The following is a 249,667-nucleotide window of genomic DNA, read 5'->3' as shown; positions in this document are numbered from 1 at the left end:
AGTTGATTAGAAAGTAAACAAAAGGATGTCCTGAAGTTCAGACATCAGATACATATTCCACAGCTGCCACATGTACTTGCTTAACTGTAAGTATACAAGGAAATGATCAGTGATATGTAAGGTGAAATAACTTCACAGAAGCCAATATCCTATCACCAAGTCACCCTTTATTTCTACATGAACAGTTCTTGACTTTAGTGCCTCTTCAGAGTCAACTGTCAGAGAGGCAGTATCACTGACATTCCCTTTGTTATCTGTCAGCCATATTAACAGTCCCCAATCATGCCCAGCTGTGTGAGTTTCCTCTACGTGTTCTGGTTTCCTCCCACAGTATAAAGATGTGCAGGTGAGATGGATTGGCCATGCCAAATTGCCCTGTAGTATCCAGGGATGTGTAGGCTAGGTGGATTAGCCATGGCATGTATGGGGTTATGGAGGTTGGGTAGGGGGCTGGCACTTCTACTAACACCTCGGAGGTTTGCAAACATCTGGTCTCAGATGATTGCAAATAATCAAGAAAGGACTGTAACTTTTTAATATTCAAAACTGACTCCCATATGCCACTAGTTTTAAGTCTAAATTTTTTAAAAAGTAAATATAAATTACACACCTTTCATCATGGGCGGCACGGTGGCACAGTGGTTAGCACTGCTGCCTCACAGCGCCTGTAGACCTGGGTTCAATTCCCGACTCAGGCGACTGACTGTGTGGAGTTTGCACGTTCTCCCCGTGTCTGCGTGGGTTTCCTCCGGGTGCTCCGGTTTCCTCCCACAGTCACAAAGATGTGCGGGTCAGGTGAATTGGCCAAGCTAAATTGCCCGTAGTGTTAGGTAAGGGGTAAATGTAGGGGTATGGGTGGGTTGCGCTTCGGCGGGTCGGTGTGGACTTGTTGGGCCGAAGGGCCTGTTTCCACACTGTAAGTCTAGTCTAATCTAATCTAGTCTAATCACACTGGTAAACAATCAGTTTTTAATTAGGAGTCACAACTGTATTAGATTAGGTTACGTACAGTGTGGAAACAGGCCCTTTGGCCCAACAAGTCCATGCCAACCCACCCCTACACCTAATACTACAGGCAATTTAGCATAGCCAATTCACCTACCCTGCAAATTTTTCGACTGTGGGAGGAAACCAGAGCATCCGGAGACAACCCACACAGACACAGGAGAATATACAAACTCCGCACAGACAGTCACCTGAGGCAGGAATTGAACCTGGGTCTCTGGCACTGTGAGACAGCAGTGCTAACCACTGTGCCAACGTACCGCCCACTAATCTCATTTAGGCAACATTCAGTTATGAAAAATGATCTCACCAGTTGACCTTGCTACATGTTCAAATAAGCAGCTATTATTATAGATTACAACCACAGGTATTAACATTTTCATGCAGCAATCAATATAACTTACCCTTTACAATGCTGAGATTACTTATAGTGATTGTAGTGTTTGTTCCGGGGACAACAACAAAAGTAGGGAGAACTATTCTTTTCAAAAATGCAGTAACAGTCTTAAAGAAAGTCTTTTCCAAATTCAAATCTGCATAAAAAGTTCCCTCTACATGTTGATTATCTAAAATATGAAAGAAAACAAAGAATGAGAGACTCAATGTGAATATTATGCACAGAAAATGGATACAAAGTTCCTCCTTTGAAGTAACACAAAACTGCCCATTATGAATTGGCAGCACATTTCATTTCCCAACTGATTTTCTTTTCTTTTGAAGTCAGTCACAATTTGATGTAGACACTATCAAGCTTCATTCGTTGCATGTGATCGTCAATTAACGGTCCATTTGTAGTACAAGTAAGAGATCCAATAGCAAGTTCTGTAGTAGAGTCTTTATAAGGCAACATCGATCCTCATCGCTGTTTGTGAGGCATTACCATTCACCATCTTTGACCATGTCGCAACTGTTTGGAAATTCAAATTCTTTCTTATTGCAATTGCTAATTTTAAAATGTCTTGATGTATTTATTTTATCATTTATTTAAATGAAACATGGAATATGCAAACAGGAAGAAAAATATACTTGTTTGTAATTTTTACTACAATTATTGAACCAAATCCTTTTACATCATCCAATACTATACTGCTTGCAGATTATTAGCTGGCAATGGAAATCAACAAAAAAATGTCCTTGGTCACTAGGCATCATTAAATTGGTACTGTATTTTATTTCTTACCATTTGTTGCAATCATGGGCGAATAAATGGAGGGCTGCAAGATAAACAAATCTTCACTTAGAATTGGTTATTCTATTATATCTGAGCTGCGGCTCCACCCTGCAAAACAAAGCATCTGAAGCAATTGATATCCAATCTTTGTTTCTTGAAACTCAGTGGCACCTGGAGGAAGTTGTTATTTACCAAATTTTTTTTAAAGGAAAGCAAAGGATAAAGGAGGGCACACTGATATAAAGGAACTTGTGCTGAATTACTTGTGCTGATAAATTAAAATAATATCGGATGGATTTTCCAATGAACAGCAGCCGATTGGCATTGTGCTCCCACTTTTTCCGAGAAGACAGAACTCCACAATTCTGGCAAATTCTGATCTTAGCTCCTTCAGTAATAAGGAGCGCCCCCTAAATCTAACATTGTGTGGGAGGGTCAGAGCAGACGCACTACACCCCCTTTTCTTGTCAGCAGTTGCTATATTCGATAATTTAAATGTTCTGTGAAAGAGTAAGGATGTAAGGTAAGTATGGACTCAGGATGCAGCTGGTAGCCTGCCATGTGGGTAAAAGGGTCACATGGTTAGGTTGCTAGGTGGGTATGGTGTTAGGGTGCCAGGCATGTAGCGTGTCAAGTTAGTAGGATGCTAGCTGTTATGGTGTAAGGGTGCAAGCTAGGAAGGGGTCCAGGTAAGTAATGGAGAAGTTAAGCTAGGCCGGAGTGGGCAGTAAGAGAGGATGTTATGATACTGGCTATAGGGGGTCATAGTTTGTCAAGTCTAAGAGCAGGGGTAGATAGAGAGGAAGAGGGTATGGCATGTCCTTAGTGGGAAAAGGGGTTGTTAGGTCCAGGGGAGGAAGATGGTGTTGGTCCTGCAGTTGAGGAAGTTAGGGTGTTGGATCCAGTGGCAGGGGAGGGAGCTGTAGAATCTTAGAGTCATACAACATGGAAACAGATTCTTCGGTCCAACTCATCCATTCCAAACAAGTTTCCCAAACTAAACCAGTCCCTTTTGCCTGCATTTGGACCATATCCCTCTAAACCTTTCCTATTCTTGTACCTATCCAAATGTCTTTTAAATGTTGTAACTGTACCTGCATCCACCACTTCCTCTGGCAGTTCATTCCACACATGAACCACCCTCTGTGTGAAAAAGTTACCCATCCCTTTTAAATATTTCTCCTGTCATCTTAAAAATATGCCCACTAGTTCTGAACTCCCTTCCCCTGGGGAAAAGACATTTGCTGTTCACCTGATTTATATCCCTCATGATTTTATAAATCTCTATAAGGTCACCTCTCAATCTCCTAGACTCCAATGAAAAAAGCCTCAGCCTATCCAGCTGCTCCATATAACTCAAACCCTCCTGTGCCAGTAACATTTGGAATTGCTGGCTTTTGAAGGGAGCGAAATGTTGGGGAACAGGGTAGATATCAGGTCCTGTGGGGGACAGGGAACGGGTGGTGTGAGGTTTTCACATCCGGTCCTGTGGTAAGAGGGGTTGGTCAGAAATTGGGGTGAGGAGCTAAGGAGGTGTGCCATAGACCAAACATGAAGCATTCATCTGTGCAGAGGGTCAATTTTCAGATTGTATGAAGCGATGTGCTTTTGGGTTCTTTGGAACGAGATGTTCTGGGTAAGGGTCAGGGTATGGAGGTGGTGCAGGAAGTTTGGGGAAGCTATTGTTTGGAGTCCCTGCGGTAAGTTGGGTGTGAGGAGGGGTCATTTTAATAGTAATCTCGAAGTTAGACCATGTATTTAATTTTCCTAAATAACTATTTACTTAACTGTAGTGGAACCCTCCAGTGCCTCCAATTTGAAAGGATTTTTTCAGAGGGTTCAATGTGCAGAGCAATCGGCCATCAGAATCGGCAATTTCCTGGAGAATTCCCTTGGAGCCTGCTACATCTGGGATTCCACAGGGTCCCAATGCACAACTCCAGTCTAGGCTGTAGAAAAGCCTGTCTGGCCATCAGAAAACTCGGATAATTATTTTGCTATTTTTCTTCCACTGATATTGATGAGTCTTTGGGAAAAGGGAGCTTCATCTTAAAAAAGAAAAGCTGTCTTTAATGGTGTGGAGAGATGTGATTAAATTAAGTATCTATGCATTTTTATACATAAACAGTTCACGTTCATCAGAATATGGGCTCGATTCATCTCCTCAATCCTGGTAACCTTGAGTGAATGGAGGCAGAGGATTGGTCCCAGATCTCTAGCCCATTTCTCTCCTGTTATCACAGTTCTCATCACACCATGTTTGACTTATGGTAATAATGTACAGACCATTACATCACGGGAATCAGAACCATATTAACACTTGGAAGACATATATTAAAAAGAATGATGTCTTACACTTGACCCTTGTGCTGGGCAATACTGGTTTTCCTCAAGATTTGACTGGGAAAGGGGCATCAAAAGGCAGTAAGCCGCTATCACAATGAACATCCTTGCCATGGTTTTGTTGTTTGCCTGAAATAAAGAGAAACATTTAAAAACAATAATCTAAAGCTGAATTAATAAATTGGATTTAGCTGTGTGTTGGGGAATGGCGCTGTAAAGATTGGGTGACAAGACGACTATAATCTTATTTTTCACTAGTAAGTACCCCACATCATCTAAGTGAAGGAAGCAATGGGCAGTTGGACAGAAGTGGACTAGAGTGCGCATTGGTTGGTGGGATTATACCTAGGAGGTACACAGCACCCGAAATGAAGCAATTGGAGCAGGAGTAATCTTACTGGTGACAAATGTAATGTTTAGGCAGGACCAGTGTGCTGGGAAGTTTAGCAGTGTGCTGCACATATCAGGAAGGGTTGACATAACTAGATCTTCTGGATTCAGTTCTTATTTATTCTGTACAATAAGCTTCTGACTGGATCAGCTCTGAAAGGATAACAACAAATATTCCAGGGCACATCAAAGGAGACTGGAAAGAATGCCATCTGTCCTTTAACATGATGCTATCATAGAGCAGTAAGTCGAGTCAAGCTTTTCAAATTTTTCCACATTTGTTTAGGGCAGAAAACAAAAACAGTGCAAAAACCACATGAATGGCAACTGACAAAGAGACAGGAAATGGGATTTGTGAGCAAGTGCAAGAGGGATTAATGAAATCTGCCTTCTATGGCATTGCTGCTGACTTGCTCCTGTATGAAATAAGCATAAGGAAGGATTGCCATGTGCGGCCAGCCTTGAGGATAGCACTGGAACATGCCTGCATCATTAACCATACTGAAAACAGGCAATGTACCCCTACATGGATGATGTGAACATCCTGTGGACGTGCTGTGTGCAGGACGTGAGAATTAGAGATGAGAGCGAGGTGCTGCCAATGGCTGTAATGATGTGCTCCTGTTGTTACTCAGCGGAAAAAGTGATAAAATCTCTGACAATGCTGATTGTTTAGGCACTGGTTACATTAACATGTACACGACACATTGCAGGTCATTCCTCTGTTAAAACTGAAAGAGGCAAAGGCAGAAGCCTTGTTTGTCTCATGAACTACACATGTCTTTGTGGAAGTTGACGGTGTAGTTCATGAGACAAGTAAGCGGCCCGTCTCCCCCAATATAGAGGAGGCCACATCGAGTGCAGCGGATGCAATGTGGCCTCCTCTATATTGGGGAGACGGGCCGCTTACTTGCTGAACGCTTCAGAGAACACCTCTGGGACGCCCGGACCAACCAACCCAACCACCCCGTGGCTCAACACTTTAACTCTCCCTCCCACTCCACCGAGGACATGCAGGTCCTTAGGCTCCTCCATTGGCAGAACATAACAACACGACGGCTGGAGGAGGAGCGCCTCATCTTCCGCTTGGGAACCCTCCAACCACAAGGAATGAACTCAGATTTCTCCAGTTTCCTCATTTCCCCTCCCCCCACCTTGTCTCAGTCGGTTCCCTCAACTCAGCACCGCCCTCCTAACCTGCAATCTTCTTCCTGACCTCTCCGCCCCCACCCCACTCCAGCCTATCACCCTCACCTTGACCTCCTTCCACCTATCACACCCCCATCGCCCCTCCCCCAAGTCCCTCCTCCCTACCTTTTATCTTAGCCTGCCTGGCACACTCTCCTCATTCCTGATGAAGGGCTCTGGCCCGAAACGTCGAATTTCCTGTTCCTTGGATGCTGCCTAACCTGCTGTGCTTTAACCAGCAACACATTTTCAGCTAGCCAGAGATGCCCTAATTCTGAGAATAAATAAAAATATTTTTCTTCTTAGATTATGGGGGAGGAGATGTTACCTGTGCACATGCTGAAGGGAATCATACGGAGGCCATCCACACTATAACCACAATGCAGCATTGCTGCCATCTTCTCCATATGACTATTGCCAATGCTCTCCAGGTTATAGTCCAACATGTTTATTTGGAAGCACTATCTTTCAAAGCACTGCTCCTTCATCAGGTGGTTAATCTCCTGATGAAGGAGCAGTGCTCCGAAAGCTAGTGCTTCCAAATAAACCTGTTGGACAATAACCTGGTGTTGTGTGATTTTTGACTTTGTACACCCCAGTCCAACATCAGCTCCTCCAAATCACATCAATGGTCTCAATTGCTCTTGCAGCTTCACCCATCTATATGACTGGTTTTCCACTAGACTTAATTCTCACTTAAACTGAGACAGTAACATCACACTATACAACCTCTGTACTGCTTTTACAGCTTTCGTGCTAATGTAACTGATAAAGTCTTGCTTCCGATCAACAATAATCCTCAAAATATAATTACTATCTTGCATAATAATTCCAGTTCGCAACAGGAAAAGATATGGGAGAATTTGAATATTTTTGAATATTCGACATATAGTACCCAGGAAAACAAACCAAAATGTTAGTGTGAGGACAATTACCTCCTTTATTCATTCAGGAGAGGTGGGTATTATCGCTGGTTGGTCAGCATGAATTATCCATCCCAAATTGGCTTTGAGATGGTGGTGGTGAGTTGCCTTCCCTGAACTACTGAAGTCCAACTATGTAGATGCAACCATAACGCTTCTAGGGAGGGAGTTCCAGAATTTTGATCCAATAACAATGAAGGAACAGTGATATATTTTCTGGACAGGATGGTGAATGGCTTGGAGGGGCACGTGCAGGGAGTGGTGCACCCATGTACCTTTTGCCCTTGTCTTTCCAGATGGTTTTGGTTGCAAAGTGCTGTCAAAGGAACTTTGGTAAATTTCTTCAGCGCACAAAGTAGATAGTACGCGCTGCTGTTACTGTACATCATTGGTGAAGGGAGTGATGTTGAAAATGTTAAATGGAGTTCCAACAAATGGCCTGCTTTCCTAGTTAAAAATCGCACAACACCAGGTTATAGTCCAACAGGTTTAATTAGAAGCACACTAGCTTTCGGAGTGACGCTCCTTCATCAGGTGATAGTGGAGGGCTCGATCGTAACACAGAATTTATAGCAAAAATTTGAAGTGTGATGTAACTGAAATTATACATTGAAAAATTGATTGTCTGTTAAGCCTTTCATCTGTTAGAATACAGTGATAGTTTCACTTCTTTCATGTGTAAATCACAAAACCTTTTTTTAAAAGTTGCATTCTCAGGTTAGCTGTTCACAATGGTGATAGCTAGACAATATTGTCAAGGTTTTTGAGTGTTGCCATCCAGGCAACTAAGAAATATTCCATCACGTCCTGACTTGTGCTTTGTAGATGATGGACAATAGTTACTCGATGCAAGTATTCTAGCCTCTGATCTTCTATTGTAGCTGGAATATTTATCCACTTTAATTTTAGTTAATGGTGACCTCTAGGATGTTAGTGCAGGATTCAGTGATGGTAATGCCATAGAACATTCATAGTCATAGTGTTATAGAGTCATATAGCACTGACCCTCTCCATACCGAACATAATCCCAAACTAAACTAGCCCCATCTGCCTGCTGCTGGCTCATTTCCCTACAAATCTTTTTGTATTGCCTGGAATTTTTGTGGCAAAAATATTAGTTGTCACTTCTCAGCCCAAACCTGGATTTTGTCCAGGTCTTGTTGCATAGGGCATGCACGCTAGACATGTGTTATCATGTGAGGAGTTGTGAATGGCATTGAACATTGTGTAATCATCCCCATTTCTGATCTTACGATGGAAGGAGCTAAAGATGAAGCAACTAAAGATGGTTGGGCCTAAGACTCCACACTGAGGAACTCCTACAGAGATATCCTGGAGCTGAAATGATAGATCTCCAACAACCACAACCATCTTCCTTTGGACAAAGTATTACTGCAGTCACCAGAAAATGTTCCACCTGATTGCCATCAACCCTAGTTTTGCAATGGCTCCTTGATAAAACACACAGTCAAATGTGGCCATGCTGACAAGGGTATTCATTCTATCCTCATCTCTGGGATTTAGCTCTTTTGTCCATGCTTGGGCTAAGTCTATAATGAGGTCAGAAACTGGCTGGCCCTGACAGAACCTAACTTTAGCATCAGTGAGTAGGTTATGATATTTTCAAACCAACCCATTCAGAGATGTTATTTCATACCACTGGAGCAGGTGGGAATTGAGCCCAGGCCTCATGACCCAAAGGTAGGGACACTACTACTGTACCACCAAAGGTTATTGCTAAGCAAATGCCACTTGATAGCACTGTAGATGATACTTTCCATCACTTTTTACTTATGATCAAGCAAAGGATGGTGGGATGGCAATTGGCTGGGTTGGATTTTTCCTGTTTTTTGGTGGTTGGGACATACCTGGGCAATTTCCCACATTGTTGGATCGATATCAGTGTTGTAGCTGTACTTGAACAGCTTGGTTAGGGGTGCAGCAAGCTCTGGAGCACAAGTCTTCAGGACTATTGTTAGAACACTATCTGGGCCCATAGTCCTTCCACTATCCAGTGCCTTCAGCTGTTTCTTGATATCACTCAGAGTGAATTGAATTGGATGAAGACTGGCATCTATGTTGCTGTGAACCTCTGGAGGAGGCTGAGATATAGTTGTCAAGACTCTTTCTCCAGTGGATTGATTGATTATCCCCCACCATTCATGACTAGATGTGGCAGGGCTGCAGAGCTTAAATCTGATCTGTTGTTTTGGAATTCCTTATCTGTTTCACTTGCTGCTTGTACTATTTGGCAGACTGATGGTCCTGTTCAGCATCTCCAGTTGACACTGCATTTTTTGACATGCATGTGGCTGCTCATGGCATGCCCTTCTGTACTCTTCTTTGAGCCTGAGTTGATTCCTTGGTTTGATGATAATGTTAGAGTGGCAAATTCACTGAGCCATGAAGTTACTAATGTAAAGTACACTCTGGCTGCTGCACTTAATTTACTGCACGGCAAGGATGCACAGTCTTGAATTGCCAGATCTGTTTGAAATCTATCCCAATTACTACAGCGATAATGCCACACAATGGAAGGTACTCTCAATATGAAGACAGGATTACATCTCTTCAACGACTGTGCCAGAGATCACTCTTCCTGATACTATTATGGGGAAATATAGCTGGTACAGATTGGTGAACCTGAGGTCCATTAAGTTTTTGCCTCTCCCTCCCCACCTGCTGCAGACACAGTCAGTAACTCCCCACCTGCATTCACCAATCACCATCCCGCCTACATTTCCCTCAGCCTCACCCCCACCCTCTAATTATTTCTCAGTTCCCTTCCCTGTCCCCAGTCCCCTGATGAAGGGCTCTGACCCAAAAAGTTGACTTCCCTTCTCCGATCCTGCCTGACCTGCTGTGCCTTTCCAGCTCCACTTTTTACCTGACTTCCAGATATCTCCACTCTGGCTTCCGGCATCTGCAGCCCTCACTATCTCCCAGTCTAGTAGTTGGTCAGTAGTAGTGCCTATCTGTGCACCTATTCCTAGCCTATTGCGTTTAACACAATGATAATGTCATAGAATAGGCTGTCCTCAATCTGAAAAAGACGTGACATTCAAAACCAATGTTATCGCTCTCCAATGCAATCACATGCTTCTTGTTAAGTGGTAACCAGAATAATATGCTGACCTCCAGCTACAGACTATCCAGTGCTTTATAAAATTCTAGCATAACTTCCCTGCTTGTACAGGTTAAACCATAATTGATATAAGACATCATAAATGGACATTTGATAGTACTGATTTTGAGTATTGCTGAAAAAGGACCATTTTATGGAAATTATCCGTCTTATACACACCAGGAAAATACCAAAGTAAATGGAAAACAACATTTATAGTGAATGAGAGGAAAATACAGAATGGCTGGTAAGTGAAATTTGATTGGTAGAGGAATTGCAACAGAGAAAATGTAACAGGCAATGATGAGTGACAGTTCAGTGCCAAGCTTTGTACAAACCAGGTAAATTAACTGATTGGTCAAGTCATTGCCCTGAGAATTTAAACAGAGAAAGGCTGTTTTCATAAGTTGAAACAATGTTTGCACATTAACTTTTTGTCTGCAAACCTAACTTTACAATTTAATATCTGTTGTGATATTCCCCGACGTTTCCCTGCACAATCCACAGTCACTTGGCTGCATGGATTCAGAATTGGCTTGCCCACAGAAGGCAGAAGATGGGTGTGGAAGGTTGTTTTTCAGGCTGGAGATCCGTGACTAGTGGTGTTCCGCAAGGATCTGTACTGGGATCTCTGCTGTTTGTGATATGTATAAATGACTTGAATGAAAATGTAGATGGGTGGGTTAGTAATTTTGCAGATGATACAAAGATTGGTGGATTTGTGGGTAGTGTAGAAGATGGTGGCACAGTGGTTAGCACTGCTGCCTCACAGCGCCAGAAACCCAGGTTCAATTCCCACCTCAGGCGACTGTCTGTGTGGAGTTTGCATGTTCTTCCCGTGTCTGTGTGAGTTTCCTTCGGGTGCTCCGGTTTCCTCCCACAGTCCAAAGATGTGTGGGTTAGGTGAATTAACCATGCTAAATTGCCCGTAGTGTTAGGTAAGGGGTAAATGTAGGGGTATGGGTGGGTTGCGCTTCGGTGGGTCAGAGTGGACTTGTTGGGCCGAAGGGCCTGTTTCCACACTAAATAATCTAAGGTTGTCAAAGGATACAGCAGGTTATAGATCAATTGCAGATGTGGGTGGAGAAATGGCATATGGAGTTTGATCTAGGTAAGTGTGAGGTGTTGCATTTTGGGAGATCAAATGTTAAGGAAAAACATACAGTTAGTGGCAAGACCCTGAACAGCATTGATGAGGTTCAAGTACATAGCTCTCTGAACATGGCCACACATAAAGAAGCATGTAGCATATTTGCCTGTATTGATTGGGGAATTGAGTGCAAGAGTCAGGGTGTCATGTTGCAGCTTTATAAAGCTTTGGTTAGGCTACACTGAGAGTATTGCATTCCATTCTGGTCATCATATTACAGGAAGGATGGCTATGGAGAGGGTGCAGAAGAGATTTACCCAGATATTGCCTGGATTAGAGGGTAGCAGCTAGAAGGAGAAACTTGAAAAACTCAGGTTGCTTTCTCTGGAGCGGCAGAGGCTGAGGGGAGACTTGATTGAAGAGCATAAACTTATAAGATGTGTAGACAGGGTTGACGGTCAGAAATTTTCTTGCAAAGTTGAAATGTTTAAAACTAGGGGGTATGCATTTAACATGAGAGGGGGAAAGTTTGAAGGAGATGTGAGGGGCAAGTGTTCTTACACAGAGAATGATAGGAGTCTGGAACACACTGCCAGGGGTAATAGTGGAGGCACATACAATAGGACTGTTTTGGATAAGCACATGAATGTGCAAGGAGGGATATGGACCAAAGGCAGGCAGAAAAGCTTGTTTTACTTTGGCATCATGTTTGCCACAACATCACGGGCTGAAGGACCCATGCCTATGCTGTACTGTTCTATGTTAAAAATGTTTTTATCAGCAACCTTGGACAGAGGGCATGAATGGTTTCTTCACTGTGCAAGCTTGATGCTGAAATACAGCACATCAAAGCCATCCTGCGGGATAACGGCTATCAGACGTTTTCTCCTTGTGTATCACACACTCATGTACAAACCTAAAACTATCATATTTGATCCTGAAAATTGCCCAGAGTAATCTGTCTCAGATTATTCTGGAAGGATAAAGTCGCTCAAGAGTTTGAGTAACAGGTAAGGCTAGCTGATTCATGTTCCTGCTATGGTGTTTACTGCTAACAGGATGCTTCGGTCAAGCCAAAGAAACATATGTATGTGCAATGCCCATTTAAATGCCCTTAACATTGGCGAGCCTATTACAGTTGCAGGCAGGCCATTCCACACCCCTACTATTCTCTGATTGAAGAAACTGCCCCAATATCTGTCCTAAATCTATCACCCATCAATGTAATGCTATGACCCCTCATAGTAGCCTTCACCATCTGAGGAAAAGGCTCTCATTGACCACTCTCTAACTCGCTGATTATCTAATGTCTCAATTAAGTCATCTCTCTCCAATGAAAACAGCCTCTGTTCCCTCAGCCTTTCCTCGTAAGACCTTCCTTCCATACCAGGCAACATCCTAGTAAATCTCCTCTAAACCCTTTCCAAAAGCATCCACATGTATCCTATAATGTGGTGACCAGAACTGTATGCAATACTCCAGGTGTGGCCTTACCAGTGTCTTGAACAGCTGAAGCATGACCTTGTGGCTCCGAAACTCAATCCCCCTGTCAACAAATGCAAACACCACCATATGTCTTCTTAACAACCATGTCAACCTGGATGGTAACTTCCAGGGATTTATGCACCTGGACACCAAGATCTCTCTATTCATCGGCACTACCAAGAATTATATAATTAGCCCAGTACTCTGCATTCCTGTTACTTCTTCCAAATTAAACACCTCACATTTTTCTTCATTAAATTCAAAGTCCAAAGATGTGCAGGTCAGGTGAATTGGCCATGCTAAATTGCCCGTTGTGTTAGGGGCAGGGGTAAATGTAGGGGTATGGGTGGGTTGCGCTTCGCCGGGTCAGTGTGGACTTGTTGGGCCGAAGGGCCTGTTTCCACACTGTAAGTAATCTAATCTAATCTAAATTCCATTTGCCACTTCTCAGCCCAACTCTGCATTTTATCTATGTCCCCCTGTAACCCACAACATCCTTTGGCACTATCGACAACTCTGTCCACTTTAGCGTTATCCACAAATTTACTAACCCATCCTTCTACACCCACATTCAGATCATTTATAAAAATGACAAACAGCAGTGGTGCCAAAACAGATCCTTGCAGCACACCACTGGTAACTAAGCTCCAGGATGAATATTTTCCATCAACCACCACCCCCTTCTCATCTTTCAGCTAGCCAATTTATGATCCAAACCGTTAAATCACCTTCAATCCCGAAACTCTGTATTTTGTGCATTAGCCTATTGTGTGGAAACTTATCAAATGCTTTACTGAAGTTCATATACACCACATCAACTGCTTTACCTTCATCCACCTGTTTTATCACCTTCTCAAAGTACTCAATGAGTTTAGTGAGGCAAGACATACCCTTCACAAAACCATGTTGGCTATCACTAATTAAATTATTCCTTTCCTGATGATTATAAATCCTGTCTTTTTATAACCTTTTCCAACACTTTGCCCACAACCAAAGTAAGGCTCATTAGCCTGTAATTACCAGGGTTGTCCTGACTCCCCTTCTTAAACAAGGGAACAACATTTGCTATCCTCCAGTCTTCTGGCACTATTCCTGTCAACAATGATGACAAAGATCAAAGCCCAATGAATGCTTTGATTAAAAGTATTCATTAACCGCTTCCCCTATGCCCTCAGATTCCACACACAACTTTACACTACTATCTTTGATTGGCTCTAATCTTACTCTCGTCATTCTTTTATTCCTGATATAACTATAGATGGCCTTAGGGTTTTTCTTGATCCTATCTACCGACAACTTCTCATGTCCTCTCCTGGTTTTTATTAGCCCTCTCTTTAAATCTTTCCTGGCTAACTTGTAACTCTCAAGCCCCCTAACTGAACATTCATACCTCATCCTCACATAAGCCTTCTTCTTTCTCTTGACAAGAACTTCAACTTCTTTAGTAAACCATGGCTCCCTCTCTCGACAACTACCCTCCTGCCTGACAGGTATATACTAATCAAGGGCCCACAGTAGCTGTTCCTTAAATAAGCTCCACATTTCAAATGCGTCCATCCCCTGCAGCTTCCTTCCCCATCCTATGCATCCTAAATCTTGCCTAAGCACATCATAATTCCCTTTCCCCCGTTATACCTCTTTCGCTGCAGTATATACCTATCCCTGCCCATCGTTATTGTAAACATAACTGAATTATGGTCACTCTGGCCAAAGCGTGCACTAACCTCCAAACCTAATACCTGGCCGGGTTCATTAGCCAGTACCAAATCCAATATGGCCTCGCTCCTTGTTGGCCTGTCTACAACACCCAACAGGGTAATTTCTCCTTTCCTGTTTCTAACCTCAGCCCAAACTACTTCAGTGAATGAGTCCACAAACTGCTCAGCTGCTGATATACTACCCTTGATTAACAATGCCACATCACCCCCACCACCACCACCCCCACCCCTCTTTTACCATCTTCTCTATTCTTGCTGAAACATCTAAATCCCGGAATCTGCAACGACCATTCCTGTCCCTCCTCCAGCCATGCCTCTGAAATGGCCATGACATCGCAATCCCAGGTACCAATCCATGCTCCAAGTTTACCCATCTTATTCCAGATGCCCTTGGCACTGAAGTACACACATTTCAAACCAACATCCTGTCTTGCAACCTTGTAAACTCATCCCTGACCTCACTATCCTCAACCTCCTGTACACCAGAACTACAATTCAGGTTCCCATCCTCCTGCTACATTAATTTAAATCCCCTGAAGAGCATTCATAAATTTCCTCCCCAGGATATTGATAGTCCCCTGGTTCAGGTGAAGACCATCCTGTTTGTAAAGGTCCCACCTTCCCCAGAAAGAGCTCCAACTATCCAAGAATCCAAAATCCATCCTCCTGTACCATTCTTGTGGCCACATGTTCAGCTCTGCTCTCTCCCTGTTCCTCGCGTTACTAGCACTTAGTACTGACAACAAACCAGAGATAACAACTCTGTCTGTTCTAGCTCTAAGCTTCCACCCTAGCTCCCTGAATTTCTGCCTCGAATCCCCACCTTTTTTCCTACCTATATGCTATATATTCTAAACACTGCTGGATCATATCAAACAGCATGTTCCTTCATGTCCAACATTAGATCTGATCATGATTGGATACTATTTGCTTAATAATCCGGTGCAAAAAAGGATGGTGACAACTAATTTAGGATTGTCGGTCAGGGTAGTGCACCTTGTGTGTAATGCAAGCTTCATATGTTAATATACAGATCCTGTTTAGTGCATATGTACATGGACACTGCATATAACTGTTTTAACTCCACAAAGTGGCTCCACAAATATCCCTATTCTTAATTATGTAAGACCTCAGCACATCAGTGCAAAGGAAAAGGCTAAAGTTTCATGTCAATCATCAACCGGAAGTACTGAGTGTATGACCTCCTCTGGTGGTCCCCATCATCACAGATACCAGTCTTCAGCCAATTCAATTCACACCATGTAATGTCAAGAAATGTTGAAGACACTGAATACTGTGAAGGCTAAGGGCCCCGATGACATCCCGACAATAGTATTGAAGGTTTGTGGCCGAGAAGTAGCCACTCTCCTAACCAAGCTGTTCCAGTACAGCGATAACACTGGCATCTACTCAACAATGTGGAAAATTGGCCAAGTGTGTCCTGTACATAAAAAGCAAGACAAATCCAACCTGGCCAATAATCGCTCCATTGGACTATACTTAATCATTAGTAAAGTGATGGAAGGTGTCATCAGCAGTGCTATCAAGCAGCACCTACTCAGCAATAGCCTGCTCAGTGACATCCAGTTTGGGTTCCCCCAAGGTCACTCAGCTCCTGACCTCATTACAGCCTTGGTTCAAACATGGACAAATAAGCTGAATTCTGGAGCTGACATGAAAGTGACAGTCCTTTATGTTAAGGCTGCATTTGACTGAGTGTGATATCTAGAAGCCCCGGCAAACCTGAAATCTATAGGAATCCAAGGCAAACTCTCCGGTGGTTATACCTGATACATGGGAAAATGGTCGTCGTTGTTGGAGGTCAGTCATCTCAACTCCAGGGCATCTCTGCAGGAGTTCCTCAAAGTAGTGTCCTTGGCCCAACCATCTTTAGCTGCTTCACCAATGATCTGCCTTGCATCATAAGGTCAGAAATGGGAAAGTTCGCTGATGATTGTTCAATGTTCAGCACTGTTCGTGACTCCTCAGTCACTGACGCAGTATCCATATTTAAGTGGCAAGTAACATTTGTGCCACACAAATGCCAGGCTACGACCATCATCAATAAAACACAATCTAACCAATGACCCTCAACATTCAATGGTGTTACCATCACTGAATTCTCCCACTGTCAACATCCTGGGGCTTATCATTGACCAAAAACTCAACTGGACTTACCACATGGACATAGTGGGTACAAGAACAGGTCAGAGGTGAGAAATACTGCAGTGGTAACACGCCACCTGACTCCCCAAAGCCTTCCATCTACAAAGCACGCGGCAGGAGTGTGATGGAATACTCTCCACGTGCCTGGATGGGTGCAGTTCTAACAACACTCAAGAAGCCTGACACCATCCAGGACAAAGCAGCCCACTTGATAGGCACTAAAACTGCAAGCATCCACTCTTTCCACCACCGACACTCAGTAGCAGTAGTGTATATTATCTCAAAGACGCAATGCAGAAATTCACCAAAGATCCATAGAAAGCACCTTCCAAACCCATGACCATTTCATTCTAGAAGGATAAGGGCTGCAGCTATATGGGAACATCACCACCTTCAAGTTCCCCTCCAAGCCACTCACCAGCCTACTTGGAAATATAATTTACAACAATTCATTCACTGTCATTGGATCAAAATCCTGGAATTCCCTCCCTTATGGCAATGTAAGTCAACCTACAACAGGTGGACTGCAGCAGTTCACCACCACCTTCTCATGGGCAGCTAGGGACAGGTAATGAATGCTGGCCCAGCCAGTGATGCCCACATCCCACCAATGAATACATTTTTAAAAAACTCAACACATTGGATGACAGCCATGCTCTGGTTCAATTCACAGAGTTGTTCCTGAACCAGTTTGGGTCAATCAGCCTAATTGAAAAGTTAAACAAAGCTGGTAGTTGGCTGTCAGTTGGCATTAATTCATGCATTAACCATGGCAATATCTCTAATAATCAGAGCTCACTTTTCAACCAATTGCTGTTGTCATTTCACACCATTTATAAAGATCGTATTCCATTTATTTTGGTTTTGCAAATTGCCTTGACTAATGCAAGAGGAAAGGTTTTAACAAAGTATATCTTTTTTCAGAAAAGGAATATATTGCATGTGCCTTTTTGAGCACTGGTCCAGTTACCCCTCTACTTTCAGTGATCTGTGGAAAAGCACTTCAACTTCCTCTTGTATTTCTCAGAATTCTGCCATTTATTTCCTTGTTTGTCATTCTTAAACAATTGTCTTCACACTTCTCTGGATTGTATTATGTTTACCATCCTCTTCCTACCACACCAGACATTTGTTACCTTCCCACATTCTCCCTCACTAACAACTGTATGGCAAATTTTCATATAATTTGCAATGCTTTTCATAATGTTACAAAGTCATGGAATCATATAGCACGGAAACACACCCTTCAGTCCAACCAGTCAATGCTGAACATAATCACAAGCTAAACTAGTCTGACCTATCGGCTCCTGGCCTATAAGCCTCCTCACTTTAACTCGAAACCATGCATATAAACCAGGAACTGCAAAGGAACATGTCACTGAGCCTGAATTCCCCCAGTAAGACCAAAGTTACAATCATTACAATCACCATCCTTTGTTTTCTGATGTTGAGCCAATTTGGATCCAATTTGCCACTTTCCCTTGGAGTCCATGTGATTTAATTTACTTGAACAGTTTGCCATATAGGACTCGATCAAATGCTTTGCTAAACTTTATGCAGACTGCACCAAAGCTCTTATTCAGGACCTCACTGACTCCACGCACACTCTCCTTTGTCCTTAAATGGACCCACCCTTTCCTGAGCTACCCTCTTGCTATCAATGTATGTGGAAACTGCCTTGGGATTCTCCATAATTCTACATGCCAAGGACATTCCAAGCAGCCTGAAAAACTCCATTAACTCAGATGCTGGCTGAGAAGATCCATTTAGAAACAGACGTTATCTCCATTTTAAAGGTGTCAATGCATGGCACAGTATGCTCAATGACAGACAGCTACTTAAGGGAACTCAGAGAAACTCATTCTGAAGTTTCTGAAGAACATACCTAAGGATTTATAAATGTACAATAGTGAAACAATTAAACTTTTTTCTGAAAAACTGTACAAACTGTAAATAAGATAACCATCTTGCTGTTTCGCATTAATTTCTGAGAAATATTACCCAGATGGAATTGTATAATCATATTCTTAAAGAGGCTAATGATTTATACTCACATTTGTCACGAAAGCTTCGGATATTTCTGATGGTTCGGTGCTTAGTTAAAACAAGTAAAGAAATTGTGATTCTCACTGGATTTACTCAATGGGTGCAGTTTTGACCAACTTCTCTACAGCAATGGATGTTGACAGTTACATTTGATGGACTGAGTAAATAGCTTTTAAATAGCTCTTCATGCTCATATTCCCTTATAAATCGACTAAATATACGGAAGAATTGCAATATTTGCATACTGAAACTAAACTCAGCGGTCTATTGCACAGTATATGCCTTTAGTTCATCATTACTAACCACCATTCCCACAAGCAAATTTATCCTGTAAATTCTAAAAGGCAAAAAGACATTTGGAATCTTCAGCCTCTGAGTAATGTGGACTAAGGTGAGAAATCTGAGTACATCACATGAGAATTCCAGTGGGTCTTCTCTCAATGCCAGGAGAAACCAGTCACATTTTCCAACTAAGTTCCAGATGTCTTGCTACAGAGCAGAAAGTTATCAAATAATAGGCATTATTATTCATTATCACCCCTATTCTTATTTCATTTCAACTCATTAATGTGCTGGTTCCCATTCTGACCCCTGCTGGATAAAAACCAAATACTGAGACTTCCTGACAAGAGAGTTTGAGCCAGTACCCGATGACTCCAGTTTGCAACCTGCTTCAACTTGGTCACCTACATCCACAGACCTTGGCGTCCTACACATATAAGCTTCACACCATCATGGCACACAGTGGATCACTGCACCTCATGCATGCCTAGCTTTGAATTACTAGATCTAATCAAATTCCATCTGAATTAACATGGTGATACAGTATCCCGCAAATGGAGGGTATTCTCAAAGTGAAGTGTAGTACGTTTCATTTGTAAATATTGGTTTAACTTCTGTGTATTCATTTTTATTTGTTGAGACTAACTTGCAGAATTAAATGTGTTGGCTCACCTGTGGGCGGCACGGTGGCACAGTGGTTAACACTGCTGCCTCACAGCGCCTGTAGACCCGGGTTCAATTCCCGACTCAGGCGACTGACTGTGTGGAGTTTGCACGTTCTCCCCGTGTCTGCGTGGGTTTCCTCCGGGTGCTCCGGTTTCCTCCCACAGTCCAAAGATGTGCGGCTCAGGTGAATTGGCCATGCTAAATTGCCCGTAGTGTTAGGTAAGGGGTAAATGTAGGGGTATGGGTGGGTTGCGCTTCGGCGGGTCGGTGTGGACTTGTTGGGCCGGAGGGCCTGTTTCCACACTGTAAGTCTAATCTAATCAAAAACCTTATCATTGGCACACATTCATGGTCACTGGGGAATGAGGGACATATATTTACTGTGGAAGAGGTGAAGTACTTTTGCAGTCATTCTTTGTGAACGTTCATGTTGGTCTTCACACTGTAGAACATGGTTTAAGTTGTAGACTCAGCGATCCCTCTCTTTCATTGTAGAGGAGATTATAATGTCACTGTCTTTGGGTGAATTGAAATGCTGTACACTCGTTCAAAGCCTTGCAGGGACTCTGCTAGTTAATGCACTGAGGTGAATAATATCAACAGGATTCTTTAGGAATCTGATCAATCTTAATGTTTTCCAAAATTTCTAGCACATCAACTCCATCAATCTTGATCTGGTCAAGACTGTATCCCAGCTCCTCAAAGTTTTCATTTACAACAAGTTCCCTTTCCTTGGTGAAAACTGAAGCAAAAAACTCGTTTAGGGCTTCCCTGATCTGCTCAGACTCCACGCACAAGTTCCCTCCACTATCCCTGATCAGCCATAGCTGCTCCCTGAGCATTCTCTTATCCCTCACATATGAGTAAAATGCCTTTGGGTTCTCCCTAATCCTTCTTGCCAAGCCTTTCTTGTGCCCCCTTCCGGCTCTCCTCAGTCCATTTCTGAGCTCCTTTCTAGCAAGCCTGTAATCGTCTAAAGCTGTGCTGGATCCTTGCTTCCTCCGCCTTACGTAAGCTGTCTTCTTCCTTCTGACGACAAGTTCCTCTGTTCTCGTCATCCAAGGTTCCTTAATCTCAGAGGAACAAATTTGTGCTTGACTCACAACAACTGCTCCTTAAATAGACTCCACATGTCTTCTGTGCCCTTTCTGTGGAACAATTGCTCCCAGTCTATACTTCCCACCTCCTGTCTGATAGGGTCATAATTTCCATTTCCCCAATTAAATATCTTCCCTCGGTAATTGCTCCTTTCACTCTCCAAGGCTATGCTAAATGTGCTTTCACCAAAGTGCTCTCCCACCGCGAGATTTGACACCTGTCCTGGCTCGTTGCCAAGCACCAAATCCAAAATGGCCTCTCCCCTCGTCAGTCTGTCTACATACTGAGTAAGGAAACCCTCCTGAACACACCTCTCAAAAATGGCTCCATCCAAACCATCTACATTTAGGAGATTCCAGTCGATATTGGGAAAGTTGAAATCACCCATAACAACCACCCTGCTGCTTTTGCATTTTTCCAGAATCTGCCCGCCTATGAATTCTTCAATCGCTCTACTGCTATTAGGTGGTCTGTAGAAAACCCCCGATGGGGTGGCTGTTCCCTTGCTGTTTCTAACTTCCATTCATACTGACTCACGTAGACAAACCTTCCTCAACAACCTTCGTTTCTGTAGCTGTGACACACTCTCTGATTTGCAATGCTACACCCCCTCCTCCTTTTCCACCCTCCCTGTTCTTTTTAAATGTTCTAAACCCTGGAACATCAAGCAACCATTGCCGCCCCTGTGAACCCTACATCTCCGTTATGGCCACAACATCGTAGCCCCAAGTACTGATCCATGCTCTAAGTTCGTCACTCTTATTTCGGACACTCCTTGCATTAAAGCAGACACACTTTAACTGATCTCTATGTTTCATCGCATGAGAAACCTTCCTGATAGATTCAACATAACCTGTCACTGTCCCACTCGCTGACTGTTCCTCATCTCACTATCTCGTGGCACCGGTAGCGAACCTGAGATCACTACTCTACTCGTCCTGCTCTTCAGCTTCCATCCTAACTCTCTCTAGTCACTTTCAGATCCTCAATCCCTTTCCTGGCTACATCATTGGTGCCAATATGTACCACAATTTCTGGCTGCTCACCCTCTCCCTTCAGAATCTTGTAAACCCGATCGGCGACATCCCGGACCTTGGCACCAGGGAGGCAACATACCTTCCAGGAGTCCCATTCCTCACCACAAAATCTCCTGTCAATCCGTCTAACTATTGAGTCCCCTACCACTAGCGCTTTTCTATTTTCCCCCCTTCCGTTCTGAGCCTCCGTGCAGGCTCAGTGCCAGAGACCTGACAACTATGGCTTTCCCCTGGTAGGCCGTCCCCACCAGCAGTATCCAAAACCATATACTTATTGCTGAGGGGAATGGCCACAGGGGATCCCTGCTCTGACCGTCGGTTCCCTTTCCTCCCCCTGACTGTAACCCAACTGTCCTTATCCTGTGTCTGGGGAGTGAACACATCCCTGTACCTCCTCTCAATTTCCCCCTCAGCCTCCCGAATGATCCATAGTTCATCCAGCTCCAGCTCCAGTTCCAGTTCCCTAACTTGGTTTTCAAGGAGCTGGAGTTGGGTCCACTTTCCGCAGATGTAGTTGGCAGAGATTTGTGAAGTGTCTCTCACCTGCCACATTCTGCAGGAGGAACATTCAACTGCCCTAACATCCATATCCCGCTACTCTGAAAGCTTGCTCAGAACTAAACAAAGGAATAGAAGAAAGAAAACCTGAAAACTTACCTTGTTTACAGACTCTTCGTAAGGTTAGAGGAGGTGGGTGGGAGGGAGACCCTATGGTGTAGGGTCTCGGGTTTAGATCTCACCCACTTAAAATCTTCCCAGAAGCCCTTCACTCCTCCCTCGCACCTCTCAGCAAATGGAGGAGTTGCCTGATGAAGGAGCAGCACTCCGAAAGCTAGTGCTTCCAAATAAATCTGTTGGATGATAACATGGTGTTGTGTGAGTTTTAACTTTGTCCACCTGAGTCCAGCAGCAGCACCTCCACATCATTGCAGAAGCCTGGCACTTATGAAGGTGATGACATTCAGAGCAAACTGAGATGGATCATCACCTTTGTCTGAAGATTGTTGTAAATTGCTGCAGATTGATTTTTTGGACTGATGTGCTGGTTTCCCCTATCATTAAGAATGTGGCTATTTGTGGAGACTCTTACTCCAGTGATTTGATTTAATTGTGCATCAATCACCATTGACAGGATGTGACAGGACTGCAGAGTTTTGAGAAGATTTGTAGCTCAGGTTGAGGTTCTGGATGTACGTTTGCTCACTGAGCTGGAAGATCCATTTCCAGATGTTTCATTACCCTACTAGGTAACAGCTTCTGTGGGCCTTCGGGTGAAGCACTGCTGATGATTCCTGCTTTTTATTTATGTTTGGGTTTCTTTGGTTTGGTGATGTTGTTTCCTGTGGTGATGTCATTTCCTATTTTATTTCTCACGGGTTGGTAGATGGGGGTCTAACTCGATGTGTTTGTTGATAAAGTTCCAGTTGGGATGCCATGCTTCTAGGAATTTTCATGCGTGTCTCTGTTTGGCTTGTCCTAGGATGGATATGCTGTCCTAGTCAAAGTGGTATCATTCCTTATCTGTATGCAAGGATACTGGTGAGAGACGGTCATGTTGTTTGACCCAAGGAATCAAAACATACAAATAGAAAGCAGAAATCATCAGCAGTGCTTCACTTGGAAGCCCACTGAAGATGTTACCTAGTAGGGTGACGAAACGTCTGGAAATGAACCTTCCAGCTCAACGAGCAAACCTGCACCCAGAACTGCAGAGCTTAAAGCTGATCTGTTGGTTGTGGACTCGCTTCACTGATTATGCAGCTTGATCAGGTTGACACCTCATTTTTTGGGTCTTCCTGGTGCTGCTGGAATGTCCTTTTCATTGACACAGGTTGGTCTCCTGTCACGGTGATAATGGTAGAGTCAGGGTTAGGTTGGTCGCAAGGTATCAGAAACAAAAACAGAACTTGCTGGTGAAACTCAGCAGGTCTGGAGCATCTGTAGGAAGAAAGCAGAGCTAACACTTCGAGTGAACAACTCTGATGAAGAGTCAACTAGGAGAAAGTGAGGTCTGCAGATGCTGAAGATCAGAGCTGAAAAATGTGTTGCTGGAAAAGCGCAGCAGGTCAGGCAGCATCCAAGGAGCAGGAGAATTGATGTTTTGGGCATAAGAAGGGTTTATGCCCGAAACGTTGATTCTCCTGCTCCTTGGATGCTGCCTGACCTGCTGCGCTTTTCCAGCAACACATTTTTCAGCTCTGATGAAGAGTCATCAGACTCAAAATGTTAACTCTTCTTTCTTCCTACATATGCTGCCAGACCTGCTGAATGCTAACAAGTTCTGTTTTTGTTTCTGACCTCCAGCATCCACAGCTCTTTGCCTTATTTATCATAACATTTCAGATTGCGTTAGAGTACAATTCAACTGCTTCAGATGGATCACTGCACCTCATGCATGCCTAGCCTCGAATTACTAGATCTAATCAAATTCCATCTGAATTAACATGATGATACAGCTATCCCACAAATGGAGGGTATTCTCAAAGTGAAGACAAGATTTCACCTCCACACAGACTGTGCGATGGTCACTGTTACTGATACTGTCAAGGATAGTTGCATCTGTCTAACAGTTATGTATTTTAGGACCCAAGCAGCTTAGTTCAAAGAGATGGTGCTGAGCCACTTTTGGTGAAGAACATTGAAGTCTACATATTTCCTTGTCCATATTTAACCCGAGTCATAAGACTTCATGGTGTCTTGAGTCAATGTTGAGTATTTCCATAGTAACTCCTTCCTAACTGTGTTATCATCTGTCCTGGGACTGTCCTGCTGGTGGGACAGGACATACCTAGGGATGGTGACGGGGCAATCTGGAACATTGTCTGTAAGTTGTGATTTCCATCACTATGACTATGGCAGGCTGCTGTTTGAGTAGTCTGTCAGAAAATTCTCCCAATTTTGGCACTACTCCTCGCTGTTGGTAAGTAGCACTTTGCAAGTTTGCCATTGTTATTTTCAATGTGTTAGTCAATGCTAGGTGGCCCATGAGTAAAGGAGGATGCCTGTGATGTAGCTGGGTTGAATTGATAAAGCAGGTGTCTGTCCCTGTGCTCAGAGTGTCCTTGCAGCAGCATTGCAATGGAAGGTGAGGCTGTGCTCCAAAGTACAGCAATAACCTAGAGGGTGTGATGAGGCTGGTGCATGTCAGAGGCCAATATTTACCCTTTGAGTGGGACAATGAGAAACTACATATCAATGAAGTGACATTAGCTGATAAAGAGATGTTAATACATGCAAATAGTAGAGGTATTAGCACTAGCAAGAATTCTGTCTCACCATTCAACACTTGGTTAGTAATAGGGGCATTTTTCTCTCAATTTTGAGGAATACCTCACTGACAACGTCATGCAATTTACCCAATTTTCTCATTAAAACCCAGGTCATTGAGGAAGTGGAGGTGCTGGTTTTGGACTGGGGTGGACAAAGTCCAAAGTCTGACCGTGTCATTCAGTGCCAAGTCAGGTTCCACATGTTGGGCCAAGCGGTGACTCTCTGTGCCATAAACTATCTATGTTCACCCTTTTGGTTGACAAGCTATCTGCTTTGAAACAACAAAGAGAAAACAATCTCTCGGCCTGGTTTTTATTCCTAAAGAAACCTGTGGCAGTTGTAGGTTTGGCACAAATATGAGGCTGCAGGATACAATTCTGAATTACCCACTGGAAAATATGCCATTTAATCTAACCATAATCAGGAAAACATTTGGGTTAGTTTTAGGTTAAGATGCTAAATGTACGCCCTCTCACATAAGGGTTGCCATTGATAACCTCAGGGAAAATTTGTTTCCCTGTCCCCATAGCAGGTAAAGTCAGTTAAATTTTGGAGGGCTCCTGAAAACATATAGTAAAGCCAATTTTTTTTTTCAGTTTTCTGTATTTTTGATTGTGTTCAGAAATTGAAAAAATACTGTTTTAAAACCAAGATTTGTAGAAGGGATTGTTGCATTTTATAAAAGGATGTACCAAACTCATCGTAAACAGTGTTTATGTTGCTGCTTTGTTCAAGCAGTAGGGCAAACACCTGTGGGTGCACACAAAGTGAGATTGAATCAGCAATTGGTGGTGAATGGTTCATGGATTTGTGACCTTTGGATGACAAAGATAATTTGCTTGCCAACAACAATGTGATTGGTTCCTGGATAGCCAAACAGCTTGTGAGTGTGAATGATATGGCCTGATGCCATCAGATCTCCTGAAACAGAAATGTTGACTTTCCAATTGTAGTGAAAAATATCTAAAGCCTTAAAAACACTGTTTATTTTCCTACACAAGTTGCTGTAATCAATAACTATGACACTTTGCAACTAATATACCAGTTACCTGTGCTTCTTGTGAAGAAATGAAAAAGAACCTGGAAGAAAAAGATTCAAGAATAACAAGCAAAAGGATTATCTCAGTGAACCATGTGAGCAGGGGCCATTGAATTGCTTTCTTAGTTTTCTTTCCCTCCATCTACAATACCATCTTTTTGTGTCTATCTGTGTCTATCCGTAGGTGTTTGTCATGGGGTTTCTAAGAGGGTTAAAGTTTGAACTGATGGACGAAATGTCAGCAATTTATAATTATTTACCTGTGGGACCTAATGAACAGTAGTTCTGGCTGAGTACAGAAACCTGATCCATGTTTGATATTAAGCTGAATTTAAAAGATATGTGTCAACTGGAGAATTTTGCATACTTTAGTTAAAGGTTTTAACAATGTGATGACTCTGTTTCCCTATGGCAAAAGTGAGGACTGCAGATGTTGAAGATTAGAGTCGAGAGTGTGGTGCTGGAAATGCAAGGAGCAGGAGAATCTGTGTTTTGGGCAAAAGCCCTTCATCTAACGACACTCTGATTTCCTGTGGTTAATGTCCAGCATGCTGTCCCAGTGAGGGATGACAGTTTGCATGTTTGGGAATGTTTGGGAAAAACCAGTTGAGGAGTCTTCAGATAAGAGTTGAATGTTTTGATAAGTGTTGCATTAAAAAGGTAGATGTGCTTTACTCAAACCTTGTTCAACCTGACTCCAGGAGATGAAAATGTGTTCACTGTGCGCGGTGATAATGGACTCTTGATCAGACAATTCATGAATTAGGTTTGTTGAATAGGGTTATTCAAAAACATATTTCTATAACAAAGAATTCCAGATACACTGTTTTGCCATCCATTTAATACTTTTTTTTAGAATTGACACTTGATTAATTTAAAACTTTTTAAAGATTACAACCATTCACCAATAGGATACAATAATCACAAATACATTTGAATACAGCAATACAGAAATATAAATTTACTGATCAGAGTAATAAAATACACAGCATACTCTCTAATGCAAAAAGATACAAATTTTCAACATCAGTACATTTAACCAAATGTAGTTCCTGTTTATCTGGTTAAATGTTTGTTTCCTTGCAACAGCATACCAATGTGTCACAATATTCAAAGTAAAAATGAATATTAAATCAAACGATATATCAGAGAACATAATGCAGTATTCATAATGAGGAAATAACTAAACTTTTCACTCCTATCTTGCAAGTGTACATACAATACTTAACTCTAAAATCAGCAAAATTTGCTTCGGATTCATGCTATTGATCAAGTTAATTAATTCTCAGTATTACTTTCAAATAGTGTGAAAAATTGCTTAATAAGAAAGAAATCACCTCACAGTCTGAGTTAATATATTCATTCTGATGTCACTATTGCGTTATTTATTAATTGTTGAAGTTACTGTGAAAAGACAGACTTCCATGAAATATATCTAACAAAACCATTGATACTAACCTGCTAAAAGACATAAGAAACTACATATCTAAAATAATTCCATTGGTTAAAATGGTCTTGGGACAAGAGTGTTGCTAATCACAAGCAACAATATTCATTTGTAAAATCCTAGCATTTTAAAAATAGAAATCAGAATTCTGACAAGACCAGGTTAAAGTCTGATTGGTTTACTTGAAAACATAAGCTAAGGAGTGCTCACATGACAAAGGAACAATGTTCCAGATGATTGTGATTTCAAATAAACATGTCAGATTATAAACTGGTTTTATGTGATTTTATGAATTTGTCCACACTAGTTTAACACTGGCACCTCAAAAATAGAAACCCAATAAATAGCCACTGCACTGATCAACTGATAAAACAGTCGCCTGCCTCAGGTGACTGTCTGTGTGGAGTTTGCACGTTCTCCCCGTGTCTGCGAAGGTTTATTCCCACAGTCCAAAGATGTGCAGGTTAGGTGAATTGGCCATGTTAAATTGCCCGTAGTGTGAGGTAAAGGGGTAAATGTAGGGGAATGGGTGGGTTGCGCTTCAGCGGGTCGGTGTGGACTTGTTGGGCCAAAGGGCCTGTTTCCACACTGTAAGTAATCTAATCTAATCTAAGATACTACTGTTCGCACCATCAGGTCAGCACAGTTTACAACCATTGGAGTGTCTTTTTTTAATTGTAGTCGCCTTTATAATGTATACCATGATGTACATTAGTTTAGTGATTCAATATAACAGCTGATTCAAGTGTTATTGTTTTTGAATTTGACACTGGCTCAACAGATTTTTATTTCCTTAACTGATCCTTCGTTGTTATTTGTTACTTCGCCTCTGGTAAGGAATTAGCATGCTGTTGGGATGGGGGTGACCGAGGCACAGAAAGAGATTTGTCTGGGCATGAACCCAGGTCCTTCGATGCGATCGGAAATACAATTTCAGCTGCTGATGCTGACCAAACCGAACAATTCTGGCTTTAGCAGAGTGGCTTTTTAGTGAGCAGGATTGGTGGGGCGTGGGAGGGGGGTAGCTGGGTGGGGAAGCAGGGAGGTGGGGGAGTGGGTGGGAGGTGTGGAAGGTGCTGTTCTTTGGATATTAGACTATGTTCTAATCTGCCTAACCTGATGTCTCTGCTATCACGAGTGACACCGATTAATGTATTTTTGGATTTAATTCCTTCACAGGATCTGGCTGGGCCAATGTTTATCCCTGGTTTCTAATTGATCTTCAGATGGTGATGATGAGCTACCTTCTCAAAATTTTGCAATTCATATGGATATCTGATTTTGTTACAACTAAGTGGTACATAATACTGTGCAAGTGTCTCTGGAAGATAACTTTCCCCCATACACTCTCACATTCAAACATTAACTTAGAGATTTGTAGAAAGTGCAACATTAGACATTTGCATGATGTTAATGAGCAATTTGAGGCAAGGTATTCACATAAAAATGAAATAATGGTATCAATGTATCCCTATTGAAAAAAGATTCAATAAAGTGTCGTGCTGAAAAAAGAACAGCGGCCAGGCAGCATCTGAGGAACAAGAGAGTTGACGTTTCAGGCTTAACCTTTCATCTGGTGTAGATGAAGGATTATGCCCAAAATATCGACACTCTCGCTCCTCAGGTGTTACCTGACCTGCTGTGCTTTTTCCAGCACATGCTTTAGCGACTCTGACTTCTCTAGCATCTGCAGTCCCCACTATCTCCTGAACTAGTGAAATAAAACAATTATCCAACATACTTTGAAAATGTTGGAGGCAGTGAAGTCTATGTTGGAGGTGTGTTTGCAATCTATGATACTGTCTTCAAGATGGTGTGAATATTTTTGCCTTTTGCATGATTTGCACTGCATTAATCATTCCCATAATTATTAATGATTGCACAAGAGGGAATCTCAGTGATTCACATGCACAATTGTAAATGAAAAAATGCCAATCTCTCGTGTACAAGTCAAATGCTCCCTGAAGTACCTGGATTCCTTTCATATAATTGCTGGATAATATTCCAGGATCCTGAAAGGACAAAACAGGATACAAATTAAGAAGTAGCAAACAATTAAGAGTCAGGTATCACAGTGCATAGTCGGATGTATGACATTGCCCTGCATTGCTCAATGTCAGGGCAAATTTTTAATCTCGAAAATTGGGGTGATAGTTGGAAAGTAGAGTATATGTAAATGTTCAGCCATCATCTTATTGAAAGGTAAAGAGTGCTAGGTGGTCTATATGGTCTACTCCTTCCCGATCCGAATTCTTATTTGCTTTAGTAAGGATGGAGGAATGGGCCCAAATTGCAGGCCAGAGCCTGAATCATCTCATTAGTTCTGCTCATCAAATGGATACAACATTACAATGCAGTACAGGCCCTTCAGCCCTCGATGCTGTGCCAACAAACCTACGCAGACATGAGGAGAATGTGGAAACTCCAGACAGACAGTCTGTCTGAGGCTGGAATTGAATCTGGGTCCCTGGCGCTGAGGCCACAGTGCTAACCACTGAGCCACCGGGCCGTAATGGGTATACACCCAAAAATCTTCTGTGAACTGGGTCACAACCTGTTGGAAGTCCAAATTTCCATTATAAGGACATCTGTACCGGAGATAAGAGGTTGGCAGACCTTAACTGGGAGACAGTTGCCAATGGCCATGACGTCTAGAGGCTGCCTTTTTTGAGGGGTACTGGAAGTGGGTAGGAGAAACAGAAAGCCCAGTGAGTCAAGGAGGTGGTCACAAAAAACAGAAGCCAGTGGATTTTGCACTTTGTCAGCATATTGACTTCACCAGCTACAAATGTGACAGTGATCGTCATGCAAAAGTGGATATCCTGGACCACTTCAGGTGATGTTTAACTCAGATTCACTGCTGTGACATAAACAAATCACCTCATGCATCAAAAAGCTGCAAAGATGCACTGTCAATAGATCCAGTGTGACTGTCATAGAGAACACAATGTGCCTGAAGTACTTGCATGGAACAAGCTTTAGCAAGTCACTGTCCTACTCAAATGCTGTAGCAAGGGCTGGATTGTAATTTTATGGCAATAGATTGTTCTGTTATTAGCAGTGATGTTTCATTTGTCATATCGCAATAACAGCTTTTATATCTTATGTAGATGGAAGAAATAGATTCTATAAAAGTGATCTAGGTTGATGCCACCTCGACTTTGGTCCTTTATAACTCTGTTAAAAGCTCTTCACCTCCCCTTCCCTGATTCCCAACTTCCAGCTGAACCAGCTACTTCCAGGCCTCTACCAGCATCCCAATGAACTGAGCTGTTTGGAATTTGGTTCAGATAACTATTGAGTCTCAATACTGTGAGGTAGGGGACAGCAGATGGCTATTTCACTCAATGTCACTTGAAGTGCATGTCCCGGTTGCATCTGCTTTTTGCCATGTTAGACAACATGAAAACCAAGACAAAACTGCAATAATAGGAGGTATGGAAGCTCTGGGAGAAAACATTGAGAGACTGCTGGATCATTGGAAAGACCATACAGGAATATTGGATAAAGTTTTAAACATGCTTGTGTGATGGTCCAAACTGATCTCAGGTGATTTGCAATACCCCAATATATTTATTTCTCAGACTTTCCCAAATGAAGGTGATTTTTGAACAATGGATGCTCACATTGAGTCAGTTCTTATCATATTTTGTTTCTTATATTCATATTTCATTTGTAGTAATTCATTTTCATTCAAAATGCTGATGCTTCATAGATTTTCTCTTGCACAATATGCAGTATATAATCTTAAAAATATCAAATTGGCAGGAGTTCCTAAAGGTGTTAGAAGGTTGAGTCGTTACTACAAACACATTAAAACTTCTAGGTAGCCACGCCCCATAATTAGGATATGAGTAAAATAAGATTCTCCTGGACCTTTGCAGCACATTAAATGCTGCATTTTCTTTAAAGACTATCTCTATTGTCCATGATTTGCAGATGAGTTGAGGAAATATCCCTGGCCTTGCTGATGGACACAAGAAAAGTGTTAGAAGCCATGACAATGTCAATTGGTTGCTTTTTAAGGATTTTAAATAGGCTCTTCACTTATTTATGGCAAAATCACTTGTCGTCTGCATTATATTTTACCTGAAAATCATGATGGATCTCCACTAATAATCTTTATCTTACCATTACCCCATCTAGGGACTTGGGATGGTTATTTAGTTATACTAACCTTCTTTGAAAAACACCTCATCACCAGATGTTCAATAAGTATTTGAAGTTGTGCTGGTAACCAGTTTCTAAAAAAGAAATAAAATTGACTATTATCAAATGAAGCCATTTGTTTGACCTTTCTTTACACTGTGCTCCAAAAATACCAGAATAAATCATAGTGAATATTTTAAGAGAGCATCTTATTATACAGTTTGCTGAATATGAATCATGCTCTAATATAATAGTTATACAAGAGTGATTACATTTCAAAGTACTGCATAAACTGCAAAGTGCGATGGATATTGAGTCAGAGTCATATAGCACAGAAAAAGATCCTTCAGTCCAACTCATCCATGCCAACCAGACATCCCAATCTGGTCTCGTCCCATTTGCTAACATTTGGCCCATATTCCTCTCAACCCGTCTTATTCACATACTCGTCCAGCTGTATTTTAAATGTTGTAATTGTACCATCCTCCACCACTTCCTCTGGCAGCTCATTCCATACACACATACTCTGCGTGGAAAAAGTTACACCTTAGGTCCTTTTTAAATCTTTCCCTTTTCACCTTAAACCTATGCCATTTGTTTTTGAACTCCCTCACCCTATCCATCCTCCCATGATTTTACAAACTGCTATAAGGTCACCCCTCAGCTTCTGATCCTGAACTTGAATAAGAGGCTTTCTTGAATAAGAGCCTTTTTTTTCATAATAAGTGATGGAAACTAAAGGTGGTAAATGGGGAAGCAAATCAGGAGTATTAGCTGGGAGGATATAGTGAATGAAACTATCTGATATAAGCATAGGAACAATGTGTACATACTAACAGAAATGCTGCAATGAGATGATTGAGATCTTGTGGTACTATCCGTTCCTCTGAGCCAGAGGTCTGTATTCAGGTCCCACATACCCTGGAGGTGTGTCACAGCATGTCCCCACCAAGTTGATTAAAGTAACTCCATGAACGGATTGCAATGAATAAGCCATGTTTGCAATTGGAGCCAAAGGATCTGGAGACTCTGAATTGCTTCTGGGTCCCTGGGTTTTCCAGAATGAATCTGCTGTAACTCAGGAAAACACTGGTTCTTCATAGTTTGTTCGAGTCATTTCTCAAAACCAGAAAAACCACTGCAGAATTTGTGGGCTCAGAATGTATGTAAGATGAGGAAATGAGTTGCAATCGAGACAAAATACACATGGAAAATGAACCAATAGTTACAGGAACTCATTAATTAAAGAGATGGCCAGAATAGATAATCACAACAAGACTTGCTATTTAAAAAAAATGAGATTGTAAATATTTATAACATATATCCAGCTGGATTTTAACCTTTTCTTACAGAAATAAGGAACTCCTGAATCAATGAAACATTTCAATTACATGTAAACCTTTGTTTGCAAACTATGAAAAAGGACATTTTTTGATAAAAGTACTGCCCCTCTCAGTCAATTTATCAAGATAAACATGGGCTCCTAACTGGGTTTCTTCTTGGAATAGAGCTCTTTCCTATTCTTCAGGATATTCTTCATACCAATATGGATCAGAACAATTTACTACTCTTCCTTCCTCTCAAATAGCCTCTCATGCCAGCTTGAGATGTGCCTCACTACACCAATGTTTCATGTGGGACTCTTAATCTTGCATATATATACTCTATCAGCTCCCTTACCCTGGTTATTGAATTGCATACAATTATAACTTTTTCACACAGAGGGTGGTGCGTATATGGAATGAGCTGCCAGAGGAAATGGTAGGGGCAGGTATAATTGCAACATTTACATGACATTTAGACAGACACATAAATAGGAAAGGGATATGGGCTAAAAACAGGCAACTGGAACTAGTTCAGTTTAGGAAACCTGGTCAGCATGGATGGGTTGGGTCAAAAGGCCTGTTTCCATGCTGCATACCTCTATGACTCTGAGTCGACCTGATGAAGTTTCCCTATTCATTCTTTTTCCCCATCTTCACCATCTTGTCTTTGACAAACTCCAGCTCTAAAGTGCCACAATTTGTTCTGGTTATTTGAAAGCTAGCATTCTTGTTAGTGAATCAAATAATCCAAGTTCAAATTCTATACCATGGCTTGAGTCCTATCATAGGACTGTACTGTAGTACTTTAGGAGCACTGCACTGTTGGAGATGCTATCTCCTAGATAAAACATTATACTGTCTCGTTCTCGGCCTTGTTAGTTGCATGTAAAAGATTCTAAGGCACCATTTCTAAGAAGAGCTGACGACTCATTCCTGATGCCTGAGCCAACATCTATCTCTGAATCAACATCACAAAAAACGATTAAATAAAGCAAATAATTGTGAATGTTAATGACCTGAAGCAAAACAGAAATTGCTGGTCTAGCTACCAAAAACTGACTATCTGGTCACTATCTGGCTGTGTTCATAATAAAAAATACTTAGCTAAATTTGGGTGTTAGTCAGTGATGCTGACATAAACAAAGCAGAAAAAAAACAGAGATCCTGATAACAATTTCTATCCTTATTCTAACAGTTAGCAAGTACATTGTACCTATTGAGTGGGTTTAACTTCTGCAGACATTGATTCTCTATCTTGCCTGGGTTTCCATTTCCTTGCACATGAAAGCCCGTCTTGGATCTCCATTTCTCAGCAAAGTGTGACCAGTGTTTGGAGCAAACTGCTCTGATACTACTCCCTAATATCTGAGTGTTTCTGTGTGGCCCTCTAACTGCTGTTGCTATTTACTTTAGCATTGCAATACTTAACTGGGGATTATTCCTCCTGACTTCAACTGAAGCCGCAAAAAGTCCTTAGACTAATTAACAGGACCATGACACAGGTTTTGAAGGAGAGTTACTATTATATTTTCCCAGCATAAAGCAGATCAACAGCTAATACGAAGTGAGAAAGGACAGAGAAGTGTGTATGCCAACTCTAATTTACAACATTCTGGATTCGTGGTGCTGGAAGAGCACAGCAGTTCAGGCAGCATCCAAGGAGCAGCGAAATCGACGTTTCTGGCAAAAGTCCTTCATCAGGAATAAAGGCAGAGAGCCTGAAACGTGGAGAGATAAGCTAGAGGAGGGTGGGGGTGGGGAGAAAGTAGCATAGAGTACAATGGGTGAGTGGGGGAGGGGATAAAGGTGATAGGTCAGGGAGGAGAGGGTGGAGTGGATAGGTGGAAAAGAAGATACGCAGGTAGGACAAGTCCGGACAAGTCATGGGGACAGTGCTGAGCTGGAAGTTTGGAACTAGGGTGAGGTGGGTTTTTACAAACCCACCGACTCCCACAGCTACCTGGATTACACCTCTTCCCACCCTACCTCTTGCAAAAATGCTATCCCGTATTCCCAATTCCTCCGCCTCTGCCGTATCTGCTCCCAGGAGGACCAGTTCCATCACAGAACACACCAGATGGCCTCCTTCTTTAGAGACCGCAATTTCCCTTCCCACGTGGTTAAAGATGCCCTCCAACACATCTCGTCCACTTCCCACACCTCTGCCCTCAGACCCCACCTCTTCAACCGTAACGAGGACAGAATGCCCCTGGTGCTCACCTTCTACCCTACCAACCTTCACATAAACCAAATCATTCTGCTGACATTTCTGCCACCTCCAAAAAGACCCCACCACCAGGGATATATTTCCCTCCCCATCCCTTTCCAACTTCCATAAAGACTGTTCCCTCCGTGACTACTTGGTCAGGTCCATGCCCCCCTACAACCCACCCTCCCATCCTGGCACTTTCCCCTGCCACCGCAGGAACTGTAAAACCTGCGCCCACACCTCCTCCCTCACCTCTATCCAAGGCCCTAAAGGAGCCTTCCACATCCATCAAAGTTTAACCTGCACATCCACTAATATCATTTATTGTATCCATTGCTCCCAATGCGGTCTCCTCTACATTGGGGAGACTGGGCGCCTCCGAGCAGAGCGCTTTATGGAACATCTCCGAGACACCCGCACCAATCAACCATTCTGCCCCATGGCCCAACATTTCAACTCCCCGTCCCACTCTGCCGAGGACATGGAGGTCCTGGGCCTCCTTCATCGCCGCTCCCTCACCATCAGACGCCTGAAGGAAGAATGCCTCATCTTCTGCCTTGGAACACTTCAACCCCAGGGCATCAATGTGGACTTCAACAGTTTCCTCATTTCCCCTTCCCTCACCTCACCCTAGTTCCAAACTTCCAGCTCAGCACTGTCTACATGACTTGTCCGGACTTGTCCTACCTGCCTAGCTCCTTTTCCACCTATCCACTCCACCCTCTCCTCCCTGACCTATCTCCTTCATCCCCTCCCCCACTCACCCATTGTATTCTATGGTACTTTCTCCCCACCCCCACCCTCGTCTAGCGTATCTCTCCACGCTTCAGGCTCTCTGCCTTTATTCCTGATGAAGGGCTTTTGCCCGAAACATCGATTTCGCTGCTCCTTGGATGCTGCCTGAACTGTTGTGCTCTTCCAGCACCACTGATCCAGAATCTGGTTTCCAGCAGCTGCAGTCATTGTTTTTACCTCTAATTTACAACACTAAACTGAAAATTCTGGTGATTGATCAAATCTTTCCAATGGCCATGATTATCTGAACATCAAAATATAAAAGTAGGAGCAGAAGTGGGCCATTTGATCCTTCAGCCTGCTACAACATTCAGTATGGTACGAGCAAAAAGTGAGGACTGCAGATGCTGGAGATCAGAGTCAAGAGTGTAGTGCTGGAAAAGCACAGCAGATTAGGCAGCATCTGAGGAGCAGGAGAATTGACGTTTCGGGCATAGGCCCTTCATCAAGAAATTCCCGAAATTACGTTCAAAACGTCGATTATCCAGCTCCTCGGATGCTGCCTGACCTGCTGTGCTTTTCCAGCACCACACTCTCGAATATGATCCGAGCTTTCCCTTTATCCCAAAGCCATATTCCTGTTTTGTTTCAATATCCTTTGCTTTATTTGATATCTAAATATGTATCAATCTCTTTCTTGAATATTTTCAGCTACCTGGCTTCCACAGCTATCTATGGTCATGAATTCCACAGATTGACCTTCATCTGAGTGAAGAAAAGTTTTCTCATCTCAGTCCTAACTGTCCAATTCATATCCTGAGACATGACTTCTGGTTCTAGATTCCCTGTATCTAGTCTGTCCAGCCCTGTCAAAATTTTATATATTTCGATCAGATCTCCTCTCATTCTTCTGAACTCAGGTAAATACAGCCACAGTTGAACAAATCTCTCCTCATATGACAGTCCTGCCATCCTTGAGATCAGCCTAGTGACCCTTTGCTGCACTCTCTCTATGGGAAATACATCCCGCTTTAGGTAGCATGACCAAAACTGCACAAAATACTCCAGGTTTGTCCTCACCAAGGCCCTATATAACTGCAGAATGTCACCCGTACTTCTAATATCAAATCCTTTTGCAATGAAGACCAACATATTAAATGATGCTGCACCTGCCTGTCTACGTTGATTAACTGGTGGACAAGGATACCCAGATCCCGTCGCATATCCACATTTCCTAACATATGACCATTGAAGTAATACTCAGAAACAAAAACAGAAATTGCTGGAAAAAACTCAGCAAGTCTGGTATCATCTGTGGAGAAGAAGCAGAGATAACTTTTTGGCTTCGGTAACGTTTCTTCAGAACACAACAATAATACACAGTCTTTATGTTTTTCACACCTAAGCGTATAATCTCACACTTAATTATACTAAACTGTATCTGCACTGTCTTTGCCCCCAGGTTCAACTTGTCAGTGGGTGCGTTCTGTACGTACAAGGTTTCATGGAATTTAGGAGGAGCGGGTGACTTCTGCCCAACAGGTATGTCACCGATGGTAGAATGTGAAGAATGGTAAAGTGACAGAAACTGAACATGAACATACCGTCTTTTGGGAAGAATTTGATGATGGTACAAACTTCTGCCTTAAGGCTTCTTGTACCTAATGTAGTAATCAGAGAAAGAAAAATTTAAGTGGGGTGAAGAACAGATGAATTTGGGAAAGGTGGTGATTGCAACTTACCTTACTATCCATGAGTATACCAAAAATCAAAATACACAACCCCTGAAAACAAAAGTAGAGAAAAGTTGATAAACAAACATTTAACTTCTGACACAAAACACTAGTGTTGATAAATGGCTTATTTGTCTGCTCTATTCTGATATAAATCGTACAATATCACAAGGTTTTCTGACTAGCTCTACCAAAGAGGGCATGGTTGGGACTTTGTTAACCATTCATCCTATAGATAGTAGCTGACCAGATATCTTAAATTAATCCAATCCCATTTGCCAGCATTTGGCCCATATCCCTTTAAATCCTTCCTATTCATGTACCATTCCAGATGCCTTTTAAATATTATAATTGTACCAACGTCCGCCACTTTCTCTGGCAGCTCATTCCATACACGCACCACTCTGTGTGAAAAAGATTGGCCCTTAGCTCCCTTTTAAATCTTTTTCCTCTCACCTTAAATCTATGCCCTCCATTTTTGGACTCTCCTACCCTGGTGAAAAGACCTTGACTATTCTCCCTATTCATGTCCCTCATGATTTTATAAACTTGGATAAGGTCACCCCTCAGCCTCTAATGCTCCAGGGAAAACAATCCCAGCCTATTCAGCCTCTCCCTAAAACTCAAACCCTCCAACCCTGGCAACATCTTCATAAATCTTTTCTGTATCTTTTCAAGTTTCACAACATCTTTCCTTTGGCATGGAGACCAGAAACGAATTCCAAAAGTGGCCTAACCACAACATGACCTCCCAACTCCTGTACTCAATGCACTGACCAATAAAGGCAAGCATACCAAATGTTTTCTTCACTATCCTGTCTACATGGGACTCCACTTTCAAGGAGCTATGAACCTGCACTCCAAGGTCTCTTTGTTCAACAAAACTCCCTAGCACCTTACCATTAAATGTATAAGTCCTGCTAAGATTTGCCTTTTTAAAATGTAGCACCTCACATTTATCTAAGTTAACCTCCATCTGCCACTCCTTGGTTCATCAGCCCATCTGATCAAGGTCCTGTTGTACTCTGAGGTAACCTTCTTTGCTATCTACTACACCACCAATTTTGGTGTCACCTGCAAACTTATTAACTATACCTCCCACAGTCACTTCCAAATCATTTATAAAATTGACAAAAAGCAGTGGATTCAGCACCAATTCTTGTGGCACACCATTGGTCACAGGATTCTAGTCTGAAACCAACTGAGCTAAAAAAAATCCCAACAATAACATTAATAGGAATACCACTGAGAATGCTGCTCTGAACTGAGTGTTTGGCTGCTATAGGACTTCCTTGCAGAATGCTTTGTTGAAGTCACTCACTTCATGGTACTTTGCCTTAAAGTGAACCCCGACCTATCACTGAAGGGAAGTGTTTTGCTGCAGAGTTAGGATCAATGCTGATTTTTTTGATGGATAAAAGAAACTTCTCCTTACACAAGACTTAGGAGCACAGGTAGACCAGTCGACTTTCAATTAGGTCATGGCTGACCTGATCACTTTTCTGCCTGTCCCCTTACCCTTCATTCCTTTACTGTCAAAAGTTTATCCAGCTCAGCCTGGAATAAATATAATGACCCAGCTTCCACTAATTTCTCGACAAGCAAATTAATGGGCGCCATTAATAAGTACCTTACATTTAAGATGGCGGTGAGAGTTTTTGTCTTATTCTTTAATGCCTAAAGTAGGTGCTCCCATGCCACTTGGAGAAATGTAAGTTAGACTATGTCAGTGGTCTAAAAAACTCTGGCACTTTTGCTTCCTCTATTGACCTGTTGATCTGCCTGTGTTGAGCTCTTGCCCCATAACATATTGTACCTTTCAACATGCTCAGTTCATTTTATATGAATAACTCTTACATGTTGCACATATAAGCTGCATAAAACTATCTAGCAAAGAGTTATGGGCATTATTTGGTACATACCTGGAGTCCACTCAGGATATCAAATGCATAATCTAATATGTCAGAGGAATGTTTATCCAGGAATCCAAATCCAAGTGCCCAAGTGAGACCCAAGACTGAGCTGAGAATAACAACACTTCTACAAATTTGCTTGACTATATTAGAGTCCTTTGTACTGTTGATTGTCTTCTCCCCGACAGTTGGTCGCAGAATCTTAAATATGGTAAGAAACGTAATGAAGATGTTAATTGCAATGATGCTCAATATTGGGACAATATAAAGGAAATGAAGATAGGTCTCTTCTGTGTTGAGCCAGCATTTCCCGTTTTGTATATAATGATTTTGGGAAAAGCCAAATGCAAAAGTGCTGATGGAAATTATTAATGGACACAGGTAGCCCAGAGCAAATGACATGATCAGAATTGTTGTTTTGCTGAAATCTTTGAAAAGAAAAATCAAGTGATAAAGAAGTAGAAGTGCCAGAGTAAACATCCAGAAAAACAAAGAAAGCTGAAAAAATTTCATTAAGAAAATAGTCACTATGCAGACTGTTGTATTTCCTTTCAGGTATTCAGCCATCGTGAATAACACATAAACTATAAGTAGGGATAGAATAATATTCAGCATCATTATATGTCGGGCTTGTGAGGTCTTAGTTTTGGTCACCTGCTTCCATACGACTGCCTCTATAATAAGACCAATTATCAAACACCCAACAGATAGTCCAGTTGTAATCTGGCTTATAATTTTCAAATATTTGTCTTCTTTACGTGCAAAAGGTGACATCAGTGAAGAAAAAGAGGTCAGGTGGTCACACTTGCAAATAATGTTGCCTCCATTTGTTTCAGGTCTGCATCCCGATGAACTCCATCCTCCCCCATCATTCTGAGCAAAGTCCCAAAACACACATTTAGCACTGTCTCGATAAAGTGTATTGTTTAGTAATGAGGAAACTATTTCAATATTAATTGAAGAACTTTCTGCTGTTATTGTCGCAACAAGGCTATTCAATTTTTCTGTGCTGTTGTTTGGTGTGCCAAGGATATCAGTCAGTGTTGCATATGCAACACCGATGACAAGGGAACCATTTGGAAGCTTTGAGAGTTCTTTTTCATCAATGTTCACAATGTTGCTTGATGATCTGTTTTTATATTTAAAATCACTGAAATTAATTTTATAATCCTTATGAGAATTGGAGTTAATCTTCACTCCCTTCAACTGAACATTAGGTTTTGTGATGTTGAAAGTTTCTTCAGTTGAAGAAAATAGGGTGGTAAATTGTTCTATAGACATCAATAGCTGGGAGCTGATGTTGAGTTGTGCTACTGTTTTCCAAGATGACAGGGCAGATTGATCAATAATTGTATTTACTGTGACAAGGAAATCCTGGAAGCACAAGACAAAACTTTATTAGATAACTCATTTTGTTTGGAACAAAATAAATGTACTTGAGAAAGTCAGATCTTACAATGGGAGACCTATCCAGTCTCCCATGCACTGCACTCGTGTCAGTGCATGATAAATAAATTCTTCTTTAACTCCACTCACTTCCTCCCAATAATCCATGGTTAAAAACCGAAAATGCTTTGAATGCTGTAAATCAGAAACAAAAACAGAAATTTCTGGAAAGTCTGGCTGCATCTTTAGAGAGAAATCAGAGTTAATGTTGTGGGCCGAGTGGCCTGAGCAGGAGTGCTGCGTGTAGGTTGGCTATCCACATCCTTTATGGACAAAATTTCGGAAAAAAGGAATGGGGCAGGTGTCCTGAGATCTGTTCTCACCTGCCGATTTTGAAAGCCCCCTAACTTGGCCTAGCCCAGCGAAAATATCAATCTTAATCTCGCCTGTCTTTCTATTCAGATCTTCCCACAAGACCATAGAAAAGTTATGACACAGAATACGACCATTCATCTCAGTGCCCATTGAATAAACTAGCCACCCCATTCTATTCCCACTTCCAGTTCTTGGCTTGTAGCCTTACAATATACTGTACTTCAACTAAGATCAAGGTTCCTTCTGACTGGTTTCTGTCTCAATCACCAAACTGGGCAGTGATTTCCAGCCAACCACTAGCTTTTTGATGAAAAGGCTGTTTCTTAATGAAAGTGAATCTACCAATCACTTTAAATTTGTGCTGTCTGATAATTGACCTGTCTACCAGGAAAAACAGTTCTTCGCTGTCCACTTTATCTAGGCCCCTCATTATCTCGTACGCCTCAATTTAATTACCTCTCCACCTTCTCTGTTCTACATAAAACAACCCAAGTATATCCAGGAAAGCAGATGACGAGTACAAAGCTGGCCGTTCAGCATTTTCCTTTGATACATTGCATTTTCTGAACACATGTGGCACGTATTGGAAGTTGATTCTGGGATATTTAGCCACTGCAAGTCTTTCTAGCCAGGAACGATATATTGTTTGTCATTCAGTGATGACTTTATGGTATTATTGCTGAACTAATAATCCAGGGTACCCAGGTAATGTTCTAGGACATGGGTTCAAATATTGTCTGTGGCACATGGCAGCTGAATTCGTAAAAATCTGAAATTGGGAGTCAAATGATAATCAATAAACCAGTGTCAGGAGGAAAAAAGCTCATCTGGTTCACTCATGCCCTTTAGGGCATCTTTGCCTGGCCTTCAGTCTCACAACAACATTTGTTGACTCTTGACTGTCCTCTGGGTAAATGGGGATGGGCAATAAATGCAGGCCTAGTCCATGAGTAAACAAAACTAAATTTTAAATGCAACTATAGGGAACACACTGCTGACAGGAAACCTAGCCAAAAATATAAGCTGCTTCAAAGTTGAAGTGCAATCCCGGTCTTCCCCAACTTGCATGGGTGGACAATGAAAGGCCCAGTGAATTAGTACTCTGCTTTGTTTCTTACTTTCATGAGAGGTTACCAGAAACTGGTGGCCATGTTTGTGAAATAACCAAATCAACGATTCTTCACACTATGATGAATGGTGCTCTTTTCAATGAGTTTCGACAATAATTGTCATTTGTTAATTTTGACTTTTGCTTTATATTATGCATAATTCTTACCTGCATTATGGGCTGGTTAACAGAAACATTTGTTACAGACGAAAAAGCAGTGAGGATGTCAACTGTGGTTATGAGGTTTCCAGGTTCTGTGATAACTTGATTTGTTGAGATGTTGGCCAATTGCTGCACTAGGCCAGGAAGGTTCTTTGCTAATTCAGTTTTGTTCTTGGTGGACTAGAAAATGGTAATGTTAAAGATTTAGAAGGAAAGCCAACTCTACAATACAGCACACATTAGAAAGGAGAGATTTTTTTTATATGTTATGCTGACTTAACCTCTTAGAAATATTACAAATGTTGGGAGAGCAAATTTCCAGAGAGCAGGTTTTCCAAACACACACCATAACTTCATTTCACAACTCAAGAGATAGTTCATTTGGCTGGATGGCTGATCAACAGGTTTGTTTCCCACCAGCTGAGGTCAACACGATGGTCCTGCCTTCTCAACCTCACCCCCCCACCCACCCCACCCCCACCCCCACTCCCACCCCCCCACCCCACCCCCACTCCCACCCCCCCACCCCACCCCCACTCCCACCACCCCCACCCCCACCCCACCCCCACCCCCCCCCCCCCCCCCCCCCCCCCCCCCCCCACCCCCACCCCCGCCCCACCCCCTCAACCTGAGGTGTGGTGACCCTCAGGTTAAACCACCACCAGTCATCTCTCTCTAATGAGAGAGCACCCTTATAATCGTCTGAGACTGTGACAACTTTACTTTCATCTCTAACTTCATTAGAAGAACTGTGGAAAAATCAGGGAAAAGAATGAGAAACAAGACAAAACTCCCACAGTTCTTCCTGATTGTAATTCACACAATGTCATTATAGACAACACTCATACCACACGGTCTTCTACACTGGGTTTTTAACCACCAGGTTATAGTCTGACAGGTTTATTTGGAAGTACAAGCTTTCAGAACTTTACTTCTTTGTTGGGAAGCTAGTGGGCAGGATACATAGGACACAGAATTCAAAATTAAAAGATCAAAGTGTCATACAACTGATGCAATAAATTAGACTGACCTGGCTGTTGTACCTCCATTGTCCCTGTAGCAGAAACAAAAGGCCAAACCTTGCACCCTTGTTTTTGGCTTAATGTGAATTGGGTTGAGTTGCTGTTTTGCAGATTGGATTCTGAGCATGTTGGTGAAGTGGAACATGGTCATGTATATTCTCTTCGAGTAAAAAGTGAGGTCTGCAGATGCTGGAGATCAGAGCTGAAAATGTGTTGCTGGTTAAAGCGCAGCAGGTCAGGCAGCATCCAAAGAACAGGAAATTCGAAGTTTCAGGCATAAGCCTTTCATCAGGAATGCCCTTCCTGATGAAGGGCTTATGCCCGAAACATCGAATTTCCTGTTCCTTGGACGCTGCCTGACCTGCTGCGCTTTAACCAGCAACACATTTTCAGCCATGTATATTCTCTAACAGGGACCAGAAGGTGCTGCTTGCAGGAATGGTGCAAAGTAGAGGCATTGTTTTGCCAAGGAAACAGCACCCCCTAACCGACAACTATACACCTCCCTGACTTCATTACACCCGCACTCCCACACTGACCAATATGGATCTACAGGACAGAACATGAACCACGCCCAGGACAGTGATCACCCCTTATCTGGAAACCTCAGTCTGGCCAAATCCCTGGGCTGGAGTTTGGGAGGCTGCCCTTAACTTACTGTTCTGGGCCCAACCCTCAGACTAAGAGGTATCTCCATGGACTTCAGTAATGACTACTCCCCTTTGACTTTGAGACATAGCTGCCTGTTTGCTGCAAATACAGTGTGCTAGGTATGTAAACTGCTGAAACCTGGTGTCCTTATGAGATTGACATTGCAACCTGTCATCCAGTTCGGTATCCACCCACTTGACAGAGGACTGCTGAATAGCAAGGAAGGCTGCTTGTCTAACTGTGTTAACTAGCAAGGCAAGGCAGGGATACTGCATTGATAAGGCATTTAACAAGCTCTAATTCCCATTAATTAGCAGCTTGCCACTACCTAGCAAGAAACTCTCAGCAAATACACAAACGATGTGGCCAGTTAATCCTAATGATTAGATTAGATTCCCTACAGTGTGGAAACAGGCCCTTCAGCCCAATCAGTCCACACTGACTCTCCAAAGAGTAACCCACCCAGACCCATTCCCCTCTGACGAACTGCACCGAACACTATGGGCAATTTAGCACAGCCAATGCACCTCACCTGCACATCTTTGGACTGTGGGAGGAAACTGGAGCACCCAGAGGAAAACCCACGCAGACACGGGGAGAATGTGCAAACTCCACACAGACAGTTGCCCGAGGCTGGAATTGAACCTGGGACCCTGGTGCTGTGAGCCACTATGCCGCCCTGAGATCGGCCTCACTGCAGTTCTTGCCTGATTATGGTCAAAAAACCCATCATGGCCCATGCTATTCAGACCCCTGTAAGATTCAACTCATTCAGTTATTACAGCACTGAATGGGGTCATTCCACCTACTCTCCCCTTGCTCACTCACTAGAGGAATAATCTAGTTACTGCCACTCCCTTGCTCTTTACTCATAGCTCTGCAATTCTTTACTCCTCGTGTGCTCATCCAGTTCCCTTTTGAAACCCACATTTGAATCTTCTTCCAGCATATTCTCAGGCTCATGACACCGATATGTAACACTTACAGTCTTGTAACATTGTCGATGCTACTACAAGGTTCATACTGGAACAGACCAGAAACACCAGGATGAGATTTTGACGCCTGGGCTGCACTGGTCACCTTATAACCAAGGGAGAGAATGCTGCATCATTCTGGCATGTTGTGCAGCTGGAAGGAAAAGGAGGATGTCCTAGTGGGAACAACAGGTGATGAGGATCAGGACGTTGGTGGCCAGGAAAGACCTGCTAGAGGTTCTGATAGAGCCATGAACCATTGATCATAAAAGAACCTAACTGAAACCTGCCTCCAGGATGAATGAGTTGGGCTTGAACTATTTTTCACAGTGGAACATTTTATTGGTTAATAGATTAGATTCCTTTCAGTGTGGAAGCAGGTCTTTCAGCCCAACAAGTCCACACTGACCCTCTGAAGAGTAACCCACCCATTTCCCTCTGACAAATGCACCTAACACTATGGGCAATTTAGCATGGCCAACTCACCTGATCTGCACATCTTTGGACTGTGGGAGGAAACCGGAGCACCCGGAGGAAACCCACGCAGTTGCGGGGAGAATGTGCAAACTCCACACAGTCGCCCAAGGCTGGAATTGAACATGAGTTCTTGGCACTGTGAGGCAACAGTGCTAACCACTGAGCCATCGTTATGTGGCAGCAACTGCTGATCAGTCTAATGAACATGTGGACCTAAACCAAAAGCAGATTGTGCTGGAAAACTCAGCAAGTCTGGCAGCATCTGTGGAGAGAAAATAGTGTTAATGTTTCAAGGAGTCCAGTAAACCTTCTTTCTCTCTTCTTAATTAATGGGCAGAAGATGGTGGGAGAAAACTCAACATGGGCCATGTCAGAACAGTTGCCTTAGAATTGTAGAATCATATAGTACAGCTCAGCTCAGCTCTGCCTGCATCCAGTCACCCCAAACCTACCAGGGTTAAATTGCAGTCTTTGCAATATGGAGCAGGAGTAGGCTATTTAACCCTTCAAGCCTGTTCTAGTGGGAACAACAGGTGCAGAGTAACCCACCCAGACCCATTTCCCTCTGATGAATGCACCTAACACTATGGGCAATTTAGCATGGCCAACTCACCTGATCTTTGGACTGTGGGAGGAAACCGGAGCACCCGGAGGAAACCCACGCTATTCAATGAAATCATGATCAATGACTTAATTCCATTCACTCACATTGACTCTTGTGCATTTGGTTAACAAAGATCTTTCAATCTCATTTTTAAAATTAACAACAGATCTGCCATCAACTTTTGTTTGTGAAAGGGTGTATTAAACATCTACTGCCCTAGATGTGTTGAAATGTTTCTTGATTTCACTCCTGAAAAGTCTGGCTGGGATTTTCCAATCTCTGCACCTTAGTCTGAGAGTCCCCAGACAATGAACTGGTTTCTTCCATCTACCATGTAAGCTCTGCTTATTATCTTGAACACTTCAAACAATTTTTAGCATTCTAAATTCCAGATAATCCATCCATTATTTCTATAACCTCTCCTAATTAAGTTATCTGGATGAACACTGGTGTTCTCTGAATGTTAAGTGCACCCTCTCCAGGACTGATTGGCTTCTTAAGTTGTCATTCCTAGAACTGAGCACAATAATCCAGTTTTAATCTAATCAGATCTTTGAAGAACCTTTATAGCAAAGGTATGCAAGCAGACTGGGAAAATCTACAAGCCATTTTAATTCCTAAACAGAAAGTCAGAACAGGAGTATTGAGCTTTGTTATGCCATGGAAAAATTTTCAAACATCCAGACAGGCAGTTAAATCAAAGCATTTTCTGAAATATTGCTTGCCTATGAAAGAACTGAACTGGTTACAAAATAAAAACCAAAAGAATTGCGAATGCTGGAAATCGGAAACAAAAACAGAAATCACTGGAAAAGCTCAGCAGGTCTGGCAGCATCTGTGGACAGAAAGCAGAGTTAACATGTCAGGTCCAGTGTCCCTTCCTCAGAACGGATTTCTCTCTACAGATGCTGCCAGATCTGCTGAGCTTTCCCAGAAATTTCTATTTATGTGACTGAATTGATTACAATGTACAGTACCTCCAGCATGTTTTTGATCTCAGCCAATACACAAAAGTTTTCTTCTGATAAGTACTTTCCATTCTCACATTTTTTTTTCATACATCCAGTCTCATTCTTCGGGCATTCTTTTATTGCCGCCTGCCCTGACTTGGCTAGTCCATAAACAGGGTCGTGACACAGAATGTGACACTCTGAGGAAAGAAAACAGCATTTACACAGTAATTATCAGAATACCAAAAACTTGCAAATGTGTGAGATGTGAATGTGCTTTTAATAAACTACATTACATACAGATAAAAACAATGACTGCAGATGCTGGAAACCAAATTCTGGATTAGTGGTGCTGGAAGAGCACAGCAGTTCAGGCAGCATCCAAAGTGCAGCGAAATCGACATTTCAGGCAAAAGCCCTTCATCAGGAATAAAGGCAGAGAGCCTGAAGCGTGGAGAGATAAGCTAGAGGAGGGTTGGAGTGGAAGGGCACTGTTGGGGACGTCTGGGGAGGAAAAAAAACGGAGGGCTTGGAAGCCCTGGTCATGGCGGATGAAGGTGTAAAGGGATTGGATATCCATGGTGAAGATGAGGCAGTGGGGGCCAGGGAAACGGAAGTCTTGGAGGAGGTGGAGGGCGTGGGTGGTGTCTCGAATGTATGTGGGGAGTTCCTGGACTAGGGGGGATGGGACAGTGTCGAGGTAGGTAGAGATGAGTTCAGTGAGGCAGAAGCATGCTGAGACAATGAGTCGGCCAGGGTGGTCAGGCTTGTGAATCCGCCATCCGCCATCCGCCATTACCAGGGCCTCCAAGCCCTCCGTTTTTTCCTCTCCAGATGTCCCCAACAGTACCCTTCCACTGACACTCTCATTCGTTTGGCCGAACTGGTCCTCACCCTTAACAATTTCTCCTTCGAATCCTCCCACTTCCCCCAGACCAAAGGGATAGCCATGGGCACACATATGGGCCCCAGCAATGCCTGTCTCTTTGTTGGCTACATAGAACAGTTGATCTTCCGTAATTACACCGGCACCACTCCCCACCTCTTCCTCTGCTACATTGATGACTGCATTGGTGCCACCTCGTGCTCCCGCGAGGAGGTTGAGCAATTCATCAACTTCACCAACACATTCCACCCTGACCTTAAATTTACCTGGACCATCACTGACACCTCCCTCCCCTTCCTAGACCTCTCCATCTCCATTAATGATGACCGACTTGACACTGACATGTTTTACAAATCCACCAATTCCCATAGCTACCTGGATTATGCCTCTTCCCACCCTACCTCTTGCAAAACTGCCATCCCGTATTCCCAATTCCTCTGCCTCCGCCGTATCTGCTCCCAGGAGGACCAGTTCCACCACAGAACACACCAGATGGCCTCCTTCTTCAGAGACCGCAATTTCCCCTTCCACGTGTTTAAAGATGCTCTCCAATGCATCTCGTCCACATCCCGCAACTCCGCCCTCAGACCCCACCCCTCCAATCGTAACAAGGACAGAACGTCCCTGGTGCTCACCTTCCACCCTACCAACCTTCGCATAGACCAAATCATCCGCCATCATTTCCGCCACCTCCAAAAAGACACCACCACCAGGGATATATTTCCCTCCCCACCCCTTTCCGCTTTCCGCAAAGACCGTTCCCTCCGTGACTACCTGGTCAGGTCCACGCCCCCCTACAACCCACCCTCCCATCCTGGCACTTTCCCCTGCCACCGCAGGAACTGTAAAACCTGTGCCCACACCTCCTCCCTCACTCTATCCAAGGCCCTAAAGAAGCCTTCCACATCCATCAAAGTTTTACCTACACATCCACTAATATCATTTACTGTATCCGTTGCTCCCGATGCAGTCTCCTCAACATTGGAGAGACTGGACACCCCCTAGCAGAGCGCTTTAGGGAACATCTCTGGGACACCCGCACCAATCAACCACACCGCCCCGTGGCCCAACATTTCAACTCCTCCTCCCACTCTGCCGAGGACATGGAGTTCCTGGGCCTCCTTCACCTCCGTTCCCTCACCACCAGACGCCTGGAGGTAGATTGCCTCACCTTCCGCCTTGGAACACTTCAACCCCAGGGCATCAATGTGGACTTCAACAGTTTCCTCATTTTCCCTTCCCCCACCTCACCCTAGTTCCAAACTTCCAGCTCAGCACTGTCCCCATGACTTGTCCTACCTGCCTATCTTCTTTTCCACCTATCCACTCCACCCTCCTCCCTGACCTATCTCCTTCATCCCCTCCCCTACTCACCCATTGTACTCTGTGCTACTTTCTCCCCACCCCCACCCTCCTCTAGCTTATCTCTCCATGCTTCATGCTCACTACCTTTATTCCTGATGAAGGGCTTTTGCCCGAAACGTCGATTTTGCTGCTCCTTGGATGCTGCCTGAACTGCTGTGCTCTTCCAGCACCACTAATCCAGAATATGTTACATACAGGTCAATTTGCCAATTTATTCTGCTCCTCTTCTATTTGTACATATTATTTATTAAACTTCTTTCAAAAGTGCAACATTAATCAAATAGAATTTGACTCTGAAGACAAGCCAGCTTTATTCAAGGGATCTGGTTCCTACGTGTTTATAAATAAGGTATGGGATTTTTGGCTGAATCTTCTGGGCCCTGAGGTGGTGGAATGGGAGGCAGGAGTGGACGTAATTCGGCAGAACGATGGCGGACGAAACCTGCCCACCTTCACACCTTTATTCAAATTAAGTTTGGGTGGGAAGGTCCATGCTCCAGGAACATGCCTCCAATCACACTCTTTAAGTGATCAATTAATAACCACTTAAGGGCCTATTTCTGTCTGGGCTGCAATGATTTTAGCTTCGGGCTTCATCTTTCTCAAACTTATGGAGGGAAACAGAAGACAATGAAGGCAAACAAGGTGAAAGATTCAAATGGATATCCTGTTGGAGAGAATGGCAGAATTTATTCAAAGTGAGCATATCTAGAAGAGAAGTTGCAGCGAATCACTGAAATAAAAGCAAAATATTGCAGATGCTGGTGATCTGAATTTTACAGAACAGGAAATGCTGAAGAAACTCAACAAATCTGGCAGCACCTGTACAGTGAAAAACAGAGTTCACATTTTCAAATCCATATCTCATAGTTTTGAACAGAAAGGGCCTGGAAATAATGACTTAACAAAGTACAGGAGGAGTGAGGTTAACAGACGGTTGGAGTTCTCTGAGCAAAAGATGCAAGGAATGCGCATGGTAGTACACGAGAGTTAGAGCTGCAAATTAAGTGCAAATGCTGGGTATTAATATTAGGAAAGAGGAATGTGGTTTCTGAGTAAATTATACTGAGTCTTGCTTTTTCTTCAGTGTAGTAAATATAACGTACCATTCGATGTAGTGTGGCTCCGATAATAACATCGCACCAACGATTTGGGTAAATTCTCATTTTTCTTCAATTTCAAGGTGCATTTCATTTCTACAGGTTAAATTATTTCAGTTAATGAAAACAAGTTAAGAATTTCAGATTATTTCATAAAGAAGACTGATCACTAGTTTGTTTACAAATCCTGGCATCACAAATAGCAGTCTTCAGCCAATTCAATTCACACCACATAATATTGAAAAGAGCTGAAGACGCTGGATACTTGCCTTCATCAGTGCCCCCAAAACAGCCATGTCAGCAGTCTCAGTAAATGCACTGATATCTACCTGACAATGTGGAAACTTGCCCAGCTATTTCCTTCCTACGAAAAGAAAACAAGTCCAACCTGACAAAACATAGTCCCATGAGTGCACTCTCAATCATCTGCCAATTTAGATATTATTGATAGTGCTGCCAAGAGACAATTACTCATCAATAAACTGCTCCTTGATGCTCAGTTTAGGTTTCACCAGGATCACTCAGCTCTTGAAATCATTATCGACTTCATCATATATGGATGAAAGTGCTGAATTCCATCACTACAAGTTAATGCCCTTCACATAAAGATAACATTTGGCATCAAGAACCCATAGCAACTTAGATCAATGGGAATCAGCAGGACATTTTAGCTGTTTTCAGTCATACATAGCACAAAGGAAAACAGTTGTGTATGTTGGAGACTAATTAATTCAGCCCATCAGGACAGCACTGCAGGAGCTCCTCCTGAGCTACACCCAATCATCTTCAGCAGCTTCATTAATGTCCTCCAACATTTAAAAGGCATTTGGATGGGTATATGAATAGGAAGGGTTTGGAGGGATATGGGCCGGGTGCTGGCAGGTGGGACTAGATTGGGTTGGGACATCTGGTCGGCATGGACGGGTTGGACTGAAGGGTCTGTTTCCATGCTGTCCATGACTCCATTACTCTATCATGCTTTTCAGATAGGAAGCCTTAACCAGAGGTGTGCCACAAGCATTGGCACTGGGTCCACTGCTTTTTGTTATTTAGATAAATGATTTGGATGTGAACATAGGAGGATGAGTTAGTAAGTTTGCAGTTGATACTAAAATTGGAGGTGTAGTGGACAGTGAATGTAAGGTATAGGGTTAAAATTGTGCAGAATAAGGGAACAGGTGTTGCTCTGCAAAAGCTTACATTATAAAATTAGACTGCGCATGCAAATACTAAACAGTGAGAAGCGAAAACAGGTAGAACTATCTATGATTAATAGGGCACAGCGACCATGCAGCAGGATGTACCAGGCATAGGGAAACAGAAAGAAGCGAAAACAGGTAGAATTATCTATGATTAATAGGGCACAGCGACCATGCAGCAGGATGTACCAGGCATAGGGAAACAGAAAGAAGCGAAAACAGGTAGAATTATCTATGATTAATAGGGCAGAGTGACCGTGTAGCAGGATGTACCAGGCATAGGGAAACTGAAGAAGCAAAAACAGATAGAATTATCTATGACTAATAGGGCAGAGTGACCGTGTAGTGTGATGTACCAGTAACAGGAGAATAGTTTGCCAGTAGCAGGAGGGATGTGGCCAACGGATGGAATTTAGTTTGGCAGCGTGATCGCACGAAGACAACAAACTATGCCAGGATAGTCACATATAAGGAATGAGATAAATAAGACTAAGGGGCAACAGGCTTAGAGTAAGGGCAAAGTAAACAGAGGCGGAGAGAAGCTAGACAAAGGTGGAGTGAAGCTAGAGCTTGTGATAGGCTACGCGCTACAATAAAAGTAACCAATGGAGTGAAATGGGAGGACCGAGAGACGCAGCTGAACAGCATAAATCAGAATATAACCCTCAGATTAGGGTGCTTACTCATTAGGTACCCGCTCTTGCAAGTAAGTATCAATAAAATTCGCTGCTTCAGAATTTGACTCGGACTGAAATGTATTAATATGTGAATTTTGTTTTTCACAGTGAAGAAGGTTACCTCAGAGTACAACAGGATCTTGATCAGATGGGCCAATGGGCCGAGGAGTTTAATTTAAATAAATGTGAGGTGCTACATTTGTGAAAATCAAATCAGAGCAGGACTTATACAGTTCATGGGAAGGTCCTGGAGAGTGTTGCTGAACAAAGAGACCTCGGAGTGCAGGTTCGTAGCTCCTTGAAGTAGAGTTACAGGTCGATAGGATAGTGAAGAAGACATTTAGTATGCTTTCCTTATTGATCAGAGCACTGAATATAGGAGTTGGGAGGTCATGTTGCAGCTGTACAGGACATTGGTTAGGCCACTTTTGGAATATTGCGTGCAATTCTGGTCTCCTTCCTATCGGAAAGATGTTGTGAAACTTGAAAGGGATCAGAAAAGATTTACAAGGATGTTGTCAGGATTGGAGGATTTGAGAGAGAGGCTGAACAGGCTGGGGCTGTTTTCCCTGGAGCCTCGGAGGCTGAGGGGTGACCTTATAGAGGTTTACAAAATCATGAGGAGTATGGATAGGATAAATGAACAAGGTCTTTTCCCTGGGGTGGGGAAGTCCAGGACTAGTGGGCATAGGTTTAGGTTGAGAGGGGAAAGATATAAAAAAGACCTAAGGGCAACCTTTTCATGCAGATGGTGGTGTATGTCTGGAATGAGCTGCCAGAGGAAGTGGTGGAGGGTGATATAATTAAAAAGGCATTTAAAAGGCATCTGGGTGGGTACATGAATAGGAAGGATTAAGAGGGATAATGGGTCAAGTGCTGGCAAGTGGGACTAAATTGGGTTAGGGTATCTGGTCAGCATGGACGAGTTGGATTGAAGAGTCTTTTTCTGTGTTGCACATCTCTAACTCTGGGTAATGTCATTTTTGGAACTCTTCCAGCTTGACTACAAATATCCCTCTACCTTGGGTTAATATCCAACATTACATTATGTAAACTGCAATAGTTAGTACATTGCTAGTTTGACAAAACATGTCAATTGAAACAGATAACTGGAAATACCATTATCTGGAACAAATTGTCAATATGCAATTACTTCACTTGGGAAACATACACAAAAATGTGAAATGTTTCCGTATATGAGAAATATATCTGAAGTTTTAGGAAAAGAAACTTTGCCCAATCTTCTTCCCATAAATCACAAACATTTGTACACTGTCCATTTAGATTAGAATTATGACTGCACAGATTTTGTGCTTGGAATCTTCCCATTCTGTGAATGGCATGGGCTATGGAGAGAAATTTATAAAAATCAGGTGAGATGTCCAGTGAGGCTCCTCTTAACATTAAGGCCAAAACATTGCATTCTCTTGCTAAGCCTTTGGTGGGGATTCTAAGCAGTGAGTGGCAAGTGGCCTATAAATTATTACTGTCTTAATTACTTAATCTTATCACATTAATGCACAGTGTGCCATCTCTCACACATCAGTTAGAAACTAGATGCTGTGAATTCTTGGCATGAAAGGCCAAACAGATACCCAAAGTCTCCACCTCACTGCTTGCTCCTCCAGACCTCTGTCTTAGACACTTGACACCAGCATCTCAGGGCACACATTATAGGCAGCAGCCACATAGATATTGCCATCTGACATGTATCAGCCTCTCCGCATCACCAAGTACACTTCCGAACCACTTACAGTGCTGTACTCCAATGCTGCATTCTGGAGTGGACTGGTACCCATCATTGGAATGCAGTTAGCAAGAGCGCTTTGTAATGAGGAGCTCACAGATTGGAACAGGCCATATCTTAGGAATCACTCTCTCAGTGTTCACTCATTCACACCTTCCGGAACACTCACAATATCCCTGCTATGTCTACTTGTATTTTCCCCCCTTCATCAGTACTTTAAAGGCTCACAACACTTCTGTCTCACCTTGCTGCTTACTGCAGACAGTCAGCTTGCCATGCTTGCATTAGTGGAGAGTGGTGACATTGCTGGTAGAGTATGTTGGTAAATAGGTCCAGCAGCATCCAGAGTAGGGCCAGGTTAAATACTTCCACTTTTCCAATGAATTAAATTGCTGCAGTCCAGTAGTTTAACAAATCAAGGTAAAACTTTGGACTGGAATGGGAGTGTTTGGAGTGGAAAAGCATCCCTAGCGTAATTAATATTCTTTAAAGGGAATAACTAAGATGTTTACTCTAAAGGGAATTCATGGCAGAACAGCTCAGACCTGTGACATGCTTCTTCCACACAATGTGGGAAGTTACAGACATATCAGTGTCCCTGGCAACCACGTGTGCCAGAAATGTATCCAGATGCAACTACTGGCTAACACCATTGCAGGATTGGAGCTGTACATAGGCTCACTATGGGGTATCTGAAGAGCTAACATTATCAAGGACAGCACGTTCAGTGAGGTGCTCACTCTGCAGGTAAAACTTGAACAGACAGAAAGGGCATGGATGATCGTCAGGTTCATTGCACCACAGAAGTTTCCAGTGCATAAAAACGCAGAAGACTGGCAGTGTGCCAGTGATTGGGGAATCAATAATAAAGTGAACAGACTGACACGTCCGCAGCCACAAAATGGATTTCCAGATGGCATTTTATCTATCTAGTGCCAGGGTCAAGGATATCTTGAAAAGGCTATTTGAAATGGGACTACTAATTGTATATATTGTATCAATAACACAGATAAAGAAGGATAGGGTCCTCGAAGCTGAATGTATTGTGAGTTAGGACTTAAGTTAGTAAGTCGGATCTTAAAAGTAATAATCTCAGCAGTACTACCAGTGCTACATGTCAGCAAGCCCAAGAATAACAGGATATATCAGATGAATACATGTAGCTGAATGAATGATCTATGGGTTGGGATTCTGATTGAGGAGATATTAAGACCAGTTCCGGATATGGTGGGACCAGTCTGAACAAAATAGGCTGCAGCTGGGCAGGACAAATTCCAATTTCTTTGGGATTGGAAATTTGAATTTGGTGCTATCAAGGAGGGTTTAAACTGGAATGGCAGGGGGATGAGAACTTGAACAGGGAGACAGAGAAGGTGGAAACAAGGAGAGAAATGAAACTCAGAAAAGTAAAAAGCAACAGTGCAATGTAGAAATAAAGGGATAAAGTGCAAAATAAAGATAACTAAGAATGTTAAAATGTTAAGTGTAAAGGTACTGTCTCTTAGTATGCAGGGCTTTCAAATCAGGCAGATAAATTAACAGTGCAAATAGACAGACACACTTATGGCACAATTGCAATTACAGACATATGATTCGAGGGTGACAAAGGATGGAAACTGAACAATCAAACGTATTCGATGTTTAGGAAAGGACAGACAAATACAGAGAGGAGGTGGGCTGGCGTTGTTTGATCTAATTCACGCCTGGGATATTGTGTGCAGATTGGTCTCCTGATCTAAGAGAGGATATATGAACTGGAGGGGTACAAATGTCCAGAGTGGGAGGTTTGTTCGTGTGATTCAGGAGGGTTTAAACTAATTTGGCAGGGGGGGGTGGGATTCAGAGCCACATGTCTGAGAGGGGGTCAGTTGCAGACGTGACAGTGACAGGATATATTGAATCTAAAAGGAAGGTTTCTCACCTGATAGAACAAAGGGATTAGGTAAAGTGTGTCTGCTTTAATGCAAGGAGTGTCCGAAATAAGAGTGACGAACTTAGAGAATGGATCAATACTTGAGACTACGATGTTATGGCCATAACAGAGATGTGGGTTTCACAGGGGCAGCAATGGTTGCTAGATGTTCCAGGGTTTAGAACATTTGAAAATAACAGGGAGGGCAGAAAAAGAGGAGGGGGGGGGGGTGTAGCATTGCTAATCAGAGAGTGCATCACAGCTACAGAAATGAAGGTTGTTGAGGAAGGTTTGTCTACTGAGTCAGTATGGGTGGAAGTTAGGAACAGCAAGGGAACAGCCACCGCATTGGGGGTTTTCTACAGACCACCTGATAGCAGTAGGGACATTGAAGAACTCATAGGCTGGCAGATTCTGGAAAAATGCAAAAGTAGCAAGGTTGTTGTTATGGGTGATTTCAACTTTCCCAATATCGACTGGAATCTCCTAAATGTAGATGGTTTGGATGGAGCCAATTTTGTCAGGTGCGTTCAGGAGGGTTTCCTTACTCTGTATGTCGACAGACTGATGAGGGGAGAGGCCATTTTGGATTTAGTGCTCGGCAACGAGCCAGGACAGGTGTCAGATGTCGCGGTGGGAGAGCACATTGGTGACAGAATCACAACTGCCTCACATTTAGCATAGCCTTGGAAAGTGAAAGGAGCAATTACCGAGGGAAGATATTTAATTGGGGAAAAGGAAATTATGACACTATCAGACAGGAGTTGGGAAGTATAGACTGGGAGCAATTGTTTCACAGAAAGGGCACAGAAGACATGTGGAGACTATTTAAGGAGCAGTTGTTGTGAGTGATGCACACATTTGTTCCTCTGAGACAGGTAAGAAGGGGTAAGATTAAGGAACCTTGGATGATGAGAACAGAGGAACTTCTTGTCAAAAGGAAGAAGGCAGTTTATGTAAGGTGGAGGAAGCAAGAATCCAGCACAACTTGAGAGGATTACAGGCTTGCTAGAAAGGAGTTCAGAAATGGACTGAGGTGAGCCAGGAGGGGGCATGAGAAAGGCTTAGCAAGAAGGATTAGGGAGACCCCAAAGGCGTTTTACTCATATGTGAGGAATAAGAGAATGCTCAGGGAGAAGGTAGGGCCGATCAGAGATAGCAGAAGGAACTTGTGCGTGGAGTCTGAGCAGATAGGGGAAGCCCTAAATGAGTTTTTTGTTTTGGTTTTCACCAAGGAAAGGGAACTTGTTATAAATGAAAACTTAGAAGAGCTGGGATACCGTCTTGACCAGATCAAGATTGATGAAGTTGATGTGCTAGAAATTTTGGAAAACATTAAGATTGATAAGTCCCCAGGGTCAGACCAGGTTTATCCCAGGCTGCTCCGGGAAGCGAGAAAGGAGGTTGCTAAGCCACTGGCGAGGATATTTCCCTCCTCACTCTCCATGGAAGTCATACCAGAGGATTGGAAAGGAGGCGAATGTTGTTCCTCTTTTCAAGAAGGGTAATAGGGAAATAGCTAGCAATTACAGACCAGTCAGTCTTACGTCTGTGGTCAGCAAAGTTTTGGAAAGAATTCTGAGGGATAGGATTTATGACTATTTGGCAAAGCATAGTGTGTTTAAAGTCAGTCAGCATGGCTTTGTGAGGGGCAGGTCATGCCTCACAAATCTTATTGAGTTCTTTGAGGAGGTGTTAAGACAGGCCGACGATGGTCGAGCAGTGGATATGGTGTATATGGATTTCAGCAAGGCATTTGATAGGGTTCCCCATGGTAGGGTCATTCATAAAGTCAGGAAGCATGGGATGCAGGGAGATTTAGTTATCTGGATTCAGAATTGGCTGGCTGAGAGTGGTTGTAGATGGAAAGTATTCTACCTGGAGGTCAGTGTTGAGTGGGGTTCTGCAGGGCTCTGTACTTGGACCTCTGCTCTTTGTAGTTTTTATAAATGACTTGGACGGGGAGGTTGGGGTTGGGTTAGTAAATTTGCAGATGACACAAAGGTTGGAGATGTCATTGATAGTATAGAGGGTTACTGTAGGCTGCAGCGCGACATAAACAGAATTCAAAGCTGGGCTGAGAAATGGCAGATGGAGTTCAACCTGGATAAATGCGAAGTGATGCATTTTGGAAGGTCGAACTCGAATGCTGAATATAGGATTAAAGACAGGATTCTTGGCAGTGTGGAGGAACAGAGGGATCTGGGTGTGCAAGTACGTAGATCCCTCAAAGTTGCCACCCAAGTGGATAGGGTTGTTAAGAAAGCATATGATGTTTTGGCTTTCATTAACAGGGGGATAGAATTTATGAGCCGTGAGGTTTTGCTGCAGCTCTACAAGTCCCTGGTGAGACCACACTTGGAATATTGTGTCCAGTTCTGGTCGCCCTACTATAGGAAAGATACAGAGGCTTTGGAGAGAGTGCAAAGACGGTTTGCCAGGATGCTGCCTGGACTGGAGGGCTTGCCTTATGAAGAAAGGTTGAATAGGCTCGGACTTTTCTCTCTGGAGAGAAGGAGGAAGAGAGGAGACCTGATAGAGGTGTAAAAAATAATGAGAGAAATAGATAGAGTCAATAGCCAGAGACTTTTTCCCAGGGCAGGATTGACTGGTACGAGAAGTCATAGTTTGAAGATATTAGGAGGAAGGTATAAAGGAAACGTCAGAGGTAGGTCTTTTACACAGAGTTGTGAATGCATGGAATGCTTTACCAGCGGTGGTGGTGGAAGCAGAGTCATTGGGGACATGTAAGCGACTTCTGGACATGCACTTGGGTAGCAGTGAGTTGAGGGGTGTGTAGGTTGTTACTATATTTTACATTAGGATCAAGTCTCGGCACAACATCATGGACCAAAGGGCCTGTTCTGTGCTGTACTTTTCTATGTCTATGTCCATGTCTATTTGTCATTGAGAGAATGCAGTGCACATTCACTCAGCTGCTACCAGAGTTTGGCAGGACTGGACAATGAAAAGAGATTGGTTCAATTGGTCCTATCTTCGCTAGAGTTGAGAAGAATAAAAGTTGATCTGATTGAAACATATAAAATTTTAACTGGAGGGACTAGATGCAGGGAGGATGTTCCCCTACTCAAGGAGTCTAGAACCAGGAGTCACTCTGTCAGGGTACAGGATAGGAAAATTAGGACTGAGAAAAGGGAACATCTTTTCACTCACAGGTTTGTCAACCTATGGAATAGTCTGTAACAGAAAGCCAAGACATTGAACATATTCAAGAAAGAGATTGATACATGTTTAGATAATAAAGGCATCAATGGGCATGGGGAGAATGAGTTGGTATAGAGGATCAGTCATGACCATATTGAATGGCAAACCAGAGAGCAATATATCTACCCTTACTCCTAGTTTCTGTGTTTCTATGACCCTTGACCATAACCAAACTGGAATAGCCTGAACTGACTGACCTGCCCAAACAGCCAGATGTCTACTACATAAATTAGTGTTGTTGTTGTAGCTGATTATACTACCTCATGCTATTGTTCAAAATAGAGTAAAATCCAAACTTGAGCAAGAGTTTGGTACCAATGGTATCATATTTTAAGTGTCTAACCTATGTTATTTGTAAGGTATTGAATATGCCAATGCTAAGATAATAGGAAATTATTTTAGGTTTTACAATAGTACTTTAATCACTGGACAATATAAATGGATGGATTTTACGTCTTACCAATGTTTGCAGCTGTCGGTACAGAATTTTCATCCTTTAGGCAAAGGTCACCCTACAAACAGTACAAATGACCAACAACATAAGAATGAAGGATTTGGTTTTCGAATACTTGACATTTTTCTAGAGATTTCATGTAGCAGAAAACAGAAGACAAGGCAACAACAATTCTTCATAATTAATTTGGATAGGTATCCAACAATATTCAGAATGGCCAATCAGAAAAGCCATCCAATTTCAAGCAATCTAATCAAATAAATTATTTTAAGACGGTCAGTGAAACTACTGATGAACCAGTTAACGGCCGTTTAAAAGATCTGAAAGAGATCCTCAAGCAGATGAAAAGTTATGTATAACATACGTACCGACATATATCATGTAGCACACATTATGTTCAAATGCAATTTACTTGGATAATGAATCATATTCAATACCAGAAATTTTCACAGATCATACTGAAATGCATATGCAGTATACTGTATTTAGTTAATCATTATAACAGTGGAAGTAGGGTTCCCCAGAACCTGCAGTTCTGCTAATTCTCTCCATCGTTTCCTGTCATCAATAGAAACATCAATACAACCATATTAATTAATCAAGCTGTTTTTAAAAAATCCTGGGATGTGGGAATTGCAACTCCTTAATTGCCCAGGGGGCAGCAAAGAGTCAATCACAATACTGTGGGTCTGGAGTTGCAGGTAGGCCAGACCAGGTAATGATAGCAGGTTCCTTCCCTAAATCAGTTGGGTTTTTATGATAATCAACAAAAATTACAGGTCACCATTAAGTCAGTTCTTTATTCCAGATTTTATTGAATATATATGTCACCAACTGCCTGGTGGGATTCAAACCCATAGGCCTAAAACAATAGCTTAAAGTTCTGGAGGGTTAGTCCAGCGATGTTACCATTACTTCCCTGGTAACCTTTATGTGAGATTCCTTCATGTATTCAATCATAGTGCAATTAGTGCCTTCATATCACCTGTCAGATTTTATTCCATTTTGGTTTACTGTTTCCATCAAATTCTACATATTCTTTTGTCTGCCAACCTCATAGAGAATAATATATTACATTTGTTTGCTTTGCCTGTGATATTTCATTATTTGGCACTTTATTCCCTTATTGTATTCAGCTGACTTGCTCCCCATTCTTTCTGGCAGACCACTAAACCCATGTAACATTCTCCTTGTGTCTGCTTGGGTTTCCTCTCAGGTGTTCCAGTTTCTTCCTACAGCCCATAGACTGCAGGTTAGGTGGATGGGCCATGCTAAGTTACCCATAGTGTCCAGTGATTTGTAGGATTAGCCATGGGAGAAGCAGGGATAGGTTGGGGGGTGGTAGTGAGGGGTGTGATGAGTCTGGGGTGGGATGCTCTTTGGAGAATGGCCTGTTTCCACCCAGTTGGGATTCTATGATAAAATGTTCACCTTTACAGGTAATGACAAAGGAGAATGAGGTTTTGATCGTAATTTCATTTATAGACGTGCACTGACTAAGTCTCAACATGTTGTGATAGCTGCCCCACGCATCCTCTATGTCATTCAATCAAACAGTATTTTGGAAATTTTTGAGAAAATAATTTTGAGAGCCAGCTTTGATAGCTATCAGCTAAATTGCACTGTAACCATATCTTTGTTGTATTATAGATATCTCCTTCCATAGATCTGGGTAGCGTACCAGAAGTATGTAACATTGCTCTATGGAAAATCAGCAAGGATTGCGAGTGCCATACTTGCATTGGACCCGATTAATTTTAAATAGAAAGACCATTTACTCACCATTGACTGAGACTTCAAAGGTGGTATCATAAGAGAGACAGCCACAATTACAAGAAGCATCACCTCCATGGTTTTGAGATTTTCCTGGAAGAAATGCTTTATGAACCCAAATGTTCATAAAGGGAGGGATTGAACTGAATAATGAAAATGTAGGTTAGCAATTTCCTCAAGGAGGAGACAGTGAGGACTGCAGATTTCCTCAAGACAAGTTTCTTACCCCACAACAGCAAGCTGCCAATTAAAGAGGATCAAAACTTGTTATCAATATTAATTTACCACCTCATTAATATTCAGCTTCTGAACTTAGCAAACACGCCGAACAAATAGACATCAAAAATTCTCAACATGGAGGTGGGAGCAGGTACCTGGTGATAAAGTTCATTACCAGCTGCAAATAACCGCTGTCTTACTCAGCGCCAGATAGCATCTCCAACAGACTCTGCAGTGGATCGGAGAGGTGTGTAGTGGGAGGGATTGGTAAATGTCAGATGTCAATGATTGGGGATGGAGATAGTGCCTATTAATCACAGGGTTTTTGTGAGCACCCAGGTAAACTCAGATGAGTGAGCAGTAGGACAGCAAGAGTTGAGCCTAGAGATCCAGCTGTAATGACAATGGCACAGCTCCAGCATTAAAGAGTAGATGTATCCTACACATGGATTGCAGGTTTGCCAGAATGATTGTTAGAAGCTGGTACATAATGGATGCAATTTCCATGAAAACGGGGTACATGTAACCGGTGCCCTTGGAGTGTGCCCTGAGATGTTGGTGCACAGTGTCTTACATGAGGCTACTCAGAAAAAGCAGTGAGCTGAATTCGTCAGGTAGCTGCTTTGATTCCCATAACGAGAATGCTCAATGTCTAGCTTGTTCAGTACTCTTGTAAGATATGTTAATGAGGTCAATTGCCCCATCCACAATTTGTTTACCAAGTAACAATCCCCCTGAATTTTCAACTCATCACTGACTGGTGAGAAACTCACCACACCACTTGTGAAAGGTGGCGCAATGGCCTTCTGCCGCTGAGACAGATCTTGCCGGACTTGTTTTGTCTGATTCTGTCACACATCTTGCCATAACCCATGTTGTTTGTACCTTCATAAGATTTTGCCCAATGTTTCTCTCACTCACTCTCTCATTGCTGAAAAGAAGTCATGAGCAAAGTTGCTGTTGAAGGAAACTACAATAAACTCCTTTCAGCTAACTGCAAAACCAAGAAGCTCCAAAAAACTACTTAACTTTCAAAGTCAGTGCAATTGGAATCATCCACTTTATTAGCCACAATGTTTCACAATTCATTTGTCTTGGACAAGCCAAAGTCTGATTCCTATATTCTCATTCTATTTTTACTTTTTAGATTCACTTCTCATTTCTAATGTGTTAGTGACATAATATTGTCTATTCTTGAATTTTACTAGCTAATAAATTCAGTCTTTCTTTAATTCAAGAAAGTTATACCTATTTTTCTCTAGAGCCGGTGGGATTTAAACCAGACCTCCATGGTCAATGGGTAGGGACACCACCGCTGCACCACATATTTGGGCAGGTAAAGGTATCCACAGGGGAAGTGATTGTTTTTATCAATTGACCTTGTTGCAACTAAACAAGATGGAGACGTTATGTAAGAAAAGAGAGCAGTTCATCCCCACTCACACAGGAGCATAACTGTTTGGGGGTATCCCAGCTGGAAGTGTAAAGAATTAGGGATTTTCACCCTGGGCCAACTGTAACATTTTGAATGCATCAAGATCCAATAATATTAAATAAGACAAATAACCATCGAATTATAGAGTCACAGACCCTTCGGTCTAACTTGTCCATGCCAACCCAAGTTTCCCAAGCTAAACTAATCTGATTTGCCTATTCTGGGCTCATATCTTTCTAAACCTTTTCCATTCATGTATCAAACCAAATGTTGGTTAATCTGTTTTTTCTTATGTTGTTTAAGCAATAACTATTAGTTAGAACTATAATATGAAGAGACAAAGTTGACCCAGTAAAGTTCTCTGTGACTGAATAAATCCTATTTAAAAACTGATTTTTTTTTAACAAATATTGATTATACATCAGAAATGAATGTTTGAATAATTTAACTGACCATAGAGAACAAATCAATTATTGAAGTTATCATCATAAAAAAGTATATAATTTGCAATACTTTGCAAAACCTATGAGTTTGATTCAAGGGAATTTTAATTTTTAAAATAATATAGCAATCAATTTTATTCAATCACATTTTAATAACTCTGGTTGTTTGGGATTAAGAGACTCATTCGTATTGCATTTATTAACTACTCAGAAAAAATGAACACACCATACAACAAAGCCGATAGAATAACTTATACTCACAGCTTCTGCGGGTACTTCTGATCTTTTTGTTAGACTGTAGATACAGCAAGCTAGTAGTTTTGTGATTCTGAATCTAGTGTGATTGCCAGGCATAAGCAATGCTTATAGGTGATGAAATATAGCAACAAACTGATAATCTAATTATATAAGCCAATGCACAATGTACTTAACTACCAGAATAACCTCAAACAAATAAAATGTTATCTCATGCAAATGTATGAAATACATTTGCATTTTGTATCAACCTTTGCAAATATCTGTTCCACTATTGGGGAATTTTCAACATTGCATCATGCTTCTATATTAACTTATTAATTAGTGGGCAGAAATTAGGTAAAGGGTTCTTTTTGAAGATGGCAGCAGGTGAATAGAGTAGTTCTACAAGGGTTTGAGTTGGGAGCAGAACTATAACTGTTATACATTAATAATATGCATGAAGGAACCAAGGGTATTGTTGCTAAGTTTGAAAATGTCACAAAGATGGGTGGAGGAAGAGAAAGTGGAGAGGCTGCAGAAGGACCTGGACAGATTAGGAAATTGAGCAAAGAAGTAGCAGATGGTACACACAATGGGAAAATGTGAGAATATGCACTTTGGTTGGAAGCATAGAGATGTAGACTTTTTTTTTAAATGGAGAAAACTTCAGAAACCTGAAGCACAAAGGGAATCCGAGTTCAGGGTCTCTTGAAGTTAGCATACAAGTTCAGTTGGCAGTTAGGAAGGCAAATGCTAATGATAGCATAGTATCTCTGGAATGATGAGGCTGTTTAAGACCACATTTGGAATATTGTGATTAGTTTTGCATCCTGCATCTAAGGAAGGATGAAGGGCATATGCCCGAAACGTCGAATTTCCTATTCCTTGGATGCTGCCTGACCTGCTGTGCTTTAACCAGCAACACATTTTCAACTGTGATCTCCAGCATCTGCAGACCTCAATTTTTACTCTAAGGAAGGATGTGCTGGTGTTGAAGGGGGACCAGAGGAGGTTTACAAGAATGATCCCAGAGATGAAATGCTTGTCATATGGGGAGCAGTTGAGGACTCTGGGTCTGTACTCAGTGGACTTTAGAAGGATCAGGGGAATCTGACTGAAATTTACAGAATACTGAGAGGCCTGGACAATGTGGATGTGGAGAAGATGTTTCTACTAGAAGGAGAGGCTAGGATCTGATGGAACAGCCTCAGAGTGAAGAGGTGTCCTTTTAGATCAGGAGGAATTTCTTCAACCAGAGGGTGGTGAATCTGTAGAACTCATTGCTGCAGAAGGTTGTGGAGGCCAAGTCATTGACTGTTTTTAAGACAGAGGTAGATAGGTTCGCGATAAGTAGGGGAATCAATGGTTACAAGGAGGAAGCAGGAAAATTGTGTTGATACACTTATCAGCCAAGATCGAACAGTGAAGCAGATTTGATGAGATAAATAGCTCATTCCTATCCTACATCTTATGGTCTTAGATACAAGATCCAAAAAAATCTAATAACCTCTGGAATAGAAGGTACAAAAGATTCACAATTATTTGCTTGAAGATGTTTCTCCTCATCTCAGTACCTTCAATCCCTTATTCTGAGACTGTGACCCCAGACATCCCAACCAAGAGAAAATCCTTCCAGAATCTAATTCCTGAAGACTATTTTAATGGTAACATTTGGCTCTTTAGTGCCACAGGTACCAATGCTATGGAAGGTCTCATGAGACCTGTCTGCCCTGGTTAACTTCAAAATAACTCATGTGACATACCCTTACTGACAGAACGTATGCTGAAAATGATCAGGTTGTGTTGTTACTCACATACTGCATAAGGGACCAGTCTCTTGAATGACAAGTGAGGTGCTTTTGACTTATCTTCGGTCTTGAGGAGCTTATGGGAGCACTGTTGTGTATTTTTGTTTGGAATAATTTTGTAATTTTTTGGTTTTGGTAACATTATTGCTGTCACCTGTTGAAAGTGTGGTGCTGGAAAAGTACAGCAGGTCAGGCAACATCTGAGCAGCAGAAGAATTGATGTTTCACACATAAGCCCTTCATCAGGATTATCCTGCTCCTTGGATGCCGCCTAACCTGTTGTGCTTTTCCAACACCACACTCTAGACTCTGATCTCCAGCATCTGCAGTCCTCATTTTCTCCTGTTGCTGTCACCTGGCAGTAAGATCAAAGGTGTGCTTTGTACAGAAAGCTTACTGAAGTCATGGAGGCTTTAATTATAGTGCATCTTGGCCTGCACCGTAACAGAGATGTGAAGCTCAGGTTTGTAGAGAGTCAATGCTGTACAGCAAAGGTGGGAGTTAAAGGCAAGGTCTGACCCTACGTTCTGAAGATAAGATCCTATCTCCACTTTGATCTGTGTAAGCTGTCTACTGTTCACCAATAAAGTAGTCATTGAAATATGTCACTTCCTTCAACAGATCCTTTAGTTGCCATCAGGGCAAGAATGGCAATTCTACTAGCTGCCAATCTCATCATTGCTCTTAACGCAAGCAAATCCTCCAGGATAGAAAGTGATCAGTCAACGCAATGAATATTTCTTAGTCTGCTATTCGTGAGTGCATCAAAGTGATGACAGAAGCTCTGTATGGCACAAGGAAAGACCTCTTGTTATCAACCTTAGCCAAGGGGACCATGAGTAGATGGCCCTGCCAGTGTTCAACACTCCCAGTGGTTAATGGAACCATTGACTATATGCACTTGATTCTGTGGACTCAGTATTTAATGAGATTTAGCAGAACCACATAGTTAGTGTGCAACTGGGCCCACAGAAGCATGTCAATGAATGACTGTTATCTTAGTCACTGCCACAATACCTTCAGCCTGAAGTCCTCAAATATCACACTCTCTTCGGGCTACTACAACCAACAAGAGAGTTTGTTGTTTGGAGACAAGGGATACACTCTATGCACTTGATTTATGTTCTGCTCCCTCTCCTAACTAGGTAATAACAACTTGCCCAGAATATAAACCTTGCAGCTATAAGAAACATCATGGCTCAAACTCCCAATGTCCTGGAGTAATGGTTCTGCTGCCTGCAACGAGTCCTCCGCTATTCAGCAGAGTTTGCTGTGGTCTGCTGCATCCTGCCTGATCACACAGTCATGAAGGCATGGCCATTGCCAACAGACCTTCATAGGTACTTCAATAGCAGGCAATGTAGAGACAGCTGGTGTTACTTGTTATTTTGATCAGGCTATTAGGAAATGTGATAGCACAATCTGGGGCAAATGGGACTTAAACTCAAAAGTAGAGGCATTCAAACTGCACCACAAGAGCTCTTAAAAGGATGGCCCCAATTTGGAGCTCAAACCCACCATCCTGAGATTAAGAGATCCGTCCTCTGACAACACAGCTAGGTGAGCAGCTGGTGTTAACTTAACATCAATTGTATGTAACTGTATCCTGATGTTGGATATTAACTTGGAGTTCACTTGTGCTCTCACAAATAAGAACAGACCAAAATTGTGGTTGTTGGGGCCAGGAAATGCATGTTTGTACATAAAGGACCATCTTGTGGCACAGTGGTGGTGTCCTTGCTCCTGAATTGGGAGGCCCAGGTTCAAGTCCTATCTGCTCCAGAGGTAACATCTCTGAACTGGTTGATTAGAAAAATATAAGACGATTGATTCCACTTCTACCTTTCACAAGCTGACTTCAAGGCTCTTCGTTCTGGAGTGTGGATTAGTTGTGGAATTAATAATGCTGGTGTTAGGGTTAGGGGAAGTGGCAAGTTATAGATAATAATGCAGTTAAGGAAGCAATCACAAAGATAGTTTGGTCACTGATTGAGGGCCATGACGTGGAGGGCCAGGAGAAATGAGATAGCTAAAGGGATGGGAGAATTGTTACAATGTCTAAGAGTTGCTAAGGATAGAAGAGCAGAGCAGTCTGAGGAGAGGGGTCCCGAGGGTTTTAACCTCAGGTGAAATCATCATTGAATTAGGAGTAGCTTAGAACAAAAGAAGCTGGGCTGGAGCTGTTTTTCTTGAGGCACCAGAGGCTGAGGGGTGACCTTATAGAGGTTTATAAAATCATGCAGGGCCTGGATAGGATAAATAAATAAGGCCTTCTTCCCTGGGATGGGGGAGTCCAGAACTAGAAGGCATAGATTTAAGATGAGAGGGGAAAGATTTAAAAGGGACCTAAGGGGCAACTTCTTTATACAGAAGGTGGTGCATGTATGGAACGAGCTGCTAGGGGAAGTGGTGGAGGCTGGTACAATTACAACATTTAAAAGGCATCTGGATGGGTATTTGACGAGGAAGGCTTTAGAGGGATATGAGCCAAGTGCTGGCAAATGGGACTAGATTAATTTGGGATATCTAGTCAGCATGGACAAGTTGGACCAAAGAGCCTGTACATCTCTATGACTCTATAACAAAGGAAGAAGAGGAGGGAGAACATTTTAGTGAGGAAGGTGGCCTGGCAACTGGGAGAGTGTCACACAATAAACAGTTAATACACAGATTGGAGAACTGGATGTGAGAAGCCTTTTGAAGGAGGAATCAACAAAGGGGTATTTTGTGATTGGAGGTAAACAAACAGCAACTGCCTCAGGATCATTGAAGGAAAGAGTGGCATGTGTCAAACAGACACAGATGAAAATCCCAAAAGACAGGCAGAGAGAGAAATGATAGGTTTACTGGAGAAAGACTCACTTCTAAGAAAACAGCAGGAAAGCTGTCAGTTCAAAATAAGTGGCAAAAGTGGAGTAGAGGCAAATTACAGCTGGGCAGGTGGTGTGGAAGATAACAGATATCAGAAATGAAATCTTTTATGCTGTGAAATGCAAATGCAATGATCATAACAGTGCCACATTTGTGTCACTTTGCATCAGTTCGCAAAGTTAGTTAATACGAAAAGCAAATAATTTATTCTGTATGCAGCAGTAATATAACAGCAACAATTATAAGGGGAGGCTTCCAGAATTTGTGCCATAGGTAGCTGCAGGCATGGCCTCCAAAGGTGGGCAAGGTCAGAAGTCACATGACACTATGTTACAGTCCAGCAGGTTTTATTTGAAATCACAAGCTTTCAGAGCGATGCTCCTTCATCAGGCAACTTCTGACCTTGCCCAGTACATTCAGTACAAAACAGGGACCACCACTCCAAAGGTGGAGTAATTAAAATCATAAATGTTCAAATCACCAGAATTAGATGAAGCACAACACTCTCAGAGTGGAGGCGATTAGAAATTGGGACATGCAAGACCATAGAGGGATTTAAAAACATGGATAAGAATTTTAAAATTGAGGAATTATTTGAGCAGCTAATGTAGTTCAATGAACAAAGAGCTGTTAGTCCCATTATAATATTCATTAAAAATAAAGAAAACAACATGACATATCTATAGGTGCCAGAACTTTATCAGCAACCTAAGCATCGATTTCATTTTGATTATTAACATTAAATGGCCCCTTGTTACTCAGGTTTATTTAGATCTGTTATCATCCTTGCTGCCTGCAAATTTCTTGAAGCATGCCTAGCTAATAAACCCAGTCTAATCTGAATCAAGGCTGATCGGTTCAGGAGATGCTGAATAATTATTTAATTTAACGGGCATCAGGCACCAAGGGCACAACATCTAATTATGTCTTTCATTCCCTCCATCGCAGTGTCTTTTACTGTGCAGTGTAATGACCAGTAAAATTTAGCTTACAAATTTCTTCCAACCATTGGAGTAAGTAAAAGCAATTTACAGGAGATAACATATTTTCACAGTTGCCCATCTGTAATCTGGCACTATTAATGTGTACTAATCAATCAATCCTGATTAACACTTCACCAGTCCTCCAGTATTTAGTACAACGAAAGATGAAAGTCTCCAGTGAGAAACGAGCCTTTTGAAATATTCACTTCACATCAGTTCAAACTGAGCTGCCAGACACCTCTGATTAATGGTGGTAGATGCAAAGACAGTCATCGCTGTTTCACTCTATTATCCTGGGACTGTGGTTTTACTGCTTCACACCAATTAAACCAGTTCAAACTGATGATACAGCACAGCTGAGGTTTCACCATATGTATTGTGATTTTTGTTATTATTCTTTAATTATGCACAGATTCTGTGATTACCTAGAACTGCTGTGAACAGGCAAATTAAGCATCTCTCAATGCCAAATGGAAAGGTAGAGTATAAAAATTTGAAAATGCCAGATTGTCCACTTTGGTGGGAAAAATAGAAAAATAAATGATTATTGGAATGGAAAGAGATTGATTAACATTGGCAGAGCAGAGCGATCAGGCTGTCCTCTTTCATGATTTCCAAAATGTTAGCATCCAGATGGGTCTAATCGATTGGAAACAAAGATTGGCTAGAAAACGATAATTGAAGAATAGGTTACCTTCAAAGAGGAGATGGTTCAAGTATAGTCAAAGTATATTTGCTTAAAAGGAAAAGTTACAATAACAAATCCAGAGCTTCTTGGATGACAAAAAAAGATACAAATTAAATTTGAGTGAAAAGTGTACTTAAGGTGGCATAGTGGCTCAGTGGTTAACATTGTGGCCTCACTGGACCAGGGTCCTGGGTTCAATTCCACTCTCGGGTAACTCTCTGTGTGGAGTTTGCATGTTCTCCCTGTGCCTGTGTGGGTTTCCTGTGGGTGTTCTGGTTTTCTCCCACAGTCCAAGGATGGGAAAGTTAGGTAGGTTGGCCAGGCTAAATTGCTCATTGTGTCTTGGGATGTGTAGACGTGGTGGATTAGCTGTGGGAAATGCAGGGCTGTGGAGGTCTGGGTAGAACGCTCTTCAAGTTTACTTGAGTAGTAAACTCAAGAATTCACAATACTTTGAGATATGTGCTCATTTAATTCTGGCCTTTGACGCATTATCAGTTTTAATCCATTCTGTATTAGTGACTAAGCCTTCAACTCCCTAAGCTCTGAAGTTCTAAATATATTTACTTCTTTCGCTGACCCCCCCCCGCCCCACCTTTAAAACCTGCCTCATTGATGCTTTTGATCATCTGACCTAATAGCTGTTTTTGTGGCTTGCTGCCAGTTTTATTGTGCTCTGTTAAACTACCTAGGGGCAGTTACTGCAGAATTGTTACATCCCATTGTGTCTGCACCCACCAGTATTTAAAATGCGTATCAGTATCTAGTGTTAATCTTTTGTTCTGATCTCATACATTGTACATTATTTCTGTTCACCACATTCCTGATGGTGCATTCAATACGGTCATGACCAGCTGTGTAAAAGATTTTTTCTCCTGTCACCATTACCCCTTTGGTACATCACTTAAGTCAGTACCCTATTTAACAAGGGATACTATCCCTATCGACTGAGAATAGAAGTGAGTCAGTCAGGGCAGGCAGGGATAAGGTAGGACTAATGAATTAAACTGCATTTATTTCAATGCAAGGGGCCTAACAGGGAAGGCAGATGAACTCAGGGCATGGTTAGGAACATGAGACTGGAATATCATAGCAATTACGGAAACATGGCTCAGGGATGGGCCGGACTGGCAGCTTAATGTTCCAGGATAAAAAATGCTACAGGAAGGATAGAAAGGGCGACAAGAGAGGAGGGGGAGTGGCATTTTTGATAAGGGATAGCATTACAGCTGTGCTGAGGGCGGATATTGCCGGAAATACATCCAGGGAAGTTATTTGGGTGGAACTGAGAAATAAGAATAATATTGGGATTGTATTATAGACACCTCCAATAATCAGAGGGAAATTGAGAAACAAACTTGTAAGGAGATCTCAGCTATCTGTAAGAATAATAAAGTAGTTATGGTAGGGGATTTTAACTTTCCAAACATCATCTGGGACTGCCATAGTGTTAAAGATTTAGATGGAGAGGAATTTCTTAAGTGTGTACAAGACAATTTTCTGATTCAGTATGTACCTACTAGAGAAGGTGCAAAACTTGACCTACTCTTGGGAAATAAGGCAGGACAGGTGACTGAGGTGTCAGTGGGGGAGCACTTTGGGGCCAGGATTATAATTCTATTTGTTTTAAAATAGTGATGGAAAAGGATAGACCAGATCTAAAAGTTGAAGTTCTAAATTGGAGAAAGGCCAATTTTGACGGTATTAGGCAAGAACTTTAGAAAGCTGATTGGAGACAGATGTTCGCAGGGACTGCTGGAAAATGGAAAGCCTTCAGAAATGAGATAACAAGAACCCAGAGAAAATATATTCCTGTCAGGGTGAAAGGGAAGTATAGGGAATGCTGGATGACTAAAGAAATTGAGGGTTTGGTTAAGGAAAAGAAGAAAGCATATGTCAGGTATAGACAGGATAGATCGAGTGAATCCTTAGAAGAGTATAAAGAAAGTAGGAGTATACTTAAGAGGGAAATCAGGAGGGAAAAATGGGGACATGGGATAGCTTTGGCAAAGAGAATTAAGGAGAATCCAAAGGGTTTTTACAAATATATTAAAGACAAAAGGGTAACTAGGGAGAGAATAGGGCCCCTCAAAGATCAGCAAGGCGGGCTTTGTGTGGAGCTGCAGAAAATGGGGGAGATACTAAATGAATGTTTTGCAACAGTATTTACTGTGGAAAAGGATATGGAAGATATAGACTATAGGGTAATAGATGGTGACATCTTGCAAAATGTCCAGATTACAGAGGAAGAAGTGCTGGATGTCTTGAAACAGTTAAAGGTGGATAAATCCCGAGGACCTGATCAGATGTACCCGAGAACTCTGTGGGAAGCTAGAGAAGTGATTGCTGAGCCTCTTGTTGAGATATTTGTTTCATTGCTAGTCACAGGTGAGGTGCTGGAAGACTGGAGGTTGGCAAATGTGGTGCCACTGTTTAAGAAGGGCGGTAAAGACAAGCCAGGAAACTATAGACCGGTGAGCCTGACCTCGGTGGTGGGTGAGTTGTTGGAGGGAATCCTGAGGGACAGGATGTACATGTATTTGGAAAGGCAAGGACTGATTTGAGATAGTCAACATGGCTTTGTGCATGGGAAATCATGTCTCACAAACTTGATTGAGTTTTTTGAAGAAGTAACAAAGAGGATTGATAAGGGCAGAGCAGTAGATGTGATCTATATGGACTTCACTAAGGCATTCAACAAGGTTCCCCATGGGAGACTGATTAGCAAAGTTAGATCTCATGGAACACAGGGAGAACTAGCCATTTGGATACAGAACTGGCTCAAAGGTAGAAGTCAGAGAGTGGTGGTGGAGGGTTGTTTTTCAGACTGGAGGCCTGTGACCAATGGAGTGCCACAAGGATCGGTGCTGGGCCCTCTACTTTTTGTCATTTACATAAATGATTTGGATGTGAACATAAGAGGTACAGTTAGTAAGTTTGCAGATGACACCAAAATTGGAGGTGTAGTGGACAGCGAAGAGGGTTACCTCAGATTACAACAGGATCTGGACCAGATGGGCCAATGGGCTGAGAAGTGGCAGATGGAGTTTAATTCAGATAAATGTGAGGTGCTGCATTTTGGGAAAGCAAATCAGAGCAGGACTTATACACTTAATGGTAAGGTCCTAGGGAGTGTTGCTGAACAAAGAGACCTTGGAGTGCAGGTTCATTGCTCCTTGAAAGTGGAGTCGCAGATAGATAGGATAATGAAGAAAGTGTTTGGTATGCTTTCCTTCATTGACCAGAGTATTGAGTACAGGAGTTGGGAGGTCATGTTGCGGCTGTACAGGACATTAGTTAGGCCACTGTTGGAATATTGCATGCAATTCTGGTCTCCTTCCTATCGGAAAGATGTTGTGAAACTTGAAAGGGTTCAGAAAAGATTTACAAGGATGTTGCCAGGGTTGGAGGATCTGAACTACAGGAAGAGGCTGAACAGGCTGGGGCTGTTTTCCCTGGAGCGTCGGAGGCTGAGGGGTGACCTCATAGAGCTTTACAAAATTATGAGGGGCATGGATAGGATAAGTAGACAAAGTCTTTTCCCTGGGGTGGGGGAGTCCAGAACTGGAGGGCATAGGTTTAGGGTGAGAGGGGAAAAATATAAAAGAGACCTACAGGGAAACCTTTTCACGCAGAGGGTGGTACGTGTACGGAATGAGCTGCCAGAGGAAGTGGTGGAGGCTGGTACAATTGCAACATTTAAGAGGCAATTGGATGCGTATATGAATAAGAAGGGTTTGGAGGGATATGGGCCGGGTACTTGCAGGTGGGACTAGATTAGGTTGGGGTATCTGGTCAGCATGGACAGGTTGGACCGAAGGGTCTGTTTTCATGCTGTACATCTCTATGACTCTATGACCCGAACTTCTTTAAGTTCCTTATTCTCCCATTCTACTTGTACATGCTGCTGCACATCTCTTGCTGCCAATTCCATTTGAACCCACACCAACAATACTAGTGAATCTCCTTGCAAGGACATTGGCTCCAAATCTGCTGAGGAGCAACCATTTTGAATAGGTGCACCCTGTCTCTTGATTTGCCAAGAGAAAAGTTTCCTCAATTTTTGAATGTGCTGTCTCTATGCTGTCGTTAACTTACTCTGAACTCATTACCTTTTTTGTTATTTCACTCACCTTCTCTCTGCTCCGGAACTCACTAAATCTCTCTGCTCTCAGTAATTCTCTGTCCCCACTAATCCTCTATGCGCTCAATAACCATCTACCCTCTCATCAACTCTCTGCTCTCAAAAACCCTGCCCTCACGAAGTCTCTGTTATCACTAATGTTGATGTGGAGGTGCCGGTGTTGGACTAGGGTGGACAAAGTTAAAAATCACAAAACACCAGGTTATAGTCCAACAGATTTAAACCTGTTGGACTATAACCTGGTGTTGTGTGATCACTAATGTTTTCCACTCATTAACAGTCCCTGCTCTCACTATTTTTTTCTTCCCACTAACACTTGCTGCTTTCATTAACCCTGCCTCTGTACTCGGTAAATCTCCATGCACTCAGTAAGTTTCTCAACACACATTAACTTGCCTTGTGCTCACTAACACTGCCTGCTCTAAGTTACCCTCTGCTCTCCTTAACTCTCTCTAACCATACTGTTTTACTTTCGTCAGCTCCCTGTTCAGATTTCCCTGTTACCCTATGTACATGAATGTTGCACATTTCCTCAAAAAGGCCACGATAAAATGCAGGGCGCTTGCTTCAGTAAGGTGAGGATCATAATAAACACGATTCAAGCCAATGCTGGGGTAACGCATAGGATTTCTAATCCATCTCCTTAGCCACTCAGCCACGACTCCATGCTTTGGTCTGTCCTGTCTCTTGCATTGGATATCATGGCCGAACATTCCCATTGTGACGACACACACGAAAATCCCAGTAATTCCACCTAGAGAGTGGTGGGTAAAGGAGGAGGCCTGTGGTGGTGGAAGCAGCAATGTCAGGATGAGCCGGACACAACTCCACCCCAGCCTGGGCTCTCCAGGTAAGCAAGTCCAGCCAGGCTGGCAGGCTGAGCTGAGGCTCCAGGTCTGCAGCCGGGCCCGGCCAGGCGTCTGAAGGGGCAGAAACGTGAGCAGAAAGGGATGGTGGGGACCCTGATGACAGCGGTGACACCTCTGGTGACAATGTCAGGAGGAAAGTCTGACGGGGAGCAGGATGGATGGAACCTGTGCGTCCCCAGGCCCGTGGCTCCAAATTTGATGTGAGGGTTGTGATTGTAGAAGTGGTGGAGGCCGGTAACTAAGACCCCGGAACCGTCAGAGGCCCCAGCCAGTGCCAAGCAGTGACTGGAGGAGCAGCAGAGCAGGGATAAGAAGGAATGTGAAAGATGAACTTTATTGCAGTAAAATCTTGCATTATATCCAATGTTCAAGATGATGCTAGAGTGGGCTGACACTTTGTATATAACATGCGAAAAGACAGTTTTCACTGCATTTTTATATGCATGTGACTATAAATCTAAATTTAATCTAAATGTAATCTAATCTTTTTACACTTACTAATCCTTTCCGCACTCACTAACTCATTCTCCCTTACAAATGCTTTCTGCTCTCCTAACCCTTACTAACATCACCCGCACTCATTCAGTCTGCTCCCATTAATCCTCAGTCAGTCTCTATGCACTAATTAACTCTGCTGTTATGATCCCAGCTGATGTTAATAACGGACAAGTCAGATCCCAGTCTGAAATTTGGCTTGATGGATCATATACTTTTTTTCCCATTTAGCATGGTAGTCTTTCACTGAAACACAAGTCACAATGCTGCAGATTTGGTTTTAACAATAACACAGAATTCTATTACCCAAAAGAAATGAAGGTAAAATTAAACAAATCAACCCAAAGTGCATGGTAAAAATAAAATCCCATCTATCTTAACACCATCACTTTGCGGTACACAAATATCAACAAACGTTCTTTTCTCTTTCACTTCTACAAGTTTGACTTAACTAACTTTCAATTTCTGGTTATCGGTGTTGAGAGTTTGATAGCCTTGATTGGTCAGCAACTGAATTTAAATTGTCTTAGTTTTAAATAACTTATTCAGTGCTATAGTTAAACATTTCTGGTCCGAACATTTCAAACTAAAATCCTTGCCCTGACCTAACCTGTTTCCTAACTGCCATGAAATAATTTCTTTCAGAAAACAGTTCATGCATTTAATCTCTACTAGGTCTTCTGTGAATTGAACTAAAACCAAAAGTTTTCTAGTTTGTGGGGGTTTTTTTTACCCCTTAGCAAAAGAATATCAATTCCTGGTTCTGCTAAAATGAAAATAAGTTAAAGTTTTCAATGCATATTCTCTCTTTGATTGTTAAAAAATATCTCACACTGCAAACAAAGTCTCATTATCATGTCAAGAGCTACTTTGTCAACCAAAACAAAACCACAGTTCCAGAATGACTAACAAGTTAATCCCCTTCATACATAAAGACCAAATCTACATGCCACGAGTTCAAAATCCAAATGCTAAAATAAATATTTACACATATATGTCATGACACTGACTAACTCTCTACGCACTTATTATCTCTCTATGTGCTGACTAACTCTCTACACTTGTACTAACATATTTCTGTATTCATTACCTGCACAGTTACTAACGCTTTTGGCTTTCTACTTTCACTGACCTGCTCATTTCATGAACTCCCTCTACCCACTAACTGTCCACATGCTCACTAATACTTTCTGCTTTCACAATTTCTCTCTGCTCCCACTATCTCTGTTTGCACTCATTAACTCTGCTGTCACTAATAATGTTTTCATTAATTCTCCCTGCCCTCTCTAATTGTCTGCTCTAACTTTCTCTATTCTCAATAACTCCCTATGCTCTCACTAATTTTCTCTACACTCACTGAGCCTCCATCTTCTCTGTAACTCTCTCTGATCTCACTAACATGCACTTCTTTCACTAACTCTCTACACTCTATCTAACTCTCCCTACTCTATTTAGCTTTCTTTGTTCTAACTCCCTGCCCTCATTAACCATCTATATACTCAATAATGCTCTCTGCTCTAACTAACTCTCTATGCACTCCCTCACTTTCTCTGCACTCATTAATTCTCTCTGCTGTCACTAACACTCTTCTTTCACTAATCTTCTCTGACTCTATGTAAATCTCTATGGACTCACTAACTCTCTCCGCACTCATGAACTCCTTTCCTCTCACTCACACCGTCTGGTCTCACAAACCATTAATGCAGTCACTGATTCATGTTGCACTCACTAACTCTCCCTTCTCATTAATGCTTGCTTCTCTCTTTGACTTACACCATCTCATTAATTTGTTTTTGTCTGTTGCTCACTCATTTTTAAAAAAAATGTTCATTCTCTGTCCTCACTGAACTGAACATTCAGTATTCATATTCATTCAAGTGTGTAAGTAATATGACATCTTTTAAGTTACAAAATTGAACTGAATATTTTGCATAAGTGCTTATTTCTTCACTTGTGGCTTCTGTCCTGATTGGTATTTGTAAGAGACAAGGGTGTGGTGCTGGGAAAGCACAACAGGTCAGGCGGCATCCGAGGAGGAGGAAAATCAATGTTTCCGGCAAAAGCCCTTCATCAGGAATGAGGCAGGGAGCCTCGTGGGTGCAGAAATAAATGGGAGGGTTCAGGGCTGGGGGGGAGGTAGCTGAGAGTGCAATAGATGGATGGTGGTGGGGGTAAAGGTGATAGGTCAGAGAGGAGAGTGAAGTGAATAGGTGGAAAGGAAGATGGACAGGTAGGACAGGTCATGAGGGTGGTACTGAGCTGTAAGGTTGGAACTGGGATAAGGTGGGGGTATAGGAAATGATGAAACTAGTGAAATCCACGTTGATGTCCTGGGGTTGGGGGGTCCCAAGGCAGAAGATGAGGCATTCTTCCTCCAGGCTTCGAGTGGTAAGGGATGGTGATGGAGAAAGCCCAAACCCTGCATGTCCTTGGTGGAGTGGGAGGGGGAGTTGGTGTGTTTGGCCATGGGGCAGTGGTGTTGGTTGGTGCAGGTCTCCTGGAGAAGTTCTCTGAAACGCGCTGCAAGTTGGCATCCTGTCTCTCCAGTGTCGAGGAGGCCACATCGGGAGCAAAGGATACAGTAAATGATATGTGTGGAAGTGCAAATGAAATTTTGATGGATGTGGAAGGCTCCTTTGGGGCCTTGGATGGAGGTGAGGGGGGAGGTGTGGCTGCAGGTTTTGTAATTCCTGCGGTGGCAGGGAAAGGTGCTGGGAGGGGAGGGTGGGTTGGTGGGGGGTGGGGGGGGGGGGATGGGGGGGAGGTTGGGGCGTGGACCTGATGAGGGAGTCACGGAGGGAATGGTCTTTATGGAAAGCAGATAGAGGTGCGGGGGAGGGAACTATATCTCTGGTGGTGGGGTCCGTTTGTAGGTGGCGAAAATGACGGAGCATGATGGGTCTGCCTCCTGTAAAAATGCTATCCCTTTATTCCCAATTCCTCCGCCTCCATCGCACCTGCTCCCAGGAGGACCAGTTCCAACACAGAACACACCAGATGGCCTCCTTCTTTAAAGACCGCAATTTCCCTTCCCACGTGGTTGATGATGCCCTCCAGCGCACCTCATCCACTTCCTGCATCTCCGCCACCAAACCCCGCACCTCCAACCGCAACAAGGACAGAACCCCGCCCCCCCTCCCCCCCCGGTCCTCACCTTCCACCCCACAGTGGTAAATACTTTAGGTGAACCAGAGGGAGACAACATACTTTCATAAGAAAGACCCAACCCTAAGAAAGCAGTGGGAAAGAAAGTCAGTTCTGAATGAGTGACAAATAAAAAGAGTGTTTGAGGAAGGCTTGATGCTGCAGTAGGGAAAGGTAAAGTGGACTGAGTGTACATGAGATTAAGAGAGGAGAATAGAGGACAACAAAGAAATGAAATGCTGACCCTGAATTCCAGAATAGGAAACAATTACATGCGCATATATGGGTATGAATAGAGGTATGAGCAGAAATGAAACCAACATACTGCAAAATGCAAATACAATTCTTGGAGCTACTTTACATATGATCCAGAATCGACCTAACACAAGAAACAAAGGAATTATTATGTTTGCATCAGTATGCCTAATAACATGATTATTCACTCATATTGAAATAACATCCAGTTCATTGTACTGGTTTCCAGAATCTTATAAACAACCTATGACTGTATATTTTTGAATGCTAATATTAATACAAAAGTGAATTGCTTCCAAAGTACTGAAATTTCTTAGGATCTTGGTTCACTCTTGAAGCTTGCATTGTCCTGGAAACTTTGCTGACCTGAACTTAGCCAAAATCTGATTGAGAGATGCTTAATAATTATTTCTATCAGTAGACCACACAGTCCCTAATAACGAATGCAACAAGATGTAATTATTTACTTCTGGTCTCATCAATGTATTGCATTATCATAAAAAAATAGCCTTTTGGGTTTCTTTTACAATATTGGACAAAGTATTAAAAAGTCAGCAAGGTTGAAATGTAGTGCCAAATTATACTTGGGATTATCACTTGTGCAGTCTTCATTTACTTCAAATGATGAAGAAAGTCATTAGTGAGACAAAAGCCTTTTGAGATATTCATTTGACACCATCTCAAGCTGAGCTGGCAGACACCCTTAATTAAAGGTTATAGGTGCAGAAACAGATGCTGGATTTCACTCTATGATCCTGGGAAGCTGTGGCTTTACTACCTGACACCAATTAAGCTAGTACAAACTGCTGATACAGCACATTTTAGGTTTCACTTTATGTATTATGATTTCTGTCAGGAGTATACTCAAGAGGAAAATCAGGAGGGCAAAACGGGGACATGAGGTAGCTTTGGCAAATAGCATTAAGGAGAATCCAAATGGTTTTTACAAATATATTAAGGACAAAAGGGTAACTAGGGAGAGAATAGGGCCCCTCAAAGATCAGCAAGGCGGCCTTTGTGTGGTGCCTCAGAAAATAGGGGAGATACTAAATGAATATTTTGCATCAGTATTTACTGTGGAAAAGGATATGGAAGATATAGACTTAAGGGAAATAAATGGTGACATCTTGCAAAATATCCAGTTAAGAGGAAGAAGTGCTGGATGTCTTGAAACGGTTAAAGGTGGATAAATCCCCAGGACCTGATCAGGCGTACCCGAGAACTCTGTGGGAACCTAGAGAAGTGATTGCTGGGCCTTTTGCTGAGACATTTGTATCATCAATAGTCACAGGTGAGGTCCTGGAAGACTGGAGGTTGGCAAACGTGGTGCCACTGTTTAAGAAGGGCTGTAAAGACAAGCCAGGGAACTATAGAACCAGTGAGCCTGATCTCGGTGGTTGGTGAGTTGTTGGAGGGAATCCTGAGGGACAGGATGTACATGTATTTGGAAAGGCAAAAACTGATTCGGGATTGTCAACATGGCTTTGTGTGTGGGAAATCATGTCTCACAAACTTGATTGAGTTTTCGAAGAAATAACAAAGAAGATTGATGAGGGCAGCGCAGTAGATGTGAACTATATGGACTTTAGTAAGGTGTTCAACAAGGTTCCCCATGGGAGACTGATTAGCAAGATTAGATCTCATGGAATACAGGGAGAACTAGCCATTTGGATACAGAACTGGCTCAAAGCTAGGAGACAGAGGGTGGTGGTGGAGGGTTGTTTTTCAGACTGGAGGCCTGTGACCAGTAGAGTGCCACAAGGATCGGTGCTGGGCCGTCTACTTTTTGTCATTTACATAAATGCGAGCATAAGAGGTACAGTTAGTAAGTTTGCAGATGACACCAAAATTGGAGGTGTAGTGGACAGCGAAGAGGGTTACCTCAGATTACAACAGGATCTGGACCAGATGGGCCAATGGGCTGAGAAGTGGCAGATGGAGTTTAATTCAGATAAACGCGAGGTGCTGCATTTTGGGAAAGCAAATCAGAGCAGGACTTATAGACTTAATGGTAAGATCCTAGGAAGTATTGCTGAACAAAGAGACCTTGGAGTGCAAGTTCATAGCTCCTTGAAAGTGGAGTCGCAGGTAGATAGGATAGTGAAGAAGGTGTTTCCTTTATCGGCCAGAGTATTGAGTACAGGAGTTGGGAGGTCATGTTGCGGCTGTACAGGACATTGGTTAGGCCATTGTTGGAATATTGCGTGCAATTCTGGTCTCCTTCCTATTTGAAAGATGTTGGGAAACTTGAAAGGATTCAGAAAAGATTTACAAGGATGTTGCCAGGATTGGAGGATCTGTGCTACAGGGAGAGGCTGAACAGGCTGGGGCTGTTTTCCCTGGAGCATCGGAGGCTGAGGGGTGACCTTATAGAGGTTTACAAAATTATGAGGAGCATGAATAGGATAAATAGAAAAAGTCTTTTCCCTGGGGTGGGGGAGTCCAGAACTAGAGGGCATAGGTTTAGGGTGAGAGGGGAAAGATATAAAAGAGACCTCAGGGGCAACTTTTTCATGCAGAGTGTGGTACGTGTATGGAATGAGCTGCCAGAGGATGTGGTGGAGGCTGGTACAATTGCAACATTTAAGAGACATTTGGATGGATATATGAATAGGAAGGGTTTGGAGGGATATGGGCCGGGTGCTGGCAGGTGGGACTAGATTGGGTGGGATAGCTGGTCAGCATGGACGGGTTGAATTGAAGGGTCTGTTTCCATGCTGTACATCTCTATGACTCTATGACTATGACCTTGTGCTTTTCTGATTACCTAGAGTGCCCAGAATAGGCAAATGATGCATCTCTCAGAGCCAGAGCGACACAAATGAAATACAAAAGTTGGCTTTATTTTCTCTCTGATAAGAATATATTCACCAACATACGACTGGGGCCTAGGTGAGATGCAGGTCTGTGGCTGATCTCTGAGTTAGGTACATTAACTAATTCCAGGTTTAAGTGCCATCATTTCTAATAAGTCAACAATAAAAGAAGGGCAAATCAATGTAGAAGTTATTCATACACATTTCAAAATTCAGGAATACAGGGCAGTGGCACTCCCAGTCAGCATTTTGTTGTGCTGCTCACTCCGAAGTATTTTAAAAACTATGATGTGTCCCTAAAGTTTATAGATGTGCGACATCTGTCTGTCCTGCCAATCAGACAGAAGAAAGCCAGAACTGAACAGAAGAAAACATCCATGAGTTTTATTTAGTTGCTGTCAAGGAACAGAGATGGAATTGATCAATCTTGTTCTCAGCATTGATATAATACACGTTGCGTCAGCGCAAATTGGCTATAATGCGATTGATGATATGGGACTCCTTTAGGCCAGATCTGCATCTGCTCTCAGAAAGCATGTATCTTCTACTTCTCCAGGACAAATAATTTTCAGTTGTTCAAGGTCAGAAGATAAAGAGCTCATGTGCACCTTTAAACCAGTAACACAAGAAGACTTTAAATGGTACTTGGCAAATATCATCATACTATCTACAACTAAATGGGAAAGCCTTCTCTAGGGAAGCTGACTCTATAGTTGTTTCAATACAGATTATATGTCTGAAGGTTAAACTAGTTATATCATGAAAATAATGGTTCAAGTAAGTAAGCTCATATTTTACTAACTGGATTTCCAAAATATTGTAATTTTACTGATGTTGTGTTTCCTAAATATGATCTACATATGTTTTCTTTATTCAATTTTTTAAAAATCTTTAATGTTTATAAATGTCTCAGCAGAAATATAATGTAGTTATAATGGAGGTTGGTACAATTGCAACATTTAAAAGGCATCTGGATGGGTGTACGAATAGGAAGGGTTGAGAGGGATATGGGCTAAGTTCTGGCAAATGAGACTAGATTAGGTTCGGATATCTGGTCGGCATGGACGAGTTGGGCCAAAGGGTCTGTTTCTGTGCTGTACATCTCTACGACATTGGAAGCAAATGAATAGTGCCATCCGTTTTCCCCAAAATTAATGCTGTAGCATGGATTCTGGTTCTTAGCGAGCAAGGGACTGGGACCTGGATGACCTTTGTTGTGTTATTTTCAATTCTTCAATCGTATATGTAATCTGGAGGTTAGGGAAGCAGTTGATATTCTCCTGAAATGACAGTCATTTCAGGAAAACAAAGATTCAAACAGAATTTTGAGCAAGTTCATATTCAAAACACCACCTAGCGGGGTTTAAATGCACAAAATATTCATTTTGTTTTCTCTCTCTTTCTCTTTAGTTATTTTTACACTCGCCTGATGCGTTAGACTTTACTCTTGAATCCATTAGGTAAAGTGCATAGGATCATTAGTTCTCACAAGAGAACTAATGCAAGTTCTGACAGGTTTGGGAAGGCAGGCACAGATATATCCTTTAGCTCAATGGACTAATTCCATCAACAAAGCACAGGTCAATCCGGGGGGATAGCCTGAAAGCACAGTGGGGGTGCTTAGAATTGTATGGCATGCACACACCATGACTAAAAACATAATCCAACTGATTAAGATTGTGAGGAGAATGCAAAGATACTTCCATGTGATTTGGACAAGCCAAGTGAACGGGCAAGTTCATGGCAGATACAGTATAACTTAGATAAATGTGAGGATATTGGTAGCAAAAACAAGAAGGCAGATAATCATCTGAATGGCTACAAATTCAGAGAGCGCAATTTGTCCACCAATTATTTAATGCAAGCAGGCAGGTGCAGCAGGCCGTCAAGAAGGTAACTGGTTTGTCAGCCTTCTTAGCAAGAAAATTCGAGTACAGGAGCAGGGATGTCTTGCTACAATTATAGAGGACCTTGGCAAGGTCACACCTGGAATGCTGAGTGCAGTTTTTGTCTCCTTATCTGAGGAAGGATGTTCAGGCTATGGAGGGGGTGCAACGAAGGTTTACCAGTCTGATTCCTTGGATCGCAGAACTGACTATTGAGGAGAGGTTGAACCAGTTCGGATTATATTTGGTGGAGTTCAGAAGAATGAGGGGAGATGTCATAAAAACCTATAAAATTCTAATAGCACTAGATAGGATAGATACAGAAAGAATGTTCCAGATGGTGGAGGAGTCGAGAACCAGGGATCATAGCCTAAGGATATGGGGTAAACCATTTAGGACTAAGCTGAGGAGGAATTTCTGCACCCAGAGAGTGTTAAGCCTGTGGAATTCACTCCCACAGAAAGCAGTTGTGGCCAAATATTGTATGATTCCATGAAGGAGCTGGATGTAGCCTTGTGGCTAAAGGATGAAGGGATAAGGGGAAGGTGGGTTGGATAATTAACCGTGATGAGTGGAAAGCAGGTGAGAGGTGCTGAATGGCCTACTCCTCTAATTTTCATTTCTATGATAAATGCGGCCTTGGATTTCTAAACAATATGCTCACTCCAGCTGTATATTTTCTTGTAAAAATAAACTCAGTGGAGTTAGCATTTAGACGTTTTTCATTTAAAAAGAACTAAAATATAAACATTTAATTACTGATTTTATTACTGGAAAATATTATCATTTTCCAACTTATGCATTGTGTAAAGGAAGATAAATTTATTCTTCAATAGGCATTGCATGTGTTCACAGCAGAGGTCACTCATGCCTGAGCAATCCATCCAACCCAACATTAAAGAAAGTACCCTACCAGACCAGTGCGATTTTTTTCACTTCACCTACTAATTAATCTGGTGAAATTTCAGAGGCAATCTTTCAATCTATGCAGATTTAATGCCAAATTGTGATCAGCGTTTTATTCCAGACTCATACCAACATGTCTCCCTTATGTTAAACAAACAAAAGAATTTTGAAGAAGACTATTCAATAAAACTAAGGATAAAATTTCGGAAATTCATTCTGACTTTTTTCATCAGCAGCTCTTTTTAGAACAACGGTGCCTTGCTTTGCTAATGTTTTCAAACAATGTATTGTTCAACAAAATTTTCAAACATCAGTTTTTAACATGATCCTCTTTAAAAGATAGAGAGGGCCCAGTTAATTAAGGAGAAGTAATTAAATATTAATGAAAAAAGCATAGATTAAATTGGTTCTTTGTTATTGTTTGGAATAACTGCTAACATATTGAAAGTCTATTTTATAGCTCAAACAATATGCTCTTCCATTGTCTTTCCACAACTGTTAAATATCCAGGTTTATAGATTAATGAGGATTATAGATAAGGTGAATGGTGGTGTCTTTTCCCTTGGGTAGGGGAATTCAAAATAAGGGGCATATTTTTCAGATGAGAGAAGAAAGATTTAAAAAAGACTTGAGGAACAATCTTTTTACACAGAGTGGGTCATGTGTGGAATGAACAGAATGTGGGTATAGTTCCAACATTTAAAAGACATTTGGATAAGTCCATGAATAAGAAATGTTTGGAGGGATATGGACCAAGCGCAGGCAGGTGGAACTAGTTTATTTTGGGATTATGGTTAGCATGGCAGCTCATTCCATATACACACTACCTTCTCCCCGCGTCTGCGTGGGTTTCCTCTGGGTGCTCCGGTTTCCTCCCACAGTCCAAAGATGTGCAGGTCAGGTGAATTGGCCATTCCAAATTGCCCATAGTGTTAGGTAAAGGGGTAAATGTACGGGTATGGGTGGGTTGCGCTTCGGCGGGTCGGTGTGGACTTGTTGGGCCGAAGGGCCTGTTTCCACACTGTAAGTAATCTAATCTAATCTAAGTAATCTAATCTAATCTCTGCATGAAAATGTTGCCCCTTAGGTCCCTTCTATATCCTTCCCCTCTCACCTAAAACCTATGCCCTCTAGCTTTGGACACCCCATTCCTGGGGAAAAAAACCTTGTCTAATTACTCTATTCATGCCCTTCATGATTTTATTAACCTATATAAGGCCACCCTTCAGCCTCCGACGCTCCAGGGAAAACAGCTTCAGCCAATTCAGCCTCTCCCTATAACTCAAATCCTTCAATCCTTCAGTCTTGTAAATCTTTTCTGAGCACTTTCAAGTTTCACAACATCATTCCAGTAGGAGGGAGACCAGAATTGCACACAATATTCCAAACGTGGCCTAACCATTTTCACGTATAGCTGCAACATGACCTCCCAAATCCTATACTCAATGCACTGACCAATAAAGGCAATCATACAAAATACCTTTTTCACTATCTGATCTCCCTGTAACTCCACTTTCTAGGAACTATGAACCTATACTCCAAGGTTTCTTTATTCAGCAACATCCGCAGACCTTAACATTAAGTGTATAAGTCCTGTTCTGACTTGCCTTTTTAAAAACCAGCACCTCACATTTATCTAAATTAAACTCCATCTGCCACTCCTCAGCCCATTGACCTATCTGATCAAGATCCTGTTGTACTCTGAGGTAACCTTCTTTGCTGTCCACTACTCTCCAGTTTTGGTGTCACCTGCAAACCTATTAACCATATCTCCTATGGTTATCTCACATCCAAATCATTTATACAAATGACAAAAAACAGTGGACCCAGCATGGATATTTTTGGCACACCACTGGTCAAACAGCTTCAGTCTGAAAAGCAATCCTCCACCACCACTCTCTACCTTTGACCTTTGAGCCAGTTCCGTATCCAAATTGCTAGTTCTCCCACTATTCCATGTGATCTAACCTTGCTAACCAGTCTACCATGGGGAAACTTGTCAAACACCTTACTGAAATCCAGATAGATCACATGAACAGCTCTGCCTTCATCAGTCCTCTACTTTACTTCTTCAAAAAACTCAATCAAGTTTATGAGACATGAATTCCTATGTACAAAGCCATTTTGACTATTCCAAATCATTCATGCCTTTGCAAATACATGTAAATCCTGTCCCTCAGGATTCCCTCCAACAACCTGCCTACCACCAATGTCAGGCTCATTGGTCTATAGTTCCCTTGCTTGTCCTTACCACCTTCCTTAATGTGGCTAAGCACCACATTAGCCAACCTCCAGTCTTCTGGCACCTCACCCATGGCTATTGACAATACCAAGGGGCCCAACAATGCCTTTTCACAGAGTTCTAGGGTACACCTGATCAGGTCCTGGGGATTTATTTACCTTTATGAATTTTAAGACATCTAGCACTTTCTCCTCTGTAACATGAACATTTTTCAAGATGTCGCTATTTATTTCTCCATGTTCTTCCATGTCTTTCTCCACAGTAAACACTGATACAAAATAAATGTTTAGTATCTCGCCCATCTCCTGCGGCTCTACACATAGGCAGTCTTGATGATCTTTAAGGGACACTACTGTCTTCCAAGTTACCCTTTGTCCTTAATATATTTATAAAATCCCTTTGGATTCTCCTGAATCCTATTTGCCAAAGCTATCTCATGTCCCCTTTTTGCCCTCCTGATTTCCCTCCTAAGTATACTCCTACTGCCTTTATACTCTTTTAGAAATTCCCTTGATCTCTCCTGTCTATACCTGACATATGCTTCCTTCTTTTTCTTGACCAAAGCCTCAATTTCTCCAGTCATTCAGCAATATGTTGTCTAGCTATCACCATTGTTAACAGCTAACTTGAGAATGCAACTTTTTTAAAAAAGGTTTTGTGATTTACACATGAAAGAAGTGAAACTGTCATGGTATTCTAACAGATGAAAGGCTTAACAGACAATCAATTTTTCAATGTATAATTTCAGTTACATCACACTGTAAATTTTTGCTATAAATTCTGTGTATTAGGATTAAGCCCTCCACTACCACCTGATGAAGGAGCAACGCTCCAATTAAACCTGTTGGACTATAACCTGGTGTTGCGTGATTTTTAACTTTGTACACTCCAGTCCAACACCGGCATCTCCAAATTACAGCTGTACTGCCATTCTTAATCAAAAACACCACTCCCCCTCCTCTCCTACTCCCCTTTCTGTCATTTTTATTGCACCTTGGAACATTAAGCTTCCAGTCCTGTCAATCCCTGAGCCATGTTTCTGTAATTGTTATGATATCCCAGTCCAATGTTCCTAACCATGCCCTGAGTTCATCAGCCATCCCTGTTAGGCCTCTTAAATTGCAATAAATGCAGTTTAATTTATCACCCTCTCCTTGTTCTCTGCTTTGTTCCTGCCTCCCTTAACTGTTTGACTTACTCCTTTTCCCAACTCTAAGGACTGCTCTCTCTCCCTGGGTCTCACCATCTCCCCATTCCCACCCCCCACCTTACTAGTTTAAATCCTCCTAAGCAGCTCTAGCAAATCTCCCCACCAGTATGTTAGATCCCTTCCAATTCAGGTGCAATCTGCCCTTCTTGTACAGGTCACTTCTACCCCAGAAGAGATTCCAATGATCCAAAAATGCCAATCCTTCTCCCCTGCAACAGCTCTTCAGCCACTTATTCATCTACTGCATCATCCTGTTCCTAACCTCACTAGCTTGTGGCACCAGAGGTAATCCATAGAACATAGAATATTACAGTGCAGTACAGGCCCTTCAGCCCTCGATATTGCACTGTCCTGTGAAACCAATCTGAAGCCTATCTAACATACATTATTTCGTTATCATCCATATATTTCAGATAGTCAACATGGTTTCGTCAAGGACAGGCCGTGTCTCACAAACCTCATTGAGGTTTTTGAGAAGGTGACCAAGCATGTGGATGATGGTCGGGCAGTTGACGTGGTATACCTGGACTTCAGTAAAGCCTTTGATAAGGTTCCACATGGTAGGCTGTTGGAGAAAATACAGAGGCATGGAATTGAGGGTGATTGAGCAGTTTGGATTAGAAACTGGCTTTCTGAAAGAAGGCAGCGAGTGGTGGTTGATGGAAAATATTCAGCCTGGAGTTTGGTCACTAGTGGTGTGCCACAAGGATCTGTTTTGGGACCACTGCTGTTTGTCATTTTTATAAGTGACTTAGACGCAGGCATAGGTGGATGGATTAGTAAATTTGCAGACGAAAATAAAATCGGTGGAGTAGTGGACAGTGTGGAAGGATGTTACAGGTTGCAGGGAGACTTGGATAAACTGCAGAACTGGGCTAAGAAGTGGCAAATGGAGTTCAATGCAGCTAAATGTGAGATGATGCACTATGGGAAGCATAACAGGAAGGCAGAATACTGGGTCAATGGAAAGATTCTTGGTAGTGTGGATGTGCAGAGGGATCTTGAAGTCCATATACATAGATCCCTGAAAGTTGCCACCCAGGTGGATAGTGCTGTTAAGAAGGCATATGGTGTGTTAGGTTTCATTCATAGAGGGATTGAGTTCTGGAGCCAATATCATGCTGCAACTATATAAAGCTGTGCAGCCACACTTAGAATATTGTGTACAGTTCTGGTCCCCGAATTTCGGGAAGGATGTGGAAGCATTGGAAAAGGTGCAGAGGAGATTTACCAGGATGTTGCCTGGTCTGGAGTGAAGGTCTTATAAGGAAAGGCTGAGAGACTTGGATCTGTTCTCATTGGCAAGAAGACGAAGAGGGGATTTGACAGAAACATACAAGATGATCAGAGGATTAGATAGGGTAGACAGTGAAAGTCTTTTTTCCTAGGATGATGACATCAGCGTGTATGAGGGGGCATAACTACAAATTAAAGGGTGATAGATTTAAGACAGATGTCAGAGGCAGGTTCTTTACACAGAGAGTGGTAAGGGCGTGGAATGCCCTACCTGCTAATGTAGTCAACTCAGCCACATTAGGGGGATTTAAACAATCCTTAGATAAGCACGTGGATGATTTTGGATAGTGTAGGGGGATGAGCTGAGAATAGTTCACAGTTCAGCGCAACATCGAGGGCCGAAGGGCCTGTTTTGTTGTCATGAAGCGCACTCTAATGATGAGTTCTGCTGCTACTGCTCATGAAGAATTTTTAATACCTGATATCTGTAGGCTGTAACCTCAGACAGCTATATACCTATCTCTGTGTAAGGAAAAGAGAAAGATTAGATTACTTACAGTGTGGAAACAGGCCCTTCGGCCCAACAAGTCCACACCGACCCGCAACCCACCCATACCCCTAACCTAACACTACAGGCAATTTAGCATGGCCAATTCACCTGACCCGCACATCTTTGGACTGTGGGAGGAAACTGGAGCACCCGGACGAAACCCACGCAGACATGGGGAGAACGTGCAAACTCCACACAGTCAGTCGCCTGAGGTGGGAATTGAACCCAGGTCCCTAGCGCTGTGAGGCAGCAGTGCTAACCACTGTGCCACCGTGCCGCCCTAACCAAGTGGTGTGCTTGGGTCATATCTGACAACGGGACATTGGAACAGTGTCAAAAATGGCAAATAGATTAACCTGATAACTGAGCTAATCAATTCAGCAATAGAACATAAAACATTACAGTGCAGTACAGACCCTTCTGCCCTCGATGTTGCGCCATGCTGTAGAATCAATCTGAAGCCCATCTATCCTACACTATTCCATTTTCATCCATATGTTTATCCAATGACCATTTAAATGCCCTGAAATTTGGGCAGTACTACTGTTGCAGGCAGTGTGTTCTGCGTGGCCGTTCCTCACAAGCAGATCGAGCGTTTCTAGTAGTCCCTTCCATTACGGGTCCCTCTCCCAGAAATCTCCTCTCTCTTCACTCCAGGAGTGGCCTGATAAACCACCTCCACCCCTTTGGGGAGTCCAAGCCATTGAGGAGACACCTACTTTCTGAGTAAGAAGTACTCACCATGTCTGGGCCCTCTAACCACATGCATCCATGGAGTTGCCCGACCAAAACTCCAAGGCCAATTGGGTTGACTGTAGGGTGAGCTTCCTCCACACTGAGACTGCATTGAGAGGGCCGGCTGAGAAGGAGAAATTCCAGCAGAGGCCTACTGTTCTTTGTTCCACTAAATAAGCCTGGCTGATGAATGCTCAACTGGGCTAAAATGTATTATTTACTCAGAGAGTAGGAGGAACATGTAGCACCTGGAGGAACATTGTCTCATTTTTATGTATCAGTTGGATTTGGTAAAATTTGGTAGAGTTAGCTCAAGGTCTCTCGTCGCTTGTCGTCTTGCTGTTGAAGCAGAATACCATTGGCTGCAGTGATGGAGTGCAGCTCTGTCTGTGTGTTCATCCAGTGGACTTTGTGTGCTTGACCAGGCTGTCCATAGCAACCTGTCACTGGAGGGAACTGGACACTCGTGACAGAGTAAGCGTGGTGCAAATAGCATTGATAGAGACCTGCAACAAGAGTCAAGAGTAGCTTTAATTGTCATTTCTACCAAATCGAACTGATACAGTAAAAATGAGACATCATTCCTCCAGGACCAAGGTGCTACATGGACAGCACAAACTACACAACCATACGCAAGGTGACACAAAGTGCATAAGAAATGCAAAACCCACAAGACTGCACATTAATTCCTGATGCATAAAGACAATAGGCACAGTGGTGTACAAATTACGGTGTAATAAAAGAATGATTATTAATAAAACATTACTCGAGCATCAATTCAAAGTCATACAAAGAGTTTCAGATGGAATTGAATCTGATCATACAGTGTTAAGGAACCTGATGTCCCAGGGGGAAGAAACCATCTGGCCGTGAGATCCACTGCCAGATGGTAGGATGGAGAAGAGTTTGAATGAGGGATGTGTGGGGTCTTCCACAATGCTCTGAGCCTTTTGGATGCAGCATGTGGTGTAAATGACTGTAATGGAGGGAAGAGAGACCCCGATGATCCTCTCAGCTGCCCTCACTATCTGTTGTAGGGTCTCACAATCCAAGATGGTGCAATTCCTGAACCAGGCAGTGATGCAGCAGCGCAGGGTACTCTCAGCCACATTCTCAAACAGACTCGTTACCACAGCCACATCTCCTTCCTCAGCACCTGCCTCCTCATTTCCCCTCCCCCTACCTTGTCTCAGTCGATTCCCTCGAACTCAGCACCGCCCTCCTAACCTGCAATTTTCTTCCTGACCTCTCCGCCCCCACCCCACTCCGGCCTATCACCCTCACCTTGACCTCCTTCCACCTATCACATCTCCATCGCCCCTCCCCCAAGTCCCTCCTCCCTACCTTTTATCTTAGCCTGCTGGACACACTTTCCTCATTCCTGATGAAGGGCTTGTGCCCGAAACATCGAATTTCCTGTTCCTTGGATGCTGCCTGACCTGCTGCGCTTTAACCAGCAACACATTTTCACCTCTGTAGAATATGGTGAGGATGGGGCTTTCCTCAACTGTGCAGAAAGTAGCGATGCTGCTGGACTTTCTTGGCTATGGAACTGGTGCTGATCGGCCAGCTGAGATTCTCCACCAGGTGGACCGTCAAGGAATTTGGTGCTCTTCACCATCTCCATGGGGGAGTCATTGACATCCAGCAGAGAGTGGCTGCTCTGTGCCCTCCTGAAGTCAACAACCATCTCTTTCGTTTTGTCTACATTCAAGAGACAGGTTGTTGGCTCCACAGTGGTTCATTAGCCACTGCACCTCCTCTTTGCACATTAACTTGTTGTTCCTGCTAATGAGATCCACTATAGTTGTGTCATCAGTGAACTTAATGATTTGATTTGAACTGTGCATCGCTGCACAGTCTTGCGTCAGCAGAATGAACAGCAGTGGACTGAGCACACAGGCCTGGGGGGCCCTCCGTGCTCAGTATGATGGTGTTGGAGATGCTGTAGCTGTTTGAATGCATTCATCCAGTGGCTCGGATAACAGGTTACTCACAGCTGAAGGGTAAGACACTCTCGTTAGAAGTTCTTATTTTTATTGATTAACCCATTTTCAACAGTATTAACTTTGGACACAATTTTCCATTTGGGAAATGATACACTGTAATATATATGGAAAATATGAAAGTTATAAAATAAAAGTGTCTTTCATGAAAAACAAATTGACACATAAGAAATAAAGAATTCTTCATGACCAGTATGAGGTTGATAATTCAACAATTGTGACCTCACAGACATTCAACATTGCCTCAAATGACCAAAGAAAACAAATGACATTTCAAATTGTGTTTTCCCATCAAGTTGCTGAGGAAGACGTGATGACATAGTGGTAATAGCAACCTTCTAGGGACATGGTTTAAATCCCACCACAGCAGATGGTGAAATTTGGATTTTTTTGAAAGAAAAATAATCTGGAACTAAACCGAGCATAATGGTGACCATGCAACCATTGTTAATTGTCATTTTTAAAAAAAATCTGGTTCACTCATGCCCTTTAGGGGAGTAAATCTGCTATTTTCACTTAATCTAATTTACATGTGACTCTAGATCACAACAAAATGGTTCTTAACTGCTCTCTGAAATGACCCTGGCAACATTAAGTACATTTAGGGAGTAGATAATTAAAAATGTGTCTAATAACAGATTAAAGAGTTCTGGGGTGTAGGCAGGAAAGTGGAGTTGACCCATTCAGATCAAGGGATTTGAGGTTGAGATGAGATCAGCCATGATTGCCTTAAATAGCAGGGCAGGCTTGAGTGAATGAATTGGGTAAAAAATGAGGTCTGCAGATGCTGGAGATCACAGTTGAAAATGTGTTGCTGGTTAAAGCACAGCAGGTCAGGCAGCATCCAAGGAATAGGAAATTCGACGTTTCGGGCATAAGCCCTTCATCAGGAAACTGGGCTTATGCCCGAAACGTCGAATTTCCTATTCCTTGGATGCTGCCTGACCTGCTGTGCTTTAACCAGCAACACATTTTCAATTGAGTGAATGAATTGCCTACTCCTGCTCCTAGTTCTTATATTCTTGTATTGTCCAGCTGCAAAATAACAGTTGTTGAAAAAAATTTCATTAACTTTTTGCTCCTCTTCACCCAATCACTGACTGTGATTTTACACAGGCAATGAACAGTCTACGACTCTTTCATAACTGCTGCATCAAGTTGCTGCTCCAGATAAACTTTGAGAAAAAAGACTGCCAGAAAAAAGGCATAAATGAACAGTTCTTGTGTTATTGTGTGAAGTGAATCTTAATGCTGAGACCATGCTTAGAATAGAAAGAGGGGAAATGCCCTGGATGCTCTGTGCCACAGACTGCGGAGACTTATCAGAAAGTCAGTGCAGAAAATTGCACATGATACTTCATCCATTAATATTAATGTGAATTTAAAACAGCATTAAAAACAATATTATTTTCCACTAATTCAATAATTCCATTCCATGACCTTGTCAGTCACATGGGAGTCTCAAAACATTCTGTCCATTAACTAACAGAAACCTATAAAGTGATTTTAACATGCTTAATGGGAATTCCTAAGAACAGCTGTTCCTAGATAGTAAGTAGGGACATCATCTGAAAAGAAAACCAAATCTTTAAATGAATACAGAAGACATGTCATCTGCTTTGAGTTCATTGTTCCAGCCTTTATTTTTCACACAATTCAAAAATTAATCCTAAAATAATCATAACTATAGTCAGAGAAATTTTAATTCAACAATTTTAAGGTTTTGAAGATACTTTTCCTTCAATATCTTTGGTAATACAATTATAAAATTTTATATATACACATATATATATATACACACACAAAGAAATACATACTGCAGCAACAATTGAGTTACACCAATATTAAATAGTAAAAACAAGAAGCCAGTATTACACTAATTTCTAAACAACTGAAATTTATAGAAAACATTAATTCTAGTCCAATCACCTTTAAGTGATGTCTCATAAACAAACTAATTCTAAATACTCTGCACAGAGTCATTATATCTTCCTTGTGCCAATATAGTGGAAAGTTCAGAAATATACCGGATGGCACAGTGCAGAGTTTGGATTTTGGTGAGAGTCTGACCTCGCTGGCTGTAGACAGGTGGTAGAAAACTCCTCAGAGTATGAAGAGCACCAGCGAGCCTCCGCATTCGCAGCTTCTCCCTCTCACTCGCTTTCATCCTGCGTTTTCCTGACATCTTTTTCGACAGTCCCTGAGACCTCCGGGCTGATGTACAATTCTCTTCAATGGTACAGGCTTGAGGAAAGGATTGCAAAAAGTGATCATTTCCCTGTGGACTGCTTGTCCCCTTCGAGAGAAGAGGAGGATAGAATGATTCAAAAGGCGATGCTGGCGAGAAACCGTGAGGCGATGGGACCCGACGTGTCTCCAATTCATCTACTTCAACTCTCCAGCTGATGTCTGAATCCATTTCCACATTAATCAGTTCAAAACTATCATCCATTTTGAGCAGAGGTTTCAGAAGATTGTCCATCGTGGACTAAGTGGATCTGAGCTGATAGTGGGAGCCTGTGGAGAGGGCAGATGACTGAGAACATTACCTAAAGACTTTTTTATATATAGTGTGTGGAGAAGTGACAGCTTGTAGATTCACAGCTGAGGAGGCAAGTTCAAAGAAAGAGAGCAAGTGTTGAGTTTTAAAATGCAAAACAACTTCAAGCACTTTGCTTTGCACACTTCATCCATTGTCACCTCTCAGTAAAGTGCCTCAATATCCAGGAATAATTTGTAAGAGAGAATCACAAAGCAGTGGTAAAACACATATGAATAATAACATTTATCAGACAAGGAATACAGAGAATAACGTTTTGCAAATCTGTAATAAAAGACAATCAACCGAATAATTCAACCATTGTTGTTAAATTTCAATTGCTTTGTAGAAGTAAAACATTTCAACAGGGGATTCTTTTGGAATATTTCTCCAAAAACTTTATTCAGAGCAAACCAAAGAGTGGGAGGTGTGCTTTAATATTGTGTTGTGATGCAAATATTCTTCAGCAGTTTGTTTGCTTGTGACAACTAAGAACATAAGAAAATTAACATGTAAACATGCTTTTCAATTTAGTCTCTTATTGTCCAACTGCAGTCTGAAACCACCACAACTTACATCTAACCTAAAGATTTGGAGTTTTAGTGTAAAAGGCAATCATACAACTTTTTAAATAGTGGCTTCTCCATGAGATCTGCCTAATTTTAAATTTGTATCTCACAACTTTTCACACAATTAACTTTAAAAAAAAACATAAGGACTTGAGAGGTGATTTTATGCCTACCCAGCTAGCCCTAAGTACAATTCCATAGTCAGAATTATCCATGAATACAATAGTAATATATTTACACGGCATCTACCACTCTATTACTGTTCCCTATGTGTCTGTCTCGTTATTTTCTAAGTGGCTTTAATGTCTATACTTTATTTATCTTGTGCCAACATGTTTCCTACTCTCTCTACTTCATGTAATATATATCTTTGTCCTGTCTTTCCTTATCATCTACCTATTAAATATTTTCCTATTCCTTCACAAATCTCCTTTCGCATTAAAATTTCCTAAATCTGGACAGTTAAAAATACCTTCAGTAAATGTGTTGGAATAGCCGACTCCATTTTATCTATGATCTAATTCTCAGCTTCCTGTCCATAATTTGCAGATTCTGTCACGTATTTTCAGAAATGTGACTGAAGTGCATACCATATTCCTACTTGAATCCTTATACTCTTCTATTGCAATGTGATTCTTTTACTCCTTCTCCCTTCCCTGAACCACTTTAAAATTTTACCTCAAGGAATAGAAAATTGTCAATGCTGACTGAACTACAACCATATTATTTGCTACTATTTTATGTCAAAATGTTGTTTTCTTGATTTTGGTTTATCTTACCTACATCACTCAACAAAGAGCAATATAATTGCACCTAACTGCAACTCCACCCAAGACATTTCCTTATTCTCTGCATGCTTTTCTACTCTGATAATGTCTCCTGCCTTCTAGACCCAGGCTAAATTAGTTTAAACCTTCTCAATTGTACTAGCAAAACAAGCAAAGTACTTAGACTACTCTGTGGAAGTGCAAACCTTCTGCCTTTCACCAGTCTGAACTCCCGCAAAGCTGAGCTCAAGAATCAAAATACTCCTCCCGCACCATCTCTCCAGCCACTTATCCATCGGTCTTCTACCCCTTTTTCGAAACTCGTGCAGGTGGGGTTGAGAGATGAACCAGAGATTATTAATTTTGAGATTTTGCTGGCTAAAAGTCTCTCTCGCTCCATAAATTCTGAATGCAGAGCCAAATCCCTCTTTCTATCTGTCCTATTCATACCAATGTAGATCATTACCACTGGCAGTTCACTCTCCCCTCTGTGGTCATTCTGCATCAGTGTTATCCTTGACCGTGGCATGAGGGAGGCAACACACTAGCCTGTATTCAAGTGTAGGATTATAAAAATACCTATCCATTCTCCCATCAAATCATCACTGTTGCTCTTCCAGTCTTCCTTATAGTCCCTCTGTGTAGTCTAGGCACCTATAGTGCCATGGTCTGCTTGAATGAACTATCACTTTCACCAGTTTTCACATTAGAATACTTGTTGGAGAGTAGGACACACTCCAGGGACTCCAGCACTACCTACCTGTTCTCTTTTGACTGCTCAACCATTCCCTCTTTGCCTGAATACTCTTAAGTTGTGGGGTGACAATGAATGAACTTTTATTAGCTTTATTGAGCTCAAATGATTACTGTGAAAGTTTTATACATTGCCACATACTGCCCCATCTTAGATACGAAGGTACTGCTTCTTCGGTTACAAGATCTTAGAAAATAGAAAATAAATTGTCCAGTATTGCAGAAATAAAAGTTTAGAACAGTGGTCTTCTGACCCAGACAACAACGACACCTAAACTCCAGTCCCCACCTGGGCTGCACCTTGAGGATCATGAGGCTGGGAGATTGTCCTGGTATCGCCTGAAGACTGGGAGACCACGCTGACACTATGTCAGGCCGAGTGACCACCATGCCGGGCCGAGAGACCACAAGACCGGGCTGAGTGCCACCACGCCTGGTCAAGAGAACACAAATCCAGCAGAGAGACCACCATCCCGGTCCAAGAAACCCAAAAATGGGACGAGAGACTACATACTGGGCTGAGAGACCACCACGCCGGTCCGAGACACCCAATGCCAGGTCAAAAGACCACATAGTGTGTCAAGAGACCACCACGCCAGGCCAAGAGACCGTATAATGAACCGAGAAACTGCCACGCCAGGCTGAGAGACTACATACCAGGCTGAGAAACTACCACACTGGGCCATGAGACTGCCATGCCAGGCAGTGAGACCCACTCATTTCTAGACCAGGAGAAAGTGAGGACTGCAAATGTTGGAGATCAGAGTTGATAAGTGTGGTGCTGGAAAAGCACAGCAGGCCAGGCAGCATCTGAGGAGCAGGAGAATCCTATTTATCTCTCAGCCCCCTTCGCACACCCCCAATCCTGCTCCACACTCCTGATGAAGGGCCTATGCCTAAATTGTTGATTCTTCTGCTCCTCGGATGCTGCCTGAGCTGCTGTGCTTTTCCAGCGCCACACTTTTCAACTCTGATCTCCAACATCTGCAGTCCTCACTTTCTCCTGGTCTATTTCTAGACAATCCAAAGTTTTTCTATCACCAACATGGTATAGATGAAAGGTCTGATAGAATATTTGGTCAAGTAAAGTCAGCTCCAGAAATACTCCAGAAATGAGCAGCCAACTTGATTGACACTGTATCCACCACTTTAAACATTCAATCTCTCCACCAATGATGTATCATGACTGCAACGTATATCATCTATAGGCTGCATGACAACAATTTACCAAGACTTCATCATTTTTGAAATAGTAATTTCCACCACCTGAAAACACCACCATCTCCAAGTTTCCCTCCAAAACACACAATACCCTAACTTGGAAATATACTGCTCGTCTTTCATTCTCATGTAGTTAAAATCCTGCAATTCCCTTCCTAAGTGCACTCTGAGTCCATCTACATGGTCTTAAGTGATTCATGAAGTTGGCACACCACCACCTTTGCAAGGACAATAAGAGATAGGCAATAAATTGCTAGTAACAATCTTATGAGTAAGTAAAGAAAATTTCAGTCATTCATGAAAGAGTATCTTTACTTTGACATTTTTGAAAACATATATAGGTTAAGATGAATGAACCTTGTGAAAAACAAACTCTGAAGTTTCTTTCCAGCTATGGATGGGTGAGCTGCTAACCTTTCTTTCAAAATGTGTGGAGAAATCTGTGTTTCTGGGAATGACACATATATCAATTCATAAGTAAATGGAAATTAATGGCTAATTCAACATAAAATTCAGATGACCGCATTTCTTTTTAATTCTACTTTCCATTTTGTATTACAACGTACATAAATACAAATATGCAAATACTTTTGAATCAACACAACTTGATCATAAGACAAGTAAAGCATACTTAGCGCAAGGTAATATTTTGAATTTTATATTGATATGAAGTAAACTATCAGGCTTTATCTCACATTTCTGCTGCAAATCATTTTGCATTTTCATTAAAAATAGTACACATCCTCATTGATAAATGGCAATCAATCTTTGACAAAAGGCATGTCCATCTTGAGGATTGATCACAGATAGCTGTGACTGTACCATCATGTTACTGTATTCCTCACTGCTAGGTTTTGCTTCTGTTGCTATAGGTTTTCCAGATACAATGGTGTGGTAAGGACATACTACAAGCACTTACTACGTTCAATGTTCAATAAACTCTCATGATCATGTCTAAGGGATTCTCTAACATTCTGAATTAGTGTAATTTCTATAAAAAGCCTCAACCGACCACACAATGAATATAATTGTGAACATCTGAATGGGATGTGCCAAAAATATCATATTAGAAGAAATTCACTCCATTTTAGGAGCCAGTGGGTGACAAACCAAGGAGGCACTGCCAATTCTGTATGAATGGAATCCAAGTTAGTAACAAAGTTTGTGTCAAGTTATCCTCCTGAACTATTTTTGCTGTATGTGCATTTTTGGACAGGGGAGAAAGATTCCAATAAATGTTTCATTGCATAGTAAATAGCTCCGGCTAAAGTTGGTTGGAGAAAACGTGTAGTCTATTTCGCATTTGATGCAATTATTTTACCCTGATTTACACCTGACTTCTTGAGACCTCTACATTCTCGCAACCTTGAACGGGGAAGGCAGCTCTGTCAAACTTCATCTCCAAAAAGACTTAAGTTCAGCTCCATGGCTATTCCATTGTAAGGGCTTATTGTGAGATGTAATTTTATGCTACATTGTTTATCATGTCCAATTAAACATTAATATCCCCATTGCACAAGGCATTGGACAAGATATAGAAGATCTACTGCACAAACTTTTACCAGTACATTAACATACTGACTGTGCAGCAGAACTTTAAGAAAGGCTGCTATAGGAAGAATGTTGTGAAACTTGAAAGGGTTCAGAAAGATTTATAAGGATATTGCCAGGGTTGACCTATAGGGAGAGGCTGAAGAGGCTGAGGTTATTTTCCCTGGAGCATCAGAGGCTGAGGGGTGACTTTATAGAGGTTTATAAAATCATGCTGCCTGGACTGGAGGGTATGTTTTATGAAGAAAGCTTGAGGGAGCTAGGGCTTTTCTCATTGGAGAGAAGAAGGATGAGAGGTGATTTGATAGAGGTGTACAAGATGATGAGAGGCATAGATAGAGTGGATAGCCAGAGACTTTTCCCCAGGGCAGAAAAGACTATTATGAGGGGGCATAATTTTAAGGTGATTGGAGGAAGGTTTAGGGGAGATGTCAGAGGTAGATTCTTTACACAGAGAGTGGTAGTGTGTGGAACGCACTGTCAGCACTGGTAGTGGAACGACACTTAGATAGGCACATGGACAATAGTAAAATGTAAGTCAGTTTGATCTTAGAGTAGGATAAAAGGTTGGTACAACATTGAGGGCTGAAGGGCCTGTACTGTGTTGTATTGTTCTATGTTCTATAAATTGTGTGAATAGCCAAGGACTTTTCCGTGGGGTGGGAGGAGTCCAAAACATCTGGATAGGTACATGAATATACCCAGGATTTAGAGGGATATGAGTCAAATGCTGGCAAATGGGACTAGACCAATTTAGGATAAATAGTCAGCATGGACAAGTTGGACCAAAGGGTCTGTTTCTATGCTGTACAGCTCTATGACTACAACATTCTTGGCTTTCACAAAATAAATCGCGTACCCTACGAGTACTTTTAAAAATTACCAAACACAATATGAAAAGCTGTCATTTATCCCTGAACCATAAGCAAAGGACCAAATAACTGAAGCTGTGGCAATACCAGAGCTTGTGAGCAGGAAACGATCAGTAATAAATTTCCTGATCATTTCCTATGCCAATACGTGGTAAGGGGCCAATACTGTTTTGAAGTTGCTAGATGGAGAAATGTGAAGTGAGAGCAAGGAGGTGAGACTTTGTGGATTTACAGCTGAGAAGAGGAGTTCAAAGAGACTCCTGCAGTTTAACAGCAAATGAACTTCAGAATCAACTTTAACTGACAACACTCCATTAATTATAGGACATTTGTGAAATGTTTTAAGTATTAATGGTGAAGTGATCGGTCTCCTTTGTCAAATCTCAAACATATGTCCAGAATCCAGTTAAATAGTTAAATCAATTAACACAGCAGAACTAAATTCTGAAACACCAATTTATTGTTGTTCATAAAAATAAATTTCAGCGAAGGTCTACAAAGAGAGACCGCCTTGCACTTATATTTTCCTGCAATAAGAACATGTGGGTTCAACAATCATGCTTCATCTCCTCAAATGTAGGTTATTTCAAATCACAAATGTTCAATCTTTCAAATAGTTTTTGATAATAAAGACAATTTTATTAATATATTTCTCAGATACCATAAGTAAATAAATAAACAAAGTACACTTCAACTATTAAATTACTAGATAATTTGAATTTGCCTGCAATGTGGAGGATAGAGGCATGGTTAATACATTCATCAAAAAACTAGAAGGTACCCATTACTGAAATGGCTATATAGTAAATGCACCATATGGTAACAGGGCAGGAAGCAAATAATTCAGGTCACTTTCATTATATAGTTTTCATGGGAGCCTTATTGAGATTTTCACCCAATTTCATGATTATAGGTATTTTTGCATAAAAAATGTAAAGTGTCAGGGTAAATTATTGGTAATAATTATCATTGCTTGCTAATTTTATTTTGTGATTTTTGTTTACACAAATTTCAGCAATGATTGATCCCTTTCTAGACGCCTCCTTGCGAACATTTCAGAGAACATTCTGGGACACCCGCACTCACCAACCCCACTGCCCCGTGCTGAACACTTCAACTCCCCCTCCCACTCCGTCAAGGACATGCAGGTCCTGGGTGTCCTCCACCACCAAACCATTACCACCAGACGCCTGGAGGAAGAACGCCTCATATTCCGCCTTGGGACCATGCAACCACACGGGATAAATGTGGGTTTCAACAACTTCCTCATTTCCCCTCTCCCCCCACATTATCACAGTCCCAAGCCTCCAATACGGCACCGCCCTCTGGACCTGTCCATCACTCCCCCCGCTGACCTATTGCCTTCACTCTCACCTTCATCCATCTATTGCTTTCCCAGCTATCTTCCCCCAAACCGCACCCCTTCCCATTTATCTCTTAGCCCTGATCCTCAAGCCTCATTCCAGATGAAGGGCTTATGTCTGAAACATCAATTCTCTTGCTCCTCAGATGCTGCCTGACCTGTCATGCTTTGCAACATACTCTCGACTCTGAGCACCAGCATCTGCAATCCTCACTTCCTCCGCTGTGAGGCAGTAGTGCGAACCACTGAGCTACTCTGCTGTTAAGACATTAATTAGCTTAAAAAAAGAAAATAAATTTATCCATTCATTTTAAAAATTTATCACAACCAAATTTGCTGTGACGGGCCAATAATTACCACACAATCCTAATTAGATTTGCTTCTGCCTATTTATTGCTGATGATATTTTGCCCAGACCTGATTTTTCCCATTTGCAACACCAGTAAAGTAGATCTATTAACCCGAACATCCATGTGACCTCATTTGAGACACTGGTTCTTGGAAGCTAGATACTCCTGTCTACCCTTCTTCGCCATGCGCTCAAGGTCCTCCGGGGGGGGTTACCATTGACCAGCCACACAAATATCATGGCTACAGAAGTCTGATAGGGGTGTGAAATTCTTTGGCTTCTGACTTCTCAAAATCAGTCTATCATCTGAAACGGACACATCAGGAGTGCGATGGAGTTTTCTCCCTCTGTCTGGATTAATATAATTCTAACAACATTAAAATTGCTTGCTTGATAATTACCTTGTCCACTACCTGAAACATTCACTCCCCCTACAATTAGTGCACAGCAGCAGGACAGAGCATCATTTTAAAGACATACTGCAGCAACTCTGCAGGGGCCCTCTGACAGCACCTTCCAAATATGTTACTTCTGCAGCACTGACATTTGAACATCATCATCTGTAAATGCCCATCCAAGCCCCATACCCCTCTGACTTGGAAACATATTGCAATTTCTTCACTACCACTGCATCAAAATTGTCAAATTCTATTCTAACAACATTGTCTATTCCTGATGATGAAGGGCTTTTGCCCAAAATGTCGATTTTCCTGCTCCTCGGATGCTGCCTGACCTGCCGTGCTTTTCCAGCACCACTCTAATCTAGACCCGAACATTGTGTATGCACCTACCTCTAACAGGTTAAAGGCTCACTACCACTTTCTCAAATGCAATTAGAGATGATCAAGAAATGCTGGCTTTGGTAAGCAACACTTTAATCCAGTGAACAATTTTTAAAAAAGATCAATGATAACTATGTTAACTTTGAACTTTACTGCAAGCAACCATCAGAGCAATTCATAGAAAGCATACTATCACCTACTGTCAGCCAAAAGAAAACATTTACAGCAGACAAATATGAAAATCTGAACAATGTACAGGTCCTGATTGAACTAAATGTTGGTCTTATTAGTGAGAGCAAAAAGGCTGCCTGAAAAGAAATAGCCAGTGAATCTGTTTAAGAAGTTAAAATGATTTCTTTAGTTAACATCCCATAATTTTGCCTTCATTTTCTGAATTTTTTTCAGTTACTCAAGGACATGCAGACTTCCACACACTGTAAATGTAAGTGTTTAATTCACTTTGAAGGTTTACCAGGTAAGCATATGGTTCAACACACTTGAGACTTTAAAGCAGCAAAGCTGCAAGCTTCAAACCCCTCATTATTTTAATTTATTCTTCTGCAACTCTGAGACTGGCAGCAGGCAAATGTTTAGCAGCACAGTATAAGTGTGAAAATAATTATTCACAAAACATGGCCATGTTGAATTTCACATTGACATAGTAATCTGCTTAGTGTCAGACTGTGGTTCAGTTGATAGTACTCTTGCCAAAGTCAAGACCTAGTCCAGAGACTCGAACACAAGCAGTCAGACTGACATTCTGTTGCAGCACTTAGCAAATGGGGATGTGTTGGATAAAGTGATCTGGATTTTCAGATGGCCAAGTGATTTTTGCTGCAATATGTATGGGTGTCTCACATGTGGACTCTGAGGGAATTGCCTGGGGAAATCGAATATTCTGATGGGCATTTGGTCTATGCCAGGAACTGTCCAAAAGTCTCCATTTATATCGGAGAATTTGGAGATTTCTGCTGGAGTCCAATAAACGGTTAATTGGGAAAAGGTTGAATATTAAAGACCTAGCCTTAAGGTAAAATCATTGTAGTTCTAGAGGGTTATAGGGCCACTCTCTCATTGGAGACAACTGGTGGAGAGTAACCTGATGGTCACCATACCTCAGTTGAGGTTGAGAAGGCAGGGCCTTCATGATGACCATTCCTGATAGAAATGACATGGGCTAAGTGGATGAAGTGTGAATGAGGGGATATTTAGGAGTCAGTGACTATTGTATAATAAGATTCAGGATGGTAAAAGAGAATGACATACAACAATCTAGAGTCAGGAAAATCCATTGGTAGACATGTGACTTTAATGGGTCAGGAACGGAGCTGCACAGGATTGATTGGAATAAGAAGTTGGTGGGTAAAGTACTAACTGAACAATGGGCCACTTTCAAAGAGCAGATGGTTCAGATACAGTCAAAAATATTCTCACCAATGGGAAAGTGTGCTTAGGACAGATGTAAGGCAGAAAATACAACTGAGAATTAATAGGAACACCAAAGCTTTTCTTTTGAGGGGGAGGGACACTGAGGTGAAAAACAAAATTGGAAGCAAAGAGGGCCTCTGAGAAAAGACTAATAGCTAACATAAAAGGAAATGAGAAATTCTTGTGTTGGAATATAAACAGTAAGAGAGCCGTTCAAGGAGGAATGGAACCAGAGATCAAAAAGGGGATTTATGCATGGAGGTAGGGGGCATGGCTGAGATGCTAAATGAATACTTTGCAACTGTCTTTATAAAAAAGAGGATGCTGATAAGGTCATGGTGACGCAAGAAGGAACTCTATCATTAGAAAGGTGCACAATGTATAAGGAAGAAATCTTGGGTAGATTGTTGGCACATAAAATCAACAAGGTGCTGCGAATGGAAGAGATGCATCCAACAATTTTGAAGGAAGTGAGTATAGGAGTTGCAGGGTCAGTGACCAGAATCTTTCAGTTTTCCCTGGATTCACAGAAGTTGCCAAAAACTCTGAAGAATTGTAAACATTATGGCTTTCTTCAAGAAAGATTGTAAGGATAATCCCAGCTATTACTAACCAGTCAGTTGAACTTTGGTGCTGGGGAAACTTCTGGAAACAATTATTTGGGATAGAATTAGTAGTTACTTGGGAAAAAAAAGTGCGTTGATTAGGAAGAGTTAGTCTGAAATGGAAATCATATTTGAATAATGTACTGGAGTTTTTTGAAATGGCACGGAAAGGGCTGTGAGGTGACACCATTGATGCAGTATAACATGGATTCCCAAAAGGCATTTTTTACAATGCCACTTAACAGAATTGTGAGGAAAATTGCAGGTCAAGGTATAAAAGGACATCAGGAACATGAATACAAAGTTGGCTGAGTGATACGAAACAAAATGGCTGTCAATGGGTATATTTTGGACTGGAAAAAGGTTTGTAGCGGTGGTCCCTGGAGCCAGTAATGAGATTCTCCTGATGTATATTATTGATCTGGAGCACGGTGTGCAAACAATTACAAAATTTGCAGATGATACTAAATTGGGAAGAAATGTAAACTGAGAAGAGGACAACGTGGAACTCTGAAAGAACATTGACAAATTGTTGAAGTGGGCAGATGAAGTGTGAAGTGATGTATTTTGGTCAAAAAGAACTTTTAACAAAAATATAAAACTTGGGGGTGCAATTCCAAAAAGGGTGCAGGAGCAGAGAGACCTGTACATAAGAGATCATTGAAGGGGGCAGGTCAGGTGGAGGAAGCAGCTCATAAAACACACAGTGCTCTCTTGGCTTTATGAATAGGAGCATGGAGCACAAGAACAAGAAAGTGATGTTGAACTTGTACAAAAAGTTGTTAAGATTACATTGGGGATTGCAGGACCAATCTTTAAGAATGATTCCAATGAGAAATATTTGTTTTGAGGATAGAGTAAAGAAATTGGGACTGTTCTCTTTGGAGAGAAGGGAGCTGAGAGAAGATTTAAGATAGGTTTTCAAAATCATAAGCAGTCTGGACAGATTTGATAGGGAGTAGCTGTACCAGCTCATAAAAGAAAAAAAGAATGAGAGGGCATAAGTTTAAAGAGATGTAAACAAAACAAGGGTGATGTGATAAAAGAAATTTCACATAGCAAGTAGCTGGGTTATAGAATACACTGCCAGAAAATGTGGTGGAGTGGAAAAATGTGATGCTGGAAAAACACAGCAGGCCGGGCAGCATCTGAGGAGCAGGAGAATCGACGTTTCGGGCATAAGCCCTTCTTCAGGAATGAGGCTGGTGTACCAGGTGGGCTGAGATAAAAGGTGGGGGGAGGAGCACTGGGAATAAGATAGGTGGAAGGAGGTGAGGATGAGGGTGATAGGCCGGTGAGGGGATGGGGGCGGAGAGGTCGGGAAGATGATTGCAGGCCAAGAGGGCGGTGCTGAATCCGAGGGTTGGGACTGAGATAAGGTGGGGGGTGGGGGGGGGAGGGGAAAGGAGGAAGCTGGAAAAAACTACATTCATCTCGTGTAGTTGGAGGGTTCCTAGGTGGAAGATGAGGCGCTCTTCCTCCAGGCGCTGTGTGGTCAGGGTCTCGCGATGGAGGCGGCCAAGGACTTGCATGTCCTTGGCGGAGTGGGAGGAGGAGTTAAAGTGTGCAGCCGCGGGACGGTTGGGTTGGTTGGTGCGGGTGTTCCCTGAAATGTTCCACAAGTCGGCGGCCTGTCTCCCCAATGTAGAGGAGACCACATCGGTGCAACAGATACAGTAAATGATGTGTGTGGAGGTGCAGGTGAATTTGTGATGGATATGATGTCTAGCTGCGTGTCGAACTCATTGATCCAGGAGCATAGGGGGATGAAGGTGAGGCCTCTGCTGAGGACTGATTGTTCATCCTCAGAGAGGGGGAGGTCTGGTGCAAATACGGCAGGGGCTGGGAGCTAGGACCTGGTGTGGGGCTGGAGTTGGGCGGAGTTAGGCATAAGGGTGGAGTTAGTCATGGGGGCGGTGTTGGTCATGGGGTGGAGTTGGTCGTGGGGTGGATTTGGTCATGGGGTGGAGATCAGCATGGGGGCGGAGATCAACTTGGGAGTGGCGTAGCGTGTGGTGTGATCCTTGAGCAGGTGAGTGACATCACTTGGGGGCAGAAGTGGCTGCGGCGACGTCAGCTCTGGGGTCAGAAGTGTTTCACCGGGCAGAAATGGTGCTGGTCCCGGTAGTCGTGGATCCCGCAGCGGCCGCGTATCTGTCGGCGGTGGTCTTCCTGGCGATCGTGGAGGCAGGTTTCTGGGCGGTGATCGCAGAGGCTGCATGGTCGATGGTGGCTGTTGTCTGTGCGGTGGTGGGGGCGGAAGTGACATCACTGTTCGCCGTGGCGGCTGCAACGGCCGCTTGGGCAATGGTGCCCGAGTAGTTCCAGAAATCGCGAGAAGGTTCAGGAACGGTCGAGGGATCCGGACTGTGGGGGTGTGTACATGAAAGTATTTTGTACTTACTTTCTTTGATGTTTGATATGGCTAGGAAAAACGTTTGTTCAGTGTATGAATTCTTCTGAGGATGAAGGACAGCAAAGGTCCTTTGCAGGTCTGGGAGAGTGTTGTCCTGAGCTGGGGCAGGGCTGACTGCAGGGAATGTAGGTAGCGGTGCATGGATTCCATAGAGAATGAAGAAGTTGATATTGCAATAGAAGGGATTGACCTGAAGACTGCTTCGGGTCCAGATAGTTTGACATTAAATGATATCTTAGATGCTACACATTTCTCAAAACATTTTTATTATGGTTAAAGTTACATGTTGTCCCAGATGTTTTAAAAAATAGTAGAATGGTTTCAATTCCAAAAACTGAAGATAAGGAGAGCTTAAAGGATTTGACGATCATCACTATTGGACCCATTCAGCTTTACTTATTTACAAAGATTTTAGTCAAATGTCTTAGTGAGGCAGTTGAGCTGAATTTCAGACAAAAGGAGTTCCTTGCAGCATCTTCTGGATGTAAGAACATTGCTATTCTATATAATATTAATATAATATTATAATAAGGGAACAAAGAGGAAAAAGAAGGATCTCTCAGTTGTCTTTATCAATTTGGCCAAAGTATTCAATTCAATTGGGCACAATCTGTTTTTTAAAGTGTAACAAAGGGTCCATCTCAAATGAATTTATCCAGTTAATTACAGATTTATATACAGATACTACTACTGCGATAGATGACCACAAGTGTGGGCAGGTGTTGCAGGGGCAGAATGGGAATGTAAACTTAAGATCTGAGCGAAGAATCTTGATGCACTTGCTTTACACCTGATGCAAAAAGGTTGAGATTTTTAAAACTTTTATAATACCAAGGCTTTATTATCATCCGGTTTTAACTGAAGAGTTGCAGAACATCTTACAGAAATTGAGCTGTATTAAGCAAGGTTTTATTAAGGAAATTTTACATCTGCTGCATTATACAATTGACGGTATTTTATTTGCTAGAAAAGAGATCCCTAAATTAGAGCAGCAGATGCCGGTGGCTGTGATTAGAAATGTAAAGCTCTTGAATCTTCTGCAGAATAAGTCACCTGAGCTGCCTTTCACTATTGTAAAGAGAACAATATTGAGAATATCAGCACACTGATCCAGATTGAGGATTCTTCTAGAGATTAAGACTTTGACGATCAAAAGATCCAATCTAGTGGCAGAACTGGCAATGAGAAGGAGCTGGGACTAACAGGTATAGGGAATATTAATTAAAAGACCTGGAGGAAATTGGAACTATTGAAATGGATCAATCTCCAAAGTCAGGGCTTGGCATTAGATATTTCAAAAATGATAAAATATTTAAATTTGTGGATCAAGGCATCTTATAACATCAAATAGGCTAAGCTAATTAACAGTCTATTACTGCGATGTAACTTCAATCCTACTAAGACAACTTTGATGCCTTTTAAATAAAGATTGCCACCAATGTAAATCCCCACCTGACATGCTATCCCATTTTTCTGGTTTATGTCCCTTTGTTAAGAACACTAGAATCAAGCAAAGTATGATGATTATGGCAAAACTAAACATTTATAGGCAAATATGTTTGGATTATTTATACAGAACCCACTTCAGAGATAGAGAAGGAAAATTGTGGAAACTTGATTTAATATTTAAGGAGGTTCTAGAACTGTTGTTGTTGATGTAACAATCCGTCTTGAAAAGAAGACAATTCGAAAGGGAAAGACTCGACCGAAAAAGCTGAAAAACATCTTAATGAAGAAAGGATCAATTTAACAAACAGAAAGGGGCTTTCGTTTTTCACATTTGTCATGGTTGCTAGAGGAAAATGGACTGAGTCAAACAACAAATTTGATTCAGTTAGGGATTCAAAAAACTCACCCTTTGCCAAAGAAATATCAAGACACTCAATCTCACTTTAGAAATGCTAGAGTTTTAGCAACAAGAAAAAGATTTCTTCTATGCAGCAGAACATTTATGATGTTTTTAGGATATTACTTTCATATTGGATATTTTAAAATTTTAATATTTTATTAGTTGTTTAGCATTTTAGAGTTTTTAATGTTTTAAGATTAGTGTTAAGATATTTTCATGCTTTGAAGTACATTTTAATATTTAGAATTGGTTCATTTTGCTAATAAAGATTTAATTTTAGATAAGCACAAGGGTGGTGGGTAAAATTAGGTGTCAATTATTAAACCTCACCAGCTATACACCAGATGACATCAATATTAATGGTCTACAAACTAACCGAACAGTGCTACCCAGCTCTATAGTTCCTTCTGTCATAGCTTGGTGAGCTGCTTCAGGCTGGTTATGTCCCCATCCATCTCTATACCACCTAGCTGTGAGATGGCTATATAGAGGTGACACATACATTGACGAGAGATGTTAAAAGTTAAGACAGGCATTATACCTGTAGCTGGTGTATTATGTTAACATGCAGGCTCAGTTGACAGTTAGAAAGGCAAATGCAATGTTAGCATCCATTTCAAGATGGCTAGCATACAAAAATAGAAATGTACTACTGAGGTTCTATAAGGCTCTAGTCAGAGTACACTTGGAACATTGAGAGGAGGTTTGGTGTGTTGGCCTTGTTTGGTGTGCAGTTGAGGTTCACATGAATGATCCTGGGCATGAAGGGCTGATCATATGAGGAATGGTTGAGGATTCTGGATCTATACAGTCAAACAGCATGGAAACAGACCCTCAGCCCAACTCGTCCATGCCAAGTTTCCCAAAGTAAACTAGTCCCACTTGCCTGAGTTTGGCTCATATCCCTCTAAACCTTTCCTGTGTGTATATTTATCCAAATGTCCTTTTAAACATTGTAATTTCACCTGCATCTACCACGTCCTCTGGCAGTTCATTCCACATACCAACAACCTTTTCTGTGAAAAAGGTTGCACCGATATCCCTTTTAAATCTTCCTGCTCTTACCTTAAATATATCCTCCCTGGTTTTGAACTCCACCACACTAAGGAAAAGACCATTGCTATTCATCTTATCTGTGCTCTTCATGATTTTATAAATCTCTATAAGGTCAACCCTCAAACTTCTATGTTCCAGTAAAAGAAGTCCCAATCTCTCCTATTAACTCAAACCCTCCAGTCCTGGCAACATCCTGGTAAATCTTTTCTGAACCCTCTCTAATTTGATAATGTTGTTCCAATGTCAGGGCGACCATAACTGTACACAGTACTCCAAAGGGGTCTCAACGTCCTGTGCAACCTCAATATGACATCCCAATGCCTGCATTCAATGGTCTGAGCAACACAGGCAAGCGTGCTCAATGCCTTAACTACCATGTCTACTTTCGATGCAACTTTCAAAGAACTATGTATCTGAACCTTCAGGTCTTTTTGTTTGGTGGTATTACCCAAGGCTCTATCAATATTTGTAAACGTCCTGCCCTTATTTAATGTTTTATCAAAATGCAATACCGTGCATTTATCCAAACTAAATTCCACCTGCCATTCCTCAGCCCACTGGCCTAATTGATCAAGATCTCTATGTAATCTTAGGTAACCTTCTTCACCATTGACTATACCTCAAAGTTTGGTGTTATCTGTAAACTTATGAACCATGCCTCCTAAATGCTCATCCAAATCATTTATATAAATGACAAACAAAAGTGGACCCAGCATCGATCCTGCATTTGGGAGTTTAGATGGGGCGAGGCTTTCAATGAAATCTAAAGAATACTGTGAGGCCCAGACAGAGTGAACATGGAAATGATGTTTCTGAAAGCTTACACTTAAGGGACTAGGACCCAAGGCACACACTCAGAAAGAAGGGTCAGCTCTTTCAGAACTGAGGTGAGGTGGAATTTCTTCAGTGGGAAGGTGGTGAATTTGTAGAACTCATTGCTGCAGAAAGCTGTGGAGGTCAAACCAGAGTGCCTTTAAGACAGAAATAGATAGGTTCTTTATTAGTAAGGGGATCAAAGGTTACAGGAGAAGGCAGGAGAATGGGGTTGAGAAACATTAACCATGACCAAATTTTAGAATGGACTTGATGGACGCCCCTATTTCTTAACATAACAAAAATGCTTCAGGGATGGAAAAAGATAACTTGATGCTTTGTGTGGGATCATGGAGATAATGCAGATAAGAGGTCAGGCACTTCCTCAGTGTGAGGTGCTGAGGAGGACAAAAAAAATACAATCAGCTGATAAATCATACCAAGTTGCTTACCCACTCATCATTACAGCAGCATTAAGTACAGAACTGAGATGTATTCTCCTTACTAGGGAAGATTCATCATCAGTGATGAAAAGAAAGGACAGAACAGAATAGAAATATTCTTAAATGTAGAAAATTTGATTGAAGTAGCTAAAAGAAACCACTATTTTAAAATACGTTTAAACATATTTTCACATTTTAAAATAAATAATCAACACATGGGTCAACAATGTCACAGTGGAATAAGACAAGGCACAGAAATGATTTTAACCTTGTAATTATTATTTTCAATGGATGCAGGTTTGCTCACTGAGCTGCAAATTCATTTCCAGACATTTCGTTACCTTACTAGGTAACATCTTCAGTGGGCCTCAGGTGAAGCAATGCTGAAAATTCCTGCTTTCTATTTACATGTTTGGATTTCTTTCAGTTGGCGATGTTATTTCCCGTGGTGAAGTCACTTCCTGTGCCTTTTCTCAGGGGGTGGTAGATGGGGTCTAACTCGATATGTTTGTTGATAGAGTTCCGGTTGGAATGCCATGCTTCTAGGAATTCTCGTGCGTGTCTTTGTTTGGCTTGTCCTAGGATGGATATATTCTCCCAGTTGAAGTGGTGTCCTTCATCATCCATATGTGAGGATACTAGTGAGGGGGGGGTCATGTATTTTTGTGGCTAGTTGGTTCTGATGCATTATTTCAACGAACCAACACACACTACAGCAGAGAGGAAAATCACCTGTACCATGTATTAAAAAAGAATGGGTACCCAATGAATACAATCCGCCGAGTTCTCAGCAACAAACCCAAACAAGCAGGCAAAACCCGCCCAGAAGCCCTAGCCACTCTCCCCTACATCAAAGACATCTCAGAAATGACTGCCAGACTACTCAGACCCCTTGGCATCATGGTAACCCACAAACTCAGCAACACAATAAAACAGCAGCTAATGAACTTGAAAGACCCTATATAGACAATGAGCAAAACTAAGGTCATTTGTAAATTACCATGCAAAGACTGTAACAAACACTACATTGGACAAACAGGGAGAAAACTAGCCACCAGGATACATGAACACCAACTAGCCACAAAAAAAATGACCCCTCCCAATCACTACGGGTGAGGAAGGACGCCACTTAGACTGGGAGAACTTATCCATCCTAGGACAAGCCAAACAAAGATATGCACGAGAATTCCTAGAAGCATGGCATTCCAACCAGAACTCTATCAACAAACACATCGAGTTAAATCCCATCTACCACCCCTGAGAAAAGGAACAGGAAGTGACTTCACCACAGGAGTGGGTTTCCTCCGGGTGCTCCGGTTTCCTCCCACAGTCCAAAGATGTGCGGGGTCAGGTGAATTGGCCATGCTAAATTGCCCGTAGTGTTAGGTAAGGGGTAAATGTAGGGGTATGGGTGGGTTGCGCTTCGGCGGGTCAGTGTGGACTTGTTGGGCCGAAGGGCCTGTTTCCACACTGTAAGTAATCTAATCTAAAAAAAATAACATCGCCAACCCAAAGAAATCCAAACATATAAATAGAAAGCCGGATCTTTCAGCATTGCTTTGCCTGAGGCACACTGAAGATGTTACCTAGTAAGGTAACGAAATGTCTGGAAATGAACCTTCCAGCTCAGCGAGGAAACCTACATCCAAAATCTCAACCTGAGCTACAAATCTTCTCAAAACTTGCTAATTCTTTTCAATTTACATTTGGGTTTATTTTAAACAATGGGCAATTTACAGCATTTATTTAGCAATTTTATTGAAAAATGTTGAGGGAAGAATGTACATGGTGAAGGAATTTCTTTTTGATGACACATCTAAAATACCTAATTCAAAAGCAACTACAAAATTCTAGAGAATCTGATTTTGGAAGCATGCATTTGAGTAACTATTCAAATACTGTGGAGTCAAAGATCCAACCTTTCTGACAGTGGAAGGGAGCTGTCACTTATTACTATAATGGAATCTTCATGATCATTGTGCTGATTGTGATTTTGCACAGCACTCAGTTCAGGTCTTGGCAGAACAGTACTCTTTTTACAAAAAAATTTTCTTTGCTTATGCATTAATTGAGTTTGCTCAATTTTCTCAACATCAGCACTGCTGACCACTTTGAGTTGAGTACAGCCATTAGCTACCCTGCTGTGATCTATTCTGCTAATAGCAGCTCTGGACTTGGCCTGCTGAGCCCATGCTTGACTCTGCTTTGAAATGGATGGTGACATCACAATATTATCTATAGCTTTGAATTGGAAGCCATGTTTTTGTATTACTCTTGAATTCTCAATATCACTGTCTTCGCTAGATGACGACACTTTGAGACAAACACTTTTCTTTTGAAATGTTGAAACATTTCCATTCACATGTTTCATTCTGTGTGGTTTGGTAGCTTTGTTTTTCTTCAGTCTTAATGAGCTATTGTCTGTTTTTGAAGCTTGGTATGAATACCAAGCTGGATCACGAGTTCCAAAAACCTTCTCCCTTGAGCATGTTAAATTTTGATTTTCTACCTCAATTAACGGCCTCACATGTCGAATTGTAGTTGGGTCAGAAATGTATGTTTCTTTTTTCTCTTGCTGGATGCACTGAGTTTCTGATAGGTCACAACTGGTGAACATTTCTTTATTGGAAAATGTTGACTTATTTGTAAGTTTTCCTTGAGGTGGTGCATCATTTTTGTAAGTAGAGGAACTTGGCGGGGTTCCACCGGAATTAGGATCTGGTTGATGCAGAGATAAAAACTGACGAGAGTATTTCAATAGAATTCGATCCTTTAAAGATAGGTGATAAAGATCAGGCAGCATAGATGCATCCTTGTTAGATAATTCTGCCACATTCTTTTGAACTGGATCCTGCTTTAACACCGTAGCATTTTTTTTCAGTGTCTTGTCTTCTGTTAGTTTACTGGTAGAGTCCATTGAAACATTGCACTTCTCATTGATGACTGGGTAAACTTGCTCAGAAGTTTCTGCTGGAGCAATTGGAGTGTGCTCTGATTGTGGTGTACTGAATGACTGAGTCCAATCAATCCCACTCAAATGCATCTCTGCAACTATCATAGATGCTGAGGGGGATAGGGCACAGGCACCATGCTCATTTTCTAATTCTGTAAGCGGTAAAGACTCACAGTCAGATGTTACTATTGCTGCATCAGCTTTAACTGCAGGTTGCGCAATTTCATTAGATTTTTCATGAAATTCTCGGCATTCCTGAGATCCTTCAGTAGAAAAGTCAATGGAAGGATTATGTTGATGGGTGTGGGAGAGATTCATCTCTTGAGTTGCACTTCTTTGAGCAGGTTCACTTCCTGTTGCAATTCCACAATTATGGGAAAGTTGTAAATTCATCTCAGCCAATAAAAATGTGATTTCATCAGGCAAAGGAGCTGCCCTCTCTTTTCCCTTGATTTTACCTGAAAAAACACAAGTAATCCAGTTAAAAGACTTACCTAGCTGCTATTTTAAATAAGGTTCGTACAATCATAACTATATCAAACAGATATAATTCACTATCCTCAATTTTTGTTTCACTTCCGACATTAAATATTGAGCATTTAGTTTAAATAGCAAATATATCGATGGATGGTGGAAAAAACTGGCACAATTATCCAGAAGGATATAAGGCCATAAGGAATAGATACAGGAGTAGGCCATTTGGCCCCTTGAGTCTGATTTGCCATTCAATAGAATTATGGCTGATCTGACATTTCTCCCATCCATATTCCCCTTCTGATCAATAATCTACCTATCTCAGCTTCACATGTACACAAGGACTCTGACCCCTTAGCTCTCTGTGCCAACAGGTTCCAAAGACACACAACATTCTGACTGAAGAAATTCCTCCTTAGCTCAGAACACTGAGCAGGATGGTAACTGGAGAGGGAATTAGAACATTGAGCAGGACGATGGCTGGATCAAGGATTAGAACATCGAGCAGGACAGTGACTGGATCAGGGATTAGAGCTTGGAGCAGTACGGTGACTGGAGAGGGGATTAAAGCATCGAGCAGGACGTTAACTGGAGAGGGGACTTTGAGCATTGAGCAGGATGGTGACTGGAGAGGGAATTACAGCATGGAGCAGGACAGTGACTGGAGCGGGGAATTATAGCACTGATCAGGACGGTGACTGGAGAGGGGATTTTGAGCATGGAGCAGGATGGAGACTGGAGAGAGGATTAAAGCATGGAGCAGGACAGTGACTGGAGAGGGAATTACAGCATGGAGTAGGACGGTGACTGGAGAGGGAATTTTGAGGATTGAGCAGGATGGTGACTGGAGAGGGATTAGAGCATGGAGCAGGATGGTGGCTGGAGAGGGATTAGAGCATGGAGCAGGATGGAGACTGGAGGGGGATTACAGCATGGAGCAGGACAGTGACTGGAGAGGGGATTAGAGCATGGAGCAGGACGGAGACTGGAGAGGGGAATTACAGCGTGGAGCAGGACGGTGACTGGAGAGGGGAATTACAGCGTGGAGCAGGATGGTGACTGTAGAGGGGATTAGAGCCTGGAGCAGGACAGAGACTGGAGGGGGAATTACAGCATCGAGAAGGTCAGTGACTGGAGGGGGAATTACAACAGGGAGCAGGACGGTGACTGTAGAGGGGAATTACAACAGGGAGCAGGATGGTGACTGTAGAGGGAATTACAGCATGGAGCAGGATGGTGACTGGAGAGGAAATTATAGAACTGAGCAGGATGATGACTGGAAAGGGGACTAGAGCATGGAGCAGGATGGAGACTGGAGAGGAAATTACAGCATGGAGCAGGACGGAGACTGGAGGGGGGATTAGAGCATGGAGCAGGATGGAGACTGTAGAGGGGAATTACAACAGGGAGCAGGATGGTGACTGTAGAGGGAATTACAGCATGGAGTAGGACAGTGACTGGAGAGGAAATTATAGAACTGAGCAGGATGATGACTGGAAAGGGGATTAGAGCATGGAGCAGGATGGAGACTGGAGAGGGAATTACAGCATGGAGCAGGACGGAGACTGGAGGGGGGGATTAGAACATGGTGCAGGACGGAGACTGGAGAGGGGATTAGAGCATGGAGCAGGACGGAGACTGGAGGGGGGGTTAGAGCATGGAGCAGGACGGAGACTGGAGAGGGGATTAGAGCATGGAGCAGGACGGAGACTGGAGAGGGGATTAGAGCATGGAGCAGGACGGAGACTGGAGAGGGGAATTACAGCCTGGAGCAGGACGGAGACTGGAGAGGGGATTAGAGCATGGAGCAGGACGGAGACTGGAGAGGGGATTAGAGCATGGAGCAGGACGGAGACTGGAGGTGGGATTAGAGCATGGAGCTGGATGGTGACTGGAGAGGGCAATTACAGCATGGAGCAGGGCGATGATGGAGGAAAATCATGAATACTATAAAGTCTTTCTTGCTTAAAATTAATGGAAACCTACATATATGTTTGTTATTCTACTTTGTTTCTCTTAAAGCTGTAAATCTTGATCTGACATCTTAACTCTATTTTCTCTTTTTGACAGTTAATGTCAGAGCTTTTGAGTATTTTCAGCATTTTATTTTTACTATATTAAACTATGCTCTTATATTACTGACCCTTGTGTCACTAGAAAGTTTCTCAGTTATTTATTCTGTCAGAAGTCTACAGGAATACTCCCATTTAATCATTAATCTACTAAGGAGAACTTTGCCTGGTTCTCCACGTATTACTTTAATTCTGTGCAGGCTTTTGTTTCACTCTACCCAGCCTGATTTATTAAACTGTTAAACAAATTATAGCCATTAACTATGCCAAGTCTTGGGTCTGGGGCTGGGCCTGAGATCAAAACTGTTTTTGAATTTATTCATCTTTACAGAAGCTTCAAGAGAATGCAGAATACATGAACAAATTAAGAATGCCCCAGTTCATTAATAGTATGAGCCATAACCAATTACATGTAAGGCTAAACCTCCCTGCTCTGCTATGTACACAGTTATATAGCTTTTTAGCAGTTCAACACTCACCCCATCCAACTGATGTAAGGACACAAATGACACGACTCAATTTTTCAAGTAATACATTAATAGATTTACTACAAAAAAAAATCCGAACAGTTCTGGCATTCTTGAAAGCCATGTATTTTTTTTCCCTGAAGCTCAATAAACCTGTTATGTTCAACCTGTCATGTGTTGATTGGAATGTTCATTTTTAATTAGAAACTCAAATATTCATTGGGCAACAAACCAAACAAAGGCCTCTTTTCAATTTTAGAACTTACTTGGTTGCATTTGCCTCTTCTTTTCAGTTTTTTGCCTGAAAAATAAAGCAGTCATATCTGGGTATGCTGCCTGAAAGGAAACTTGATCTTCTATGGTGGTCACAGTTTTGTGAGAATCTTCAGATTGATCACTTGAGATAACATAATGCTCTAGGAATGAAAGAAATTATTTTTTAAAATCTACACTATTAGTTACTCAGTTCACACAATCTATTGCAAATACAAAATAGCTACGAAACATTCACTCAGATGCGATAATTGATTGTAGCAGAAAATATGATGTTTATTATAAGACAGATTTTCACATTTATTGCCTGCATAATCTGAACATCCTTTAAAAGGACTGATATTTTGTTCCATTGGTTTCAGTAGAATCAAGGAAGGGATTTGCTGTCACATTACTGCCAAAGCAGTGAAGATGAAAACTTGACTATGAAATTGGTAAAAGTCGATGAGAAGAACCTTCACTCGTGAAGCGAAATTATGAAATGTGAATCACTAAGTAAAATTAGCAAATGATTGGTGAGAAAGATTAATATATAATTTATAAACATATCCTGAAGCTGAGCTGCCCAGCATGTTCAAGCTTAGTGGAAGAATGCCATTACTGGACTATTTACAATTGACTGGTTGCTTTGATTCAGTCTGACTATTTGGCCCGCAGTTCAGGTGCCATCTATGCCTAGTGGATGGGGCTGCAATGGCATCTTGAGGGAATCACACTTACAACAGTATTTGTAGCCAATAGGTTTGCTGAGAATTTCTTACCGAATATACTTGTAACTGATGAGATTCGGGCATTTCTAATTTGCTTCTCAAGTAAAGGTATACTGTTATTCAGACAGTGGTTATGCCAGCGTTAATGGGAGTTGTGCATGAGGACTCTGCTGAATTCCAATTTAACAGGAAATTCCTGAGAAATTAAATCTTTTGCTGGGCAATTCCTCTCCACCTGGAAACCACTGAAGCTCTCTATTTAAATCAAAGATTTTGGAGGGCACCAGTAATTAAGTAAACTCAAGAAAAGTGAGACTCTTAAATAGAGAGTCTAACTCCTTAATAACTGTTTAACAGAACCCACACTTATCTCATACGTTCCCAAACCACAGACCTTGAAGCAGACCCAAACCTCCCTCCCAACCCACTGTACCTGACATACCCAAATTCTCCATCTGTCCTCCTACCCCCCAGACCAGGTGAAATCCTACTAATGCAGCACACTGGCAAACTACTCCCTTCTCATCGGGCATCCTACTCCTCCATATCCCCCTCCCAACATTGACCTTATGTTGTTCTGGTTGACAGCAGCTGTCAAAGAGATTTTCAGAACCTTTATAATTTCAGAACCCGAGAACTGACTGCTGTGAGAAAGGGTGTGGATTTCCTTCCCAAAGAAGTAGAGTCACCATAGTCTTCAAGAACCATAGGACTGCTCTCATTATAAAGAGAGATAACTGCTGGTGGTTTAATGTTAGGATCACCATGACTAGACAAAAGGAGAGGTCGAGGAGGAAGGACCCTCATGGTAACCTCAGCTGCTGCAGGAACTGAACCCACACACTCGGCGTTACCACATGGGGAGGCAATGGCCAGTGGTATTATTGCTGAACTGTTAATCCAGAGACACAGGTAATATTCTGGAGACTTGGGATCAAATCCTGTCATGGATGTTGGATTTGAATTCAGTAAAATTTTGGAATTGAGAATCCAGTCATGACCATGAATCCATTGTTGATTGTTGGAAAAACCCATCTGTTTCACTAATATCCTTTAGGGAAGGAAACTGCCATCCTTACCTGGTCTGTCCATGATTCTAGACTCAGATCAATGTTGTGGACTTTTAACTGCCCTCTGGGCATTTAGGATGGACAATGAGTACTGGCCTAACCAGTGGTGCCCTCATCCCATGAATGAATAAAAACAAACTCCCTGCATCTCAAACTAATCGTCCAGCCAACTAAGTTCACAACAGAAGAATGGTCAGAAGTACAGTTCTGCAATTCTGAGGAAACTCCGAGTGGAATCTTTTCTCTGCTGCTTCAGTTACCAGAATATCGTCCAGGCTCATAGTCTATGCAGTATTCAATGTCTTCTGCTGTTTCTTGATATCACAGTGAACTGAATTGACAGAAGACTGGTGTTTATGATGCTGAGGGCCTCGAAGGAAGTTGGGATGGATCATCCACTTGGCATTTCTAACTGAATATTATTGCAAATGTTTCAACCTTATTTTTTGGTCAAATGTGTTAGACTTCATCATAATTAAGAATGACGATATATGTGGATCATCCCCCTCCTATTAGTTGTTTAATTGTCTACTACCATTCACAGCCAGATTTGACAGAATTGCAGATCCTAGGTCTGATCCTTTGGTTGTGGGAACACTTAGTTATCTCAATTGTGTGTTATTTCTGCTGTTTGGCACGCTGGTCCTGCTTGTGGCTTGTTGGCACTACATTTTGAGCTGTACCCAATGCTACTCATGGTAAGCCCACATACATTCTGCAATAGCCAGAATTGATTTCTTGACTTGATGACAATGGCGGAGCGGGGCTCTATCAAGCCATGAGGTTAAAAATTGTTGTTCAGTGCAATTCCGCTGATACTAATAGGTAACAGAATCTCATGGATGCCTAGTTATGAGTTGCTGTTTGAAATCTATCCCATTTAGTGGTAAAGCCACACACCATAAAGGGAAACAACAATATGAAAACCAGAACATAGAGGGAGGAGTCGGCCTTTCATCCTCTTAAGCCTGCTTTGCCACTCTGGATCATGTCTCATTGTCACTATATCCCTTTATGTCATTAGTAACCAGAAATCTGTCAATCTGGGTCTTGAATTTACTTTCTGAGCGAGCTTCCATAAACCTCTGCGATAGAGGATTCCATAGATTCACCACTGACTTTATGAAGAAGGTCCTCCCTATCTCAGTCCTGGATGGCTGATATTTTATTCTAATACTGTGTTCCTGGTTTCAAACTCCACAACCTGGGGAAACATCCTTACTGCATTTACTCTTTGCGAATCTCTAAGAATTTAAGAAGTTTCTTTGAGGTTGCCTCTAATATTTCTAAACTCTAGGCCCATTCTCCTCAATCACTCCTCATAAGACATTCCCATTTTCTCTGGAATTAGTCTGGGTGCACCTTCAGTAGCAAGTATTTGATTCCTCAGACAAAATGACCAAAACTGTACATTATACTCCAGGTGCCACTTAACCAGTATTTTATATAAATGAACCAAGTTTTCTTTGCTCTTGTGCTCAAATCTATTCATGATAAAGGTTAAAGTACTGTTTGCTTTCCAAACAGTTTGCTGCACCTCCATGCTGGCTTTCAGTGATTTAAGAATAAGGACACCCAGGTCTCTTTGGACATCAACTCTTTACAATCTCTCAGCATTTAAGAAATAAAATGCATCTCCTACCAAAGTAGATAATTTTGCACTTACCCCAATATATTCCATCTGCCATGTTCTTGCCAACTGACTAAATCTGCCTAAATCCTCTTCAAGCCTCTTTGTATCCTCTTCACAACTCACTCTCGCACCAAGTTTTCTATCATCTGCAAACTTGGAAACATTACAATTGGCCCCATGTCCAAATCATTGATGTAGATTTTGAACAAATGGGGTAAAGATAAAGATAAAACTTGGTCTCTAGAAGGACTACATGGTGGTCATTCATATCTATGCTGCCATGGATAGATGCACTATGATAAATACATCGGCAAAGACTAGGTCAATTAGGGTTTGGTTCTCTCTAAATCCAGACCCGGTCTAGGAGCATTCCTCCTTTAGGACTATCACCAGTAGCAATCTTGGTGCTACTGTGCTGCCCTTGGTGATAGTCATTGAAATCCTCCACCCATATTTAAGCTGATGGCATGAGAATTCATGGAGTCCAGAATCAACATTGAAGATTCACAGGGAAACTCTCTGATCCTATACCACTGTGCTGCCACCTCTGGTACAGGACATACCCTGGGACAGTAATAGTGGTTTTTATAACATTGTAAGGCATGATTCTATAAGTATGACTGCCTGGCTGTTGCTTTATTAGACTGTAGGTCAGGTCTCCCAGTTTTGGCACAAATTCTCTAAAAAGAAAGACAGTGACCCACGCACCAAAGTCAACTACAACAAACTGAGTCTTGTCAGTCCTGTAAAAGTCCTCCTTACTCCTCTCAAATGTTAGTAAAGAAGACTTTTACAGGATTGACAAGACTCAGTTTGTTGTAGTTGACTTTGGTGCGTGGGTCACTGTCTTTCTTTTTAGACTTTGTAGGTGCTTGATAGATCCAAGTCTAGAACTAGGCCAATCTAGAGGGCAGAGCTGAAAATGTGTTGCTGGAAAAGCGCAGCAGGTCAGGCAGCATCCAAGGAATAGGAGAATCGACGTTTCGGGCATAAGCCCTTCTTTAGGAATGAGGAAAGTGTGTCCAGCAGGCTAAGATAAAAGGTAGGGAGGAGGGACTTGGGGGAGGGGCAATGGAGATGTGATAGGTGGAAGGAGGTCAAGGTGAGGGTGATAGGCCGGAGTGGGGTGGGGGCAGAGAGGTCAGGAAGAGGATTGCAGGTTAGGAGGCGGTGCTGAGTTGAGGGAACCGACTGAGACAAGGTGGGGGGAGGGGAAATGAGGAAACTGGAGAAATCTGAGTTCATCCCTTGTGGTTGGAGAGTTCCCAGGCGGAACTTTCTCGTTGAACAGTTCATCCACTTTACCACTGTATTGGAGCTGCCTCGTGCTCCCACGAGGAGGTTGAACAGTTCAGCCACTTTACCAACACCTTCCAGCCCAACCTTAAATTCACCTGGACCGTCTCAGACTCCTCCCTCTCCTTTCTAGACCTTTCCATTTCTATCGCGGGCGACCGAATCAACACGAACATCTACTATAAACCGACTGACTCCCACAGCTACCTAGACTACACCTCCTCCCACCCTGCCCCCTGTAAAAATGCCATCCCATATTCCCAATTCCATTGTCTCCGCCGCATCTCCTCCCAGGAGGACCAGTTCCAACACCGTACAGCCCAGATGGCCTCCTTCTTCAAGGACCGCAGATTCCCCCCAGACGTGATCGACGATGCCCTCCACCGCATGTCCTCCACTTCCCGCTCCTCCACCCTTGAGCCCCGCCCCTCCAATCGCCACCAGGACAGAACCCCACTGGTTCTCAGCTACCACCCCACCAACCTCCATATACAGCGTATCATCCGCCGTCATTTCCGCCACCTCCAAATGGACCCCACCACCAGGGATATATTTCCCTCCCCTCCCCTATCAGCTTTCCGAAAAGACCACTCCCTCCGTGACTCCCTCGTCAGGTCCACACCCCCCACCAACCCAACCTCCACTCCGGGCATCTTCCCCTGCAACTGCAAGAGATGCAAAACTCGTGCCCACACCTCCTCCCTCACTTCTCTCCAAGGCCCCAAGGGATCCTTCCATATCCACCACAAATTCACCTGCACCTCCACACACATCATCTATTGCATCCGCTGCACCCGATGTGGCCTCCTCTATATTGGGGAGACAGGCCGCCTACTTGTGGAACATTTCAGAGAACACCTCTGGGACACCCGGACCAACCAACCCAACCACCTCGTGGCTCAACACTTTAACTCCCCCTCCCACTCCACCGAGGACATGCAGGTCCTTGGACTCCTCCATCGCCAGACCATAACAACACGACGGTTGGAGGAAGAGTGCCTCATCTTCCGCCTCCAATCACAAGAGATGAACTCAGATTTCTCCAGTTTCCTCATTTCCCCTCCCCCACCTTGTCTCAGTTGATTCCCTCGAACTCAGCACCGCCTTCCTAACCTGCAATCTTCTTCCTGACCTCTCCGCCCCCACCCCACTCCGGCCTATCACCCTCACCTTGACCTCCTTCCACCTATCACATCTCTATCGCCCCTCCCCCAAGTCCCTCCTCCCTACCTTTTATCTTAGCTTGCTGGACACACTTTCCTCATTCCTGAAGAAGGGCTTATGCCCGAAACGTCGAATCTCCTGTTCCTTGGATGCTGCCTGACCTGCTGCGCTTTTCCAGCAACACATTTTCAGCTCTGATCTCAAGCATCTGCAGACCTCACTTTCTCCTCCAATTTATAGGGCATTTAAATATGTATTAGTGGGGCTTTCCGACAATGAACAATGGTGTCATTATGGACTAAATTAGCCCCAAATTTATTTCTGTAGGACTTGAACTATGCCCCAGAGCATTAGCTTGGGCTACTTTATTACTAGCTAAGTGACATTACCACTGAGGACCTGACTTTTCTATCTAATACCTTTCAAGAAATACAAGTTTCGTTACTTCACATTTCAGAGGAAAATCTTAATTTGGGAAAGTTTGGAACGTCTTTGAAAATGCTTACTGGAATTATCTTAAAGGAAAGACCTAAAGAGATTGCTCCTCAGATAGGAGTATACATTTGGGCGTGAAGTGGCTCTTGTGATATACATGTAGTGGTTATGCCCTACCTCTGGCTTTGAAGGTCAAGTCCCACCTGTCCCAGAGATGTGTCTGAACACGTTGATTTAAAATTTTTTTTTAGAACTAGACTAGTGATGACAAATAAGATATTGTGAAACACAGAGCTAATACACAATCTTGCCAATAAATCTAATCAATACTCATGGCCATGTGGATTCTTCTGTGGTTATCTTATATGGCATATGGTCTTCTTTGACACGAGCTAAAAGTATGATTATAAGAGCAGGTCACACTATTTCACATCTCATTCAAAACTTATAATTTTAAAACAAATTACCTGGCTTTCGCCATTGTATTTCCAAACAGGGAATTCCATTCCGAATTCTTGTTTTGACAATACTTCAAAAGAAAGAGGAAATAAAAGTTTGAAATTCCACGAAACCTCTTAAAGATTTCAATGTAACATGTGTATCATGTATCCATATGTAAATTATTATAAGTGAGAAACACTTTAACAAGCAGGTAATTTAGATATTTTCCGCATTCCATTCTCTATTTACATGGCTTTTGTGCAAGAATGGGAATACATATGCAGTGGATCTCACCTCCCACACTCCAAAAAAACACAATGCAAGTGCATGTTTGTCCAGCCACTTCTATTAATCAAGCATTAACCCACTCTGTCAGGACACTTTAATGTAATCAAGTATGATGCAAAGCACGTGAGCAACCTTCAATTAAATCTAATACATAACCACAGTAGACTGTGCAACATTCTTCAACACACAAATGAAGAAAAAAATAATGGTTAATTTAAAACTTAGTACCTTATTGGTTGCAAATGACTTGGGCTCCTTCTTCCCAATTTTCTTTCCATCATATCATGGTGTGAGAGTAACATCAGCACTTTCTCACATGTGTAGTGTCTTGGCCACTCCATTTTATTCAGGGCAAAATTCTAGATTTTTGAAACAAAACCTTCTGTTAATGTGTCATGATCAGCTATTTTTGCCCAGATACTGCCAGATGATCCATGTAGGAAACCCATATTTTCTCTGCCCTACAAGCGTACACATTAACCATTGAATTCTATCAGCCAAACTAATGCCAGTGCACTCTATTTCGCCTGCTGTGCCAATATGTTTTTTGAATTGTCACAGTTTGACTTTTTAAAATGTACTTTCACTGTAATATTGGAACATTTGGTGTTTCCTCTTGCTTACTTTTAACTGTTGATCATTCTGGTTCGTGGATTATGGCCTGAGCTACATAGTCTCAATGTTATTTGTCTGTTAGAGAACACAAGTTTGCTTGCGTTACATATTGACTCCACAATTTTTCTAATTGACTGGTCCTAATGGATTGTGCAGAACTTCGCGGTAGTTTAGGGTTTTCCGCTATATTGTTATTTGCATTTTTGTGTTATCTATAGGTCTGTGTTTCCATCCCTCCAGATAATAAGGATTCAGCATATTTACAGCAAATTGTTCAGTAATATAAAAGGATACCGTCCAGTCAAGCATTGTTTGATAGATAACATTTAGCATAAAGTCATGTTTCAGTCTTGAGAAAAGAGAGCATGCTTCTGAAAGTGATCCTTTGTACTAGAAACAAGAGAAGTGTAATCAAAGAAAATCTACTGCAACAGCAAACATTTGGTGAATGCCTGGTGGATATTGGTCAAGAGATGGAAACTTGATTGGTACTTTTGCTGACTAAGAATGCATTGTTCAATTGTAGTGCAACACCAATTCCCAGCTAAAATCGGTAAAACCCTAGTGTTCAAACTTGAGATCTACCTTGTCTCAAATCTCAAATGCTCAGCATTATGTGTGATTCATAAACCATTTGATTCTGATGTTCTTCAATCAGATTATTAGTCAAAGATTAAAACATTTCTTGTCTGGCTTAAACCCCTTTTCTTTGATTTAGATTTATTCCAAGCATTTCTTAGTCTCAGTAATTGGCATGTATTAGTATTTTGCAGTAAACTTATGAATTCATATACTTAATTGCAGAGACTGACAAAAGGGGTGACTGAATAGAGAAAGGAAATAACAATCAAATACTTAACTGGGAAAGGGTTAAAAACAAGTTATCAACTACGACTGTGGACAAAGGAACTCGCAGTTTGGGTCTGAGAAGGTAAGAACAATGAAAAGTTACTTTCTTCGAGTTGAAGATGGAACTTTTGTGGACATTGCAAAAACTGTCTTGAAATGAAAGAATATTGTCTAGCAACAATACTAAATGAGAGGGGATTGGTTAATATGTGCTGTCATTGTCTGACATCTTAGTGGGGTGCTAGCATCTGTATAAGTCATCTAGTTTACCCTGTAAACTATTAGGATCTTGGTGAGGTCAGGGCCATTGATCATTAGGGAAGAGTGCAACCAGGGAAATTATGAAGAGGTTTTGGTCGGCAGATAAATTACTGAGGACAGACCCTTGCATGTAGGAAGATCAGTTCCTTCTCTGTGAATGATACTCAAGAAAAATACTTGACCAAATCAAATGCTGGTTCTGTTGTGTAGGGAGAGTAAGACCAGAACTGGATCGTGTATCTTAGGCATTAAAGGATTTCTACATTAAAAAAATGCAAAGTATTACCTACCTGAAGTAAAAGCAATTTTGGACGCTTCCATTGAATATGTTGAATTAATCGGTCCTTACTGATAAGAAACTCTCTGATCACCTGAAGCACAAAAAACATAATGGCATCATAAAATGGTTATTTGACAGGAGGAGGCCATCTTGTCCTTTGTGTCTGTGCTAGCCTTTTGAAATTGCAACTCATTCAGTTCAATTCCCTCGCATTTTCTCTGTAATCCTCCAATTGTGTAAAAATGTTTTTCTTCATGTCACATTTTGTTCCTTAATAATCACCTTACAATCCATCTCTTCTAGTTCACTGGGAATGGTTTTCACTTGCTACTACATCTAGTCCCCTTATTATTTGAAGTATTTTTACCGAATTTCTTCTTTATCAAATCACTTCTTTCTCCAATCCATCCACTTAACTAAGTCCTTAATCTCTGAAAGCCTATTTGTAAATCTTTTTTTACATTCTAACTAACTGGGTTGATTTATCCTGCTTTTGCAAAAAGGACATATTTGAACAATTTTCCACATTGATGGGTAGACAGAAATGCTCTGGCTCCACTAGCCGAGCTGTTCCAATACAGGTACAACTCTCTCATCTACTGAAAATTTGGTGAATTGCCCAGTGTTGAATCCGTGTTTTCTAAAGATTCAGCATAAAGTACTTGCTTTCATACTCTATGCATTCTAGCTATTTAGTACAGAATTTTACCTTGCATTGAGCTAGGTCTCCATTTGCATCACAGCATCATACTCCCTGGAGTCTATTGGCACCTGCAGCAAGGCAGGATTATTTGCCATTCTCTTAAGTATTTAAACATGTATGAGAAAAATTAATTCAGATCTTACTTCATTTTCCTTTGCTTCAACTCCACAGAAAACCATTTAATACTCTTGGGTATTACTGAGAGGAGACACATTTTACCAATGCTTTTGGTCTTGTACTTGATAATTTGCAAGAATTACCAATGTAAAGCAAAGACAATACTTATACTATATGAGAGGAGAGTGCTGAAGTGTCGATCAGTGGGGTCTGATTGGTAAAGGCTTTGCCACAGAGAATGACTGTCATTGAGAGTGTGACACTGGAAAAGCACAGCAGGCCAGGCAGCATCCGAGGTGCAGGAGAATCAAAAGCCCTTCATCAGGAATAACCTTGTAGGCTGGGAGGGGGGTGCTGAAAGATAAATGGGAGGGGTATGGGGTTGGGAGGAAGGTAGCTGAGAATGCGGTAGATAAATGAAGGTGGGGGGAGAAGGTGCTCCCATAAGGTTGAACAGTTCATCAACTTCACTAACACCTTTCACCCCGACTTCAAATTCACCTGACGAAGGGCTTATGCCTGAAACGTAGATTCTCCTGCTTCTCGGATGCTGCCTGGCCTGGCTGTGCTTTTCCAGCAGCACACTCTCGACTCTGATCTCCAGCATCTGCTATCCTCACTTCCTTTCAAAAGTTAGATGGTTGCCAAACCACTTTCATTTCCTACGCTAATGTTATCCATCGTCCAATTATTTCTATATCTTATTTCTTCTTTCTGAGATTATATACCAGAACTTACCTTCATCCAGGTTAATTTAAACTCTCCTGAATAGTTCAATAAGAGTTGACATAGATTTGTTTCATAAGGAGTTAACATTTGAAAAAAATATATTTCCAATTTTACCTCTTCAAATGGGAAATGCTCACAGGCTCTTGCTTTTCTGAAAGAAATTCAGAAGAAAAGAATTCAAATTTTTGCAAGAAAGCTTGCATTTGTACAAGTTTGATACTGTTAACAAATACCAAATATAAACAAGCATGGCAACCACACTCTGAACAGCATGATCCCACAAACAGCAAGTAAATGATCATGTAATCTGCTTTTGAAACTCGTTAAGGAAGGATAGCTATAGCAACCAGAAGAAATCCCTATTTCTTCAAGTTGTGCCACAGTCCTTCTTCTACCTGGGCAGGTTTTATCAATCAAAAAGATAGCGCTGTCATCAATATAAATTCTGTGAGAATTTTATTTAAATATTAACCCAGATGATGTGCACATCTAGATACAATGGGCTACAACCTTTAGATCTGGGCATGAGATTGCTATCAATTGAGAGAAGATAACATAAAGAACAAATATCAGTCATACACTCTCAGCAGCAACTTGATTTAAAAGGGAAACTTTTAAAATGGCAAAGACCTATTCCATGCTAATTGTTTTCTCAGTTTTGTTTCTTGTCCTTCCTGTTGAGGTGGTGAAAATTTGAAAAAAAAACCGAACCACAAGATTTATCCCTCGATCTTTCCATTAAAACGTATTTTTACTGATTGGAAATATTTGGCTAAGGTAATTCTATCATTTTTACGTTAGTATCAACTAACTACAGATTGTATTATTTTCATTACCAATAAATGTTTGTTTGCTACATTTCAATAGAGATTTGCAACAGGTCCAGAAGAAAAAAACAGGCCTGATCACATAAATGTCAACATGAAACAACAGCGATTTCCACAAAGGATTAGTTCATTGCAAGTTCCAATTAAAATTCAAGTTATATACATCTCCATGGAAGAACCCATGGATTGAAAAATTGAATAAAAAAAGCAATATCTAATTCCTACATAAATAAAACTTTCAAAGAATATTTTGGAGTAAATATTTGCACTAACTCTCAATAAACACTTTTCTATATAAAATGAGGGGTCATCATTTTAGAACTGAATTGGGGCAAAATCTGTTCACTCAAAAGATTCTAGCTCTTTAGAATTTTCTGTACTCCAGATAATGTGGATGCTAGATTGTTCAGTACATTCAAGACAAGAGATTGATAGACTATTGAGTATGAAGCTCCAGTTTTTATGGCGTGTGCAGTATCTAATTTTGCATACTTATGAAAATATACCTTACATATGAGAAATAGCAATTTACAATTTTTACTTGTACAATTGTCACTGGCACAACTTCCAGAAACGTCTCAAGCTGTGACATCTTGATACAGCATAAAGGTGCTTACTTTTTTATGTTGTTCTCCACCACGTTGGATTTTCTCTTCTGTTCTGCCTTTTGCCAATCACATGGGCATAGGTAGCCATCCCCATGTGGTGAACAGCACTGAACAGTTGCACACAACTGACAGCCCTTGTTTACATGCTCCCTGGTTAATCCTATATGAATCATAATAGGAAAAAGTGTTACTCATTTTTAGTAATAAAACTGATTAATCCACAGCACAACCAAGTTATCATTTACACTTTTTCACTATGCAGTTACTTCGACAATCTGGAATCTCCCCACTGACCTTTCACATTCACTACCTTGGTCTTTTCTTTAAGGCTCACACCTCTTTCATCAAGTTTTTTGTCACCTCACCACTTCCTTTCCATCACAGTGCCCAAAGTTCTGTGGATAAGCCCTAGCAAAGAATGTTGGAATGTTTCCCTACATTAAAGATGCTTTAGAAACATGAGTCTTTTTTCCAAAGTACAGAGCTAAAACTAAACAAATGGTAAATCTATTGGGTTACAGTCCATAATAGCATAACTAATGGTTAGACTTTACACTCCTCCAGTGGAATTGAACATATGGACCATATAAAGTCCAGCAAGTGGCTCTCAAATTGCCTATGTACTAGTCCCTGGCCAGAATGAAATTTTATAGGGGCTGGGGAGGCACAGTCTGGGGAATGTCAGTATACCTGTCTGCTGTTGGGTCTTTTGAGGTTGTTAAGGGACTCACCCTGCCCAGGTCGGTATTTTGCAAGAAGCATGTCCTGAGGGAAAGCTCACATGGGAATTCTAATAGACTTAGCTACGTTGAACAAGGTTGAATGACCTCTTCTGAAACTCCCTGTGCCCATTGAAGTCAAAGCTTCAAGTTCACTTCTCCATGTAATTACTTCTACACGTAACCAACTCATGGCCTCTTGTACCTACTCTCTCATCTCCATTGCCAAGACCCCTGACTCTACACTTACCTGGGCTTTGTGGGACTACCTGTAATTCCAGGTTTGCACTATGGTGAATAGAGCTTTCGGCCATCTGACTGGCGAGCAGCTCTTTAAGATGGTACTTCCTTCCTTAAAAGGGGAAGGAAATCCAGTATTTAGGCAGTTATTTCTCAGTGTTTAGAGATAAAAATCAGTGTCCATTATTAGATGTGATTGTGTGTCCTGAGTTGAGAAGAATTACATTGACAACCAATTTAAGATTGTCAATCAGTTCACAGTGCATTGCACTTGCACTGGAAGCAAAATATATTAAAAGACAGGTTCCTGCTCTCTGCAGACTGAAAGAACAGGTCTAAATAGTACACCTGCTTTAACTGAACAAAACAGATGACAGCAATTCTCTCGGGTTTTTGTTCAGGGCAATGACTTGACCAGAGTCAACCTGCTTGGTTCAAATTTAAACAACACTGGGCAGTTACCGTCAGTTATCATCCAAATGATGCATTCTCCATTGCAACGTACCCACTATCAGGATTCACAGCAGAAGCGGTAATGCAAAGGCTAGAACAAACAGCCCTACCAATCATCAAACCAAAAATCTGGGTTCGCTACGTAGATGACACCTTTATCATCACAAAATGAAACAAGATAGAAGAGATATTTAACATCATCAACAACACCCTCACAGGCATTAAGTTCACCAAGGAGGAAGAAACTGACAACAAACTCGCATTTCTGGACATCACAGTAGAAAGAAAGGACAAGGGAGAAATACAAACCTGCGTATACAGAAAACCGACAAACACTGACCGAATACTCAACTACACCAGCAACCATCCCAACACACACAAACAAAGCTGTATCAGAACACTATTCCAATGAGCCACCATACACTGCAGCACAGACGAACTTCGAAAAACAGAGGAGAGCCACCTATACGACGTATTCAAGAAGAACGGATACTCAAAAAAACACACTGCGCAAATTCCTCAAGAACAAACCACAACAAGCAGACAAATCACAGCCAGAAACCCTAACCACCTTACCATATATCAAAGAAGTTTCAGAAAATGACAGCCAGACTACTGAGACCCCTCGGAATCCTAGTAGCACACAAACCCACCAACACTCTCAAACAAAAATTAACAAACTTATAAGACCCAGTACAACCCATGGACGAAACCAATGTCATCTATAAAATTCTATGCAAGGACTGCAACAAACACTACGTAGGACAAACAGGAAGAAAGTTAGCCACCAGAATACATGAACACCAGCTAGCCACAAAAAGACACGATCCCCTTTCCCTCATAGCCCTACACACGGATGAAGAAAAACACCATTTCGACTGGGACAACATATCTATCCTGGGACAGGCTAAGCAAAGACATGCCAGAGAATTCCTAGAGGCCTGGCACTCCAACCACAACGCCATAAACAAACACATAGATCTAGATGCCATCTACCAACCCCTCAGAAAACGAACAGGAAATGACATCACCACAAACCTAAGGAACTCCATCCAGGACAAACATATAAATAGAAAGCCGGAGACAACAGCTTCGCTTCACTTGGAGATCGCCACTGATGATGTTACCTAGCCAGGTAGTGAAAGGTCTGGATATCAAACCTACAGCTCAGCGAGCAAACCTACACCCTAAATGTACCCCCTATCCAGCACTTTCTAATACAATATAAAAACGTTACTCCCCCCTTTCAAGTTGTTTTCTTATGAACAGCCTGATGAGTGTAAGATAAAAACCTTTAATTTTTTTTCAGGAATAGGCAAGATTCGCCCTACTAAATGTTTCTTCCTTATCTTATGATAGATTTCCCCCTTTAATCAGATCATTAGAAACACAGACCTTAAAAGATTTGTTTTTATATTTGTAAATATAGAAAGCCTGGAAGGTTTATGGACTTCACTAAAAAAAAGTTAATAAATGAGTTTTGCGAGATCGCAAACGTGGACTTCAAAGGAATCCTATCAAGTGGGTTTGAAGAGCATATGAAATCAAATGATGGCTACCTGGGTGTCGGCACACGGAGCAGTGTGCTTTCTTTTCCACAGCTGGATCATGAGTAGTAAAACCCTCAAACTCGCGTTTCCAGAGTTTAAACCTAGAAAGATTAATAAGTCATTTTCTTTCACATTCTGACTCTGTTTTTTTACTGAAATTAGTTGAATCAATCGAAATTGGTAATACAAAATATTTAGTCTTTTCTAAGATGCCGATATCAACTTTTAAAATTTGGCTGGAAAACTGAGTGTAAGGTTGGAAAAGAATGAAAAAAAATACACCATGTACTTTCAGAAAATAGGTAGTCGGAACACAGAGAAGGAAGAAAGTGAAAGATGATTTTATAATAAGAACAACAAAGTAGATTATACAAAGTAGATGAAAGATTAATTTAAGTGGAATTAGTGGACAACATAGACAAGAGACAGAAGAAAGAAAGGGGATGGCAGGTTGAGCATAGAAATAAAACTGCAGTTCAACCACTTGTGTTTGTAATTTCAGGTAAATAAAGAGTTGTTGATGTTTGAATAGATTTATTACTGAAATATTAATGTTGTTCCAGCAGAATGCGTAAACTAAGTTAACGATTAGTCTGGGAAACAAGGGATTTTTTAACCTGATGGCAGTCTCAGAATTCATTTTTACCTCTGTAGAAGGCTCTGTCCATTCATTGTTTCAATCAATCTTAACGCCTGTTCCTTCCCAACCCCTGGAACTCCCTGGAACAAAACCAACATATAAACAAAAAGAAAATCTCAATCCAATGAAGTAGTTAGGAAGAAACTACAATATAATTGGAAGTCTGGAGAAATACATAAACAAGGGAGCTGGCTAATGTAGTGCTATTATTTAAGAAAGGATGCAAAGAAAAGCCAGGGATCTGTACACTGGTAAGCTTGATCGCCTGTGGCGGGTAAGCTGTTGGAAGGGATTCTGACGGACAGGATTTACACGTATATGGAAAACAAGGACTAGTCAACATGGCCTTCTGCGTGAGAAATCTTGTCTCACTAACTTGATTAAGTTTTTTTGAAAAAGTGACAAAAAAGATTGATGAAGGCAGAGTGGCGGATATGGTATATATGTACTTTAGCAAGGTGTTTGACAAGGTTCTGCATGGTAGACTGATTAGTAAGGTTGGATCATATAGAATCCGGGAGAGCTAGCCATTTATACACAAAATTGACTTGAAGGTAGGAGCTTGAAGGTGATGGCGAAGGCTTGTTTATGGACTGTTGGCCTGTGACCAATGTTTCTACGCAAGCATTGGTGCTTGGTCCACTGCTTTTTGTCATTAAAATAAATGATTTGGATGTGAACATAGGAGGAATAGTTGGTAAGTATGCAGATGACACCAAAATTGGTGGTGTAGTGGACAGTGAAGAAGGTTACGTCAGAGTACAACGAGACCTTGATCAGATAGGTCCACAGGCCAAAGAGTGGCAGATGGAACTTAATTTAGGTAAGTGCGAGATGTTGTTTTTTTGGTAAGGCACCTTGGGGTGCAGGTTCTGAGTTCCGTGAAAGTGGAGTCGCAGGTAGATGGGGTAGTGAAGAAGGTGTTTAGCCTGCTTGCCTTTATTGGTCAATGTATTGAGTATAGGAGATGATATAGGATGTCATGTTGCAGATATGCAGGGCATCGGTTAGGATATTTGTGGAATACTGCATTCAATTCTAATCTTCCTGCTATAAGAAAAATGTTGTTAAACTTAAAAGGGTGCAGAGAGGGGAAACTCTCTCTGGTGCTTGAGCATTGTAAAATTACATTGTTAAGACAGAAGGGATTGTATTTTTGCTGTGTTGGAGGTTTTGAGATGAAGAGGCTGAATAGGCTGGGACTATTTTCCCTGGAGCGACAAAGGCTGAGGGGTGACCTTGTAGAGGTTTGTAAAATCATGAAGGGCCTGGATGGGGTGAACAGTCAAGATCTTTTTCCCAGGTAGAGGAGTTCAAAACTAGAGGCAATAGGTTTAAGATAAGAGGGAAAAGATTTAAAAGGGGCTTCAGAGGCAATTTCTTCATGCCGAGAGTGTTGGGTGTACAGAATGAGCTGCTAGAAGTAGCAGTGGAGGCTGTTACAATTGCAGCATTTAAAAGACATTTGGATTGGAAGGGTTTGGAGGGATTTGGGCCAAATTCTGGCAAATAGGACTAGATTAATTTAAGAAGTATGGTTGGCATCGACAAATTGGACCAAAGGCTCTGTTTCTGTGCTGTACAACTCTATGACTCGAATCAATAAAGTCAGATTGTGTAACAGACTAATTACTTTCTACTGGGTAACGATTTTAAATCTAGGGTTTTATCTGGAAACTTTAAAATCTTTAGAAACATTGTGAAAGCTTTCATAATAAAGTAGAATACTTACTTGCTGCATTAGAATTCAAAACAACATAATTTCTAATTAGCAAAGCTGCTAGAACTCAAGTGGAATAGATATGCAAGTCACAATTGGTTTAATTAAAAAATAATTCTCTGTAGCATTCTGTGAAGTGTGTTTCACCTAAAGCAGGTTGATGCACTCCAGAAGTCTACCATAAATGGCAGTGATAATCAAAAGATGCCAATATATTGCTGGGACACATTCAACTTGTAATGATTCCAATTGATGTTACTATCGGACACATTAGATCTCAGACTGAAATCTGGCTTGACAGATCATAACTTGTTTTTATGTAACAAAGTGATCTTTCACAGAATCACAAGCATACAATGCTGCAGATTTGGTTGCAATTGTGAAATAGAATTTTCCTACTCAAAAGAAATGCAAATAAAAAAAGCAATAACCATGCCATTTACATGTAATACACGTTGTAAGATTTTGAAAATACAGCAAAAATACAATCCAAAAATATAATCCCTTCTCTCTTAGCACCATAACTTTACAATACTCAAACCCCAGAGTTCCCTTCTACATCACATCTATAGTGTTGACTTAATTGTTTCTTTTAACTTCAGCCCTGAGAGTTTGATAGCCTCTTCCTTGATTATTCAAACACCTGAGCTGAGACTTTAGCAGTTTCAAATACTGCTTACTGAAACACACAATTCTGAAGAGATTTGATAGGGTGGGTGCAGGGAGTATGTCCGCTGTTGTGGGGCAGGTTAGAGGCAGAGTTAACATTTAACTGCAGCATAACTTTCTATTTTTACTGGTACAACACCTGCAATTTTGAACTGATTCACACCTTTGGCAAGTAATCACAGCCAAGTAAAATTGCGAAGCCGATCAATGTATCTCGATCAAGACCTAATTTGGAGTAAATTATTGCCATTTGATAGCAGTCCACATGGGGATCCTATCAAAGAAAAAGAACATAAAATAATTAGTATTTTACTCTGACGAGTCAAGAAACCAGTTATGAAAATGAAAGATCTGGCCACTCAATATTATATTAATGTTTAGCATGTCCCATGCACCAGATGGAAGCGTAGATCCTCTATGGCATCTAACAATTCCCCAGGTCAATAAGCTATTCACACATAAAGAATTGCTAGCAGTAGAAAAATCCAGCACTTACCCAAGCTATTGGATATAAAATACACCGAGAGAGATTATTTGTTTAATATGATTTGATTTAATTAATTGTAGTCATGTGTACCTCAATACAGTGAAAAGTTTTGTTCGCAAGCAATACAGGCAGATCATAGTAAACAAGAATATACAGATCATAGGTTGGACATACAGATGTTATACTGCTGGGCATCAAAAAAAGAAGGAAATTCTATAGCGTTTTGAATGCATACTATTTTCCAGTCCAATGTGGATCCTAGTTTTAATAAATTGTCTACATTATATTTCTTCTAAGATAACCAGATGAATGTGAGAGGTCAGATGGCTGAGTTGCCTGTCCAGTGTCAAGGTTTGTGATATCTGCTCAGGGCTGAAGTGGGTCTTGGGAGTGAGATATGGAGGATCCAGTAGTTCTGGTACTTGTAGCTACCAATGACATTGGTAGAATAAAGAAGGAGATTCTGCATAACTCCTGTGTGAGGGATGAGGTGCTAAATTAAGCAAAATCTCATAGGTCAAAAGCTTTGGCATTAGTGCCTGAGCAACATGCAAATTTATAAAGGGAAAATCAGACCAGTGAGGTCATTGTGCGGCTCAAAGACTGGAGTGGGATATTTGGGTTCTGGTTTGTGGAGCACTGGCACCAAGACTGGGGAAGGTGGGATCTACATAGTCTCCACCTGAACTGTGCTGGGGCTAGTGTTCTTGTGAATCACATAATCAGGGAAATAGAAAAGATTTTAAACTGAATGATGAGGGCAAGGTATCAAGTTTTGGAAGATGTGGTAAATCAAAAAAAAAGTCAAGATCGAAGAAAAGGAATTAATGCAGGAAATTATATACAGATTACGACAGGGAGGGACAGAGTCTGAATCTAAGTCAACAAATCATTATGGTTAAAATTCACAAAAAAGAGTAAAGGGTTAAAAACTAAAAGCTCTACATCTGAATGCATATAGCATTTGAAACAAAACAGATAAATTGAGACTGCAAATAGAAATGAATATTATGATCTGATAGATATTACAGAGACATAGCTGCAGGATGGCATGGACTAGGACCTGAAGCTTGAAAGATATAGGACATGCAGAAATGACAGGAAATTAGGGAAAGGTGCAGTGCTGGATCTGTCAGTTAATGACAGTAGAGCAGGATGACTAAGCTCAGAAAATCAAGATGTGGAATCAATTTGGTAGGAATTAGAAATCATAACGTCACTTGTGGGTGTGCTGTACTAACCCTAGAGCCATGACCATATATTAATGTAGGGTAGAAAGGAAGAAATAAGGGCAGCTTATCAGAAAGGAATGGCATTGACCAAGCAAGGTTTTAACCTATATACTGGCTGGAAGAGTCAGATGGGAAAAGGTAGTCTAGACGAGGAGTTCATAAAATGTTTTTCGGATAGTTTCTTAGAACAGCATGTTCTGAAGCTGATCAGAAAGCAGCCTTTACCAGAGCTGGTACTGTGCAATGATATAGGATTAATTACCTCAGTGAAAGTGCCCCTCGGTGACAATGGTTACAATATACTGAATTTATGAAAGCAGAGCTGGCTAAAGCTATTTAGTAAATTAAGTTAAAGGATCAATCAATGGAGATTCAGAGGCTGACAGTCTATTTCAGAATATACAGAATAGGTACTTTCCAATGAATAAAAGAAAAATTCCAAAGGATAGCCTAGAAATATTAAAGATTCAAGCAAAGAAAACATATAACTGTGCAAAGAGGGGAGGCAGGTCAGAAGTTTGGACAGAATTTTTAAAAAACACCAAAGAATGAACAAAAAATTAAGGGAAAAATAGGATATGAAAGAAACCCAACCCGAAATATAAAAGCAGATAACACACATTCATAAAAATAATTAAAGTAAATAAAATGTAAAGTGAATGTGTGTCCTATTGAAAATTAGTCTGGAGACTTAACAATGGAAAATAAGGAAATGACAAATGAATTTAACAGGTCCTTTGCATCTGCCTTCATTAATAAAAGGATACAAGTATACATCTCAGGATAGTTCAGGAAATGAAGGAAGGAAGGAACTCAAGAAAATCACAATCACCAGAGAAGTAGTTCTGAGTAAATTGTCAGAGCCTTTGATTGGAAAGTTTTTTAGGTCCTGATGGTATGCAGTTTTAAAAGTAGCTAGTGAGTTTGGCAATGCATCGGTTTCAATTTTCCAAAACTGCCTGACCCAGAGATAAACCCATTAAAATTGAAGATAACAAATCTAAAAGGGTAGGGAGACAGCAAGCATGAAACTACAGACAAGTTAGCTTAACATCTGTCATAGGGAAATGATAGAAAGTATTATTAAAAAAATTATAATGGGGCACTTCAATAAGTTAGTGGTAATCAGGTAACATGGTTTTGAGAATGGGAATTCATGTTTGACCGATCTGTTGAAATTCCTTCAAGAAGTATCACTTGCTGTAAATAAAAGGAAACTGGTGGATGTACTGTACTTAGAATTTCACAAGGTATTTGAAAAGGTGCCATATCAAAGATTATTGCAGAAAATAAAATTTCATAGTGTAGAAGTAGCATATGAGTTATGACTCAATAATATACAGCTAAGGTGAATGAAGGAAAATGAAGGGTAATGATAAAAAATTGTACCGTACATCAAGAGATATTCCATTTCCCAGCAGATTGTCCATAGCATCTTTTAGTGGTAAGCTTGCCTTTGTAGTTACTCATAATTGATAATTTACAAAAACATTTTTAGCAGTCACACATTGGTCATTTGAGCTGTTTTCTTTACATTTGATTTATAATTTGTTTTCAGTCAGTTCTGAATTGCTGCTATTTTGTTTTGAGTTAATTAACAAAATGGGACAGTGACAGAAAATAAACAATGAGGGGAACATAATCCTCAGCTGATTAAAATTTAGGTAATAGGTATAGATGATATCACTAACATTATCACATATTGAGGTACCTTTGTGTTCATGGTAAAGTTTCTGTATACAGTTTGAGCTCCATACAAGAAAGCATCACCATCATTGGTGATACAACCATCAACATATCCATTTTCATTTAGGTAGGCACACATGGCTTCGGCCTCTCCAGCTGCACAAACCCATGGGATGCCTAAACAATCCAGCAGTTCACAACACTGAAAATAAAAACAACACCATCCATAATTACAGAAGTTTTTTTGGTAAACATTTCTATTTGTCAAGACCTAAGTATTAGGAACATATATACTAACTTCTGTTATTTATTGACTTGGATATGTGCCAACAAGTTGTGAAATCTCTTTTTATTTAACTAACATATTGCTTTTCTCTTAAACTCAGACATGTATACAGTAAAAAAGAGGCGATTCGGTGCACAACGTCCATTCTGGTCATCAAGGATCTGACAACATCAATCTCATTTTCTAGTTTATGTCTTATATCCTTGGAGGCCCTGTGAAGCAAGCAAATACTTACATAGAACCCAGGAACTTGAGTACTCCAGTGAAAAGCTATAAACCAGGTATGATCTGAGCATGCAACCATCTGATTTGGAATCAAGTTCACTATCATTGCAACACAAGCCCACTCCATTGCTCTTCCTGCCAAAGTGGCTAAGTTCACATCTTCCCACATTGTAGTCCATCTGACAAATTTTTGCCCACTCACCTAGCCTGCCCCTGTATCTCTTTAAGACTTCTTACTCTTATTGACAACTTATTTTCCTACCTATCTTCGTGTCATTAGCTAACATAGGTACCATACAATCAGTCCCTTCATCCAAGTCACTGACATGGAAGGCCCAGCAAGGAACCTTGTAGAACTCCTCTAGTTACAGTCTGGCAAATCAAAAAGACCTATTTACTCCTTCCCATCAGCTAACCAATCCTCTATCCATGCTAATATGTTACCAAGTACTTTAAAGACTCTTGAGAGGGACCTTATAAAATTTGACACTGATTACATAAGATGAGATTAGGGAAGATTACTAAACCTTATAATGTATGAAAAACCAACTGAATTAGGTCAGTCAGCCCTTCTAGCCTGCTCCACCATTTAATAAGATTATGGCTGATCTGTTTGTAACCTCAAATCCATATTCCTACTTAACACTGACAGCATAGCTTGATCAAAGAGGTAGGAATTAAGGAGTATGTTAAAGAACTAAAGCGCAGTATAGAATCAGAGAAAGTTTGGGAAGAAATTATAGTTTAGAGTTCAGGCAGCTGAACGTACAACTACAAATGGAGGCGTGATTAAAAATGGATCTTCAAAATGCAGAGAGGTTCAAGATTGTGGGGCTGGAGGAGTTGGCAGATATAGGGAAGAAATGAAGGGAGTTTAAAGCAAGGGTGAGAATTTTAAAATTGAGGTATTGTTTAACTGGAAACCAGTGTAGGTCAGTGAAAACAAGATGATGAATGAATGAGATTTGATCCAAATTAGATCACCAGCAGTAGAGTTTGAATGACTCAAGTTTATGGAGGGTTTTGAAGTATGATTCTTTGTTTATGTGGTAATATGAGGTGATTTACAAATAATTTAGAATGAGCTTATCAAAACAAACAAAACTATGCTTTATAAAAAGCTCTATTTTTCAAATTTGAATTCGGCAACGATATTCAAATAGGCGCAAGAATAGAAAAGGCTCAGAGGGATAATGGCCAAACACAGGCAAATTGGACTAGTTTAGCTTGGGAAACTTGGTCAACATGGACTGTTTTTGTGCTGTATCACTCTATTACTATAAATAAAATCACCGCGTCACTTTACCTAACAAACTCAAGAAAATCAAAAAGACAGCCGAGCCAGACAAAAATGCTAACGAGGTTATCCAACAAGTTATGTGTTGCTTGTCTAAGAATTTTGCTACTATTTATAGCTATTCCCTAAACATTTAGAAGTGCAAGTGCCAGGAGGGTTGATGTTCCTCAATGGATAGCTGGTTTACAGTGCTAATGAAACCGAAGAGTTCCTTGAATGAAGACTTTTCTAAACTGTAATGACATTCAAGAATGATTCAACTTAGCATATTAAGTTGTTCTTGAAAGGTATCAATTTAACATGTTGGTGTGGTGTAATATGGTGTGGATAATGCTGAGTCAAGATTTATGACTGGGAGATGTAATTAGGAGGAATTAACTAGGCAAATGAATCAAATTTACTTTATGGAGAACCTCACACATAAGACTTTTGACACATTTTATCTTATTTCAAACAAATCAGTCAGAAAACAGAGGAACACCAAAATGAATATGATGAGGAAAGAAACAGCATCATACATTCACAGGCCACCAGTTCAGACAAAGACACAGTACAAATTTTACTGATACAGAAGCTTGAACACATACACCAGCATGTTCAGGAACATCTTTTTCCTGGCTGTTATTAGACTGCTGAATGGACTTTCTAGCTTCAAATAATACTAATCTTGCTAATGCTGATCTCGCCTAACGCAATGTAACCTATATGCCTCTAAGTCTTTTTGATCCGTACATCCTTGCTTCCTATGACCTGCTTGTAATGCTCATTAAAAAAAGCTTTTTACAGTACCTCGGTACACGTGACAACAAATCAAACAATCAAGTAGGCAAAATGCCAGGGCAAGGGACAAAATTGTTGAAGGCGCCAGATTGTTGGAGGGCAAGGGCACAGGCACACATAAGCCCTGCTGCAGACGGTTCAGAAGAGGATTTTAATTGGTCAAGCTGCAGAAAATGGCTGATGGGGGGTACACACCAAAAAGCTTTGTGCATTGAAGTTTGCCAGAAAGCCTGTAATCCATATTTTGGAGCATGAAGGAGCCAGCATGAAAATGGCATAGCATTTTGTACAGGATTTGGAGTTCATACTTTTGAACATGGAAATAGTGGCCAACTGGAGGAAAAAAATTTGAACCCAAACATAATAGAGCAACTGATGGCTAATGTTTCAGCTTCAAATGCAGCACAAGCAGTTTCCACTAAATGTCTGAATGATACATAGAAGCTAAGGCCAAAGTCATGCATATTCAACTTTCTGTTATGCAAACTCTGAATGCTGTCATCATGTTTATAGATACCAATGTTCAAAGAACTTACAAAGTGGCAAAAGTGCACAGGAAAACAAACATGCTATCACGCTCAGAATGACAGCATTTATTGTCCCATAACAGTCTCATTTGAGAGATATTATTTTACCATCATGACCAATTATTTTATCTGGGTTTTTTCATTCCCTTTGTATGAATATTTCTTTTATTGAATACCAAAGCTCCTGAATTGAATTTTGGCTCACTTAACTTTATACAATGCCTCAATGCCCTCCCAATCTTATTGGAGATTCAGCCTTGATCACAGCACATATCCCTGCATTTAAAACACAAATTTTTGAATTATTTGCAGTATGTTCTAGTGTAGGAGGGCTATCACTAGGTAATTTAGAATTTTTCTCACAAACTAATTATTAGGGACTATATATGTATACTCTAAGTGGTCACTAACTGCACATGCCTGCATCAAAATGGCATACTTTGCATTAGAGGTGTATGTAAATGGCAAGATATGATTTTAGAACTCTAACAGTCTTCCTAATGCTCAGAAATTATCTTGTTTTATCCACTTCAACTTGAAGGATCAGTGAAGCAAATTCTTTAAATATGAAATGCATCAAATATTGTAGCTTTCTGAAAACAAAGCTCAACCTTGAATTTGAATGTCTCATGTTGATTGTAAACTTCTAGTATCATAAATAAGTTGTTACAAATATTTGCCTAGGAGCTTATGCTACATTTTAAAATAAATGCTCACCTCTCAAAGAGTACAAACCTCTTTAAGGACAGATTTAAAATGGGATCTTTTTGTTCGAACAGTAAAGCTTCCTTGCTTTCCGGCCAAACCACGCCTTGCCTCATTCCGTTTGTTCATCGTATCAACCTTCAGTTTTGGTGCATTTCCCTCTACCACAAAGACAAGTCTCACATCCATCAAGGTGAGACATGAAATACGAAAAAACAAATTTCTAAAATTAAAGCAAAACATGGATCAACATCAATATTGAAATAAGAAATGAAAATAGGTTACAAATGCTAAATATCGAATAAAACCAGAAAAATCTTGATCAAAGGTTAAACAAGAATTGTGAACTTGCTTTTCTCTCTATTAATAACTGATCCATATTTTTCAGTTCCCCTTTTGCTCAGCATCAATAATAAGTATAACAATATGGCAAAATGACTACGATATTAATTCCTGATCCAAAGATAATTTGCAAATCTGAACCATTATTAAAATACATTTCACATTGTATGTCAATTCTGAGGGTGCTGGCCACATAGAAATGAGAAACCAATATAAAATTATTTTGAATCAACCTGCTTGAACATGATGTAACATACTTCCATGGCAGGTGGGATATTAACTAAGAGAAAGTGAGGGCTGCAGATGCTGGAGATCTGAGCTAAAAATGTGTTGCTGGAAAAGCGCAGCAGGTCAGGCAGCATCCAAGGAGCAGGAGAAGGGCTTTTCCAGCAACACATTTTCAGCTCAGGTGGGCTATTAATCCAGACTTTCTGCCTCACGGGTAGAAGCATTACCAACGTGCACAAGATGTTCCTTGTTTAAGGAATACTATAATTAGCAGGATGGAAGAAATTGGATATCCATCTTCTTTGTGTTGAATCTTCAGCTTCATATGCTTGTGCTGATTTTATTTTTGCATAATTAAGGAAGCACACCTGTCTGTTTCTTCATAATTTAAACCTTGCTTAATAATTTCAATCTGATTTTTATTACCACCGTTAACACTGTCCTTGTTTTCTCTTCTTTCTTAATCTAACAGAGTTCAATTTCTATGCAAAAAGAACTGGCATGACTTACTTGCTCTTTGTCTCCACATTATTGCTAATCCCAGACTTGAACCAGTCATTAGCAGAGTGAGAATATACTAGGGAAACCTTTCCTTATCCCTCCCTTTATGAAGTATCTCGTTTATCTACTGGCATACTGAAATCAAGTCAAACCAAGTAAGAAATCAGCAAAAAATGATCTTGTCATTATGGCACAAGTACTCCATTGCTCTTAGAAACCAGACATTCATGTATGGTTCTAAAATGAATACTGACATGCATCATAAACCTCATGGGAGACAGTGTGTAATGGCAATGTCATTGGAGTAGTAATTGAGATAGCCAGAGTAAAGCTCTGTGATCGCGCAAAACTCTCCACAGCAGCTGGTGGAATTTAGAATCAATTAATAAACTGCAATTAATACTACCATCTGGAATATAAAGGTAGTCTTAGCAATAGTGACTATCATTGAATGTTGTTAAAAATCCATCTAGTTCACTGAAGTATCATTTCATATTTTAATTCACAAATGTTTTTAAGTAAGGAAATCTGCAGTCTTTACCTAGCTCACCTATATGTGACTCAACATTATAGTCAATTTTTAACCATCCATTAAAATGCCAAGCAAATCACTCAATTCAAGGGCAATTAGGGATGGATAGTAATAGATGCCCACATACCATGAAAGAATGTTAAGTACTTTTTAAAAGTCTAAGTTACCTGAGATGTGGTTTGACAACAGTTCCGATCATGCCTTTCACAGTTTGAGCCTCACAAACCCATAAGCTCATATCCACAGCCAACGTTTTCCCTTTTAGATTCTGTAGTGGAACATATTCTTTAACAGGCTCTAATATTTGCCACAAGTCATTCACTCCCATGCTTCCAGCTTCTAATTCTGAACACTGACTCTTCCTATAAAAAGACAAAATATAAATCTTACTATCAAAGTGAACCATCAACATTGTGTAATATAGCCAAGGAGACAGATGCTTCTTTCAGAATTCACAAACTCTCAAATCATCAGTGTGGCTCAGTTTGTCGATTTCTTATCTGAGTTAAAATGTTATGGCCAAGCCCCATTCTGAGATTTGAGGATGATACTTCTGTCCAGTATGATGGAAGCACTGTATTGTCAGATATGGTGTCTTTTCAATAAGATTCGAAAGCAAAGTTTTGTCTGCTGCCTCAGGTGAAATTAAAGTACACTTGGGCACACTTATAAGGAAAAGCCCAGGAGGAGGTCGTTGTTTCTAACATCCTGCTATGCTCAACCTGTACCATGTTTTCTACTTTGCAAAAGCAACCTGACTGCAAAAGTATGTTAGAATTACTTTGGTACAACCTAAAGCTGTGAAGGAGCTACAGAAACGCAAGCTCTTTCCTTAGGATCAATGCAGTTGCAAATCAAGCAAAATTAAACAAAACCCTGGGATGTTTATGACGTCATTATATGACAATTCAAAACATACCTTGAACGTGACAATATATAAATGTGCATGGGCTGAATTTTAGTCTGGGTACAGAGGCGTGTTTGTAGAGTGTGATCCAGACACTATTTATTGGAAAAAGTCTGATTTTTCTCCACATCATCATGCCCATGCTCCCCAGGCGTTTCTGTGGATCAGGACTGTCTTATGTGAAAAAAGACACATCTGCTCTGAGTTTAGGATCGCCATTTCATTTGGGGAATGAAAATTGCATTTCCTCCCACATACTATTTATGGCTGATGGGGCAAGGTTTTGAAAGCACAGTGAAAGTAGGATATGTATGGTATGATGTAGTGGCGATTACAAAGACATCATTGCAAGAGACCAGGTTTGGGAACTGAATAGTCAAAGATAGTCAGTTTCAGAAGGATAGGCAGCAGGATAAGGAGGTGGTGGAGCTTTGTTAGTAAAGGAGTAAATCTGTACTGTGGAAAGAAATGAGCTAAACAAATAAAAGTAAATATGCATAAGGACAGATTTGGCCCTAGTGAACTGATTAAGACGACTAAAAGGACTAAAAGCTGATAAACAGTGGCAGATATTTAAAGAAATATTTTCCAATATCACCCTGAAACAGAAGCAGGTATATGTGGACATAAAACAGTCCAGATCATTAAGCAGACAGACTCGCACAGTACAGAAACAGACCTTTCAGTCCAACCAGTCCATGCTGAACATAATCCCGAACTAAATTAGTCCCATCTGCCTGCTACTGGCCCATATCCCTCAAACCTTACCTTTTTATGCACTTATCCAAATGTGTTTTAGACGTTGTAATTACACTAACATCTATCATTTCCTCAGGAAGTTCACTGCACACGCAAACCACCATCAATGGAAAATATTTGCCCCTCACATCTTTTTAAAAATCTCTCTCGTCTCATCTTAAAACTGTTCCCCCGCAGTCTTGAAATTCCCCATCCTGGGTAAAAGACAATTACCATTAACTCTGTCTATACCCTTTGTTATATTATAAACTTTCATAAAATTGCCTTACAACCTCCTACACTTCAGTGAAATACATCCCAGCCATTCCAGCCTTTCTTTATAAGTCGAACCTTCCATATCCAGCAACATCCTGGTAAGTTTCTTGTGAACCCTCTCCAGCTTAATAACATCCTTCCTACAACTGGACACATTGAGCTTCTGTTGTATTTTATACACTATGCTAAATCATGAACTTACCTCCTCTAAGTAATCTGTGCATTTAATTCCATAAACTATAAAGCACAGCATACATGTTGTTTAGCTGCAAACTAAAAGGTCCAGATCTATATTTTTCTGTTACACCCTCTAGTCTTAGACTCTTTAAACAGTGAAAGTGGGGTAGAGAGAACTATTTTCCTTATTACTTTAAAAACATCAATAAATCACCTCTGAGATTCTAGGAACTACAATCCTTGTTTGTGCAATCTCTCACTGTAGTTTAATCTCCGGAGTCCTGTAAGTATGCAATGCAATTGGCTTGACGTAAGTAAATCCTAAGATGTGATGTCTAATCACATTTAAGTGTTTGAACTAGAATTTTTATGTTATAATTGCAGCATAACTTTTATTCCTCCTTAGATGTGATTTTCCTAGAAATAAAGAGACAGCACACTATCAACTTTGTTAACTATTTTCTGGACCTATTCATGACATTCTAACAACCTCTCGACATGGACTCCAAATCCTTTTGGACTGTCAATATTTCTAGCTTTTACTATTCATAAAGTACTCTGTTCCATTTTCTTTTTAGGTTTTTCAATCTAAAGTGGACAATTGCATATTTGCTGACAACTGAAATCCATTTGCAACAGTTTGGGCCACTTACTTAATTCATTAGTATCTTGTAATCATAGTTATACAGCATAGAAACAGGAATTTTAGCCACTATGTCTATGCCGACCAAAAAATATCAAGTTATACTAACCCATTTACCTGAACTTGGCTCAAAGCTTATTTTGTCCTAGAATTTTAAGTACAAATCCAGATGTTTCTTAAATGTTGCGAGACTACCTGCCTTCATTTTCAGCTGTGATCTCCAGCATCTGCAGACCTCATTTTTTACTCCTATATTCCAAGTCTAGGTAATAAAGGCAAGCACCTCGTATGACTTCTTTACCACCCAGTTAAACTGGGCTGAAATCTCAGGGGTCTATAGACTTCAGTGCCAAAGTCCCTTTATTCCTTAGTTATCTCTAGGGACCTACTGTTCATTGTGTAAATCCATTCCTTATTGGGTTTCCCAAAATGCATTATCTCTCACTTATCAGGATTAAATTCCATCTGCCATTGCACTGCCCAATTTATTAGCTGATCAATTTCAGACTGCAGTCTGAGACCATTCTCCTCACTATGAACAGCACGACAAATTTTCATTTATCTTTGTATTTTTATGCTTCCATTTTCAATCTAGCCTGGGTGTCATCAACAAATATGGAGACATGGCTCTCCATCTGATCACTGGAGCCATGACTAAATATGATCAACTGTTATGGTTCCAAAACTGATCCTCAGGGAGCACAAATTACATCCTACTAATTAGAGTACATGCTCATAATCTGCATTTTCTCTATCATTCAGGCAATTTCCTAAACTGACCTATAATTTACCTTCAATTCTATAAGCTTAGGTTTTAACTAATTATTGCCAGTAATGGACCTTACTAAAAGCTTTCTAGATATTCAAATAAATAATATCCATAACGACTGCACAGTCAATTACTTTCAGCACCTCTTCAAAAACGTTCAATTATGTGCATACCACGCAGCATGGCAGCTCAGTTTGCAGCTAGCTGTATTTACCACTATGAATGCAGGGCTACAGGGATAGGGCAGGGTCTGGGTGAGGTGCTCTTTGGAGGGTCAGTGCAGACGCGATGAGCCAAATGGCCTCTTTGCTCACTATAGGGATTCTATTATTCATCTAGTATAACCAATCTTTCACAACTCTATGCAGCATTCCCTTTATTGAAAGGGAAATGAAACTTTTCAAGTTTTAGGAAATTTTAAATCTTTTTCTTTAAAAAACATCCCTGCACTGTTTATTGGGGTTTCCTGCCATTTTTAACAATCAATACGGCATATACATGCTTCTTGTAGGATTTTCTTGCCTTGTGCATCAGGTGTACTGAGCCTATTAGCAACAAATGTAGGAGAGCTTCAATCCTGAAATGCAAATGCAGCAAGATGGTTAAGTGGCAGCAGGAAGCAAAGCTGATGTACAGAAATGAAGCTGAAGGGAGCAACCGTGTAAAGCACAACCGCCAATGCCTAAGGCAGCAGGGCCAGAGGATGAATGGGAAACGAGGCTTGCAAGGCCAAGAAAAAAATTAAGTCTGCAAAGGAGGATAACGAGGGTAGAAAAGGAAAAGGCAAAGATAGGCAGCTAAGGAAAGAGGAAGGTGGTAAAAGGGAATGGACTGCAATGTGGGAAATGTAGTTGCAAAGGGAACAGAGCAGTTTTGAACCAAAAAAAAGTTGTTTCTTGTATGTAAATTAGTATTGCAATAGACACTATCAATTTGATAATTTAATGTGAAATAGTTTTATTCCATAAAGCTTTACATTTGTTTTACTAGACCTAAAGTATCTCAAATTGTGAATTACTGGAAATACATTAGAAATAAACGAGACTCGGAAATATGTCATTGTTCCTTCAGTGCTGCTGGGGGCAAAATCCAGAAATTTGCTCCAAAAAGATATTGCAGCCTACATCAAATGGGCTGCAGCAGTTCAAGAATGTAGCTCACCGCATTCTTTTTCAAAGACAATCAGGTAATAAATGCTGGCCCAGCCAGCAACGCCCACACCCCATGACTGAAAAAACAAAACCACGAAGTCATGTGGCTTTATGGGTGTGTCACATTTTTTCTTTACACATCTGATATCTTAAACCAATTTAAATACTATAGTGACTTGGAATTCTTGTTGCCTGTGTTGTGACTTTGTTTGACATAGTTTGACGATTTTGTTTCTAACAATCGAAGTACTCCAAACAAGAACACACATAAAGAAGGGAGTCTTACAACATGAGTACATCAATTAATAACGAAATTTGAGAATAAAAAAGGGGATGCCTGAATATCAAAAAGTAAACTTCGAGAATATCGCAAGAGGACCCCTTCAAAATGAAAATATTTTAACTTGCGGTATAGATACATCAGCTCCCTTTGAAAGCTAGTGTATAACTCATGGTCTCCATCTACAGACTGAGAGATGCCAGCAAGGAATGAAGTAGTCTTGTAAGAAGGAGACTCAGTAATCACTAGTTACTCCACTTTTCAAATTGATGGGTAATTCAATTTGGCAAAGGTATTGGGGGAGGAATGTTTTTACAATATAGTTGGGACAGTTTCTTAAAACAATGTGCTCTGAAGCTGGCCAAAAACAAGAATATTTGGACCTGATTATGTTATATGTGCCACAGATCTGGCCTATTCCCAGAACCTGTGCCGCCGCAGTTACCCGGGCCATCTTCCACTTTATGTGGAGATCAAAGATGGACCGGGACCGGAGGGACACAATGTGTAAAGATCTGGGCAACGGGGGAGAAAACGCACCCAATGCTACCCTCACCCTGAAGGCCACCTTTGTGTGTGGCTGCATCAAGCTGTGCATGGATCCCCGGTACATAAACACCAAGAGGGATAAGAAAATTAGGGAAGTAAACACGTGGCTAAGGGATTGGTGTGGGAAAGAGGGATGCCATTTCATGGGGCATTGGCATCAGTTTTGGAACTGGGGGGATCTGTACCATTGGGACCAATCTGCACCGTTGGATCTGGTACCAATGTTCTAGCGAAGAGGATAAATAGGGTGGTCAGTAGGACCTTAAACTTCTGATTTGGGGGGAAGGGAAAGTGAAAGCAACAGGGAGTATGGAGTTAAATGGAAAGATAAGCAGGAGGATAGCATGTATGCAGATGGATTTAACCTTGAGGCAGATTAGGAATGCAACAAAAAGGAAGGAAAACTTAGGACATCTTATGACTTCCAATATCTCTAATGATAAGAATGTTAGCATTAAGGCACTTTACCTGAATACTCGTAGCATTCGTAACAAAGTAGATGAACTAACGACACAGATCATCGTGAATGATTATGATGTGGTAGGGATCACAGAGACATGGTTGCAGGGGGTTCAGGACTGGCAGTTAAACATCCAAGGATTTACAACTTATCGAAAAGACAGGGAGGTGGGCAGAGGGGGCAGGGTGACCTTGTTAGTTAAGAACAAGGTTAAATCTATGGCACTGAATGACATAGGGTCAGATGATGTGGCGTCTGTGGGTGGAATTGAGGAACCACAAAGGCAAAAAAAACCATAACGGGAGTTATGTACAGACCTCCTAACAGTGGTCAGGACCAGAAGCGCAACATGTACCGGGAAATAGAAAAGGCATGTCAGAAAGGCAAAGTCACGGTGATCATGGGGTACTTCGATATGCAGGTGGATGGGTAAATAATGTTGCCAGTGGATCTAAAGAAAGGGAATTCTTGGAATGCTTACAGGATGGCTTTTTGGAACAGCTTGTCATGGAGCCCACAAGGGAGCAGGCTATTTTGGACCTAGTGCTATGTAATAAACCAGACTTTATAAAAGACCTTAAAGTAAGGGAACACTTAGGAAGCAGCGATCATAATATGGTAGAGTTCAGTCTGCAGTTTGAAAGAGAGAAGGCAAAATCGGATGTAATGGTGTACAGTTAAACAAAGGTAATTATGAGGGCATGAGAGAGGAACTGACAAAAATCGACTGGAAGCAGAGCCTAGCAGGGAACAGTCGAGCAAAAATAGCAAGAGTTTGTGGGTATAATTGAGGACACAGTACAGAGGTTCATCCCAGAGAAAAGAAAGATTATCCAGGGAGGGATTAGACAGCTATGGCTGACAAAGGAAGTCATGAAATGTATCAAAGAAAAAGAGAGGTCCTATAAAGTGGCCAAGAGCACTGGGAAATCAGAAGATTGGGAAGGCTACAAAAACAAACAGAGGATAACAAAGAGAGAAATAAGGAAGGAGAGGATCAAATATGAAGGTAGACTAGCCAATAATATTAGAAATGATAGTAAAAGTTTCTTTCAATACATAAGAAACAAACGACAGGCAAAAGCAGACATTGGGCCACTTCAAATTGATGCTGGAAGGCTAGTGATGGGAAATAAGGAAATAGCTGGAGAACTTAGTAAGTACTTTGCGTCAGTCTTCACAGTGGAAGACATGAGTAATATTCCAACAATTAAAGGGAGTCAGGGGCTGAGTTGAGTATGGTTGCCATTACAAAAGAGATAGTGCTAGAAAAGCTAAAAGGTCTTAAAATTGACAAAACTTCTGGCCCCAATGGGCTACATCCTAGAGTTCTGAGGGAGTTGGCTGAGGAAATAGCGGAGGCGTTGGTTGAGATCTTTCAAAAGTCACTGGAGTCAGGGAAAGTCCTGGATGATTGGAAGACCGCTGTTTTAACCCCATTGTTCAAGAAAGGATCAAGACAAAAGATGGAAAATTATAGGCCAATTAGCCTAACCTCGGTTGTTGGTAAAATTCTAGAATCCATCATTAAGGATAAGGTTTCTAAATTCTTGGAAGAGCAGGGTCGGATTAGAACAAGTCAACATGGATTTAGTAAGGGGAGGTCGTGCCTGCCAAACTTGTTAGAATTCTTCGAAGAGGTGACAAGTAGGTTAGACCAGGGAAACCCAGAGGATGTGGTCTATCTAGACTTCCAAAAGGTCTTTGATAAGGTGCCACATGGGAGGCTGCTGAGTAAGGTGAGGGCCCATGGTGTTTGAGGTGAGCTACTGGCATGGATTGAGGATTGGCTGTCTGACAGAAGGCAGAGAGTTGGGATAAGAGGTTCTTTTTCGGAATGGCAGCCGGTGACAAGTGGTGTCCCGCTTGTCCCGGTGACAAGTTGGGGCCGCAGTTGTTCACGTTATATATTAATGATCTGGATGAAGGGGCTGGGGGAATTCTAGCGAAGTTTGCCGATGATACGAAGATAGGTGGACAGACAGGTAGTACTGAGGAAGTGGGGAGGCTGCAGAAGGATCTAGACAGCTTGGGAGAGTGGTCCAGGAAATGGCTGATGAAGTTCAATGTGAACAAATGCGAGGTCTGGCACTTTGGAAAAAAGAATACAAGCATGGACTACTTTCTAAACGGTGAGAAAATTCATAAAGCCAAAGTACAAAGGGATCTGGGAGTGTGAGTCGTGGATTCTCTAAAGGTAAACATGCAGGTTGAATCCATGATTGAGAAAGCAAATGCAATGTTGTCATTTATCTCAAGAAGGTTGGAATATAAAAGCAGCGATGTGCTACTGAGACTTTATAAAGCTCTGGTTAGGCCCCATTTGGAGTACTGTGTCCAGTTTTGGTCCCCACACCTCAGGAGGGACATACTGACACTGACACGGATGATCCCTGGAATGGTAGGTCTAACATACGAGGAACGGCTGAGGATCCTGGGATTGTACTCATTGGAGTTTAGAAGGTTAAGGGGAGATCTAATAGAAACTTACAAGGCTTGGAAAGGGTGGACGCTAAGAAATTGTTTCCGTTAGGTGGGGAGACTAGGACCTGTGGGCACAGCCTTAATATTAGAGGGGGTAAATTCAGAACAGAAATGCAGAGACATTTCTTCAGCCAGAGAGTGGTGAGCCTGTGGAATTCATTGCCGTGGAGTGCAGTGGAGGCCGGGACGCTAAATGTCTTCAAGGCAGAGATTGATAAATTCTTGATGTCACAAGAATTAAGGGTTACAGGGAGAATGCGGGTAAGTGGAGTTGAAATGCCCGTCAGTCATGATTAAATGGCGGAGTGGACTCGATGGGCCGAATGGCCTTACTTCCACTACTATGTCTTACGGTCTAAGTGTCGCTATGTACTGAGGGTCTACCTGACCCCAGTGTTGCGAAGGATGGGCCTAGCCTCGTGCTGCAGAATGCTCCAAATGGTTGGATCACTCCGTACCACCTGTCCTTCACGGAGAAATTTATGAAGAAAAACATCTTTGACCACAAGACCATCAGGAAGTGGTCAGCACGTAGTGTCCTCAAGACCCTTCGGGAAAAGGAGAGGGCGGATCCTGTTGAGCAGTTCCCTGGGCAGACTGTCAAAGTCATTTGGCAGAATGCCTCATGGCCAGAGCTTTCAAACAAGCACCAAGACATGGCTTGGCTGGTGGTGAGAAGGGCTTTGCTGGTGAGATTCTTCATTCACTCCCGGACTCTCTGCCCCATTCCGCACTGCCCTCGAAGGGGCTGTGGAGAGGACAAGACTGTCACACACCTCCTTCTGGAATGTGCCTTTGCAAAAGAAGTCTGGAGAGGATTGCAGTGGTGTTTGTCGAGGTTCATCCCGAGCAGCTCCATGACGTGGAACTCCGTGTTCTATGGTCTGTTCCCCCGAACGCACACTGAGACGAACATCAACTGTACCTGGAGGATCATCAACTTGGTGTAAGACGCTCTTTGGTCTGCCCGAAACCTGTTGATCTTCCAACTGAAGGAGTTGACCTCGACTGAGTGCTGCAGAACTGGCACTTTCCAAAGTCCAGGACTACGTGCTGAGGGACATGCTGAGGCTTAGGGCAGCTGCCGCCAAGGCGCGGTGGGGAAAGACCACTGTATAAGGTCTGCCTGCCTAAGAAGAACAGACGGCCCACTCAATAATTGGGTTCTGCTGACGCCTCAGCTAAACATCTGGATGGTCAACATACAGACTCGTACATACAAACGATTCAGTCTTATCTGTGCATGTGAAGAAATGTAATGTATACATATGAATGGCATCATCAATTGTATAGCTATCAAAATATTTTTATGAATAAAATATATTTTTGAAATAAAAAATTTGGACCTGATTATGTATAACGAAAAAGAAAGGAGTAACGATAATACGGGAGAATTTGATTTTCAGTTTGAGAGTGAGGAATAGGATCTATAACATGTGTTACAAACTTAATTAAAATGACCACAAGGGTATTAAGACAGTCAGCTTAAAAAAATTAACTTGGGCAAGTGGTTTAAAAGTTATGATGGTATGATGCATAGAAAACAATGAGCTGAATGGTCTCCAGCATCAATATGATCAGCAATGGCAGACTGCTAAAAGGTAGGGAAGAAATCTGTGTTTTGTTTGTTTACAACAACCTTTCTTTGTAATTCATCCAGGGTATATAGGCTCCGGCAGTTGAGCCAGCTATTATTACTCCCCATTATTAGTTGCCCTTAAGTTGGTAGTGGTGAGCTGCCTTCTTAAACAACTGCTGTTCATTGGGGTTGGTATGCCCACAGTGCTATTAGGGAGGGACCTCTAGGATTCTGAGCCAGTGACACTGAAGGAAAGCTGGCATATTTCAAAATTTGTATGATAGGCTGCTTGGAAGGCAATTTCTAGATGGTAGTTTTCCTGAGTATCTGCTGTGGATTTTAAAGGTGTTGTTTGAGGAGCCATGATAAATTTCTGCAATGCAATGCCTGACTCAATCCCCCCACACACGTTTTGAGGTTGTGGTGTCAATAAAGTGAATTGTTTTGTCATGGATGGTGTCATGTTTATTGCGTATAGTTGGAGTCATGCATGTGGAGAGTATTGTTACAATTCTGACTTGTGTCTTTTAGGCGGTAGACAGGTAATGGGAACTCTAAGTGAGTTACTTGCTTTAAGATTCTCAGCCTCTCACCGACTCTTGTTGTATTCAGAATCCAGTTGAGCTTCGCGTCAATACTATGATATTGATAAGTTGGTATTCAGCTCTGGTAATACAATGAATGTCAAGAGGTGATGATTAGATCTTCTCTTGTTGAAGATGGTTGTCACTTGGCATTTGTGTGACACAAATGATTCTTGCCATTTGTCAGCTCAAGCCCAGAAATCATTTGAACATGGAGTGCTTCAGTATGTGAAGAGTCCCAAATGGCGCTGAACAATGTGCAATCATCAGTGAACTGTAGGAGGTAAGGTCATTGTTGAGGCATCAGAGGATAGTTGAGCCTAGGATATAGTCCTGAAGATCTCCTGAGGCTGAGTTAATTGACCTCAAAAAAACCACAATCACCTCCCTTTGACTCCAATCAGCAGAGTTTTCCCATGGGTCCAGTTTTGCTGGGACCCCTTGATGCCACATTTGATCTGGTATGGCCATGATGGCAAGGGTAATCATTGCTACTTCACCTCTGGAGTTCAGCTCTTTTATCTATGTTTTAACCAAGAGGTTAAGAGATGAGACCCTGACAGAACTCAATCTGACATTCAAATTTACTGAAGACTGGCATCTGTGATGCCGGGGACCTCGGCAGGAGGCTAAAATGGGTCAATTGACGTGGAATCACTTTAACTCTGTTGATCACTTGCTGCTTCTTTTTTTATTGCCACGTAATCAGTCCTGTGTTGTAGTTTCACCAGGTTAACACGTAATTTTTAGGCTTGTCTAGTGGTTAGTGCACTCTTCAGTGAACTAGGGCTGGTCCCCTGGTTTGAGAGTAAAGGCGTGAGGACATATGTCAAGTATAATGTTGCAGATTGTGTTTGAATTCAATTATGTTGCTGTTGATGGTTCACAGTCTCATGGACATCCAGTTCTGAATTGCTAGATCTGTCTAAAATTCATTTAGCATTATGTTAGTGCCATAGAATACAATGGAAGGTATCCTTAGAGCTCAGAGCTGGTCACTCCGACTGATATGATCGTAGACATGTGCATTTATGGTAGGCAAATTGGACAGGATGAGGTCAAATATTTTTCTCCTCTTGTTGGTTCTTCACCACCTGTTGCAAACCTAGTCTGGCAACTAAGTCCTTTGGGACCCAACCAACTGTTACAACGTCCCTAGTCTATTGTTTCATTACATCTAATCCTTTTATCTCTCCTGGCTTTGGCTGCTTCCCAGACTTTCCATGTTATTCTAACTCCCCTTCCCTTTCAGCAGCATAATATCATATCTCTAATTTCAGTATTGCTGAAAAGATACATACTTTGTCAAAATTTTCTGTCCAGTAATCATCAGGACAACTTCTAAGAAATGCAAAAATAAAGGTAAAACAACATCTGTACTGTATGGGAGAAGATTGCTGATTGATTGGCAAGTAGAACCTGATCAGTCAAGACATTGTCATGGAGTATGCATCAGTTAGATGATTACTAGCAGTTAACTTCCAAAAAGTATTTTTAAAAAGTTTAAACTAGGCAGGTTGACTCTGATTAATTAGGGCATTGTCCTGAGAAACAAACCAGTGAATGGCTGTCACATATCTAGTTGAGTAGAAACCCAGTACATTGTGTCTACATGTTCCTTCTGTCTGTAAACAACAGCGCCCTGTATATTAATATATGTAGCTTCCAATTTATGCGAGTGTACCATGCTAATCCAAATTGACAATCCGAAGATGGTTGACAGTGTAAGTATTTGCATATTAATATGTAATGTTGCACACTGCTTTGTCAGTTTTGTAAGTCAGGTTATTTGTGTACAGCCAGCACTTTGTTTGTTGTGAACAGCTGAAGGGATGTGCTGTTTGATATGACCACCAGTCTTTGGGACTTGTGACTTACAAACCTAGCATCACATCAGGCACTGAATTTCACTGGCCTAATTGAAGAATGGAAGCTCATTGGACAGCTTCATTTTATAGGCAAATTTGAGCACAGAATGGAATCCATTAAGACACGTAAGGAAATTCTGACAACAGCTGCAGATTCAATTATAGAAAATGCATTGTATCAGAAATGTGCAAGGGTTAGGAGTTTCGATATCATTCCATCAAAGATGCATTTCTCACAGAAACCAACAGAGAGAGCTGGGGATCAAATAGCAGCATAATGTATTTCAGCATATATGATATTGCTAGAACTGAATTTCTGATTCATCACTTCAATGAATCCCTTAATATTTTTTCTCTCGTGGGCTTAATTTCTGCTGTGCCTCCCAAATTACCTCCAGAACTTGCCACTGCAGCTCCACCATCTTCCCAGCTTGTTTCAACTTCCAATCAACCTCTGGCCAGCTCCTCTCCCATGTCTTTATAGTTAACTTTACTCAATCATAACACTGCCACATCTAATTCAAGCTTCTCCCCCTCATACTGCAGGATGAATTCTATCATGTTGTCATCACTGACTCCTAGGGGTACTTCACCTTTCTAGGAGAAAGTGAGGACTGCAGATGCTGGAGACCAGAGTTGAAAAATGTGGTGCTGGAAAAACACAGCAGTCCAGGCAGCATCCGAGGAGCAGGAGAATCGACATTTCAGGTATAAGCCCTTCTTCAGGAATTACCTTCCTAACAAATTTCATATCAAATCCAGAATTGCTTGTTCCCTAACAGGACCTACTACACACTGCTCCCAAAAAAACCATCTTGTACACATCCCACAAATTCCTTTTTATGGGATCTACTACAAACCTAATTTTCACAATCCACCTGCATATTGAGTCTCCCATGATTATTGTAATAGTGTTTTTCTTGCATGCCTTTTCTATCCCCCAAATTTACTTTCTCCCTCCACCCTGATACTGTTAGGAGGCCTGTTCATAACTCCCATCAGCATTGTTTACCCTTTGCAGTCCCTCAACTCTACCCTTACATATTCTACACTTCCCTTCCCTTTAACACTTGTTATTGATTTAAATTTAACTTCCTACTGACAAGGCAACTGTGCTTTCTCTGCCTGTATATTCAACAGGACATGTCTCCTTGGATATTTTGTTACTGGGCTGAAAATGTGTTGCTGGAAAAGCGCAGCAGGTCAGGCAGGAAAGGGCTCATGCCCGAAATGTCAACTCTCCTGCTCCTTGGATGCTGCCTGACCTGCTGCGCTTTTCCAGCAACACATTTTCAGTTCTGATCTCCAGCATCTGCAGTCCTCACTTTCTCCTATTTTGTTGCTGGCCCTAATGCCCTTGCAGCCACATTTCTGTGATACCGACAGTCAGTATTATAAGCCCATTTACTTTAATTGGTATACTGCTTGTACTTAAGTACAACACTCTCAGTCCTGCATTAACTGTGTGCCCCCCCTCCCAAAAAAAGGTCATTCCCCCTTATCTGCCGCATCTGTACTTAGATTCCTGACCTTTTCCATACTCTCCATCCTCTTACTTGTTCTGGAACTTTTAGTAACCTCTCCTGAGCCATCCCCTCCTTTAAGTGGTTCAAAGTTCTGAGACCTCACAATTTATGGCATCAGTTCATCTACCATATTCCAATGCTTCATGTACTAAGATGCAAAGCCTTTCAGTTCGTTCTATTATCAAGTTTCCCTAAACTTTTATGCTTCTTTACTGCAAGACGAAACCCAAACATTCTATCCCTCCCTTTGATTTTCTGGTAATGATAAATATCAACACTAACCAGCAATCCTACTTTTGATACTATAATTTTCTATGCAACTGAAAACCACTATTTAGTTTAAAGCCTTAACTATAGTCCTAGTTATGCAATTTGCTATGACTCTGGTACCAGCAGGATTCAGGTCACGCCCATCCCTTCCAGACAGCTCTCTTCTTCTCCAGGACTGATGCTAATGTTTCATGAACATTAATGTTTCTCCTCTCTCTGTATTCAGTTACCCCCTTCTCTCTCTGTATCTAGTTCCCCCCCTCCCCTTCTCTCTCTATATCCAGTTACCCCCTCCCCTTTTCTCTTTGTATCCAGTTCGCACCTCCCCTTCTCTCTCTGTATCCAGTTCCCCCCTCCTTCTCTGTATCCAGTTCCCCCCTTCTCTCTGTATCCAGTTCCCCCCTTCTCTCTGTATCCAGTTTCCCCCTTTCTCTGCATCCAGTTCACCCCTCCCTCTCTCTGTATCCAGTTCCCCCTCCCCCACTCTCTTTGTATCCAGTTCCCCCTCCCCCTCTCTCTTTGTATCCAGTTCCCCACTCCCCCTCTCTCTTTGTATCCAGTCTCTGTATCCAGTTCCCCCCTTCCACTCTTTATCCAGTTGCCCCTCCCCCCTCTATCCAGTTCCCCCTCACCCCTCTCTCTATCCAGTTCCCCCCTCACCCCTCTCTCTATCCAGTTCCCCCCTCACCCCTCTCTCTATCCAGTTCCCCCCTCACCCCTCTCTCTATCCAGTTCCCCCCTCAACCACTCTTTCTCTCCAGTTCCCTTCTCCCCCACTCTCTCTCCAGTTTCCCCGTCCCCCTCTATCCAGCTCCCCCTCTCCCTCTATCCAGCTCCCCCACTCTCTATCTAGTTCCCCACCCCCCTTTCTATCCGGTTCCCCCCTCTCTCTCTACCCGGTTCCCCCCTCTCTCTCTATCCGGTTCCCCCCCTCTCTATCCAGTTCCCCCCCTCTCTCTCTACCCAGTTCCCCCCCCCCGCTTTCTCTCTATCCAGTTCCCCCCTCTCTCTCTATCCAGTCCCCCTCCCCCTCCCTATCCAATTCCCCTCTCCCCCCTCTCTCTATCCAGTTCTCCCCTCCCCTCTCACCCCACCCCTATCTCTCTCCCTTCCCTCCTCTCTGCCCCTTCTCCCTCCCCCCTCCTCTCCCTCCCTTCCCCTCCCTCACTCCTTCAACTCCCTCCCTCACCCCTACCCCCTCCACCCCTCTCCTCCCTCCCCTCCACCCCTCTCCTCCCTCCCTCTCCTCTCCCCTCCCCCTTCATCTTCCCCTCCCCCCATCCCTCTCCTTCTTCCTCTCCCCCTCCCCCATCTCTCTCCCCATCCTCTTCCCCCACATCCCTCTCCCCTCACCCCACTCTTCTCCCCTTCCTCTCCCCCTCCCTATCCCTCTCCCCCCTCCCTATCCCTCTCCCCCCTTCCCCTCCCTATCCCTCTCCCCCTTCCCCTCCCTATCCCTCTCCCCCCTTCCCCTCCCTATCCCTCACCCCCCCTTCCCCTCCCTATCCCTCTCCCCCCCTTCCCCTCCCTATCCCTCTCCCCCCTTCCCCTCCCTATCCCTCTCCCCCCCTTCCCGTCTCTATCCCTCTCCCCCCTCCCCCTTCCTCTTCCCCTCTCCCCTCCCTCTGCCCCCCTTCCCCTCCCTATCCCTCTGCCCCCTTTCCCCTCCCTATACCTCCTTCCCCTCCCTATCCCTCTCCCCCCTCCCCCTTCATCTTCCCCTCCACCCATCCCTCTCCCCCTCCCCCGTCTCTCTCCCCATCCTCTTCCCCCACATCCCTCTCCCCTCACCCCACTCTTCTCCCCCTTCCTCTCCCCCTCCCTATCCCTCTTCCCCTCCCTATCCCTCTCCCCCCTTCCCCTCCCTATCCCTCTCCCCCTTCCCCTCCCTATCCCTCTCCTCCTTCCCCTCCCTATCCCTCTCCCCCAATTCCCCTCCCTATCCCTCTCCCCCCCTTCCCGTCTCTATCCCTCTCCCCCCTCCCCCTTCCTCTTCCCCTCTCCCCCCTCCACTCACTATCCCTCTCCCCCCTCCTCTTCCCCTCTCCCCTCCCTATCCCTCTGCCCCCCTTCCCCTCCCTATCCCTCTCCCCCCTTCCCCTCCCAATCCCTCTCCCCCCTTCCCCTCCCTATCCCTCTCCCCCCCTCCCCCTTGCTATCCCTCTCCCACCCTCCCCCTTCCTCTTCCCCTCTCCCCCCTCCCCTCTCCCTCTCCTCTCCCCTCCCCCCTTCCCTCTCCCCCTTCATCTTCCCCTCCCCCCATCCCTCTCTCCCCCTCCCCCGTCTCTCTCCCCATCCTCTTCCCCCACATCCCTCTCCCCTCACCCCACTCTTCTCCCCCTTCCTCTCCCCCTCCCTATCCCTCTTCCCCTCCCTATCCCTCTCCCCCTTCCCCTCCCTATCCCTCTCCTCCTTCCCCTCCCTATCCCTCTCCCCCAATTCCCCTCCCTATCCCTCTCCCCCACCCTATCCCTCACCCCCTTCCCCTCCCTATCCCTCTCCCCCCTTCCCCTCTCTATCCCTCTCCCCCCCTTCCCGTCTCTATCCCTCTCCCCCCTTCCCGTCTCTATCCCTCTCCCCCTTCCTCTTCCCCTCTCCCCCCTCCCCTCACTATCCCTCTCCCCCCTCCTCTTCCCCTCTCCCCTCCCTATCCCTCTGCCCCCCTTCCCCTCCCTATCCCTCTCCCCCCTCCTCTTCCCCTCTCCCCTCCCTATCCCTCTGCCCCCCTTCCCTCACTATCCCTCTCCCCCCCTCCCCCTTCCTATCCCTCTCCCCCTCCCCCTTCCTCTTCCCCTCTCCCCCCTCCCCTCCCTATCCCTCTCCCCCCTCCCCATCCCTCTCCCCCTTCCCCTCCCTATCCCTCTCCCCCCTTCCCCTCCCTATCCCTCTCCTCTCCTTCCCCTCCCTATCCCTCTCCCCCTTCCCCTCTCTATCCCTCTCCCCCTCCCTATCCCTCCCCCCTTCCCCTCCCTATCCCTCCCTCTCCCCCCTTTCCCCTCCCTCTTCCCCTCTCCCCCTTCTCCTCCCCCATCCCTCTCCCCATCCTCTTCCCCTCCCCCATCCCCATCATCCTCTTCCCCTCCCCCCATCCCTATCCCTCTTACCCTCCCCCATCACTCTCCCACTTCCCTATCCCTCTCCCCCCCTTCCCCTCCCTATCCCTCTCCCCCCCTTCCCCTCCCTATCCCTCTCCCCCCTTCCCCTCCCAATCCCTCTCCCCCCTTCCCCTCCCTATCCCTCTCCCCCCTTCCCCTCCCTATCCCTCTCCCCCCCTCCCCCTTGCTATCCCTCTCCCACCCCCCCCCTTCCTCTTCCCCTCTCCCCCCTCCCCTCTCCCTCTCCTCTCCCCTCCCCCTTCCCTCTCCCCCTTCATCTTCCCCTCCCCCCATCCCTCTCCCCCTCCCCCGTCTCTCTCCCCATCCTCTTCCCCCACATCCCTCTCCCCTCACCCCACTCTTCTCCCCCTTCCTCTCCCCCTCCCTATCCCTCTTCCCCTCCCTATCCCTCTCCCCCTTCCCCTCCCTATCCCTCTCCTCCTTCCCCTCCCTATCCCTCTCCCCCAATTCCCCTCCCTATCCCTCTCCCCCACCCTATCCCTCACCCCCTTCCCCTCCCTATCCCTCTCCCCCCTTCCCCTCTCTATCCCTCTCCCCCCCTTCCCGTCTCTATCCCTCTCCCCCCTTCCCGTCTCTATCCCTCTCCCCCTTCCTCTTCCCCTCTCCCCCCTCCCCTCACTATCCCTCTCCCCCCTCCTCTTCCCCTCTCCCCTCCCTATCCCTCTGCCCCCCTTCCCCTCCCTATCCCTCTCCCCCCTCCTCTTCCCCTCTCCCCTCCCTATCCCTCTGCCCCCCTTCCCTCACTATCCCTCTCCCCCCCCCCCCCTTCCTATCCCTCTCCCCCTCCCCCTTCCTCTTCCCCTCTCCCCCCTCCCCTCCCTATCCCTCTCCCCCCTCCCCATCCCTCTCCCCCTTCCCCTCCCTATCCCTCTCCCCCCTTCCCCTCCCTATCCCTCTCCTCTCCTTCCCCTCCCTATCCCTCTCCCCCTTCCCCTCTCTATCCCTCTCCCCCTCCCTATCCCTCCCCCCTTCCCCTCCCTATCCCTCCCTCTCCCCCCTTTCCCCTCCCCCCCTTCTCCTCCCCCATCCCTCTCCCCATCCTCTTCCCCTCCCCCATCCCCATCATCCTCTTCCCCTCCCCCCATCCCTATCCCTCTTACCCTCCCCCATCACTCTCCCACTTCCCTATCCCTCTCCCCCCCTTCCCCTCCCTATCCCTCTCCCCCCCTTCCCCTCCCTATCCCTCTCCCGTCCTTCCCCTCCCTATCCCGCTCCCCCCTTCCCCTCCCTCTGTCCCCTCTCCCGTCCCTCTCCCCATCCTCTTCCCCTCCTCGTCCTCTTCCCCTCCTCGTCCTCTTCCCCTCCCCGTCCCTCTCCCCATCCTCTTCCCCTCCCCGTCCTCTTCCCCCCCCCGTCCCCCTCCCCATCCTCTTCCCCTCCCCGTCCTCTTCCCCTCCCCCTCCTCTTCCCCTCCCCGTCCTCTTCCCCTCCCCGTCCTCTTCCCCTCCCCCGTCACTCTCCCCATCCTCCGTCACTCTCCCCATCCTCCGTCACTCTCCCCATCCTCCGTCCCCTCCCCCGTCACTCTCCCCATCCTCTTCCCCTCCCCGTCCCTCTCCCCATCCTCTTCCCCTTCCCGTCCCTCTCCCCATCCTCTTCCCGTCCCTCTTCCCATCCTCTTCCCCTCCCCGTCCCTCTCCCCATCCTCTTCCCCTCCCCCGTCCCTCTCCCTATCCTCTTCCCCCATCCCTCTCCCCCTCCCCCATCCCTATCCCTCTCCCCCTCCCCCAATCTCTATCCCTCTCACCCTCCCTATCCCCCCCATCCGTATCCCTCTCCTCCCCGTCCCTCTTCCCCATTCCTATCCGTCCCTCGTCCCTATCCCTCTCCCACCCCATCCCTCCCCTGTCACTATACCTCTCCCAGCCCGTTCCTATCCCTCTCCCACCTCATCCCTCTCCCACCCCTGTCCCTATCCCTCCCCTGTCCCTATCACTCCCCCGTCCTTATCCCTCTTCCCCCCCATCCTTATCCCTCTCCCCCCCCCCCCATCCCTCTCCCCCCCGTCCCTATCCCTCTCCCCCCCTGTCCCTATCCCTCTCCCCCCCTGTCCCTATCCCTCTCCCCCCCCGTCCCTATCCCTCTCCCTCCCCCGTCCCTATCCCTCCCCCGTCCCTATCCATCTCCCATCCTTCCCCTCCCTATCCCTCTCCCCCCTTCCCCTCCCTATCCCTCTCCCCCCTTCCCCTCCCTATCCCTCTCTCCCTCCCTATCCCTCTCCCCCTTCCCCTCCCCCCATCCTCTTCCCCTCCCCCGTCACTCTCCCCATCCTCTTGCCCTCCCCCGTCTCTCTCCCCATCCTCTTCCCCTCCCCCGTCACTCTCCCCATCCTCTTCCCCTCCCCCGTCCCTATTCCTCCCTCGTCCCTATCCCTCTCCCACCCCATCCCTCCCCATCACTATCCCTCTCCCACCCCGTTCCTATCCCTCTCCCACCCCTGTCCCTATCACTCCCCCGTCCTTATCCCTCTCCCCCCCCTCCCTATCCATCCCTCGTCCCTATCCCTCTCCCGTCCCTATCCCTCTCCCACCCCGTCCCTATCCCTCTCCCCCCGTCCCTAACCCTCTCCCCCTGTCCCTATCCCTCCCCCGTCCCTATCCCTCTCCCCCTTCCCCTCCCTATCCCTCTCCCCCCTTCCCCTCCCTATCCCTCTCCCCCCTTCCCCTCCCTATCCCTCTCCCCCCTTCCCCTCCCTATCCCTCTCCCCCCTTCCCCTCCCTCTGTCCCCCCCGTCCCTCTCCCCATCCTCTTCCCCTCCCCGTCCCTCTCCCCATCCTCTTCCCCTCCCCGTCCCTCTCCCCATCCTCTTCCCCTCCCCCGTCCCTCTCCCCATCCTCTTCCCCCCATCCCTCTCCCTCTTACCCTCCATCACTCTCCCACTTCCCTATCCCTCTCCCCCTCCCCCAATCCCTATCCCTCTCACCCTCCCTCTCCCCCCCGTCCCTCTTCCCCCATTCCTATCCCTCCCTCGTCCCTATCCCTCTCCCCCATCCCTATCCATCCCTCGTCCCTATTCCTCTCCCACCCCATCCCTCCCCTGTCCCTCTCCCACCCCATCCCTATCCCTCCCCTGACCCTATCCCTATCCCTCCCCTGTCCCTATCCCTCCCCCGTCCTTATCCCTCTTCCCCCCCGTCCCTATCCCTCTTCCCCCCCGTCCCTATCCCTCTTCCCCCCGTCCCTATCCATCCCTCGTCCCTATCCCTCTCCCACCCCATCCCTATCCCTCTCCCACCCCATCCCTCCCCTGTCCCTCTCCCACCCCATCCCTATCCCTCCCCTGTCCCTATCCCCCCCCGTCCCTATCCCTCCCCTGACCCTATCCCTCTCCCCCCCGTCCCTATCCCTCTCCCCCCCCGTCCCTAGCCCTCTCCCACCCCATCCCTCTCCCACCCGTCCCTATCCCTCTCCGCACCCCCTCCCTATCCCTCTCCGCACCCCCTCCCTATCCCTCTCCCCTATCCCTCTCACCCCCTCCTATCCCTCTCACCCCCTCCTATCCCTCTCACCCCCTCCCTATCCCTCTCCCCCCTTCCTATCCATCATCTCCCCCGTCCTTATCCCTCATTGCCCCCGTCCCTATTCCCCTTCCTCTTCCCCATCCCTATTCCCCCTTCCTCTTCCCCCCGTCCCTATTCCCCCCTCCCCTTCTCCCGTCCCTATTCCCCCCTCCCCTTCCCCTCCGTCCCTATTCCCCTCGTCCCTATTCCCCCCATCTCTTCCCGATCCCTCTTCCCCTCCCTCTCTCTCCCCCCCTCCCCTCTCCCCCTTCTCCCTCTCCCCTGTATCCTGTAGTTCCCCTTTCTCCATGAACTGTTTATTCCATGAGTACAGGTTTTGTCTCTCTGTTCCTATCTCCTTTTTGCGCCGTTTCTGTCGATTCAAGCTAGTGAATGATAAGATGATAATAGACGGTGTAGGTAGCAGTGAGGAATTATCGCAGCGTTTGAATGACAGCCACAAACCTGGAATCATTAGCGAACACATCCAACGGTTAAAAACGGCGCGGCAAGCAGGCGCATGCGCACTCCCGTGGGAGCGAGACCGTGACGGCTCCCGAACCTGCGCAATGCTGCCACTACTACCGCGCATGCGGGACAGCCTGCTCCTGAAAGACGGGCTGGGTTAGCGTGTACACAGCCCGGCGGAAAGACGGGCAAGCGCAGTTTGGAACCTGTCGGTTTGGGCTTCCTGGTGGGCCAGCCTCAGCGCACATGCGCAGGCCGGAAGTGAGGCGCGGCCGTTTGTTCCGGCGCGTGCGCACAGCGGTTGAAGTTTGAACTTGAGTTTCGGCGGATTTGGGTCGGGAGCGACCGCGGTGAGTCTCTTATTGTGTGCTGTCCTGGTGGCTCCCGTATTCCGGGTCGGCGAGCAGCTCCTTGCGCGGATGGTTTCTCTCGGTGGATGCCCAGATGTGTCTCACGGGCCCCAGGGCAGTCCCCCGGGAGGAGGGCGGGGGAATGGGGTTAGAGAGTGGAGAGAGGGTCTTGGAAGGAGAATTGTGTGGTCGGTGTTTAGGCTCCACTGAAACGTTCACCCCTCCTCATCTAACCCCATAAATATGACCCTGTATTCTCCTCTTTGCCCCCATGTGCTTCTCTGTATTCGCCTTCACTAAGTCTTATGATATTATCACTCCTCCAGGTTTAAGAACTCTTTCTCTTTATTATGTATTTGTCTTATCATATGTTTATGGTCTCTGGTTTTGGCCTCTCCTCCAAGCATAAATATTTGTTGTTTGGCATTTGGCTGATTTAACACTTCTTTTCACTTTAAAAATGTTCATCTGATAGAGATTTGTAAAGAGATGAATGCAATCTCTATTCAGCTATCACTCTTGTAAATCTTTCTTTCAGCCACCATTAGTTCCTCTGTAGCTTTTTGCAACAGGTGCATTAGGACTATGTAGTATTACAACAATGAATGTCTTAGTCTGATCTATAATAAGTAATAGATTAGATTTTCTACAGTATGGAAGTAGGCCCTTCAGCCCAACAAGTCCAGACTGACCCTCCGAAGAGCAAACCACCCAGATCTATTCCCCTAAAATTAACCCATAACAAATGCACCTAACACTATGGGCAAATTAGCCCAGCCAATTCACCTAATCTTTGGATTGTGGGAGGAAACCGGAGCACCCGGAGGAAACCCACGCAGACATAGGGAGAATGTGCAAACTCCACACAGACAGTCGCCCGAAGTGTGAATTGAACCTGGGTCGCTGCTGCTGTGAGGCAGCAGTGCTAACCATTGAGCAACGGTGCTGTCAAAAGTTCACTAACATCGGATACACCCAAGCTGTCAGTACCAGAGTGGCGATTTTTATTTTCTCTGATTCAAGCAGATTAAATTCTAGAGTGACTCTGAACCCATCTTTATTTACTATAAAATAAACCAAAATTTTATATTTCAGTAATTAATATGTTTGAATTGTGACTGTACCTGGTGAAGGAACAGCACTGTGAAAGCTTGTGATTTAAGTAAATCTATTGGGCTATAACCTAGTATTGTGTGACTTTTGATTTTGTTCAGCACAGGCCAACACCAGCATCTCTACACGCTGTTTGTATTGATTTCAGTTATTTAATAGCTATATTGCTGGACCACTGCTTTGAGCTGTCCCATTTCTTATCGTTATAACTATGTGTGCTTGAGTAGTGTGTGTGTGTGTGTGTGTGTGCAAGTTGTTTAAACGCGAGGGCGTGTTTAACTTTGTACTCATTTAAACTCCATGTTGTAGGATTCACTGGACACTTTAAGGGAACGTGAATTGGTCAATTTAAATGGGGAATTGAGGTTCAGTGACAAACATAGAAACAAGAGTTGGCACTTTAATCTGTATAGGGTGTAGGTTTGCTCGCTGACCTGTAGGTATGATATCCTTCAATCTATGGTCCAGCTGCACAAACTTGCCTTTGCCTATGTCCCTTAAAACATTTGGGCCACAAATCTGTTGAGCCCAGATTTAAAATGAACAATTGGTTGAGCATGAGTTGCTATTTGTGGAAGAGCGTTACAAACTTCTACCTTTTGTGTTTGGAACCATTTCCTAATTTAACTCCTGAAAAGTCTAACTCTTAAACTGGTATTTTTATCCTTAGTTCTGCTGATCAGTGGAAATCATTTCTGTCTAGCTACCCTATATTTTCCCGTTGCATTGCCTTTATATCAGCTGTTGTGAGTAACTGGGGTAGTGCACTGGAAATCAATCTGCTTTATTCACAGAATAATCATGCAAGTTAAAGGTGTTATACAGTACACAAAAGTTTCCCATTTACCTGGATTTCATACCTCAATCCATAAGTAACACAAATTGGGTTTCTGTGCTGAACTCGAATTACCTTTTATTACAAGTAGTTAGACTAATTCTAGGTAAAGTTATAAACTGTCAGTATATAATCTTGATAATTAAAACTAGTTCCTTTATAAACTCCCCTTTACATGTACACACAGATGAACAAGCAAGGAAAATTGATTATTGAACAGAGGGGGAATTTCTGGAAAGACAGTTCATTAGCCTTTGTTCCCAGATTCTGTGTTGAGATGGTCCTTATGACTGTTCTGTTGGTCAACATAATTTGGGACTAATTAGTTTAGGATATCTGGTCAGCATGTTGAGTTGGACTGAAGGGTCTGTTTCCATGCTGTACATCTCAGTGATTCTAATGGTCTTCCTTCAATGCTTCCATTAGTTGGTAAAAAGACACAAGGTGGCCAGTTCACTTATGAAAAGTTGCTGACTTGTCAGTTAAAAGTCACAATTTACAAATGTTGCAGGTTAGAAGAACTGATTTTCTTCAGATTTAATTCGAGTTTTGACTACAGATTTCCTATATTCGGGAAAGGTTGATCATTTCTTCCTCTCCGTAACTTGTTCCTACCTCCAAACTGTTAAGTTGCCTAAGAATCATTCACGCTCTCAGCTCACTCAGCATGATATTTTGAGCTTTGATTAATTCAACATAATGTAAAAAGAAACAATCATCTTCAATAATGTCACTCTTGTGTTTGTTGTAAGTGTTGGCATGGTTTTCAAACAAGCACTTCCTCAGTTACTGATTGTTTATACATGAATGAACATGTTACCTCAGTCCTTAGTTTGGTACATTATTCAGACTGACCTAAGCATTGGTCCTGTGCATTTAAGTATCCTCAATCCTTTTTTATGTAATCAAGTACTCAATTCAACACTTCTGGTTATTGTTGAACTTGCTGGGGATTATACTTTAAATTTTGTGAATTTGGACATAAAGTCCCCATAAAATAAACAGGAGATTAGATATTTTAATGGAGTACAATGTGTGCACGTTTGACAAATATTATGAAATCTCTTTCTTAGCAAGAACAAGAATAATGAATGCCAGTGAGAGAAGACGAGATATGAGGTGAAAAAGCTAGTTAGAAGTCAATTATAGTTACTCTAGCAACTTCAGCAAAAGAATCTGATTATGCATAAATAGCAGGCTGAGAAGCCTTAGAAATAACTAATTTCAGAATGTCATGAATACAGTGCACATAGTTGATTTGAAAGTTTGTAATACAGTGCCTTGAGAAATTATGAACCAAGTGTATTTCAAATAATGTTGCGACTGAAAGAGGTTGGTAAAATTATTTAACTGTCGTGTTTACTTCCTGAAAATCCTTGGGGGTGGGGGGGGGGGGGGGAGGTGGAAGAGGTATAGTTTCAAGAAAACATGACACTATTTTTAATGTTTTGACTTCAAGCAGTTGCTTGATGTGGCAGGTCCAGCATTTCTATTATTTAGATATTATTTCCAGAAATGCTACAGCATGACAATGGTACTGAAGTGGTATTACTCTATTTTCTCCAATGAAATTATTGATAACTGAAACTACATGGCGATTTTCTCAATAGTTTGTTTCTTTTCTGATCCAAAATTCTTTAAATCTACTGTTTGACCATTATTTGTCCTTCAATCAACATAGTGACAGACTTTCTAATCATTCCCACAATGCTCTTGTGGGATCCTGCTAAGTGAGATTTCAGTGGTTAAAATGCTCTGAGTTATCCCGGGTTCACAAATTGATGTATATAAATGTAAACTTGTATTTGTCATTTATGTAGCTGTTTAAAGGGCAGAGTGGCAGGAGGTGGTTGAAGAGGAAGGGGCCGCGACAGGTTGAGGGCAAGATAGAACTTTTGCGATGAATGAATGTGAAGGGAGTTAATGGATTCTGTTATATTTTACAGGAGATGGGCATGTTTGTTTTTAAAATCTATATAACCGTACCTGGGCAACTGTCAAACTAAAGGAGTTGGAACCTTCCTTAATGATAACTTAAGTCAGAATTGGAGATTTTTCAGGAAGGTTTCAGATGTTGGGCAGTTGCCCATCAGAAGTTTAAATTTCCCAAGAATTTCTTTCAGCAGTGTATCTTGAGGTACATCTAGTAAAAAGGGCCAGTATTTTCGGTGCTGTGCCAGTATTGTCTTTTTGTTGAATGTTGCTGAAATTGTCACTGAAATACATGTGTACATTAATTTCTTTTTAAACTAGACATAGCAATGGAGCAACTGCCTTTTTTTAAAATGTCTAAATGTTTGTAAATTATAAATAATTTTCCAGCAGGCCTGGTGCTAAAATTTCAGTGATCACAAATGGAGAAATTGGAATTCAAACTCCAGTTTGATAGTGATCCACACTTCCATCTTGTCATCCTACAGACTTGTTTCCTGTTGGACATGAAATTCTGCTGTAAAATATCAAATTTCTCCAATGTTTGCTCCATATGTGCCTTTTTAATCTAAACTAATTAGTTTACAACTCAATTGGAGAGGTGTTTGACTGAAGGGGCGTTTGAAATTTAGAAAGAAAGAGAGCAGATGTGCAGGGTAGTGAAGAGTTAAATGATAATTGATGTTGACAGTAAGGGGTAGAAGATTTGGAATATGGAATACAGAGGAGTGCAGTAGAAATCAGGACTAGAGTAAATAATAAGTCTATAAGGTCATATCTTCAGGCTTTTTCTCTGAGTGCATGCTGCATTTTTAACAAGATAGATGAGTCGACAGTGCAGGTAAAAATAAATGAATATGATTTGATAGCTATCAGGGTTGCAGGGAGACCAAAATTGGGAATCAGTATTCCAAGAGTGGCTGATATTCTGAAGGAATAGACAAAAATTAAAAGAATGTAGGGTAGCTTTACTAATAAAAGAGAGTCTCAGTGCAGTGGTTAGTGATGATATAGGTGCAATACATGATGACGTCGTTGTCTGAAACGAAGGAATATCAAGGGAAAGAAGTCACAGTCGGAGTCCTCTTTAGGCCACCAAAGGTGTGCCTTGCTTTAGGACAAGGTATAAATTAGGAAATGGTGGCACCCGTTAGTCTTGCGAGACCATGGATCTGTACCTGGGAAACAATTAGTACTGTTTGAGATGAGCAGACTCTAGGAAAGACAAATAAAAGCTTGGCCAAAACTGGGTTTTAAGGAGATTCTTACAAGACAGCGCTGGAGAGAGATTTCTAGAGCTTAGGGCATTGACAGCTGAAGATACTGCTATCATTTGTGAAACTTAAAATTAGGAATGCTCAAGAGGCCTGAATTGGAAGACCACAGCTACATAGAGGAGTAATAATGCAGGAGACAGTGAGAGATAGGGAGCATAGGACTGATGGGTGAGTGGGACTTTTATCAATTAAGGTATATGCAGCAGAACATTCAATGAGCTCAGATTAATGTAGAATGAAGACCATTATCGATGCTTTGGATTAGTTGAGCATCTACGTAACAAGGGTGTGGCTGGGAGTTTCCGCAGCTGATGAGCTATGGCTCATCTTGGTCAAGAGAGTTGCTTTTGAGGCATGTTTGAGTTGAACTTGATACATGTTGGAAACAAGGTGGTTCATAAAACAGTCAGTTGCCAAATCTAGACAATGCAGTTTGTGGCAGAGCAGAGACCAAAGGCTTTGACTTCATTCTTTACAATGTTTAGTTCAATTCAAGAGTCAAAAGTAATTTTATTTTGAGGGTACCTTTTTCAGGAAAAAAGATCTTAATTTGGTCAAAGGCTTCTTTTTGATTATTGCAAGCCAGAATGGTGTCAGGTCTTTTTTTTCAGGCGTGGGACAGCATGTACAGGTACACAGGAACGCAGAGTTAAATTGAAAATCAGCAATGATTAAACAATGCACACCTTTTATACATGTTCACGAAAGCTTGTAAACCCCACCAAATGTGTTATATATTTAAAATCACTCCCTTATCTCACGTTCCTATCTAACCTATTCCCTCTACAGCAGTAGTAACTATTTTCCAAGATTACCTCATTTTCATACATACACACCTCCCTCACTTCCTGCTACATACCTCTTTATGCATTGTCCTCCATTCTCTTCCTCTTTTTGTGGGCTGTTGTCGTTGTTTGCATTGTTTTCAGTTCATTTGAGTTGTTCAGTATTGTTTTGCCATCTCTTTCTGATTTGATGCTGGTGTTTTGTAAGGTACGCAAGAAGGTTTGAAGTCCACTTATCAAATCACTGCTTGTTTGTGTTTCACTTTGCTTGCTCCTAACTTTTGTTGTACTACTTTTAAAATGAAACGTAACATTTTCTCCATCTTAGGTTTTTATTTGGGTGGCAGGCAGTGACTGGTGAGGTGCTAGGATGCCAGCTATTCACAATATGATTTAGATGAGGCAACTAAAGGTAATATCTCCGAGTCTGCAGACAACACAACTGGGTGGGAGGGTGAACTGTGAGGAGGATGCCAAAGTTCTTCACTGTGATTTGGACCAATTGAATGGGCAGACAAATGCATGGCAGAAGAAGCATAATGGGGAGAACTGTGGTATTGACTACTTTGGTATCAAAAACAGGAAGGCGGTTTATTACCTGCATGGTGAAAGAATGGAAAGGGTGAGGTGTAATGAGACCTGGATCTCCTTGAAAACAAGTTGCTAAAAGTAATCATACAGTAGGCAATAAAGAAGCCAAATTGTATGTTGGCCTACACAGCAAGAAAATTCAAATACAGAGAATTCAAGTACAATGCCTTGCTACAATTGTTCAGTGCCTTGGTGAGATCACACCTGGAGTAGTGTGCACAATTTTACGCTCCTTACCTGAGGAAGGATGTTCTGGCTATGGAAAGGGTGCAATGAAAGTTTACCACACTGAGTCCTGGAATGCAAGACTGATATATGAAGAGAGACTCGATTGGTAATGCCTATGTTCACTGTAATCTAGAAGAATGAGGAAGGAAGTTCTCCAGAAACGCATAAACTCGTGACAGGACCAGACATGGTAAACCCAGGAAAGTTTTTCCTGGTTCATCAGGGGTCACTGATAAAGGAAATGAGGTAGGCCATTTCAGACTGACCTGAAGAGAAATTTCTTCACCCAAAGAGTGATGAGCCAACAGAATTCTCTGCTGCAGAAAGCAGTCAAGGCCAAAACATTGTTTTGAAGAAGGAGATATGTTTTGATGCCTATAACTGGACAACATTGATGGGGAGGAAGCAGGTACAGGGCACTGAGTTGGATGACCAGATATCTGAGCAGACCTGAAGGACTGATTCACTTACTCCTGCTATTTTCAGTGCTTCCATGGTGGCAAACACATTCCTGCAGTCAAATATATGTAGCGAGATCATAAAAAGGCAAACCATGTGCTGGGCTTTGTTTCTGGAAGAACGTAGGGAGGTGATGTTAAACCTGTATTGAACTTTGGTTAGAACATAGTTTGAGTATGGTGAACATAGAACATTACAGCGCAGTGCAGACCTTTCGGCCCTCAATGTTGTGCCGACCTGTCATACCAATCTGAAGCCCATCTAACCTACACTATTCCATGTACATGCATATGCTTGTCCAGTGATGACTAAAATGTATTTAAAGTTGGCGAATCTGCTACCATTGCAGGCAAAGCATTCCATACCCTTACTACTCTCTGATTAAAGAAATTACCTCTGACATCTGTCCTATATCTATCACCCCTCAATTTAAAGCTATGCCCCCCTCGTGCTCACCGTCAATATACTTGGAAAAAGTCTCTCCCTGTCCACTCTATCTAACCCTCTGATTATCTTATATGTCTCTGTTAAGTCACCTCTCAACCTTCTTCTCTCTAACGAAAACAGTGTGAAGTCCCTCAGCCTTTTGTAACTCCTTCCCTCCATACGAGGCAACATCTTAGTAAATCTTCTCTGCACCTTTTCCAAAGCTACCACATCCTTCTTATAATGCAGTGACCTGTACTGTACACAGTACTCCAAGTGCGGCCGCACCAGAGTTTTGTACGGCTGCAGCATAACCTCCTGGTTCTGGAACTCCATCCCTCTATTAATAAAAGCTAAAACACTATGCCTTCTTAACAACCCTGTCAACCTGGGTGGCAACTTTCAAGGATCTGTGTACATGGACACCAAGATCTGTCTGCTCATCTACACTACCAAGAATCTTACCATTAGCCGAGTACTTTGCATTCCGGTTACTCCGACCAAAGTGATTCACCTCGCACTTGTCCACATTAAACTCCATTTGCCACCTCTCAGCCCAGCTCTGTAGCTTATCTATGTCTCTCTGTAACCTCCAACACCCTTCGTCACTATCCACAACTCCACCGACCTTAGTGTCACCTGCAAATTTACTAACCCACCTTCTACGCCCTCATCCAGGTCGTTTATAAAAATGACAAACAGCAGTGGACCCAACACTGACCCTTGTGGTACACCACTAGTATCTGGAGTCCAGGATGAATATTTCCCATCAACCACCACCCTCTGACTTCTTTCAGCAAGCCAATTACTGATCCAAACTGCTATATCTTCCACAATCCCATTCCTCCACATTTTGTACAATAGCCTACTGTGGGGAACTTTATCGAACGCATTGCTGAAACCCATATACACCACATCAACCGGTTTACTCTCATCTACCTGTTTGGTCACCTTCTCAAAGAACTCAATAACGTTTGTGAGGCATGACCTACCATTCACAAAACCGTGCTGACTATCCCTAATCAGATTATTCTTTTATAGATGATTATAAATTCCATCTCTTATAACCTTTTCCAACACGTTACTAACAACTGAAGTAAGGCTCACTGGTCTATAATTACCAGGGTTGTCTCTACTCCCCTTCTTGAACAGGGAAACCACATTTGCTATCCTCCAGTCTTCTGGTACTATTCCTGTAGACAATGACGATTTAAAGATCAATGTCAAAGGCTCGGCAATCTCCTCCCTGGCTTCCCAGAGGATCCTAGGATAAATCCCATCCAGCCCAGGGGGACTAATCTATTTTCACACTCTGCAGGATTTCTAATACCTCTTCCTTGTGAACCTCAATCCCACCTAGTCTAGAAGCCTGTATCTCAGTATTCACCTCGACAACATTGTCGTTTTCTAGAGTGAATACTGTCGAAAAATATTCATTTAGTGCTTCCCCTGTCTCCTCTGACTCCACACTCAACTTCCTACAACTATCCTTGATTGGCCCTAATCTTACTCTCGTCATTCTTTTATTCCTTAAATACCTATAGAAAGCCTTAGGGCTTTCCCTGATCCTATCTGCCAACAACTTCTCATGTCTCCTCCTGTCTCTGAGCTCTCTCTTTAGATCTTTCCTGGCTACCTTGTAACCCTCAAGCACCCTAACTGAGCCTTCACATCTCATCCTAACATAAGCCGCCTTCTTTCTCTTGACTAGAGATTCCATTTCCTTCGTAAACTACGGTTCCCATGCTCTACAGCTTCCTCCCTGCCTGACAGGTGCACACATAGCTAGGACACACAGGAGCATTTCGTTGAATAAGCTTCACATTTCTAATGTGCCCATCCCCTGCAGTTTCCTTCCCCATCCTATGCTTCCTAAATCTTGCCTAATCGCAATGTAATTGCCTTTCTCCCAGCTGTAACTCTTGCACAGTGGTATACACCTATCCCTTCCTATCACTAAAGTAAACATAACAGGATTGTGATCGCCATCACCAAAGTGCTCACCTACTTCCAAATCTAACACCTGGCTGGGCTCATTACCCAGTACCAAATCTAATGTGGCTTGTTGGCCTGACTGCATACTGTGTCAGGAAGCCCTCCTGCACACACTGGACAAAAATTGACCCATCTATAGTACTCGTATTATCATGTTTCCAGTCAATATTTGGAAAGTTGAAGTCCCCCATGACAACTACCTTGTCTCTCTCACTCCTATCGAAAATCAGCTTTGCTATCCTTTCCTCTACATCTCTGGAACTATTCAGAGGCCTATAGAAAACTCCCAACAGGATGACCTCTCCTTTCCTGTTTCTAACCTCTGCCCATACTACCTCAGTTGACGAGTCCCCAAACATCCTTTCTGCAACTGTAATACTGTCCTTGACCAACAATGATACACGTCCCCCTCTTTTACCATCTCCTCTGTTCTTACTGAAACATCTAAATCCTGGAACCTGCAACAATCATTCCTGTCCTTGTTCTATCCATGTCTCCGAAATGGCACAACATCGAAGTCTCAGTAGCAACCCATGCTGCAAGTTCACCCACCTTATGGTTTGCCGGTGCCATCTTGCATCCCTGAAACTTGATTTCGGACCTCCCTACTCTCAACCTTTTGTAGTCGAACTACAATTTTGGTTCCCATTCCCCTGCTGGATTAGTTTAAACCCACCCCAATAGCCTTGGCGAATCCCCCCCCCCCCCCCCCCCCCCCCCCCCCCAGGATATTGGTACCCCTCTCGTTCAAATGAAGACCACCCTGCTTGTAGAGGTCCCACCTACCCCAGAAAGAGCCCCAATTGTCTATGAATCCAAAACCCTCCCTCCTGCGCCATCCCTGTAGCCCACGTGTTCAGCTCCTCTCTCTCCCTATTCCTCGCCTCACTAGCATGTGGCCAGGGCAACAAATCAGAGACAACAACTCTGTTCTAGCTCTGAGCTTCCATGCTAGCTCCCTGAATTTCTGTCCAAAACCCCCATCTCTCTTCCTACCTATGTTACTGGTGCTTATGTGGACCACGACTAGGGGCTGCTCCCCCTCCCACTTAAGGATCCCAAAAACACGATCAGAGACATCATGAACCCTGGCACCTGGGAGGCAACACACCAACCGTGAGTCTCTCTCATCCCCACAGAACTTCCTATCTGTTCCCAATGACTACTGCTCTGCTCCTCTTCCCCCTTCCCTCCTGAACAGCAGGGACAGTCTCTGTGCCAGAGCCCTATGCCCCACTGCTGTCCCCCCCCCCCAACAATATCCAAAACGGTGTAGTTATTGTTGAGGGGAATGCCTGCCGGTTCCCTTTCCATCCCCTGACTGTAATCCTTCTGCCTTTTTCTTGTACCTGAGGAGTGACTACCTCCCTGTAACTCCTCTCAATAACCCCCTCTGCCTCCCGAATGATCTGAAGTTCATCCAACTCTCGTTCCAGTTCCCTAACGCGGTTTTCGAGGAGCTGGAGTTGGGTGCACTTCCTGCAGATGTAGTCAGCAGGGACACTAGTGGTGACACTTACCTCCTACATTCTGCAGGAGGAGCATTCAACTGCCCTCCCCTCCATTCCCACTATTCTAAATTCCCAAAGAGACTGTTGAAAAATAAGGAATAAAAAAAAACTTGTTACCTTACCACAGAACCTTTTTTTTGGTTAGAGGAGGAGGATGGGTGGGAGACCCTACTCGAGTCGCGTTTCGGGTAACGCAACCACACAAATATACGACTTCCCAGAAGTCTTTCGCTCCTCCCTCGCACCTCTTGGCAAATGGTGCACGATTCTGATTTGAGATATTGGAGGATTTGAGAAAAATGTCATTGAGGTAGAGTTGGTGCCATTGATGTGTATGAGAAACTTGATGCTTTGTTTTCAGCTGATGTAAAGGCACAACATAGTACTGATAAGATTGAGACATGAGAATGTTTTTGAGGGGGGAGTGGGAGGTAAATGCCCATGTATTGATCATGGAGTGAGGTTAAACCATTGCAGTAGATTTTTTTTGGCAAAGCCGGATAGAAAAGATAGAACTAAAGCAAAGGCAGTCCCTCCAGGGTGGCGTGTTGAAAGCAAATTTTGTGGCCATTTAGAGTAAATCTGCAGACTGTTGAGAAGGGTGGTTTGCCTTCTTCATGGCACATAGGATGTCATTTGTGACATAAGTAATATCTATTTAAAGACTAGTTGGGTAGAAAGCTATTTGTAGGGTTTCAAACATGTTGCTTTTGAAAAATAGGTATGCCAGCCATTGCAATGAATGTTTGTGCATGTTTGCAATTCAAATACTGCACATAATATTGTCCCGTTTTCATGATTTCAGCATCACAATTTTTAAAATCTGTATTGTGCAGCAAAAGTGAACTTGTGATTGTGTGAGAAAGGATTCGCTTGTAATATGTCTTTGCAATGTTGAAGCCGAGAGCATATTTAGTGGACACTAAAAATTGATGTCACAACATCTTTACCGCTAATGGAGTCAGGTGTTACTAGGGGACATAGCTTTAAATTAAGGGGAGGTAGGTATAGGACAGATGTTAGGGGTAGATTCTTCACACAGCGGGTTGTGAGTTCATGGAATGCCCTGCCCGTATCAGTGGTGAACTCTCCTTCTTTATGGTCATTTAAGCGGGCATTGGATAGGCATTTGGAAGTTATTGGGCTAGTATAGGTTAGGTAGGATTCGGTCGGCGCAACATCGAGGGCCGAAGGGCCTGTACTGCGCTGTATCCTTCTATGTTCTATGTTCTATTAACATGCCACGATCTGTGTTGAATGTGAATGTCTATCTAGTCTATTTTGTTGACAGTTGAGGAGAAGGTGTTAGCTTCAGTCATATAATTCTCTGTTGAAGTTTAAAGTTGAGTTTGCATGCTAGCTGGTCTTTCATGGCAATTATTGTTGTAACACCTTCCACTTGCTTGCCATTTTGCTTTTTATTTACCCCTCATTAGACTCTAGTCACCTTTTGAAAACCTCAGTACTGTATTCAAGAAATCAGTTCAATCAAATGAATGACTTCAGGAACCAATTGGGCCTAAGTGTGTTATGACTATCAATCGGTATGAAATTTATATAATTGTATGAAATCTGTGTCTGAAAGTGTCATTTGTCCTTGGATATCAATACACCATTTAACATATAAATGTGATTTTCTGCTTCAGTCTTTCTTACCTTCCCATTTGTTATTTTATACAAATGTTAATCATTTCTAAATCTCACATGCAGCTGCATACATGCTTGTTGCACTTAGATTAACCACAGCAAAATCTTGCACCCTAGTATGAAGGCAATATTTATACAAATGTTGCAGACAGTAGTTTTTTGTTCTTTCTAACATTGGAACTCTTCATGGAATCATTTTGTGATTTCATTGATGGTATCCATTGTCAGCTGCAAAAGCACAATACTAGAGATTGGATACTTGGAGAATATGCTGGAAATACTCAGCAGATCTAGATTCAGGTCTAAGACTTTTCATCTCAATGCAGAGATTTAGAAGTGTAATAGATTATGTGCAAGTGAAAGTGTGGGGGAGGGAGATGAAGAACGACAGAAGTGAACATAATAAACTGGAAGGCAAGAGAGACAAAATGCTGCAAAGTTTCATGATGTAATGTCATAATGTCACCATTGCCTTGTGATACCAGTCCCTATGGCCTTGTTTTTGGTGTCCACTGGAGGATGGTCTTTTCCAGCATCCATGTTGTTTGAAGTTTTCAACATTGTGCATCCATGTATCCTGATTGATAAGTGAAAGGAGATAGCACTGGCAGTGTTTTTCCAATTAAAGAAGTTAAAATGTGCACAAGGGCAATTTGTAATGCAGAGCAATATAATTGAGAACAGAAACTGGAAGAGCTATGTTGGTGTATTTGTTACAGGTCCAGCCAAGACAAGAACTGACCTTGCATGTAAGTTTGTGAATTTGCTGCAAGCTCTTAGTGAAGAGGGCTGAAACTTCAGAATAAGTACATTTTTTAGCTGGAATGATGCACTCAGAGTTAATCAAACTTCATTCAAAGAACTGGAAGGTTGTATTTTAACATCTTCAGGTCTTTTGGAAATCACCAACACATTCCACCCTGACCTTAAATTTACCTGGACCGTCTCTGACACCTCCCTCCCCTTCCTGGACCTCTCCATCTCCATTAATGACGACCGACTTGACATTGACATTTTTTACAAACCCAGCAACTCCCACAGCTACCTGGATTACACCCCTTCCCACCCTACCTCTTGCAAAAATGCCATTCCATATTCCCAATTCCTCCACCTCCGCCGTATCTGCTCCCAGGAAGACTAGTTCCACCACAGATGGCCTCCTTCAGAGACAGCAATTTCCCTTCCCAAGTGGTTAAAGATGCCCTCCAACGCATCTCGTCCACATACCGCACCTCTGCCCTCAGACCTCCAACCGTAACAAGGACAGAACGCCCCTGGTGCTCACCTTCCACACTACCAACCTTCGCATAAACCAAATCGTCCGCCAACGTTTCTGCCACCTCCAAAAAGACACCATCACCACCCCTTTCCGCCTTCCGCAAAGACCGTTCCCTCCGTGACTACCTGGTCAGGTCCACGCCCCCCCTACAACCCACCCTCCCATCCTGGCACCTTCCCCTGCCACTGCAGGAATTGCAAAACCTGCACCCACACCACCTCCCTCACTTCCATCCAAGGCCCTAAAGGAGCCTTCCACATCCATCAGAGTTTTACCTGCACATCCCCCAATATCATTTATTGTATCCATTGCTCCCGATGCGGTCTCCTCTACATTGGGGAGACTGGACGCCTCCTAGCAGAGCGTTTTAGGGAACATCTCTGGGACACTCGCACCAATCAACCACACCGCCCTGTGGTCCAACATTTCACCTCCCCCCTCCCCCCTCCCACTCTGCCGAGGACATGGAGGTCCTTGGCCTCCTTCACCGCCGCTCCCTCACCATCAGACGCCTGGAGGAAGAACGCCTCATCTTCCGCCTCGGAACACTTCAACCCCAGGGCATCAATGTAGACTTCAACAGTTTCCTCATTTCCCCTTCCCCCACCTCCCCCTAGTTCCAAACTTCCAGCTCAGCACTATCCCCATGACTTATCCTACCTGCCTACCTTCTTTTCCACCTATCCACTCCACCCTCCTCCCTGACCTATCACCTTCATCCTCTCCCCCACTCACCTATTGTACTCTATACTACGTTCTCCCCACCCCCACCCTCTAGCTTATCTCCACTCTTCAGGCTCTCTGCCTTTATAATGTTTGTGAGAAGATTTGTAGCTCGGGTGCTCGTTGTTGTGATTCTGTTCGCTGAGCTGGAAATTTGTGTTGCAGCGTTTCGTCCCCTGTCTCAGTGACATCTCGGTGCTTGGGAGCCTCCTGTGAAGCACGTCTGTGATGTTTCCTCTGACATTTATAGTGATTTGTATCTGCCGCTTCCGGTTGTCAGTTCCAGCTGTCCGCTGCAGTGGCCGGTATGTTGGGTCCAGGTCGATGTGCTTATTGATTGAATCTGTGGATGAATGCCATGTCTCTAGGAATTCCCTGGCTGTTCTCTGTTTGTCTTGTTCTATAATAGTAGTGCTGTCCCAGTCGAACTCGTGTTGCTTGTCATCCGAGTGTGTGGCAACTAAGGATAGCTGGTCGTGTCATTTCGTGGCTAGTTGGTGTTCATGGACACAAATTCCCAACTCGGCGAACAGAATCTCTGCCTTTATTCCTGATGAAGGGCTTTTGCCCGAAACGTCGATTTTACTGCTCCTTGGATGCTACCTGAACTGCTGTGCTCTTCCAGCACCACTAATCCAGGATCTGGAAATGTTTTGAGACTACTCAAAGCTGTCAAAAAAGTAAATATGCATTAGATTTCAGTTTCTTTCACAGTTATGATTTTTATGTTTATGTCGCTCATAATTTCTGTTCATTTTTCTAGTCTCAATATTTAGTATGTCAAAGCGAAAAGAAGATGTTTCTGAGGGAACGCTGCCTGTAAAGAGAATCAAAACTGAAGATATAAAGGACTGTGAGGCAGAGGAAGCCAAAACGACGAAAGGGAAAACTGTGACAACTAATGGACAAAGTGGAGACAGCCTACCTCCAAATTCATTCTTGGTAAGCTATATATAGTTAGTAGACTAGGTTGTACAAGTGCGACAATTCCCTTTTCCTAAAGAAAAAGCATTATGATTCTGCTGCATTGTTTTTGTGCAGTCTTTGGTATCTGATCATGAGCAATAACCTAAATAGATACACAATTTTGATTTTTTTTTCAGAAAAAACTGGGGGGCAATCCAAGAGGCGTGCTTAAGAACAGTATAACAAGATATATTGGGTTGCTTCAGGTTGAACTTGCTCAACATCCAAAGATAAAAACAAAAAGTATAATCTTGGATAAATAAAATTACACAATTTGTGAAAGATGCAGTTTAGGTAATTGTCCTGATCATGTTGATTCTGAAATATGAGTTAAATGTGTGATTCTTCCGTGTGACTGATTTTGTGTCTTTTCATGACTGAGGTTCCTTTGCACCGCCTTGTGCCTAAATTGCCTATTATCTGCTATTACAACTTTCAGTTTAATTGATAATCTTGTCTAATTCTTTCATTCATTAAGTTTTCCTTTTCTTGGTCTTGATTTGAGTCTTTAAACTTTAAATTTCTTCCATTATCATTCCCTTGCACAGATAATTGTAATTTTCCCTTTGTGTATATTTTGCTTAGCTTTTTGAAAAAGCTCCAATCTTCAAACAGACATTCAGCACTTTTTAACTAAGGGCACAGCTCACAGAGAATGTCACCTCTGCAAAGTCATTTTGAGTTTTGTTAGAAATGTATCTGAATGTAGAAAAAATGTGCTGGTTATTTCAAATGCGGCGTAGATTTGATCAGTAATTGTGTGTTAACTGTCGTTACACAACTGAATTTTAATTTATTCTGTCTAAGTCATTTAGCAACCTTTTTATTTTTCTGTCAGGCGAAGGATCTGTTACTTTTGTGTTGATGTGCCGGTATTTTGAATTGCAATTCATATTTTTTCAAGGAAACGTGAGAATATGAAGCAGTAGCAATATTTTAGTCTTGCTATCCATTTATACAGATCTAATATTGATTTTCGTGTTTCAGAGTGAAGGTGACGTAGGAATAATTGAAAGTATTTCATTGAAAAACTTCATGTGCCATGCCTGCCTTGGACCTTTTAAGTTTGGACCCAATGTAAATTTTGTAGTTGGAAACAATGGAAGTAAGTACTTTTAATATTATTGTTATAATTGTCTCTGCTTTTCAAATCATAGCATATAATAACTATTTAAACCTAATTTTGCTTGTTGCCTAACCCGGCTTCACCTGAAACTTATAAAGACTTTGTTCACAATAGGTAATTTCATAGATGACCTAATATGTGTGGGTTATAAATCTTGTGTTTTGTCAAGTTTTGACAGCAAATCTTTTTAAATTGGTACATGACTTCGGCTTCACTGTTTTGGTGAAAGGATGTCTTTACTCATGGAGTGCAAAAATATAAATTGATCTCTGCTTTTCACAAGCTAGAGGCTTTTCCTTTTTAACTCCGACATATGGATGTTGATTATTGTCAGTAAATAGTGAGATGGTGATATAGTGGAGTAGAAATCCAAGAGTCCCTGATTAAACATCTAGGAATGTGTTTGAATCTCACCATGACAAATGGTGAAATTTCAATTCAATAAAAATATGAAATAAAACAAAGCTTGTCTAATGGTGACTGTTGCTGATTATAGTAACTGTCCACCTGGTTTGGTTATGGCCTTTATAGAAAGAAATCCGTTGTTGTTATCTGATCTGTTGAGAGTGGGCAAATGCATGGCAAATAAAGTATAATGTGTGAAGTTATCCATGTTGGTAGCAAAAACAGGAAGGCAGATTATTATCTGAATGGCAGTTTAGATTTGGAAAGAGGGAGGCGCAATGAGCCTATGCATCCATATAAAGTACTCTAGTTACTGAAAGTGAGCTTGCAGGTGTAGCAGACAGTGAAAAGGTAAATGGGATTTTGGTTAGTGAGAAATTCTCAAGTACAGGAGCAAGGATGTTTTTCTGCAATTGTACAGGGCCTTGGTGAGACCACACCTGAAGTACCGTATGCAGTTTTGATCTCGTCTGAAGAAAGATGTTCCAACTGTGGAAGAAGTGTAATAAAATTTTACCAGCGTGACAGGACTGATATATGAAGAGAGACTGAATCGATTAAGAATTCACAGGAGTTAGAAGAATAAGGACCAGATAAAATAAACCCAGGGGACAGTTCCCAATGACTCCACAATCCTAAACCATGGATCAGTTTAAAAATGTTTGAAACAGCCAGTGTCTTCACCCAGAGAGTGATGAGCCTCACGAAAATGGTAAAGGGCCAGCACATTGAATGTTTTCAAGAAGGAGCCAGATATAGTTCTTAGGGGGAAAAGGGATCAAAGGGTATGGGGAGAAAGTGAGAACAGGGTACAGAGTTGAATGATCGGCCATAGTCACTTGAATGATGCGACTGGTTAGAAAGACCGAATGCCAGCCTTCTCCTGTTTTCTATGTTTCTACGATCTGGCCTTCATGTGACTTCAGATCCACATCAATGTAGTTGGCTTTTAACTTGGTCTGAAAGGATCAGCGATTCAGTCATTTCAATGGCAATTAGTGATGGGTATTAAATGCTGGCCTTGCTGGCAATTCCAACATCCTATGAGCAAATTAATTAAAAAAAAGGGTCTGGATCAATGCTGAATCCTCAGCTGTTGTCTGTTTGAAAATTGTATAGTCAGAGATGCAGTTTGGATTGATATTTTGGAGGCATGTGACCCCCCCCCCCCCCCAGAGGAGGAGAAGCAGCAATTATTATTAAGACCAAAACTTACTGTTCCAGGCATTAAGAGGTCATTTACACATCATGTAGGATAACTGTAATTTGCAATTCCATGGTGTGAGGGTTTTTCATAGAAGCTACTGTTTTTATAGCAGATTACAATATAATTGGCATTCCAGATTCATCAGGAGCATTCTTAGTGTTGACAGTCTGGCTGATTTTGTCCTTGGAGAATTTCCTGGAGAATTATTGGTAAATTTGGCCCTTTTTTGATTATAGCTGACTTTGGGCTGTTAACTGTGTTTTTAAAGTAGTCCTTTATATAGATCTATATATTCACAATTAACAGCAAAGTACTGCAGATGCTTGAGATTGAAATTTTTAAAAAATGAACCGATGAACTTGGGTGTCACAGCATATTGGAAGAGAGGAACAGAATTAACAATTCAAGGAGGATATGACTCTTCTTGAGAACAAAGAATTGTATTTTATACTTTGTGGGAGTTCACTTCCTGTGTTACAATTCATCTATCATAGTCTGTTAATATCTGGGTATTAATTATAAGCTTGACATTATAGTATACACCCCATTTATGTTTGTACCCTTTTGAAGATAGATGACATTGACTCAGTGCTCTTCAGTAACCTAGTTTCTGGCCTGTTGCCCATATCCAAGATCTCTTTATGACACTAGAACCAGCCTATAATCCTCACTGCCAAGTTTCTTTGCCCCAGCCATGAGTTAATTTTTAGGTGATCCTTTATTTTTCTAACAAGAGTAAAATACTGTGGATGTTGTAAATCTGAAATTAAAAGAAACAGAAAATGGCAGGTAAATTTAGCAGGTTTGGCAGCGTCTGTAAAGAGAGAAAAAGTTAACGTTTGAAGTCCAATATGACACTCCAGAACAACTTTTTTCTGAAATCATTGGATTTGAATTGTTAACTGTTTCTGTTTCCGCAAATGCTGCCATACTTGCTGAGTTTACCTAGCATTTTGCTTTTGTTCCCTTATTTCACAGTCTGTTTTCTCTATTGTTTTCCAATAATTTCAATGTTATCTGATAACCAAGGATAATATCACTTTTCTATCAACTGCAACAATTCAAAAAGGCAGCTCACCACTAGGGGTGGGCAATAAATGCTGGCCTAGCTAGTGATGAGCTCATCCCATGAGTGAATGCATTCAAACCTACTGATGTTGTACCTAACTGAGCCTTAATATTTGCTTCTTGCAGGCTGTTCTGGAAAGCTGTGTACTCTCAATAGTTGTGAAACTATCTCTCTGAACTAAACTATTGCAGGACTGATACAAAAGTACATGAGTCTTGTTCTCTCTCTTTCTAGGTGGGAAGAGCGCTGTATTGACTGCCCTTATTGTAGGTCTTGGTGGAAAAGCTACTGCCACGAACAGAGGATATTCTATAAAGGGATTTGTGAAAGATGGTCAAAAGTAGGTTTAATTTTAGTATTGACCTTTAAATCTGTTTCCTGTGCATCAAATGTAGCAAGTGCGTGGTGAATGTGACAGTCTGTGACCAAGTTCTGTCACGTAAGGTATTGTAGAAGCCAGAGTTGGGGCAGCTGGCATCTTAGGGCAGGAATGAAGTGCATCACACTGCCTTCATAGCCACCCTGAAACATCTACACACGTCCTCACCCTGGAGTGGTAAAGGCTACCTGCTTCGGACTCCCATTTTCATATGAATTCCACAAAGGCCATCTTGGAGTCTATGCCATCAAAGGTTGATGTGGTTCACTGTGACTGCTTAGTTTGACCCTGGTCTGCTCCCATTCCCTGGTGACTATAACTAGGAATCTGCTCTGTCTCACTTTTTAGCTGTGCGCATTAAGCAAAATGCCAATAGTTGGTAATTAGTGCTGGCTGGCATTATTTAATCACTTATTGATTTACATTTTATTAAATTATGAATGTATGACTTTGAAATTTTTAATGTTTGTTTGTTTTCTTCCCATACCTTTTAATGTTTCTTTTTAAATGTGCCACACCAGATATCAGACAGCTGATGCTCATTGACATCTGTTTGTTTTCTGGAAGGCTGAAAGCTGGGGTTATTTTCCTTCAACAGAAATGTAAAGCGTTGAAAAACGTTCAGCACCTCTAGCACATGTGGAGCGAGAAACAAGTTGGTGACTCTTTACCAGACCGAATTGGAGGTGCTTTTGGTACGGGGTGGTATCCTTACCTGCTGAGCTGGAGGACAGTAATACAAAGACTTGTCATAGCATAGCTGAACAAGTTGATTTTGGGGGACTCTCTGTGGCATAGTAGTAGTCTCCCTACTCCTGGATTCGGAGGTGCAGGTTCAAGTCTCGCTTACTCCAGAGGTGTGTTATAACAACTCTGAGCTGGTTGTTTAGAAACATTAGTTTGGTTAAACTTTGTTTTTCAGACCCAGTTCAGATTGTGGCCTGAAATTATGACTCTGTGAGGTTTGTGGCTTTGCTCGTAGTTTGTAAAGATTAAGTTGTTTTCAAATTTAATTTCACTGTCCAGAGCTCCATTTGAAACAATGGTGGCAAAATTGAATTGCCCATTAAATAATGGTTTCTTAAAAGTATCTTGAAAGTTTCTGAAAAGAGTTGATAATTAATGGGATTTTTTAATCTAACCACCTGACATGCTGAATTTGTAGTTCTGCAGATATTTCGATAACGTTGAGAAACAGAGGACCTGATGCTTTTAAACCTGATAAATATGGAGAGGCTGTTATTGTGGAACAACGTATTTCTGGAGATGGAATAAGACAGTACAGATTGAAAAATCAATCAGGTAAAACAGGTTGACTGATTCTGTAAACCTCTATTGATGTTAATATTTATTTTTTGATACTTTAAAAGGAAGTCAGCCTTTGAATTAAATTGCTATGGGAGAATGTATTTCGTGATTATTTCAATTTCTTCCCTCATACAGTTGGGATTTCTGCTTTTGGTAATAGTAACTGATCTGTGTTGAGTAGAACTAATGGGACAACATTAAGGGAAATGTCTTTTTCCTTATGTAATTTTAAAATTAAGTGACATTCCTGTTGTTCAAAGTGAATTAGAGAAAACATCAGTCGCAATAGAAATAAAAGTAAAATACTGTGAATCCTGAAAATCAAATTAAAATGCTGAGAAACTCAGCAAGTCTGTTTCTTGTGTCATAAGATGTTGCCAAACCTACTGAGTTTCTCCAGCTCTTTGTTTTGATTAGCTGTTGGATATTACCAACTCATCTTATTGATTCCTTGGCATCAGTATAGTGGTTGGTGAAAATGCCAGTTTATAGTTGATGAATCTACTGTGCATACTGTGAAACAGTCAGGTGACGAAGGAGTAGTGATCCAAAGCTTGTGCTTTCAGATAAACCTGTTTGACTATAACCTGATGTCATGTGATGTCTGACTTTGTCCACTCCAGTCCAACACTGGCACCTTCACATTATGGCATACTGAGGCAGACGTGACTTGAACCCTGACCGTTTGGCTCGGGATAGAGAAACTACTGCTGCCACAAGAACCAGTAACAATTTATAAACTGACTGAGTGAAAATTTTGTGTTCATTATTATGTATATTTTCTGTAGGGCACATAATTTCTACAAAGAAGGAAGAACTCAATACAATATTAGACCAGTTTAACATTCAGGTATGTTTTCCCATCAACTTTTATATAAATAGGTAGTATCTTTGTGAAATGGAATGTCATTTGTTGGCTTGTAAGGTGAATTGGATGATGCAATCCTCAAAGTTCAGTACCATAAGCCTAGCCTACTTCACAATATAGTTCTTGAACTCAGCACCGCCTTCCTAACCTGCACTCGAACTCAGCACCGCCTTCCTAACCTGCAATCTTCTTCCTGACCTCTCCACCCCCACCCCACTCCGGCCTATCACCCGTACCTTGACCTCCTTCCACCTATCGCATCTCCAACGTCCCTCCCCCAAGTCCCTCCTCCTTAGCTTTTATCTTAACCTGCTGGACACACTTTCCTCATTCCTGAAGAAGGGCTTATGCCCGAAACATCAAATCTCCTGTACCTTGGATGCTGCCTGACCTGCTGCGCTTTTCCAGCAACACAGTTTCAGCTACTTCACAATATAATTGGGTAACATTCTCATGAACTCTGGAACATATATTGTTATCCATCAAAGGAAGAGACATGATTGGCAAATATAATTCCAGGCTTAACAAGAACTTCACTGAACTTTAAGAGTTCCATTGTGGACTAATGTTCACATGGCTCACTTTGCAACTTGTCTATCATTTGACACTGAAACCTTTGTTTGAAATACATGGCAACTTTTCTTCCACACCATGTCTTCATTACCACTTAGTTACCTGTTGGCCCTCGGTGATACCTTTTGGAATCAAGTTCCAAAAGTTCCACATATACACTCATACCCATCTCTATCTCCGTACTGCCTCTGTCTACTGTTTCTAGTATTTCACAACATGCAGCAGTGGCGAACAAAAATTTCTTTCAACTAAGTACTGGGAAATGTTATCGAGACAGACAGCAAGAGCTTCTTTGAATATATCAATAGGAAGAGAGAGGCCAAAGTTGACATAGACCTCTGAGAGAATTAAGCTGTGGAAATAACAATAGGGAACCAGGAAATGGCAGAGGTGTTGAATAAATACTTTGCATCTGTCTTCACAATAGAAGGCACTAATAGCATTCCAAAATCGCAAATGATCAAGTTTCAAAAGGAGGAGAGGGAATAAACACAAGTACTATGACTTGATAAAGAGTGCTAGGGCAGCTAAAGATTGATAAGTCTCTTTGATGGTATCCAACCTAAGGTATTAAAAGAAGTAGTTAAATAAATAGTGGATGCACAGGCAGAAGCCTTCCAAGAATCATTTATTTGTGGTAAAGTTCTAGAGGATTGTGAAGTTGCCAGGATGTAAAAAGAAAATCAAGACAAAAACTGGTAAGGTAGGCTAATTAGTTTAGTATCTGTTACTGGGAGAATATTTTGAGTCTTTTATCAAGGATGTAATAGCAAACCATTTAGAAGTGCAGAGTCAGCATGGCTTCACAATGGGCAACCTATACCTGACACATTTATTAGAATTCTTCCAAGGAGGCAGCAATCAAGATAGATAAAGGAGAAGCAGTGGAGCTAATAAATTTGAATTTTCAGTAGGCATTTGATGATAAGATCCCATGATTTTGAAGTAGTATATTATGGAAACAAGATTGACTAATTCATAGGAGATAGTGTTGGGATAAAGGGGACATGGGTAGGTTGGCAGCTGTAAAGAGTGGAGTGCCACAGGGTTCATTGCTAGGGTTGTAATTATTTGCAATATATATTAATGACTTGGATGAGGAAAGTGAGTGTATGATAGCTAAGTTTCCAAATTAGACAAAAATAGGTGAAAATGCAAATGGTGAGGATGACAGAGTCTACATATGGATAGCAACAGGTTAAATGTGTGGTCAGAAACTTGACAGATGGAATATAATGTGGGAAAATGAGAGATTTTGCATTTTGGCAGGAAAAATGGAGAAGCTGAATATTATTTAATTGGAGAAAGATTGCAGAAGGCTCTAGTACAGAGGAATTTGCAATTCCTCATATATAAATTACAATATGCTAGCATGTAAGTTTAGAAGTAACGGAGAAGGTAAATAGAATGTTAGCCTTTATATTTACACTCCACTCCCTTTGAAATGAAGAAGGCAAAAACTGCAGGGGCACTAGTCAGACTACAGCTGGAATACTGTGAACAGTTTTGAACCTCTTATTTAAGCCAAAATATTTTGTCATTGGAGGCAGTCCAGAGAAGATTGGCTCAGTTGATATCTAGTTTGAAGGGCTTGCTTTGTGAGGAGAAGTTGAATAAGATGGACTGTACTCACTGGAGTCTAGAAGAATGAAAGGCGACCTTGTTGAAATATACAAGATTCTTAGGGGACGACAGTTTATATGCAAAAGGTTGTTTTTCCCATGTATGACAGTCTAGAACCAGAGGGCATTTCTCAGAATAAGGTGTCACCCTTTTAAAACAGAGATGATGGTGAATTTCTTCTTTCAGGGAAGTGAATTTGTGGAATAGTTTACCATAGAGGACTGAGGAGTTTTGGTAGTTAAGCATATTAAGCTGAGAGAGAGAGATTTTTAATCAGTAAAGGAATATAGGGTTATGGGGAAAATGCAGCAAGGTGGAGTTGAGGATTATCAGATGATCCTATTGAAAAATGGAGCAGATTTGATGGTCCGGTTGGCCTACTTCTGTTCCTATGTGTTATGTGGTCTTATTGGAAGACTGAAGTCCCTCCACAAGCTCCATTCCTACCACAGTTTCATCCCTCTGTCTGTCAGCTGTGTGAGGTTGAAAGTGGCAGTTTGCAACCTTAATGTTATGTGGACCTTAAGATGAGCCTCTGAGCAGATAAATGCTCAATCATATCCATACTGCTTATTTACATTAGTGTAAAGAATACTTATCCATACCTTTCTCCTGCCTTGAGACATTGACTATTGCATTGCTGTCGTGGCTGACTCTTAAATTCTTCCACATTTCTGTTGTTAATATCCTAACTTGCACAAATTCCTGTTCATTCACCATTCGTGTGCTTGTTGTTCTGTATTGACTCATAGTTGGGCCATAATATTTTAACGCTCTTTATCTTTTTCATTGGGTGTTTCATGGAGTTAAAGGCGTATTAGAAATGTAGGTTGTCCTATTTTATAATGGGTGATAAGAGGACTGTTCTAATAATGTTCAAGTATCTGGAAGTGAGGAAATTAATTTGAGTTAATTCCTCCTCTTGTATTCTCCTCCCACAAGATTCAGTACATAACTTCTGCAAATAACCGAAGATGTTATGGTGCACAAAATATAAAACTGTATGTTTTGCAGCATATGATTTGCTACTGCCTGAACTGATGGTATAAATATAATGCAACAGGAAAGGCTGTCTTTAAATCATGTAAATGCAGTGAAATACAGTTAGTCAATTCAAATTACGACTCACTTTATCAAGACTGTTCACAGCTGGGCTTATTGAATTAAATGTAAAATGTTGGAGGATGTACCCAGATGTCTCAGTTTCCTCCTCCTGAACATAATCGTCCCAGATGAATTGGTGAATGGTTCTGATTAAATTTTGTTTCAGCTCAGAAATTAAAAGAGCCCTCTAGTGGTACAGTGGTAGCATCCCTATCCTAGACCAAAAGGCCTGGATTCATGTCCAACCAGCTCCAGGAAAGTTTAACAGCCTCTTTCTTTGTTCCACTTGTTCAAGTCATTGAGATAAATTGTAACAGTTGAGGCTCCAGGATTGGTCTCACTGGCCAGTTTCGCAACAGTATTCAAATTCCTGTGGTTTCTAACTTAGACTGCTGATTATGTCAAAACTGATTTTTCCTAATCAAACTGTTCAGAGATGTTATTGCATACCTCTGGAGCAAGTGGGAGTTGAATCCGGGTTCCTCAGTACAGGGGTGTGGACACTACCATCATGCCACAGGAGGGCTAGCAAGAACAATAACAAGGTGTAGTCGACCAGTTCAATAATACAATTATATTTCTGAAACAGGTGGATAACCCAGTGTCCATTTTAACACAGGAGATGAGCAAACACTTTTTGCAATCCAAAAGTGAAGCAGATAAATATAAGGTAAGTCATGTGTGTGTGGAGATAATCTGATAGCTGAAAATAAAAGTAATTCTTTTCTGCGTCCTACTTTGAACATTTTTAACATTCACTCAAAACTTTAATTTTGAGTTGAAGAAACCAACCATATGATTTTCTAAAAGTTTTTCATGAAGGCTACTCAGCTGGAACAAATGCGAGATGATTATTCCTATATCATGCAGACGAAGGCACTAACCAATGAGAAAATTGAAAAACAGGATGAAGTAAGTAAAAGTGTGTACAATTCCCTTTGTTCAATTAAATGTTGTGTGACTTAAGCATAGCTCCATTTTTGTTGTGGTTATTAATTTTTTTCTTTCATCCCTTTTAATCTTTCTCTTAACTAATTTCTTAAGTTATTGCAAGATTCTTTGTATCAATTTTTTTTGTCAAGAGCTTATTTATATTGATTTAGAATTAGGTTTTATAAGTGTGGTCTATTACTCCTGCAATTTAAAATAACTGCTAATTGCCTGAGTGACTAAGTTTTTTTTTAAACAGCATATTGGTACATTTTAAAATTAAGTGTCATTTATTTTAAGGGAAATATTTGTAATTCTGATGCACTTTCTTTACTGCGTTTGTAAATTTCATCTGTGTAGCATTTTGGAAAATTAACAAGGAGTTCAACTGGTTTGTAGAGTTAAGGTCCTGATCTTGCAGACTTATTTTCAAATTTCATGTTGTGGTATCTGTTCTCAGTGGGTCAAATCAAATAAAGGTTTGAAAAATTGGCAAAATACTGCTAATGCCGAAAATACTGAAGGTAATTTGCATGCTGTATAGCATCTGACAAGAAAACACAGACCTGTTCGCTCAACTGAGGAGTAGTTTATACATGAAATATCAGCAGCTTTGTTTTCAGTAATTTTGTTTTTTTTTGTCATCTCAACTTTGGAAGGGTAATCAAAATAATAGGTTTTCATCTTGATTTTTCTACAATAATTAAGCAATATTCTTAATGAAACTGGACTTGGGCTAGAGTTTCTTGGTACCTTGCATAAAAACTGGAACTGTTCGGATAGTTGTCCATCTACTTTCTTTGAAAATGCATACTTTGGAGACTTAGTAGATTTCCGGTTCATAGACTGTGAACTGTTTACCAAACAGAATAAGATTACAGAATGGTTACAACATCACTTGGCCAATTGACCATACTATTTTGTCAGACTCCTTCATGTGCAATTGAAGCACTTCGAAATAAATCTGGTAATAGGGCAGTAATTATGAAAAATGTAACCTTTTGAATAGTGTAATTGCAAAAGAGAAAGCCTGCCTGTCTGTGTTTTTCAGCCTTGTTTTTTTGGAGAATGTAGTATACTTTAAATTTATCTACCAGAATTCTCTCAGTCACTTTCTTTTTGGTCAGCTTGTAGGTGTCACTGTTATTATGTAGGGACAAATTACAGCAGATTCTGGAATCTGTACTGAAAACAACAACAACAACAAATGCATTGAAAACAACAAATACTCGAGATCACAGTGGATTTGACAGCATCCAGAAGAGAGAGCAAGCTAACATTCTGAGTCCAAATGACTCTTCACCAGATTCCAGCATCTGTAGTATTTTGATCCGATTTTTGTTTAGTCGACTGCCACATCTCTTCAAGGAATGACTACCCTGAAGAAGTTTTGCTCCTCGCCTTTATTATGCTTTTTTTAATCATTATTTTTGTATAATAAACTGATTAGTTCTGCACAGTTTAATCTGGTTGACTCTGGTTATAGCATTTTGTGGAGACCATATTTTTTTGTTTCTCTTGTAGAAATGGGAAAAGGGCTGCTTTGAAAGCCAAAGATTATTGAAGTTTTGTTGCACTTTTTAAATGGAAGTTACCTGACATCCATCGCATGTGCAGTTTACACAGCAACTTATTCAAGCAGTGGGAAAACCCAGTTACAGATGACCTGGAACCAGGAGGCTGTGTACAAATGGAGACTGGCCAGCAACTAGTAACTAATTGGTCTGTAGACTAGACCTGTTACTGGTGTCAAAGACCTGCCTGCTGCCAGTTATGTAAATGGCATCTAGCTAGCGGAGCAGCTTGGGAGGTGAATGTTTGAACAGAAGCGGTTCTTTGTTCTTCAGAATAGGAGCTAACTTTCCTCTGCAGCAGAAAGCATTTCAGGACTGATGATAGGCAGTTTATTTCCCCTTATCTGTTGCTATAGGTTATAATTCTTTATTAAGTCAGAGTCCTTTTATAATTATGAACCAGTTACCCTGTGTCTTCTGTTAAATGTTGACAGTTCATGATTGTTTATCTGGAATTAAAATCAATGCTGCTTATGTTTTCTGTCAGCCTGGGTCACAATCTGGTAAATTAGGGAATTCTGTATACTTTTTGAAATTTTTAACTTTTCTGATGTCTCCGGGAATAGTGGGGCTTGATTTCAAGCATACTACCCCAATTTATATTCTGTCCTGGAGTGATATTGCTTGAATTCATATTTTTTTCTGTTAAACATAGAGTGTCAAATCAAAAATAATCTTGGCACTTTGAGGATCAGTTGACCTGTAATAGTTTACGAAATGAGGTCCTGTAAATTGCCACTCATTCCTCTCTCTCTTTAAGTTAATTATTTAAATTTATTTTTACCGTGCCTCATTCTATGTATTCTGCAAATTGCTAGTGTAGCATTATCTATCTGATTTTTAGGAAAGCAGAGTGTCTTAGCATTTAGGTAGCATAAGAGCAGACAAAAAACTGACATCAACCTCAAATAATGGGAAGGATCTGTCTATGGATGGCGCTGTTGGACTTAAAATGAGTTAACCTTCACAACCGAATAAAGACGGTTTATTTTATCCTCGCCCCTTCACTTTCTCTCCCACTTCCCTTGCTACCTCCCAATCTTCCCCAGCCATCCCCACTCCCGCCATAGCCCCAGCCTCCATCTCACTGCCCTTGTCAGCAGCCTACGTGTTGATGATATCGCCACAATGAATGTGTCATTGGCACATGCACAGGCATTTCCTGTGAAGTCACAGGCATCGCCTGCATATATGAGGCAGTCATATTGCATTATGGATGGTCATTCTATTTTAGGACATTTTTGGCAATGTCGCTTATATTATTATACCTTTTGTAGTTGATATTGAAAGACCTAAGGTGCATTAGGAATAATTCAAATGCATTTGTTTGCGCCATCTATTTTTCTGCTTCTGGAGAACTTATTAGTTGCTTCTGCAGAACCTTGGAAGTAAATTTGCTTTGTTTTCCTTAAAGAACATAGCTTTCTGAAGTCCACATCGATTGCCCTTTATAATTTCAAAATTACTCATCCACATTATTTCAATTATTTATTTTAAAACTCAAAATTAACTTGTAGACTAAGTTTGGTTGTTTAACCCCGATGAGGGGAGAGGCCATTCTAGACTTGGTGCTTGGAAACGAGCCGGGGCAGGTATCAGATCTTGTGGTGGGAGAGCATTTTGGAGATAGTAACCACAACTGCCTCACATTCTACATCGCTATGGAGAAGGAGAGGATTAGGCAAAATGGGAGGATATTTAATTGGGGAAGAGGAAACTATGATGCGATTAGACATGAGTTAGGAAGCATGCATTGGGAGCAATTGTTACATGGTAAAGGCGCTATAGACATGTGGAAACTGTTTAAGGAACAGTTGTTGCAAGTGATGAATAAATATGTCCCTCTGAGAAGGCAAGAAGTGGTAAGATAAAGGAACCTTGGATGACGAGAGCGGTGGAGCTTCTCGTCAAAAAGAAAACGGTAGCTGACATAAGGTGGAGGAAGCTAGGGTCAAGCTCCGCTCTAGAAAATTACAGGCAGGCGAGGAAGGAGCTCAAAAATGGTCTGAGGAGAGCCAGGAGGGGACACGAGAAAGGCTTGGCAGAATGGATTAGGGAGAACACAAAGGCATTTTACACTTATGTGAGGAATAAGAGAATGATCAAAGAAAGAGTAGGACCGATCAGAGAATTTGTGTGTGGAGTCTGAGGAGGTAGGGGAATCCCTAAATGAGTTTTTTGCTTCTGTCTTTACGAAAGAAACGAACTTTGTAGTGAATGAAACCTTTGAAGAGCAGGTGTGCATGCTGGAATGGTTAGAGATAGAGGAAGCTGATGTGTAGAAGAGAGGTTGACTGAGCTCTGATCTTTTTCATTGGAGAAAAGGAAGAGGAGAGGGGACCTAATTGAGGTATACAAGATAATGAGAGGCATAGATAGAGTTGATAGCCAGAGGCTATTTCCCAGGGCAGAAATGACTAACACGAGGGGTTATAGTTTTAAGCTGGTTGGAGGAAAGTATAGAGGGGATGTCAGAGGCGGGATCTTTACACAGAGTTGAGAGCATGGAATGCGTTGCCAGCAGCAGTTGTGGACGCAAGGTCATTGGGGACACGCATATGGTCACAGAAATTTGAGGGTGCATACGTGAGGATCAGTGGTTGGCACAACATCGTGGGCTGAAGGGCCTGTTCTGTGCTGTACTGTTCTATGTTCTATACTTTGTTTTTTCGTGTTTCAAGAATATATCTTATCTAGCAAAATGGAATAATATGTAGAATGACATAATATCATGCACAAACATTTTGCCAGATTTTAGGTTAAATGTGGCAAGAAAATTATAGCTTTGTATTCATACTTTCTAAAGATATCCACATCATATGAATTAATTGCATTACATAACAATACAGAATCCTTTTCTTTATCCTATGTGTAAGGGCGTCATTGAAAAATATAATTTGTTCACAAATATTTTGATTCTTGATCCAGTCTATTAATTGTGACTTGATGATGAACTGAAAATGTCGCCTCAATCTTTGTGCTTCAGTAAGTAGGTTTTGGGATTTGTACCATTAATCTTTTTAATCTTTTCAAAAGAACCTATCAGAGCTAAAGGATCAAGTTAAGCAAAAGGAAGACCGTTATAAAAGTCTATCTTCGTTGAATGAATTGCAAGACAAACTGGAGCAACTTCGGAATCAGATGGCCTGGGCATTGGTGAGCATCTGTGAAATAACATTTTCTTATGGAAATGTCTCAGCAGATCAGAACTATATATTTTTTCTTTATTGCCATGGAAGCACAGATGGTTGATTTTTGCAGAGATTAATTGAAATGTATTTGACCCTTAAATCAGCTTTACCCTTCCTAGCCGCCTTGGGCTCATTATAAGATGTGCCTGTGCAGAGTTTGTGAAGTAAATTTGCCATGATGTCAGATGTGAGATCTTCTCAAGGCTATGATCCAATAGATATGTTGTTGCATTGGTCATAATTTGATCCAGTAATTTTCTTCAAGTGTCTCCTCATTGGTGCCCAATTAGTCTCGCTGACTAGCTGTGCTACAATAAATGGTAACTAATACTGGTAGTAGAAAAATGCTTCTGCTTAAATGAAATGGTTTTAATCCAAATTCTAAAGAGCTTGAAGCAAAATTTCTTTCATGGCATGACTATTTAGAAAAATCAGGAAGTTAAATCCTTGAAAAAGGAAAATAGTAAAGAGAATGAGCATGATTTAAGTGACTAACATGGAGCCTTACATCACAGGCCTAATTATTTTAAAACATCCTTCTCAGCAATATTGAAGTATTTGCTTGTTTGTAATAATATAAATGAAGTACTGATACTTAAAATTATTGTTAGCACAGTTGTCTGCTTATTTTCAGGTGAAATTTTTATATTCAAGTATCAAATTAGAATGTTTTCTGCAGATTTGGCAAAAGCAACAAAGTTATGCCTTGGGAACCTTTTCTAACCTCAAACTTATTAGATAAGATTGTTGTTTAATCATTCAGTTTTGTGATGTTTGAAATAAGTAGATACATTTTTAAGCCAATAGATTTGTATTGTTCATATATATTGTTTCACAGGTCTTTCATATGATTGTTCATAATTAACAAATAGTGGGATTTGTAATGGCAGTCATCTTAAAGTATCCAACAATTAAGTGAATTTTGTTGACCATACACGAGACATGGATATAGAAAATTTAGATATTTCCTACCTATTTCATGTTCTGAACCTGGGTCTGGTATGATTTTCTGATTAGAGTGTAAGCAATCTTTGGCGAGCATGTGCTTCACATTGTTGTTTATAGTTCAATTCAAGTGCAGACAGTTGAAATGAATAAGCCTCAAATTGAATGAACAACAAATGACATATTAAGTGTTGTGTGAGCTATATATAAGGTATTACTGATTGTTCATTAAAGATATAAGGCACTGATCTTCAAATATGGAATATAGAATCTCAAACCAGAAATTAAAAGCACATTTGGTTTTGTAGTCTCACATTTTGGTATAGAGTACAGACTTAAGTAGTGCCACATATTAAATAGACTTAAAATTAAATGGTTGTTACATTTACAAATTATAAACTCTGCTATTTTTGTACAGCTTTGAATATGTAACTTGATTAATTTCTTGGCTTATCAATTATTTCTGCATAGTAGAAAATATGACTTGTGGAATGAATTAGAAATTATAACAGGAACAGTACATTTGAATTTTTTTGAATTTTAAGGTAATTGAAGTTGAAAAGCACCTGCAACCGATAAAAGATCGTATTAAAGCTGAAGAAAGTCGCAGCGTCAAATATGATCAGAAAGTTGAGGAATGGCAGGTGGGTTGATGTTTTGAAATATTGGATGTAAGTTTGCTCGCTGAGCAGCAACATCAATGAGACTCCGGTGAAGCACTGGTGGGATGGCCTGCTTTTTATTTATGTGTTTAGGCTTCCTTGGGTTGTGATGGTGTTTCCTGTGGTAATGTTGTTTCCTGTTCTTTTTCTCTGTGGGTGGTAATGGGATCCAAGTCAGTGCGTTTGTTGAAAGAGTTCCGGTTGGAATGCCCTACTTCTAGGAATTCCTGTGCGTGAGTCTGTTTGGCTTGTCCTAGGATGGATGTGTTGTCCCAGTCAAAGTGGTGTCCTTCCTTATCTGTATGTAAAGATACCAGTGAGAGAGGGTCATGTCTTTTTGTGGCTAGTTGATGTTCATTCATCCTGTGGTTACTTTTCTATCTGTTTGTCCAATATAGTGTTTGCTACAGTTGCAAGGTATTTTGTAAATGATATTAGTTTTGCTTATTGTCTGTGTAGGGTCTTTCAAATTCATTAGCTGCTGTTTCAGTGTGTTGATGGGTTTGTGGGCTACGGTGATGCCAAGGTGTCTGGTGTGAGTACGTCCAGAACCTCAACCTGAGCTACAAATCTTCTCAAAACTCGCTAATTTTGAAATGTTAATTTCTTTGGTAGTTATTTTGTTGTACTAGGTTGTTGATTTTAGGTTTTGACTAATTTGGATCTGAGGGAATAGAATAAATTGAAGGGGATATATTTTCAGGGCAATGGGAAAGAGCAGAGAAGTGAGACTTATTCTAAGCCTCTCCCAAGGAGCTGCCACAAATGCAGTGGGGTGAATGATCTCCTTTTGTGCTTTATCATGTATATACAGTCAATATTTTACATTTAAACACTGCTGCTACTGAAATGTAGAAAGTTTTTGCTTTGACAAATTCTTTTTTAACCTTGCTCCATTGCAGATGAAAGTTGATGAGGCAGAAGAACGTTTTAAGACCGTTCAGAATCAATTGCAGAAAATTACAGAAGAGGCACAAATATTGCGACCACAGTGTACAACTTTAAAAGATGATGTACAAAGAAAAAACAAAGCATGCAAAGAGACTGAGGTCAGTAGCTTTAATGGAATGCTGTAATTAGGATCATTCATATTAGGGAGTTTAAACTTCTCCTCAAATTTAGGATTTACTACATTGGAACATGTTCCAGACTCATGAACTGAGACAGTCTTCTGTTTAAGAGTTGGGAAATGAGTAAAAATAAATGTTATACTTCCTTATTTTGCCATGCATGTTGTTGGCTATATTTTAAGTCTTTCCTGATCCTCACTATGGTGTTAGAATTCCTAAGGAAAAGGATTACAGAGGAACCTCGATTATTCGAAGGACATGGGCAGGAAATATTTCGTTCAGTTAATCGAATAGTGGATAATTGAATGCCGGATAGCATAGTTCGCCAACCATCGGAACTATGCGATCTTGTTCGGATAATCCAAAATTTGGTTAATCGAATGCCGGGTAATTGAGGTTCCTCTGTATATTGACCTATTGCGCATAGATAATCATCTTTTGTTTACTTCACAAATTTTCCAAGAACATCCTGGAATTTTAGTGGTTCTATTATTAGATTGTATTAAAAAGTGGTGACTTGTATCTCATACAGGATAGCTTTGTGCACAGAAACAAGCATCACTTACACAAAACAAGAAATTAGTTGTAAATGTCTTGATCTAACCAGAGCCAAAAGTTGCAAACTTGTAATAGGGTTTCTCCCTATTTTTCCATGACTGCTGTACAGCAAAAAAAATCACAAAACTCATCTAGAAAAACATAATAAATTACTGTGTGTTTTTGGGAAAATTAAACATAATGAGTAAAAGTATGTTTATTGCTGCCTATTTTAGATATCACTTGTTTGATTTTGCAACTTCAGTACTTCAATTTTATTGTTTTAATTACATTAAATTAAGTTTTAATAAGCCAAATTTTCTGAACTTGCTTGAAGGCAACATTCCACCGCTATAGGACACAGTTGAAGCAACTTGAAAAAGACCACGATCAGTTACAGAGACGAATTGAACAGCTGCGAAATAGGTAGAGTATCATTTGTATGGTATTACATAAGTTGTCAGCGTGTTTCATTTTGTGGCATATAGATCGTTTTTTTTTAAAGCTAAAGCAAATTAGATGTTTGTCTTTTTAAAAAGAATTTGCTTAAAGTTTGATTTGATTTAAGCTGCCTTATCAACGTGAGCTCCTATTTCCACCCTACACTCATTGTGGAAATCCTCATAAACACTTTAGTTACTTTTTTGGTTTGAGCTATTTCATGCTCTCCTGGCTAGCCTACCACCTTACACTCAGTATATATCAGCTTAGCTCATCCCAAATTGCTGCCCTTAACTTGCACAAGAATTGTTCATTCATCGCTCCCATGTTCGCTGAGTACCCTTTTTTATCTCAATTGATACCATTTTCTTGATTTTGAAATTCTTAACTTTATTTTCAACTCCCTCTGTTGTCTCATCCCTTCTTCTGTCTGCCTCTGCACAATCTGTGAAGGCACTCCATTCAAAACTACCTCTTTTTGACAAACTAACATCTCCCTAGTAGCAAACTTTATGAGATAACACTTGTGATATTTTGCCAGATTAGTGGTATTACATAAATGTAAACTGCTTTAGCTTTAGGTTTAATTTCATAATAACATATTCACCATGTTGAATGTTTCAAGTTTTAGCAAATAATTCATATCTAGGATTAAACTGCTTTTTGTTGCAATTGTTTCTCTTCCATGTCTAGAATATCATGATTGTAGTAATTTTTATCGTGCATTTTATTTCAAACAGCATAACCCAAAGTTCAGAGGCTGAACTTAAAGAACGACAGGAAAGAATTAGCTGTCTGCAAAAGCAACTGAAAACACTGGAGGACCAAGAGGCCACAAACTCCCAACAGCTGGCACAGTTTCAACACGCAATTAGCAAGTCGAGAGATGAACAGGAGAAGCTTGGGTTGGTATCTTAGAGGGAAATCACTGGAATAAGATTGTCACTGCTCATGTTACACTGTTTTTATCAATATTCATAATAACATAGGCATTAAGAAGATGTGTTCAGTCATTTTTTAGCAACTTAGAGGAAAAAGAAGTAATCTCAATGTTATGACATGTTGACCAATAAGGGCAGAGATCATTTTTTTGTTTTAGACCTGGAATTCATATGAATTGTTTAAATACAGGATTTGTTTCTTTTTTTTTTACCTTGCATATTTTGCAAACAGAAATCTGCTTCAAGACTTGTGCACATCAATTGTTAAAATAGAAATATCAATCACTATTTCTATCCAGCTCAAGCTCTTCTGAATTGTTAATGAGTTTGTATTAAGAATCTGCAGAAATCTGTTTTCTGAATAGAAAGATTCTCTCAAATGTTACACCAAGATGGGTATGCTTTAATTATGTTTACCTGTTTTTTTTTTATTGCTCGAAGTTTATGAACCATGTAGTCTGTTTCTAGATTCTTGCCACTTGGGTCCAAAGCAAAAAGGAACGTGTGATCATGGCTGATCTTTTCAACTAATTTCATTCAGCAATATTTGCCCCCTTAGCATTAATACCTTCAAAATTTTTGCAACTCTGATTCAACCTAACAATTTTTGGTATCATTTTTGCACAAGACAGTTTCACTTTGTGTCAAAGTGTTCCTTAACTTCCTGAAAGATCTAACTCTAATTTACTGATTATTCCCCCATTGCTAGATTTCCCAATCAACAGAAGTAATTTCTCTTCATCTACCCTGTCATCTTCTTGAAAACCTTTGACCAAATCACTCTTTGCCCTCTAAATTAGAGGCAATACAACTTATTATCTATAATCTTGCATTGTGATTTAATCTGTACATTTGGAAATAGTTCTAAAAAATCCACCGTTCCTCCAAGGTTACTACAAAGGAGTGAAACTCTGAACTATTTACAGAGTTCCAAGTGTGATTTAAGCCATTTGACTTCCTTTATTCTATTCTTTCGAAGTAAAGGTCATAATCTCTTTCACCTTTCATGATATTTTCATAATCTCGGTATCTGAACATCCTAGTCTGTTTGGACCATTGTTTTTCCATGTTTTCACATGATTTGGGTCCAAAATGGACAATCTCCCTTTTGATTACATTGAATCTCATTTGCCACAGTTCTGCCGACTGTGTTAGCTTATCAGTATTTCTTTATAATGTTTTACTTTGACCTGCTCTGCTGATGGTGTCACCTATCTTTGTGTCGCTGAGAAATTTTCTTATGTGATCTCCTATCCCATCATCTAAGTTCTTGGTAAATATAGTGAACAGTCCCAACATAGATCCTTAAGAGACAAGTTTAGAATACCTCTCCAATATTCTTACCTATCACTCAATGGCTTTCCTGACCAGGTCAGTAGTGTGCATACATGCCCCAATCTTTGGGCCAGGAGACCTGGGTTCAAGTTCCACCTGCTGCAGAGGTGTGCGATAATATCTCTGAACAGGCTAATCTGGAAATATCTTCCTTGAGGGATATTATCATAAGTTCTAGTATATCTGATGATAGTGATATAAACATAGCAGCCTGAGCAAGATCTAAGATGATACCTCAATCAAATCTTCAAAATGAAATTAGTCATTTCATGAAATGTTCTGGATGTAGTGCAATGTAACAAGCCAGACTTCATAAAAATCTTAAAGTAAGTGAACACTTAGGAGGTAGCAGTCATAATATAGTAGAGTTCAGTCTGCAATTTGAAAGAGAGAAGGCAAAATTGGATGTAATGGTGCTACAATTAAATAAAGGTAAATACAGGGGCATGAGAGAGGAACCGACGAGAATTGACTGAAAGCAGAACCCTGTGGGGAAAGACAGTAGCAAATGTGTTGCTGGTCAAAGCACAGCAGGTTAGGCAGCATCTCAGGAATAGAGAATTCGACGTTTCGAGCATAAGCCCTTCATCAGGAATAAGAGAGAGAGAGCCAAGCAGGCTGAGATAAAAGGTAGGGAGGAGGGACTAGGGGGAGGGGCGATGGAGGTGGGATAGGTGGAAGGAGGTCAAGGTGAGGGTGATAGGCCGGAGTGGGGTGGGGGCGGAGAGGTCAGGAAGAGGATTGCAGGTTAGGAGGGCGGTGCTGAGTTGAGGGAACCGACTGAGACAAGGTGGGGGGAGGGGAAATGAGGAAGCTGGAGAAATCTGAATTCATACCTTGTGGTTGGAGGGTTCCCAGGCGGAAGATGAGGCGCTCCTCCTCCAGCCGTCGTGTAGTTGTGTTCTGCCGGTGGAGGAGTCCAAGGACCTGCATGTCCTCGGTGGAGTGGGAGGGGGAGTTAAAGTGTTGAGCCACGGGGTGATTGGGTTGGTTGGTTCGGGCGGCCCAGAGGTGTTCTCTGAAGCGTTCCGCAAGTAAGCGGCCTGTCTCGCCAATATAGAGGAGGCCACATCGGGTGCAGCGGATGCAATAGATGATGTGTGTGGAGGTACAGGTGAACTTGTGGCGGATATGGAAGGATCCCTTGGGGCCTTGGAGGGAAGTGAGTGTGGAGGTGTGGGCGCAAGTTTTACATTTCCTGCGGTTGCAGGGGAAGGTGCCGGGGGTGGAGGTTGGGTTGGTGGGGGGTGTGGATCTGACAAGGGAGTCACGAAGGGAGTGGTCCTTGCGGAACGCTGATAGGGGAGGGGAGGGAAATATATCCTTGGTGGTGGGGTCCGTTTGGAGGTGGCGGAAATGGCGGCGGATAATACGTTGTATGCGCAGGTTGGTGGGGTGGTAGGTGAGAACCAGTGGGGTTCTGTCTTGGTGGCGGTTGGAGGAGCGGGGCTCAAGGGCGGAGGAGCGGGAAGTGGAGGACATGCGGTGGAGGGCATCGTCGATCACGTCTGGGGGGAATCTGCGGTCCTTGAAGAAGGAGGCCATCTGGGTTGTGCGGTGTTGGAATTGGTCCTCCTGGGAGCAGATGCGGCGGAGACGAAGGAATTGGGAATATGGGATGGCGTTTTTACAGGGGGCAGGGTGGGAGGAGGTGTAGTCCAGGTAGCTGTGGGAGTCAGTCGGTTTATAATAGATGTCTGTGTTGAGTCGGTCGCCCGAGATAGAAATGGAAAGGTCTAGGAAGGGGAGGGAGGAGTCTGAGACAGTCCAGGTGAATTTCAGGTCGGGATGGAAGGTGTTAGTAAAGTTGATGAACTGTTCAACCTCCTCGTGGGAGCACGAGGCAGCGCCGATACAGTCATCGATGTAGCGGAGGAAAAGGTGGGGGGTGGTGCCAGTGTAGTTGCGGAAGATGGACTGTTCCACATATCCTACGAAGAGGCAGGCATAGCTGGGGCCCATGCGGGTGCCCATGGCAACTCCTTTAGTTTGGAGGAAGTGGGAGGATTGAAAAGAGAAGTTATTCAGGGTGAGGACCAGTTCAGTCAGTCGAAGGAGGGTGTCAGTGGAAGGGTACTGGTTAGTGCGGCGGGAAAGGAAGAAGCGGAGGGCTTTGAGTCCTTCGTGATGGGGGATGGAGGTGTACAGGGACTGGATGTCCATAGTGAAAATAAGGCGTTGGGGACCGGGGAAGCGAAAATCCTGGAGGAGGTGGAGGGCGTGGGTGGTGTCCCGAACGTAGGTGGGGAGTTCTTGGACTAAAGGGGACAGGACCGTGTCGAGGTATTGGGAGATGAGTTCGGTGGGGCAGGAGCAGGCTGAGACAATGGGTTCCATAGTGAAAATAAGACAGTAGAGCAACAATGGCAGGACTTTCTGGGTATAATTGAGGACGCAGTACAGAGGTTCATCCCAGAGAAAAGAGATTATCTAGGGGGGAATTAGACAGCCATGGCTGACACAGGAAGTCAGGAAATGTATCATCGAGAAAGAGAGAGCCTATAAAGTGGCCAAGAGCGATGGGAAATCAGAAGATTGGGAAGACTACAAAAACAAACCGAGGATAACAAAGAGAGAAATAAGGAAGGAGAGGATCAAATATGAAGGTAGGCTAACCAGTAATATTAGAAATGATAGCAAAAGTTTCTTTCAATGCATAAACAAAAGTAGACATAGGGCCATTCCAAATTAATGCAGGAAGGCAAAGAAGTAGCTGAAGAACTTAAGTACTTTGCATCAGTTTTCTCAGTGGAAGACAGGAGTAATATCCCAACAATTAAGGAGAGTCGGGGGCAGAGTTGAGTATGATAGCCATTACAAAAGACAGAGTGCGAGAAAAGCTAAAAGGTCTAAAAATTGATAAATCTCCTGGCCCCGATGGGCTACATCCTACAGTTCTGAGGCAGTCAAGTCCCAGATGATTGGAAAATTGATATTGTAACCTCCTTGTTCAAGAAAGGATCAAGACAAAAGATGGAAAATTATAGGCCGATTTGCCTAACCTCTTTTGGTAAAATTCCAGAGTCCATCGTTAAGGATGAGATATCTAAATTCTTGGGAATGCAGGGTCTGATTAGAACAAGTCAACATGCATTTAGTAAGGAACGTCGTGCCTGACAAACCTGTTAGAATTCTTTGAACCCAGTGGATGTTATCTCTCTAGAATTCCAAAAGGCCTTTGATAAGATGTCTCATGGGAGGATGCTGAGTAAGGTGAGGGCCCATGATGTTCAAGGTGAGCTACAGGCATGGATTGAGGGTTGGCTGTCTGATAGAAGGCAGAGAGTTGGGATTTTTCAGAATGGCAGCTGGCAACAAGAGGTGTCCCACAGAGTTCAGTGTTGGGGCAGCAGCTGTTCACTTTATATATTAATGATCTGGATGAAGGGACTGGGGGCATTCTGGCAAAGTTTGCCAATGATACGAAGTTAGGCAGACAGGCGGGTAGTACTGAGGAGGTGGGGAGGCTGCAGAAAGATTTAGACTGTTTAGGAGAGCGGTCAAGGAAATAGCTGATGAAATTCAACTTGAGCAAATGCAAGGCATTGCACTTTGGAAAAAAACAATACAGGCATGGATTATTTTCTAAACTGTGAGAAAATTCATAAAGCCAAACTACAAAGGAATCTGGGAGTGCTAGTCCAGGATTCTCTAAAGGTTAACTTGTACGTTGAGTACATGATTAAGAAAGCAAATGTAATGTTGTCATTTACCTCAAGAGGGTTGGAATATAAAAGCAGCGATGTGCTTCAGTTGGGCCCCATTTGGAATACCCTGTCCAATTTTGGGTGCACTCCTCAGGAAGGATATGCTGGCATTGGAGCATGTCCAGCAGAGATTCACATTGATGATTCCCCTGAATGATCCGCCTCACATACGATGAATGGCTGAGGATCCTGGGATTGTATTCATTAGAATTTAGAAGTTTGAGGGGAGATCTAATAGAAACTTACAAGATAATCCATGGCTTAGAAGGGGCGGATGCTGGGAAGTTTCCATTGGCGGGGAGACTAAGACCCGGGGCACAGTGTTCGAATTAGAGGGGGTCAATTTAGAATGGAAATGAGGAGACATTTCTTCAGCCAGAGAGTGGTGGGCCTGTGGAATTCATTGCCACGGAGCGCAGAGGAGGCCAAGATGTTAAATGTCTTCAAGACAGATTGATAAATTCTTGATCTCGCAAGGAAGAGTGGAGAGTGCAGCTAAGTGGAGTTGAAATACCCATCAGCCATGATTAAAATGGTGGTGTGGACTCGATGGGCAGAATGGCCTTACTTCCACTCTGTCTTCTGGTCTTTTTTATCACCTTTTCACATGTCCAGATTGACACCGACCAGCTAAAAGATTTCAAGATGTTCAGCTATCACAATAGATTCAAGTTCTGTAATCCTTGTGTAAAAGAATTTGAAGATTTTTTTCACAAATATATTTTTGCAATATACAATTTCCCACATCCTGTAAGAATTGCACTGTACCTGTATACCCTTGACAGCAACATGCTAAACTGTGAATATCAGTAAATCACAACTATAAACTGGACAGAATACATACAAATTGTCGAAATATAAACAGATGTGCATGTTCAACAATGAAGCATCTAATTTTCTAAATTAATTTAAATTTTGAATCTTTTTAAAAAATACAACGGTTTTGCTTTGATACTATTAATCTTGCATTCAGTTTATATTTGAGCATGTTGTAATTGTAGCCCTCTCTATCTTCTGTATACCTAGAGAAGAAGAAAAAGATGTGAAACAATCTGCTGAATCCAGAAAGGAGCGGCTCAAAGAACTAAAGGCCAGTAGAACAAACCAGCTGAAAAGGTTTGGAGAGAACATGCCTGCATTGCTTGATGCAATAACGGAAGCACATAAACAAGGTCGCTTCAGGCACGAACCAGTTGGTCCTTTAGGTAAATTTCACTATTTTATGGCGTGTATGTTTTAAGTCAAATGCTTTTTTTAAAAAAATGTAATTTTTCATGGTTTATTGCCTTGTGTTCTCTGGTTTAAGTTTATTAAATCTTGATGACTTTTGCAACATTGGTTAGCTGATTGATTACCGCATAGCTTTTTATTAAATTAAGATGGAATGTTCTGATGCATAAATTAGAAAGTTAAGTTGAGACACATTGAAATTTAAGATCTTATCATGAATAGAAACCAAAAAGAGCTTGCACTATACAACATATCTGCCTGAACTATAACTTCACTATTATAATTTTTAATGTCTTTTTCATCATCTCAAAGCATTTGGATTGATTTATATAAAGTGGACGTCACAGCACTAGATATTTTGCTTCTACTATGATGTCTCTCTTCCCTTTGGATGAAACTTATTTTTAAATCAACCTATTTATGACACATGTGAGACTTGAACCTAGACTGTCTAACTCAGAGATGGGGGCGATAGCACTGTACCACAAGCCCCAACCTGCCTTTGGATGAATGATGACTAAAATTAGATTTTGTAAATTGCCAGCTTGTTAATGTTAACAAACATTTTGGGTGGTGCGCTGTTTCCTTTAAAGCAGCTTCAAATTTAGTTTGATCTGTTTGTCACAAAATGTTTTTCAGATGCTGTACTTACTGATTAATTTGTTATGTAATAAATATTTTAATGCTTGTGTACATTTGTCCTTTTGTACAAATACCTTATGAGCCCAACAACTGATTAGTATTTTATGAGATGTATTAATTTGAAACTAAATCTGCCAATGCTGATGTTGATGAGAGCCATATATCTGTGTCACAACTTCTCAATGTTCTTTAAGCCTAGTCAGCATTCTGAATTGAAACATATGTATTCATCTATTTTCTTGGCACTACTTATTGTTTCATATAGCTAGCTAACTTATAATATGTGCCTTAGAAATGTGGTTAGTTAGCAAGTGGAATTGAATTGCAGTAAAGTGATTACTGCTTGAATTGAGATAAATTATTGATTGTAAATCATTTTGGATTTGCAAGTATTTGGACGTCAAATTTGATCATTTTCATGGACATTTTGACTTCAAGATTGAAAGCAAAACAATGACTGTTGGGCTTTACACGTTAAAGCTTTAAGTGTTTTGAGTCTGTTAAACTGCCTGATTAAGCATATTGGTGATTACTTTAGATCAAACTGGTAAGAAGGAATCCAATTAGAAAATAAATAGTCATTTTTATTTCTGTTCTGCTGTTTTTCAAATGTAGGTAGTTAAAAATTGGAATGAGTAGGAGAACAGGGATATATTGTCTGGCAGTGAGCTTGGATTTAGACTGCTAATGGAGACAATTGTTAAAACCAAGTCTGAAATAAAAGTCAGTTAATGATATCAATTTATGCAGTTGCTTGTATCCCTGTCTGTTCTGCTGTCATGGTAGGCTACTTTTATGTCTGTCTTATGCCAGCTACACACATTCACATTACCTCATCCACAACTGCTCTGACATTTTTCATCAAGTTGATCCCTCTTTCCCCATCCTCCATTTAACCTCCCAATAGTTTTTCAGCGCTGCTCAAATGGCCAAGGTACAGTAAACTAGTTTAATCTGCATGTTTTGAACCATCAATCTCGATAAAGCAGCAAAAGTTATATCTTAGATTAGATTAGATTACTTACAGTGTGGAAACAGGCCCTTCGGCCCAACAAGTCCACACCGACCCGCCGAAGCGCAACCCACCCATACCCCTACATATACCCCTTACCTAACACTACGGGCAATTTAGCATGGCCAATTCACCTGACCCGCACATCTTTGGACTGTAGGAGGAAACCGGAGCACCCGGAGGAAACCCACGCAGACACGGGGAGAACGTGCAAACTCCACACAGTCAGCCGCCTGAGGCAGGAATTGAACCCAGGTCCCTGGCGCTGTGAGGCAACAGTGCTAACCACTGTGCCACTGTGCCGCCCTAAATCTCAAATACCATAAAATTTACTGTATTACTGTCATAGTTTTTTAAATTTATTTCAATGTAAATATACTTGTTTACTCAAATGGCCATATGAAATACCAACAGTTGTTTCAATATTGAGTCAATTTCTCCTCAAATTCTGCAAAGTTCAAGTAGTTAGTCAATGTTATTTAAGTGATTTATGCTATAAATAAAATATAAGATTGATGTGATTATCCCCTGCATTATATTTGTATTACTCTGTGTGCGCTTTTGGTGATGATGTGGAAGTCTTGGTTATCTGGAATATTTGATTAACCTGCATACTCCTGGTCCCATAGGGGCCAGATAAGAAAAAGATTACTGTATTGGTGTTTTCTGGTTGGCAGTTTTGACACTTTTTTTTTTGCTTTTGCAGTTTTAAGTACTGTACCTCTTCATTTATCTTTGGCCATTACATGGAATATTAACGCCTTCTTAGGATCCACATTTACAAGATCTCTCTTTTCTTCCATGGATCTTTACTTTCTGTCTAGGACTCTGAGGTGCACATGAAAGTAGACAGAATATAGCATGTATGAGCATTTTTTCTTCATGCTAGAAACTTGAGTTTTCTTGTTGTTAACATATCCTTCACATTCACTAAATTATTTCCAGCTATCTCCACCTTTGAAATTCTTCATCACGTTTGTGATTTTATGTTATCATTTGTCCTGACGAGACTATCTTTTATTACTGCTTTTTGTGTGACACAAAAATAGATCGTTTTTGTGATGTTCGTGCTCCTTTATTTTCTAAATTTCCAGATTTTACTTAATCTATATTTTATAGGTTTTCTTCTCACTCTTAACAAGTGCTGTGTCAGCATACCACAAGTTAATGTCTTTGCCCCAGTTGTTACCCAAGGAAGCACATCTAATTTTCTTAGTTTCTTTTCTGTGTGTAGATTGCATTCCAAAATGATCAAACAAGATAAATTTTTGACTATTGAAATGCAAATAGAAGTGCTAGAGAGATTTGTAACAGGACTGATTCAAGAATGTTATAGTAGTTTGACTTCTTGAACTGATTTAATCTTGAGGAAAGAGGTTATGGGTTTACTATGTTTATAGAGGGCAAGTGGTAAATACTTTGCAAAGAAAACCTAAAACGACTGTCCTGTGTAATCATCTAAGCGAGTTGATTTGTTTAGCAGTGTGTAGTGAACTGAAAGCAATGATAATGGATATAAACTGGGAATGTCTTATTAGTCTCGAATCTGATGCAGTAAATAATGCTTCTGATCTGTTAGGATGTCACATGAAAAATCATGATTTGCTAATGCTGAGGGACCCAGATGCATTCTGGAATGGAAGGAGTGATGTTCCTAAGAAATGGTGAATATACACTTTGTTAAATTTAACCTAATATCATAATCTGCCAAATTTGCCAAAATCCTGCGAGATCATTTGTCTGTGTAATTAGAGGGACAGCTGGTGATGATTTAACTTGAGGGTCACTTTGCCTCAGGTGAGGGGAGAGGTTGTGAAGGAGCAGCCTTCATGGTAACCCCAGCCGTTGAGGGAGTTGAGTTCATGCTGTTGGCATCACTTTACATTGCAGATCAGCTGTCCATCCAACTCAGTGGTGCTTCAGCATAACCACTGTGGCAATATTTGTTTTTAACTATAAATTGGGAATGGTTTGTTTTGGTTTATTTAATTAACTTTTACATTGCTGGCAGTTCTAATTATGATTATTAACACAGTCAGCTAATCAATACAGTAGATCGGAATTAGTTCTACTGTCTTTTTTCCATTTATTATTTTCTTCTGAAGGCATGGATTAATCTATCAGCATTTTTTGGCATGCCCAAGAGTCTATTTCTGTCAAATTGGGTATGTGTGAAGTCATTACTGAATAATGGTATTTGCTCTATTTCCTTAGACTACTTAATGTTTTCAGAATCGCTGCATAATGACGCATGTAAAAGCCCTGATTTATTTTCACTTTCATCTGGGGTGCTTATATGAATTGTATAGTTTCTACTATCATCCAGTTGAGGACTAAAGCAAAAATTGCACCTGAAACCTTTTATTTGTACTGCTCAGTGTTGTAAAATGCAATGCATTTCATATTTACTTCAAACATGACGAGCTGAGTTAAGTATTGACATATTAAAGCTTTATTTTGTGCATTGCATAATACAATTCTTCTGATGTAAACAGTTATAACTGATGAGTTTGATTGGGAAAATATTTAATCCTCATAATTTTGAAGTAGTCAAAGTCAATTACTTTATAAAAGTTTTACTTTTTTATTTTAGGTGCTTGCTTCAAATTGAAATATCCTGAATTGGCTTTGGCAGTTGAAAGTTGTTTGAAAGGACTACTGCTTTCATTTTGCTGTGATAACTACAGAGATGAGCAGGTGCTACAGAGTTTGATGTCGCGCTATTTCAGTTCAGGAAGACGACCCCAAATTAATGTGTGTGAGTTTGCAAATCAAGTGTACAATGTAAAGGGCAGGTATGTTTTGAAATTCTCAACTGTTTAATCTTTAATTAAGATGTTGCCATTGAAACATGTTGTACAGCAAAGCATTGGGAAAACAATATAATGTAAAGTTCTCTGCAGAATGTTTGTGCACTTAGAACACAAGTTAAGAGCAGAAATAGGCAATTCAGCCCTTGCTCCTTCATTTGACATGATCGTGGCTGCTCTCATCTCAGCCTCAACTCCACTTTCCTGACCACTCTTTAACTCTGCATCCCTCAACTAATTAAAAATCTATTTATCTACTATCCTGTGGACTCATGAATTTCACAGACACTGACCACTTAAAGGGAAATAATTTCTCTCATCTCGGTTTTAAAACCGTTACCCCTAAAACTGTTAGACTGCTCCACGTGAGGAATTATCCTCTCTGTCTACTTTGTCAATGCCCTTTAGCATCTTTTATTCCTGAATTAGATTTCCTCTCATTCTTTTAAACTCCAGAGAATATAAGCCTAAACTGCCCAATCTCTCCTCATAAAACAAGCCCCTCATCTCTGGCATCAATCTAGTGAACCTCCTCTAAATAGCCTCTTGTACAGAGACATCCCACCTTAAAAAAGGGGACCAAATTTTTATGCAGTACTCTAGGTATGGTCTCACCAATGTCTTGTACAGTTGCAGCAACATTCCCCTACTTTTTCATTCTATTCTCTTTAGCATTAAATGCCAAAATTCCATTTGCCTTCTTTATCAACTGTTATATTTGCACTTGTCTACTTCGGTCAGTGAGGTTTTTTTTATTTTAAAAGGGCCATGTCTCTCTGATTAATGCTTGCATAATAGCTGTTGCTAGTCAAACTTAAATCTCTTACACGTTTCAAAATAAATGATTATGCTGTAGCAAGTATGGCATTTGTCTCTTAAACTGTTAGTCACACAGATGAGTTTGGAGGAAAAGGGGATTGTATACCCCTATTCCTGTTGTTAATACAATGAAGATTGTGAAAAATTTGTAACTTTCTTAGAATGAATGTGAGTAATCTTGCTTTGATTAGTCAAAACCTGCATAGCATTTTATTACTGATCTAATCTATGAAGGTTTGTTATTCTTCACTCTTTACACACAGTGACTTCAAAGTTTCATTGTGGTGATAGTACTGAGTTAATTATGAATTTATATTTTCCTCCTTGAAGAGCTGTCCATCATCCAGATTTCCCAACAGTTCTTGATGCCTTGGAAATCAGTAACCCAGTTGTAGCAAACTGTCTAATTGACATGAGAGGAGTGGAAAAAATCTTGTTAATCAATGTAAGTTCTTCTTTTGCAGTTTTCCTTCTGTAGAATTTCAAATGTGGCTTTCGTTATTTAAAATTTTGAAATTGATTGAATTGACTTTGCATAATGCAACACATTGATTCTCAGCTATTTATGTTGTTTAAAAGCCTGTTTCATCTTTGCTTTTTGTAAAAGCTTATTGGCTGAGACTGATCATTCTTACAAACCGTCCTTGATTTATGAATGTTCACCTTACAAGCATGATCCCACACCGGCGTGTATTAATATTAATTTTAAAGATCCGACATACAAGTGTTTCCTCAAGCTTACGAACAGCTGTCTTGTATTGTTCTTGTTGTGATTGTCTTGCGTACAGATCGACTTGCGAATGAATTCAGAAATGGAACCTGTTCGCAACCCAGAGCATAACTGTATCAGTTCTTAAGATCTTTGTTTAGGTTTGCTTAATAATAAGTTGTAGAACCTTCTCAATAACTGGTGTCAGATTTGCTGCTCCATAGTTTCTTGCTTGCTTACTCCTCATTCATGGATAAGTGTTGTTAAATTAACTCGTTAACAATCTGCTAAAACAATTCTAGCATCAATGGACTTTGGAAAATTGTAACCAATTTTGTTTTTTGGGGAATTTGCCATTTACCAGAACCAGATTTCGTTTTCATTTGTTCAAAGTTTGGGATTAATGCATTAATTAGAAATACATCACCAAATAAATTGCAATAATGTTATTTGTCCTGGATTTAAAAAATATATTTCCACTTCTATATGCCAACTTCAGATATTAGTGAGAGACTGCAGTGAAACCCACTATGATCCAGCTCACTGCTATTTGGAATTGCATTATACGATATGGAATGCTAACTTGCTAGTTAAATCTGGATGAGATGTATGGTTTTTATTACAGTAGCAGAGGTTAATGTACCCAACAGATCATTTCATTGCCGTTTGTAGAACTGTGGGTAGGTATGTATTAGAATTTGTCTGAAAAAAACCCTTTAGAATTTAGTCTGAAGACTAAATGAATTCTAGTAAGACACTAAATATGTGCTGTTTTGTTTCCAGAATAACAGCAGAGCTCGCGAAATTATGCAGCAGCAAAGACCACCCGCAAACTGCAGAGAAGCCTTTACTGCAGCAGGTGACCAGGTTTTTCCCAACCGCTACTACTCCTCAGAAACAGACAGGGCAAGATACTTGGGTGGTAATGTGGAATCAGAAATCAGGTTCGTAAATCTCTCTGTTGGTATTACAACTTTGAGAAATATGAAGGCTAGAGCAATAGGTCTTTTAATCATAAGAGAACAAAGGAAAGTACAGCACAGTCACAGGCCCCTCGGCCCTCCAACCCTGCGCCAATACAATTTGCCCTGCCAGACTAAAGCTGTGTTTACTTGGAGGATCTGTATCCCTCTATTGCCTTCCTTTTCATGTTTTTATCCAGAAGTTTCTTGAGTGGTGCTATTGTATTTGCTTCTACCAGCTCCTCTGGCAGCACATTCCAGTCACTTGCCACCCTTTGTCAAAAGCTTACCTCATACATCTATTTTAAACTCTCTCCTCCACGCAGACCCACTGGGCACACGCACCCTTGCCTTGAACCTGTGTCCCCTAGTAATTGATCCCTCCATCCTGAGAAAAAGCTTCATAATTTCCAAACTCTCCATGCCGTTTGCAATCTTATAGGCTTCCCTCAGGTCGCCCCCTCATTCATTAATTAATTCATTCAATGGATCATTGTTTGGATCCATTTATTAATTCATTCTTTCATTCAGTGAATCAATCTTCGGATTCATTTGTTTATTAGCTAAAATCTGCCGTGCCAGGCAGCATCCTGGTAAACCTTTTCTGTGCCCTCTCCAAAACATCCACATCCTTTTGGTAGTGTAGTGGCCTGAACTGTGCACAATACCTTAGGGATTAGATCCTGCACATCCTATGTCCCCTTCATCCTCTGTACTGTGCCACTTTAGGGGGGGAATGGCCTAGTGATGTGATCGCTGCAGTATTCATCCAGAGACTCTGCTGATGCTTTCGGGGCCTGGGTTTGAATTCTGCCATGACAGATGGTGAAATTTGAATTGAATAACTATCTGGAATTAAGAGTCTAGTGATGATCTTGAAACCATTGTAAATTGTTGGAAAAACTCATCTGTTTCACCGATGACCTTTGGGGAAGAAAGCACCAATCCCTACCTGGTATAACTTACATGTGACTCCAGACCTACAACAATGTGGTTGACACTTAATTGCGTTCTTGACAATTAGGAATGGGTAATAAATACTGACCCAGCCAGTGATGTCCACATCCTGTGAATTAATAATAAAGAAAAACTTACCCGCCCTTCCTTCATCTTGGTCTTGTGTTCATGTTTAGTTACGATTCCAAATTATTCAGTGCTGAATATGTCAATGTTTGAGTAAGGGTGGCATAATAAATGAAGAAGCTAAAATAAATGCAAGGTTCCACAACCTGAAAAAATTTTTAGTTGTAATTTTGTGAAACTTTAGAGAATGAAGAATCGGGTAGTGCTGTTGTTCAGTATGTTAGTGGTGCAACTGAGCTATGGAGAGGTACAATATCATTGTGTTGCCCACTCAGTTTTCACCTTGCTTGTTATTTTTTGTGAACTACTTCATGCACTTTTTATGATTAACTATTAATGAGATAAACATTGTTTAAACAATAAAAGCCTTCAAAACTTGTTAGTGTTGGATATTAGATTAGATTCCCTACAGTGTGGAAGCAGGCCCTTCGGCCCCACAAGTCCACATCGACCCTCCAAAGAGTAACTGACCCAGATGTATTTCTCTCTGACTAACGCACCTAAAAATATGGGCAATTTAGCATTGCCAATTCACCTGACCTGTACGTGTTTGGACTGTGGGAGGAAACCGGAGCACCCAGAGGAAACCCACACAGACATAGGGAGAATGCGCAAACTCCACACAAACTCCCGAGGCTGGAATTGAACCTGGGTCCCTGGTGCTGTGAGGAAGGAGACCAGAATTGTATGCAATATTCTAACAGTGGCCGAACCAGTGTCCTGTACAACCGCAACATGACCTCCCAACTCCTGTACTCAATACTTTGACCAATAAAGGAAAGCATATCAAACGCTGCCTTCACTATCCTATTTACCTGTGACTACACTTTCAAGGAACTATGAACCTGCACTCCAAGGTCTCTTTATTCAGCAACACTCCGTTGGACCTTACCATTAAGTGTATAAGTCCTGCTAAGATTTGCTTTCCCAAAATGCAGCACCTCACATTTAACTGAATTAAACTTCCTCTGCCACTTCTCAGCCCATTGGCTCATCTGATCAAGATCCCGTTGTAATCTGAGGTAACCTTCTTCGTTGTCCACTACATCTCCATGTTCTGTGACTTTTCAGTTCTATTTGTGTATAATTTCACACTTCGAGAAAATTATCAAGTTCTGTTGTTTGCCAGATCTTTTGATTCACTATTAAGTATGCTCCTTGCTCTGTAAATACCAGGGAGTTGGTGAAATTTGAATTCACAATTCGTGTGTGCAGATTCACCACTCGGGGCCAGCTTCTCCATGGGCCACTGTTTAAAGGGCTTCTACTAATGTTTTGCCTGAGTTCATTGAAGTGTTATTAGTAATGTCATGGATTGAATTGGTGTTCTTCTTTACTGCCTGTGATCAGTACGTTTAAGTAAGTGTTTTTTCATATCCGTAGAATAACGGGATGTGGGGTCCCATCTCAGGTTGTTTTACAGTTAGAGTTTAAAAACAAATACCTTAGAATCTGGAATAAAGTCCAGGAAAAGGGAATATTCCATCATGGAACTGTTACTTTTGGTGAAAGCTTTATGACCTGTGAATATGCAGATGTCAAAATCGTGAGGGCTTGTGAATGTATGAAAGTGGTAGGCAGATATGTTGAATGTAACTGCATTTGTATATCTGCTATGATCATGAGATTTCTAAATCTTTTGTGACCTGAGCTTATGGCACGGCAGTGACCGGAGCTCAGCAACAAGTGACATTGTAACATTGCACAAGCATCTCTTGGCAGTATGGTGCTGACTTCCTGTCCCATTGCAATGGCAGACAATGCTCTATATTGTAAAACAAGTGTGATATTCCATTGTACCAAAGTAGTCTCCATTCATGCACAGTAGCTGACATCCAATTTGTGTGTCAGCTCGCCACAATGGGTTACAGAAAGCATGTGCAATTGACATTGCAAAGTTCCACGCAAAGACAACCTCGTGCTTGTGCATGTGCTGCTGGTGTCCCCTCAATTCTGTTGCCTGAGGATGAGAAGTTATTTGGGGAGAAGACCTGGGGGTGAGGAAGAGACAAAGCCTGATATTAAGGGCACCAGGAAGATTGAAGGAGAAATGGAGGCTAGGGCTGGTAAGGTGGAGCATCCCTTCCTCAATGGTGTCTGTGGGCAATCTGTCTTTTGCCAACAGTAAGGTTCCAGGCTAAACGTGGATAGAGGAACTCAGCTTCTGCTCCTTTGCTATACTTCGCTGCCAGATCATATCCTGTGTAGAGATTGTTGCAGCAGAAATGCCCAAGCAACAGTATAGTAGTGGTCTCCACAGTCTTGAACTTAGATATTGAACAGACAACGGTAACTGAAATGTGACTTGTTTACGTTTAAGTAGTGCATTGGCGTCTTACTTTCTTATGCTGTTGCTCTCATTCTCAGAAGTTGTGCTAAATATTAATTTATCCAAGTGCACTTAGGGCCCTGGCCAATTATTACTTCATGGGGAATTTGATACAGTGGGAATAACTCTTCAGTACCTGGAGCCTTTGAAATTTCCACATTCTTTGCTGAGGTTGGAAAAGGAAAGTCAAAGCTGGGAACTGTGTCACCTGCCAAGCGCTGTGCACTGACCCTCGGAATGGCCTTGTCCCCTTGAGGAAATTCTGCTGAGGGAAAAGTAGCTCTGCTTCATCAGCTCCAACCTTCATGAGTATCTCATGGAATCCTGGATCCTTCTGAATGTAGACCACAAATTGTTTTTTCAGAACTTTTGGCAATGCTATCTTTTGAAACATATTAGTTTTGGTCACTTTAAAATGATGTAGGTATTTCTAAAAGCAGGGCTTAAAATCAGTTCCTCCTCATGGGATGGCAGGGTGGCACAGTGGTTAGCACCAGGGACCTGGGTTCGATTCCAGCCTTGGGCGATTGTTGCTCTGTGTAGAGTTTGCACATTCTCCCCGTGCCTCCGGGTGCTCCACTTTCCTCCCATAATCCAAAGGTGTGCAGGTTAGGTGAGTTGGACATGCTAAATTATACATAGTGTTCAGGGATGGGTAGGTGCATTTGTCAGGGGCAATGTAGGGGAATGGGTCTGGGTGGGATACTCTTCAAAGGGTCAGTGTGGGCTTGTTGGGCCAAATGGCCTGCTCCCACACTAGGGATTTTACTGTTTGTACTTGTTCAAAGACTTTTTTCCAAAAGGTGTGACATGGTAGTTACCCATCTTGTACTGCTGTTTGACAGCTTTACGCACAACCAGCCTGGCCTGAATGAGGAAAACTTTCATATTAGCATGAAAGTTTGCACTTGTCTAACAAACATAGAGTTTTAATATTTTAGTCCATGTTGAAATAGAAATATGGGTTGGCTGAAATGTTGCTGTTTGAAGATTAAAGATGATCTATCTTTAATCAAAAGCAGGTGTGAAATCACTGGCTGTGAACATCTATATTACAGTATAAAAGCAAATTACTGTGGATGCTGGAATCTGAAACCAGCATTGACTAAGGGTCAGTTAGAATCTCAACGTCAGCTCTTTTCTCTCCTTACAGATACTGCCAGACCTGCTGAGATTTTCCAGCAGTTTCTCTTTTAGGATCTATATTACAGTATTTGCTTGAGATTTGGAAGGCATTGGACCTCATGGTCACATGGTTTGTAGTGACCATCTTAATGATTTGTATGTGTTTGGAATTTTTGAAGTATTGACTGAAAGTTCAGAATATACTGGAACATGCCATTAAATAAGAAAGTTTAGATTAGATTACTTGCAGTCTGGAAACAGACCCTTCAGCCCAACAAGTCCACACCGACCTGCCGAAGTGCAACCCACCCAGACCCGTACATTTACCCCTTCACCTAACACTATGGGCAATTTAGCAAGGCCAATTCACCTAACCTGCACATTTTTGGACTGTGGGAGGAAACTGGAGCACCCGGAGGAAACCTACGCAGACATGGGGAGAATGTGCAAACTCCACACAGAGTCGCCTAAGGTGGGAAATGAACCTGGGTCTCTGGCGCTGTGAGACAACAGTGCGAATGCAGTGCCACAAGTTTACATCTTGTATTACGGTACTTGAGTGCAGTTGGACAAAGGTAAAAATTGTTCAGAGCATTGAGAATAGGAGTTGCAAGGTTATGTTGCAGCTGTACAGGATATTTGTTTAGGCCACTTTTGGAATATTGTGTGCAGTTCTGGTCTCCCTCCTATTGGAAAGATATCATGAAACTTGAAAGGGTTTAGAAAAGATTTGCAAGGATATTGCCAGGATTGGGCTAGAGGGAGAGGTTGAATAGACTGGGGCTGTTTTCCCTGAGTGTTGGAGGCTGAAGGGTGACCTTATAGAGGATTGTAAAATCATGAGGGGCATGGATAGGGTAAATAGACAAGGTCTTTTCCTTGGGGTGGGTGAATTCAAAACTAGAGGACATAAGTTTAGGGCGAGAGGGCAAAGATATAAAAGGGACCTAAGTGCACCTTTTTCATTCTGGATTAGTGGTGCTGGAAGAGCATAGCAGTTCAGGCAGCATTCAAAGTGCGGTGAAATCGACGTTTCGGGCAAAAGCCGAAGGGCTTTTGCCTGAAACGTCGATTTCGCTGCACTTTGAATGCTACCTGAACTGCTGTGCTCTTCCAGCACCACTAATCCAGAATCTGGTTTCCAGCATCTGCAGTCATTGTTTTTACCTCGGCATCTTTTTCATGCAGAGGGTGGTGTGTGTATGGAAAAAGCTGCCAGAGAAAGTGGTGCAGGCTGGTACAATTAAAATATTTCAAAGGCATCTGGATGGATATATGAATAGAACGGGTTTGAGGGATATGGACCGAGTGCTGGCAAACGGGACTAGATTATGTTGGGATACCTGGTCCGAAGGGTCTGTTTCCATGCTGTACATCTCTGACTCTGTGAATTTTGTGTTAACTATCATTTGTTTTCTAGAAATATGGTTTGATTGCTGAAGTTTGTTTTCTATATTTCAGTCAACTCGAAATGGAAGTGAGCAACAAGATGGCTAAGTTGTCACATTTTCAGCAACGATTGCAGTCAATAATAGAAGAAATTCGGATAAATGAAACTCAGATGAAAATGAAACAAATGCAAAAGAGGAAAATCCAGGTCTGTAGCTAAAATTTAGAACCAAAACATAATTGGATGTACTTCTAGAAGAGAAGAAAAATGACCTTTATATATATTTTTCAATCCTTTTTGGTTTAGGAAAGTATGACAAAAATAAAGCTAGAAATTTCAGATTTGGAAAATGTGGATGAGCCACAGTCTGTAGACATTTCCACATTGGTGAGTGTCTTGACCATTTTTGAATTAGTTTAGGCTTGTGCATTACACTTTTGAAATAGTGCTCAAAATGAACTTCTGGTGATTTGAGGTTGCATGAAGATACTTCATTCATAGAAGTTTGGATGGGAACTGATTTCCTTCTGATTGACTCTTTACTTCCTTTACTTTTAAAACAACAAAATGTAGGAAGAAGAAGTACAAGATATCTGGCACAGAATTGTGTCTGGCAGGAATAAGCTGGAAGAAGCCAGGAAAGATATGGATGAGCACCGAAAGATAGTGAATGAGGCTGAACAAAGGTACAAAGAGGTGAAGGAGAAGATCAGTTTAATAGCTGAAGGAGCTGATCCAATTAAGGTGCAAATTGATTGTGTACAGTTTTTTTCAACTTTTCTTGGCTTGTTACAGAATTATAAATATTCAATTTTAAAATTACCAACATTTCTTCAAAACAGGATGAGTTAAGTAAGATTGACACAGAAGTTGGAAAATGTAAACATCATAAAAGACATTATGATGAGAAAAGAAAAGAACACTTGGAGGGAATAGATAAGCTAAAAGAGAACCTGGAGAGTAAAGAAAAGGTTTTGGAGGTATACACCGATTTTTTTCATTTTGTGAGTGACCACCTGCTAAAACATCAGAGCATTTTTGTAAAATAAAAGTCATTGTGTGGTAAAAGTATTAGCATAAGTTTTGCATTTTTTTATTTGACTTATTCTGAAATTGTTTAACTATGTTATCTGTAGTTTGACTATAATGACTTTTTTCTTAAATATTGATTGATATTTTTCAGTCATGTTTTTAAGTTGTATAAATGAACACACAGCCCTAGATATTGGTTAATCTGACTATAGCCCAACTTCACTTTCCTGTTTGCCCTCCATAAACCTCTACTGTAACGCTGATCATAAATCTATCTGATATCTTCGGTGACTCAATTTCAACTAACCTATGAAGGAGAGAATTTCTGATTATACAAAGCACATTACAGCTGAATCTGACCCTGAGATCAGACAATTAAGTATTATTTAACTTGTACCTTCCCATAACTAAAGATTCTGAGGATATAACTTACTGTTGAGCTTATGTTGGTCAAACTGAGATCGGAGTTCGACCCTGCCACCTTCCTGTGATGTGGGACTTATCTTTTATTGAAAACTTGTTGAATTGTAGAAAAAACTGCTAAAATAATTCCATAAAATCAGTTACTTTGTGTTTTGCAATATTTTGATACACTAGCAAATTGAAATGGTGCCATAAAACTTGCAAATTCACTTGAAGAGCTTCCTCCTCCACCAAGCAGATATCCTGTCAGAATACTTAGGACCAAACCCTGATAGAGCGTTCCTGTTGAAACAAAGCAGTCTCAAAAGCAGAGGAGAAAGGGAGGACTGCAGATCAGAGTCAAAAGTGTGGCACTGGAAAAGCACAAGGTCAGGCAGCATCCAAGGAGCAGGAAAGACGACATCTCAAGCTTTTCCAATGCCATACTTTTGACTCTGATCTCCAGCATCTGCAGTCCTCTCTTTCTCCTCTGCCTTTGAGACTGCTTTGTTTTAATAGGAACGTTCTATCCGAGTTTGGTCCTAAGTCTTTGTGCTGACATTGAGATATTTTCTCTGTCTGGCTATCCTGTTTCTGATTTTACGATTCCTGCTACTGAGTCAGTCAAGATCACGACTGACAATTATCACAAGGTAGGTAATACAAAATAGCCATTGGTTCAATGTACTCAACACTGAACTATTTAAGTGGGGCTGTCCAAATACTGCTGGGATTTTCTTTCAGATGGGAAATGTTATAAGCATGGTGTTGTGATTTGCAATAACATTCTGAGTTTAGACTGAACTCTGGAGAGCAATTGCCTAAATGTTAATAGCACAGAAGGGGCCTTTTAGTTCATTGTGTGTCTGACAGCTCTTTGTTGCAACAATCAAACTAGTTTAGCTGCCTTGTTGTGGTCTAACAACTCTAAATTATTCTCCACTAAATCTTTTTCAATTGCACTTTAAAGTACTAGTGGTCTCTGTCTCAACTTGTGACAAGCAATTTCTTAATATCACAGCTCTGTTTCTAAAATAAAATAATTTTCTCCAAGCTGCGATCTCTTATCATTGAAGAATGATAATATTTCCTAATAGTGGAAATATCAAAATTCACCATCAAACCCATTGAGATTTTTTTTTTTTAGAAATTGATATTCTTTTGGCTTTTTAAATGTTAGAGTGTAGACAGGTATTTGAATAAAAAGTGCATCTTAGCGTACTCCTGCTGAATTTGCCATTCTCTGCAGAAATTGCTCAGCTGAGAAGGTTTGAACATGTACATGACATGCAACTGTACAAAAACGTAAATTTCTTTCCTTGCAAACTTCCATAGGCGTATAGATATTACGGATGGTACATCTGGTAGTTGGAATGAGATTATGATGCAAAGTGCCCTATTTCACTTGCTCAGGTCCTTATTTTCTTGTTTATTCCAGGAAAATACTGCTAAAGCCAAGCAGATTTATGCAGAGCGATTGGAGGTTGTCAGAACTCCCAAAAGTATTGACGTGGAGATCAACCGACTGAGAGAGAGGATCAGCACAGAGCAAGAGCGCCATGGGAACAAGGAAGAAATTACCAGGTATTTGTTATATTTCTAATGAACTCAACAAATGAAAGATCATATTTTCTTTCATTTTGAGAACCGTTCCTTTCTTTGAAACCTTTTACAGATTCGGGATGTTGCAAAGTACTTAATAATCCGTGAATTACTTATGCAGTATAGTCAACATAGTAATTTATGGAAATGCCCAATTTGCACACCACAAGATCCCTAAAATTATGTACGTTTTGGTTATGTTGGTTCGAAGATTGATGTTTGTAGAACATGCTTTTTTTTTTGTTACTGCAATGCTATGTCAGAAGAGATTGAACTGATGGAGACCATAGAATTTAAGAGAGAAGGAAAAGGAATTACTTTGAATAAAATGGTTTTCTTTAAAAGTCATATCAGTATCAACACTTCAGCATTTTTATTTGAAATCTATTTTCTCACAGTTCTATATTGCTTGGTTGCTCCGATATTGGGCATTGTTGCTGTACTACTATTGTTGTTAACCATCTTGGGATAATTTTCCTTGATTTTCTCCTTTTGCCTTTCTAAATTGTCTTAGCTTTAAGTAACCATTTCAAAATGTTCTAGCATTAAAGGTGCATATCTTCGTCAAGTATTTCTCCAAATTTACCATGTTATTTTTCAGTTTTGTTACACATTATCAAACTGCATTTTCACTGCTGCACATGTGCACTGGTGGTATTTTAATCTTTAAGTCCGTTTTGGACTCTTGGTTCTGATTACAGTAAGTCCTCAACTAAAAAATATTGCTGCTTTCCTGAAAATCACAATGAAGTAAAATAATTTTGTGAAGGATGGATTAGTCAACTAATCAGTTAAAGCTAGATTTTAGTTACCTTAAATGTACCTTACCTCAGAAAATGTCATCGAAGTCTAAACAGAAAAAGCCCTTCAGCCCATCACATGTCTGCACCAGTCAAAACTTAGCGCCAAACTATTTTATCCCCTTTTCGATCATTTTATGCTTCAGCATACTAAAATGACATGAGGATTTCAACCTCCAGCAATTTAGAGACAACGAAGTCCACGTTCCCATATTCTCTGGGTGAAAAATCTTTTCCTCATGTGCCTATAAATCTCCTGCCTTTTACTTTAAATGTATAACCCCCTGTTCAATGACCCCCTCCAACAAAGAGAGAAGTCTTCGCCTATCTATGCAGCTCACCCCTACCCCCAATGATTTTGACTATTTCAATCTTTCCACCTGCCCAGGTCTCCTCTGTTCTAAGGAAAATAACTCCAATCTATATCCTCCGAGCTAAAAGTCCAGCCCAGGCAACATCCTTGTAAATCTTCTCTGTATTCTTTTTAATGCAATCACATCCCTCCAATAATGTGAATTCCAGAACTACATACAATACTCTAGTCCAATGTTTAATGCGCTTCCAATTGGACATCCCTGCTCCTATACTTCATGCCCTGGCTTATAAAGACAAGCATTCTTGTGTCTTCCTAACCACTTTATTCACCGGTCATGAAGAGTCATCTGCACTAATGTTAGCCTGCTGTCTCTCTCACTCACTGCATGGATGCTGTCTGACCCACTGTGATCTCCAGCATTTGTGTTCAGTACAGATTCCAGCATCTGCAGTAATTTGCTCCTTCATTCACTTCTGGGATTAGTGGACATGGATACCAATGTCTCTATTTGCCTTGGTCCTCCTTAGGAAGCTACTATTCATCTTCTATCTTTTGCCTTGTTTATCCTTACCAAGTGTTTCACCCTTCTCCTATCTGGACCATATTGTCATGTATGTGCAGTGCTGTGCATTTCTGCTGAAATAACTTTCAACATAAAACTCAATATTAAAGAAGTACAATTTGCAATGCCATATATTACTTTTACTTTAATCAGACTCCATCTAGTGGCAGAAATTGGCCACTTGGTTAGTGCAGGCATCAGCAGAGGTCTGTACTGATGAACATCTGCCACTAGGTAGAGCTCAGGATTTAAATGTGAGTTCAAAATGAGTGAAGGAAGAAGAGGCAGCCCAGGGGCGTAAGTTGGGTTAGAGGGCAAAAGGTAAGGCTAGGCGGAACAGCACTGGTTTTGGGGGGTGGGGGGCAAGTGTGGAGATGGTTGCAGGTGGTGTTGGTGCCAGAGTGGGAAGTAATACCAGGAGCCAAGGATGGTAACGGTAAGGACGTTGTAGTGAGAGCAAGCCATACTGAGGAAAGGTCACATGAACAGTGTAAATATATTGACATTTCTTTAATGGTGTTCATGTGATACATCACAAAGTTATGATGTTTAGATGAAGGGCTTATGCTCGAAACGTCGAATTCCCTATTCCTGAGATGCTGCCTGGCCTGCTGTGCTTTGACCAGCAACACATTTTCAGCTATAAATGTTGGCACATGTTTCAGAATTTAAGTTACTCACATTAAGTACATTGTGATGCTTAAACACATTCTTGGCGCACTAATACCAGGCAGTATCTATGTTTTTTATAATTTATTTATTTGTGAGATTTGATTGGGCCAGCATTTATTGTCTGCCCCGAGCTGCCCTTGAGAAGTTGGTGGTGATCTGTGTTCTTGAACTGCTGCAGTCCACCTGTTGTGGGTTGACCCACAGTGCCATTAGGGAGGGAACTCCAGCGAAACACTCCAACAAGAGAGAATCTAACCATCTTCTCTTGATATTTTTGACTTTCAATGATGTTATGGCTGATAATTCCCCAATATCAATATCCTGCAGCATACTGACTAGAAATTGAACTAGACTAGAAATATAAAAAATACTGTGGCCATAAGAGCATGTCAGTGGCCAGGAATTCTGAGGCAAATAATTCACTACCTGACTTTTCCACTTCAGTGATGTTGAAGATTTACTTGCCCTTCTTGGGGTACTGCTGCCTTACCTTATTAGGTTGTAATTTTTCATAGTTAATATGATTGGCTCAAATTGATGTCATTCTCCATACATTGTCTCCTTTCCTGCCCACATTCGTCGTATTTATTATGATAAGTCTTTGCAAAGTTTGCAATTTATAAATCACACTTTGCTGGCAAGAGTACCATGTCTCTGATTGTGGTTTTATCACTTTTGTGTTTTATATTGCAAGTGTCAACTGACATCCTTCCATCTCTTTGCAGCGCAATGTAATGATTCATAATTTATATGTAAAGTGTGTGATGCATTGATGCACATAGTGTAATTATTTGCTAACATTATCAAAATTCTTCTTAAAAAATCTTTCAATTCTTGAACTCTACAAGTAATCACAGCTTATATGACTTCTATTCTAACACAATTTCTGGTGAGCTGCTTTTGCCCACATTTGTTAATTTTAGCAAGTACCCTGCTCACACAAGATATGACCTCGATAGATTTCCTTTCGAAATCGTTAAGTCATTAATTACTGCTTTGCCTTATCTCTGCAATTTCTTACAGGCAGGCAATTGCAAAGTTATTCACAACAGCAATCCAACACTGAGTTTAAATTCTTAGATAGCTATGTCAGATAAATTTTTTAGGATAGCATAAAGTCAGAATCTCAAAATTTCCTTATGGTTCAATCGCACTGTTTTCTTTTGTAGATTTATTTGATATGTTCCAAGACACTGATATAGCTAAGTATATTAGTATTACAGTTTCCAAGATGCAGGTGATTAATGTTCGAGGTGTCTTTAGTATAAGCTTGGAACTGGGGGAATGTTTTTTTGATGTTGACATTATTTAGCCTCTCCATCTCCTGCCCCCAGCTCAAGATGCAAATGTAAAGAAAATCTCTAAATCTGCTCCCTTCATTCCAAAGCTAATGCTTACCCAATGGATGTTACATCATGTGTAGTTCAGTGACATCATTCACACCTTTTGGGGCAGGTAGTCAAGTTCAAGTTCTATTCCAGAAGCTTGAACTCATGATCCAGGTTGATATTTCATTGCAATACTAAGGTAATTCTACATTGTTATAGGTGGTTTCTTTGCCATACTTAATCTAAGCTCCATTTTCCTCTTTCTGTGGACCATTTAAGAACAATGGAGTACTTCTTGGTTTCAGGCTAATATTAATTTCTCCACTAATGTGAGCAGATTGGTCATTATCTCATTGCTGTTTGTCAGATATTTTCATGTGCAAAAATGGTTGGCACAGTTTCAGATGTTACAACAGAGTTTATGGTTATGGAGCAAAACTATAGAATTGCATAGCTGTCAGTATTTGATATTGGTGACCTCCTGGGAGAGGTAGTTTGTATAGGCTAAGCTTTTATTTTGAAGAGAAAATGGCGTACACGTCTCAAAATGTCAGTAGAGCCTATGACCAAATTATCAAATTGTCAGGGAAAATGATTGAAAGATTGCAGAAGCAAAGGAATGTTTTCTGCAGAATTTTAAGTAGTAAAATCTAATCCAGACTGATAGTGTTCATATTTATTTAAGGGCCGAAGCTTAAATCAACGTTTGTATAACATAAAACTGAAGTTAATGTTGACAAATATTCACAAGTCAGTGTTTTGAATTTGAAGTTGCAATGGCTGTTTTAATTGCAAGATGATTTTTGGTCGATTTTGTATGTTCATGAATTTAAATTACTTGAACTTGCATGGATTGCTTATTGTTTTCTGTGTTCTGGTTCCTGTTCAAATAAACTTATATTCTTAAGATTTTATGTTTCACATGTATTGACTTAATTTCTTATTGTTATTTTTAACAGGCAGTACTTTGATGTTTTGGAAACATACAAGAATGTCAAAAGCCAGATTAAGAACTTGAAGAAGTTTATGCAGCTGCTTGATAAAATAATGGAGGAAAGGCACAAAGCGTATAAAATATTCAGGAGGTAATTTATTAATTTATGCTGTTCCACTAAGGCCACCAGGTTGATACTTGCACTACTCAGGCATGCCACAGTTTTTTCTTTGTCTGAATTGACAGTTCTGCACAAATATATTACCAAGGCATATTATGCATCTATCTTTATGGTGCATATGCTGACCCAAGGAAACTGTGGACTAAAACTGGACTTTGTGTGTGCTGCATGCACCTGATGCACTCACTTCACAATAATTCACAGTTTTCTTCTACATTCCCAGGGAGGTGCAGTGTATGAGAACTGCCTACCTTTGATGTGCTAGTTTTAGATGTACCATGTTCAAAATGACATTTCCAGAATCTGTTCTTAGAAGTTTGGAAATACATAACAACAAGTCTGTCAGCAATTGTACAGAGAGCAGAATAGGTTAACATTCCACCTGTGAACCTGCTATTTATTTCCACTGTTAGCATTTTTATTCCTTGGTTGTCATGCTGAAATTGGAATATTTGAGTTGAAGTGTATTATAATTGTTTTGCACTACACATTTTGTATTGATTTCTTGTTTTGATGTACATTTGGGAACACGAGCATTAGTAGGCCATACTGTTTCTCAAATTCTCACCATTTAGTTAGGTCATGGTTGTTCTGTGTCTTAAGTCCATTTTCCAATTTGATCATACATTGTCTAATGTTACCACAAATCTATCAGGATCCTTTGTGAAATGTTTAAATTATGTAGTCTCAATGGATATTTTGGACAGAGTGAGCAGACACAACCTGCTCAATGGTAAAAATTATTTCACTTTGTTACATATGCACAGGGTTGTGAAGAAGGTATTTGTCACACATGTCTTCATTGTTCACTTCATTGAGTATCGTAGTTAGGACATTACGTTGAAGCTATACAGGACAGTGGTGAGGCTACTTATGGAATATTACGTTCAGTTCTGGTCTCCCTGCTGTAGGAACGATGTTGTTAAACTTGAAAGAGTAGAAGACTTTCAAGGATGTTGCCAGGATTAGAGAGTTTAAGATACAGGGAGGCACTGAACAGGCTAGGGCATTTTTCACTGGAGCGTCGGAGGCTGAAGTTTATAAAATCATGAGGGGCATGGATAGAGTGAATAGCCAACATATTTTTCCCAGGTTAGGGGAATCCAAAATTATAGGGTCTAGATTTAAGGTGAGAGGGAAAAGATTTAAAAGGGATCTAAGGGGTAACTTTTTCATGCAGAGAGTGGTTCAAGTATGGAACGAGCTGCCAGAGGAAGTGGTGGAAGGTAAAATTACAACATTTAAAAGGCATCTGGATGGGTACATGAATAGAAAAGGTTTACAGATAGTGTGGGCCAAATGCTGGTAACTGGGGCTTGTTTTGGATATCTGGTTGGCATGAATGAGTTGGACCAAAAGGTCTGTTTCCATACTGTATAACTCTGACTCAGTACGCAGGGTGGAGGCCTGGGCCAGTTCTCAGTTGTATAGTGCTGTCATTTTGCATGGTACTGATGCGACTGGTACCTTTGACCTTTTGCTTGGCTGAGCCAATCAGATTGTGTGCTGCTGCTCCTGTGGCAGTCTGGGTTGAGCCAGTGTGGAGCTGAGAATGTGGTGAGTGTTGGAGCTGTAGTATGCAGTGCCGCCCCTTTAGTTAGAGCTGAGTCCAGGGGAAGAATTCAGCTTACCATTTCACTTGAGCCCTGCATGTTTGAGGACAGCTGCTGTGTGCAGCAACCAGGCTTCCTCTCCATACGTGGGCTGCACGATGACCTCTGCAATTTGGGCACATTCAGCTGGATGATGGTGGGATGGACGGCTGGCAGGATTGAGGCGGCTGTGGCAGACCATTACTGATCACTTGGTGTCTCCATTCTAACTCTGGATATTGTGAATGTAAATGTGAACCTGATGAGCAATCATTTAAGCTGAAAAAGGGTGTCTGCCATGGAATTGTTTGTTTCACTGAAGTCGGTCTTGAAACTGAAAAGATTGGGAACCATTCATCTAGGCAACATTTGAATTAATTCACTCCATTCATTGTGCAAATGCACCTGCTGTTCAACACAGTGCAATTGAATGAGTTAACAACTAAAAGATTTTTCACTGGATTGATGTTTCTTGTAATTACTGTGGCTTTCTCTGCCTGAATAGTATCGCCATCATCATCATCTTGCATATTGTGTGTAAACCTCACTGTTAACCTCAGATAATTCATTTCATAATGATGTTTCAAGTCAGATTTAAAACTCTTGACCATTCCCCAGGCATTCCTAAAGTTCATTCGTCTGTTTTAGTTCTTTAACTCCTGTTGTTTGTCATAATTGCAATGGCATCTCAATCCTTGCTCATTCATCATATTGAACAAGATGTCATAGTGTTAACCTAGTCCAGCAGTCTGCACTTTTTGCTCTGCTTAGTTGAGTAGCAGATTCATATTGCCAGCAGGCAAGTACAAAATCTTGTTTCTTGGAGCATTTTTTATTTATGTATTCTTCAATTCCAAACTCAAGTATTCTTCAAAAACATGATCATGTGTTTTCATACAAAATGTGTCGATGCGTTACCATTTATTCATGGGGTGGATTGTCATTTAGAATCATTATTTAGTAATGTTTATGCTGTCTTTAAAGGTGAATGTTCAGATGTTCCTGTTTAGGACTGACCTAATGTTTCTAGCATTCTTCATACTTAAAATCAATCTTTGCTTATTGAACAATGAATACAGCCTCATTTTCAAGTGTGTACTATAACTGTAATACCTAAGTTTGGACACCATCTCATGAATCTGCACTGCCCATCTCTTCAGCATAATTTCTGTAATACAATTCAGTATGTGACAGTGCTCTAACCATTGTTTGGTCCAAATGTATTTATTCCTTATTTTGTATTTATTGTGAAAGCATGTAAAACTCAAGCCAATGTTTTCTTTTAATGGCAATATCCCCTGTATATAAATGCATGCACCTGTTACCTTACATCTATCTGCTTCCTATTACTTCCACTATCTTTGCTGTGCAAAAGTTTATTCTGCATCCTGTCTTGGATGAGCTGCAGTTTCCTCTAGCTAAACACTGGTAAGATCAAAGTTGTAATCCTCAACCTCTGCCATCAACTTGACACTTGACTGTCAGCTCAACCCCACCCTAGCCACAGATGGACAGACAAGGATAGACTGGTAATGGTGTTGAACCGTAATCGAGAAAACCCAGTCTAATGCTCGATTCCCACCAGATGTTAAAATTTAGATTCCGCTAATAAATTTAGAATTATAAGGCTACAATACAGCATGGGAAATTATCCCAACATAGATGATAGCAGTAGGAGTAGGCCATTGTGCACCTTCAAACCTGATCCATTATTCATGACGATTGCGGCTGATCATCCACATCAGTATCCTGATGCCTTTCCACACATATCCTTTGATCACTTCCACCCAAGTGCTCTATCCAACCCCTTGAAAATCATACAATGTTTTGGCCTCAACTGTTTCCTGTAATAGTGAATTCCACAGGCTCATCTCTGAGTGAAGAAATTTCTCCTCATCTCAGTCCTAAATGGTTTTTCTCTATACTCTTACTGTGACTCCTGGTTCTGGGCTCCCCTGTAGGTCTTACATGCTAGAAATTTCTAGGTTTCTGTGCGATCCCCACTCATTCTTTTGAACTCCAGTTAATATAATCCTAACCGATTCAACCTTTCTTTATATGTCAAACTTGCCATTCAAGAAATGAAACTGGTAAACCTTCATTGCATATTGCATCTGCTGTATTATGTAAATATAAGTAACATTGTTTTCATTTATGCTTGAATTAAATAGGTATATTTCTCTTCGCTGCAAGTATTATTTTGATTCAATGCTGTCCCAGCGTGGTTACCATGGGAAAATGAGTTTTGATCATAAGAATGCGACACTTTCAATTGCTGTGAGTTATTTACAACATATTCTGATTTTTTTGTGTGAATATAGAGAAGATAGTTCCATAAATCTGGAATAAATAGTTATATAGTATTCAGAAATATTGAAGATTACAGTTAGAGTTTCAACTTTTCAAAATTCTTCATGATGTCTGAATTTTGGCTTAGCCATACATTTGAAAAGAAAGAAAGATTTTCCTTGTGTTGTCTTGGGGACATCTTTCATATGCAAGCAACAGATTTATTATTGGTCTAATTTTTTTAGATTAGATTAGATTCTATTCCCTACAGTGTAGAAACAGGCCCTTCGGCCCAACAAGTCCATACCGACCCTCCGAAGAGCAACCCACCCAGACCCATTCCCCTCCCTACATTTACCCCTTACCAAGGGTGTTGATTGGAATTTTAACCCATTGAAGAATCCAAGCATCCTTTGTTTTGGATCTGAACTAATAAAATGTATCATCTGACATGAGACCATTTTTGTCCTCCTTCCATCCACTGGAGTGTACAAAACAAAAATGGTGATTATTAGCCCAAGTATCTCTGGGACAGTTCAATTTAAGGAAAAAGAGAAGCTGATAAGCATTGCTCTATCTTAAGGAATCATGGATGTCGTAGAGCCATACAGCATGGAAACAGACCCTTCGGTCTAACTAGTCCATGTTGACTATGTTCCCAAACTAAACTAGTCCCTCCTGTTTGCATTTGGCCCATATCCCTCCAAACTAATTGTACTTATTGAAATATCTTTTAAATGTTGTAACTGTACCTGCATCCACCACTTCCTCTGGCAATTCATTCCACACACTAACCACTCTTGCCTCAAAAACATGCCTCTTAATTTTGAATTTCCCCACCTTTCGAAGAAGACCTTTGTTGTACAACTTAGCTATGCCCCTCATGATGTTATAAACTTTTTTTTAAGGTCACCCCTCAACCTCCTACGCTCCAGTGGGAACAAGGTCTGAGGCTATCCAACCTGTTTTTATAACTCAAATCCTCCATTCCTGACAACATCCTGGTAAATCTTTTCTGAACCCTCTCCAGTTTAATATCCTTCTTAAAATACGGCGACCAAAACTTTGCACAGTACTTGTGCCCTATATTTCCATTCAAAATTCATGAAATCTGAGGTTCCTAATTTTGAAGCTAAGAGAATGATGCAGAGGGATTGTTAAGAGCTTTTTTAGTCATTAGCAAGACCTAACTGAGACAAAATACAGCCTAGGTAAAATAGCTGGTAGTGTAAAATGTTTAATGCAATGCAGAGCCAAATGTAAATGTTCTGTTTTTGAACACATTTGGAGTGAAGTTGACAAAACACAAAAGGAAGAACAAAAATCAATAATAATGAATAAAACCAATTACTAATAAGCAAGAAAATTAGTCATGCGTAAATGCATTTTGTTGAAATGCAAAAGTTAAGTAAACAATGAGCAGCAACACCTAAATGTCACCTTTTAACATTCTGCATATGTAAGTGTAGTATAAGTATTAGTAGTGAAATTAATTTAGCCAATGAAAAGCCACATGACAGTACTAATATAACAAATCTGAAAAAACTATGATTTTTGCTAGTTTATGAAGATCTACATTTGCAACTCCCCTGTAGAATTTTGAAAATAATATTGATCCTCTTAACTAAACAGCCATCTTTGAAACATCAAGCAAATTGAAGTTTTTTTGGTGCATTAGTATATATTCCTCTGCAAGTTATGTTGCTTGGTGTACTTTTGTTATCCATTTTGCTCAAATTTTGAGTAGCTTGCAAGGGTTCATGTAAAATTAAATTGTTTCTCTTCTAGTATTTTTTTTGCTGCATTTATTTGTATTTGACCCAATTGAAAATCTCTTTTCTTATTAAAGGTTCAACCCGGGGAGGGAGACAAGGCAGCACTCAGTGATATGAGGTCCCTTTCTGGTGGTGAACGCTCATTCTCAACTGTGTGTTTTATTCTTTCGCTATGGGACACCATGGAGTCTCCTTTCCGTTGTTTGGATGAGTTTGATGTTTATATGGTAGGCTTATGCCTAGGCTCAGTTAATCTTTCAACTAATTAGTGTTGAAACAGTAACATTTATTGCAACTAACAAATTTAACTGAGGAACGTAACTCACTGTATTGTGACTGTTTGTCCTTTTTGAGTTGGTTGCCTGAATGCATGTCTGAGGCCACTGGCTTTGCTATCTCTGCCAGAAGGACTTGGGTCCTGAATCAAACTGGATCTGGTGCTGTTAACACGTTGATCCACAGCAGCCATTCATCCAAATAATGCTACTAGCCTACAAACGATTCAGGAGATGTTGTAGCAACCTATACTTTTATGTGTGTTTTGTAGCCCGAAGCTGGGAATAGTGATAGGAGAGGTTCTAATTTTCTTTCTATTACATCATTACCAAGCTTTTCTCCTAACGGTCTGCTATTGGCACCTGTTGTAAAGATTTACAATTTGACATTTACCTGATTGTGCTATAGATTCAACTTTCTTAGCCATCAGTTCTGGTTTGAACATGATCTCTTGGGATCTGAGATTCTAGCACAGGAGCAGCAATGTTTGCTTTTGCTTTTACTCTTTAAAGTCAACCTATCTGTAGTTTATTAAGCGGTTGAAGAGTCTACCTTATCTTTGCTGTGTGGCGTAAACCTAGATTTTTAAGTATAGTTAACTTAGATTAAAGCAAATTAGTTACTTCATTCAGTTTTCAGTGAAATACATTTGACTGTAGAAAATGAAAGGATTCCTGTTCAATTGCAGGATATGGTTAATCGGAGAATTTCTATGGACATGATGCTCAAAGTGGCAAGTTCTCAGCGTTATCGCCAGTTCATCTTTCTTACACCACAAAACATGAGGTATATATTCTATTCATGCATTAATTTGCATATTTCCATTTAAGGTAATTAATGTCTCAGAAGTTGTCATTTTTGCTACTTGATTGGTGCATGTGTCATTTGGCCCTTTGAGTTTGATCCATCACATGAACTGTGACCCGCTTCCACATCTCCTTGTCTTTTTACAGAATTTCAGGTCTAAAGTTTGCAATTCACCTTGCATTAGTTTTGATTTGCAAGAAAGCATTCCAAAACTCTTACCATCCCTCATTGTAGATGTGTTTTCTAATACCATTTCTGGACAGTATGGACTAATTAATATTCAGAATTTGCTCTCAAGTCATAGAGCTCTACACCTAACTGAGAAGGTTTCTGTCTACTATTCTTCTATAATATTTGAAAATAGCTTAAAGCTTTTTTTTAAAAGAAGTGAGAATTTTCAGTAATGTGACAGGCTTCCTGAAGGGGCAGTTCAACTTAACTAGGTGGTTTCCATGCCATTCATCAAAACTCTTATGTTATTTGTGTTAACTGACGGCACTATTTGCACTGTTTCAGCCACAATGAGTTATAGTGGTTTTCTTTGATCAGGACTGGTTGCGGTAGATATGTTGTTTGTTGGTTCTTTGTGTGGATTTTACTATAATGTCCTGATAGATCCTGATGTGAAGCTGCTGGTGCTTGACTGGAGTGGACAAGATCAGAAGTCAAACGACACCAGGTTATAGTCCCAACAAGTTTATTTAAAATCACAATCTTTTGGAGCGTTGTCCCTTTGTAAAGTGAAGTGGCAATCTCATATTTTCTTACATTGAAATCCATTTGTACAGTTTTGTCCATTCACTTAATCTATCTCTGTGTCATTTTATGCTGCCATAAAGTGGCTTTTCTGTTGCAGACCTATTATGGGTCAAACAACTATCAAAAGCATGTTAAGTTTGAGTTGTGAAGATTGTTGTGGACCAGTCCAGATCTCCTGAAAACTCTTTTAGAAGGTTGCCCAGACCCTAACTTTTTCTAATTTTAAAGGCAGATGTAAAGTGGATATTCCAGGAGTGATGTGGCTGGTCAAACCACTCTGCTTAAGCAAAACAATTTATTTACACAACTATGGTTGAAACACAAACAAAAAACAGAATTTAAATTAACTATTTGGAAATCCAAACGACTCAAAATCGCACCTTAACAAAGGAGCTGTTCCAATACCCTTAACATCCCAAAAACACACCCCTTGGCAAATGGTAAATTCAAACTCTGGTTCTTACAGGCAGGAGAGATTGCAGAGAGAAGAGCCAGGCAAGAAACATCTGTTGAAGCATGAAACCTTTCTTTCACAGTAACAGCTTCTGTGCTGCCAGTAATTTCTGATTGCCTGCTAAAACAAAACAAACTAGAAAGAAACACCTGAACTGGGAGAACTGACTACTGCCCTGCCATTATTTAAAGGTAGCCACTTCCAGACCAATCGGCACTTCTGCCTTTACAACCCCTCTTGGAAAAACCAAGGACAAAATAACCTTGTTAAAGGGGCAGTATTGTCATACGATGTCTGAGACAGATGCACCTCTTTTGAATTCTAGCTGTAAAATTTGCATTCAGTATAAATAACCATAATGCTTGTATCCATGTTTCAACTGTATGGAGTTTGTGCCATGGAAAATAGGAGCAACAATGAGCTGTTCCACCATTTAGGATGATCATGACTGATCATCTAACTCAGTACCCTGCTCCTGCTTTCTCCCCAGATCTTTTGATCCCTTTAACACCAAGATATACCTAATTGCATCAGGAAAACATGCAATGTTTTAGTTTCAACTGCTTACTGTGGCAGAAATTTCCACCACCTCACCGCTCTGTAGGTGAAGAAATTTCTCCTTATCCTAGTCCCTAATGGCTGACCCATAATGTTAAACTGTGATCCCGGTCATTAGGAACATTTTTTCTGCATTTCCTATGTCTAGTCATGTTATATTTTCATAGGTTTCTGTGAGATTCTCTCCCTCATCTTTATGAAATCCAGTGGCTATAGTCCTAACTGATCTACTGTCTACTCATATGTCAGTCCTGCAATCCCAGGAATTGGTTTGGTAGGCCTAGGAGCTCAATAATCGACATAAAAGAATTGAATTGAAGTTATTGTCACGTGTACCAAAGCACAGTGAAAAGTTTTATGTAGCGAGCAATACAGGCAGATCACAGAGTTAAGTAGCACAGATAAATAAGTAATAGATAAACAGCAGCAAAAACCAAAACACAGGGACAGGCGAATGCTAAGAAATTTTGAGTCCATTCAGTATTCTAACAACAGTAGGGTAGAAACTGGTTCGAAACCGGCTAGTGCATGTGTTCAGGCTTCTGTATCTTCTTGATGGTAGAGGTTGTAGAAAAGCATTGCCAGGGTGGGATGGATCTTTGAGAATGCTGGCGGCCTTTCCTTGACAGTGGGCCTGGTAGATGGATTCTGTAGGTGGATGGTTGGCTTTTGTGATTGTCCGGGCCAGGTTCACGACTCTCTGTAACCGTCTCTGATCTTGAATGGTACAGTTGCCATAATGGTAATGATACATCCAGACAATGCTCTCCATGGCACACCTATAAAAGTTGGCAAGAGTATTTGCCATCATGCCAAACTTCCTCAGCTGCCTGAGCAAGAAGAGATGTTGTTGGGCCTTTGTAACCAATGCATCCACATGAAGAATCCAAGAAAGCTTGTTGATCACTCCCAGGAACTTGACACTCTCCACTCATTCCATTTCTGTGTTGATAGTGTGTAGGGGGACGTCCCGCCGAAAATCAATAATGAGTTCCTTGGTTTTGCTGGCATTGAGAGCTAGGTTGTTCTCAGTGCACCATTTTTCCAGGACTTCCACCTCCCGCCTATAGTCTGTTTCATCGCCATCTGAGGTTCGACCAATTATGGTGGTGTCATCAGCGAATTTGTAAATGGCATTAGTCTGGTATTTGGTGACACAGTCATGGGTATACAGTAGTGAGTACAGTAGGGGGCTGAGTATGCATTTTGGGGGAACTCCAGTGTTGAGTGTTAGTGAGGGTGAAATATTGTCCCCAATCTTCACTGTGGCCACATGAAGATCCAGTTGCAGAGAGTGGACCTTAATCCGAGATTGCTAAGTTTTGTAGTCAGTCTCGAGGGGCTAATAGTGTTGAAGGCTGAACCCTAGTCAGTGAGTAGAATTCTTACATAGCTGTTCTTCTTATCAAGATGTTCTTGGGAGGAGTGAAGGGCAAGTGATATGGCATCTGACATGAACCTGCTGGTCCGATAGCAAATTGAAGTGCGTCAAGAGTAATGGGGACGCTGGAGTTGATTAATGCCATGACCAGTCTTTCAAAGCACTTCATGACTGCCGAAATTGAGGCCACTGGGCGGTAGTCATTGAGACATGCTGCAGGAGCCCTCTGAGGCCTAGAGATGATGTTGGCCCTCTTGAAAAAGGCAGGGATAGTGGCCTGCTGCAGGGAGAGGTTGAAGATGTCTGAGAAAAAAAATTAAACCAGTAATGCTTAGCTAGTGGGCAAATTTGTTAAACTTCCTTCTTCAATTTGCAGAGGTTTCAGCACATTCTTGTAGATCTTTAAGGTGGGAACCACTTTTAGTTTCAAGTTCTTTTCAAAAGAACCTTTTTGATTTAAATGCTACGTGAATCGTTTCTCATGTGGCTTTGCAGTTGCAAATCCATTTACTTATCACTGCATTAATAAACAATGCCACTGCCTTTGCCATGGTGACTCGAGCCTAAAAGCTCCCCACATCATTGAGTAACAGTGTGAAGGGCTTAAATAAAACTGTTTATTTATAAATTGGATACAAGCAATTGGTTTAGCAATTATGGATACATCTTTAAATGCAGAGAAAAGAATGATCAGATACTGTGCAAGTTTGCTTCCAGTCAAATTTGCTTTTATTCCATTAACTCTGTATCCTCAGACTCATAGATTCATAGATATTCATTTGGTCCCCTTCTGTAAACATCTAAGTACTGCTTAAATTTGGATCTTTTTCATTCTGAGAAATGGTTTCCATAGTCAGCATTATTTTATATTGGTAAACATCCTGCAGTTTTTAGGAACTTTTTGTTCTGTCACTGCTCCAGCTTGTTGAGGAAGCACAATTTAGATTAATTCATTCTGTTTAGATTTTCCTAATGTTTCATAGGGCAAAGTTCTTAATATCAGCTTTGTATCATAACAGGAGATCAGAATCATTGAGATACCATTGATTCCACACCAAAAAGAATTTAAAGACCTGCAAAATAATTTTAAAATTAAATACCAGAAAACAAGGTAGACCCATAGGGAGAATGGTGATGTGTAATTGGCCTTTGTGTAGGATTGGGTAATGCGAGCAAAGTGTTGCATGAGAGCAGTTCATCAACAGTGAAGAGTGGAAAGGTTATGAAGATGACAACGGCAACATTACTTCAAGGAAATTGCTTTATACTCTTGGAGTGCAGTTTCAATAACTATGTATTTTTATTTTGTTTCAGCTCTTTGCCTTCCAGTCGCTTAATTAGAATCCTTCGTATGCACGATCCTGAAAGAGGACAGACCACACTACCTTTCCGTTCACGAGATCACGCTGAAGACTCTGATGATTAAATGGCTATTATGTGTATTATAAAGAGAGCTTAATGGTTTTATGTGAAAGGACATTCATTTAAAAGAAACTTATAAATGCGCTTGTTCTTTTAAAACTGAACTGGTGTACGTTGAAAGACTTTCACATTGAAACATGTCCAGCCACTGTTTGTTTCAGGTCGTAACCATTTTATTTTAACCATTTCCATGTTCTGTTTGTAGCACCTTTTAATTTATAATGTATCCATGACCTATATATTCATGTTCATAAAAGCCATAACTATTACATGTATGACTGCATCAAATATACATTTCTACCAAATTATTTTTTACAGTTACTACCTGAAGGGAAGGGTTTGGTAAGCTTTGTAAACTTTTGTCTAAACAGGTAAACGAATGTCGTCTTGGTGAAACCTAGTGAAAATATAACATTTGTAAGTTTCGATATTAAATGTACAATAAAATACAATTGTAATTTTTAAAGTTTTAACTTCTGTGTATTAGTTGCAAAATATGAGAATATTAAGCTGAAAGTTATAAATTATTAATGAATAAATCTTTTGCAATGACTTTTAAATTCTCTGTAGTTTACAAAATGTTCATGGGCCAAGTTTGAAAACTGGTGCTTTTGTTGTCCTTTCTTCCATGTTTGTGTTTTTTATTACAGTCTGGAAGCACTGTGTGGAACTTGCTTTTGCTGGAGCATTTGCAAATTTATACCTCTGTTTCAAAAAGGGCCAAGGAATAAACCCAGGATCTGTTGGCCAGTCAGCCCACATAATTGGTGAGGGAAGTTGTAGAAACTCTATAATCTGGGAGAAAATAAATTGGCATTTTCAAGCGTAAGCTACTAAATTGCAAATCACAAAAAAAAATGCTGTTGACAGATCATCTTTGATTAACTTGATTAAATTACTTTAAGTAATGGAGTGGATTAATGATTTGATTGTTGTGATTCATATTATTTTACACGATGAAGTACCACATAATGTACTTTAAATTAAAGCCTGTCGAGTCAGTGGCAACACAAATACTAAATGACTTAAAGGACTGAAAGCAGAGATTGGTAAACAGAAGTTTTTTCAGACTGGAAGTGGGTATGCAGCATTGATACCATATAGATCCCATATATATAAAAATCAATAATGTGAAAATTGCAGATTGCACATGTAAACAATGAAGATGTTGAGGTTAAGGGGAACATTAGACAGACTGCTGAAAAAGGCAGTCAAGCGGATGAAATTGTTTGAAGTAAGAGTTTCAAATGAGAAATTAAAGGCAATATAAATATAATGGTTTAATTTAACAGGAGCAGCAAAAATAGAGACCTGAGGTTGTACGTATACAAATCTTTGAGGGTGCTAGGACCAGATGAAAAGATTGTTATCATAGAGGTAAATGAGATCCTTGATTTTATTAATAAAGAAATGGATTAAAAAGCCAAGTAAATTATGCACAACCATTGCCAGATATTAGGTTATAGCAGGAGTATTGTGCTCAGTTCTGAGCACTACACTTTTCAAGGAACATTAAAGTTTTCAAGACAATACAGAAAAGTCTTGTCAGAATCTACCAGGAATGTCGCAAAACTGAAGAGAACAGAAAAATTAGTTAAATAAAACGAAGAACTGCAGATGCTGGAAATCTGAAACAAAAACAGAAATTGCTGGAGAAACTCAGTAGGTTTGGCAACATCTACGCAGAGAAAACAGTTAACATTTCAAGTCCATTGGACTCAAACCATTAACTCTCTCCATATGTTGCCAGGAAAGTTGGTTGTTATTGTAATAAGAAAGGCGATGAGAAAATTTTGAGGTTTTCAAAGTCATGAACAATTTTGATTGTGTAAATAAGGAGCAACTTTGAAGGTGGTAGAGTTGCTAAGCATAATACACAGATTTCAGGTTCTTGGCAGAAGAATTAGGGTAACATTATGAAATAAGTAATTGTCATCTTGTATGCACTGCCTGAGAGTGTAGTGGAAGCAAATTCAGAAGAAAGATCTAAGAAACAATAGGATAGGTATTTCAAGGGAAAATATTTATAGGCAATGGAAAAAGGGCAAGGGAATTGGATTAATTTGGATATCTGTACCTAGGAGAGAGAAAAAGCAAAGAACCAGTATGATGGGCTGATTGGCCTCCTGAACTGTATCAATCCTAATAAACAGTTGTTCCTTCTGTACTCTTAATTCTATGAATCAAACATCACAAAGTTTTTCTCAAATGAGGTAAAGTTGTGCATGTTGGATTAATTGATAAAATTTTAGTTTTTTACAACTTGATGTTTGCAATTTGGTTTGGAATCTTTCAACGAAAACACTCCATAACAAAATCCCTTTTAACGGGCTTTATTGTAAGTCATACGTTAACAGTGAAACATGTTGTAAATCTGAAAGGCACTTTAGTTGGCTAAAATGTTAGATCATACATTTACAATGCTAGAACACAAAGATAGCATTACTTAATTCTATCTTGCTTACATGTGTACTTAGAAACTTGCTCAAAATCTCTTAATTTACAGGTGCTCACTGAACATGACTACTTCCATGTTGTCCATTTCATGATTACATAGAGAAGTGTGAAACATGTCCATATATGGTTGAACAAATAAGTGGACATATATCTTTTTTAGTTTAACTACTGGAGTTTCCTCATCCTCACACAAAAGAGCGATCCCTAAGAAATTGCTCTCTTTAGCGTTTTTAAATTCTGTTTCTTTTAAAAATGGACAGCCTTGCTGCACTGCAAAACAGCACATATGAGCAGAAGTGGACCCTTCCATAGATTCACCATCTTCTTGAGAGAAGAAATTCCTCCTCATTTCTGTCCTAACTGGACAATTCCTTTCTCTGAGATTTGCACTCTCTGGTCTTAGACGCACCTGTTAAGTGACAACAATCTCTCAGTATTACTCTACCAAGTCTCCCAAGATTCTTGCAATTATAATTTAAAATCTAAATTCCAGTACGTACAGGTTCAAACTCTTGTAAGAAAATCCTGTAATAGCTAGCATCAACATAGGGAATCTTCTCTGGACATTCTTCATGCCAGTTTATCTTTCCTTGCATTAGGGGACAAAAACTTCATAATTTTCTAAATGTGGTCTGAAGTGTGCTTTATAAAATGTTAGCAAGATTTCTGATTTTTATACATTCCCTTTGAAACAAAAGTCAACATGCCATTTGCCTTCCTTATTACCCTGTTGAACTTGTGTGCTGGCTTTTACACATGTGATTTATACAGGAGGACCCCCAATTCCTTCAGTGTTGCATAAATAGAAAGTACTGGAGTGATTCAGTTCTAAGTACAGTATGATTCTGTTTCAGAACTGTGGCTTTCTGCAGTATTTTTTTCCATTTCGCTTAATATTCAGTTCTTCTTTATATTATGTTTCCACTTCTTGTCCAGTCACAGCCTGTCTACATAGTCTCTACACATTGTGTCACCCTACCACTTGCCTTCCCACCTACATTTGTATCATCCTCAACCTTGTTGATAATATGTTTGTTGTCCTTGTCCAAGTTAATTGTAAATAATTCTGGCCCCTGTGCTGACATGTTTGACACTCACATGGTGCCATATTAACAATGCCTCCCTAATCCCAACTCTTATTTGTTAGCCAGTCTATCCTCTATTATGCTAATATACTATACTAACGCAGTCAGATCTTAAGTAGCCTAACATGTGCTATCTTATCAAATGTCTTCTGGAAATGCAAACATTTTACAACTCTTTATCCCGTTTGATATCTCCAGAGAGTTTTAATAAACTTGTCAGGCAGGACCTCTTCCTCCGTGAAGTTATTTTGAAATCCTCTGCTATGACACCCTTTTATAGTAGAGTCTAACATTTTACCAATAATAAATGTTAAAATACGTGGCCTATGTTTTTTGTCTTCCCTTTTTGAGTGTTGTTTTCCAATACTCATAGCATTTTTCAAGAATCTAAATTCAAGAAATCTGCTATCTCTATAACTAATTTTGTAGAATGCAATCCAACAGTTCGGGACTTATTGGCTTTTAGCCCCATTAGTTCCCATAATACTTTTTCTCTCATGATAGCGATTGTATTTTTTCGTCCCCTTCTTTTGCCCTTTGATTAATCAATCTTTGGAGCTCTATTATTATTTTTGACAATGCAGGTTGATACAAAGTATTTATTTAATTTGCCTGCCATTTCCTTGTTCCCATTATTGTTTTCTCAGCCTCATTTTCTGAAGGGTCTAGGTCCATGTGAGCCTTTCCCTTCCTCTTTTATATATTTAAAGAAGCTCTTGCTCTCCACTTCAATATTTGTAAGCTCATCCTCCATGTATTTTCTCCTTCACAAGAATTGTTAACATTGTCGCATCATATTTCCAGAAGCTTCTGAACTCTAGTGTATAGATAATCCAACTAGGTCTGACACAAAAAGGTTTAGAGATGAAAGTGAGGACTGCAGATACTAGAGATCAGAGTCAAGATAGGAGTGGTGCTGGAAAAGCACAGCAGGTCAGGCAGCATCCGAGGAGCAGGAAAGGTTTGGAGACAAGTCATCTGTCTTTATTCAGCTCTAAACAAAGGAAAACCTTAAATGTCATTTTGTTAAAATGCTAATGCTTTTCAAGTTGCATGTTCACCTTTATAATGGGAACTCTAATTGGCATCTTCCAACTTAGCCCATTGATGTGGGCTCTCGACATCTGAAATGCTTGTATTACTTATATGACTGAAAGCTGAGCCTGTTGAATTGCTTATGTCTTCGATTCTGGGATTCCAACTCAGATGCTGTTTGACTTCCAGAGGGACCTTAGCGGGACCTTAGCCTCCAATGCAAGCTGCATCTGTTTCTAAGTTGCTGGCGAGAAAGAACCCTATGTTTTGCCTGTAAGGAGGAAAACCATGGGGCCAGCTCACTCAGGAAGCTGTTGCTGGACTAAAAAAAACAGAAATAACTGCCCATGCTGGAAATCTGAAACAAAAACAGAAAGTCTCAACAGGTCTGGCAGCGTCTGTGGAGAGGAATCCGAGATGATGTTTTGGGTCCAGTGACCCTTCTTCAGAACTGTTCTGAGGAAGGATCACTGGACCGAAATGTTAACTCTGATTTATCTCCACAAATGCTGCCAGACCTCAGAGTCATAGAGATGTATAGCACAGAAACAGACACTTTGGTCCAACTCGTCCATGCTCACCAGATATCCTAACCTAATGTAGTCCAATTTGTCAGGACTTGGCCTATATCCCTCAAAACCCTTCCTATTCATATACCCATTCAGATGTCTTTTAAATGCTGCAATTGTACCAGCCTCCACCACTTCCTCTGGCAGCTCATTCCAAACATGCACCACCCTGTATGAAAACGTTGTCCCTGAGTTCCGTTTAAATTTTTTCCCCCTCAGCCTAAACCTATGCCCTCTAGTGCTGGACTCTTTCCCCCCCCCCCACCCCTCATGATTTTATAAACCTCTATAGGGTTACCCAACAGTCCCAGCCTATTCAACCTCTCCCTATAGCTCAAACCCTGGCAACATCCATAAATATAATATCCAGGCAGTTATAATGCATGTGTACAGACTTGTAACAACTCTGGATTGAGAATATAATTTGTTTCCCCTCTTAGCATAATTTCTTGTTTGCATGTGTATGTCAATAATGGCAGAAGCAATTCCCCTGCATTTTGAATGTTTTGATAAAATATTTGTTTGATTTCTTTTAAAGGTTTTTGCTGTTGCTTTGTTTCAAGAACTGGAGATCTGAAAGCCAGAGTTTAAGGAACATGTTTTGGTTTATCTCAGTATGTGGTGGGACTAAAATGAAAAAGAAGTAAATCAACCAATATCTCAATGTCTCAGGCTTAAGAAGGGGAAAGGAATCCTAATTTTAAATTTACCCTATTCCTCTGTCTCCCATGGCATCAGATACAACAGGGAATCTCTCCATGTTTTTTTTGTTAAAGCCTTGCAAACAAATATTTTAAAGGTATTGAGGAATTCTTTGAATGCTTGTGTTTGACTGATGCTATACAATGCAACCCAGCACATGTACAGGCCCTTAGATCCATCAATAATGCACCGATTTCCTGTTCTTTTATAATGCCATTACTTATTGTCCAGATGTGGTTTCTGTCCCTCTGTTCTCCTCCCATTTATATGTCTATCAGGATATGCCTTAAACGTTGCTAATGTGCCTACTTCCACCATCTCTACTGGCAGCACGTTCTGGGGACCCAAAATCTGTATGAAAAATTTTCCCAGTATTTCTCCCATAACCATTCCCCTTCTCACCTTGAATCTATGCCCTTTTGTATTTGACCTTTCCACCCTGGGAAAAAGCCTCTGACTATCCACCCTATCTATACCTCTCATAATTTTGCAGACCTTTATCAGGTTGTCCCTCAGTTTCCATCTTCCAATGAAAACAATCCCAGTTTATCTAACCTCTCATCATCACTAAAATGCTTCAGACCAGGCAACATCCTGGTAAACCTTCTCTGCATCTTTTCAGAGCATCCAAGTTCTTCCTGTAGTGTGTCACCTCTCAAAAAACTCTATCAAGTTGGTGAGACATGACTTTCCTCCCACAAACCCATGCTGTCTATCACTAACAAATCCATTTGCTTCCTAATGTGAATAAATCCTTCTTTTCATTATCTTCTGCAGCTTCCCCACCACTGACGTCAGGCTCACCAGCTTGTAATTAAATGGATTATCTGTTTCCCTTCTTAAACAAATGAACAATGTTGACCATTCGTCAGTCCTCTGGAACTTCGCCTGAGGCCAAAGAGGATGCAAGGGCATCTGTTAAGGCCCTAGCTATTTCCTCCTTTCCCTCCAACAGTATCCTGAGATAGATTCCATCTGGCCCTGGGGTGTTGTCTACCTTAATACATTTCAAAACACCCAACACTTCCTCCTTCATTATGTTCACCTGCTCGCACATCTTTTCCTAACCTCAACATCTCTCATGTCCCTCATTGGTATTCACCAATGTAAAGTACACATTAAGGATCTCACCCATTTCCTCTGGCTCCTCACATAACCTCCCTCCTTTACCTTTAAGTGGGCCTACTCTTTCCCTAGCTACCCTCTTGCTCTCTCTCTCTCTCTCTCTAAATTGCCTTGGGATTCTCCTTAACCCAGCTGGTCAAGGGCATCTCCTATCCCCTTTTAGCCCTCCTCTGTTTGAGCTCCTTCCTACTTTCTCTATATTCTTCAAAGACTTTGTCTAGTTTTAGTTGCCTAGACTTAGGTATGCTTCCTTTTTTGTGACTAAGCTGATAATTTCCCCTCAGAGTCAAAAAGTTTGCTGAAGAAGAGCTTCTGCTCAAAATGTCGACTCTCCTGCTCCTCGGATGCTGCCTGACTGGCTGTGCTTTTCCAGGGCCACATTTTTTGACACTGACTCTCCAACGTCTGCAGTCCTCACTTTCTCCTCAAAATTTCTTTTGTCAACCAACGTTCCCGAATCCTGCCATTCCTGTCTTTCATTTTCGTCAGAATATACACTCTTTCAACTGGTCCTTAAAAGGCTCCCATGTGTTAGAAGTGGATTTATCTTCAAATAGCCACTCCTAATCCACACTCTCCAATTCTTGCCTTGTTCAGTTACAGATGGCCTGCCCCCAATTTAAAACCTTCACCCCAGGTCCACGCTTGGCCATATTGATAAATATCCAAAACCTTATGAAATGGTGGTCATTAATCCAATTCTGCCCCCCCCCCCCCAATCATCCCTCACTGGACAATCCACATAATGGTTCAAACAAACCTTCCAGGACTCACCGAACAAATTGGTTCCCATCTAAACCCCCAGTATTAAGAAGTTTCAGTCAATATACAGGAAGTTAAAATCACCCACTGCAACAACCCTATTATTTTCACAACTTTCCAGAATCTGACTACATATCTCTTCCTCTATCGCCTGCTGGCTCTGTAGTACAACCCCAGCATTGTGATTTCACCCTTCCTATTCCTGGTTAAAAATCACACAACAATATAGTCCAACAGGTTGAATTGGAAGCTCCAGCTTCCGGAGCGCTACTCCATCAGGTGGTTGTGGAGTGTAAAACACAGAATTTATAGCAAAAATTTACAGTGTGATGTAACTGAAATTATACATCGAAAAATACCTTGATTGTTTGTTAAGTCTCTCATCTATTAGAATGACCATGTTGGTTTCACTTTTTTCATATGTAAATCATAAAACTTCTTTATAAAAAAAGTAACATTCTCAAGTGAACTTTAACAATTGGTGTCGGCCCAGACAATGTATTGGATATTAGCACCCCTCTGTGCTGCTGTCTGTGCCATAATGTTTAGACTTATTCTAATCTAAAAAATGAATTAACAGGATCTTACATGGATTCATGCAGTTTTTGAGCAAAGTACAATGTAACTATGAAGTACAAATTCATCCCACAAACTTGTATGTGTATCTGTGCATGTGTGTTTGGGGGAGGGGGGGGGGGCAAGTTCTGAGTGCCTGTGAGATAGAGTGTGTGTGTGTGTGTGTGTGTGTAGGAGTGTGTTGGAAGCGCACACACACACACTCTCACTCTCTCTCACAGACACTCACAACCCCACCAGCCCCACCCGACACCTCCACACACGCAAACAAAAAATTGTGGGGTGAATTTGTACTTGCACAGTTACATTGTACTTAAAAACTGCATGAATCCATGAAAGATCCTGTTAATTCATTTTTTAGATTAGAATAAATCTAAACATTATGGCACAGAGGGGTGCTAATACCTAA

General features: G+C 41.4%; 3 protein-coding genes across 4 annotated transcripts; 1 reads left to right on the top strand and 2 right to left on the bottom strand.

The window, feature by feature from the left end:
* Positions 1–29,109: 29,109 nt before the first annotated feature.
* On the bottom strand, positions 29,110–50,706 carry LOC132835999 (adhesion G protein-coupled receptor F5-like). The gene is made up of 8 exons (XM_060855189.1): positions 50,619–50,706; positions 47,289–47,461; positions 42,590–42,763; positions 39,562–40,926; positions 37,649–37,690; positions 37,511–37,567; positions 31,666–31,732; positions 29,110–29,500 (listed from the first exon to the last, which is right to left on the bottom strand). Exons 1-7 carry the CDS (start codon positions 50,704–50,706, stop codon positions 31,697–31,699), a joined length of 1,935 nt encoding a protein of 644 aa, XP_060711172.1. The 3' UTR covers positions 29,110–29,500; positions 31,666–31,696.
* Positions 50,707–107,533: 56,827 nt separating this feature from the next.
* LOC132835993 (flap endonuclease GEN homolog 1) lies at positions 107,534–166,606 on the bottom strand. Its single transcript, XM_060855176.1, has 16 exons — positions 166,580–166,606; positions 145,405–145,599; positions 143,665–143,857; positions 139,840–140,016; positions 136,573–136,683; positions 134,027–134,100; positions 133,390–133,481; positions 130,428–130,578; positions 129,098–129,134; positions 127,445–127,525; positions 125,658–125,788; positions 125,168–125,229; positions 118,386–118,535; positions 114,073–115,564; positions 108,824–108,884; positions 107,534–108,001 (listed from the first exon to the last, which is right to left on the bottom strand). Exons 2-16 carry the CDS (start codon positions 145,563–145,565, stop codon positions 107,534–107,536), a joined length of 3,441 nt encoding a protein of 1,146 aa, XP_060711159.1. The 5' UTR covers positions 145,566–145,599; positions 166,580–166,606.
* Positions 166,607–166,894: 288 nt separating this feature from the next.
* Positions 166,895–241,439, top strand: LOC132808020 (structural maintenance of chromosomes protein 6-like). Of its 2 annotated transcripts, none has more exons than XM_060821920.1 (27): positions 166,895–166,932; positions 182,497–182,675; positions 183,687–183,804; positions 186,741–186,846; positions 188,051–188,187; positions 188,982–189,043; positions 192,951–193,031; positions 193,172–193,273; positions 197,902–198,021; positions 199,547–199,645; positions 200,566–200,712; positions 201,608–201,696; positions 202,452–202,616; positions 208,721–208,899; positions 213,172–213,373; positions 214,538–214,652; positions 215,700–215,860; positions 221,877–222,012; positions 222,112–222,192; positions 222,379–222,549; positions 222,648–222,785; positions 224,678–224,823; positions 229,479–229,604; positions 233,398–233,503; positions 235,365–235,517; positions 236,255–236,352; positions 240,840–241,439. In XM_060821920.1, exons 2-27 carry the CDS (start codon positions 182,511–182,513, stop codon positions 240,949–240,951), a joined length of 3,315 nt encoding a protein of 1,104 aa, XP_060677903.1. In that variant the 5' UTR covers positions 166,895–166,932; positions 182,497–182,510; the 3' UTR covers positions 240,952–241,439. The 2 variants fall into 2 exon arrangements, with proteins under 2 accessions (XP_060677903.1, XP_060677910.1); XM_060821927.1 differs by lacking the exon at positions 166,895–166,932 and adding an exon at positions 182,023–182,413.
* The last annotated feature ends 8,228 nt before the right edge of the window (positions 241,440–249,667 follow it).

This window comes from Hemiscyllium ocellatum, chromosome 3 (assembly GCF_020745735.1).
Source record: "Hemiscyllium ocellatum isolate sHemOce1 chromosome 3, sHemOce1.pat.X.cur, whole genome shotgun sequence".
Classification (NCBI taxonomy): domain Eukaryota; kingdom Metazoa; phylum Chordata; class Chondrichthyes; order Orectolobiformes; family Hemiscylliidae; genus Hemiscyllium; species Hemiscyllium ocellatum.
Note: the sequence above shows the minus strand (reverse complement) of the source record. Positions and strands in the feature narration are given on the sequence as shown.

Bases quoted from the DNA above. Each gene is read 5' to 3' on its own strand.
- LOC132835999 (XM_060855189.1), bottom strand. From the start codon at position 50,706: ATGAAATGCACCTTGAAATTGAAGAAAAATGAGAATTTACCCAAATCG. The intron at 47,462-50,618 runs GTACGTTATATT...TTCTTTCCTCAG, and splicing joins GAGCCACACTACATCGAATG to AGTGTCACATTCTGTGTCAC. The intron at 40,927-42,589 runs GTAAGAATTATG...TTGTGCTTCCAG, and splicing joins TTAACCAGCCCATAATGCAG to GATTTCCTTGTCACAGTAAA.
- LOC132835993 (XM_060855176.1), bottom strand. From the start codon at position 145,565: ATGGGAGTGAATGACTTGTGGCAAATATTAGAGCCTGTTAAAGAATAT. The intron at 133,482-134,026 runs GTAAAAATGAAT...TAATCTTTCTAG, and splicing joins GGACAGAGCCTTCTACAGAG to GTTTAAACTCTGGAAACGCG. The intron at 118,536-125,167 runs GTAATTTGTTTT...TTTCATTCCTAG, and splicing joins AATACAATGGCGAAAGCCAG to AGCATTATGTTATCTCAAGT.
- LOC132808020 (XM_060821920.1), top strand. From the start codon at position 182,511: ATGTCAAAGCGAAAAGAAGATGTTTCTGAGGGAACGCTGCCTGTAAAG. The intron at 189,044-192,950 runs GTATGTTTTCCC...TTTCTGAAACAG, and splicing joins TAGACCAGTTTAACATTCAG to GTGGATAACCCAGTGTCCAT. The intron at 236,353-240,839 runs GTATATATTCTA...ATTTTGTTTCAG, and splicing joins CTTACACCACAAAACATGAG to CTCTTTGCCTTCCAGTCGCT.